At 41.3% G+C, this 216,943-nt stretch overlaps 3 protein-coding genes across 4 annotated transcripts; all 3 read left to right on the top strand.

Moving 5' to 3' along the window:
• Nucleotides 1-34,870: 34,870 nt before the first annotated feature.
• fgf11a (fibroblast growth factor 11a) lies at nucleotides 34,871-156,885 on the top strand. Its single transcript, XM_065950618.1, has 6 exons — nucleotides 34,871-35,285; nucleotides 35,658-36,737; nucleotides 94,664-94,774; nucleotides 116,295-116,398; nucleotides 144,625-144,823; nucleotides 146,434-156,885. Exons 2-6 carry the CDS (start codon nucleotides 36,545-36,547, stop codon nucleotides 146,574-146,576), a joined length of 750 nt encoding a protein of 249 aa, XP_065806690.1. The 5' UTR covers nucleotides 34,871-35,285; nucleotides 35,658-36,544; the 3' UTR covers nucleotides 146,577-156,885.
• Nucleotides 156,886-164,154: 7,269 nt separating this feature from the next.
• Nucleotides 164,155-193,769, top strand: chrnb1 (cholinergic receptor, nicotinic, beta 1 (muscle)). Its single transcript, XM_020645633.3, has 11 exons — nucleotides 164,155-164,403; nucleotides 166,528-166,661; nucleotides 170,529-170,573; nucleotides 171,202-171,311; nucleotides 171,999-172,107; nucleotides 172,189-172,333; nucleotides 172,460-172,645; nucleotides 174,331-174,554; nucleotides 180,790-180,965; nucleotides 188,792-188,939; nucleotides 189,186-193,769. The coding sequence occupies exons 1-11, from the start codon at nucleotides 164,343-164,345 to the stop codon at nucleotides 189,330-189,332; spliced, it is 1,485 nt and encodes a 494-aa protein (XP_020501289.2). The 5' UTR covers nucleotides 164,155-164,342; the 3' UTR covers nucleotides 189,333-193,769.
• A 3,013-nt stretch (nucleotides 193,770-196,782) lies between these two features.
• Nucleotides 196,783-213,341, top strand: chrnb1l (cholinergic receptor, nicotinic, beta 1 (muscle) like). Of its 2 annotated transcripts, XM_020645628.2 has the most exons (12): nucleotides 196,785-196,986; nucleotides 197,068-197,213; nucleotides 199,966-200,099; nucleotides 200,906-200,950; nucleotides 201,343-201,452; nucleotides 202,472-202,580; nucleotides 203,008-203,155; nucleotides 203,269-203,454; nucleotides 204,793-205,016; nucleotides 205,107-205,288; nucleotides 212,737-212,875; nucleotides 213,108-213,341. In XM_020645628.2, the coding sequence occupies exons 2-12, from the start codon at nucleotides 197,117-197,119 to the stop codon at nucleotides 213,246-213,248; spliced, it is 1,515 nt and encodes a 504-aa protein (XP_020501284.1). In that variant the 5' UTR covers nucleotides 196,785-196,986; nucleotides 197,068-197,116; the 3' UTR covers nucleotides 213,249-213,341. The 2 variants fall into 2 exon arrangements, with proteins under 2 accessions (XP_065806959.1, XP_020501284.1); XM_065950887.1 differs by having other exon boundaries at nucleotides 196,783-197,213; nucleotides 213,115-213,341.
• The last annotated feature ends 3,602 nt before the right edge of the window (nucleotides 213,342-216,943 follow it).

The following is a 216,943-nucleotide window of genomic DNA, read 5'->3' as shown; positions in this document are numbered from 1 at the left end:
TGTGCCACTGAGTTGTAAATCTTTATAGTGTGCATTGGATATACTTATATAAAAGTTTAAAAAAGTACTACTGCATGGAGCTTATATTACAGGTTTGCTGATATCACTTTGCTTTGAGAAGACATTTAACAGACTTTATGCAATATGAGGGGAAAGAGGTCAAAAGTAGGCCTATTTTAAGCGTTTTTTGTTGTAACTTTGACTCACTCAGAGTGACTCACTCGTGCACTCCTTTCTGTGTAAACTGAATTATTGGCTGAAAAACACAAGATATATCATTAATACAGAGTGATTTATGTGTACTTACTGAGAAGCAATTTTATAAATCCTCACTTAAATATAATAGAAATCAAGTATATCCTCTGAAAATAACTCTGTGAGTCATGACTGTCTACAATGGGTATAACACCCGAGTCCACTGTCTGTGATGTTTTCAGAGTTTTTAGAGTCCTATCTTCAGTTTGTTTACATCGCCGGGACGGCCGGCTGACTCCTCCCCTTGTGTATAAAAGTTGTTTAATTGAGGGACTAGAGAAAAGAAGAATAACATACTGTACTCACTGCTTAACTGTGTTTCTAGATCACACTCATTTCAGCTAAATTTACATGCAGTGTGAAGATACGAGCATAATAAAGATCGCTAGCATTAGCATGCTAACACAGCAATGCAGCGCAAGTTGTTTTGCTTTCATGCTGGAGCTCAAGGGCGACATCTGCTGGACCAAAAAATCACCTATAAAGCCTTTAAAGAGTAAAACACAGACAATACACTCCTCATCATCATTAGGAAGTCCATTTTATGGCTCCATCCTCATATTGACTCTAGTGTGATTTATTTTGTCAGAGGACTGTGACTCGCGTGCCCATGCTCTGGTCCTGAGGCATTCAAGGATGTGTACAGAATCTGTCATGTGCGACGAGGTGACATGAGGTGACTGTCAGACACTTCTATCTGCATATAGAACATGTGCTCCTTTGTCGCAGCCACTTATTCCCCCTGTCCATCAAACGTCTGCTATATGACAGAGTCAGGCTGCAGATCGGTGCTTCATAGACGGAGGAGAGAGAGAGGGAAGAGTGGGGAGCAGTTGGGGGGGTGGTGGGGGGAAAGAGGACAGGAGACTGGAATGGAACCAAGTGGTGGAATGAACACAGAGAGCAGTTCACGTCTTTCACACCGTAGGATGAGTCATCTTGCTCGGCACTGCGCTGTGAATAAAGCAGAGTGGGGAGGGACACCTGCAGAGAGTGGCTGGCTGTTGAGTGTGAGAGAGAGAAGGTGGAAAAAAAAAAATCAACCAGCACACGATGTCTACCTCAGATTCTGTCAATGAAAGTGGGAGGAGGGAAGAGAGCCAGTCACAGACGAGGGAGGGAACAGAGCGTATGGAGTAAATTAGGTGAATTTATGTGACGTCACTATCCAGCTCGAAGGAAAGTGACAGAAAATGTCAGTATAGATGAAACATCATTACCTTGGTTGAAACTTCAAATCTAAACTTTTTCCTTCATTTACCCTAACCACTTGGCCATCAGCGCCCCGATCAGGTCACATCTCTTAAGCAGTATCCCTCTTAAATGTATATACCTTATACATGCTTTAAAATCACATCTTCTCATTTTGGGTTTTGTCTTGTGCTGATCTTCCTTTTTTTCTGCTTAAGGTGTATTTTTGGGAAGCTTTTCCTTATCGAGTCCAAGAAAAAAAATGGCTAATTCACTGCTGGTATCCATACTGGTAGTTAACTATAAGGGCAGTCTGCATGTTTGCAGAAACCGTTTGACCCACCTCAAAGACTACTTCTGTGATGATTGGTAAATTAACTCCTAGCAAAGACCTTTACAATTCCTCCCTCTCATTATTGTGATGCTGGCCTAAGGCTTAGAGTAGACTGTATAAAATATGGATCTAATCTCAGATATGTAGCCCACTGGTTTCTGAAGTCATGTCTCAAACAGCTACAACACATCCACCTGTCAGTCTATGAAGCCACGCCCCTTTCACTGTAAAGTCATTTTCATCCCCTAAATGTTTTACTGATGGTGTCATTGATGAAAAGCTATTAGTCAAGTATCTTTTTCAATATATTTTGTCTAGTGACACTCGAGGAACTGCAGTTTTTTGGCTTCATTTTTCAACACCAGATGTTGTTTCTTGGCCTAAGATTGTTTGTACTCTGATTGTATCCCAATGCATTATAATGTAACTCTCATGGTTAGAAAAGGAACAACACCTTACTTGGGTTTTGTGCACATCATGGCTTAGCAGCACTCACCAAAACCTCCATAATTTCTGGTAATTTTGAAGACTTTGTATTGTGTCCCAAAAGTACACTGATGAGAGACAACATTTTTAAAAGCTGCCATGTAGTTAAAGATGTCCAATTGGAAAGGACTTTTCCTGCAATATTCATGAGGCTGTATGACTTGTACGTTTAGGGCTTCAATTGATTAGTAATCTGCTGGCGTATATCACTCCTTAAAGGTGTTTAGCTCCGGGCTGGGCTGCAGTTTTAATTAGGGGCCAATGACTGGATCAATCAACCCATCCATCAATTATTTTAACCAATCACTTGTAAAGTCATTGGTCACAGATCACCACCTCTCAAACAGTGCCAAGGGGGATTCTGCTGAAGAACAACATGAGTGAGGGAGAGAGAGAGAGAAAAAGGGAAAGTTAAAGCCATACTTGTGTGGCGCTTTCAAACACACAAAAGCATTAAAGCAGACTTGTCAATATCAAAATGCCGATCGTAGCATCTGTTCAAGATGAAGGAAAAGTCAAAACCACAAACAATGGAAAAGAGGATCGATACGTTGAGATGGAATCTATTGCTGAGCCAGTGGTTGGGACAAAGACTGGACTGAGTTTTATGGATTGGACTCCTTTGAAGTTCGACCCACAGGACTAAAGCTTTGGAGATAACTGTTCTTTTACAATCTGCCCACTCAGGGTTTTTCTTCTATCCAGACTTTACATGCATACTCAGACATCCACATGTTGAAAATGTTGGTTGGACAAACTGGAGGTGTTGGCCAGTTTATACTTCATTCAACCTTCGATTCAATCCCAGGAGAAATCAGGTCCTTAGTTATTAGTTAATAATGTTTTGGCCTAAATGTGACGATGATATATGCTTCATGGGAATTAAGTCTATTTTGAGGTAATTTCAGTGTGGTTAGCCAAATACACTTCCAATCTTCAATCACTTTTTTCTCTTTACAATCCAATTAGAAACTTGAGAAGTGACCATGTTATTTCAACCCTTGGAAAAGTGCCCATTCATCTATTTCTGGTTGATTCTTTAAAGGCTTTATAGGTGATTTTTTGATCCAGCAGATGTCGCCCTTGAGCACCAGCACGAAACCAAAACAACTCGCACTGCATTGTTGTGTTAGCATGCTAATGCTAGCGATCTTTATTATGCTCATATCTTCACACTGCACGTAAATCTACCTGAAATGAGCGTGATCTAGAAACACAGTTAAGCAATGGGTACAGTATGTTATTCTTCTTTTCTCTAGTCCCTCAATTAAACAACTTTTATTTGCAAGGGGAGGAGTCATCCGCCGGGCCGGCTATGTCAACAAACAAAAAAAAAACTCTGAAAACATCACAGACAGTGGGACTCGGGTGTTACACCCATTGTAGACAGTCATGACTCGCATATAAAGCCTTTAAGTCTTAATAGTAATTTAGACAGAGACTCTAAAACATTGCTGTTAATTTACAAGGACAGTATGATTCTGTTATGTTACATATATGTTACAAAAACAGGACATTACTGTATTATAACGGTTTATAACAATATTTTACTGTATTATTGATTGGAGGAAAGAAAACGGTAATTTACTGTAGTTTTTGCAATGCATTTTGGGAAAAAGAAGTTGAGACCACATGGTTGAAAGTAAAGTGGACAGGTTGTTTATTTAGTTATGAAACTATAACAGAATTTTTTTCACTTCTCTAAAATGTCTCTACCAAAACTCAAAAGATTTTTTGCCTATTTAACCTTCATGTTCTTGTGTTAAAGTGTATTTTCTTTCTTTAAAATAACAGCTTTTTGCTGTGTTTACAAAAACGGTAGAAAACTGTAAATTTCAGCAACAGCAATATACCGTTAATTTTACAGTAATTTCACCGTTTTTTAACAGGAGAATTTCTAAGAGTCACACTGGCTTACTTCAGGGTCAAGAGCCTGAACAGGAAACTGATTGTCTTGTATTGTAAGCCCGGCGTACACTGTATGGTTGTAGAAAAGTCATTGCATGATGTCAGATCACGCTGTATGACTGGATCTTTTACGATGCACAACCAAAGCTTCAATTATTTGGTGCGACTTGAGCACTCACCTGTTGAATGGGGATGGAGTATTGACAATTGTCAGTAAAGTTTCTTCAGAAAACATCCATAGATGGAAGTTGAAATGGGATCTTTCTGTATTTCAGTTGTCTCATTTGCATGGCTCAAATACAAACCCTTTCACAATCTAACACGCACATACATTCAACAGCGGGGCAGCTGTGGATCAGTTGGTAGCGAGGTTGTTGTGAGTCAGTTGTCTCTCAACCGGCAGGTCGGTGGTTCGATCCCCAGCTCCTGCAGCCTCTAGTACGATGTGTCCTTTGGCAAGGCACTTCTTCATTGCTTTGTTCCCTGCTTCATCGGTGAAGTGTGGATGTGTGTTAATGGGATCAGTTACTTCTGATGGTCACTTTACACAGCAGCCTCTACCATCAATGTGTGAAGGGGTCGAGTGTGTAGGTTTGACCTGCGGTGTAAAAGCGCTTTGAGTAGTCAGAAGACTAAAAAATCACTGTTCAAGCTCAAGTCCATAAACAGTGAGTCATGTAGTATCACTGGATTAGAGCATAGACTGTAATTAAAGTCAGCTGTTTGTTTTTTAAAAGTTTGTCTTCACAGAATATTGTATGCATGTATACCTGAAAGTACGCATGCATATGATCTTGTTTATGAAATATGTTAAGTCAAATAGATACGTTGCTAATTCTGTTAGCCAGTTAAAGCTAATTTGGTGCAAGTGACAAGCAATGTACTTCAATGAGAGGTGTATGTAAACGGGCGGCTGTAGCTCAGTTGGTAGAGTCGTCGCCTCTCAGCCGGAAGGATGAGGGTTTGATCCCTCATCCTTTTCCTTTGGGAAACATGTCTGATGTGTCCTTGGGAAACATCATATAGTTTCTGGTCTCCATTTACTCCATTGACCACGTCGACCCTTACAACATGTAATAGATACTCATAGAAAGAGAAGATTTCTACGACATCAATAAGCTAAAAAAGAAAGAAATCAAAGCGTGACCAAAGGTTTATATGTGTGTGTGGTACCTGAGGAGGATGTGTTTCCTTTTGTATGAGGTGTGTATGCCCCTGCTTTATTTAATCACACCATGCTTCCCTGATTGGTCTGAAGCTAATCCCTGCAGGGACATTAGTACAAACATACATCCTCACACAGATGGGTGCACACACACACACACACACACACACACACACACACACACACACACCTCTGCCTCTTTTCGGCACACTCTCTAATATAAAGCCATTCATCAGTGAGTTTTTCTGCTCTGATCCGCGGGCGAGGTGGCACTGCTGATGAAGATTTAGGACCTCAACCCCAAAGTGTGTCCGTGTGTGTCTGTGTGTGTGTTTGTGTGTGTGTGTCCTTCTTACTGTATCTCTCTCCAGTAGTGTAATGGAGCCTTACATTGGGAAAGGCAGATGTCACACTCACAACTTATAAAGTTATCTAACATCCCACACACACAGCAGCTGACCTTGGGGATGCTGTCATGTGTGCAGGCTGCCTCTCAGTGTGTGTGTGTGTGTGTGTGTGTGTGTGTGTGTGTGTGTGTGATGGGGGTCAACGTGCATATTAAATGACACTAGGAGACTGTTTAAATATGTGATTAAATTGTTTATTTGCCTCATTCTTTGCACGTCTCTTCATGCACTAATGAGCGTCTGTTTTAGTGTGTGTGTGTGTGTCTCAAGGGTAGAGCCGGAGATGTATCACAATGATTAGGTTGGAATTACATCACAGGGGGGGAATACTCTGCTGTGATTGGTTAGTTTAGGAGGCTTCTGTAAGGAGGAAGGGTGGGTGCATTTTTGTTATCATTCCATTACCTGTTTAGGAAGATAAGGAATGTCCACTAGATGTTTGGGCATGTGTGTGTGTGTGTACCCAACAGTACACCAATACGTGTGTCTGTGAAAGCACAACACACACACACACACACACACACACACACACACACACACACACAGACATTGTTCACCTCCACGTATAAAGTGTCCCATGTGTTTTCCATGCAGGAGAAGGTCAGAGCAGGCGTCTAGAGTGTTCCTCCAGGTAGGCAGTCAGTCATTGCAGATCTGCTGATCCACTCACCTCTGCAGAGGTCAGATCTGCGGTCCCCAAAGCCCAGAGGCCTCTGAAGGACCATCAATCACGTCAGACCTTGGACACGCGAACACACACCTCTGCTCTAACACTCCAGGGTTTGTAATGTGCTGTAAGGACAGCTGTGGCCACTTCTTTCATGGGTAAACACGGCACTCTTTTTTTGTCATGTTAAACACACTCCCTCTGTTTTAAAAAGGGTAAACTCGATATTATTGATGTTCCAGCTGCAGACTGTGGCCTTAATGCTCATTTTAGAGAAGTTTCACAATAAAAAGGCTGGTTTGGGCTTCTGTTGGTCGGAGAAAAATGTCAAGCCATTTGATGTAGAGATCAAGGTGGTTGTGATGTCCTCATCAGTCATACTAACCTCTCCTCTCTAACCCGACCCGCCCTGTAGCAGCATAATACACGCTCAAGGACAAACAGGATGCACTCCTTTAACGGGGGATTGCCACTAACTTAAGGTGTTATCTTATTTTAAATAGGCAATGGGTTTATTTTTTTTATCTTTTTCAGTTTAATGGTTTATTTGAATCAGGGACAGTATACAAAAAAAACCTATTAGTCTCAGAAGAGAAGAGATGCTTTGTACCAGAATTAGCTAACTGGCTAATTTCCATCTGTTGTCCCTGGGCAGATGATGGCAACATCAACTAAGGAAGACGGCAAAGGTCACATTTATTTAAAGAAACAATGTGTTGGAATTCTTTGGCGCACCCTGAAGGTCACTGAGTGATACTGCATTGGAGGCTGTTGGATCCCCAGTCATCGAGGTGCATTTATTGACAAAAAGAGGGAGCGAAGACTTTGCGAGAATCAACAGAACTATGTTGACTGACAAGGTACAATCATTTTTCGCTATCATGACTCTGTTAAGGCCCTGACACATCAAGTAGACGGCAAAGAACAAGTGGCGATGAAGGCCAACCACCGCATATGTTCTTTGCATGTGTGAGAGGAAATTACTCTACATGCCAGCAGGGGGCGGCAGTGCGTTGTTATGATACCAGAAGACAACACCACTGTCGCTCACCACTCGTATTAAAGGTAGCCTACTAATGGAGAATAATGTCTGGCGTTGTCAGCTCTTGATCTTTTAGTGGAAAAAGAAAAGAAGAGGAGGAGACAAATAAGGAGAAACCACACTAATGGGTGAAAGCATGGAGACTACAGCAGCATACTCAAGGGGCTTTACTGAACCTGAGAGGAGAGCTGGAGAGAAATGAAACCTCCCAACAGCCAATCAGAGAGATTCCCCTCACTGACCGCCAACGTTGATTCAACATGTCGAATCGGCCAAAGAAAGGCCGACAGGGGCGAGAAGCGATGAAGCCAGACACATCGCAAAAACTAGGACGACTACCGCTCACCGACGGCCAACGTTCTCCTTGTTTGGCTCGTTGTTTGCATTAAAAGTATGTGTTTTCTGTTGCCATGATATCTGTGGGCTACAAGAACTTACAGAGCTAACTTGAAGATCGACAAGGAAAGAGACAACACTTTGGTGTGAGATAGATTTATACATCTATTGGCATGCATGCCTGAGACATAACCTCGGTTAGATGACCTTCTGCAGCTTTGTAAAGCTGCTAAACATGATACAAAACAATAACTAATAAAGTTGAGTCTCAACCACACAAGTCTCTCTGTGTGGTAGGGCCTCCCTGTCCTTCTATTGGTTAGACAAACTGGCGCTCATGTTCTACCAGGAACAGCGAGCAGAAAGCTTTGGGTTTCAGGCAATACCGTATACATAAAACATGAAAATACATAAAAGCTCTAATTATTTCCTCAGTTGCTTGTATTACTTATTCATGACACTGCTGCGCTAAGAGAAGCATGACCTCTCAGTGGCATTCAGTAATGATTTCTACTGGTGAATCTTTCTACATTGCTGCTGATTCTCCACATCTTCTCACAGCTTCTCAAAAAGAAACCTATGAGCCTGTAAAACATCAATATATAACTGTTTGCTACCATGAAGTAGTACTTTTAACAGGTAGAATGTAATCTGCTCTCTATACTATAGACAATGTATTAAACTGTAGCTTAGAGTCGTCTTCTCTCAACCATAAGATTGAGGGTTTGATCCCCAGCTCCTGCAGCTGCATGTCCGATTTGTCCTTGGGTGAGACGCTTATCCCCAAGTTGCTCCCTCTGCTTAGTTGGCAGTGTGTGAATGTGTATTAATGGGATAAGTTACTTCTGATGGTCATTTATATAGAAACCTCTGCTATCTGCTCAAAAGCAGACACACAGACTCACACTCACACTTATCTGTAAATCTCAGTCACTAACCACCTACTTTCCTGAGAGCTCTTGAGCTCTCTTAGGCTCCTCAAGATCGTTGGTTGACGGCCTGCCAGAACAACCGCCTCCCCACCGGATTGTTGATGGATGGCTTGCCTCTCCCCACCCCCTTGCTCCCTATCCCTCTTCCTGCATCTTATCCCATATTTTACCTGCTTTTTGTAAAGTGTCTCGAGATAACACTTGTTATGAGTTGACGCTATACAAATAAAAATTGATTAATTGATTGATTGAATTGACACTCAGGCACGGAGTGAATGCTGACTGACTTCACACCCACAGCTGAGTGAACCCTATATATATATATATATATATATATATATATATATATATATATATATATATACCATGATTGTATGTAAAGTTGTCCCTATAAATGATGTTCGGCAGGATTTTACTCCAGGATGCTGAGGATCCAGCCTGCTTCCTCGATGGCAAAATCCTGAACCGGGGATTCCTCTGGAATTTTATTTACAGGATGTGTTTTATGGGATATTTTTTGATTCACTGAGAGGTGGTTACCTCTGTGGACACCGGTGACCATTCGGTCTCCTATCAGAGAGGTCAGGGGTTCAATTTCCAGCTCCTGCTGCCACGTGTCCTTTGGCAAGACACTTTACTCCAAGTTGCTTCCACTGCTTCAGAGGTGGTGTGTCAATGTGTATGAATGGGATTGGTAAATACTGAAAATAGCAGGCTCTACCATCAGTGTGTGAATGTGTAGGTATGACCTGTGGTGTAAAAGTGCTTTGAGTAGTCAGAAGACTAGAAAAGCCTACAAGCTTAAAACCTTTGACCATTTGTTTAACTCTTAACCTGCCTGAAGTGTTCTAATGCTCTCATGAGATTTATTTTTTTATCATTTAAACTGACACTTGTATTAAAAAGAATAAAATTGTAAAGTAAATACAGCAAACATAGTTTTTAAATGGAGATTTTTTTATTTTATGCATTTAAAAATAGTCATCAAGTGACATTGCCAAAATTCAGTCTTCAGTGGAAGAATGAAGGCAGCATGTCATCTTCTTCCAGGAAGCACAGAAAAAGGATTTCACTCTCTTCTTTATTGACTTCTTCTTCTTCTTTTGTTTCTGGACATTGCAGTCCTCAAACAGGGCATCCTGTGCTTCAGCTGCGTCCACTTCCTGCTGCAGCCCCTCCAGCTCATTATCAATGTACCGGGCAACATTACTCTGTAGTCTGACCAGGGATGTTTCCATAGACGGGTCACTTTTTATATTTGCTGTAGCCTCATCAACAGACAGGAGTGGTGAAGCCTCCCTCCTCTCCTCAGGATGGTAATTATCCAGATCCTCTGTGGCAGTGACTTGAGGAGAAGTCTCCCTCTTCTCCAGGAGTCGATTTTGGGTTGATAAAGTATGCTGCACTTCATGGTCCATTCCCTGGACAGCAGAGTCCTGACCCAGGGATTCATCCTTCTCGTGGTCATTTATTTTCTCCTGCTGCATTTCCACCACCTCATCATGAAATGCCACAGCCTCAATGGTATCTGTATGTACAGTCACATTGTTCGGCATAGGGACCATCTCCTCATCCAAATCCTCAGAGAAAACTGCACCCCTCTTCTCCAGAAAACTGTTTTCCAGTTCATCAGAAGTGTGGTCCTGAGGAAGAGCCGGGCCGGATGCAGTCTGTACCTCTTCGTGATTATCCTGACTGCTAGAGTCCTGAACCAGGGGCTCATCTTCTTTAGAGTCCTCCTGTCTCGGCTCCTCAAGGTCATCATCCAAGAAGGACAAATCCATGATGGTGTTTAGGTCAACTTTTGCTGTGTCCTCACTCACGTCTGGCAGAGAGACTTGTGGAAAAGCCTCCCTCTCCTCCACAAGTTCCTCCTTCACCTCCTCAGAAACAGCCTCCAGAGAACTGTCTTCCTGAGCCGAAGGGCAGAGCTGAAGGCGAGCCTGTCTGGATGGATCAGTCTGCTCTGATTGGTCCATGGTCTTACAGGCAGAGATGACGATTGCTCTGATGAAAACGGAGCTGTCATCATAGTCCATCCCTCTGAAGGACTGGGACTGCTCTTCAAACCTCCTAAAAATGGCTCTGACCATTAAAGCTGCAACTATTGAGCACACGCCCAACAGAAGAGTGTGAGAAACGTCTTCATAGCATGCCAGCCAAGGAGCCACCGACTTTGTCAGAAGCTGTCCGATCTCGGCACTGGCAGCTTTTATCTTGGATCCCTGCTCTGGTTCTTCCAGCAAGAACTCCAGAGCGATGCCTACCACCCCCGGAACCAGGGGCGCAGTGATTTGTTCAAGCTCCACCAGCGTCACTGGTTTGGCGTCCCCTGCAGCGAGGGGACACGGCATGCTGACACTGAGAAATGTTTGGAGCAGCCTCTTGTGCAGGGATGGAAGGAAGGATTGCACATCTTCCTCTGCTCCCGGACGAAAAGACGAGACAAGCAGGTGAAGGCCCTCCAGTGTGACCTTCCTGTTGAAGAGCTCAGAAAGCTGCTCCTCTTTGTCCAGCTCTTCCAGGACCTCTTGTTCCATCTGATTAAGACAGAAGTGCCTCGCTGTGGTCCAAGCCTGTTAACAACACTCTTTAGTTAGTCAACAGGAAGAAGCCGATAGATGACTGGTTTGACATTCAACTATCCATTAGAGACATCATTTCAACATAGTTGTTAGATTTTACTTACCAGTTCGGCCATGAACAAGTGATCTATCCCTGTCTTCTTAATAACTTCCTGAAACCTGTAAAATACATCACAATAGCGTTGAAATACTTGTAAAATAAATCCCAAGTCAGTTTTCCATCAGTGTTCAGTGTTGCCAGATGTACAATAACTATCGTATTTGTACCATCATTTTGCCCTCTGTACGATCAGTAATTGCAGAAAAGGCCAAATGTACGATAATTTGGCAATTTCAATTTCTTCATAACCAAACTTTGTTTGTGATTTGAGAGCAACCAATCACATCAGTATGACTGAGACAGCCACCACATATGCACCATTCAGCACCTAACCAGCACATCCGCCGCTCTGCTGCCAGGCTGTAACTGCCAATCAGATCATCACCTGATGCCCTGCTAACGCCTGTGGTTCGTTTTGTCATACTGAAGAAAATTGCACGTTACAACAACTTAAGATGCCACTAACTCAGCTACACAGCAGCTGGAGGCAGAGCAGTTTGCAAACAATTTAGCATACACTTAAAAGTTTGTACTTTGTTTGTTTATTATAAATATAAATTATATATATGTGGTGTGCAGGGCATAGTTTTGCCATTAAGTGCGGTATTTAGGACCCGTCTCGTTTTTTAAATATGTACAATAGTTTTAAGTAAAATACGATCATTTTAAAGCTGCAGTACGATATTGCTGTATTTTCCATCTGGCAACACTGTCAATGTTAGATTGACATTAATGATCGGTAACTCACTCGTCCAGGAAGCGTCTTTGTGTCAGCAGCCAGGTCTTCATGTGTCTGACAGTCAAACTATCAGGGACCTGATTCTGCTGCTTCAGAAGCATGAACTGCCTCAGCAACATTTTCTGCAACACAGATTCAGCACAACACAGTTTGAAGCAGCTCGCACAAACTAAATATTAAACAATACAACGTGACTAAAAGCATTTTTTCTTTTACAGTAACTTACTTCTTCTTGGTAGCGTTGTCGCTCTTCTTCAGAGAGAGAAGACAGTTTCATTTTTTTGACTTGCTCAAAAATGAAACGGGTGTCCATTTTTAAAAAACAAGTCGAGTTTAGAACAATGGAAAAAAACAGTTAACAAGTTTGTTGAACGAAGTGAAGAGTGTCTGTTAAGAAGGTGTGTATAGCTCAGCAATCAGAGACCAACTGATAGAGAGCCTCAGCTTCTCCTGCATTATAGAGTACAGAACATAGAACTTTGAGACACCACTGTGACATCATAATGGGAATGTTCCGTCAGAGAATGTTTCAAAACTAAACATGTTCAAGTTGTTGTCATTAGCTTCATCTGTAATGGACCCACTGGCACCAACAATACCACTAGAATCAGTCTTTCCCTGGTACAATTTGATTCTGTAACTCATGTAGGAGTCAGTCCTAATTGCAGCTTTTTTCAAAACTTTAAAGACTGCATTTAAATTAGTTAAAGATTAATTTAATTATCAGTACCTTTTCAATCGAACACCGTGTCCTAACAACATTATATATAGCCTATAGGGTGACGTCGCGCATCATTGCACTCTGGCTGTCCACGCTGCATCCGTTAAATATATAATTCTTTGCTCTGTGAATTTCAGTTTCCTGTGTTGTTGACACAAGACAAAGCACAACATTTCAATTACAGGTGTAGATACTATTTATGCACCCTTATCTCCCCCTTTGTACAACAAGCTAACAAGTTCTGTTGAGTGAGAAAAGCGAGTGTCAGTGCCTTGCATTGCCCCCTCCTTCTTTTTTATTCGTCGAGCGACAGAAAGGAAAATAGAAATGGGGCATTGCGGCAAAATCGTGCTGCGTTGCTCATGGGCAGTTAGGACACTCTGATAGCAGGTAATAGATTCAGGCTGATTTTGTTGCTGACGCTCGCTCGCATTGCAGGCTGTTGGGACATGCTGTTAGCATCCCTGAATAAAAATATGAATATTGTAGAGAGTTTAAAACAGGCTTCATTAAAACAGAATCATACACAGTACACTTAGACAAAAGCATCTTCAATAAGCTTTTTCAATCTCTCAAGCTGCAAGGATAAGTTTTCTTCAATTTTTTTTTGTTGCTGGTTTGAGATTACACATAGCCCGTTCATCCTGTGTTGAGATCGGTGCAGGGACAATCTTTTTTGACTATGGGGGTGCCATACTGGAGCTCTGACTTTATAGGTAGGATAAGATTTGTGTGCACAAATTGAAGTTAAGAGCATTGTATTACCCTTTCTATTGCCATTACTTATGTTGACTTTCTCTACTTATATTAAAGTATCTAAAGATGCAATGTTACTGTGTATTTATTTTCTTTACACTCAAAAGCAACTCAACAGATCTGCTGATCTTTAGGGACTCAAAAATGGTAAATGGACTTGAGCTTGTTTAGTGCTTTTTTAGTCTTCAGACTACTCAAAGTGCTTTTACACTGCTGGACACACCTACACATTCACACACTGAAGGCAGAGGTGTAAAGTGTCCATCATTATTAACTAATCCCATTCATACGAAGCAGCTGAACTCATCGGATATGTGGCTGCAGGAGCTGGGGATACCCCAACCTTTTGGTTGGCAGACGGCCGAGTCTACTGAGCCACTTAGCCACTGAGCCCTATACATCCTTATTTACAATTTAAAGGAAACGTGTCAAACTAAAATGCAAAGACAGCTATAAGCAGCCTGTTGATGATGGCCATATGATAACCTCAGTGACTACACCCATTGGTTTCTGAAGAGACATTTAAAGCCCAATGAAGACGGTCGCCATATTGGAAGTGCTATGTCAACATAACTTTTGATCAGTCTATTAAAGGCAAAGGGGGGCTGAGGTGGACAACAACTCCTGACAACAGCTACAAAGCAGCCCCCTGTCGGAGACGCAGCCACACTGCTAATTATGCAAATTTATGAACAACTCTTTGGCTTATAAAATCAATAAGAATGAGTTATAAAGAAAATCCCCCTTTTACACTCATAGTGACATTATATGGAATCATATTTTTCCCAAAAAGAATCCAACAAAACTTCTTAAATTGCAAACAAAAATAAGACTTTGAGAGATATATAATCTCACTCACGCAAAAAAATGACACAAAAATATTTGTGTAATTGTGTAAATAATCAGCCTTTTTCTTTTCTTATCATCAGTCCTTTTGTTTACAGTTCTCTCTTTTTCTTTCTCACTGATCAGACTTTTGCTCTCAATGTCAGCTTTCTCATTTGCGCTGCCTGACTTTTTGTTTGCGATTCTGACACAAATGTCTCGAGTGGGCGGGCTTTATAAGGAATGCGTCCCTATTGGCTAATGAGTTTTTGAGTGACAGCTCAATGCCTCGGACGCTCCAGGAAGTCTGATCAGTGAGAAAGAAAAAGAGGAAACTGTAAACAAAAGGAATGATGATAAGAAAAGAAAAAGGCTGATTATTTACACAATTACACAAATATTTTAATTGCAAGTCATTTTTTTTGCTTGAGTGAGTTTATATCTCTCTCAAAGTCTTATTTTTGTTTGCAATTTAAGAAGTTTTGTTTGATCTTTTTGGCACAAATATGATTCCATAACATTAGCTATTGATGACAAATTTACATTTTGATCCAGTCTGTAATCATGTTTATATCAGCTCTAAAAATGTACATTGAAACATGGGACCTAAACTTGAGGAACTGCTGTTTTTCACATTTTTGCACAACAGTGGTTGCTGCTTGTTATCAAGATAGCATTTTTTTTATTTTTATCTTAACACAAGTTCCACTTCTGATAAATAGCCAAACACTGTTAGGAATTTCAGGGTGGCCCCCCATGAGATTGGTGGGCCATGTTCACCCCTGGCCATATCCTGGATCTGCCCCTGTGAGGAGGTAGAGCACATTAGTAAAATGTGTGTAAAATTTCAGTCAGACAACAGGTTCAGTAACAAAAAGCTGCATTGGGGTTTCAAGTCACAGTTGAATGATTCCAAACTGTGATAGTGACTCCCAACCTGTGATCCTCAGAGAGACAATTTTTCTCTCCATGTAAAACAGATGTTTCTCATTCCTCAGCCCTCACTACAGCTGCTGCTCCCAGCAGAAGAATACAAAATGGATGGGCTCTCCAGGATATTTATCATTAAGTAATTGCGTGCGAATCCAAGCGAGAGTCATTATGCTGAAAGTGGAAAATAATCTGAGTGATTTAACCCCCCCCTGCCCCCTCCTCCTGCAGCCTTCCTCATCACCGACTCCTTTTTCCTCCTTCCTCTTTCATCCTCCTGCACTTCATCATCCACCTTTGCTCTCCCCTTTTCACCCGCCTCTCCTCTCTTTTTCATTTTCACTTCCTCTACCCCTGAGTGACCAGATGCTGGCAATTTCACGACTGTTGACTTATTTACATTTCTGCAATCTTGGGAATGTATGAATATTTATGACGATGGTCCCTTGCTGAGGGGCATCTGCCTTTACAACCTACTTATACTTGTGTGTGTGTGTGTCTTTGTGCATAATATCCATAATAGACATTTTGTATTCACTATTTAATGTTGTCTGTTCATCAGCTAAACATTGCATATATATGTTTGTCAGGAAGTAGAGGTAGATGAGATGTTATAGGTGGTCAGTGTGTGGTCCATGTCTGTGTGTTTTGTGGTTTTACCGTACAACAGATCTTGCCCTCTGAGCCGAGGTTTCTTCCCCTCGTCTCCGTGATGACATACGGCTGTACAAGAGCGCGGGGAAAGACCAGATGAAAAAAAAAATTAAAAAAGCCAATCAATACTTCATGACAGCAAAAACCTCCAGGCACACACATTTTATCCTTTCTCTCACTGAACACTGTTTATAAATGGATTATTTCTGGAGAGCTGAAGGATGTTCATGGAATGAAATTTAGTACGGTCGTGGCGTTAAGTAGCGCCTGCTTGATAGATGACGGTGTGTGTGTAAGTATGTTGGAATAGTTTCATGTAATCAGAACCTTTCCAAAAAGTCTACACAATTCAGTGATGTAGTTCTATGATTGTGTGAAGACAGTGAGTTTCTCACCTGGCTCGATCAGTCATGCTTAAAGAATACCAAAATGAGAAGGTCATCAACGGAAAACAGATGTATGTGATCAAAACAAGTTTTTACACATTCATAGTGCCATCCATTGATCAATCCAATATCTATACTGCTTTTTCCTGTTTGAGGTCGTGGACAATCCCAGCTGACTTTGGGAGGAGGCGGGATAAGGTACAGAGCAGTGATACTCAGCCCGAGGTTCGAGCCACATATGGCTCATTTGGGACTAGTTGTGACTCTTTAAGGTCCTACTTGGAAAAAAAAAAAATCCAAAGTAATTATTTAAGACAGGAGTGAATACCAACAGAAGAACATTGCAGGGGATTTTTGCACATTTATTTAGGGAGCTACCCACACATTAAGCTCATTCCACAAATGCATGATCCTTAAAAGTTATACCTCGTTGTCATGGTGACTAATTAGGCCTTCCAAACGATATATAATACAACACCAATTAGTGTTATAAATGGTCAAAATAAGTGACCAAAATAACATTTACAAACAGTTTTTGAGAAGTTTATAAAGCCAATCATCGTGTTTCTGTTCCAATATGGGAGTATTTTACTTTTTTTTGTTTTTATTGAGCTGTGTGATACTGCATGACAAACTGTGGCTACAACAAGCAGAAGATGGATTCTACCTTTTTTCTAAAAGCCCCAATTTTCAAACTGTCACTTTAACTCTCACACACAGCGCTGCGTATCCTACTGAAATGTAGAGAAATCCACTTTCCACTCCACTGTGATCGGGGAATTGTTACTAAAATGATTATTCCTATTTGTATTGACCAGCACTGACAGCACAGTCCACTGGATCCCTTTTCATTACATTAGCATCATATTCCTGTAGAGTTGTGGATGAGATGTTTTATCTCTGTTGACTTTTAATACACTTTGATGAGTTGTGATTTATTACAGGGACTCAATCTTTTCATCTCCCTGCTGTTACACCTCTCAGTAACAGATAAAGACTCTGTGTGCATGTGCTCTTCTTAGTCGAAGCAAAGAATGCTGACTGTGCAAATTATGTGACGGGATACATTAGTTCTGTTTATTCTACCGGCCTGGAGAGCAAGTGCATGCATGCATGCATGCACAAACAAACACACACACACACATCATGACATCCAAGGTCTGCATGATTTAAGACTCTGGCCATCCTCTCCTCCACCTCTCCGCTGGCAATATCACTCATGCACGCGCACACACAGAATACGGACCCTGATAGCACGTTGCATGATGAACACACTTACATTTCTGTGTATAGACGGACTCACACACACACCAGCGTAAATAACTCAGGCTTAAGTGAGGTCGACTGATGTTGACAGAGTGACCATTAATCGTCTGTCTCTAACAGGCTGCAGATTGACAGGGGTCACAGCCGCCCTGCATCTCCCACCCCTTATTACCCCTTTAACCACCAGAAAGCTCCTGGACCCTCCCACCTCACTCCCCCCTGTGACTCTCCCTCCCTGCTCCACCAGCCTCACTGTGACTCACCACAGCCGCATGATGTAACAGCTGTGTTTAACAGCTTCTGTTTAAGTCCTTTTTGTTTTCATTATACCACATTATACCTGCAGGCCTCTTTTCATCCTTGGACTTAAAGACACAGACTGATGAAAACACAGTTGTTTCCATCTGAGGAGTCACGCCAGTCTGGAGGGGAAAGAAGTAATTACACACACATGAGGAACGCTGAATGACACAACTCAGACAATCAGTTTCTTTACAACTTCCCCTTAACTACTAAAGGGCCACCAGCTTTGGAAGCCAGAGGCTGCCAAAATAAAAACCAAATCAATTGATGAATGACCTTGATAATAACCTTAAACACATCACGATTAATGTGATAATGCTGACAGCCCTGATAAATACCTTTTCATTTTGAACTACTGAAGTCCCATAATGAATAAAAAAGCTGGAAATAAGTACGACCTCTTTACACAATTTGTTATGCTCTTTCTTAAGGCTCTGACACAACAAGCAGAGGGCAAAGAACTAGTAGCGATGAGGACCGCCTGTGGGGTCCCCTCGCGTTGCCTTGTCTTGGCCAAAAAGTTGCACTTGAGAAAACCGCAAAGACTACAGCCGACCGCCAACCACAAAGTTCTTTCTGCACATGCATGAGAGAAAATAACTCTACATGCCAGCAGGGGGTGGTAGTCCAAGACAATTTTCACACCGCTGTCGGTCACAACTCGTATTATAGGTAGACTACTAATGGAGAATAATGTCTGATAAAAAGTAGAAAATGGCGCTGGCGTTGTCAGCTCTTGATCTTTTAGTGGAAAAAGAAAAGAAGAGGCGGAGGAGACAAATAAGGAGAAACCCCACTAATGGGTGAAAGCATGGAGACTACAGCAGCATGCTCAAGGGGCTTTACTGAACCTGAGAGGAGAGCTGGAGAGAAATGAAACCTCCCAACAGCCAATCAGAGAGATTCCCCTCACTGACCGCCAACGCCGATTCAAAAAGAGGCCGATGGAGCCGGACACACCGCAAAAACTAGGTGACGACCGCTCATCGACAGTCCAACTAAGGTCCGATGAACTTCTTAGTGTGTCTCCAGCAAATAACTTGAAATTTTATGCACAAAAACTAATTTTTTCCATCATCATTATCAAACTTCAATCAACCCACCAGACTCCGGGAGCATGTGTAGCTTAGCATCGGGGTTGTGGCCTGCAGTCAATTAATCTTCAAACCAAGTCAATGATTTAACTTTTCATGTTAAATGCATAGATTTACTAACTTCTCCTCATTATCTGCAGCCATCTGGTGAATTTGAATAGCTTAAAACATCATTAATTCAATATGCACGAGCAACAAACGGGGTCCTGATCCTGAAAATGCTTTCAATCAGCCAGCCAGCCAATCAGCTGCTGTTTGTTACTTTTTCCATAAAAGTGGCCTGCAGGCACCGCCCACTCAGTACTGATCAGCTGTCAATCACACTGCATGGAAGATCGTCCCCTGGCTACTGCCATCAGATTTGAAATCCTCAGTGATAATGCTAATCCAATTGAGCAAATCCCCCCTGTCACAAACTCAACTCTGCAGTGTTTCATGCAGTATAGAACATAAATATAGAATACACATTGATATATTGCTGCAAGGAAAAAGAAACCCCTTACAGTTAATACCATCAAAGGCCACTCTGCTGCCTCTCTTCAAGTGCCAAGCAGGCTGCGATACACTGAAATGCCTCCTATAGGACACGAGAGAGGAAGTTTCACAACAGGAGATGCCATAAGTGTTGGGATTAGGAAATTAAGACGAGTTAAATTTCAGGGAGACAATTCCTCATTTCTAATGGGGGGATAATTTTCCCAGAGGCCTCGACTGGCAGGTGTATCTGCCTTGTCAAGGTGGTGCAGCGGTGGTGAGATTACATAGACGCAGAGCCAGAGGGGGAAACAAGAGAAGAGCACAAAAAAATGTGAGATAAAGAGAGCAGGACATGTTGGGGGGGAAAAGAGTTGAAAGAGATAGAATTGTGAACATATGCGTGCGCTACAGTGATATAGAGGCTATTGTCTATTCAGTGTAAAGTCGGCCAATATTAAAATGTAACCAACGTGCAATTTTTTTTAATACAGAATGTAAAAAACAAAGATCGTTCTCCCCTCCCCAAAAATGAAAGCAGCTCTCCAACTTTCTCCATCCCTCGCTCCTCTCCTCTGTGGATCATGGCAGGCTAATCTCAATCTGTTTCTCTGTGATATCACACAACAGCTCTGTAGCTGCGGCGGTGCCAGCCTATTGGGTTCCGCCTTGCCCCCTGCGCCAGCTCTCTCTCTCGCTCGCCCGCCTGCCTGCCAGCCGGCACCAACTCGCAGCTCTGGCGCTCCACACACTCCATGGTTTAGTGGGGTTTTCCATCGGCTGCATCCAAACACTCAGCTCTTGCGTTTTGAAAAAGTGTGTCCCAGCCATTGTGTCTGTCCCTGTCCTCCTCCAGGGTGTGTTTTGTCTTTTCCAAAACATTTAGTTTCTCCTTCATGTGCACGTTTCACAGAGGGGGTCATGCATCACGTCCTGATGTCACTGTGAGCAATTAAAAAACCAAGTGAGCATGTAGGGCTTTAAAACAAGCCTCTAGCTACAATGCACATCCTCCAAAAGCTAAATGTGATCAAGCATCAGTAATGAAGACGCACTCAGAAACTGATTTGCTCTGATTGGTTAGATTTAACCGATGTCTGTGTTCAAATTCCACCAGTTTCAGAGTTCATACATCACCAATGAACCAGGTCTTGATAGGAGCTCCTCTGTGAATGATTGCTTAAACCTTTTTAATTAGATATTACAGTCTCTCTCTCTCTCTCTCTCTCTCTCTCTCTCTCTCTCTCTCTCTCTGTTTTTGCTCTATTTAAAATGTCTGTTACTTGAAGTGTGAGCACCGACTGTAAAATTGTGTCTCTGCTGGATTTCCCAGGTGTGCACACCTTAATTTCCTCTTTTTTCTTATTGCACCTTTTTATTACTGTTCACCATTGCCGACTGTTAATTACATTGAACCATTGGAAAGGAAAATACTTGAATGTCTGTTAGAACAACATTCTCATCATTAAGAGAGGCTTGATTGTTTAAATCCAATTCCACAACTGCACCGCAAAAATTATAACCTCATTAAAGATTACTAATACTGTGAAAAGAGTCGCAATGTTTCAAAATAAGCTTGATTAACAACTTTTGGTGTACATAAAATAGAGCGTAGTGTTAGTTCAGGCAGGCCATGGAGTCACGCTTTACTATCATGCCAGGGTTTTTGGTAACAGCTGATCTCATGCAAGCCTCATCAGCTGATGGCCAGCTGATTTGCTTCAAAGCGTCCTATTGGCCAAATAGTTATGCTGCCTTATTTAAACTGCTCTAGCCTGTGTACTTTTTGCTGGTCCCTCTGCAAGGCCGCGTTTGCAACCCTGGTCCCCCACAGCTCCTCCTTTTCTGCTGTATTGACTTAACCAATGTCATGCTTTTGTCATCGATGCTCTGGAGTTTCGCTGCTTCTCTCCCTGCCTTAAACTTTCCTTGTATGCACGACAGTGGTCCTGACTGAACTAAAACATTTTGTATTTTGTTTGTGGTTAGAATCCCTACAAAATCTTGGCTTGGATTCCTATATCATTGGCTTGGATTCCTATATAATTATTTTTTAAATATCTTTAGGCCCCAGGTGTAAAATTATCAAGTGACTTGGAAGCCAAAAGTAAAGATAAAAAAAGTCAGAAAAATAGTTTAACGTTATCTCTCCAACCATAAGGATGGGAACTATTAATGTAGCAACATAGAGCCTGTGAAAAAAAAATCAAAGATGGATGTTTTCCTTTGTTGTCTCCAGTGTGTCATGATGTGGAAATTGGTCTGGACTCCGAGTGAGGAAAATCAAATGTAATATCTGTGGGTCTAACAGTCAGACTTGCTGGTACTCAACAGAGAAATGACCCTGAGACTCTTCTTTTGGCCTGCCTTCGAGAAAGTCACTGTGCTAAATTGAAGGTCTAATACTTACAAAATTGGAATCAAGGCTAATTGGTGCCCAACCAGGCTTTTGTAATACATCTACATGCTTGACACATACTGTACACCCTGCCTCTGCTCCAGTCTGCCTGTAGGCCTGCGCCACTTCATCAAGGCCCTGACACATCAAGCAGACGGCAAAGAACGGCAAAGAACTAGCGACGAAAGGCCGACTGTGGCGACTGTCACGTCTTGGCTGAAAAGTTGCACTTAAACACACCGCTTTTGTATGCATGTGTGTGTGTGAGAGCCTCTACACCACTGCACACACCTGTCTCCTTGTTTGGCAACCCAGTACTCCTGGTCCAGTAGACTCTTATGGCTGTAAGCCTGGTTATTGAACTAAAGTGTGTTTTAACCTCCCTGCTTGTTCTCATATCTGCACCAGTGGAAGCTAAGATCATTACCAGGATCCTTGTTTCCCTGTGTGCTGCATGTACACACCCAAACCTCCTGTAACACTGACATTACACATTAGACTCAACCAGCTTGTCCTGATGGTAATTGGACTTTTACTATGATAGATTCTCAATTTTTTCACCAGGAAACAATCTGTTTGCATCCATAAAAGGTATATGTTCATGACACATTTCTCTGGATCACTGTCCTCATCACCAAGGACAAAAAAGTGATGACACACACACCACTATTATGTCAAAGGTAATCAAATGCTTTTATCAAAACGAAGAAATAAATCTCACTTCCAAGGACGCTGAACAGAAAATTTCACACCCCTTGTTCTTCCAAAAATCTCAGCAGACATAACAAAATTGCAAATGAGTAGAACGCAGGCCACAGAGCAGAGTCCTGTGCTGCGGAGAGATTGTCTTTTCTCTGCTCGACTGGGTGTTGTATCTCTGCGAGACAACGGGTCAGCTCTCCCTCCTGTCTCTGTCTTCCTCAGTCCACTGTGGCTCTTTAAGTATTTAGAGCTGCTAGCTCTTTCTTCCTCTCCTCTCTTCTGTGAGTGTGAGTCGGGGCTAATGCTTCGTCCCCTGTCGGCTTCCTCTTGTCTTGTCTTTCTGGTTCTCCTTTGCATTTTCTTTTTTTGTCATTGTCCCCTCATCAGCATGAGTCTGTCCCGCTCCCCTTTTGGTACTTCTGATTTGCTTTCTGTATCTATTTGTATCTATACCTCGTCTTATGGATCAGATCTGTTGTGCCAGCTAACACAAGGTGATGGACTGCATGTGTAATGCTCCTTGTGTGCGGAAGAGAGTCGGCTTCACAGATGGAGCAACTGCTGCTCAGCTAAACTCTATCGGACATACAGTATACTCAGCAGCAGGAGCTAACACACTCAAATGCACACACACACACACACACACACACACACACACATATATATATACACAGCACTGCAGACGGGAGAGAAAAAAGGCTGCTTCTTGATCCGTGTATTTGGCAGAGATTGCCAAAACGCCTTCTGAACAGAGTCCCTTTCATTCCGCTGTGAAAGGCAGGTAGCAGCGCGTTGGATCCCGTCTTAATTAGCTTGATTTTAGATTTTTTTTTAGGTATCTCATCCCGCTTTGTTCTAAAACTGTGTGTTCTTACATGAGAGCAGATCCACAGAGAGGAGCAGAGGTACAAAGTGCGGTGTCTTTCCGTATTCAAAGCTACTCTACAAACGCCAAAAGCGGTAACTGAAGTTGAGAATAAAAGGTGTTATAGCGTTTGGTTTCTGAAGTACACTTTGAAGCTCAGCAATGGCGGTCCACATATTGTAAATACTGTGTGAAATTAACTTTTAGTCAACTTTGAAACAGACAGAGGTGTAGATGAGGTGGCCCTTTGTAGCCTTTTGGCAAAGAGCTACAAAACACCCACCTGTAAGTCAATAAGCCATGCCCTCAAATCTGCAAATTGATGAATAACTCTGAGCCTTAACTTAATCAGAATAGATGGTCAATACATTTGATTGGATGCTATGGTATAAATGAGCCAAAAAATGTAAAAGAGCATGAGTATGCACACAGACCGATACAGCAGGTGGCAGTATGCACAAAGTTGGTTAGCAAATCTGCCAAGGAGCACAAAGAGGAAGAAGCAACCATGGCAACCACTTGCTGGCTGAGTCCATCTTGCTAACTTTGGAAGATTGTTTTTGTTATTTCTGAGACGCTAACAAAGACCCTCAAAGCTCAGAGGACCAAATGGGTCCATGTCATGATGCTCGGATGAGACGGGAGCGCTTTAGAATGACGTCACAAAAAGTTGTCCACTTCCTTGTTTCAGCTTGGTTCCATTCACATCTTCTCCTGCAGACCATATTCTAGTACAGGTGGATTGTACCCGAGACCGGCACTCAAGTACGGTACGTTTGTATTCACACTGATCAAGTCTGATCCCTGGTCCCTAATGTGAAATCACCCAAAGTGTCATTATGGTTCCAGTCAGCAGTCACCCTGAGCGGTGTTCAGCAACACTGGGGGTTCGGTCTTTTAATAAATAAAAAGTGTCTTGTTGCTTGTCTTGTACAGACTTTGAAGGGAAGCACATTTTGACACACTCTCAACCACTTACATGCTGAAAACAAGGTCTCAAGTCCTTCCACATTCAAATTACATCCCAAAAGTAGAGTCCTCTTAAATAATGTGACAACCTGTGGCCCAAGAGTCAATGTTGTGCTGTCTGACGTCCAGATATCTCACAAGGAATCTTTAACAAAATCAACCTCTCAGTAGCACAAAATTGCAAGGACGAAAATCTAGTAAGACATACCAACTTCCCATTAGTACGTTTGTCTGGTCTCACTTGTCTCCATTGGATCTGCAGAGTCCCTCTGCACCTTTAAGAAAAAGCTAAAGACCCAGCTCTTTCATGAATACCTACTAACTTAATGATGATGGTCTCCATATTATTGATGATGATGATGGTAATGATGATGGTTTTTGTTTGATAATGACGACTTAAAAAATGGTTTCTATACTGATTAGAGCTCTCAAGAACTGCCCTCAATGTTGTGCTTTGCCTCTGGTCACTTCCTGTCAGCACCTGTGTGTCCATTCAGACTCAAAGCTGATTGTTTGCTCTTACTGACATTGTTCCCTTTTTTCTAGATCCTTGCTTGTGTTGTACTTACTCTCTGATGTACGTCGCTTTGGATAAAAGCGTCTGCTAAGTGAATTGTAGAATTGTAGATTTTTATTTGCACCGTTCAGAGGGACCAAAGTGACAGATACCTGTTTTATGTGATCACTGAAGTCCCCTTACAGAAAAGCCCTCCATATCAATCCCAATTTGAGGCCCATGTGTCTGAGGACAGCGCAGGTTAACACTGACTGACATAGAGGGATGGTGCATTATTGCATTATTTGAGGCAGCGCAGCCACAGCTGAGCCATCATTTACCAGCATCTAATCCACAGCTGTATCGGGGGGGATTTAGAGGTGAGCGGGGAGGGGGTAACACACAGATGGAGCGACACCTACAGACACACACAAACTACCCGACAGACACAAACACGGTTCAACACAGTTCATAAAACACACAAATTACAAACATGCGCTTTTGCAACCTCTTGTATCAGCTTTGACAGGGCTCCATTTGCAGCTTTACAGATGCACTCTGTGTGTTTTCTATCTTTATTGGCTGTATTTATCTGTGACACCAAGTCCTGGTAGGACATTGGCTGATGTATGTAGTCATAATGTAGCGGCACCCTCAGCTCCCCCTCATGCAATTGCTGATGTCGAGATGACAAATCCTGAGCTATATGTTATATAGTTCTGTCTGCACTGTACGAGATGATTCTTCTCCATAAAGCCTGAACGTTGGAATGCACATGATAAAAAGTAAACACACTTTGGGGCATTCGCATCACGCTTCTGTCAGATCCCCTAAATTCTACTTTTATTTTTCCTCAACACCTTCACCCTCCCTTTATCTCTCTGTATCCCCTCCGATCTGCTCAGATTCTTTGTCCCATGCTAATCTTTATTATGCAAGGCTGCAGCCTCCCACCCTTTAATTTTAACTTCTTTCCTTTTATCAAATCTCCACTAACCCTCCAGCCTGCTTCACTACCTTTGGAACAGATATAAGCCAGGATGTGTAAAAGAGAGCCAAGCACTAATGTATGTTTTATGATTATTGTGTTCATTTAAAACAGTTTGTGAAGAACTTCTTTTTTGTTGCCCCTGTATTTAAAAACTCCTGTTGTTGCAAAATATTGAAAGGGAGCGAAAGAAAGACAGAACTGTGTCCTGTTTTCAACAACTCTGTTTGCTGAATGCATAGAGAATGATAAGAGAAAATATTAAAGGGAGCATGTGCAACTTTTTTATCCAGTAGATGTCGCCCTTAAGCACCAGCGTGAAACCAAAATAAACTTCTGTTTGGCGACATCTCCGCTATTCTGAAGCCTCCGCTGTCCTCCAGAGACACACCTCCAACCCCCCCATCCTCACATTCAAACAAAGGAGTTTTAAATTGGGACCCACCAAGCACCATTAAGCTCAAGATGTGGACAAAATTCTCCTTGGATTGAGTTTAAATTGCCTGTGTCCTGTATTGTTGTGTTAGCATGCTAATGGTAGCACACTTTTATTAGCTAGTAGCTTCACGTAAATTGACACAGAATGACCTTGATCTAAAAACACTTACTTGAAATTCAAGTAAGCAGTGAGTAGGCTGCGTTATTCTTTTTCTGTAGTCTTTGATTTAAACAGATTTCATACAAAAGGGGAGGAGCCGGCCGTCCCGTCCATGTAAACACAGCTCAGACAACAACACAGCCAGTGGGACTCAAGCTTCTCATTCATTGTGGACAGTCATTAATCAGAGAGATGTTTACAGAGTTTAGACTTGATTTCTGTTATACAGTATGTGTAAAATGCTACACATTCTTCCTTGAAGTAGTGGCTTTGTAATTAACGAGGAGGTTAAAAATAAACTTTGTTTTAAGGTCCAATCAGTGAGATGTGTAGTGAGTGAAATGATAAAGTGAGCTTACTATATGATCAGACATTAAGTAAACATGCTATGTTGAAGTGCTGGCTTCTCTGACAACAATGCAGCAGCCAGATTAGATTAGAGGAGGGAGGCAGTTTTAAGGCACCCCAAACACACGGATGTTTTGGACGTCCCTTGATTTGCCAAGCAAACGGCAATCCTACAGGTGTTGCAGTAAAGATTTTATTTTTTTATTTTTTTATTTTTTACAAATATCGTCATATAACGTATACCCAGGTAAAATGCCAAGACGGTATGAAAGTATGAAGAAATTAAAACTGCCCAAGCCTAGAAGTTAGAACGCACAAAGATTTTACGATCGATGCAGAGCTGGCTAAACACTGAATCTTCCCACGACATGTCAACCTGGGTGCACATTGACTCCAGTGAGGAGGGGGCAGGGGGAGACAGCTATCTACAATGTTTTGTATTTAAACTGCAATATCTATTTTAAACATTTCGTGTCAGAGTTACATACTGCTCATTTGTAATGTAACCATTTATAAATGTATGTGTCAGATAGGGTTTTACTAATCATTTGCCATTGTCAGTTCATTGATTTTTTATCACTTTGCTGGTTCAAAACATGATTTTACCTTCCATCAGAGGTATTTTCTGCGTGTTTCCAAACTTCAGTGAGCTTCACAAAACTCTCTGTATGATCTTAATACAAATAATGTGAGAGTATTTAAAAAATGATTTATTCCCATCAAGGAAAAAAATCCCACAATAATTCTTCAATATTTAACCAAATACAGACCGTGATGTGTTTCTTAACAATATTTTCCCATGAGAGAGCTCTACAACATGCAGATTAATGAGTGAGTCACTCATCTCATTTTGGAATCAATTGTCTGTGTTATTTCAGAACAGAAGGGAGGAACCTGTCTCAAAGAGGGTCAGCATTGCTATCATTAACACAGACTGATAACAGGATGAAGGAAGGAGGATGAGAGAATGAAAAAAAAAAACTGCCTTAATCAGGGTTATTGGAGCCAGAAATAACAAATGAGCCAACACGCCTTTACATAATGAGCCTGAGATTAGACTGGGAGGCAAAACAGGAACAGTCACCTCTACAGTGTCAGAGGGAGAAATAAAGAGGGTTACATGAGAGAGGGTGGGAGGGGGGAAGAAGATGAGATGAGTAATATGAAGAGGGGAGGGAGAGATTAGGAAGGTTTACATGTGGAGAGGAGGGAGATGAAGACACAAAGAAGAATGTGATGGATGTTAAATGACTTGGAAGTTTTTTATTAATGTGGAGGATGTGGGGCCACATTTTGAATGGATGCCGTAAATAATTGGGCCAATCTACATATTGTTTAAGTTTACGATTTTCTTAGTATGCCAAACATGAAGCCAAGTCAGTGAGCCAAAAGCAACCGTTTCCAAAGAAGAAGAATGACATTGCATGGCATGTATTTAAATTTCTGTCGGCCCTGTGTTTTACTCTTAGAATAATGCTAATCACAGCTAATCATTACAGACTAACATGGACTTTTATCCTTAATGTACACTCAATAAGCACGCAACAATGTTGAAACGTCACATCTTGGAAGTTATGGTCACTTAAAGGGATACTTCCCCCATTTGCATTAAGCTTTGTATCATTAGAAACCTGGTAGTATTTTTGAATGGTTGTGCATCCCGCCCTCATTTTCCCCTGAGATGGGAAGTCTTTGTATTTCTAAGTCTGAAAAGGAGCTTCCAGTGACGCAAAAATCTTCATTTTGCATCATCGGAGGCTGCTTTGGTTAGAGGGGGTGAAACTACATCACTAGCAACAACAGTTGAGGCTGATGGAGGAACAGGAGGCGGCTGCTGTGCATTCTGGGAGTTGTTGTCTTTCATCCTCATGAGCCAAAAAAACACTTTCTGCCTTTTCTCGGCCAAGAAGTCACCAACTTCAAAATGTATTTCACATTTCTACATATATGACCCAATGTTAATACAGATTCATGTTTCAACCGGTTATATCTATAATGCTTCAATGCAACCATGCTAATTGCTAACAAATAAACATGACAATCTTTGTTATGAACCATACTTTCATGACAAGGTTGGCAAATTAAGTATTATATCCTTACACTGTAAGCACAGCTAGCTATAGGTGAGTAAAAGGTCAATGTGAGGCTGAAAAAGCTGATCCCCTTTTAAAAAACACATACAGTGTTACAAGGCTGGATCATGAAAAGTTTCAGATCACGAGGTAAACATATGTTGGTGTAATCCCATGATAAATCTGCAGAGAGCGCTAAACGTAAGCGGCTTGTTCTGCAAATCACACAATCGTTCACCGATATGAAACCAAGAATTTAACGAGACAGCTTCAAGCCTCTTCTTAAGCCATTGAAACCCTTTACATAGTCTGTCTTCTCCCAGCACTGGAGACTTCTGCTCTACTGGTGTCCATTGGAGGTTTATTTTAGAACACTTATAGTTATAATAGACCATCAAACTAAACAAACTTCACACTGTACTCCTACAATCGACCATGAAGCTGTGGTTCAGTGATAGAGTCGGTCGTCTCTTACAAAAATCTCAACTGTTATGGCCCATTATGAAACAAATGTAAATTGAGACAGGTTCTTTTTTTTAATGGTGCTTTACACAATGAACTCAAACTTGAATAAATGTACGTATGATATTTCTTTGTTGGTCATATTTGTGTATTTTTATAGTAAGTGTGGTCTCCAAACCACTTCAGACCCTTGGGAATTGAGCTGAACTCAGAGAGACACACAGACAGAACTGGGCCAGTCTGTCTGGGGGAGGAGTGGACGATGGAGGGATAGATGGTGGGATGGGGGGAGAGAGGAGAGGAGGGCGGTGTGGAAAACAACGCTGTGGGCGCCCTGTGGCTGCTGAAGCCAGATCATGGTATCACCCCGCGGATGCATTTGCCAATGGAAACTGACTCGCTCAGAAAACCGATCATGTCCAGCCACCCGTGGATGTCACTGGTGGAGGCATATAAGTAGGAACACAGATGTCAAACAGGCCCATCCTAACCAGCACATACTGCATATTTCCCTCTTTTTCACTTTTTTATGACCCTGTTTGTTTCATGGTCTCTCTGTCTGTCTAGATGTCTAGTGTTCTTTTCTGTCTCCTTGGCAGCTTTGTTTCCCCTCCTGGCAGTCAACGTGCCATGTCTTGGCTCGCCTTTTCATAGTGATGTCTTCATTTCAATACACCAACACCTGTTTTTCCCTAAACCAGTTTTCCCTCCTCAACCTTCTTATTGAAACTGTGTCCTCAGAGCTGCCAGGCCTTTGCTACGGTCTTAGCGGACTGTGTGCCTCAGCACTGTGGGTTGGAGCTGAGGATTGCAAGGGTTTGTGGTTTTGTAGAGAGGGGCGATGTATGCCCTTGGGTGGGGAATTGGAAAAGATCGCAACAGTGCAGTAAGAGGACAGGACAAGGGAGAGGGGGAGAGGGATAATTACGTTATTTAACAGCTCAGGAAACTGCAATACGGTCATGATAGGTGATTGAGTGTGTGTGTGTGTGTGTGTGTGTGTGTGTGTGTGTGTGTGTGTGTGTGTGTGTGTGTGTGTGAGAGGGGAAATCCTGCAGGGTTTTCTCTTCTCGTTGCCTGCTAGGCCAGCAGAAACGGAGAGGTAGAGACCAGCAGCAGGTCTGCCTACAATAACAGAATCCCTCTATCATTTTACATTTGCCTTCTCAGGGGAACACTAGCTGCTCCGGGGGCTGAGGTGCTGTTGCTCTGCTGTCATCATTTAATGCAAACCCTCTAACGCTAACAGAGGGAAATTATCCTTTTCTTTTTTTTTTAACCCCGTGGACAGTTTATCACTGCAACTGCCCTTGGTAATTCTTCACAAGCCGTGTTTAGTGTTGCAAATAAAATGAAACTCAAGCTACCTGCATGAGAGGACTATTTAGCCTCAGATGTGTTGGTATACCCTTATAACCAGACTTCAATATGAACAGAGGGAACAGTCTTCAATGTGCACAGCACTCAAATGTATGTGAATTGCCGAGAGTGATTATTGGATTATTGACTTTTTAACTTGTGTATATACAGTATACGAGATAATGTACAGCCTTTTGAGCCCTGCACGTTTGAGCAGACCTGATGTATGAAAGTTCTTCTTGTGTTTGAACCATTCGTTATTCCTTGCCTCACCCTAAACTAAATGGCCTTTTTACACACTTGATTTCACATTGCTGAATTTCTAGGGCAATTATTATATAAGGCCATTTTCTACAAATGATGCAAGAGAGGGATCACCCCTTTTTATTTTGAAATGTTTGGTCAACACTCAAAGTGGTTGTTAGTGGGCCACAGATGTGTGCCAGGGTTGTGGCAAAAAAAAGTCTATGCTGTGCTTTTATTTTGAAGAACATGTGTAGTAGAAGTAGTAGTAGGGTTGTTTATTCATTCTCAGAAGGTATAGGTGGCAGTAATGCACTTTAAGTTAGCTGCCAGTTAGCATGGCAAAATGCAAATATGAAACCGAAAACATGGGCTTTCTGACATTGGGACAGAACCTCAGTGTGTTGTGTCCAGTGAAGTCCTTGCACATGAAAGCTTGATGCCATCAAAAGTCTCTACTTCTACAATCCGCAACATCTTTAAATTAAAAAATATATTTTAATGATTGAACATTTTCAAAAATTTGGGATTGTCATTTAAAAGGTGGTTCCTGATGCTAGACCAGTCCAGAAAACCACTGGACCAAACCATGAAACGTCATCTACCTGGCTTGTCTGTTACAAAAAAGTATTATTATTCTCTTATATTGACACTCGATGCCTGTCAAAAGTCATGCCCAAACTACAACACACTGGAGCCATGGACTAATGGGCCTGATTTCCCTGCTCTACTACCCAGATGTAAACATGCACAGTGAACAGATAGCATCTCATAGGAGCAGCACGGTTTTGCCGTTTCTGGTCTAGAAAACTGAGATAAAAATGTATGTAGGCTGTGTTAGGTTAAACTAGCATATCGACTGGAGTAATGTGTAACTGCATTCTGAACAGGAATGAGGATGTTAACATGCAAGGAGGAACGGTGGCTGGTGGAACAAGCACTGGTGATGTAAGCAACTCATTGAAGAGGAAACAGTCGGCTATAGGAACATCCCTAGTCAAACAGTCTAACTTTGTTTATTCTGTCCTCAAGAGGAGTAGAGAAGAATCTAGAACAGATTGATAATGGAAATTGTCGACAGAAATCTGTTTATGAGATGAAAAGTAATTAGGTTACGGCCAATGGGAGGTCAGATGTCTTTATCCCAGATGACATTTTATCAGGTTTTGCTCTTGAAACAGACTGTTTTTCCTGCACAAACCAAAGCCTGCTGATACACGATTAGATAATACAACTCAGACTTCCAAGTTCTATAAATGGAAGCCAGAGAACTTTGCATACCCAAAAAGTCTGGAAATAAAAAAAACCTATCAATCTCTTTTTGACTACTTGGTGGTTTAAACTAGATTCTTTCCGACCACAGATTATAATACATTTCTCATGCAATTGCAATATTTAGACATAAATAATAATAGACTGTATTTTCAGCTCACCATCCAACATGGCAGGAAATAAGTCCATGTCAGTCTTGTACAGACAATAATAAGTTCATGTTGGTGAAATTACACTCACCCTCTGAAAAGAGGAAAAGTAGTAATGTGTTACTGTCCGCTGATCAGACAGAGATGGGGAGGGGAGGGGAGGGGAGGCATGAGGCAGATTATTTTGGCCTGATGTGATTCAATGATGGTACGCCATATCACTACATCTTTGGCCACAGGCTGTTGAAAAACTTGTCATGCTGCCAGCTTATCACCAGTGCTTTTCTGCCTGAGCATTTACAAATCCGCCCTCACGGACTATAGAGTTTGAATGGAGGCCAAAAAGAGAAGGTATGGAGATGTCAACTAAAGTCATAGGAAATATCAGCACTCTCAGAAGATTAAATTGCCGGCTAAATTAGATGCTGGTATTGACGCTTGCAGCTGCTGGCTCAAACCCCTGAAGTGTTTTTCTTTTGTTTTAATTGGGGTTTAATACATCAAGGACAGTCTCTGGAGATTTAAATAATTTTATTTTGCACTACAGTGTCCTGTTCTCAATGTGGCAGCACAGTCACAGTGTGTTACATGAACCAACACCAGGCATTTGAGTCCCTTGACTGTTACTCTATTAGGCAGATGTAAAATGTCATGCATGCACACATTGACAAAGTTAACATGTTCATGTTAAGCTAATATTTTGTATACCCTGCTAATCATCCCATAAAAGGCAGTTAGCATGCTATCTTTTTTAAACTGTGTTAACGGTTCTATTTGAGGCGCTTATGTGGTGTTCAATGTTCTGTGATGGTAAATTTCTCTCTTACAAAATTATAAATTATCCGTTTCAAGGGGGGTGCGATATATTCATTAATGGTTGTCCAGGGAAGTGTGAATGAAGTGCTCATCGATGCTGACAAATTGGCAGACCAACACTTACTTTATTGATCTCTGAGGGAAATTCTGGTTTACACTGTTATTAAAAACATGCTTCTGACACACATAGGCTTGAAATACATGCACATGCTCAAACAGGAACTGTGGACATGCATTAGTGGGGAAATGTCAGAGTGGTGCTGCTACACACTGCTACAAAGGTAGCGCAGCAGAGCTATTTGGAATTCGGTGCCAACTTCCATATTTTGTTCCACACCAGGACTTGAACTGGCGACCCTCCGGTTCCCGACCCAAGTCCCTAAACTGAGCCACGGATATTCTCTGATCCACACAGCTATAGCATGAATGAAAAAAAAATGATTGGGAAGTAAATTAGAATGCAGAGGGCATTGTTCATGGGTTGCTTTTTAACTAGCTAACATGCAGGACAAAATATTTTTTCATATTTATTGGAAGGAGATAAGAAGGACACTTTTGCAGGTGAGCTGGTGTTGAATATTTTTTAAGTATGTTGTTGTTGATATAGCAGACTAATTTCATTCTGAAACTTTGCCTTTGGTCAAAAGCTCAGTAACTGGTATTTGCCAAAATTTGATTGGCTATACGTAAACATGTTACCCAGCTACTTGTTTACCTCTCTGAGCTGACTGCCAGTTCCTTGCACTTTTGGACTTGATTTTATAGGACATAGCTATTGTCACATAAGAACTCTAAGCAATCAGGTGTTCCAGACGTGCCTTTTCATGCATGTAGCACACAGCAGTAGATTGCCTATGTGATGTGCATTCTCAACAACTGGATATACTTTGTTTTGGATTCAGAGGGGGAATGTGCCCTGACTGGGGTAAGATGAAGCAGCGACACAAATGCAACAGTGGAAAAGCAATAAACAGGTAATCAAGGCAGTATGACACATCAATTATCAACTCCTGGGCTGTGGACACTCTGGACAATTACCTGTTGCAACAGACTCAGTTGGACATTAAACAGATATTTGACCAAGACTTTGGGAGGCTAAAATCTGTTTATTGTCCTTGTCAAAAGATTCAGTACTCCCAGGTAGTGTCATCATTTTCACAAAGTGTGGTGCATTTTTTTAAAAGTGGCTTGTGCGTTAACAGACGTCTGGATGATGTGGCGGTGGTAACGCAAGATGCTGACTGACTCGGACTTTGTCACGGCATCTATATGTCCTTGTCATAGCTGAGAGAACAGCGCTGACAGCCTCACTTAGTTTGTCTCTTTAAGCCAACATCACAGCAGAGACGGTGGGATGGGACGACAGAGTGGGAGGGTGCAGTGAGAAGGGGTGGGGTAACCCCCCAGCTCTGACCTACCTGGCCCGTCTTAGCCTGGCCCGGTATGGTATGGTACTGCACAAAAGAAGCAATGAAGAGAATAGGAAAGACAGGGGGAAGAATGGGGGCTTTGAAAAGGCAGACATTGAAGGAGGGATCAGAGTGACAGAAGGGGAGGAGAAAAGGGAGGGAGAATGAAGAGAAAGGGGAGGGTTTAGGGACAGAGAGTTGCGAGAGAGGGAAGGAGAAAGAGAGAGAGAGAGAGAGAGAGAGAGTAAGGGAGGGTGAGACAGAGAGAGCATGTGAAGCACGCTGCCAGCGCTCTGTCGGTAATGCACTGTGAACAGGGACAAGCGAGAGAGCGACACACACACATTTTCACATACATACATGCTGCCTCTGTCACACACCATCTCACTGTGCCGCTCTTTCACACACTCATACACACACTCGCTCACACGTGTGTGCTGAGGCTTAGAGGTGCCTTGTTTGTGGGGAGGGACACACACACTCTTTTACACACATGGACTCACACTGTGCAGCCGGACTCAACAGAACCAGACTGGACTATTGTCACCCACCAGCGGAGACTCCCAGCAACACAGCATGTACCGTAAGGAATGACTACCTGCATACCAGCCTCACCTCCCTTCCCCTTCACCTCGTCTCCTCTCCTTCCCTCCCTCTCTCTCTGTCTCCCCTCCATTCATTCATCCCATCGTTCTCCCAGCTGTGAGGCGGCATGCGTGGCTGAAGGACACAGCAGTGCGCTCTGCTATGGTGTAGTGCGCTTGCCGAAAGAGTTGGAGTGTCCGATCCGATAGAGGGGGGAAATATAGACTCCCTCCCTCTCTCCTCATTCTTCCTGTGACCCTGTCTGTCTCTGTTCCCCCCCTGCACACTCTCTCTCTTCATGAATGTCACCTCTATCTTTGGGAAATAGTGGATTTATCAAGCCTGTGTCTTCTTCTGGTTTTCCTCTCAGGGTGCGGGTGAACGCAAAGGGTGACGCCAGGAGAGCTTGAAAAGACAGCAAAGGAATCAAAGCGTCCGGCAGCGTCCTTTGTGCATCCCTTCCATCCTTGTCCCAGCTTTGCGGAGCTGATACCTCAGGTCGGACAGTCTCTACTTCTTCTTCCTATTCTTTGTCATTGTTTTGGATGAAGACATTTTTTACAGGTGACGGACAGACCTGAACGAGGAGGAGCTGCAGTGTGTCCCGTCGGTGTCAATTTTTTTGAGAGTTGATAATCGGACATTTTTTTCATCCCTTGACTGGTTCTCGCTTCTGATCCCGTGGACTGTGCAGGATAAGGGGACTAACAGCGACTTCTTGTTCCAGCTGGCTTTTCACAATGCGGAGAATGGTTCTGTCGCTGAACCCTTTTGGACAGGATTGAGTCAAAGTTCAGTGGAGCTCCAGGAGGAGGGATAAGAGGCAAACTCCAAATGGGACAGAAGCATTGAGAGACATTTGGATTTTTGGTGGATAACCGGATGACAGTGACATATGAAGGCTTAATCTGTACCTTTTTTTCCAACCAAAAAGCAAACTACCAGAAGACAATTTAAAGGCAATCACCCGATACCTGCATCAGTTGTCAGTTTTGGGTGGGCCTTTGAGGGATCCACCCTTCTTTCCTCCACCTCCTCCTCTTATTCCTTCCCTGTCCCTCTTTCTCTGCGTTGCTCCCCGTCGCTTCGGGTCCATCCTCATAAAGGCCCCCTCCTCAGCTCTGCACCCCTCCCTCAGCGGTGCTCCGTCGCCCTGGGTGAGTGGGCAGGGGGGTGGCCCACGGTACCCCCCCGACACCTGGGCGCCACCGAGCCGCAAGAGGCTGGTGAGGCGGCGGCAGGGTCAGCGCTGGGAAGATGGCCGCTCTCGCCAGCTCCCTCATTCGCCAGCGCAGGGAGGTCAAGGACCCCCAGGCGAACCGGCAGATCGCCAGCAAGCGCAAGCCCTGCCCGAAGAGCAACAAGTCGCTCTGCCAGAAGCAAATTCTAATATTAATATCGAAGGTTCGACTATGTGGCAGTCGAGGGAGAAAGATGGAGAAAAGACCGGGTGAGTTCCCACAGGCTTTTAAATCTTCTTTTACATTTTTACTTCCTGTCTTCATCTTCTCTACTTCTTTGCTTCATTTTCTGCCTGTGCTGGATAACTGGATTTTGATGGTTGACTTGCCAGACTACAGATTAATCCTCAGCTGTAAAGCCTCAATAGAGAACATCCCCAGCCTGTAATTTCCAGTGCACGACTTAATCTGAATCTGGGAAACATCCCAGTTCATCTTCCTGGTGGTTGTACACAACATGTATTCAAACTTAGCACAGGAAATGAATATATTCCAGCTTAATGCACACAGATGTGCACCAGTGACCAGATCACATGACCTATAGCTTGTGTTGTGTCTGAAGTGATGACTTTGTTGAGGTGCTTGTCAACACATCCAGACACACACGCTGGTGTTCTGCAAGCGCACGACCAACTTGGCTCATACATACGGTGATTTACTGTGATATAAAAATGTCAAGCGGCGCCTCATTTGCAATTCTTGGGGGCCATTACTCTCTCGGTGCTTCCCCTCACAGTGAGGCCTAATTTGTCTTGTGTGTTTGCATGTTAAATGTAATTGCAAAATTATTCATTGAAGCTTAATGAGACAGTGACACTTGATTTGTGTGATGAGTGTGTCTGTGCTGCATATGGTGACGCTTTGTGACACTGTGAGGTGAACACACATTGATTCTTTTTTACAATTATAGAATGTATTGATATTGTATTTCAATTATTGCTCATTGTTGAAACATTCATATGATTCTTTTGAGGTCTGTGGTCATGGTTTAACCTTTTGTATGTACTTGGAAACACAATCTCACTTTGCATAAAGAAAGGCAGGACTAACAGTAAGCACACACACACACACACACACACACACACACACACACACACACACACACACACACACACACACACACACACACACACGCACGCACACACACACACACACACACACACACACACACACACACACACACACACACACACACACACACACACACACACACGCACGCACGCACACACACACACACGCACACACACACACACGCACACACAAAATGACCTTTTATGGACCTTATTGATAAAAAGTAGTATTTTAAATACAGGTTAATTATTTGTCCTAACCATGAGCCCTTGGGTAACCGATTGGACGATCAAAACTTGTAGTTTTTTTTATTCCTTTTTGGAAAACAGAAAAGAAAACAGACGTTTTTTCCTTTATCCAAAGGTCATGATCTAGTTCAGTTTGGGAAGTCATCCTTCTGTGAAAGAAAAAAACAGATAAAACAACTTTTAATAAAGATAGGTATATGGATCACTTTACCCCCCTTCTGCTTTAATTATTGTTATTTTTTATTGTGGTTCTCATTTTTTTGTTTTGGTTCCTTGGAAACAATTCTTAGTTTTTAAAACAAGCTTTTTTAAGTTTCATTTGTGTTTTTGCTTTTTTTTTATGTTTGTTTTTCAAAGTCATATTATGCAATTCTCTCTTGAGATTCTATCGTTTTTGTGGGGCTGTTGTGGCTCAGGGGTGGAGTCAGTTTTCTCTATCAGAAGGTTGGAGGATCCTCATCCCCAAGTGTCGTTGGCATAGACAACCCCAAACTGCTCCCAAGAGGATTTAGTTTGTGTGAATGTGTATGAATGGGATAAGTTAATACTGATGGACACTTTACATAGCAGCTTCTTCCATCAGTGTGTGAATGTGACATGTAGTGTAAAAGCAGGAGACAAGAATACAGATATTTAAATTCAAATCCATTAAATATCTGTGTTTTTCCAGTCTCTCCCATTGTCAACTTTCAAATACCTTTAAAGTTAAAAACCTTACTGTTCTTCAAATCATTCTTTTCAGAAATCCATGTATTTTATGTGTTCAATGAATGAGGGTGTCCTCACCTCACCACCCTCCGTGTGTGTGTGTGTGTGTGTGTGTGTGTGTGTGTGTGTGTGTGTGTGTGTGTGTGTGTGTGTGTGTGTGTGTGTGTGTGTGTGTGTGTGTGTGTGTGTGTGTGTGTGTGTGTGTCCTTCACCACATCTCTTTTCCTTTACTTTTCCCAACATGTGCCAATGTGTTGGTTGGTGTGTGTTCTACTATATTTATGACCATGGCATGCCAGGTTCATCATGATAATTACTTAGGGAACCTCTAACGTTGGAAGCAGCTTCCATTGAGGCAGCTCCTCTCTATATTGTAATTAGGGTTGTAAAATATGTCGGACAGGTCGTGGCTGTGCCAGCATTCAGGGAAAAGGCCATGCGTGCATCATACCCATTGTTTGAAACCATTTCCGTCCTGATAGCTTCAGTGCTTCTCACCCTCTTATGGATTTATTATGCTAATTGTGGTACAGAGACTGTGGTTAGAGGAACATTACCAGCCTGAGCATTTCAGGTTGTGATTTACAGGGGTCTGTGTTAAGTACCGTGTGTGGCAGTGTGCGTCTTCATCATTCTCTCAAGGAGGCTCTTCATGTGTGTGTGCTCGCCATATGGAGGACACTGCTGACCCCTGGCAATGAGTGTGTGTGTGTGTGTGTGTGTGTGTGTGTGTGTGTGTGTGTGTGTGTGTGTGTGTGTGTGTGTGTGTGTGTGTGTGTGTGTGTGTGTGTGTGAGTGTGTATTCTCATCATGTGTGGGTTTCTCCGTCCTTCTTTGAGCTCCAGCCTGAGGCCACAGTTGACCCCTGGCCAGGAATAAACGACTGGACTACTCCTGAGCCATGGCCTCCACCTCCTTCTTCTCTTTCTCCTCCTGCTGGCTGGAGTTAAGAGCAGCCTGCCCCACAACTGGGTTCCATTTTTTAACCAACATTTGACTTCTTTTGGCTTATTCTGCCTCCCATGGCGTACAGTCTCTTGCGCTGTCTTTTGGTGGCTTTCCAATATTTCCTAATGGCTTCCATTTTTTACATCCGACTCCTTTGGCCACCTTCACTTGTCGACTTTTTTTTGTTCAGTACGCATTCTGAATATTCATTTCTCAGACACAAACTAAACAAGAACTGGAAAGATTAGATAGCATGGACTACCCCAAGGCTTGTAAATAAATAATGCCGTCCTGTTTTCACTTCAGACAGCTGATAGCAGAGTGACACATTGCAGCATCAGTACCTGTTCAGCATTGTAATTTATAATCTAAGACTAACAACATTTGTGCTGATAGACAACACAAGGAAAGCTTCACACTTTCATCATCATGTTTTCTACTAACATCTGTGATAAGAGGACAGATATTTTGAAAGAAGTAATTAGCAGCTAGGAAGCAACAGGATCACCTTTTGGTAACTTTCTGGGTCAGAGGTGTGACATCACACAGGTACCACGATCATCTGTCATGAGGCTTCACAGTTTTTTAAAAGTGTTGAATTAAACTAGGCTGGAAGCTTGAGAAGTTGTTTCCCGAGCATTAGTTTAAAATCACACAGCAGGTGGAGTTTGCACAAAGCAACTGTTAATACCACGCGTGTCAACTGATTACTCACTTACTGAATAGGCTAATGATGTCACACATTCAGCACTCAATGCTGCAAGTGACTCAGTCCCTGTTAGATGTAACACTATATGTTTAGAGTATCAGGGTTACTGACATCTGTTCTCATTTTCTGGCTTGAGTGAAACTCTTTCTGGAAAAAGGATTTGAGCCCAGAGTGGGAACAAACTGCAAAAGTTCACAGGAATTTAAAAAGTGTGGAACTACAGAAATGTCTAAGCCATACGTCCAACACATGATCATGTTCTGCTACACTTCTGTAGCGCACTGACAATTTATGTATTTTTCTTTCTGATAATTGGTAATATCAGTGTGTTATTCAACTAATGAGAGAAGGATTTTCTGAAATGTCAGTGGAGGATCTAAATAGGGAAACTTCTTTCCATAAAGAGCGACCAAAAAAAGTTGGCTGTCATTGTTGAGCTCTATTGTCCAACTATCTTGCTAGCTTATTTGCTAGTGGGGACATTAGCATGGGCATGGGCAGTGTTTTCTCAGGAAAGCAGGAATAAATCACATCATTACAAACCTATGAAATAGAGGGCTGGGTATCACCACTGATTGCCTGAAACGATTCAATTAGGATTCCTAAGGTCCCAATTTGATTCGATTACTGACTCGATTCCAAATAGATTAATTAAGGATATTTAAGTTACAATACCAATTCTGTTTCAATATGATAAGGATTCTAAGAGAAAAAATATTAAAAATGTTTAGGGTTACATGAATGTACTTATTAAGTCACCTCGAAAAATCAAACGTCACAGCACAGAAATACAAAAGACAACCTGATTTGAATGGCCAATTAAAAATCGATCTGTGGATTTTAGGAATTGATATCAGATCATTCATATGAAAATCCATTTCATTTTTTTAAACTCAGTCCTAAAGAAATATGCAATGTTTTTAAGGGGCTTGGACTTCCACTCGGGACAGTTTTCATTTTTTCATAGGATTTTATTGAATTGATGTCCAGCTTGGAAAGACAACTTTAATACACCAATAAGTGCGTTCATAATACACGCTATACCTTTCCTTTAAAAATGCAGAAGGGAAAAAAAACATTTCAAAGAAGGGGAAATTCTGAAGGGGAAAAGATGCACACTCATCAAGTTGTGGTATTTGTTACTCTGACTTGGTTGTTCACTTTATATTGTCATTATTGTTTTTAAATGCAGTTAATTGAGAGAAAAAAAAGATATGCACATTTGCTGTGATTTTATAAATATCTGCAAAATATGACAAATATTATAGGAACAATTAATCAACAAAGAAAGTTCACTTTGTGCCACACATTTTTGCGTCCCCAGAAATCCCCTTTAGGAGAGTTCAAACCTTGAGACTAAACCCTGAGCATGCACATCAGCGCTCCAGAGCTCCAGTTACAAAACTCTGCTTTTGTATTAGATGTCCAGTATGCTGTGACCCTCTCCAAAGATAACTGATGGCCCCACAAAGACACAGAGTTTCTGTTTGTGAGTGTGTGTGTGTGTGTAGAGATGTTATCACACATCCAACACTGCTTGTGCGTCACTGCATTGTGCAGTACAGTTCAGGTTCCCTTTGTGCTGTTGAAGGCCATTTGAGGCTATTATAGGAGAGGAGGGGTTGCACTTAAAACTAATGTGTGAACTGTGTGTGTGTGTGTGTGTGTGTGTGTGTGTGTGTGTGTGTGTGTGTGTGTGTCCTTAAAACCTACCTGCCTTTAAGTGATGAATAGGGGGGAAGTGACGTGTTTGTGTGTCCCAGCCTGACCCACACACCTTAACTCTCTTACTCTGTCATCCTGCATCTCTCTCCACTCTTTCAACCCCTCACCTCTGCACACACACACACACACACACACACACACACACACACACACACACACACACACACACACACACACACCCTCTAACCCTCACCTAACCCATACTAATGATGCCCCGGCACTACAGCCCACTCAGCTTATAACAAGGTCAGCTCGCCCTGCACAAACACACACTCAGAAGCCAGCTAGTACAGACACTCTTTGAAGTGAACACACACACACACACACACACACACACACACACACACACACACAGTGCATATATCTATAATTGCAAACATCACTTCCATAAATACAAGCATTAAAAAAAAAAGACACCTCTGCACATACAAACTATGCACACACAAACACAAACAAATGATTCTATTTCATGATAATATACAGTGTGGGAGAGAGATAATTTCACCCTGGCTTTGAGTGTGTGTGTGTGTGTGTGTGTGTGTGTATGTGTGTGTAAGCAAGGCTGATATGATCTAATGAGGATGTTAAGCCGCCTATTGGATATCAAAAAGAAACCGAAATAGCTTGTGTTGTCCTCTGGAGCTGCGGTGGAAGCCCTCCTGTCATCTGTTAACAGGATAGGATAGAATAACACTCCAAGTTGTGACTGCAGCACAGCAAGGGGGGGGGGGGGGGGTGCAGAGCGTTCATCCAGCTCCTGCAAATTGGTTTGTGTGAATGTAAGAGTGTGTGGGGGGCTCGCAGGAGAAGATGAAAATAAGTGCATGTTTGTGTCAGAAACAAATGACAACACACACACACCCCGACTAGACTCTGCTTTCATCTGTGTGTGTGTGTGAGGCTCATTGTTGTGCTGTGATTCATCAGGCCACACCAGCTCCTCTCATTAACACACTCTGATTTATCAATAACGTGCGGCAGCGTTTGGAGAGCACAGATTGACTGGGGTGGGGGGGGGGGGGGGGGGGGGATTTACTGCCTCGCACACCGGACACTCCGGACAAGCAACGCTATAGAAGACTATATTTCTCTCTCTCTCTCTTTATCAGCTTTCTCCCTCTCTCCTCCGTCCTCCATCGCTTTCTCCTCCTCCTCCCTCTATCTCACCTCCCTTTCTCCCACAGCCTCGTTCGCCCCGTCCACACACCACTCACTTATCTTCTCAAGGACATCTGGCTTTCTTATAACTCTCTCTCTCTCTCTCTCTCTCTCTCTCTCTCTCTCTCTCTCTCTCTCTCTCTCTCTCTCTCTCTCTCTCTCTCCCCTCCCTTTCTCTCTCTCTCTTCCCTGCTGTGTCTAATCATCTTGTCTTTGGGCCCAGTCAGTTATTCACTGGATGCTACAATGCGATGTTATGTAACTCTGCTTCTATTGTTAATGGATCAGCAGCGAGAGTGAAGCCTGTCTAATGTATAAAACTCTCATCATTCAGAGTTTGTTTACCATTGTTGCTCTTCCTTTTTGCTGTTGACGTGATGCAGCTTCATGATGCTAAAGAGGGTTTTTGAGCAAAGGGAGACACAAAGAAGTCTACCGAATGTTGGTGTTAGTTTTGTTAATCTAGCTAATTACACAATTTAATGAAATCGGTCATTATGTTTGTCGGTCCTAGACTGAAATATGCATCTTTTTGTTTCTACCATAGACCATAGGCGGCATTCGGCGATGGAGCTGTCAATCATGGCACTTTATAACTTTTCATAGCATATAACTAAGAAATAAGAATACACCAGCAAGGAAAAAAGATATTGAACACAAATCAGCTTTATAATGTTAATCATGAAGAATCCCATGATTTAAGAAAAATGTATGTTGATTTTATAGTTTGTCCCATCTGTTAATATGTAGGAGGCGGGGTTTATAACCTACACTGCTGCTAGTCAGTAGGGGAAGCGCTCTCTTCTCTTTTGGCTTCACTTCAGTGCAGGTGTTTATCCGTCTATTTTTTATACATTCAAATGGTTTCTATCAATAATCACAATATACAGTCACTCAGTCTATTTGAATAGTGGTGTATTGTTTGTACAGCTGTACGTTTCAGCCTTCAAATAGTTCATCAAAGAACTGAAAACCAAACACATCTCTGAGACTTTTGGTGTTATTTCTCTAAATTTTCAGGGCGGCTGTAGCTGTCAGTCAGTCGGGCCTCAAAAAGAAAGTTTAAACGTAGCTCCTTACCTAAGACTATCTGATATGTACTAGAGTTATACTCCAAATTAGATCAACACTACAAACATATCCAAGATGTCAAGTTCAGAGCTGGGGTGACACCATGCAGACAAGCCAGCAGAACCAATGCATCGCTTGAAGCAACCACGCCTTTATTGGTGCATACCTTTATTCACCAGTATGATTTAAACAAATTGTTTCAAAAGTGAACCCCATGCAGTTGGCAATTATTGTAAAAGGAGCTACAGAGAGTAAAACTTGTGTCTGTACCAGGCTGTAAACATGCACATTTGTGCCCTGAAGTTAGATACCTCTATTGAAGTTGACACGTTATTATCACGTTATATTATTATCTTCTTTTAAATCACTTTTAAAAACACATTTTTATCCTAAGGCCTTCTTATGATCCTTATTTCATCCATGATGTTTTATTTGTTTTACTGTTAACTTTAGCCAATCTTCATCTCGGTTGTTTCTCTTTTCTCTGTTAATTGGAGGATTGCTTTTTTAATAGGATTTTATTGTTGTATATTTGACTGTTGGGATTTTCTTTTCTTCTGTTAAGCACTTTGTGACGTTGGTTTTGATAAGTGCTTTATAAATAAACTTTATTATTATTATTATTATTATTGGAGGCAGCCTCAAGTGGACGCTCGAGGAACTGCAAGATTTGAGTCTTAGGAGTTGGCCTCCTTTTTCAGCCACAAAGGTTGCTTACTGCTTATAAGAGCGAGGGCTGTTTATATGTTGTTTGACAGTGAAATAGATTCTGTACAGCTTGACGTCAAGCTGATTACATACAAATTGCGACAAAAGGAAACCTGTAAGTACCTTAAGCCTGAAGATAAAATAAGTAAAAACCAAGCAGAAGAAGTCCAGAGTTCAACGAGTTAAAAGATGCTCCCGTCTCTGCAGAAGTGAACAGCTGTACGGTTACAGTAAATTAACTTTTAAAATCGCTTCATTACATTGTTGTTTCCAGAAGGATGCTCACATCCTCACGGCAGAGATCTACAAGACAACACCATTTTGCTCTTCTGCCACTTTCACCCTGCACTCTACCTTCAGTGTTGAGTGTTTTTTCTAGCATCCACAATCAATTGTTTGGACAAAATTGAGAACTAATTTGCCCTATAACCAAATGGAAATCATCCTTGCCATAATAGATAAGTCTGCATCTGTTGCTCATTAGCTACAGACAACCAACCGTCCCACCATCAATCACCAAAACAGAAATATCTCCACATGCGTTCCTCTTGCAGTAGACGACGGCCCGTGTTGTTTTGTTACAGGCTCCGCCCCCTCTGTCTCTATGCCAGTGTGGCAGATGTTGTGCATGAAACGTTGCCCGGAATTGATGATTTGGAGATGCTAACATTTGGCCTGTGCGGTGATCAATTTGAGCTTGCTGTGCCCCCCGCTCCCAACCAATTGATTTATGGATTTGACCAACATTTATAGTAGCTGGGTAGAGGTTTTGGATGGGTGTCTTTGAAAATTTAATATTTCTGGTTATGTGCTTAAAGGCCATCCACAACCTCGCTCCACTTTACCTCTCTGAACTCCTGAACATTAACACACCTACCCGCACTCTCAGGTCTTCTTCCATTCAACTCAGTGCACCACCCGCCCGCCTGTCCACCATGGGGCTCCAGGGCCTTCAGCCGCTCTGCCCCTCCACCTCTGGAACTCCCTCCCACCACAAATCTGTAATATCCACCCTCTCTCCATTTTTTAAATCTCATCTCAAATCACATCTTTTTAAACATTCAGTCTGATCATTCTCCATCCGGTCTCATAACTCCTTTATATCCTGTACATTTGTGTTTTTTGTGTTTTTAATGTTAATTTTATCGTTGTGTTGTTACTTTGTTGTTTTTTATCTCTGCTCTGTAAGGTGAGCTTGAGAGTTTTGAAAGGTGCCTTTAAATAAAATGTATTATTATTTATTATTAAATGTGTGTGTTTGCTGTTGTATTTCAGTGTGGGCTGAAATCTATCTTGTGTGTGTTTTAGTGTTGGTGAGGGCATGCTAGGTTGTTGTTGTTGCTGTTGTTAGGCTAATGCAGGCTCCAGTGCCCGGGTAGGAACTTGGACTCAGTATGGCATATTCCTGGCAAGGCTTCGGCACAGTACAGCTCAAAGAAAACTAAATTGTACTGAGAGCAGGGCAATGAGGGTGAACATTTTCACTTCTTGAAAATTTGATCTTCAAATGACCTCCAACTGAGCTCCAAGCTCGCACCACATGCACCAACAGTGAGGCATGTCTGCATGCATGCAAATATGCTCACGTTTATCTACGCCTGCATTCAACATCTCATATTGCATCAGACAATTTCCTCTCCGCTCGGAATTCTCCGTCTTGAGAGCCCAGGTAACAAATGGCCGGCAAGAGTCGAGTCAGCATCTTGCCCCCCCCACCACCACCATCACAACCACTGCTTTCTCAATGTCACAAAAACCCTACACTAACAGGGCATTGGGCCTTTAATCAATGCCTTTTGTTGGAGTGCAATATTAACATGCTGAGGACAGTAAAGCCAGCATTAGCATTTTATATGCAATCAATTTGCCGCATGGTTTGTGTGCTGCACCAAGCAGGACGTGTGTCACATGGAGATGCCAGTTTAGGGAGACAGAACCCACACACACGAACACACACACACACATACACACACACAAACGCACACTGACATGACCAGACACACACACAACTGTCGAAAAACACAGCACAGCAGGAATGCCTTCTGGCTATATCCAAAACAAGACATTGAGGCACGCAAAGGCACAGAGAGAGAGCACAGCTGAACACACACACACACACACACACACACACACACACACACACACACACGCACACACGCACACACGCACACACGCACACACATGTCCTGGTCATGGGTGGAGAGTTTGTTGCTCCCTTATACTGTCCCTGACCGAAGTGACATTGTCTAAAAGAAAAGTCATTAAATCATATGACATTTTAATTCACCACACGTCCTCTGGTGTGTGTGTGTGTTAGTCTGTTAGTCTGTGTGTGTGTGTGTGTGTGTGTGTGTGTGTGTGTGTGTGTGTGTGTGTGTGTGTGTGTGTGTGTGTGTGTGTGTGTGTGTGTACCTCTCACCCTCACGCTAACCCTCAGACACACATAACCACAAACACTTCAAACCGGCTGTCGAGTGACACCGGCCTTACGGGATGAAGTCTGCGTGAGCATGCTTTCCTGCTTGCGTCTGTATCTGATTACGTGTTAATTTACTTTGATCGGAGAGACAGTGGCACCCGAGGGTGGTGTAGGATTCACTGACAGGTGCTGTGGACCAACAGATCAGCACTGAGATCAGCACACAACCTCGGTCCTCTCATTGATCCGCATTCCTTACCTCTAATTCAGATGTGATGGTAAAGATTAAAATAAAGCAGGAACGTGTCGTCTCTATAAGAGTGCACATTCTTTAGTCGTCAGTATGTGAAGTTCTTCATCCCTGAGGCTGTTACATGGATGGTTTGTTAGTTTTAATGAGTATATACTTGTCAGACTTCTTTGAAGGAATACACTTCATATACTTTATATGCAGAGGAATTGAGCATGACTGGCTAGTGCTAATATTTGAGCTAACTGTACTTAAAAAATTGGAGCCTAGGAGCCTGTTTTACCGAAACAAAGAACCAAACTTTCCTGATGTCCCAAAGGTTTCAACATACAATATTTAACATTTTTACGTCTTGACTACGGTCAACTCAGAGTTCGTTTTCATCGAGGGCTACGGGGGAGTAGCAGAGACGATCACTGCCATGATTCCCCGCCAGCATCAAAGTCATATTTTGTTATTGTTTTGATTGAGAGCCCCCTAGTGGCAGATTTTACATACTGTGCCTTTAAAAGGAAATACTTTTTGCAAGTTTTTCATTTATGAAGTTGAATCGTTGTCGTGAAATTTTCACTTGAGTAACATGGATATAAGACTATTTTCCATGAACTGTATCAATGACATATGCATCAAAACATATATGTAATTTACCACATTTACGCAGGACTCTAAGTAATGAATACCAGATACCATACTGTCTTTGTGTTCAGTCAATGAGTTTACAATCCCACAGAATCAGTTCATGCATTGTTTCTGAGCATATTCTGTTCACAGTTTTTGGTCAAAGTTGTTACTAAATGGGAGGATGTGAACATCTTTATACTACTTTATACTACTGCAAACACAAATATGTCACAGATATTTATATATTTTGCTGCAAATCTTTTAGAAACATTGGGATTGTCATTCCTTGCACCCTAAATTTTAACATGCTACTTTTGCCTCCTGTGTGTCTCTGTATAAAAACCTTTTCAATGGTTTTTACTCTCTGTTTCTCTCATCACTCCTTCCCCGCTCTTTCATTTCCTGTCTTTCCTCCAATGTTCCTCCCTGTTTCTTTTAACATGATGCACTTAAACATGCACGCTGCATTTACTGTACTTTAAGTGCTGTAAGTAAATGGGAACATGAATAAGACTGAATAATGTAACTGGCATGTTTTTATAGACGTGACTCATTCTGTTACTATATTAGATATTTCACAGAAACAAGGCATGCACATAATGTACATGCACACAATGTCTTTGTAAAGAAATGCTAACACAGCTGTATTGTTTTGAAGAGAAAATGGTGAATCAAACGGACAGGCATGCAGCTTACGTATGCATGTGCACACCGACTGTTCACACACACACACACACACACACACACACACACACACACACACACACACACACACACACACACACACACGTAAACACAGAGTGATGATAAAAGCAGTGCTGTGATCTATACGGTATAAACCCCCTCCAGGCATGACGTGGGACTTCAAAAGCACATGAGGACCTACAGCACATACATGTGTTCTTTGTGTAAGGATTTGGCATGCGTTTGAAAAAAAAAATAGATACACTGTGAATTCCCAAAGTGTGTGTTCATATGTGTGTGTGGGGGACACCCTGTCTACCTGTGTGTTGTTCCCCTGTGGTAAACAGGCAGAGGTGTGTGACGCGTCCTTCACTTTAATGTGCCATCAATCTGTATGAGCCGGAGTGCAACACCCCCCCCCCCTCCACACACACACACACACACACACACACACACACACACACACACACACACAGAAAAGACACATTTGTTAAAAACGAGCTCTTTCTGAACTCTCAAATAAGAGAATCTTCTTCAAAAAAAAACTGGGGCTTTACCACAACCATTAAATTATCCATCATGCAATTAGACTGTGCAGAGAGGAACAGAGAGAGATAGAGTCAGACGGAGATAGAGAGCTCTTTTAGTCATTCATTACGTGCAGTATAAGGTCTTAACATCTAATCAGACGAGTACAGAATCTAATGCTGAATTTTCAGTTCTACCTGTTTGCACAAACCAATGTGTTATATCATTAAGCAACAACTAATTTAAACTCAAGATAACATTTTATTATCATCTCCTATCAAAATCATCTCCTCCAGCTAGCTGATTAACAAGGCTTTTATCAGAAAGATTTCTTTAAAATGACTGAAAATAGATTAGTCTTTAAGTATTTATCCCTCAGATAGTAGTCCCTGTTTAAATTGATGACAATTAGGGTACTGCAACGCCATTTTGCTGAAACATATCCCACCCTTAAAATCCCAATATCACCTGAACAAACACACCTAAAGCAGCAACACTGAGATTTAAAGCTGAAGACAGAAAGGTGATCTGTAAACTTAAAGCTCCTGTGAGGAGTTTTTAGCTGGTCATGAAACACACTGATATGAATATTGATTAATCTTTATGAGCTACAAATGCTTGAAAGACAACCAGGAAGAACATTGATTGTTTCTACCTCATTATTTTTAATATCTGTCAACACTGCCGCAGGGTAGGTGTCAGACATGGTGGGTCTAACCTGTTGCCTAAACTAAAAAAAATATAGATCTTTTCATGTTTTACTGTTAAAATACAACAGGATATCTGCGTTATCAGAAAAATAAGTACTTTACTCATGAGCAGGAGAAGATCAGCAAATAGATCAATAGTACAGCTTTGTCCACAGGGGATGCCAAAAACAACGCCACCTGAACTTTAACTGATCAACCGAATTTCAATTAGCCATTCCTACATGTCTACTTGTTGAGTAAAAAGGGAAAATAAATGAAATAAATCTTCAACCTGCCATGAGTTTTTACTATTTTACTTCTATTTCTGTTTAAGACAAGATCTTAAATCTTATATTTAGTGAAGAAAACATTGTTAGGAATAAAAAAACACACTGTAACCAAACTACATCATGTCTTGTAGCAGTTCAGACTCAGATGACTCGATACACATAATGAACATTCATCTGAAATGATGGAAGTAGAGTTGAACCGACCTGAAATCGAGAGACATGTTGTGTTTCTAAACTGAACTCAAATTTTTCCCCAATTTGGAAGGTTGGAGAGATCATATCAAGCAGTTTAACACAAACATAACTGTAAACTATTTTAGAAACTGATGCCTTTATCATACAGAAATATGTGCTATGTGGTAAGTCAGCTATCCTAAAATGATTCAATATGTGTAGTTGTTCCATATTAAAACACATAATCAAGTGAGATTCTGTCACATAGTCGGTCAGATTGTGACTTTAGACATATCCGATATTTTAAAAAATGCTTTTACAGTATGCAGAATCAAAATGTAGTATGCACATTTTCTGAAGTGCAGCCTAACATCTGGAAGCTTGCCAATTTCTTTTTACAACTTTTTTCTTAAAGAACACTATCCAATGGACAGCCAATAGACTGTAAATAACCATGAATGAAGCCTGAGTGACGTCACCCATTGGCTACTGACAGGGGGGGGCTTTGGCAGCCCATTGATGGCAGTCGCCATGCAGGAAATGCTGTCTCTACCTAACTTTAGGGAATCCTGACAAACATCTACACCCACATCCGTCCATCAGTCAGGTCAGTCACGCGCCTTATTATCAATAACTCTAAATAAAAACAGATAGATAAGATTCTAAAAGAAACTTGACCCCGCAGAGTGTGACCCTATAAGACATGAGCTAATCAGACCAACTCTGTTTTAAAACCAGGCTGTAAACATGTTGATTTCTGTTGTAAAAATAAGCATTTTTTGAATGGGGTGTGTATGTGACGGCTGGGGCTTCTGCAGCCAGCCTCAAGTGGACACTGGAGGAACTGCAGGTTTTGCTCTTCCACATTGGATCCATTTTTCAACACCAGAGGTTGCAGGCCAGGACAGACTAAACATAGTTTGACAAGGAAGTGAAATTGAGATTAAAGTCTGTTTTACCACTGAGTTCAACATGAAAGCAACTACTTTCTCCCATATTGCTTAAAATAATATTAATATTGATGTAAACATGCACGCATTGTCCACCGGCTTTGCAACTGACCACAGGAACTTTTAGAACATACTCTAAATATTTTCTAAAATCGTCATACTGTTAATTTCTCTCACTGTGGATGAGGAATGTGGATACAGAGTATGAACTCCACACAATCCTTAAGATTACGGTTCTGTTGGTTGACTGGAAGTAAAAGTTAAAATCATTTTCATCCATTTACGTCCATTACAAAGCTAGAACCACCCATCTAAAACCAAAGAGAGCGACAGAGGGGAGGGGGCTACATCTTGAAATCTTTGCTAGTTTAGATGTTATAAGCCCCTTAAGGCCGTTGGGCCATGAAGGACGTCCATTCACAGATATTTATCACCATTATTTTTGAACCATTCCGGCTTTATTAGACATTTCCGAGTGACAAGTGACGGGAGAAGCGCGGAGGTCGGGTGCTGACATTCAGAAAGGTCGCAAAGGCAGATTCCAACCCATGATGCTGTCTGCCATGATGACTCATATCTTAGAGAACACCTTTTGCTCTCTCCTTTAGTCCATGTCCCATGAATAAATGGATATATTAACATGTATTCATGGGACATGGACTTTTGGTGTAATCCGTTTAAGGACATGCTGAGATGGAGGCCAGAGGCACTAAATCCTCAGAATGAAAGCAGACGATATAACTTATTCAAGTCGGTGTCTATCAAAAATTCACGTCACACTCTTAAATCACGACTCGTCATCTCAACATGTCTTAATGAGGAGGATCTGATTCTGACCTCAGAACCCTTCTTACATCGGGATCTAAATGTGCGCTCTACAGAATGCAGAACGTGAGTGTAGAAGCATCACTGATGAGTTGAAAATATGATGCATTTTTCAGAGAAAAAAAGTTAGAATAAGTTAAGTAAGAAAACCTTTTCGTCAGAGTTTAGGAGTTGCAGCATTAATTGGATGTCACAGAGACCAAGATGGCGCCAGACTGCTGAATCATAATCGGACACAAGCACACATACAGAAACTCTCTCTCTGTCTATCCGACCTTCTCCACACATCCTGTTGAGGCAGATGGCTGTTCACCCATTAGTCTGGTTCTGTTCGAGGTTTCTGCCTGTTCAAATCAAGTTTTTGTTTTTGCTTCTGTTGCCAAATGCTTCCTCCCAGTGAATTCAGATTCTGTCGGGTCTCTCTATATCAGTGCAACAGAGAGTACTGTCTAGACCTGCTCTCCATGTAAAGTGCTGTAAAGTGCTTTCTCCAGTTTCCCCTTCACAACAATATGAAGACAAACAAAAACCTAAAATTTCAACTCTTGTAAAATGACAAATTGTATTATTTGTATTCACTTCATTCTCATAAGATCACGATGCGTATAATATTTTGATTTGATATTTTGAAACCTACATTTTTCTTCTTTGTTTTGTGCTGATAATACTTTGTTCTAGTTTATTGACATTCACAAAGAGGACATATTTGACCCCTCTGCGTTTTCCCAGTAGACATCACTCCTCTGTAGCGAGAATAAAAATGGCAGATCTGAGCAAAAGTTTTGCTCTAGGCTGGGGGTGGAGTCCATGGTAGGAGATACAAGGGGAGGGGAGGGGATTTTTTTTTACCAGAATCCCACTATGACATCACAAGTTGAGCACATTTGAAACAGAGCATTTTTCTCTGCGTAGTAAGACTTATGCAGACCACAAACAAAGGACTGGATGGGTTTATTTCACATTTTGTGGGTCAGTAGACACTCAGGTTACTCAAATATATGTTCAGAAACACTGAAGAAGTGGATTTTTCATGATATGTCCCCTTTAACACCTAACCTTCCACTTGCTCATAGGTCTTTCTCTAAAATACCAGCTAAGAAGGGTGTTACTAATGCTTTTCACATGAAATCAAAATAATACATACATAAATATAAAAAACTAAATACAGTACAAAGAAAATAATGATTATAAACAGAAAGAAACAAAAATCACATCATCGATATGGCAGCTTTGAAAGCTTCCAATCTATATATATAGTATATATATGATATAACCTGGCCTGCTTGGATCATTTATAGCTACAGAGGTTTACATGTAAAATAATATTTAATAAATAAAATATAACAGAATCAATTGTTTGATTTGGATGATATTCTTGTTCATTCATTAGTCAGCTCATGATCCTCCTGTGAGCCTCCAGTCCCAACAAACTGAAGTACCCAAACCAAACTCTTGTGCCTGTTCGCTTCAGGCAGGAAGGACTCTGCCAAAGACCCAGCTGTGTTCTCCCGAGAACCTGGACTCTGTGGCAGGACGCCATCTTTACACCCTGCCTCTGTAAGACAGAGAGAGATGGAGAGAGATTTAGAGAGGTCTATTTAGAGGAAGAATGTGCAACATTATACACATGAATCCAGCAGAAATCAAGTATACCCTCTGTGAATGTCTCTCTGAGTCATGACTGTCTACAATGAGTGAGAAGTGGGAGCTCCGCCTGCTGCACTGTTGTCAGAGTCTTGTTTACATCATGTTAACAGGGACGGGACATCCACGCGTATAAAGCTGTTTTAGTCCTAAGACGCTAACTAGACTCTTCTCTTCTGTCGCCCCCCGCTGGTGGAACGAACTTCCAAACTCCATTCGATCTGCAGAGTCCCTCTGCACCTTTAAGTAAAAACTAAAGACCCAGCTCTTTATGAATACCTACTAACTTAATGATGGTATTGACAATGGTTTGTTTGCTACTAAAGATTTTAAGATGGTTTTTATACTGATTAGAACTCTCAATGCCGTCAGTGTTGTGCTTTGCCTCTGGTCACTTCCTGTCAGCACCTGTGTGTCCAATCAGACTCAAAGCTGATCGTTTGCTCTTACTGACATTGTTCCCTTTTTTCTAGATCCTTGCTTGTGTTGTACTTACTCTCTGATGTATGTCGCTTTGGATAAAAGCGTCTGCTAAGTGAATTGTAGAATTGTAGTCCAGGACTAGAGAAAAGAAGAATAACACAGTAACACAGCCTACTTACTGCTTATTTGGATGTCACTTAAGTGTGTTTAGATCACGGTGATTCTGCGTCAATTTATGTAAAATATGAAGCTATGAGTTAACCAAAGTGTGCTACCATTAGCATGCTAACACAACAATGTAGGACACAGATGATTGCAGCTCGAGCAAAGTCGCTTTCATTTAATGGTGCTTAATTGTGGTGTGTTCTAATTCATAACTTCTTTGTGCGAAAGCAAGTGTAAGAGGGGTTGGAAGTGTGCTGCTGGAGGAGAGCGGAGGTGTCGCCAAACAGCCGTTTGTTTTGGTTTAGTGCTGAAGGGCGACATCTACTTGAACAAAAGGTTGCACATTCTTCCTTTAAGAAATCACACAGTAGTAGAGGTTTTTATTTTAAATCACTGTTTGCTATTTTCATTCAGCCCCTGAAACACTGTTATACAGTAAACACATTTACAGAAGCCCATTTACACAATTTCCCATTTTCAAAGATACAAGAAGAAGTTTGTGTGAGTAAATGAGTCACACAGCCCTTTTTTTGAAAACAAATATGTGAAGGGAAGTGAGGCATCGCCCCCCCCCCCCCCCCCCCCCCGTGAGACTTAAAGTGAATTGGAAGATGGTTTGATTAGAGCAGACAAGGAAAGACTGAAGTGTGACCTCTAGCTCGAGGTAACGGATATTAATGAGGAGCAAGGGGGGGGGAGATAAAGCGAGGCACAAGAGGGATGCTTAAAAAAATCCGGAAGCCTTGGGAAGAAAAAAAACGTTACAACATATGAGCTTGTGTTTCAGAACATTTAACATTACTGAAGATGAAGATGATTGATGGCAGGATTTTCTGAAGTATCTGGTATTGCTTTGTGCACTCTCCAAATGCAGTTTTGAGGATCCACTCACTGGGCATGTTTTTGACAGTTTGGAGTATTTGAGCGGCCAGTTGAAAGTCTATTTTGGATGCAGCTTGCCATGTCTGGATCTTGCAGATGTCTTATTTTTTTTTACAAAGTAAGAGCCTGTGGGGGATATTGACTTTTTGTCAGCTCTTGTTGAACCAGAGATTTTTGGAGGGGTTTTAACTTTTAACAGCTGCGATATCTTGACATCTCTATCTCAGTCTGGAGTTATAAAAGCATGACCATAAGTAGAATTATTATCAAAACTGTTCAGAGAAAATCACCTCCCAAAATAAAGGCTATCATTTTCTCACCCCCAACTGGTCAAATATGACAGCCTTTATCCATCTGTGTTAGGTTGCAGCAAGGCATCATGGATACATACCACTGCTGAAGTCTGCTGTGATCATGCATAAATCAAATGCAAGAGAATACGTTTTGTTATGCATGTCCTTGTACTATATGGGTGCTTATTGCTTTACATTCAAGATCTCTGCATTTAAAGGAAGAATGTGCAATTTTTGAATCCAGTAGATGTCGCCCTTGAGCACCAGCATTAAACCAAAACAAACTGCTGTTTGGCCACACCTCTGCTCTCCTGAAGCCTCCGCTCTCCTACAGCGGCACACCTCCAGAGGCGTTGCTTGTCAACAGGCAAGGCAGGCAACAGCTTTGGGCCCCCAAGCCAGTAGGAGGCCCCCAAGGGCTGACAAACTTTAAGCCACAGCAGTGGCTCAAAATGTGCACATTTTGCATTGACAGTAGGAAACCTCCCTAAGGCGGCCCCATCTGACAGCAATCTCTCATGCCCTGCTAAGCAACACATTCATTTTTTTATTGTGAAAACCAAAGTTTGTCACTGAAAGTGGGCAAAGGAAAACAAAGAGTAATTATCGAATGGGGGTAAAAAAAAAGAAAAAAAAGAAAAGACGAATAAAAGACGAAGCACAGAGACACTAGCTGACATAATGGTGATGAATGCTGGTTGGAGGGACACCCAATGAAATTTTGCTTTGGACCATGACAGAATCTGCACACCTCCAACACTTCTCCAAAAATTAAGCACCTTTAAGCACAAGTGGAGGACAGACCTTTGAAGGAGCTGCAATCACCTGTGTGTTAGCAGGCTAATGTTAGCACACTTTGGTTAACTCATAGCTTCATATTGCACATAAATTGACACAGAATGACCGTGATCTAATGACACTTACTTGACATGCAAGGCTGTCCCATCCATGTAAACACGGCTCAGACAACAGTACAGCCTGCAGGACTCTCGTTTCTCACTCATTGTAGACAGTCATGACTCAGAGAGACATTCACACAGGATAAACTTGATTTCTGCTGTATTGATGTGTGACATGTTGCACATTCTTCCTTTAACACTGTTGGTTAGTTTGCACAGTCAGCAGTTCTATTTGTTAAAACCTTTTCAAAATTCTAAAAAGAAGAAATAATCAAATACATTTTTTTTGTTTGTAATAGACTAATGAAATTCAAGGACAGCTATTGATGGGATAACGATGAAAAGGATACTGACAGTGTCAGTTTTTGATGTGTTAATGCTTTCAACACATGACACCATTTAATTTTTAAAAAGGCTGTAAGGACTGGTGCAGCTCTGCAGAAGGAGATGACTCAGGTGGATAGAGAGGAAAGGAAGGTAAGGAGGTAAGGAAGGTAGTGAGCACACAGATATATCTCAGAAAGCCAGGGAGAGATGGACGGATAGGAAAGAGGAAGCAAAGAACTAAAAGCATCTCTCAAATGGAGAGGAAGAGATGGTGCGATAGAGAGATGGGAGGATAAGGAGGAGAGGATGGAGGTAGGTGGGTGGGTGGAAGGAGGGAGGGAGGTAAGAGGGGTCAGGAGGAGGATGGGGGGAGAGATGGACTGATAGAGAGAGAGAGAGAAGGAAGAAGAAAGATAATTGAAAAAAAATACATAGCAGGAGAAAGGTAAAGAGTGATGGAGGGATGAGGGAGGAGATAGGCCTGGGAACGATGAAGCTCTCAGCAGTGCTCACTTATTTCAAAAAGGGGGGATGAGGCGGAGGAGAGTGAGTCAAAAGAAAGAATGAAAGAAGCCCAAGTTAATTCATTTCTCTCAGAGGAGCCTTCATCAGATAATTTTGTCTGAAAAATGCCAGCAATTCAATGTGTGTGTGTGTGTGTGTGTGTGTGTGTGTGTGTGTGTGTGTGTGTGTGTGTGTGTGTGTGTGTGTGTGTGTGTGTAATGAAGACTTCAGTGCTGTGCAGGAGACACACATAAGTAATGTATATAAATATATAGAGGGTATAAAATATTTTATGTTACTATGCACATACTGTGTGTGAGTGTTGGTATATGTCGAGTGTGTGTGTGTGTGTGTGTGTGTGTGTGTGTGTGTGTGTCTGGCTAAGCTGAGATTGGAGTCTGGGGGCAGTACGGGCGCTTTAGAAGAAGATAAGCAGACATAATTAAGAGGCCATTAATAAATTTGTTAATGAGCACTCCATGTAACAGAGAGAGGTGGAGAGAGAGAACGATGGAGAGGGAGTCCATCGGTAATTGTGTGCATGTGTGTATCTGTGTGTGTGTGTGTGCACAAAGGGAAGGCACATGCAAGTCGTGTGTGTGTCTCTCATATTGTATATCAGCCGTATCTGCTGGCTGAGATAACTTATCATTGTAAGATATGTCCTGCCTGTGACACATACACACCGTCATCTTGGCCCATTTGCATAAAGAGGGCTTTTAGCGATGCCCTTGTACCCTCAATGACAGGATCCCTGCATTAGTCAATGCTCGAACACACTGCTGCACGCTCACATACATGCTCACACACACCTATATGAATTTAATTACTTAACATTTTTATGTATTCAATGACACTTTACAAAATTAAAGCTTGATTTTTGAAGAGGAATAAGTTAACTTTATGAAATGAGAATAAATGATCCATTATTCAGAATAGACGATGAATAAATACTGCAAAAATGCCCTCACGTTAACAAGTTTTATAGAACTTGAATATAATTAAATTAAAGTGCAGTGACACCAAGCAAGTTTAATTTATTGAAAAAGACTGAAGTACAGGAAAACACTGCAAATTGACACTAAAACAATACCAACGCATTGCTGAGAGGGCATATGATAAGGAAAAAATGTACGAGTGGGCGGCCCATCACATGCAGTGACAAGTGGAATGACAGCACTGAAAAGTCCGTCTTCTGCCTGCTCCACTTTTCAGAAAATGTGTGCTCAAACAGGCCGATTGGAGATTTTCCCTTCATGACATCACAAAGGGCAGTAACCCCTCCCCCAGGTGGGTGACACTCCCACAGGTAGGTGTTTGTTCTGCCCTCTGAGTCCGCCTTCTCACTGTAAACAATAGGACATGGAGGGAGAAAGCCCAAGACACTCAAGCCCTTCCAGAGAGGGGGCGTGGTCAGACACAACTCATTTACATATTGAAAGCTACAGACACAGAAACAGCCTTTTTCCTTTTCAACCAGTTTAAATAAGTCTCAGAGCTCCCAAAACATGTCTGTGAAAATTCTTGTTCTACATCCACTCTGATCCTGTATTTGATCATGTCTATAAACCCCTCTATTTCTGTTTCTGTGTCTGTACCTTTAAAAATGTAAATGAGCTGTGTCTGACCACGCCCCCTCTCTGGAAGGGTTTGGGTGTACTCGGTCTTTCTCGCTCCATGTCCTATTGTTTACGGTGAGAAGGCAGACTCAGAGGGCAGAACAAACACCTAGCTGTTGGAGTGTCACCCATCTGTGGGAGGGGCTACTGCCCTTTGTGATGTCATGAAGGGAAAATCTCCAAATGGCCTGTTTGAGCACGCATTTTCTGAAAAGTGGAGCAGGCAGAAGAGGGAGAGGATGGACTTTTCTCATCATTGGGGGGTTTGTAGACGGACTAGGGACACATATTAGTATTAAAAAACATGGCAAAGTGTATTTTGCACAATATCCTCACATTTAAAACAAGGTGAGGAGTAAAGAAATCATTTGATTGGTTAATTCATTATGACACATTTCAAGCCACAATGATATCTAATGAAAACATTAACTATGACATGGAATGAAATGATTGGCACAAATCTTAGTTTTCTATCTAAAATATATTTCAGTATTCACATTGGCAACTAAAAAAAACTAAACTCTTCTCTATTAATTTCCATTTAGTTATCCCCAGGCTGGAATTAGATTGACTAATATGTTTATAGAGTTCATATAGGCTTCAGTAAAGAAGGTTTTATATCTTACTGATCACTGTTCTTACACAAAGATGAAAGCTGTTCACCAGCGCCTGCAGGCTGGTTCTTAATCAGGTGTGTCATATAAATGAAAGCTCCCTCAAATATTTGCCCACAATATATGTATGAGCAGCAGTATGAGCTGGGCGTAACTTATACATAATGTAGTCATCCATCTACCATATTTAAAGGTAAACACTCAAGCCTTAGACACAGCTGTTTCAAATATTAAAGAGCTTACATACACACACACATAGGGTTGTGTTGTGTTAGGCTTAAAGTGGAAGTATAAATGTTAGATTAATGTCAGTCAGTGTGCTGGGGAGTGCTTATGTCACAGACAGACAGATGTGACATAAGAAGTTCAAGTGTTTGTGTGCAGATCACAGTTTATATTCCAGCCTATATGTGAAAGTTTGGTGTGTGACGGAGTGTTCTGCGTGCAGTGAGTCACTCGGGGAAACACTCCCTGTAAAGGAAAACAAGAGGGGAGTATGCTTCTGTGGATTTATTCACCCTCCTTGGCGAAAAATTGATCCAAACCATGTTACAGCACTTTTGGCATGTGGCCTGATGAAGGGGAACTCGTGCTGCTTATTGTGCTGTGCTGCGCTTAGAGTTACTATTTCAAATCTTAAGGTCATAACATTAAACTAACTTTAGTTTTAGTGGCAAAAATGCATGAAAAGCCATTAAGAAGACAAACAACTTGCTGTGAAAATTGATTTTCAACTTGCATCCTCTTCTCTACCCTGGATTTTTTTTTTAAAAACCAACCCACTGGCATTCAATTTCAGAATACTCCCAGGCTTCACTTATAGCCTTTGACACTCCAGCAACTACTCTCTGGGAGCCTGAAGCTACAGAGCCCGTACTGTAATCTGTAATGTCAACATGATGTACAGCCTGGAGGTTGTCCACTGACAATGACTTTGTGGACTCACAATGTTTGTCTGAATTTATACATACACAGCTTATTTGCTGTGGCATTGTAATCGGCCCAAAAGCAGAAGTACTTTTCATCGCCTGCAGAAAACTGCCGGCGGTGCCAGAAAGAGTCCAAGGAATAAGTATACATTTATAAAGTTAAATGCATCCTGACAACCCAGCCCACACTGTTTTCATTGGTAACTGCTATAACGAATCAGCACTTACCAAGGTAATTGCTGGTATCTCTTTTAATATATCACCGATGCTCAAAGTGGATCCAAAAGCAGCTAAATGTTTAAATTTTGTGAACAAGCTAAAGTTTTCCAAATAAGCTTAAATAAAGTAAGAACAAGTAATAAGAAAGAAGGCGTACAGGAGAATGGAAGGTGAACATTTAATAAGGAGGTTGGTCTATAAATGTTGATGGATATTTAAAAAAGTTGCTTTGTTATTGTTCTTCTCTGCATTCACATCAAAAAGTCTAACTTTACTGTACTTTTTCTATTGTCAATGCCTGCGATGAAAAGTGTTGATTTCTTTGTTTTCCAAAATGTTGACAATCAGTACAAAAATAAATATATTTTTAGTTTTTCTTTCTTTCTTTCTTTTAAACTTTAATTTTTTGGATTTAAGCAAAGGCTATACGGCTAGCTTTGAAGTTCAGATTTGGATAAAATCAATATTAGCAAGTGGCTACATTTTCTGATGTAGGCTAGCATTAGCAGTGGCTATAACACTAGCTACATTAAATCCAATGTTGGGGAACATTTTCAAGATATTGTTGTTGTCCCATCCCAAGGTTTTGGAAGCTCTTTTTTGACACACGAATCTGTATTTTGCACCTATTTTAGTTTTTAAGTTAAGCAGCTTGTTCATTCTTCTCCAGGGGGGCACAGTTTCTTATAGATGGACGGGGATGTACATCTTCATTTGTCAGCTTGATGCTAACAAATTATGGACATTTCCAGTAATGGGCAAACAGAATTAGCATCGGGATCCAATAATGTTGCTGATTTAACCAATAGAAAAAACCTCACTAATGCACCACGAGTCAAAGTTCAATACTCATTTGTCTGCACATGTTGATCAATCTTGGGGTTGCAGCTGTTGCTTAGCTAGCCTAGCTCATCATATTAACAGGACCTGCTGTATAAAGACAGGTAGGCCCTCCTATTGTGCCGCAAAAGGAAGTTAGTTTTCTAAGAACTCCAGGAGAGTTACAGCTTCCCAGGAAAAGTTTCAGGCAATGATTATGCTGAGTTTTTGCGGACACTGAAAGTTTTCATTTTCAGTCGCCCACAGTGGAAATGCCAACATATTAAAACGAGCAAACACAAACGGTGGGTACACTAAGTAGCCCTGTTGCAATCTACTTCAGTGAGGCAAATTCCGGTGATAACCAACTTGAGCAGATGGCTCAGGAGGGCATCTTTGTCTACGACCTTGTGTGACCAGTGCAGGTCACTGATCTGCTAATGAATTTTTAGCATTCCTATTTGGAGGATTCAAAACGTGGTAACCCTAAGATAACTGCTCTGTTGAAGTTAGTAGCTCTACCTGATTGTGCCTCAAGCTACTGCACACTTTTAAAGTAGACAATGAGTACTTATCGACTTCTCCGTTCAACTGGAGCAACGGAAGTATGTTTGGGTGATCCAACCTTCTTGTTATCATGAGCTGTTCATTGCCAGGGTCTTCACTCCACCTCCATGGCACACCAGATGTCAGCTAGGTGTTTTCCAACATAGGTGCAGCGCTTTTATTGCCCCTTATATTTAATCGTTTAATATCCTTTCCACTTCCACATTTCTTAGCCTCTCCACTCCCAATCCTTCTGCAGCCTAAAGGGGCTTTGACTTGAATGTAATTACAAAAAACCCAACTCCCGAACCCACGGCAATCACATCACCACCACCTCCTGCTTTCCTTACCCTCCCTCCAATTAGAGATAGAGAACGAGAGACAGCTAAGCTACATGGGAAAGCTGATCACATTATTGAAAACCTGCCTGCCCCCCTGTCTTTCCCCTCTCCTCTCTACCCCTCCATAAGCCATCATTTATGTACACAGTAATTCTCTGGGGACCTTAGAAGGAGGCAATTATGCCTGTCTGTTTTGCCTCCTCGTTGCATGGCAGTAATGATCGGCCTGACGATAGTCATTATGGCTTTACATGTTGGTGTGGCTCTGTGAGCTGGTTGCCAGATCCTTTGCATACTCTTCCTTAAACTGCAATTGAGTCAGCCACTAAAGGATCTCTGGCTCTGGAGGATTTTGGAAGATGATCTGAAGTAAGCTTTGGTTAAGCCACCCTGTTAGGAAGCATCTGCTCTACCGAGGTGTCAGTGTCCTTCAAAGAGGGGGTAATTACCAACCCCGGTGATTCTCTTCAGTACATGACCTTACCCATTGACCCCCTTGAAGACATGGGCACTTCAACAGGGAATTTGTAAATATTGTTTTCAAATGTTTAGATAATTGAGTTATGATGGTGTCATGTCACAATGTGATACTCAGTGTTGGGTAGAGAACCTGACATACATACTTTAGTGCTGATCTCATTTCAGAAAAGGACTGGTAGAAGAGAAGGTCAGCTGTTCTAATATTACAGGACAAGCCTTTTAAAGTGAAACATGACATCAACTTTCATGAAGGGATAATGTAAATCCCATATGGGGGCCAGTATAGGGGCGGCTGTCGTTCAGATGTTCAGCTGGTAGAGTTGCTTGTGTCTCAACAGGAAGGTTGGAGGTCTGCAGCTCCTGCAGCTGGGGATTGGAACTGGGCTGCAGGAGCTGGAGTTGTGGCTTGAAGTCCAAACCTTCCAGTGGTAGTAACTTGGGGTCCAGTGTCTTGTCCCAGTGCTTAGGTAGCAGCATATGAATGTGTATGAATGGGGCAGTTTATACTCATGGCCACTTCATATATCACTGTGTGAAGAGGTAGGTTTAAAAGTGCTTTGAGTAGGCAGAAGACTATAAAAGCATACAAACTCAAGTCCATTTAGTATTTACATATCAGTCACAGGCTCAGAAACTCCATCCCCTCTCAGGATTATGATGAGGTCAGAATGTTTATCTCTAGACAACCGTTAAAGCTTTTAATTTAAAGCTACATGGCACCATTCATTTATGGCAGATGATTATATTTCCTCTGCAGCAAATAGCCATTAGTAAGACCTCTAGGTTAAACTGGCCCACTGGGCTTATTGACTTCAAAAGACCCTAAATAAATAGACTTCAAGAAACTTGCCAACCCAGCAATAAAATGGCTGCAAACAAGCTTTAATTCATGTTTTCTGGAGAAGTGTTTATACTGTTGTATTTTATTTTTTTTATTCAGATTAATACTGGAAGTAAAATCTATATTGAATGTTTTAAACAATGAGGCAGCCACTGATTACTTCAAAGTATAACTCCTGAGAATATATCTAAATGTTTTATGACTTCCACCTCAGAAATTACTTTGAACTAAATTCACAGAAAGTATTGGTTAGTTAGAGTACCCAAAAGTACTGGATGTTAGCAGTTGTCCCCAGGAGAGTAGCAATCTCAGGAACAATTGGACAATGTCTGACATGTTCTAGCTTCTGGGTGTTACAGTTCGGTGTGTAAAACAAGGGAGGTGGACCCAAGTGCAGAAACCAAAAATATTTAATCAAACAAAAAGGCCAAAGGCAACAAAACTCAATTCCAAAAGTTCAACAAAAAACACAGGGATCAAAAACAGGAAGCCACAGAGGAGAACGAGCAAAACTGACATTCATACAACATACAATGAACTGACCCAGAAGGGAGGAAACACAGAGACTAAATAGATACAGGGGTAATCAAACACAGGTGAGACTAATGACACAGCTGAAGACAATGAGGGCAATCACAATGGAGGGAAACACACAGAGGAAGGAATGGACACAACACTGAGGACAACTACGAAATAAAATACATGAAACACTGAAGACACACAGAACTCAAGAATGAAACAAAACACACTAGAACATAAAAAAAACACTAGGATATAAAGTTACAAAAATAACACATGAAACACTAACCTACAAAACACACAAGGGAAACAACACCATCAGACAAAAATGAGAACTAAAAACAACAAGAAAACCTAAACTCTGAAAATAAGAAACCAAATCATGACACTGGGGACAACAGTTCTGGTTCTTCTGGTGGGGTGAGATATTCAGTCCAAGTCTTCCTGTTCCATTTAAAGTTCAGTGCATTTATCTTAAATCACGGGGATCACATTGAGTTACAACAAGACTTTTATCTACTCTCATATCCAGGTTACTGTATTAATACAATGTTAAATTGTCAACCAATACAGCCATTGATTAATGTGATTGCACATGGATAGATGTGTCTGCCTCCTTTTCTCTTCACACAAATATTGTTGTTTTTTCATACAAAAAAAGCTTGCTCAAATATGATTGGTCAATACCACCTAAAATAGGAGAACAGGAATAACCGAGTTTTATATCGATCTGGCTACATGGGCCATTAATAGTAGATACAAAGATATGTCTGAGATGGATGGAAGGGACATTTCTCATTGTCTTTGGCGGACATTTAATTTACAGAACTTCTTAGTGCTGACTGATATGATTGGACTCGGTTCTTGAGAATCTATGATGCAAAGTGGACAATGACCAATGAGGATTGTGACTGCCCTCTGGTCTATTTGTAGCTTCTTTCCTTTTGTATTTCAAGTTCATGTAATTGGTAGACATGGCATGACGGAGGTCACCTCGTACCAATGCTCCCATTCAATAAAAGCAACTACTCCATGCAACTTTATCCCCCTTTTGGACCAACACCTGCAATTGAATTTGTTAGCCAATTCAGGTGTCTCTCCATTTATTCATTATGGCTCTTTGAGTTGGTTTTGACAATATCAAATAGGTATCAAACATCTGTAAGAATTACTGAACATTTAATGGTCTGAATACTGGTCTAATTAATATTCAGACTTCACTTAATCACTGAAGCCAAGGGGATTTTCCAGCAATTGTACTCAGTTACTTTCATCCTCCTGGATAATATAACCACCATCCACTAAACTCAATTCAAGTTCTTCATGTTGAGTTTCATCAAAGGGTTTTGCACCCTCACAGGCAGCCCCGCTCTCCTGCAGTGTAATGGAGATACACGATGTGCGATAAATAGAATCACCAGCACTCAGCCAGACAGGCTGACCCCGCCGACAGAAAAGGAAGAAGTGAGGTACTAAAGGGGCAACTGGGAGGAGAATAATGACACATGAACAGATGGACAGATGTGGGAGGAGATCACTGGAGCCTGCTGGAGATGATGGGGTCTGCCCGGATGGGTTTTTTACGAGAGGCCTTGTCTCTGAATGTGTAAAGGGAATTATCCCCGTCCAGTTCAATAAAGCGGCTTGTATAATTACAGTTCAGTTTACTGGCTGCAGGGAAATTGAATCCCTTAGAATGGTGGGAGAGAAAAAGAAGGAGGTAGATAAGCAGGTGAACAAAGTGTGAATTAGAAAGAGGAAGAAAGTACTGTAGCTTCACTTTTTTCTTTTATCTCTGTGCAGAAAATTGGATTCACTGGAGCTACTGTACAGACTCCAAATGTGAGGGGGTTTGTGTGCGTGTGTTTGTGTGTGTGTGTGTGTGTGTGTGTGTGTGTGTGTGTGTGTTTGTGTGTGTGTGTGTGTTTCACTTGTTTGCTGTGATTAGCTGCAGTAAGTTTTAAAACCGGCGGCTCTTTTGAGGATAACCCCCATCTTGATCTTTTTCAATTTCAGCCTTCAAATGAAATGCACCCCCCCCCCCCCCCCCCCCCCTAAGGTGTCATTTCAGGACATCCCGGGGGTTGGCTGTTTATTGTCGACATGTCACGCGTTTTGGTGGTGTCACCAATCAAAGAGCGATTGTACTGGATGGGAAACAGCTGCTTCAATGCGATCGGAAAATAATTAGGAAGTAACATTTCGTGAACTGCGTGGCATTTCGGGCTGATTGCAGAGCCGCCGACGAGAACGCAGCGGAATGAGGATGTATTGCTTGAATGTCTGTGTGTGTTGGTACAGGGGGGTATGAATGAATTGAGGACAGACTGGAAGAGAGGGGTCTCTGCAAATCAGTTTAATTAAAGAGTACCGATGCATGAGATTAGATAGGGAGCCTATGGTGTAAAGGATACGATTACACAGTGAGAGAGACAAAAAGAGAGAAACAGTTCAAAAGAGAGAGAGAGAGGGAGGTGACTGTGAGAGATTTAGGAGGAAATGCAACAACACCACAGCAGACTCCAGAGGTTGTTTTGCGCCTGCGGTGATGCACTGCACTGCCTGTCCCCCTGGTGCTCCTCAGGTTGCCACGGTACCCAGGGTGTTTCCTGTCTTGACGATGTGGTACCCCCTGAGTCAGGAAGTGTGTGTGTGTGTGTGTGTGTGTGTGTGTGTGTGTGTGTGTGTGTGTGTGTGTGTGTGTGTGTGTGTGTGTGTGTGTGTGTGTGTGTGTGTGTGTGTGTGTGTGTGTGTTGTGTGTGTGTGTGTGTGTCAGTGCAACAACTGTCTGTGTGGACAGTCTGTCGCTGAGAGCCTAATTAGGTGTGTCACACAGAATCTGGTGACAAGATGCAACCATACTGCTGCAGGAAACACACACACACAAACACACACACACAGCGCTGTACGTCTTGTCCTTGTTATGTGACAACACTGAATCACACGTTATACTCTCTGTGAAGACAGAAGCTCTCAGACCCCGGGCGACTCCTTTAATGTCATGAAAAGGAAAGCATTTGCTGCATGGCCAGTTTACATTCAAGTCCTTTCAATCCAATCATGTCTCGGCTAAAGTGTTTTTAACAGTCTTTGAAATTGGATTTACAATTACTGCTGTTTTGCATTAACCTGCTTGTTGGACTTAATTTACCAGCAGCCACTTTGATTCAGCGTTAATTAAGTTAAAAAAATAGATATAGTTGACTTTTTCCCAGTTTGATGAACTTGTTCTCTCTGAAAAATAAAATAAAAATTATCCACTTTACTATTGGTTCTCTGAGATAAAGCATGGAAGAACTTGATTACTGCTCCTGTGTGTAGATTTTAGTTTAGGTGGAATTTGGCACCCCTATGGTCAAAGCATTTCCCTTTTATCATTATTGCTGATGCTGATGTTGTCCTGTGAATGTCTGGGAAGAGTTTACTGTCTTATTGTGTTGCTTTATGTTTACATATGTGGACATTTTGTGTGAATGTTGTACATATATGTCAAAGCCATTGAGGGACATGAACAACAGCGTTACACATAAAACTTTCCTTGGGCAAGACTCTTAACCCAAAAGTGCTCACACTGTTACGCTAGCTTTGTGTGAATGTGTCTCAATAGGATTTGTTTACACTGGTGGAAACTTTACATAGCAGCCTCTGCCATGCCGGTGAATGTGGTATTTGGTTTAAAAAGAGCTTTAAAGGTGCACTATGTAGATTTGGTAGTGAAATTTGAAAGTTGGAGAATGTGAAACAATTCTCTGAAAAAGCTCCCAGGAGAGTTACAGTGTCACTGTTTCGGACCCCCCACCATAACCTCTTGCTTAGCATTTTATCTTCAAACAGTGTCACAGGGACCAGATTTTCCTCTGACACAGTTTGTGTATAGAGTTTTGAACATATACCACATAATTTGTATATTTCTACAACTTTCACATTTCTCTACCAAAACTCCATAGTGCACCTTTAAGTAATCAGAAATCATAGAAAAGTGCTATACAAGCTCAAGTTCCTCTGAAAATAACTCTGTGAGTCATGACTGTCTACAATGGGTGTAACACCCGAGTCCCACTGTCTGTGATGCTTTCAGAGTTTTCCCGAGTCCTATCTTCAGTTTGTTTACATCGCCGGGACGGCCGGCTGACTCCTCCCCTCGTGTATAAAAGTAGTTTAATTGAGGGACTAGAGAAAAGAAGAATAACATACTGTACTCACTGCTTACCTGTGTTTCTAGATCACGCTCATTTCAGGTAAATTTACATGCAGTGTGAAGATACGAGCATAATAAAGATCGCTAGCATTAGCATGCTAACACAACAATGCAGCGCAAGTTGTTTTGGTTTCATGCTGGTGCTCAAGGGCGACATCTGCTGGATCAAAAAAATCACATATAAAGCCTTTAAATAACACAAATTGACATGTATATTTAAAATACAGTATCAAAGTTCCATGGCTAAGAGATGATGCTACCATAAATCAAAGAAAGGAGAGGGAGAAATAATGAAACCTGAGCAAGAAGAAGAGGAGGAATGTGAGGAGGATAAAAGGCAAGAGCTTTAGTTTGTCTCTTTATGACTCCTGACACTTTCTGGAAGGTATTTTTTTTATCTCTTGTGTGTAAACCAATGAGAGAGAGAGAGAGAGAGAGAGAGAGAGAGGTATATGTAGAGCACAAAGGCCTGATTAGCAATTTGCTCCCTGTTCCACTGCTGTGGTGTCGACTAAGAGAGGAAGAGAAACAAGCAGGAGAGAAAAGAGAGAGAGGAGGATGAAGACGGCAGAAGTGCTGCCTCAGCACTGTGCTGAAGGAAGGAAGAGAAGAAGAGAGGAGGAGGAGGAGGAGACGAGAGAGGAGGTGAAAGGTGTTCACTCCATATGTTCAGAGATGAATGAGTACAGAGAACAGTGAGGGAGAGAGACGCAATTAGGAGAGGAGAAGGTGAGGTGTACTCTCTCGAAGACATTGTTAAAAACTTCATAATAAATCATGCTAAATGCTTTAGCAATGCCGCTATAAATCCATGGTACTCTTAAATCTAAAAATGTCTTGATAGGTCATTAAAGTTGACCTTTTTATGCTGGATTCCCATATTAAACACGGCCAAAGTTTCAGATCATGAGGAAAACAAAATGTGCGAGTAATCCCAGGATGAGTCTACAGAGGGCACTAAACGGCAAATTGTGCAATAGTTCCCCCGATATAAAACCAAATATTTCACAAGATGGCTTCAAACCTTTATGTAAGCCGTTGAAACCTCTAACATAGGCTCTCTTCTCCCAGCACTGGAGAGATCAGCCCTGCAGCGTCCTGCCACAACAGAAGGCTTTGCTGAGAACTGGCCAATCAGAAGGGACGCCCCTTAAAGAGACAGTAGCCAAAAACCGAACCATTCAGGCAGGGGCTGAAATGAGGGATTTTTACAGATGAAAGATACAAGTCATTATTAGATAAATAAGGAGTTTATTGACTTTTAAATCATGCAAAGCTATCCCTTTAGGTTTTACAGACTGACAACATAATTGGTGTAATATCTTTAATTGTTAATAACAGCATTTAAAAACATGTCTCTCGTTGGATTATGTGCGCAGTAAATCATTTATTAACCTCAACAAATAAAGCATTTCTCCCTTTTAAGATTGCAGTACCTGCAAATATCACAGCAAACCGTTTATTAGATAAGTGAAACAGACGGAATAAATGTGTTTGCAATCCGATTATAAACAATTAAAACACACATAAGACTTTTTTTTATTAGTGTTAAATCCATAAACTGACAAAAAGATAATGATGCATGCTTCAGTATCTCTCATTATCTAACAATAAATGCAATTATGTTGCAAAATATTATCTCATTTACACAAAAATAATGACTAACAAGCTCTATCTGACTATAGAATTATACATTTTGCAGAGGCTTCATTTGGAGCATTACTGCACATTGTTTTCTCCCCTTGACTTTAATTCTGAAACGCTGTAGCTCCAGGATATGACAGGTGCTGATCTCAACGTCTACAATGCATCAAAAGGGAAAATGACACAGCCTGACTTTTATTTTCAGACTCTTCCTAAACAATACAACTATACAATATATCGGCCATAACTCACACTTACATACACACACACACTTTAATGTGTTTCTCCTTTAATAAGACACACTTTCACATGCTCCCCAAACCTCACTTTCATTTTCACTTGTCCATTTTAGTTTCCTCCCTTATTTTTCCTATAATACTTTGCTCTCCCTCTAGAGAGTGAGCATATACATGACGATAGAAATATCATTTGTTCTTTTCAGGAAACTCATAACACTCTTTTTTTTTATCTGCTCTTTATTTCCCCGATGTAAATTCAGATGTGCTTTATTACTTTTCACATGCGTCCGATATTGATGACGTTTTATTACGACACCCTCAGTCCAGAGCTGGTTGTACAAGGTCATGATGATTAATAAATAAATAAAACAGAAAACACTAAAGCCTACACTTTGGAACCTGAACTTACATACAGGGAATAGAGAGACATGAGGTTATAGGATAGAATAGAATTACTTTATTGATCCCAAACTGGGTAATTGTGGTGTTACAGCAGCAGGTTATCAAAGCAAATAAAACAATATAAGAATACATACATAAATAAGCAGTTAGAATATAAAAAATAACAATAGGAAGAGATTTATACATTAAGGATTTAACTTAACATTCTACTGGTTTAAAAAATAAAATAAAATAAAAAATAAAAAAATAAATGAAATATTAAATACAAGGATGTGACAAAATGAAACAGGAAATGAAATGAAAACCAGAAATGAACAAATGAACAAGAGTAAATCATGACAAAACCATAACCCTGAGGATGAAAACATCCTGCACTCACACACACATACACCCTTGTAGGAGGAGTATAAATTACTAAAAGGCTTAGTGGTTGGTTTGTGCGCCCCATGTTGTCATCGAGTCAGGCAGCCTGGGTTTGGGTCCAACCTGTGGCTCCTTTCTGCCATGTTGTTCCCGACTCTCTCTCCTTGATTTCTGACTCTATCTCTACTGTCATGTCTCTCTAGTAGAGGCAGAAAGATGCCCCAAAATGTAATCTTACAAAAAGAAAGAACATGTCAAGGGCAGAAAAGCAAACATATTGTTTCATATCATCCTCATGTTATTGTTATAAGCAAGCCACCCATAATAGGAATATGCAAAAACAGAAGAGAATAAAAAAACACAGGTGTTTTGAATTATTCTGGCTGATTATATGTGGACAGGTTGGCCAGTAGGTGGAGCTCTGCTGAGAATGTATGATATAATAATAAAGCACCAACAAGAATGACAACAGGTCATGAGGTCCTTCTCTCCAAACAGGTTCTTTAAAATGAACAGGTTAGTGGAGCTGTCAGTCAAACTAAGTTGACCACGCCCACATATTCCTGAGAAGAGGTCTAACCATGATCACTTACACTTGTAATCAGAGGATTTAAACAAGTTCTTAAACACAAAAAATAACAAGAAAAAGTAAATATCGTATATGACAGTAATAGTTGGCGTTTATCTTAAAGCCGCTGTCAGTTTGTGTCTCACACTAAGATATCACTATTCATTTCCTTCCATAACGATATCCAGGTGTTGAAACCTGGACACGTAACGCTCTGAAGAGTGTCTGATAATAATGTAAAAGCAAATTGATTCGTCCTCGTTCTATCAGCGACTCTGGATGTGATCCAATTGAAGAATTGAACAAAGAGTCCTCCTGGGTTCTTTAAATCCGTCAAGTCATTGTCGATTCACCCTTCCCTCCAGCACATTATCCATCTGCTCCAACACACACACACACATCATCCCTTCTTTGCGATGAGAAACACACCTGAGTGTGTGTGTGTGTGTGTGTGTGTTTCGCAGTCAAACAGCAATTGGTCATTAACTAATGCACGGCGGGAGATCGTGTCCGTCAGGACAAACCTCGCAAAAGTCAGAGGTCACTGACGCAAAAGCACGCAAGTCCCTCGCAGGGCTGACTCCTCCCCATCCATCTCTGTCAGAATGTCGGCCAAGAACACACACACACACACAGACACTGAGACACACATATGAGCAGGTGTGCTCCAGCAGACACATCAACATACAACCTCTCACAGCCACACATGAAAACAGACTACACACACACACACACACACACACACACACACACACACACACACACGGCTAGAGACACTTGGTGTCACTTTCACATAAGTTTTGATTGCACTCTCATGAGCAACAATTGAGACAGAGAATGACAGCAGCAAGTATCCCGACCTCTTTTTGTCATTTGCGTGTTTGTGTGCGTGTGTGTGTGTGTGTGCGAGCGATTGTGTGCATGTTTGTGGATATTTCTTGCCTCTAAGCACCGAGACGAGACAGGATTCTAAGCTTCAGACACGAACCAGACATTCATAAAACATCCCCGAAGATGTAATTGTTATTGTATTTTTGCTGTATGTGAATTCCCTTTGAAAATACAAGTTCACAGTCGGCCTGATATTAAACTGATTCTTTAAGCTATCTGTGAACAACATGTCAAAATTAACACGTGAATCACAACGTGCAATTTCAGTAATTTACATCAAATATTGTTCTTTCACAGCAGAAATCTAGAATCAAGATCTTAATAAATATAGGCTGATACCAGCTGATTGAGATGTAAAATACTGAAAACGGGGACCAATTGCTCATGGGTGCATGGTTTCTCCTGCATAGGTGGAATACAGTGAAATGGGAGAAATGTGGGAAAAGAAAACCACTGAATACAGTCATTAACTTTGATTTATATTCTAAGTTAACAGACAGACTTATTTCATAGATCTTGCAATAATACAATTAAACAGGAGGACCACATGGACAATAATCAGGCCTGGATGCTTTGATTTCAACATTGCATTGAGTTGCATTGAGTCACCAAAGTTTCAGGACTAAAAGCTCCACATTTTTGCAAGTGCTACACTTTCAGCCAATTTACAGCCTCTGCCCGGGTTGTAAACTATGAAAATTTGGCCAATTTGTGTCTTTTGGGGGGTATTTCCTCTGCATTATAATGTGCAATATTTATTCCCTCCACTTGTGCTCTCCCTGTGAGTTATGGCGTAATATTCTTTAAGCATCATCTAGCGAGCGTCTATAGACAGGAAATTGGCCTGTATTTGCCTCTAATGGCTCTTTAGGGAATATTCCTATTTATCTCTGTATGGGTCAGCACTTACCAGGGAAGAGGAGAAATATAGTATGGTGTTAAAACGCTGAAAGATGTAAGGTGTTGTTAAGAGAGAGGGAGAAAAAAAAGCAATAAAAAGAGGGAAGGGGTTTTTTTAAGGAGAAAGAGAGAGATGTTGGTGATGAAGAGAAAAACGTGTGTGGGTGGAAAGTTGGGTTCCTGGCCATTGACTCTTTTCAATGTTACAACACCAAGGCTGCTGGAGATTGATCTGTCCACTCGCCTCCCACCTTTCTCTCTCCCTCTTTGATTGCCCTCCACACTCTTCGTCTCTTGCTGATTCACTTGCTTGCTTTCATCTCCTCTTTTTGCATGTTTAGTTAAATTCTTCTGCCTACATTGCTCACCCCCCACACTACTCCACCTCTGTACTTTGCCTGTCTTCCCTCGGTCTCCTTTAAAGCAACAACATGTAACTTTTCCACCTTAAAATAGTAGTTTCAAATGTAGATACAATAACTTTCAACATGGGAGAATGCCGTCTCTACCACAGTTCTATGTCCACAGTTTGCCCAATCACCTGTCTACCGAAGTATGTAAATTTAGCCGCATGCTAACCAAAAAGCTGAGGCTAAGAGGAAGAGAGCGGTAACGGACGATGCTAAGAAGAGACATGGAGAGAGTGACCGAGCAAGAAGTAGAGAGTACACCCCTTCAGAATGTATTCATAAAAGATTGCTGTATCAGTATCAGTGTTTCATTGTTGTCTCATGTTTAACAGATTAACCCGACACAGAAAGTCATGTAACCCAAGTTATGGCTCAGTTTGTCATGCAAATAAGTAAAAAAGTAAGGACATTTTTGTCTGGTAGATGATTTCTTTGTTGTAACAATGCTTTTTTCAATTAATCTTATACCGATGGAAAGCCTGTTTATTTCCCTTTTATAATGGTGCCACATTTGTAAGGAACATGCATTTGTGGGACGAGCAGCAGACCTCATGAAAAACTTGCCAAATCTTCTCTTAAGGCTCTAGAATTCGCAATTCTCTAATTTTTTAGGGGGAATTTCCTAAGAATGGACCGTGGCTGCTAACAGCTTCATTGATTGGGCATCAAATGAACCACTTTCTGTTCCCTCTCAAGGTCCAATTCACAAAGCACATTATGCCAATGGGATTCAAGTACAAGCATGCTCTGTTCCAAATTCTTGTTTTGCGCCTTATTGTGAAGAACATTGTCTTCACCTCAACTATCTGCTGCTCAGAGCTGAACTCTTGTTTCAGAGTAATGAGAGTGCAGGTAGATTGTTGTCATCAGTGGAAAATTTGTGCCTGAAAACCATTGCAAATACTGTGGTGCAGTTACCACCGACTCGCAACAGATGGTCTTTTTTTTCAAAATCTCTGTGCATGGTTAGTTCCATAGTTTGTGAATCAGACATTTGTTTGTAATATATCTTATTTGTATTGAAAGGGGCCAATTTTAACCTAAATTTATGCAAAAAACAATCACCTTCACACCTAGACTCTGTTTGAGCTTCCTCTTCCTCCTTCTCTTCAACATTACTTTTCCCACTCATGCTTTTTTTCCTCCTTTTCACCTTAAACTTCTATCTCCTTTATTCCTTTGTTTTTTTCCCCACCCTTTTATATTCAGTCCTTTTCTCTCCCTATAGCTCCATGTCTCTTTGTCCTTCCTCCCTCCCCCTCAGGTGATATTGGGTCCTGGCCCAGGTCCACATCAGGTGGGCGGGGTTTCCCTGCTGATCGTTACAGTAATTGACATCAGTGAAGAAGGGGTCCTGGGATTCTGAAAACCTCTGTGCTGGCTGACTCAGTCTGCTCTCTGTTTCTGTAGTGTTGTGATACAACAGAAGCACTAACACAACAGGACACTGAATGATTTCTGTCTTTACAGAGCTGCATCAGTCTGGACAAGCAGCAGCTCCAAGTGCATCTGCAGCCTCCCAATCCAAACATGTCAAATACAACAGCTTGGACAGGGGTCATTGCTCCCAATTATGATGATCTACGTATCCCTTAAAACTCTGGATACTGTCATCTGGTTTTTAGTTTGTGAATGCAAGGAAAGCACAGCGGCTGTTTGGAAAAAACCTTAAAGAAAGATCTCCAAATGAAATAAACACGTTTGACAACAGACGCCATGCACCTTACAATTATGCCATCTTGCAAGCTAACAGCCTGTTTTGGGTGTTAAAATTAGAAATCTTGGAAAAGTTACAAAATGTAGTCGCCGTTCCCAGATTTTCCACCTTTAACTTCCTGTGAAGTTTGCATCTTGAGCAGAACCTTTAAGTTTGAGCTTTATATTTCTGTTCCCCGTCTGTGTCTTTCATTTATGTTCCTTCTGTCTCTCTTACATTTTCTCTTTGATACTCTCTCTCTTCTTCATTTTCTGTCTCTCTGTCTCTGATCTGATTCTTTTTTTCTTTTCTTTTTTTGCGGTTGTTTGTTCTCTTACCCACTTTTTTTCCCCTCTCTGATCCAGGTTAGACTCATCTCACCGGGCACGTCTCCCTCTCCCAGTTATGCCACAGCTAGTTCTCTCTCTCTCCGTCTTCACATCTCTGTTTGCCTATTACAAAATGAACGACCCTTGGGGGTATCTTTCTTTTCGCTTTTCTAAAGTGTCATCGTCCCCCCCTCTCTCTCTTTCTTGATTTATGCCCACCGTCTCTGTCTCACTCTCTCTCCTTCTCATCCCATTTTCTATCTTGTTCTTTATCCCCTCTCTCTTATCTCCCTCTCCATATACACTCTCACTCTTCTCAGACAACAGCTATTGTTTCTCTCTCTCTCTCTCCTCTCTGACTTAATCATGGAGGCCATTCATTTAAGCTTGAAATCATTAAGCGTTCCAGCACGGACTGAAAAGTTCACCCATTGCTTTTCTAATTAATCCTCAACGTCTCATTCTGTCCTGGACTACGTGTGTGTGTGTGTGATGTGCCACTTCTGTTGGAGTGGTTTCTTGTTCCCAATGAACATTTTTCTTAGAGTCTTCTCGAAGGACCAATGTGTGCCTGTCCAGGTGTTTCATCACTGTAACAACGTTAGCATTCAGGCCAGATCACAAGGATGGATGGGTGGATTCATGATGGACAATGCTTCTGGGCATTATGCTGCTCAGTGCCAATGCTCCATCCAATCATGTGTCAGACTAAATTCATTTAAATGTTTATTTTCTTGTTTTCTATCGTCTGAAAAGATACAGCCTTTGGGGGAAAATGACAACTTTTTTGGATTCTAATGTAGCCAGCAGTAATGGTGAGTTCCATTTCATCTTTGGAAATTCCTAATTCCATAAGCAACAAACGATTTGGGGGCCAGGACTTGTTTGTGCATTGCATTATTTACAGCCTGTCTCACAACTTGAGCAGCCAGAATGGAGTTGGGCCTGAAATATGATGTCTGACGGCTGATTGTTTGTTGCTCTTGAATGCAGATATCTGCTTATGGAGAGAGCCGGGATGGCATCACATCATTTTGCCTGTTTGATCTCAGGCTTCAACACCAGTTTCATATTAAGATCTTCTTTGCTGAAACAATTTCAGATTAGACTTTGGTTAGTCTTGAAATTTAAATGAAAACAAGTATTAAAGATTATAGCATGAGATATGTGTAATTTTTTGACACAGCCACAGTTAGGAGATCACTTGCGGCGGCTGTGGCTCAGTTGGTAGAGTCAGTCGTCTCTCAACTGAAAGGTCGAGGGTCAGATCCTCAGCTCCTTTAGGAACACGTCCGATGTGTCCTTGGGCAAGACACTTAACCCCCAATTCCTCCTGCTGTTTCGACAGCGGTGTATGAATGCGATTAATTACTTCTGATAGTCCTACTTCATAGCAATCACTGCCAATTGAATTGAATTGAATCAGTGTGTGAATGAGGTGTAAAAGTGCATATAAGTATATAAGCTCAAGTCCATTTACTCAACTTTCTGCTGCAGTCTGTTTGTTGGAATTGATTTCAGTAAGGAATCAAGAGTTTAAAAGTCTAAAAAATAGATTTTCATAACCTTGATTTATCTTAAAGGTCCCATATTATGCTTTTTCTGGTTTATATGCCCTTTAGTGTGTTTTCCAAGTGTCCTGTGCATGTTTAGGCGCATCTATGTGCAAAAATTCAAAGTCAGCGGAAACGCGGCTTCTCCTACCTCCTCCTGTTAGCTGTAACATTAGCTGCATGTAACGCTCAGTTCTAGCCCCCCTCGAAAAAAAATTGTCAGTCCGACGTCATTGTCAGTGTGAGATCACTGATCTAAGCCCATTGGCTTGCTGTGGCAAGACCAGCAGCTCATGTTGAAATTTCCGAGAAGCGTGCTGAGCAACTGACCAATAACGACAGAGCGGATCGGCAGACCAATCAGAGCAGACTTGGCCCACGTGGGGTCTAACAGTGTGGGCTCAACAGAGCGTAGCTGACGGACTCAGAGCGGAGAGGGAGCAAGGAGGAGCAGTACATGAAAACAGACACTTTTTTCAGACTTTATCTATTGTGAACGTACAAAAGTAGGAACATAGATTAAATATACAAACCCCATATATGGGCTCTTTAAAGGTCACATATGATGAAAAAAACTTTACCATATTTTTCTAACACTAATATGTATCCAGTGTGTCAACAACCCCCCACCCCACCCCATCCCCCCAATTATGAGAAAAGTCCATCCTCTCTTTTGCCTGCTCCACTTTTCAGAAAATGCGTGCTTAGACAGGCTGTTTGTAGATTTTGCCTTCATGACATCACAAAGGGCAGTCGCCCCTCCCCCAGGTGGGTGACACTCCAACAGCTAGGTGTTTGTTCTGCCCTCTGAGTCTGCCTTCTCACCGTAAACAATAGGACATGGAGCGAGAAAGCCCGAGACACCCAAGCCCTTCCAGAGAGGGGTCGTGGTCAGACACAGCTCATTTACATATTTAAAGGTACAGACACAGAAACAGCCTGTTCTGAGCAGGGCTGAAATAGAGGGGTTTATAGACATGATCAAATACAGGATCAGAGTGGATTTAGAACAAGAAACTTCACACACATGTTTTGAGGTGCTCTCAGACTTAAACTTTTTGAAAAGGAGTATCATATGTGTCCTTTATCTTAGCAACCAAAACATTGTTTATGAAACTGCGATGTAATGAATATGATCCTCCCAATTGGTCATTTAAACTACAAGCTAAAACATGTGCAAACAACATCATAGTCTGGTAAACTTTCAGCAGGATTTCACTCCATCACTTTCATCATTATTGATTCTCCTAAAAGCTAAAGTTTGACTGCAGTAAGTGAGCGAGAGAGAGAGAGAGAGAGAGAGAAGCAGTTTGTTTCCAAGGTGTCCCGCCCCTTTCTCTCTCTTCGTCCTATGAGGGATGGAGCTGCTGGAAGGTTTGGAGATGATTGATGGTCCTTGTAAATATGGCCATTACCATATAGGCTCTCCCTGCCTTTATGCCCATTACTCATTGTCAACTGGGGCCACTGTGAGTCCCTAATTTTATGCAATTTAGCCGTGTGCTTAATGTGACTGTGGTGGAATATGAAAATATGAGAACACATGTGGGGGGCTCTGCTTTCTGAATCCAGAAGTTTCTGCTCTTATCGAGGAGTTTAAATGCAAAATATGGAAAGAAAGACATAACTATGGCCTCAGTTTTATATGACAGAAAATCTACATATCACACTCCGCTTGTTCTCTTTTTCAATACAGACTGTGTTATTGCTTTTTGTGGCTGCCGCCGAGCGTTTCCCATTGGTTGCAATAAATGCTTGGAGATGAAATACTAGCAGTTGTAAAATCCATATGTCCATGGATTAATAGCTTCAGGCTCTCGTGGCAGTGGTGAGAAGACAATATTAGAGTCAGTGGGGAGTAACAAGCTTATTAACTCTGCAGAAAGCTGAGAAGTGTTTCTGGGACCAGTGTGCAGAGGCATGGCATGTAAAGTAGCAGCAACCAAGCAGGAATTTGCCCAAAGAGCTGTATTTGATCAAAAGAGAATTATACTGAAATGACCTTTGTCCATTCGCTGATTAAATCTTCAAGACTGCAGAAATTAAAACTTGATCTTTTAGGCAAGAAAACGCACAAAAGAATAAAGTTGTACTAAGACCTCAAAGCACTAAGCCTGTGCACAAAGATGCACGCATGCCTTTTGTGTTGCAGAGTGGAAACAGTTCAGGCACAGACGAGGAAGATTACACACTTTTATACCGCACGAGCAGCATGCTACTGTAAATTACTGATGCTCTGTTGCTCTGCCTCGAGGAGTAATTACTCGAGAAATTCAACTGTGCTTTGTTTCCACCTGTCACGCAGCACAAAGAACAATCTGTCAGCCAGTCGACTGAGAGTTTTGTGTTACAATATGCCTATTCAGTCCTGCTGGACGACTGAATGGAAGGGAAAGGTGCAGCCCTCTGCAGCAGGGTTCATTTCTGGCACCTTTTTTCTATTGTTAGAAAATGTGATGTACACGTATTGAATTATTTTGTGTGTTTATTTTTTATGTCCATCACTCAAACTACAGCTGTTGCTATCTTGCTGGTATGATTCAAGCTGTATATAGTGGTCACACTTATTCCAACAAAAAAGAATGCACTCTCATTTATACAAACCTTCCCTCACTCGTTGGGGATGAATCCAATGGTCCAATTTGAGGGCGCTGCCATCTTGCTCTGGTGGCCATCACTGCTGTGGCATCTCAGCGTCTGCTGCTGCCTGTGGACTGTCAAGGTAGTTAAATTAAAAACGTTAGACACAAGTTACCTTATTCAGATGATTTTAACTTTATGTAGACGTTGTATTTAAGGCATCATTTACAACAACAACTTGATTACATCATGGAAAAATAGATATAAAAACTTAATCATCTGCCACATACCTGTATTGAAATGCTGTCATATTACGTTTTTGGATGCTTGTTAGCTTATTTAATTAAAAGCTGAATTTCTTCATCAAAGAGTAGCTGTGTTATGAACAAGTTTCTTTAGATATTGATTAAGCATGTATATATATTTTTCTTTTGTTGAAGGCATCTGGTCTGTGTTGATGTCATGCAGCTCTTACCTGATTATGCTTCCTGACAGAGGAACGTTAGAGGCTATGAGATCATTTCATTAAGTGCCTGGTGATGAATGACTTAATACCATCTACAGGTCATTAAGAGAGGGCAAAGATGACCAATTTTTATCCAGTACCATTACTGTTTATTACTGAATATCCATGTCTTCTGTGCTGTCAGTGAATCTGTGTAAAGTGTCCACTCACATGGACACAGCATTGGTTTTTTTTCTAAAGTTAAAGTTTGTCACGACTGTTAGAGCAGCTGAGAACGCAACAGGTATGGAAGCGATTAGTGATCAAAATTCAAATGATAAAACTAATTTGAAAATTCAAATGCATTAACAGAAATGCTTTTTAAGTTTCAGAATATGAGTGTATTATTTGATTAAAAAATAAAATGATGATTAATTTATCTAATTTGAATTTTAGTTTTCAACTTCAAAAATGCACATTCCTTGACTAAATTAAAATGAGGAAAAAAATGACATTTGCTTTATCATTTTCAAAAAATGCCTCGCTAAATGTGTATCATAATTCAAATGAAAAGCTAATTTTAAAATGAAAATACAGTAACAGAAACACTTTTTAATTTTCAGAATATAGGTGCATTATTTGACCTATATTTAAAATGAATATTCAGTCATCCAGTTTGCATTATACTTTTACTCTCTATGTATGCATATTGTATGACATCATTCAAATGAAAACAAAAAGTTCTTTGGCTTTTCGTTTTCAGACTTGCTGTGCTAAAAAGTGATCATAATTCAGACGTGACGTCAGACTCCAGCTCCCAGGCAGGAGAACGTAATATTTTACAGTCTGTGGCGAGCAGGCAGAACGTGCACTACGATGGGTGGCGGGGTGAATCTTAACACTAGGGCAGACTTTAGTTCACACTGTGATACAGGTTGTGATTGGAGTGGTTTTTTCAGCGCACACTGAACTTTCAGTGAGCATGATGCAGCAGCTTTATAACGCGAGCTGCCAAGTCTCACACATGACACCATGCCCACTATCTCTGACCGTTAGAGTCACTCAGCATCTGGACGCCATGAAATTCACACAGACATGTCCTAAGACCGGTTTATTGATAGATTATAGATCACTCTCTTCTCTGCTTAACTTAGTTACATTAAAAAAGATTATCGATTGAATTTTCTGTTTCAAATAATCTCTCCAGCTCTGTACACAAAGTGTCTCTCATCCTCTGTGCGTAATGGCACACACTCTCCTTCTCGACCGACTGTATGAGCTCTCTCTCCCTTTCAGAGATTGTTTTGTAGTTATTAAAAGAATAATCAACTACAACGCCAAAATTGAATCAAAATCAGGGCAACAGCTAGTTTGGAGCTTCTACCAGCGTTAAAGATTCACCCCGCCACCCATCGTACTGCGCGTTCTGCCCGCTCGCCTCATAGACTGTAAATATTACGTCCACCTGCCTGGGAGCTGGAGTCTGACGTCACTTTCCTGCGCCGTCCACTTTGTCATTTCGTTTTCGAGTTGGTTTGAATTATGATCACTTTTTAGCACAGCAAGTTTGAAAACGAAAAGCCAAAGACCTTTTAGTTTTCATTTGAATTATGTCATACAATATGCATACATAGAGAGTAAAAGTATAATGCAAACTGAATGACTGAATATTCATTTTAAATATAGGTCAAATAATGCACCTATATTCTGAAAATTAAAACGTGTTTCTGTTACTGTATTTTCATTTTAAAATTAGCATTTTAATTTGAATTATGATACACATTTAGCGAGGCATTTTTTAAAAATGATAAAGCAAATGTCATTTTCTTCTTCATTTTAATTTAGTCAAACAATGTGCATTTTTGAAGTTGAAAACTAAAATTCAAATTAGATAAATTAATTAACCTTAACAACTAAACCGACTTACCTGTGTGTCTATGTGTCAAAGAATAGCCATGGGAAAGCATCGGCTTATTCAATTTCATGGGTTGAAAAGCATAGGACATGCAAATGATTTTGCATAAAAATGAACTGTGCATGACTTTTCACAAGCTGTATGGACCCTTGTACTAGGATATCCTGCAAAGTTACATTTGTTGTCTTTTTTGGTGAGGTTAAAGCAAAACGACACTGACAAAGTAACAATGCAGCAGATAAGATGCATCTTAGTGCATAAGGTCAAACATCCATCTTCTGTAGAAGAGGTACATTTTGACCGTGGAGGTCACATTTGATCAATCAAGGGCTGGGCTGTTGTTCAGTAAACATTTTCATCAAAGCATGATTATTTCACTGGACGATCTATATGTCTTGCACATTATTGCTTATAGTTTTCATTTGTTCACAAAGTTGGGTTGTATTTCATCATAGTTTCTTTTCAAAGACGAGATGAAACAGGGCATGGGTGCAGAGCCAAAGCTGTCCGAACTCCTTCATGCAACATGTGATGAAAAAAACCTCACTTCAAACATGTTTATCTTCCTCAGTCAATCCAAAGGGACTCAAACACTGGGATTGATGCAGACGTCTGCTGTTGCGTCATAGTCATTGCAACGGGAAGAAACAGAGTCTGTTGGCGGAAATTTCATTCCCCATAAAACCTGTATTGTACATTCATTGTTAAACTTTTGGATAAGGCCATAGTTTGTTTCTCATGCGGTGACATTTATCACTGACTCACTGAAACAAATGGAATTAACAGCAGAATGTCCAATCAACTGAAACACTGGTACAAAAGTGCTGTAATACTGTTCAACTCAAACAGCAAACTTCAGTCCAAATTACTTTATTAAAATTATTTTAGATTTCCAGAAAGTGCCGGTTGATATTGGATCAGGGATCAGAGTTTCTGATTGTTGCCTTCTCAGGATGTATGGACCATATATTGTATAACGGGGAACATGTTAGTGGCAAGAAGAAGCAGGAAAAAGCTAAAGCAAAAATGTGTTCAAAGAAAGAATCTGCATTTTTTTTGTTTTCAAAGAACTTCTTCATACCCACATTTTCTAATTTATGAGCCTTAACTTCCTAATAAGAATTCTCAAGTTTATTAGCGAGCCTTATGCTAAACTCAGACTAAAATATCCTTTTGTCAGGTACGATGGTCAGTGTATCAGATTAGGCAAACACAGGGCCATACATTTGTTATGTGACTTGATCTACTGACATGATGGTACCCGACCAAGAATCACGTGCAACATGACCCGATAGGGAAACATGTGTGACCTTTAAAGTGCTACTTTAGTGGATAGAGTGGGAAACTGGGAGAGAGAGTGGGGAATAAAATGCGTGAAAGGAGCTGTAGGCTTTAAGGACTAGGTGACTATAGCCTCTGCAGAGGTGCTGCTTTTCAACAGGCAAGGCGGGCAACTGCTTTAGGCCCCAGACCAGAAGGGGGCCCCTGAGAGCTGACAAACTTTAAAATCACATCAGTTGCTAAAAATATGCAAGTTTTGCAACAACAGTAGGAAACCTACCTTAAGGGGGGGCCCACCTGACAACGCTCTCTGTCATATCTGTGGTGGAATTTCTGTACCTATGTATTAAGATTTAAGTGTACAAACATCATTATGTTTATTCACTGTTCTCTGATGTCAGATAGAGTTCAGCTGTGACTGGAAACCAAGGACAGCTTAGTGTGTCAAGGGTCTTCCCCTTTATATCTGCATGTTTGGTAGACTTAGTGTATGTTCCAAATTGTAATACACAGATTAGTTTAGGTCAGTGTGACTCTGACGTCAATAACGTCTTTTCATATGCAAAGCCTGTCGAAGAGTTTGGGGGAATTAGCATAGCAGGGACACAGCATCAGACGTGTGCTTGCTACTCCATCTCTGCTCCAGAGTATTCTTGTATGTATAAACTTTCATCAACGTAAGTCATCTGAGTCAACTGAGTCTTATTATGTGAAGTCAAGTTCCTCAACAGTTGCCCTGCTAGATGTTGCATACAGTATTACTGTGAGAACCAGAGTTTGTCAGTGAAAGTCAACAAAGACAAATGTCTATCGGAGAGAAAGAAGCAACAGAAAAAAGATTAAGAGGAGTATGCATCGGGACACTGGAAGACATAATGGTGATGAAAACTGGTCGGAGGGCTCCCCCCCCATAAATGTTTGCCTAAGGCCACAACAGACTCTAGAATCGCCACTGAGCCTCTGTACATTGTTACCTAACTGCTAGGCCATCAGCGCCCCAAAGGAACACTTTTTGCTTATAAAGTGTGGACTTCTCGACTATATCAACGGCCCCTCTGCTGTTTGTTGTGATTCATTTTGTGTTCTGTGATGTACAAATCTGCTGATTCTCTCTGATAAAGTTCCCGAGCTCTGATTCTGCCAAAACGCTGCAACAGTTAGCGAGCTACAATGACCATAATTTAGCAAGAGCGCCATCAGTGATGCAGCACATCTGTGCCTCCTTTAGTGCGACTGAACGGAGAGCTCTTAAGATGATGTGTCTTCAAAACAGATGGAAGTATAACAATCAGCTATAGTCGCTTTACCATCAGCTTCAGGAGCTTTAGCAGACGTTAGTGCCTGTAAAAAAACAAAAAATATGAGTAACTTTCTAAATGAAACATCGATGACAAAACATCAGTGTACTCAGCTCTGCTCCCTGTGGGAAAGTGCGACAATCAGAGATTTACTCCCATCTCACATCTTTTTATTTCCTTTGTCAAGTTCCTCCTCTCTCTCTCTCTCTCTCTAGAATCTATAATTCTCTTTCCTCCCCCCCTGTGTCTCCTCCTCCTCCTCTAAACGACATGTCAGTCAATCAGAAGGTCCTGGTTGCTGCTTAGTGCTTTCTTCCTCTTCACATATGTCTTTTCACTGCATCCCTCCTCAATCCTCTTTTCTATTCAAACAAGGGCAGAAGTAAGGACGTCCCTGCAGACAGGATAGGCAGTTTTTAGGATAATAAAAGGGAGGAACAAGGGAGAAGGAAAAGGTGAGAGTAAAGTATTAGAGAATAAGACAGAAATGTGTGAATGAAGGCTGGGGAGATTTATAAGAAGGGTTTGTAACAGTGTCAGAAGAAAAGAGAAGGAAGAGAATAGATCATGAGATACAGAAAGAGAAAACAGGTTATTAAGAGGTGAGAGAGAGAGGGGGGGGGGAATAGACAAAGGTAAAGCAAGTGTGACCTATGACCCTCCAGCTGCTGTACTCTACCCCCATCTGTGCCATATTTAGGCCTCCATGTTCTACCTGAATTTGCGCTCGTTTGTTGAATTATATTAAAGAGAAATTTTGGAACATGTAATTTCCTGTAAACTAAAATCAGAGTCAGAAGCTTTTTCCTAATAACAGTTATATAGATTTATACAGAAATAATGCCGCTCAATCATCACTTATGGTCCTCCATACATGTGTGGTGGTGAATGTGTCTGCAGAGACTCGGTCCTCTGCCTGGATTTAATAATTTGGTTTGTTTTGTTTTTTTAATACTTTTTATTGTCATCATGTCTTACCATACAGTACAAATATTTTATATTCAACATAAGGATGACAATATTTTACATTTTTATAAGTGGTGTGGTGTCTAAAAGGTTGTGTCCCCCCAGTCATGTCGAAATACAAAAAATAACTCTTACAATACAGAAACATGTATTACAGTTTGTTTAAAGTAGGTTGAAGTCAAGCTGAGGTAGCTTGGATCTGTGTTACATAAATACATGAATTTTTCTTCCCTTTCTCTACGATATTTAACATCTTAAGGGAGGGCAAACAAAAATATTGTATTATTTTATATAAAATAAAATAATACAATTAAAATTAAAAGATAGAGAAGAAGAGGAAAAAGAGAAAGAAAAAAATATATATAAGAAAAAAAAAAGTTTTGGTCGACTCAGGATGTTTCTTGGTGTTGAGCTGGTGTGTTGTTTCCCCGAGCATATGACAGCGTGCAGGTGAGTTCAGGAGTAGATAGAATTCAGTGATTGGACGTGATGCAATCAGGTGAATATGAAGGACGTGGAAGTAGCGGCATAGTATAAGGCCAAACACCAAGCGGATATATTAGCTCGTTCTAAAACAAGGGGTGAACATTGTGTGGACTTTCTCCTGGAGACTGGGAGTTGGCCTGCTTGCCGTTGGACAGGCAGGTACCAGACACTGGCGGTCAGCTTGTGGTAGCGTGTGCAGTAGCTTGCAGTGTGGGAAGCAGCAGTAAACATACACACATTGTCCTGCAGTGAGAAGGCACTTCTGTGAGTGCGTCACCTAATAAAAAAATAAAAAAATAATAATACTTGAAACTATCAGTACCATAATAAAATTGTAAACTAATGAAAAAAAAAAAAAAATAGTGCACTTCTGGGGGTGATGAGTCCAGTTTGAGTGTTGTGTTCACAAGTTTGCAACAAACACTGCTACTTACTCCACCTTTAAGCTTTGTTTTTACGGATTAGATCGTGATTCCATTAGGCTACCCCACTTTACACAAAAACCTTCCACTGATATATTTTTCATATTTGTCTTTGTTATACCCGTAGGCTCATACACTGGTACACCTTTGTATATAAGGCAATGTGTGGCAACATATCTCTGCATGATATGTGTTTTTATCATGCAGAGAAGCACCGGACAGTTTTCTTTGCTTTCTCAGGACCTCTTTATGCTTTCTTTCCCAAATGCTCGGACAGAAATTGGGAAAAGGGCTTTTGGGTACACTGCACCCTCAGCCTGGAATCTGTTGCAGAATGACTTAAAGCTCAAGGAGCTGGTGTCCTTAAATGTTTTTAAATCTAAAATATAAGACATTGAAGCAGATTCTATAGGATGTCGATGTTTTAGCTCGGCTGTTTGAACAACTGACTCCCAGATTTGACTCATAGATGGTTTTATTTTAATCTTAAATGTTGTGCTTTGTAAATTGTAACTTGTCTCTCTTTGTATTTCCGTCTGTAACTTTGTGTTTTTGCTGCTGCCTGTCTTGGCCAGGTCTCCCTTGAAAAAGAGGTTTTTAATCTGAATGGGACCAACCTGGTTAAATAAAGGTTAAATAAAATAAAATAATATACTGTTGTATTGATCAAAGCCCAAACACAGTACTTCCTTCCTTGGTGCCAAACATTAGCGCTGGATCTTCTCGTACTACACAAGTATCGACCAGTTTAGCTATAAAGATTTAAAGACATCTCTATTGAAGGAGGAAGACCAAACGGGACAGAGGGTGAAGGGATTGAAACATTTCTACTATGTGTGCCTGTTGTGTGTGTGTGATGACAGACAGACATTGTCCTTGGCAGACCACCGCTGCTTCTTCAGCCAAACCCATTGGGTTGTAGTGTCCAACACACACACACACACACACACATTAAGAATTGGAGTGTAATGGGGGTGAAAATAGCACAAGCATGTTGCCCAGTTGTCATCCGACTTGAGGCATCGGGCAGCTGGAGGGTTCAGGGTGACTTTAATGGCTGAAATTCTTAATAAGTCAAATTAATCCTTCTCGTCATTGAGGTCACTCTTTAATTGGCGTTGAATATCTTTGCGATTATAAAGCGCAAATCCTTTCCATGTATAGACACACCCATACCAACACATGCTCTCATGCTTTAAAGTTTGATACACTCTGATAACAAATCTGTTGTTTGTCCACTAATGCTAGGAGATTCCCAGAAAACATTTAAGTCCCACAGTCTTGATGCCAAAAGGAATGACACATATACAATAATTTAACTGAAAGTTACAAAAAGTATATAAGGGTACAATTGGCAGCGTTAAATTACAAATGTCAGTATGAATTTTCAGAGCTACTTCACTTACACCATGGGTTTAATTCAGGCTTTGTACGGCCAAGTATTTTAGCCTAAGGTGCCTAACCCGTATCAGTGATAAGCCTCCAAAAGGGATGCACTTGAAAGTGAAATCTCTTAAAGGAGACATATTATGAAAAATCCACTTCTACAGTGTTTCTGAACATTTATCTGGGTAACCTGAGTGTCTACTGACCCACAACATGTGAAATAAACCCATCCAGTCCTTTGTTTGTGGTCTTACAACACAGAGAAAAATGCTCTGTTTCAAATGTGCTCTCATTTTTATTCTCATTAGTGAAGGAGTGATGTGTACTGGGAAAACTCAGGGGGGGGCCTCATTGCATTTAAAGAAACACACACACCAAAACGGAGCGTTCTGAGAGAGCTGGTTTATACAGGCTCACAAACCTCCTCTGGTGCTTGATTCATGTTCACCAACTCGTGCTAAAGTCTGAATCGAATGTAATGACAGAGATGCACTGCAAATTTGATTTTGAAATGTGATTTAAAAGCCAATTGAAATGCATCTACAGCAAACAGACTGCATTTAATGCAAAGTAAGAGAAAAGACACAAACCCAGAAATCAAATGCAACTGAAAAACAATGCAAATCCAATCATTAAAATGAAAGTGCTCCATGCATGTAGAGGTGTTAATTGAGACAGCTTTCATATTGATGTGAACTCAAGAAGAAGACGAGGCACAGTCACTGAGTTCTGTGTAGAATCCAAATAAAAATGACTGTAAAACGTGTAAAAAAAACCTACACAACTAATCTCCCATTTGGGTGGAACCAGATCATGTTTTATAGAGAATTTGTTTCTGATGGAAAGTTAGCTTCAATTAGCAACAGCTCTCAGTTAACAGCTGTGAGCTTATTCTGACTGTTGTCTAATTACAGTTGCGTGTTGGTGTTTACACCTCAAGCGATCACAAAAGATTCAGACCTCCCAGAAACCCTTTTTAATCTGAAGTAGGCTTCACTGTTAATAACTGTAATAATGGACTCATACAGCTTCCTATCAAAATGTTCATACCTACTGTTGCAAACCATTGGTCATTGGAGTTGCTCAGTTATTAATTTCATTAACATCTTTGCTTCTTTAACAAGAAATAACATAGCACAAGGTTAAGCAGATCAGTTGATTATTATTAATCATATATTATCATATTCATCCAGGTCTGCTCTTCATGACCCTGCTTGCTAGGAGTTCACAGCAATCCAAAATGGACGTGCCTTGATGCAAGTGTATTTTTCATGATGGAAACGTCTTACATAACACCACCAGGTCACCCTAGTATGCATTGGTGATAAAAACTTTGCACTTTTTGGCCAAATGTAGTTTGACTTCTGCATATATTATGCACCACTCAAAGAGCCTAGCAGAAATATAATCTATATTTGACAAATTGGCCCTGGAGAGTGCTGCAGCAGTTTGAAAGCAGTCACCCCACTCTAAGAGTATGAACTCTCCTCATCCATGTGATGGCAAACAAAAGTCTGATAAAGGCAAATTAAAAGACCAAATGTAAGACTTTAAAAAAACTTGTTTCAAAGAACTTTTGTTTTGAATTCTGTCCTATTAGAAATTTGTAAAAATGAAATTCGATATATGTTGGGCTTCATGGGAATCAATGTCTGTGTTCCTCCAGTTCCGTCACCTGGCCACAAATTTGACTTGGGAAGTCGTCAGCAAATTGTTCCAGGATTCAAAAGGGTGGCAACGAAATGGGACCACCTAAATTGTTTTCATTAGAATCTTTACCATTGGTAATTGTCTCTTTTTTAGCCTATCATTTATTTCTGTTCAGCCCAACAGAATAGGCCTTCACACACAAATTCTCACCAAAATACCTTTTTCCAAACTTCCCAGTGAGGCAAGGCAAGTTTATTTATGGCACATATTTCAGCAACAAGGCAATTCAAAGTGCTTCACACAAGACATCAAAAGCATCATGACAGAGGAAAGAAAATAAACATTAAAATAGAACATTTAAAAAATCACTGAAATTATTAAATCTGAAAATATGTTCAAATAAAAATAATTCAAATTTATTTCAGTGTGATGTCATGATTTTCAGTAAACATCGACCACCTAAGAGGACAAAGCCTCATGCTCCTTGTCATCTCTACTTCTAGCCTTTGCCTATTCAAAGATTTAAATAAATATGCTGTGCACAGTGAGGGAGGGTAGATGGGTGTATACGTGTGTGTGTGCAGTAGCCTTGTAAATGCTCTTAACTTGCACCAGTAGTCTTGAATGTCCTTGTGTCCGAGGAGCGGAGTGCTCTGGATCCTGGCATCTTCACCTAACAGAGATGTACGCAGATGGCACTAAGCTAAAGGTCAGCATCCTGTGTGTGTGTTTGTTACTCTGCTCTGCACTGGAGCGGTTGTGTAAAGCAGCACATGGCCTGCTGTGTGGTCTGAGGCTTTATTTGGGATTAAGACGCAGGATAGTACAGATTACCACACTCCACATCTAACCTTCTGCGTCTAGTCGGACAAGCTTTTATCTTCTAGTAGTTACAGCAACTCAATCATCAGCGCTGAGAGGCCGGAGACTCTGATGAAAAGCTTCCCGACATGTTGTGCCACACTGTCAGCATGAACGGGAGGATTACAACCTAGCATTTCTTTGACTCATTCATTCAGCGTCTGCTAAGTGAATTGTAGAATTGTAATTCACGGGCCGCAAGACTTATCACTGATGAGCTTCTATTTCACAACATCTGGATGTTCACAGAAAGATCTCTTAGCTAAGCAGAGAGTCAGAGTGGAAAGGTTGATTGTTACATTTAGGGGTACCCTTTTTCATATGATGAAATATCAATATTCACAAATTACATGAACACTCAAGTTATCATTAATGGAAATTACACTAATTTACCGTTATCTCTTATTTCAGGAGTCGCATAGTTCAAAGGACCAAGTCTTTGTAGCCTACGCAGACCGCTCAGGGTGAACTGTCTGAACTGGGCTTCTAGCCAACTCCAGTGTAGAGCTCTTGGAGGCAACATCAACAAAAGTCAACATGGAGTAGTACTGGTAAAGGGCGCAGCGTGGGTCAAACAATTGAGGACTCACCAAGACCAAGAGCTTGGTTCAAGTCCCATGTAAAACTAAAAGTTATTGTTGAGTTCTTGATGTGTATTCTAAACTGAACTAAAGCCTGACCTAACCCAAAGTTCAAAGTAACTAACAGGTAAGACAGAAAGTAAACCAACCTCATAGGAGATGCTAAAGGCTAGCTTAGTTATAATGCTAAAGAGACAGCAAAGTCTCCATTCTTGATGGCTTGCAATAAGAAGGCTCAACGTCGGGCTGGGAGATATATCGAGTTTCTAAGATGTTTTCAAACACGATATAGGGTAAGACATTATCGGTGATTTCGACTTAAATTGCATTAAAATAATGTAAAACGCGTTTTCTGTTGAGCTGCCAGTTGACTTATATCTCATCTCATCGTCCATCACTTTTCACCCTTCTCCTCCTCTCTCCCTCTCTGAGGCCAAACTCAAAAATATGAATGAATAACAAAACACACAGCAGTGTTTATTTTGTTATTCAGAAAAAGGACAATTTTTTTTATTTTTTTATTTATATTTAAGGAACTTTACTTTTTCATTTCACAAACAGGTAGCTTATTTATCATGTACATGTTGACTTTGTGTAATTGACTGTTTATAAAAGACACATAGTTCTACTGCAGAATGTACATATCCGTGGGGTAATGCAAGAAAAGTGATGCATTGGCTATCATGCTAAGATGATGGTTATTTTTTAAAATGCATATACTGTATATTGATGAATAAAAATGGCAGAGCACACTAGAGTATTTGCTTGAAAGCCGGGCAGTCACAAAGCAGAGAGGAGAATTTTTTTTTTTTTTTTCTCTTTTGGTTGATTTAAAGTCAAACGTTTAATATGTTGAGTGTTTTTCTTTGAGTATGTATCCGTCCCTCTTACTTTATGGAAGTGCAAAATAATTAATTGCTTAAGTGCCTTTAAGGCAAAATCAGGTTGTGTTGGTGTTACATAATTGTTTTTTTAAGTACTCCACTGGAACTGTATTAATTTTGTTTATGAATCAATTTTATGAGTGTAAATGTGGGAAAGACTATCTTTCATACTGGAGGTCTCGCTCTCTCTCTCTCTCTCTCTCTCTCTCTCCCCCTCTCTCTCTCTCCTTTTCTCTCTCTCTCTCTCTCTCCCTCCCTCTCTCTGTCTCTCTCTCTCCCTCTCTCTCTCTCTCTCTGTCTCTTTCTCTCTCTCTCTCTCTCTCTCTTTCTCTCTCCCTTTCTCTCCCTCTCTCTCTCTCTCTCTCTCTCTCTGTGTCTCACACCCCTGCTGTCAACCCAGGTCCATCTGTCAACTCCCCCCCCCCCCCCCCCGTACTCTTCTGCCCTCATCCATATTTGATACTTCTCATTAAAAGTTGATTATGGAAACACTTCAGCATTCTGACATTCCTTCTGATCCACTATTTGGTCTCCCTCAGCACTTCAGAGAGGAAGGACCCCCTCAGTCCTGCGTGTGTGGCCTGAGGAGCTCAACACAAACACCGGGTTAGGGGAAGACACGCCAACTCATCCTAAGAGTGCTGGAAGAAGAAACAAGCCAGTTGTTCAATGAAACAAATAGCAGTCTGGAGCCTCCAAGTACATTTAATAAATGATGACAAACGGTATTTGAGAGCAGCAGTAAATAGATGATGGGAGATGGCTCATTTTGTAGTACGTTCAGTATGACCGTTAAGTTTGTTTCTAGACATCTTTCCTTCTTGTATGCTAAATATTGAGCTCTCTGTGCTTGATCTCATACAACAAAGCATTCAAATTTCAAAAGCAGTTTTCAACCCCAGTTTTAGACGGTTCTCAAAGCTTGAAAATATGACAAAGTGTATCACTCTCTCATGCCAGTTTAGCACTTATAGGGTTCCAAGGTCAACCTAGCTATTCATATTAAATACAGTACCATATTAATATCCTACGTAATAAGTTAATGTGGGAGTAATTCACACATTAATCAAGCTTTGTTGTTTTATTATCCACATGTACAATGCTTCTCGTCTCTATGGCAACACAGAGGCGTGGCACCCCCTGTCCACTGCCTCCAACTTGAGTTTTGCAAGGATTCACTTGGTATCACATTATCGCAACAGGGGATCCACATGTTGTGTGGACAAGGCTTGACAATAACCTAGTCCAGTGCTTCCCAAAGTGTGGGCTGCGGCCCCCTGGTGGGCAGTTTGGGTACTGCAGGTGGGCCGCGAAAAGCCACAATAATGATGATTTAAAATGAGTCAACCCTTTAAGTGATTAGTAAGGTGTGTCATGACTATTCATGGACATAATGTTCAGTAACTGTCTATCTTGCCATAATATCATGTTGTCATGTCCAATCATTTACCCTACCTGAAGTGATAGCTGTAGTCAAAACTTTTATTTTATAACGGGCACCGGAGTAATCAAAGTGGGCCACAGCAGTTTTAAATTTGGGAAAAGCTGGCCTAGTCAGTTGCTAGTCTGAGTCAATTCTCAGATGTGACTTAAGTGAATCAAGTCTGAGTCCTGAACTTGAGTCCCTAATTTTTGATGTTTGCGATGGAGATCAGGGTTTTGATGGATGTTACGTCTAAATAACATACATCAAATAACTAACAAATGATTCTGTAACTTACAGACTATTATGTTGAGTAACTAATACAACTAAAAGGAAGTGAACTACTTAGTGCAGCCATTATAAATGGTCTGGGAGAGACATTAAGGGGCTGTTTGGGGGCTTATTTCCAGCTAGCAACCATATACTCCAAGAAAGCAGATCTTTCTTGATGCTTAATGTTAAAATAACACAAAGCTAAGCACAAAGCTTGCTATCCTGACATTAATATCCTTTCTAAACTACTGGAATTTGAAGGTTCAGACATGTTTGTGCCTTTAGTCCCTTAAGGTGGCTAGATGTGTGACAAGCTAGCCCCATTGTGGAGGAGACAGCTGCTACAGAGACACAGACAGACACGGACTAGATGTATTAGACACAAACAAACGGACAGAATGAACATCTTGCTTGCCTCACTTGAACAGTCACTGCGGTCCTATCAGTCCTCCTGAAGGCCACAGTCACACACACACACACACACTTCCCTGTTTGACTATTTCACAGTGCAAATATCAAGACCTGCCTCTTGTTTAGTCAAAGTGCATGCTAATAGGTGGTGTTGTCGTGCATTAATATGTACGCCGAGGAAGTGTTTGTGCATGTGTCCCTCGATGCTAACGTGTGTTTAACCCTGTGTTTGCTCTGCAGAGCCCCAGCTGAAGGGCATCGTCACACGGCTTTACTGCAGACACGGCTTCTACCTCCAGATGCTGCCGGATGGCACCATGGAAGGCACAAAGGACGAAAGCAGCTCCTTCTGTAAGTGAACAATCAAACAGACATTTTGGCTGCTTGTTTTTCGTATAGCAATGTCATTCATTGGGAGTTTCCCCAGATACACCACGCCGACGGACATTTAAAAAAAGGATAGGATGCTCTTACATGGGAACGTTTCAATAGCAAAAGGACAACACAAACATCACTGCCGTGCTTTCTGGATTGTTTCACTCTAGGATCAATCAGGCTGAAAATGTATTCACACTTGGCGAGGTGCGCTGGGTGACCGCCAGCTAAATGGGATTTGTTCACGTTACGCAATGTATCACAGCAGGTCCCTGGCACTGAGTGACTTTTTCAAACACGTTCGAGATTGTTTCCTTCACAATCAACCTGAACTTTAAAGTACAAGCCTCATGTATTCACTGGTAACTCCAAAGTGTTTGTGTATACAATGCAGGGTAGGTGTGTGTGTGCTCTCAATCTTAGCTTAAAAGCAGCTGAATGCTATGAAGCTACCATCGCCAGCTGATGTTCCCTACTTATCCCAGGAACTGATGAAAGTCAGGCATTGTGATTCCTATAGAATTTTTATACAGGATACTAAAAAATCTAAATGACTGTGACGATTATTCAAATCTGTTTAATCCAGAGTGTAGTGGTGTCTTTTGCTCCCCTTCTCTAATCTCCACTTCCCTGGATAAGGACTCAATCAATCACATGTTGCAAAGTAGAAGGTACATTGGGATCTAAATATTCTGTCTGCCTGTTAGAAATTCATCTAAATAGAGCGCCACAGGAATGAGTCCTAAAACCCTGAAGTAAGTTAGCATTTGAGCGCCATGGGGTCTAACGTCTAAAAGTCAACGGGGATTTTGAATGGGTTTGTGGTTAGACGCCTGAAATAAGGTCTGTGGTTAACACAAGCTGAAGATATGTTGGTGTTTTGTTAGACCACATAAACTACGTTAGGTAATACCTCCCCTTGTGAATTTTGAAGTTTTTACTCGTCTTTAAAAAGGCGGTTGCTAACAAGTGGCTAAATGTGACTACAGTGGTTGTCGGGGACATTAAACGTCATCACGCCGGACACAGAGGCCGGGAATTCTCTCACTAGTCGGAGATGTCTCCTGTAGGTTTAATCTTTAGGTTAAGGTGAATATTATGTTAGTAAACAATTTATTAAACTACGCAGATTAGTTTATCGGAGATCGTCTGAAGCATAACGCTAGTGACGTCACAATCATCCGACCGTGGTGTAGTTAGCTTGTAGCATAACGTTAGCTTTTTACTTCTGTCGGCCGCATTAACACTTCAAACATCATAAAAATGGTGTTCATCTGTGAAGATTATCCTGCTGAACAAAACGCCTACGCTTCAGAAACGTGCGTTTGCCACAGAGCTTATTTTCTGCAATGATCCAAAATCCAATGAAAAAATCCCATAGGAGAATTCTCATTAGACCCCATGGAGATGCTACTTCCGGGTTGGCCTACAAGATTATGTCATATTTTTTGTTCTCTATTCAACTGAACCATTAATATTTAATGACAATATCTAACTCCTCTCAAGACTGAGGTTATCCACCATCTTTGAAATCCTTAATTGTTGTCTATCCTCGACCGGAGATTAACGTGGTACCACCCTGTCTGTCCACATGACACATGTGCAACCCTCAACACAGCGATGAGAAGGAAGCCAGATGGCTCACACTTCCATCATCAGCTCTGGGGGGTAAAAAACAGAACGTGTTTAATTGTGTCTGTCCAAGCAGCACAAGGGCACAGGATGATGAGTGGAGAAGGCAAGTTACTGAAGCCCAAACCTTCCCAAGAGGATTACACCATAAACTGTTTCTAGTTACATTTAAGAGTATAATTAATTATGTTGCTTTTAAAGAGAAGTTACTAAGTTTTCCAAAATAAATCAATGGATCGACAATAAGACCCCAACCTCAAGATCTGTTGCTAATAGAAGTATTAATTAAATCTATATATATTACATGTAATGTGACATTTGTTACACCGTACCGTACACCCAGTTCAACACAAGTTCACAGTTCTCTGACAATACATGATACAAATATGTAACCAACCACAGTGCATTGTTCCCCGTACTAAAGGCCGTTTCATTTTTAAATCACAGTTAGATGCCCTGCACGGCTGAGCAATTCATGTTGATGGCAGAACCTCTTACCTTTCATTTCGACGTTGATATTGATGGATTGTGTTGAACCCAAATGCCCAACGAAACAGCTGGCTGAGATGTGTACTCCACTGAGTCCACTTTTCTAGTTATGGTGTATGGTAAATGGACTTCAGCTTATATAGCGCTTTTCTAGTCTTCTGACTACTCAGTGCTTCTACACCGGATACAGCTACACATTCACACACTGACGGTAGAAGTTTGATGTTTTTAATTTTATTATTGTGTCATACATACATTTATATGCCCTGCCCTCATGGGCTTACATGACACCATAAATTAAAACGTTCCAGGATCGGAGTGCACTAGGTAAACTATATTCATTGTCAAGAAACAAAATGTTGAAATGTTGTTGTTCACACGCCCCCGATGAAGCAAAAAAGACAGCAGGATGTGTTCTCTGGGATCCATACAAATGGACAAAAATCTGGCAATCGAAGAGTTGTTGGGACACTTCCATCTGAACAAAAAAGTTGGATGGATCATTTCCTTTCCCACAGTCATGCCACAAGCATTGCATAACTTTAAAACAGAAACATTGATAATTGCTACCTTAATCTGTAGTCATGACTTCAGTTTTGGTCTCTTGCATATAAAATCCCAATGCGACCCTTGGTTGGTGGACTCTATATGTGCTCATCTTGCAACTGCTATTTGACAAATCACATGAAAGGTAGCAGAGAATCCTGTAAGGGTCTGAGTCAAGACTTAAAGCCCAGCTCATTAGAACAAACCTGCTGTCGTTTTCAGTTGTTGAGTCTGCAGATGTACCCATCCACACACACACACCAGCAATATAACCCTGTAAACACACACCTCACACTGTTAGGGGGGGTCATCACCTGGGTGATTACTGACCAAAAACATCATATCCCATGATCCCTTTAAGTCCCTTGACTCCCTTCAGCAGCTCCTAAAGCGATCAATACTGTATCATGGAATATCCCTGATGTGGCAACACAGCTTTTTTTCCCCCGTCCAATCACAGCTTTGGATGGAAAACATCACGCTAGCACAATTTTTGGGGATTTACAATCTACACAGAGGAGAGAAAAGCTTCACTTTCAGTTGTGCTTCCCTTTGAAATGTTGTGATTTCAGCATTTTGTTAAGATGTCAGTGAACTAGTGGCAGCACATTGTTACCTGGTTTGACATTGGCATTTGTCCCAGAAAGAACATTTAACAGAATGTATTTACTCTACTTAGTACATTGGCAGGATTGTGTTCACTGGTTGGAAACTTGCTGTAGCGTGTGACAAGAAGTGTTTATTTCAATTTGGATGAGTAGAGCGATTTAAGACACCACTCTTAAAGACAGGGTTTTGAGTAACAACCTCTTGGGGAGAAGTCCAATGAGCTTAGGGTACACTTTTCCAACAGCTGTTTTGTTAAATTAGGCTCACATCACCTACACATGAAACCGGATAAACCTGCTCCTTCTTATGTAACAGCACACCGTCAACGAGGCAAACATCCCTGTACCCGTAGAATTTTAAACACTTTAATGTCCAATCTGAAATGTTCATCACATAATACAGTAGGGAACATCTCAAGGCAAACAGGGTCTCTTTCCAAAGAAATGTAAAGAATGCTGTTGCGTAACAGCACTCCTGCAGCGTCTGAATATCAAAGTTTCCCCAGAACTAAAAGGTTCAGGGACTTATATTCAAGGAACTAAAAAGATCCTGTGGCCCATAGTTGTCAATTTTTCCACCGCGACCTCAAGTCCCAGGAAGATTATACAAATCAGGCTGTATCGCTTTGCAAATGGTTTCATTGAGTGCTGTGTTTAGGGTTTCCTTAAAAGGGAAAGAGGACTTTAATCAAAATGTTAGAAGAATTTACACTGGAGACCTCACTCCCCCCCACATTTTACCAGACTCCAGTCAGCAGAGGTCACCCTTCATTGTGCTAGCGCCAGTTTGACTTATGACGACTTTACTTCCATCAATCCCAGGATCTAGTTTAATGCTGTCCTGGGCTCTTTTGCATTCTCAGGGTTTGACACGTAAGTCCTGTTAAACTCATAAATTGTGCACTTTTTTTTATCCAACTTGATTATGTCTGCGTTCATGCAGGAATCGTTGAGTGATTGACATTATTGTAAGTGAGTATCAATCAGCAGCACAATCATCTACCTGGCTGCACAGAATATTGAACTGGCAGAAATAGCTGTGTGAGCATGCACTTTAACGTACTGACTGTCAGACTTATCTGCGTTAGTATCCCCAGAGCAAAGACTTTTTAGGAGTTCAATTTGCCCCCCTGAAATCTCTTTTTTTGTGGGGCGTTTTCTTTCTTTTTGTTACGGCCAATAGAGAACATGAAATGTACAACCCGGATGAACAAAGTGTTTCTTGATAGTCAGGAGCTTCACTGACCACCTCGGCATGCAAAGATTAATCTGCTTTGGGATCTTGGGGCATATCAACCCCCTGTTCCTCTCCCTCTCTTTTCAAAGTATCCTGGTCCCAGGGCTGGGTGCAAAATGTGATTAAATCCTAATTGATTTAAGAATTATGCACCCCATAAGCAAAATATAATGAAGATGTTTAAACAAGATTTCAAACACAAGGCCCTTCTCCAAAACAAGGTCCCTCGATAATGTTATAAAACAGGCCCTGTGTCACTTAAAGTGATATTATGCTTTAGTAGAGCTTTTATGGTATACTCATATAAAGTTATGATTAAACACATTACTGTAAACCAATTACCTCACAGCCTTTTTTTTCACACCCTGGAGTCCTGGGTCCTCGGGCAGTGGCCCATTTCCTCTCTGTAATCCAGCCTTGCACCTGAGATGCCAACTAACATTTTCTTCAGAGTATTCCCCTGATATGTGACATATTGTTTTATATAATTGGCACTAAGACTTATTCTCATTGGACTAGTACAACCAGGGAGTATATAGTAATTCTTTATAGTTGTGTGATAGTGATGACTTGGCCTCTTTAAGTGAACAATGGGAGCTCACATACAAAGCCAATGCCAATCCGGTCAGCTCGTCACCTTGTTGCGAATAAAATAAAAAACGTATGACTTATTAAAAAATATCATTCCCCATACAGTGTGTGCCCAATGAGAAGTGAGCTAATCAGACCCATTGCGTTTTTTGAACCGGGCTGTAAACAAGTTACTTTCTACTGTTAAAAACAAGCTTTTTTGAAAGTAGTGTGTCTACAGCCCCATTTCCACCAAGTGGTCCGGTGTAGTTCAGTTTGGTACTGCACCCATTTATTTGCGTTTCCACCTTCAAACGTTGGGAATGGTACCAAGATAAGGGATCCTTACCATCCTACTTTTTTGGTACCTTTCTGTTGAGGTGTCTAGGGTACCGATCCGACCCTAAAGGGTCCCTTGTTTACTGTGTCCTTGTTCTTCTTCTTCTTCGTTAAACTTAATTAAAAGCTGGCTACTCTGTGTTGAGCTGCTATGATGTCACACTATTACATACTGTAGCTAATGCGGCTATCTCCATCTGGCTTACAATCCGCTTACCAAATGAGGGTACGGTTGGATGTGGAAACGCAATCAAGATCAAGGTTTAACGTACCAAACTGCACCAAACTGTATTGAACCAAACCGGACTGCTTGGTGGAAACGGGGTGTATTAAATGTGACTTCCCCTGCTTCCGCTGCCGGCCACAAGTGAATGCTGGCCAAGCTGTAGGATTTTGCACTTCGCATTGGCTTCATTTTCCAACACCAGAAGTTGCCTCATGGATTGATCACATGCAGAGCAGCATGCAAAAAGTAATGGATTTTTGTATCATTTTTCAAAAGTCTCATCAGATTTTGTCGGTTGATTTTGGTAAAATGCTAATTTTGCCAGTTCAATGTCAACATGTCCATGACACACAGATGTGACGTGTTGACGTCTAAACCACGAGGTTCCTGACTTTATCTGGGCCTAGAAGGATAAAGAGTTTGCATTAAAAAACAAAACTTCCTCAAACTCTCCTAAGTCTCTATAATTCATTCAAACAGTGTAAGAACTCAGCTATCAGCATGCCTCGTCAAAGTCTCTGTCCATCTTCTATGATGTAACAAAACTCTGTCACATTTTTGAGAGGCTTTCACACTAAAAGCATAAATTTGACATCTTCCAGACCAGTGCCATTACGTCCAATAGAGAGCACTCAGTGGTGTCTAGGTGCACCCCGGCACTCAGACATTTTGTCAGTGAGAGTGTGTAAGGTGCACTTCTTAGGGCTCGCAGACATTAACATGTACTTTTTTCTGATTTGGACAACATGTAATTGGTATCACCTTCAATCACTTTCGACTCCTTTCAAAAGTGTGTACTGTATGTTCGTGCAGGACTGTAATTATTCACCCTCCTGCAATGGACGCCAAGAAGACAAAAAAAAAAAGGGCCAAATCAGCAACAAATGGGATAAATAATTAAGGAACCACAGTGTGATTCATATCTAAGGCTCTTCTTCTGACTGAGTTCTTGGCAAACTCTGGTACTGATCTACTGGGTGTCTCCTGAAATGTGCACTCAAACAAATGTGGGCATGAAAACTTCATAAGACAGAAAGTAGCAAGCCAATTTGTGTGGCATCTAAATAGTCATGGAATTATAATAAACAGATTTTCTATTCATGGCACGAAGATTCCTCTTCCATCCATCAGCCAAACTTTCAAGTAATGTACTTTAATTGGGAGTGTGTTTTATGACTGCAACATGAAAGCTTTTTGAAAGTCAGGTTATTAGTTTTAAAAGGAAGGGAAGGCTGTCGGGGCAGATTGAAAGGTCGCAAAGTTAAAAAAAAACCATCCAGAAGGCAGGGGGTCATGTACAAGTACAAGATCTTGCAAAACTTAGAATTGCTTTAACAAAACCAACACCTCTTTCCAATGACAGTAAGGTTGACCTTGAGCTACGACTTGATGTTTATCAATATGAACACACCAGTCATCATCCTGATCTGTTTGAACCGTACAGTCTGTGGATTGAACTTTCAACCGAATGTGTGCAATAACGAATCATTGCGATGCATTGATTTTTGTAAAGAAAAAAATACTTTTGTAAGTAAATAAGTTCTCCTTTACACCCCAACCCCCGAAAAAAAAAAAAACATCTTACTCCAAGCTGAGATCATTAGGAAGTGCTGCAGAAAGACTTCTCTGTTGAGGGTACAAACTGTGCTTCCAATCTAGATTCATTTGCTTGAAATTTTTGCTCACTGACATGGAGAATAACTATTTACTACCATCCATCCACTTTCTTACTCTTATCAGAGGTTGGGTCGCGGTGGCAGCAGGCAAAGTACCCAGACTTCCCTCTCCCCAGCAACGTTTTCCAGCTCCTCCTGGGGGATCCCCAGGGATTCCCAGGCCAGAAAGTAATATAATCCATCCTGCAATCCCTGGGTCTATCTATTGGTCCTCTCCCAGTTGGGCGTGCCCGGAAATCCTCCTAAGGGAGGCATCACCTACCTTTCGATGCGAAAAAGCGGCTCTACTCGGAGCTCCCTCTAAATGTCTTGAGCACCTCCCCCTATCTCTAAGGCTGAGCCCATCCACCCTCCGGAGGATACTCATTTTGGCTGCTTGTATCCGCAAACTTATTGTTTCTGTCCCTACCCTTAGCTCATGACCATAGGCGAGGGTTGGAACGAACATTGACCGGGAAGATTGAGAGATTTTCCTTCTGACTCAGTTCCCCGTTCACCACATCGGGCACCTGCAATATTGCAGACACTGGGAGATACTTAAACTGTTTATGTACATTTAACATTGTGAGTATTTCACCCCCCTGCATTGAGTTTGGGTTCACCACTTATGAACTTCCCACACAAGAATTCTCAAGGGTTGACATTCAAGGGTCTCACCCAAGATCACCACCTCACCTTCCTCTCTTCCTCCACCACTGTATCTCAACCGTTTCCCCTTTAACCGTTGATTCTCCTCACACTCCTTTTTATACGTCTGACCTGCTATGACCAGTTGTTCTGACACCAAACATATGACCTACAGGGAGCAGGAGAGAGCACGAGCACATAGGGGGACTTGACCCCCTCTTGGCACCTCTCCTCCGACCTGGGCTTCACCTCATGACTCTTCTGGGCAGAAGGGAGAGGTTGGTGTGGGGAAAAAAGCTGGAAGGAGGTTCTGAAGCCCTGAGGGGTTGTCATGGAACAAAAAGTGAATAATGTGGCTTTTGCATGGCCTTGCAATACTTTTTTTCTCTGTTTTTTTTACTACGTTCCCTCAGGGTTTCCATAACTAGGCGGTTGAGGAAGTTGTCACAAAGCTGGATGCTGACTGTATATTAAAGCAAAAAAGTGTCAAAAGGAAGGGAACAGAGAAAGGGGATCAGAGACGAGTGGGAGAAAGAGACCACAGTGGAATCCGCCAGAGAAAAGTGAGCCAGCGAGACAAGACAGGTTGGCAGAGGAAGAGAGAGAGGAAGCGCGAAAGGGGAGGGGGAAAAAACGTGAGGATGATAAGGGAGGGAGCGATGGAGCAGCTGGCACACAACTGATGGCTCCTCAATCACTGTGTCTCCCCCCTCTGGTGGGAGGTCAAAGGAGCTGCCACCCCCTCCTCCCACCCCCTGCTCCTCTCTCCTTCTCTGTTCTTGGCTCGTCCAAGCTGTTATGTAATAAAGCTGAGAGAGGAAAGACGCCAGGAGAGAGGGGTATGGCGAGGGAGTTGAGATTTATGATCTATTTATAAGGGTAGAAGGTGCTGTATAAGAGCTTTACTGATGTTCTAGCACATTTTAGCCACTTTATGATAAATCTGTTTATCTTTACAATTTGTCTACCGTTCAAGTACTATGCCTTTAAAACTCAGTTATCCAACTTTTTAGCCACTGTGGGTTCCCATTTATTTCATTTATTTCAATTTTCTGACCAAATAGTTCTGGGACCTTTTGAAGAGTAACTATCCACTAGGGAGTTCCTTATGAACTACACACCATGGGGGTCTATTTATTTTCTGTCTGCATTCACACCACCATGATGCTGGGCGATTTTCTACTCTTAAAGCAGGAGCTAGTAAAGGTTCCTCTAAGTTAGGTATAGGAACTCAAAAATAGTTCATAGTTCCTGCAGTGCGAAATCAAAAAAGGGGGAGGGTTCCAACAGTTCCTAGATAACTATGAAAAAGCTCCAATACGGTCAGAAAATGCCTATAGTAGTGTCCCATTAGCCTACATATTTGTGTGGTCATACAAAAAGGATTGATATGACAAGCCTAACAATAATTAAAAACTTGAGTCATGAATATAAGGGATTCAGGATTTTTTTATTTTTGTGTTCATAATATCTCCAAAGATATTTTCAATTGTAAAATATGCAGTGCTTTGAATAAGTATACACAGTTCTATGATTCAATGGTTAATAACCTGGAGTTCAAGTAGACTTTTTAGGTTGTTGTTTGATTAGTTGGATTAATAAGACATCTGTTGGATGCACAAGGTTCAAACTACAGGTAATCTCTAAAGTGTTTGCTGCATATAGATGTAGAATCTGTAGACAAGAAACAAGACTTTTGCTGCAGGAAGTATTCTGTTTTCTGTTCAAAGTCTAAGTCAGGGTTCCCAAAGTGGGGCTCAGTGGGTCCAAAGTGGGGCCCACTTAGGTGGTCACGAGATGCCTTACCAAAAAACTAAATAGTAACGTAAAATGTTTTGGGTTGGTGGCTGGATTTTGCTCCCGTAGCTCCTGCAGTCACATGTTGATGTGTCCTTGGATAAGACACTTAAGATTGATCCCTGCAAGGGGAAATCTCAGTTTTTACACTCAGTAATGTAGTAGTCATGCAACACACACATAGGCTGAAGTATATACACATATGCACACAAACAGGATCCTATGGACATGCACTAAGGGAGAGATGTCAGAGTGACAGGGTGGCCCACGGTGGGTTCTCCTGAGCTGGTGGTGGGGAGGGGGTGTGGTGCCTTGCTCAGGGGCACCTTGGCAGTGCTCAGGCACCTCTCCAGCTACCAGGCCAGCTTCCATGCTTGGTCCGCACTGGGACTTGAGCCGGTGACCCTCTGGTTCCCAACCCAGGTCCCTACAGACTGAGCTACTGCCGCCCCCCTCTTTCTTTCTTTCTTTCTTTCTTTCTTTCTTTCTTTCTTTCTTCAGACATCACCTGTGTGTCTGCTTTATCAGTGGTGCATGTCCACGCTGTGCTAAATGGAGATTATTGGTAGATATTTTTACTTATCACAAGCATTGCAGGCCTTATTTTTTTTTCATTTTATTTATTTTAATAAGTTGTTTGTCTGCACTTGTCAGGGTGAATGTAGTCTAAAATAAGTGTGATTAGTTATTTTTGAGCAGAAATTAGACAAAAAAGTGGAGATAACCTTTTACCAACAATTCAAACCAGCAGTAAACAGCGAGCAAATGAATGATCGACAAACAGAGGGAAGGAAAACAACACTTTTGTGCATTAGCAAAAAAACGTGACCAATAAGAGGACTTAGAAAATGAGTTTTCAGGGCCTTTAAATGTGCATTAGCCTTTGCCTATGTTTCTGTGTCCATGGAGTTAATCAAACAGCTATAGGAACAACAGCAGATTTTAGACAGGGGCATAACAAGCATCTCTGGGGTTCTGTCACTAAAAAGCTAGATTAAGAAAAAAGACATGGAAGGAAACAGCTCTCAGAGGAGCTTAGGGAAGATTAAAAATAGAAAAAAAATAAAAGGCTGCACAGAGAGAATAAATGCTCTGAGAAAGTGTCGGAGACGCTGGTGTGATTGTTAGTGGATTTGAATTTTTGTAAATTCTGTTTCTTGGAGAGGAGGAGAGTGAGAAGCCGAGATGAGACAGGAAGACAGCCATTTTGACAGACTAGAGAGTAGAACAGATTAAAGGAGAAAAGAGAAGTATAGAGAGTGACAGAGGGAGATGAAAGCTATTGACTTTTGTGTGATGAAGAGCCATAAGTAAGAACATGATTCCCAGACTTTTATCCACTGTAATTACTATCTCACACTGTTGGAGGGACAGTTTTACTTATCGCTTTCTCTGCTTTGGAAACAAGACAACGCTTCTGCTCTGTTTAACTCTCCCCAGTGCTCGATAACACTTCTGCAGAGGGCACAGAGAAAAAGGATTCAAGACTTGAAATGGAAATGAGGAAAACTTTGCACCCTGTCGTGGCTGCAGCATCTAAGAGAAAATGTGAACATGGAAAGCAAGATGAGGAAGGTGTAAGAGTACTGGAGCGGGCTTGTGAGGATGAGAAGAGGATCATGAAGAATACTAAGGCATGGCACACCTTCAAAGATTTTTAAATTGTGAGACACCACACATGATGACAACTCATGACAGATTTAACAGTTCAGATCTCATAGAGTGTGGAGAGCAACGAGACAACAAACCCAGCACATCACACACAGCAGCCGAGACACAAGACCAGCCTGTCGGCAGCAACCTTCTCGCAGTTATATTGCTATATTGCTGGCAAGACGTGGAGCCCGGGCCGGCTCGAGCTGGGGCGGACTGGTAGTGTCGGTGCTCTCACTGTTTGCCTATGGACACAGACATAGAGTCTGTTTTCTGACAGGAATTTACAAGATCAATTCTGGAAGAAATCTCGGAATCAGTTGAGGAAATGGCCTTATGTGTTGAAGTAAATATGTCTGTAAACCTTAGTGGGAGTGGTCTGCAGTGCTGTGCATTCTGGGATTTGGTGTCTTTCATCCACATGAGCCAAAAAGACACTTTCTGCCTTTTCTCGGCCAAGAAGGCACCAACTTCAAAATGTATTTCACATTTCTACTACATATATGACCCAATGTCAATACAGATTCATGTTTCAACAGGTGAAGTATCCCTTTAAAAGATGCAGGAGGGGAGCAGGGGCATGTCCAGAGGGATGGCCAGGGTATGCATGGGCCACCCTTGAAATCTTATTGGCCAACCCAGGTGCCACCCCAAAACTATTGACTATTATTGACTTTTTGTCCTTGCCAAAGGTGGGACTTATTTTAAAATCCACTTTTCAGGCTGGGGTGCAACATACTTTTATGACGGAGGATTAGGGACACCTTAAAAAAAATAAAAATAAAAAATGTTCAGTTTAAACTAAATTTCCAAGATTATAGTCGTAAATTTACGATAATAATGATGAAAGGAGAACGCTTTAAGCCTTTAAAGTATAGAAGAATAAAAGAATAAAGTCGTTTTTTTGGTCTATATCAGAAGAGCAGCAATTTTTAAAATACTTTGAATTGTGACTTTGGACATAATTATTTTTTGAATTCTTGCCATTACTTAAAAGTCAATGTGATTAGTTCAGACAGAAGGGGTTAATAATTGCTCTTCATTCATGTTTGTGTAAACAAACTGGACACCCCTGAACAAGTCAGTGCCACAGTTGGGCCACCCCAGTTCAAAAAGTCTGGACACACCCCTGGAGGGGAGGATAGGAGATATAAAAGAGGGGAGACTTGGGCAAGAAAGAGTGATGAAGAGACAGACAGAAAAGGGCTGCGGGGTAAAATAGGACAAAGATGAATGGATTTGTCCTATGGAAAAGTATTGGTTTCCCAGGATGGAGAGAAAGACAGCAGGCCATGAGGGACCTGAAATGTAACAAATAAAGAAGAAAAATGGAGTGAAGAAGAAAAAACACACAGTGAGATAAGAAAGAGGTTGTTAATTCATGACAAGGCAGAGTGAAAAGAGGAAAAAAAAACACAAGAGAGAGTAGAAGAAAGGAGCGAGAGAGAGACAGATGGACTTAAAGGAAGACAGATAAAAGAAATCAGTTATGGAGAGGAAAGCCTGGGGGAAGAGGTAGAAGTTAAACAACAGGAGAATGAACGTTACTTGTCTTGTCATCAGAGTCATTGACCACCTGGGAAATCAGACGTGAAGCTCAGCTACGAGTTACTTAATCTACAGTTGAGACGGCTGAGTTCATTTTTTAACAACACAAATGGCAGCGTGTGAATATAGACTGGCGGTTCAAATCAACTTGTTTTCTACAGATTTATTAATTCCGCTGTCATTGTACTGATCCCTCTGCAGTGGTTTGTCTTCTTTCAAGATAAGGGGCTGCACAGTGGTTAGCAGTATCGCCTCAGAGCAAGAAGATCTGCTAATCTGATAAACACACTGGTAGTCAAATGAACCTGACAGAGGTCAAATCTCAACTCCAATTCCACTCACATTTCAAAAGTTGCTGACTTCAACCAATGAAAAACACAGAGAAAAGGATGTCTTAATGGGGTTGCAGGGGCTCAGTGGTAGAGTCGGTCGCCCCGCCATTGGCAGGTTGGGGGTTTGATCCACAGCTCCTGCAGCCACATGTCCAATGTGTCCTTGATTCAGAATCAGCTTCATTGGCCATGTATGCTTCCACACACACAGAATTTGTCTTCAGTAACTGCTCTCAATGTACAAAGTGACACATTAAACATAATATAAGCAAAAAAAAAAACACTAATATATACAAGGCTAAATAAGAGAATAGCGCAGTGGTGAGTAGTGCAAAAAAATGCTGAGATGAACATGATAATAAATATGAAGTTATGTAACAGATGGTTAATATACATGAGGTAGAGTTTTTGCAGTTTTTACATACGCAGTGTGCATGGATCGGTGAGAGGATAATATTACAGTATATACATGATTAAGTTTTTGAAAAATAAAAATAGTTATAATAGTTACAATAGTTTTATGCAACAATAGTCTTATGAAAGTCCTTGGGCAAGACTCTTAGGTTTCCTCTTGAATTCTGGTATGGGCATTTCTATGAGCATGCATGTTCTTGCACAGCATGCATGGGTTCTTACTTGGATAGTCTTGTTTCCTCCGACAGTCCTAACACTGTACGACTCTGAATCTCCCCTACAGTATGTGTGAATGTCATTTTTTTGCCTCGCTGTAGCCATTTTCACACATGCACTCGCAAAAAATTCTAGAGAAATTCAGGAGTACTGCCGCTTAAATCCTCCTGATCTGGTATTTCAGACATGCACCTTTTCATTTCATTTCATTTTATTTCATTTTGAACATGTTTTAAAAATAAAATAAAAATATACATTACAAACAAAGCAAAGAGCAATCAAAGCATACTTTCTGTAGTGGCTCGATTTTTTTTCCTTAACTAGTCCATGTTCGAAAAGGGTGTAGGATGAAGTTAAATAACTGATCCAGTCCTACCCCTTTTATCTTTTTAGCTTAATAAATTAATCCAAGACTAAGCTTTAAAAAATAAAATCAGATAACTAAGTAACAAAAGCAACAGATATAATGTATTACACACATTAATTGGTAGACGGTACAGACCTTACAACTGATATTGATTCCATTCTTCTCATTGACTGTTCAATTTTATATTTGTTATATATATTATTCTTGAAAATGTTTTTAAAACTATCCTAATGTTTTACATGTTTTCATTTCATCATTGCAGCTGTTGCATAAATTAACACCCTTCGTTGTAATACAGTGTAGTTTCATGTTGGTCCTTACTGCTGGTTCTGAGATTGTGTTTACTTTCCCTCTGATGAAAAAACTTTTGGATACTGCTCAGTATCTGATCATTTTGAACTTTGTACATGATTTGAGTGGTTTTAAAGTCGACCAAGTCCTCTAGTTTTAGTGTTTTCCGTTTGATGAAGAGCGGGTTGGTTGGTTCTCTGTAGTTGGGGGAGAGCATCCCTGTCAGACAGCGGGGTCTCCTGAGGGAAGAGGTGACATAAAAACATTAACCCGGGAGTGGCAGATGGAGTCCACTATACAACGCTATATACTGACAATATATGCCTTCATATCAATGCTATGTTTAGTTTGACAAGATCACAATATCAACAAAAGAGCGGAGGAGAACCTACAGAGAGTCAATGGTTAAATGTGGTCAACAGAGAACACATTTGATGCAGAGGATGAACTCTTTTTAGGTCTGAGAGCACTTTATGTAAACATGGCTTTACAGGATGCTCCAGGAAGCACATAACACAGCTTCTGAAAAACATTTGATATCAGTGTGCATGTATTTCATTGGCAGCACTTTTAAAAGTAAGCCCGCAATATTCACCATTAACTTGTTGCTTATGAGCATGCTAATTAGTAGCACAGTAGCTTCTCATGAGCATGCTAATAAGTAACATAGTAGCTTCTTATGAGCATGCTAATAAGTAACATAGTAGCTGCTTATGAGCATGCTAATTAGTAGCATTCTGGCTGCTTTTTTGTCATTATTAAGCGCTTATTAGTACCTTATTCTACATGAATGCAGTCTGTCACTAATTGGCAAAAAGTTATTGGTGAATGTTGTGAACTTAAGTGAAAGTGTTAGCATTTCATTATATTATTAGCAACATATGAATAGAATAGAATAGAATACATCAAGTTCCTGTATACTACTGCCAAATAGATTGCATTGTAGTGGTTTGTATGGTTTATGATTCATAGAGTAGAATATTAGTTTGCAGTATGAAGTTAGGTTGTACTACTTTCAATTTGAGCCCATGTCAGCTTGTGCTTTTTCATACTCAAGGCTATATTTACATCTTCTGTTTGTTGCTAGTTTGAAGAGCTAAGCGTTGTGTGCTTGCTTGTCGATGCAGTGGCCATGATCGTTTTTGAACACGATGAGTTCAGTTAAGTTCATTTCTTTAGCTTATTTGGCACGAGTTAAAGACCATTTCAGAAGTCTCAGTAACCAGCACATTACAGTGCTTACATTCAGCAGCTTCACTCAAACAAGAATTATAACAAAGAGCTCTGCTGACTGTCCAGAAGTTAAACTCTATGCGACTTCTCACAGATGACTATAATCCTTCTCATTCCAGTAGAGACCAACTGGGCTGCACAATAAACTACTGCAGAGCGGCAACGCGGCGTGCAGGCCTGCAGATGCCCTCTGCTCAGCTTAACTCTGTGTCCCCTCCCTCGTCCCATCTCCACTTTCTCCTTGTTTATTTATTGTGTTGAAGATCTCAAGCCCTCAAATTGACTTGAGGGATTGATTTGGCAACACCCTCCTCCTCTTCCTTCTCCCTCCTTTCATTTCCCTCCCCTCTTCTCCTTTTCCCATCCCTCCGTCTCTCCCTCAAAAGACTTTTGATTAATCCAGCGACCTCCTCTGTGAGTTTGCAGAGAAAGAAAGCGTTGCAAATGATAGGACGGTGAGAGAGAGAGCGGGATGAGGGAGAAGGGAAAATAAAAGAGAGATGGGATGCCTTTATTACCCAGACATGAAGTTATGTGATCCATTTGATAAGAAAAGCTTTTTTGATTGAGGATGAAAGAGGAAGCACGCTCTTTCTTGTTAAGTGATAAAAGGAGATGGATGCAGAGGGAGGAGATGAAGGAAAAACAAAAGACAAATGACTGTGGAGAGAGGGTGGTAATCGACCGTTCTCTGAGTCCCATTACGGTTCCTCAGCTTGTAGAGCTTTCCAGTCATAGACAGGTTCAAGTTTAAAACAACAAGGGCAGAAATTGACTAAAATTATTTAAAACAAAAAACCCTTCATCAGCATCTAATGGTTGTTAGCAGATTGTTTCAGCTGTAGCTAGCCAGGTAATCAAGCTACCATTAGTCTCAAAGGTTAAACCAGAAGAAACAGAAACAGAGCACACTAGAGCACTAGCATTAGCATTAGCATATTTAGTTTTATTTTTGGACAGTCTTTCACAGAATGAGTAATGGGCAGTAAGGGCCTGATTCACAAAAGGATGGCACAGTTTTTGCGCCTGCTAAACCTGTGCAAATGAGTCCAAAAGACGCAGTGCAATTAACGTAAGACATGCAAAGGGTTAAATGCACCCCTGACTGCGCTGCAGAGCAAACAGCGCGTTTGTGTGCCAGTGCTGTTTGTCTGACTTGACGCAATATTTGGGGAATATTTTGGCCGATTCTATGCAAATCAGCCTCATTGCAAAAAGTGTTTATAGTTCACAAACACCGGTGCAAATAGCCACGCGCAATTTGAGTGGAAAAATGAAAAAAAATCTGCTAAGAGTTGGTGGTCACTGCGCCACAGTGTTTATAAGAGATGTCACGTGCACGCTTCCCAGTGATCAGGAAAACTATTCTACTCTTTAATACAAAATAAAGGTCTATACATAACAATTTGGCATTAGAACAATCACATTTGTTGAGATGTTATTATCCTATTTAGCCTTGTACGTATTAGTCTTTGCTTATTTATTTTTGTGTTTATTGTTCATATTTAATAATCTACCTTTGTACAAAGAGAGCCCAGTTTTACCAAAGTAAAATTGCTTGTGTGTTTAAGCATACCTGCCCAATAAAGCTGATTCTGATTCTGATGTTTGGGGGTTGGCTCGATGAAGTCTTCTTTTCTTTGAGTTCGTCTTGCTTGCTCCATTCAGGGAGTTAGCTTTGTTTTCCTGATCAAACGTGCATCACATTTTTCGGCTCTGGCCTCACAACACCGTTCAAAAGGTTTCCCCTCACCCCCAAGTTCATCATCTGTTTGTGGACTAAGTACTGTAGTGTTCTGCAGCTCCATGCAGAGCAAAAGTGTAGAAAGCTTTGCTCCGCATTCAAACACAAGACAGGAACAAACTGCACGGAGCAGGACATCATTATGGGTGTTCTTCTCCTGAGCATCATTAGCCCGTTATTCTTTGTGAGTAAAGCAAATGATGCACAATTTTTAGAGCTAATAGCGGCGGCGATCCATTCTCAGTGAATCAACCTCAGTTAGTGTTTTGACCCATTTGTGAAAAGAAAGGAACATAACTTATAACAACCACAAAGTTATGAACTTTTAGCTGTAGAAGAAAAACCTGTTTCTTCAGTAAGCTGCAGCTTATTTGGTTGAGTTAGCTTTCAAAGTGTGTCTCCATGTGCAGCAGGTTATGTGAGGTCATCAACCCCACCGAGGCTGCTGGTGTGTGTGTGTGTGTGTGTGTGTGTGTGTGTGTGTGTGTGTGTGAGTGTGTGTGAAAGAGCGAGAACCAAGAGTAAAGGGAGAGTCGAGGGCAAGAAGGAGCTATGCGTGTGTGCCCTGCTCTATTTGTCATCGCGGCCGCAGTCTTTGGTGACACCTTGTTCATTTGCGAAACCGACTGTTTGAGATGCAGGGATCGATCGAGCAAATAGAAGCAGGGCCCTGAAGATAGAGAGAGGGGGGGGGAGAGAGAGGAGTGTGTGCAGATTTCATCTCCGACTTTGACACCTTTAAACCGGACACACGTCATCTTTTGAACTGGCATTCTAGTTTAAAGTACATTTTAAATCCTTCACATCGGTAGGAAAAAACATAAACAAGCAACTTTCTAACTTTTTTAGGCAACATTTTCATAATAAAATAAAAGCTCATAAGTTTTTCCTCCTCTGGATAAGAAGTACTTGTGACAGAAAATCTTTCTTAAAGCTTAAAAAAGTTTCCAAAAACTTCCATCTGAGCCAGCATTGACTTTCTATCTCCATCTGATAACTTAACTTCCATCCATTATGTTGACAGAACTCTTGATTTGAAATTGATTAGTTTAAAAGCAGCTCGAGGCTCCATGAATCTAAAACACACTCCTGAGACTTCATTTTTCAGCTCTGTGAGAAATCTGTCATTCTGACAGCCGTGCTGTCACTTTATAATGCAAAAAAAAACAAAAAACTCACCTATGCCACAAACAGCATCACAATGATGATGCTGGTATTCTTATTTCCAGAATTTAGACTTATCCCGTTTAACATAATCTATTGTTGGAGTTGTGCAAAACCTACTTCAATAAAATAAGAACTCAATATTGATTTAAATCTGCTTTAAGGCATGTAGGATCTGCAGGGTGGTACAGGGCTATTGACAGTATCACTATGTGTCACAGGTTCAATTCCCACTTGCCCTTTATGTCCTCAGAGTGAGCCATGCAATAAGACTTGGATCTCCTACTTATTCACTCATAAAAAAACATCTGAATATACCTAGTGCAGAAAGTGCAGTTTCTTAAGTGTCCACTAAAAAAAGTACAGGAAGTCCTATACAACCCCAAGCTCCCAGGAACAGCACCAAACGTTAAAGTCAAATTAACATGATGGGTGAACCTGGTATTGAGACATCATGTGATGTCATTCGGCACAAAAATATTTTTTCCCCTAAGCTGACATTGGGAAAGAGATGTTAATAAATCAGTGGATTTTTTTATTTTTGGGTCAATCAACTTCCCAATATGAACACTTAAAGAGCCCATATTATGCCCTTTTTGGGGTTCATATATTTAATCTATGTACCTACTTTTGTATGTTCACAATAAGTAAAGTTTGAAAAAAGTGTCTGTTTTCATGTACTGCTCCTCCTTGCTCCCTCTCCGCTCTGAGTCCGTCAGCTACGCTCTGTTGAGCCCACACTGTTAGACCCCACGTGGACCAAGTCTGCTCTGATTGGTCTGCCGATCCGCTCTGTTGTTATTGGTCAGTTGCTCAGCACGGTTCTTAGGACCTTAGCACTACTGTGCTACCGCAGGCTACAGCGTATCGTGGGCGTGCTACAGAAGTTAACGGGCGTGCAACATGAGCTGCAGGGCTTGCCACAACGAGCCAATGGGCTTAGATCAGTGATCTCACACTGACAATGATGTTGGACTGACAAATTTTTATCAAGGGGGGCTAGAATCGAGCATTACATGCAGTTAATGTTACAGCTAACAGGAGGACGTAGGAGAAGCTGCGTTTACGCAGACTTTGAATTTTTGCACATAGATGTGCCTAAACATGCACAGGACACTTGGAAAACACACTAAAGAACATATAAAACCAGAAAAAGCAGAATATGGGACCTTTAAATAATGCTTTTTATAGTCATAAGGTTGTTAAATACAATCAAGAGATTTTTTGTAAAACATTTTTGAATGTGCATTAGAGCCTCAACACTGTGACTCCACTGGATGCACATGGGCCCAGTAAGGAGGAAGATCCAGGTACTTTAACACGGGATTCAGACTTCTTCTGCTCAGACTCCAATGCTGTATCCACTTCTATAATTCATCCATGCAGCCATATTAAAACGTAAATGATTCTGGTCTCGATAGCTCATATCTTCATGGCACACACTGTATGTTGGGGGGGGGGGGGGGGGGGGGGGGGGTGAGACAGCAAATTCTAACATAGCGACTTCCATCGTCGGATTGCAAAAATGCAAATGTTCCTTTATTTTCCTGACATCCAGGGGTGTCTTCATAGGGGTGGCTACGGGTTGTGTTTCCATATTCCCCCCACCCTTATTTCCAGGACATTGTTGCTCTGTCAGATGTAGTTGTGCATGTGTGTGTGTGTGTGTGTGTGTGTGTGTGTGTGTGTGTGTGTGTGTGTGTGTGTGTGTGTGTGTGTGTGTAGGGGCGGGCGGGCTGGACGGATCCTGGAAAAGGACAAACTATCGCGATCGTGTTTGGCTTTATTGTGGAGAATTGGGAGTGAATCAGTAGGAGGTTCATACAGGGAGCAAAGAAAGTCCAAACAAGCAACTGCACTTAAGAGAACAAGCCGATATTTGCAAGCGACTTTTCAGAAAAACAAACCCAAAGTCACTTATAACAAGCGGACCTGGCAACACTGCCCAGTTTGGCCACCCCGATTTAAAAAAAACTCTGCCTTCACGCCCCTGCTCATATCCAAACACTTAATCGTCATGGTAGTGTTTGCTCATCATGACATGGTGACCACAGAGCAGCTGGCAGCCGGGAGGGCTGGTGTGTCAGTATCACTCAACTTCCCATGTCACATCTTATAAGGCGATGTTTGAGACGGCACACACTCGAGAGGAATGCAAAGGAAGGCACATGCAGAAACACACACAGGTTCAACCCTACAAATAAACAGAGTGAGTGCTGCTCCAGTGGCCAGGCTGAAGTTAGTTTATATGGAAAGCTATGTACATAAGAGATCCAAGGCTCCGTATGAAGGGGATTCAGTAAACTGCATTACAAAGTGCTGTTGACTGTGTCAGGACACAGGAAAGGAATTCAAAGCAGGTTTCAGGAGATGTCACTTTCTAATGTATTGTATTTTTTAAAGCTCTCAGCTAAGCCATGCTCTCTCTCTCTCTCTCTTTCTCTCTCGCTCTCTCTCTCTCTCTCTCTCCAGCGAAGGGGAATTCTCCGTCCTGTCACTCCCGTCTTTGTCTGACCTCCGGTGTACCCGACTTTTCTCCTCCTAAATCTCCCTCCCCTAATCCTCCCCTGCCTCTCACTCTCTCTTTTTCACACACTTCCTATATTCCCGCCTCTGACTGATATACTGTACAACAGGGGATGGTTGAAATAAGAGACAGGCTGGAAAGCAATTGTCTTTTACCATGTGGAAGGAAGAAGCACTGTGAGCTTTTTAAGAGGAAGAATGATTGCTCTAACATCCCTCCTGTCTCTCTCTCTCTCTCTCTCTCTTTCTCTCTCCCCACAGTGCAGTTCAACTTGATTCCTGTGGGACTCAGAATAGTGGCCATCCAGAGCACCAAGACAGGGCTCTACGTTGCCATGAACAGCGAGGGCTACCTCTACACTTCGGTACAGTAATGCCTTTAAAGATTTGATCACGACCACCCCGACACTGTCTTCATCGTACTTTGACGATTAAAGACTTTAAAATATAATGTGTCACATGGCAAAGTGGCATCCAGTGGAGAGCAACTGGGCCAATGTTCCTGTGAGACAGCACACATGCATCCTGAACATGTACATACCTGAACATACTCATATCTGAGCTAAAGATCAAGTTTGATATCTGCTGGAAAAAATCAAGAAGTTATCATTTATTAATCCCACAAGGGGAACACTCTGTAGTCTGTTACATACAGAAGACTGAAATGTGCACCATTGGAGTCCTATGTACATGCACTAATGGAGAGATGTCAGAGTGAGGGGGCTGCACATGAGCGGCCCCGAGCTGTTTGGGGTCCTTGGGGTTGCCTTGCTCAAAGACACATCAGCAGTGCTCAGGAAGTGAACTGGCACAGCCATTTTCCAGAGAAGGTCTGCACTGGCACTTGAACCTGCGACCCTCCCGTTCCAAGGGTTAGCGGGTTACTGGTTTGAATCCCCGTCTGACAGGAGTCTCTCTGTGTGGAGTTTACATGTTCTCCCTTTACATGTGTGGGTTCTCTCCGGGTTCTCCAGCTTCCTCCCACAGATCAAAAACATGCTATAGGTCAGTTGGTGACTCTTATATTGGCCGTAGGTGTGTTGTAGCCCTGTGATTGACTGGCGGACAGTCAGGTGTGTGCCCCGTCTCTCGCCTGGTGGCTGCTGGGAAACGCTCCAGCCCGCAACCCCGAACATGAAAATGGATGGATAATAGGATACATTAATAAAAGGATAAATTATGATACTGTATTCGTGTTTTTAAAAGGTTATTCCACTTGTTGCCATAGTTTTTTCGACATACATCACACTACTATCTTTAGAGTTGTTCAGAGGGGCTTTTCTGTGTGATAGTGCTCAGTGTGATGAATCAAAAGATTCTGTTTGTTATATTGAGATCTTTCTGTGCTACCACAGAACAACAACCCTACCTTCAAATCTCTTTATTTACAATTGAAATAATTTTTTAAAAGTTAACGATATATATAATTTAAATCTATTCAGAAAAATGTTGCAGTTCATTTAAATTTGTGATATTTTTGAATTGAATATGAATGAATGATGTTGTACTGCGTGTGTGTTATTAGAAATTGAGTTGAACTGTCCGCACACACACACACACACACACACACACACACACACACACACACACACACACACACACACACACACACACACACACACACACACACACACACACACACACACACACACACATTACTGTCATGTGAGACTCATGGTAGAAAGCAGTTTCCTTTGATAAGAGTCGTATCCCTGCATACGGCTTCTCTTTCACTCATACATCATCAAGCTGAGGTGGTGACATCCGAAACTGTGTGAATGTCTGTTTAAATCTGTTCATGAAACACTTTCCCTCCTTCTCGGTCACAGCGGCACTTGTCGTCTACGACAGTTGAAAACCGCTCACACAGCGCTTCCAGAGAGTCGTCTCGCATTGATGTGCAGAGAGTCACAGCACAAGCCGAGGCCGCAGATTTGAGAAGGAGATGGAAGAATAGATGACGAAGAGACAGAGGGGTGGATCAGAGTGCACTGTATCAGGATGCAAAAGAAAAGCCCCCTTCTTTTTTCCCAGACTTTTTTTCTCTTGGCACACAAACAAAGCGTGTGAGATCTTGTTTGAAGTGCTTCGGTGCGCTCACTTCAAAGCCCACCTGACCCTCCCCGCATGCATACGAGGAGAGGAGATAGCTTCATCCTGCCACATATACATTGTGTGAGCATTACACTGCCGACGCATAGACATCCACATTCCCTATTGTTTGTCCTCCGTTCTAGCTTTGACTATGTCTGGAGACTGTTTTGGTTCAAAGGTCACACAACGTGATGTTTAGTTGTTTGCAAGGCTGACTTTGATCTGAGTTCTGATTGGCTCTGGAGTTTTCTTTTAGTTTTGGTACCTTGTGTATCAGGAAGAGAAATTCAAGGAAGCATAAGGCAATCCTTGTGCATCAATTTGAAATATCTCTGATTTAAAGAGGACATATTCTCCCTCTTTTCCACCTTTTCAAACAGTCCCCTGTGGTCTAAATGAAACATCTGTGCTGTGCTTTAGTCAAAATATAACATGAATCAAGCACCAGAGGAGGTTTGTGACCCTGTATAAACCAGCTCTCTCAGAACGCTCTGTTTTGGTGTGTGTGTCTCTTTAAATGCAATGATGCTTCATCATCAAAGCATTCAAGAGGTAAACACTATGTCAGTGACGCCCAAAGTTGGGCCCATGCATGCCCCCTGGGGGAAAACCAAAATGAACAAAATTGCTGAGATGACAGTTAGACCAAGTCTGACTGAAATGCTAAGTTTTACTTTGTAATAAAAGTCTTGTCAGGTGTAGTCTTATCTCTAGGTACATCTTGTTGAAATGACAAAAGTATTGCCACTGCATATTTTACCCTTACCCACCAAGATAAATAAACTTTTCCCCCTAATGAGCCCCAGAAAATGGTCCTTGCATATGACTTTTCCAGGGCTTGGAACCCCCTCCAGACAGATAAAACCTTGCGCACACACAAACACACACACACACACACACACACACACACACACACACACACACACACACACACACACACACACACACACACACACACACACACACACACACACACACACACACACACACACACACACAGAGGTTACTCTATCCCAGGCATTCTCCTGGCAGAAGAAAGGTGACCCATTTTCACCGAGGGAAAGAACCACGGGGAACGAGAGAGAGAGAGAGAGAGAGTGAGAGAGAGAGAGAGCAGAAGGAGAAAATCCCTCTGAGATGAGAAATGGGGGAGGACAAAGGAGAGGAGGAGGATTCTTCCCCCTCTTTCACCTTAAAACACCTCCTCTGCTATTGTTCTGTTTGAACGTGAGCAGCAGCGAGACAGGAAAAGAGGAAGACGGAGCAGAAATGGAGGAGGAGGGCATGGTCGCCCTCAGGGGTCTGTAGAGAGGCAGAGCAGGCCTTTAACACCCTGGTTATGTAATCAGTGTCATGTGCTGGGAACAAGGTCCCTGCGTCTTCCCCTAAAGGATACTGGAAATTACAGCAAGCATTCAAAGAATTAACCTCAATTCAAAAGTTCAACGGGAACATTGGGACATTTAAAAAAATATATCTTTCCATGTTTTATTTTAGGTCATGAGTACAAATTGTTTGCTGTAGTGGAAACTGATTTGAGACTGTGAGTGAGGAGGGAATTCTGTTGTTTAATTTCTTATGTGGGGCTTGTGTTCAAGATTTATCATGAAAGAGATGCTTGAGATAATAGCTGTTTATTGTGACTCTTGAGGGGAGGGAGGGAGGGGCAGGTAGGCAAAGCCTCCCATACAGTAGATGGGGAACTGACTGTGGTTGATAAAGATACTCTCATGCCCTTTTAAAGCTGCTATGACCAATTTTTTCACATCAAAACCACATAAAAATGACTTCATGTATCTGGTGATTGATTGGCTTCAGGTCATTTGTCTGATTTCATGACCCACAATTCCACATGCCCTCTGTATACAGAGACCCTGCATGCTTTAAAGGAGGCACGCAACTGCTGACATTAGACAGGCTGCTTCAGACATCCCAGAACCCCCTGCTTCATGGTGCATGTACTCACAGCTGCAAGTAGCATTTTGGATCATGCCATAGCAGTTCCTATGAGACAAGACTAGCAGTTATATCTTTTGTTTATGTTTTTTACTCAGCTCAAATTTAAGGAGTGTTTTCCACCAAAATCAGAGAAAAAGGCAGAAACCAAGGTGTAGAGGTATTTCCTCTTACCTTTTTGTAGCAATACCAAAAGGCTCTCCTCTGCTGCGGCAGTGTTTCAGTGGCTACTCAGCATTAATCTTTCATGGGCCTCTGTGGCAGACGTTCCCTTCCACTACCACACAGACTCACAAACACACACACACAGATAATTACAACACTTATTTAAAGGATTTGAAAATGAAGTGCCTCCTCCCAGCTGTACATTTGCCAGTAATGGCTCAGAGAGAAGAGAAAAGCAGTTTCCCAGCTTCTTAAGCCCCATCATTGATCTTTGTTTATCAGTTTCATCTTTCTCATTTAAAGCATCTTTTATTGTAATTTTCTCTGTGTATTATCTTCAGTAGTTGCTGTTTGTTTTATGCTTATTGATGCCTAATAATATCAGCTGCTCCCCACAAGGATCATTGAAATTTCATCTGAGCACCTCATTTAATTAAATGAAATCACCTTGAATATTTCAAAGATTTGCAGTGACCTAAGTTTATCTTACACGCTCATTGAGCAGCCTGTAACACAGCTCTTACAGTGGTGTAATGTTTCTCTTTTGTGCTCTGAGCTGGTTTCTTATATAAGATATTAATCAGTTAACACTGCCTCAAGGAAAACCATAACTGATAAGGGCATGAAAGAGTCCCATAAGCAATTATTGGTCAAGGTCAACAATGCCCAAAGAGGATTTCTTTTTTTCTTATTCTCCTCCACAGGGAGGTCAAAGGTCAGCTGGAGCAACAGCAACAGCACAGCAGTCCTGTATGATTCTCAAAATTTAGACATTTGCTCAATGACAAAGCAAGGTTATAAACCAGGGTCCAGTGGCGATTCTAGAGTCTGTTGGGGCCCTTGGCAAAAATTCATTGGGAGACCCCTCCAACCCGTGTTCATCACCATCATGTCTGCCAGTGTCCCAACGCTTCCGCCTCTTAGTTTTGTCACTCCCTGACGAATGATTCCTGTTTGTTTTCCTTCATTGACAAAGGTTGGTTTTCAAAGGAGAGGGAGTGCTGTCACATGGGGCCCCTTTAGGGAGGTATCCTACTGTCATTGCAGAATTTGCACATTTTGAGTCACTGCTGTGGTTTAAAGTTTGTCAGCCCTTGGGGGTCCCTTACTGGCCTGGATCCCCAAGCAGTTTCCTGCCTTGCCTGTTGACAAACAGCGTCTCTTCCATGGTCCCTTAATAATATAAACTTATAGAAATGTACTTACCTAAAATTGCATTGATGAAAACACCTATTAGGACTTATTTTATAGTATTACTAAAACATACATCCACTCATTTTTTCCCCCTTTTTTGTTGTTATTTGGCCTTTTAGCTAAACCTGCTGTCAGTTGTTTGACCCCCTCTACCATGGGGAACACATTCAGAGGTTGAATCCTGTAAAACATGTTATTTCAGTCGAGGGTGGTGCCCCATGTATTAAACCTCTAGATTGAAATGTGCATTACACCGCTTCATATCAGCTGGCATTGTGTAGGGATTGTATATTCAATACTCTCCGCCTTTATGTCTGCAGGTTCAAGTGTGAAATTGGATGAATTATCGTTTTCTTATGAGTTCTTGATGAGCGTTTGATGAAGTTAATCTTGGATTTTGCTAGTTCTTAAATATTTTAATCAGACAGTTGATGGCCATCTTGATGTTATACTGGAAAAGTACAACTACATGGTGTAAAATATGAAGACATTTTGATTGACTTATTTATGGCCAACACAAACATCTCCTCAGATCAAAGGGATCTGAATTGTATTGTCAATGCTCTAGGCCTTAAAATGTCAATGAAAACAACCCACCCCCTCTAGATGTTACCACACAGAGACTGTTGTGTTTCTCATTTGATCTTTGTTATCAGTTAGTGTGTCATATTGTAATGAATCCCTTTGTTTTGGCTTTTTTAAGGTGCTTTAAGTATTTTAATGGGTCAATGTGTGGATTGTTATTAGCCCCATAGGGCCGCCTTATGGCGGGGCGTAACAGTTGGGTCTTGTTGGAATCGCAATGGATTGTGGGATGTGTAGTTCTTTCACTCTTCACAGTCTTGTACCTCTATTTTCCAGTTGTTTATTTTTCTCTGCCGGTCACTGTTGAGCTTTATTGAAAAGCTGTTGAAAAAACAGTTCCTCTTTTGAAATGATAAAAAAAACATTGATAGAACACATGACTAATCAAAGCGTAATAATCTGACGTAAAACAATATAACTAAAGTGTCTGTTCATATGTCTTCCTAAATGACATTTGATTACTTCAGTTTGCAGTGTGGTGTTCGTCCTGCAAACTCACACAGCATTAAATATTTATCACAGGCGACTTTCAGTAAATCCTCATCTCCTCAGCCTCACACTTGAACCTGCAGACAGATTTAACATAGCCGCAGTGAAAGCAGCTCCCGCCAGGACAAAGGATGCAATAAACAAGAATTACTTACTGACGAGGGATGAACATTTCTCTTCTGTGTCTCGATACGCCCCCTCAGGAGAGAATTTGGCATCCCCAGTTCAGCCTTGAGATATTTAAGGATCGCCCGGGTTCCACTTCGGAGGTTCTTTACACACTCTGGAGGAATGCAGAGAGACAAGGCTGTATATACTTAACCAGAAAAAGTAATCTACTGTGCAGAAAAACAACACATTTCCTATTGCCTGAGTTTGTGAGCTGTTGTGTGCACCGGATCAATAAAGAGGGAGCGGGAGTGGCGGGGCTAAATGATGGAGCAAATGTCCTTTTTGTCCTTACATGAGCCTCTTGTTGCGGGAGGATGAAACGAGATGATAATAGAGGTGAGGAGGAGAACAGAGGCGTGAGTCACCGTAAAGAATCCCTTTTTCTGCTTTTTCCATTATAATTGTGCAAATGGAGTTTGGCTTAAAAAAAAAAGACGCACCGACCTGAGCTTCAAATAAAACAGAATGAAAAGCTCATTTTCTGACCTTGTCGTGAATCACAATGCTTCCTTGTGTGTCTCCAAACCAAACACACACACACAATCAAATCTGTATTCAAGACGAGTGCTCCTCGAGTCCTCCAGGATAAAGGGGGTGGCAGGGGGCAGTTTGATTGACAGGACAGGCTGAATCTCTCAACCAGTAATAACAAACAGGCCTGATTGTTGTCGCTGTCTTGGACGAGGAGAGAAGCAGGAATGGATGCTGGGAGGTGAGAGGAGGAAGAGAAGGATCGCCTGACAGGCCCAGACTTGGAGCGAACATAACGTCTCCGCTGGGAGCAACAACCGCCACTACGCTCATCTTTCTTTCCCCTCCCTCCCTCTCCTCCCTCTCCTCCCTTTAACCCCCCCACCCCTCTGTCTCACTTGTTCGGCTTTTACTCGCCTGTCACTCCGTCTCGCTCCCCGTCCGGCCATTTGTGTCTGTTGGCTTCTCTTGTGGTTTGTCTGCTCTACCGCCCCACCCCCCCCCCCCCACCCCCCCCACCCCTGTGAACCTCTTTTATTCAGAGTATATGTCCCGCTCTTGATGTGTCCCTTATCTCCTGTCCTTGTCCTCTGTCCGTCCTTTACTTCTCTCTTCTCCTTCATCCTCTGCCTTTCTGCCCTGAAACCTTTTCCTCTCACAGTCGCCTCTTTCCCTTCCTATGTTTTATCCTCCCATATATTTTAACTATTTACTATAAAGCATCCCATAAAATATACGTTCAGAAAAATCTGATTTTCTAAAAATCATTTCCAATATTTCAAGGACATTTCAACAACAGAGGCATGTAGAGGTATAAAACATGTCTAATTTGTGTGACAGTATGTCCCTTTAAATGTTGATTGAAGTGACGCATGTCTTCAGAAACCAATCAAGTGATGTGTTTCATAATAATGCTGGCTCAGCCGAACGCTCCCCCCACCCCTGCCAGCATGATGACAGCTGTCCCAGGTGAATGTTAATTGTAAGGGCGTAATGCAGCAAGATCGAGACACATTAAGGTGACACGCTCAGAGATGACATGATGTAACATGATAATGTGACTCACACACTGATTTAGAAATGTGAGATACAGTTACAGAGGAGGCTAGAGAAAACATACAGTAAGTGGTTGGGGGGTTGGGGTGGAGGGGGGTCAAATCTTTTACAGAAGAAAAATGAAACACAAATAAAAAATACTCTTACTCTTCTTTAACCTCCGGTGAGGAGTTTTTTACTGATTATGAAACAGACTTAAATTAGTTGTGATGCCTCTTAATGACCTTCAAAAGCAAACATGACCTTCAGTGACATGATAGATCATTTCTATTCAGTTATTTTGAATTCCTGTAACTGCTACCACAGGGTGGGTGTCAGACAAGGCGGTTTACAATACATTGAAAAGCTGTATAAAAAATCTTCTTATTTAGCAATATAAGTTTCGTTTTCGTTTTCGTTTTTTTTTTTATTTGAACAGAGAAGGAAGGCAGTTTTTTAGACAAGGCCATTGTGGACCCAACAAAACAGTAAAACAAGCAGGTGTTGCAGCGATGGAAGCGGGCAAAAAGCCTCAGCATTTTTATTCAAATCTCCACGAGCAGAAACGTGGTGAAACTAGAATAAATATTGGAGATGCTTTTGAAAAATGGAGAGAGGTTAGAACACAGAAAGGTTTACAGACCCATGCAGAGCTGGATAAACACTGAAGATACATAGTCCGTGACATGGCAACCTGCGTGTGTATTGACTCTAGGGAGGAGGGGGCGGGGGGGAGACAGCTCTCTATGATGTTTTGAATTTGGACTGCAGTACCCATTTTAAACACTAGGTGTCAGAGTTACATATTGCTCCTTTAAACTACATTTTAAGGAGTTAAATCACTAACAGGTGATCCTATTTTTTATAAACTGCTGTAATGTTCAGTATTCAAATTCAATCTGTAAAGAAATTGAATAGCATGTACTAGAGTAGAAAAGAATGGAATATTTTTTATAGTGATTGCACCTGTACAACTCGTCATCAATGCAAGAGTAAAAAGAAGTAAAAAGCAACAATGAGACACAATAAAAGAAAAAGAATAGCAGGTAGTAGTGTTGTGCAATAATTAATTAACAAAATAGTAGGCAGTTAAAGGGGGGGTATTCAGTGGACTGATTTAAACCTGCTATGGCTCTGAGGAAATAACGTTAGCTATAAGTGAAATATAGTTGACAGTACATCAAAGGTTCAGGAAAAAATAATTGCATAAGAAAGATTTTCCTAAGACCCTTACAACCTGGTTCTTGCTGCATTGGCATGTTCAACTAAAAAATGTGATTGCGCTTACAGTTCCCTGAGGGACTCCCCACCCAATCACTTTGTCTTCTGCTTGTCTGAAAATTGGTCAAGCAAAGCATTTCTATATAGGAAAATGACTAGGAAGAAAGTAAGGGGAAAGGGCTTTAGATTAGTCCACAGTGCATGCTTCTGTGTTGGAGAGCTATTGCAACTTGTTGCAGCTTGCACTTTTATTAAAATGATAATCGTTACAGACACACCTCAGCAGAATTGTTCGAATTTATCCAGGTGTTTGTGTTTTTTTTTTTACCCCTTCAAGGTGAATCCAGACGGAAAGTGAGCAGGGATAAAATAAGCTAAAGTATGAGATAGAGAAAAAAACCTCAGCAAACATTTTCCTATAAGCCTACAGGGTGACCTCCATTGATAAACTTAAACATTTCACTTTGCCGCAGTTCAGCGATAATAATCAGTAATAAGTGAAGCCTGACTCAGAAACTTTTTCATTTAAGCTCCTGATAGTCCATCTGCACAAAGAGAGAGAGGCCAGATGGTGGGTGTGTATCCATCTGTCTTTACACATCCCCAACAATACACACCTCCTCTTCATCAATCCCTCAGTCTCCCTCACCTCTGCACTACTCATTTCATCTGGTTAATATATCTCTTTTCATATGCATGTCTGTCTTTCTCCCATTTTTAATGCTCTGCAAATCCCAAATAAAACCTAGGTAATAAAATAAATTAAATTGAGGTGACCAGGCTTTTTCGTCTCCTGGAATTTAGGTACAATATACATTTTTAGAAGTCATGTTTTTTAATACATGGACCAGGTTCAGGTCTATGTGGTGACTTGTAAAGTCCACTTGCAGTAGTGTTGCGTTCAGGTGCAGCTCTGCAGATGTCAAGGGAGGGAGGTAGGGGGGCGGGGGACTCCTTGTCAGGGCTCCATTGTGTGAGGTGCTGGGACCCGCTTACCTGTGGGCACCTCCTGAAAATTGCTTTCTGATAAAAATAGTGCTCAGCCACCGACCTGGCCCACTTTATTAGTTGTGTGCTCTGGGAAAGCCTCCCGGGTAGAGAGATGGCAGCGTAGAGGGAGGGAGGAGTAATGTGAGGATTTTAGGGGGGTAGATGTTGTAAAAGACATAAACACACAGAGCCTGTACTGTACACGCGCACACACACACACACACACACACACACACACACACACACACACACACACACATAACATCCCCTGTGCAATTTAGCCACCCTCCACATCCCTTAAAAAACACACATGTGCAGCCAGGTATAAACAATCTGACAGAGGCAGGCAGACGTAATTGGGCCGGACTCGGATACCCGGGACCAGTTTGGCCTAATAAAACTTTACCTGGACGGGATGACTTTGTGGATGTACACTCAGAAGATGAACATGGCTCCATTTGCGGCCCAAGACTGAGAATCATTGGTGGGGAACAAGAGGAGCCGAAACAAAACACTTACTGCCTCTTTTCAGATGCAGTTTAAGGGGAGATACAAACATAGCTATATCACATGTAAACCACAGAGTGCCTGGATGCTGAAAGAAATATTTCACAATTTCCCAGTTTGGGATCAATAAAGTACATATATCTATCTATTTATCTATCTATATAAGAAGTTACATACATACACTTTGGTCCAGAGAAGTTTAAATTGAGTTCAAGTCCAAAAATAGATTTGAATAGACAACAGTAAATGTGAGGGGATACTCATGAAGAGTTACGCATATAACTTTGAGCTGCCATCTCCAATCTGCAGTCTCTGGTAACTTTATTTTAGGGGTTGTAGGCCGAAAAGTTTGGGAACCCCTGCTGTAGTCCAATGATGGTGCTCGCTGTGTTGGAAATGTTACCTCTACCATACTTTTGAACAATCCAAAACTGGTAATGAGATGGAGCTGAGGTGAGTCTTAAGCCTCCTGGCAAACAGCTACAATGCTAAAAAGATTTGTACACCAAGGAGTGTAAAGGATTTATTAACAAGTGACATTTCGAGCCAACATGAGCCAACCTTGTGTGTCACTTGCGGATCTTTATTGCTAATTCAAACCTATTCGATCCAGCGCCCACTGTGCCTTGCTTTTTTTTTTTTTTATTAGAAAAAAATTGAAAAAGGCAAGCACATCTGGGAATGTTTATGTACTGGGTGCTGGAGAAAAAAAATCCAAGCACTTTTTCTCTCTTTTTTTAACTTTAACATCTACAATGCACCAACTTGTCATTCATCTCAGTAATGCCCCTAATTATGCAATGTATGCTTAACTCTAAATATAATCGAAACGGTGTTGTAGTTTGAAAGGTTGAATCATAACAGAAACACACAATCTGGACAGCAACAGGCACAAACCAATAGTTATCTAACCTCTGAATTTAGCCAGGTCATAAGGTCATACATGTACACACATAGCACCCACCCTTTCCTGGTAATAGACCAGTTTGTCCGGCCAAAAAACTTCTCGGAAATGGTCTTTATATAGCACACATGTTGTAATTGCCCATAACGGGATGATTGGGATGCTATAAAAGAACTGCTCCAAGACAAAAAAAAACAGATCCTCGATTCACCATGTTGTGATGGTATACAGCTGCAGTTTTTTGCACGTCTGTATTGGCTTCCTTTTTTAACAACTCAGGTTGCCACTTGGTTACAATAAGCCGTTATGCAGACGACATGCTGATGTACTTTTGGAATTGTTGGATAAAATGTATAAACTTCTGGTCCCATTAGCATCTGTGCTATCTGTTGGCTTGGAAATATTTTCTCTTTCTACAATAAAAAAAAATATCTTGATGATGAAATAATGTACAATCCCATGAAATATAAAAACATCAGTGGGGGATACACAGTAGTTACAGGGTAAGTAGAAGAGGTCAGAGAAGGTATTGTGTTGGAACATGGCAGTCATGTAGGTTTCAAACAACAGTTTTTCCTACTTTCAACTCATATACAACCCACATCTGTACAGCTACTGCAGCTTCCTCAACTTCTTTCTCTTTTTCTTTGTACTTACTGTTTACTCCCCCTGACATTTCATTCTTGGGATGTTATCTGATTTCATCATCAAGAGTTGTACTTATGTCAAAGCTAACATTTTGTCAGCTTTAAATCTAATTGGATTGGAAGTTCACACAGTTTATTCAAAGGACACATTTTTAGAGACTGTGTTCTCTGCAGTGGAACATAAAGGTTGTTTCACCAGGCATATAGAAACCTGCTACATGACACAAACTCACCCCTCATTTCTTTTCTCTTACCTTGTTGCTTAATCATTCCCTGACCCCTTTCTCTCCCATACTCCCATACCTCTTATTTGCTTGTTTTCCACTCTTTTTCACTCCTCTCTGCCTCTTCTCTGCTCTGTTTGTGCCTCTCCTAAGCTCTCCACTGGGGACTGCTTTCAGAGACGCATGGAGGAGCCAGCCGCTAAAAGGGGAACACCTCTGCTCACATGGACAACCTCTGAGAAGAGGAAGTGACAGAGAAAGGGAAATATTAGAAAAGAAAAGAGAAAAAGAAGGACGGGTTAAAGGAGGATCGTGGGGGGTGTCATGAAGGATGAGGAAGAGGTGACATGAGAAAATGCTGCAGCTCCATTCAAAAGCTAAAATAATAGCCTTGGTTCGTTTTGACAAGAGTTATGAGCGTCCCTAAAGGGGTGAGCTGTTCTGCATTCTGATCACTACTAACAATCCATAAATACATAAACAAGAAGATAGGGAAACATGAACAGGTTGATACGTTTTATTTAATGATTCACAGTTTATCAAGCACAAACGACTAAAAGCAGGTCAAGTATACAGGCTTTATACTCTTCCTTGTTTCCTAGGAGTGGAGAGTTCTTTATAAATTTCACACTTGAGCATCTCGCCGTCGTATCTTACAGCGGTGGTTATTTGGGATGAATGGTCTTTGGTGATACAGAGAGATACCACATCCATCATCTCTCTGTGTTCTATAACAGTGAGCAGGTTCTTTCTCTGTGGAGACTAGAAGATAATAAGTGTACAAGCGGGAGTGTGTGTGTGTGTGTGTGTGTGTGTGTGTGTGTGTGTGTGTGCCTGTGTGTGTGTGTGTGTGTGTGTGTGTGTGTGTGTGTGTGTGCATGAGCATGGTTTCGTCAAGATATTTAGTTCACTGGTTTTCCTGCAGAGCTGTTGTGAAGAGTAGGTCAGAGAATTCTTGAAGGGATGAGAATATACTCGGAGACGTTTTTATTTATTTTATTTTTTTTTAAGGAAGTTCTCTTTAACTTTTTGTGCAAACTTTTTTAGAACAGGGAAAGCTAAATCTTTGTGTATATACAATATATTTAGTTTGAATAACGTTATGGAGAAAAGGATTAAATGAATTGCAGTCGTGCATAGTTACATGAAATCATGAAATCTTTGCATCAGCAGCCTCCTTTTCACCTACTTCCAGGTACTACTGGGGCGGCTCTAGCTCAGTCTGTAGGGACTTGGGTTTGGGAACTGGAGGGTGCCTGGTTCAAGTCTGCAGATTAAACCAAGTCTGAAATTGGTCTGGTAGCTAGAGAGGTGCCAGCACTGCAGAGGTGCCCTTGAGCAAGGCACTGAACTGTAAAGTTTAGCACCCGAAATAATTATAGGTAGGTGAACGGCTTTACAAAGATGCATTTGGTCAAGAACATCTGCGGGAAATAAAGGAAGTTTACATGCTACAACATGTTAAATATTGCTTACAATTTCCAGCTAGTGACTGTCTTGATGAAAACAGGAAAGGGAGAGCAAACTGTATTGATGCAGATTCCAGCAGCAGTTTCAGCACCTTGGAGAGCGCCACAACCCACACATTCTGTACACTTTGCGAAAAATACAAATTAGTATTTGTACAAATTTGTACAAATACAAATAGGATCAGTTTTGTTCTAACACAAAATTTTTTGTGTGTGTGCATAGCTTTTGATTAACCATAATTTTGCTTTTTATATTTATATTTATATTTTTTTGAATGCCTCTTACTCGTACAGTGTTACATGTCCTAGTGCAGGTAGACAAAGTCCTTCTGCGTCCTCTCTAACGTGTTCGTCTTTTGATTTTTCATGTTTCATAATCAGTTCAGATTATTCAGGTTGTATTCATTTTAGGATTCATGTTTGTTATTATGTCATACGTTAAATTGTACAGCCAGCCCATGACCAGCTTACAAGACAATGATCAAACATTTCCTACTTGTTGGAATCATCACTGGATGTTTAACATACATTTAAAGTATCAATATGTAACTTTTACCCCGTAAAATAGTTGTTTTTAAACAGTTGATTAATAAGAACGATAACTTTGAACATGGAGAATGGTGTCTCTCCAATGTCCACAGTTTGGCCCGGGTGCATGTTTACTGCAGTAGCCAAGGTCATCTCATGAGATGTGCAAACAGCTTTACTGTAGGTCACTACTCGGTTGTGGCTGAGTTGGAAGAAGTGGTCGTCTCTCACTTAGGGTGGGGGTTCGATCCTCAGCTTCCATATTTGTTTCATTTTTCAAGAGCAGAAGTTTCTCCATGATCCAAACATTACTTCTGGAAAAATAAATAAAAAAAGATGGAAATGGCCAAAATGTCAAACTAGGTGTTTTTGAAAAACAAAAACCAATGATTGGTAAGCAGTGAACTTAATTTTCAACAAAATACCTTTGAACTATTTTTCTTTTTCAAAACTGCCAAAGCAACTTTCTTTTTTAAATAGTTTGCATGCTGCTTGATCCATTATGCATAATATTAAAATGCAGCTTCTCTAAAATCAGCATGAAGCTCTGCAGCCCCGTGAAGAATTAGGATTATCACCTTAGTCTGCAGAAATGTCTCTAATCATTATTGAAGATTTGTCTTCAAAAGTAGCTTCATGTGCATAGTGCAGGTAAACTATCATCAGTTATACTGTCATATGACTCAATACTTTATGACCATGTTGAATGTTGAGTGACAGGTTGATTCATCGTTTACCTCGTGTGAAAAAGTATAAATGTTTTCAAATTGTGTTGGAGCTTCTTGGTCCCTTTCTCACTGCCACACACACTGCCACACACTGCCACACACTGCCACACACTGCCACACACACACACACACACACACACACACACACACACACACACACACACACACACACACACAAACACACACACACACACACACACACACAAACACACACACACACACACACACACACACACAAACACACACGCACACAAGCCTGTCAGGTGGCAAACTGGCAATTAGTCAGTTCCCTCAACAAAGCTTTCAACAAAGTCTTCTTACAGTCTGACCTGAGAGTACTGAACTGCCTGCACACACACACACACACACACACACACACACACACACACACACACACACTCACTTTTCCCTGCACGCCCACACCTCTTTTCGCCTCCAACTCCTCTCCTCTGACCTTCCTCACTTGAATCAGAAACCACTTGTCACTTTTTCTTTTGAGTCAGCACTCTTGCTTCCTTTCCTCAGCTCCCTTCTTGCACTCTGATCGACCCCCTCCCCCCCAACCTTGTCCCATCCCCATCCCCATCCCCTTCCCCATCACACACACACACACACACACACACACACACACACACACACACACACACACACACACACACACACACACACACACACACACACACACACACACGCTTGATAGAGTAAGATGGGAGGCATGCAAAAAGAGAGAGAGAATAGGGGGGAGTGAAAGAGAGGAAGGGAAAGAAAAGGAGGAGTAGAGAAGGAGAGATGAAAAATGTAGTGTAGAGGTAAGGCAGGTTAACTCTGGCTCCCTTTGGAAAATCCCCAAACGCACAGCGAGGGTCTGGCAGTCAAGGTGAGAAGCAGAGGACATCCCTCCATCCCTCCCTGCTTCTTCCCCCTCATGCACCCTCTCCAGCTGTTCTCATTACAGCGTGTGAGTTTGTGTGTGTGTGTGTGTGTGTGTGTGTGTGTGTTTGTGTGTGTGTGTGTGTGTGTGTGAGTGTGTGTGACTTTTACTTCCACTCATTTGCAGGTGTCAAAGTATGATTTAATGCATGTGTTTTGTTTATTTCTGCATTTTTCCGTCAGGTATCATAAACATGTGTGCTCATTAATGTGGATTTTCTCTTGGCTAGTGTGTGTGTGTGTGTATACATGTGTGTGTGTGTGTGTCCACGTGTGTGTTTTCTGAATGCTTACGAGGGCATCAGGTCTGGTCGAGGTCCAGCGCTCCTCAGGGCGTCCCTGTAAATGCCAGAATGTTGGCAGGGATGAGGAACCCCTCTCAGCCTGATCTGCTCAAAACTTTGTTCTCTTCTCTGTCGATCAGAAACTCTCAGACACACACGAGGTGTTCAGGAGTGCAAGAGGTGGAATATGAGACATAAAAAGACAGAGGGAAGAGATTTAAAAACAGCAGTTGGGTTTTGTTCTGTGGTGGGCCGGGAGAGCTGTCAGATCATTCAAATATAACTGTGGTCTCACTTTTCATGCCCGGCAATGTTTTAGCTTCAGCTAGCTATCTCTTAAATCTGTGCAGTTTGGTTGGAAGTTTTTTTCTTTGATATTTTATATAAATCAACCTAGTTTTGGTTGCATATTTGAAGGAACCCACAATAAATGAGTTCCCATCCCTGCAGACGTATCCCTTCAGATGTCCTGTAGGATGTAACCCTCTGCTGCCTCCTTTAAGGTGATGGTGTGTAATGTGTTGAAGAGCGTGTTTTTCCTGCGCACATTGAAGCTCCTGTCTTTTGTATTGAGAGGAGCAAATGTGCATGTGCAACTTCTATGAGAGTCAATAGAGGCCCGGAGCGATGGATTCTAGTGCACAAGCGACGGGAAACACGTCACCAATCAGAAACTTTGGACACATATAACACTTTAAATCCTACCCGTTCACACCCATTCACACACTGATGGTAGAGGCTGCTGTGTAAAGTGACCATCAGTATTAACTAAGGAGCAACTTGTGTCTTGCCCAAGAATAGCTATTCAATAGCACATCAAACTGGACCACAGACATCCTGAAATACAGCTGGAAGCGATCGTCCCTTTATCAACACATGAAACTCTCTGTGCTCTTGTCTTGTTTTCAGGAGAGCACGGACACAGGGTTTACTTTTTATTTTCTTAAGTAGTAAAAAACCACTCACTGCTTGATTACTCAATGTCTTCACCAACTGCAAATCTTTGCAATAAATAGGAAATAAATACATCAGACTCAGAGTGCAAGGTTTCTGGCTGTAATGTTTTTTGGATTACGGATCCGAAAACGCAGAGTACTGCCCTAACCCTCTTGGTGCCCTAGGCAAGAGGAGATTGCAACCAAGTCCAGCAGGAATTTGGTTCCTTAGAGGCTGCGAGGGGTCGACTTCGACATCTGGTAGTCACACTGGAGCTGCTTCCAGTACTTGAACAATCTGAAAAGCGGACAGTCCAACATGTCCGAGGCTGTTCGTTCTCAGCACACAAGATCTTCAGGTCCTGAGGACAGACGGGATTTTTTGAAGGCTTTATGCAGAAGGTGAAGTCTGCAGGTGCTCCGGCGGTGGGTCACAGTATTTACACACTCAAAGAAAACTGGCTTTGCAAAGACCTTCATTGCCATTAAACAGGCTCACACAGAGCATTGCAGGAGATGTATCCTTCCCCTTTATTTCAGAATGAAGCATCTTTTATTTGTGAGAATTTGCTATGCAGCTAAATTTATAGCTTTAAGTGAACGACAAGCAGAAACATGTAGCTTTTAAAACCCCAATGGACACACTGTTGACAAAGTTGCTTTGAATAACAGAGGTTATTTCTCAGTCAAGGGTTGTGGAATTGAATGTTTTGAACACTTGAACCTGCTGGTTTTATCCTCCTGTGAATACAACTCTTATCTTAGAAACTGAAGTTTTTGTTTTGTAGACCGTGTCTGAGTTTCATCCCTAATTGCTGAGTGATGGCTTCTACAAAGAATCTGAAGAGAACAGTTGCTGCTGACAAACACTACAGAAAAATGCCAGCGGGGCGACATGTTGTGCATAAATTAATAAATGATAATGACTCCTATCTGTAGACAATTATTTTGCAAAGCTCCTGTGATGCTTTCTCAGCTGTTTGTCCTCAATTAAAAGTTGTTGTTTTTTTCCCCCTCCTCATTTGCTCAGATAATAATCAGCCCTGATGGTAAACAAGCTTCTGTACGGCTAAACTTGCTCTCTCTGTGTCTGTGCAGACATAGCTGATTCTAATCCATCAGGTGCATCTGCAGGTAAATATTTCATCATGACCCAGCTTTATGTCCCTGCTGGTTTATCCTGGGCTAAAATCTTGTGTTCCCGCTGCTTCATGTTCAGATCCAAATCCTAGATTCATAAACAACGATTGAATGCAAAGAAACAGAAATATATGATGACATAAGATTGCATGTGTATTGAGTCATCGCAGATTTTCAGACACTTTTAAAAGAAAACCTTTTTTATATATCTGCTCATGCCTGCAGTACAGCACAAAAAAAAAAACATCCTCACAAATGCTTTTAAAGAACACAGCTCTCAGTTCATGATCAATCCAATATATTTTTATAACCCAGCACATTCCTTTTTAACTTTTTTTCCTCCCCCTGCAGGATGTTTTAATGGCAGTTTCTTTTTTGTATTGGATCGTGAAATGAAGAGACAGTGGGGACAGGATGGAGACGACGAGGATAGAGATGTGATCTGACAGACAGTCAGTCGACTGACTTAAAGCTGTTTTGACCTTTTATGATGACAAAGAAAACAACTTTATGGTATCAAAGTAATAAGGACAATATTTCCCTCTTGGTGCTTTGGATTCGAAGTGTGGAACTACATGAAATAATACTCAAGTAAAGTACCCTTCATATGGTACTCAGGGATAGTTTGGGACTTGGAAGACTTGAGACCTCATTACAAATAGAAGGGTTAACTTAAGAAGACTTGAGGGTGAATGAGAAAATGATAAAGAGCAAATTAAAACACTTCATTTAAGACTCTAGGTTGGGTTGGCTGTGTCTCAAAGTCGGTCGTCTCTAAACCAGAAGGTCGAGGGTTCAATCCCCATCACCTGCAGCAACATGTCCGATGTGTCCTTGGCAAGACACCTAACCCCAAGTTGCTCCATCTGCTTAGTCGGCAGTGTATGAATGGGAATAGTTACTTCTGATGGACATCCACATAGCAACCTCTGGCATGGGACACGGTCGATAAGTATCACGACAACACTACACTGAACCCCAAATTGCCCCCAAGAGGCAGTGAATGCATTCAAAGGGATTAACTAATACTGACGGCCACAGCCTCTACCATCAGTGTATGAATGGGTGAATGTGACACATAGTGTATTGATTGAGTGATAAATAGAACTTTATTGTCAGACATGGTCGGAAATGTGTCTTGCGTCACAGCAGCTCCATTTGTGACATAAAAATGAAGACAAGATACAGACATACAAACATTTGACACAACACTCAAACACCAAACAAACATTCAGAGGCCTTAAACGGGTTTAGATCTGGGATTCAGCTCCGTGTTCAATTTGAGAATTGACAGGTGAAAGACTGGGTTTCAGTCTAACCGTAACAAAACGTGGGACCCTGTTTCTCCAGTTTCAATCAATCCATCAATCAATTTTTATTTGTATAGCGTCAACTCATAACAAGTGTTATCTGGAGACACTTTACAAAAAGCAGGTAAAATACCTTACTCTTTGTCTGTTAACATTACAAAAAGCAGGTAAAAAGACCTTACTCATTGTTATGTTACAAAAAGCAGGTAAAAGACCTTACTTATTGCTATGTTACAAAAAGCAGGTAAAAGACCTTACTTATTGCTATATTACAAAGACCCGGCCTATCCATCATGAGCACTTTAGCAAAGCAGCAAAAGTTACAGTGGTAAGAAAAAACTGACTTATTAAAAGAAGAAATCTTCAGCTGGATCCCCGGCTCATGATGAAACAGCCTTCACAGGCCTAGACTGTGCCGGGCTTGGAAAGGGATAGGGGGAGAGATGGGATAAGATGCAGTTTGATGGTAAAAGTTCATATTCTGTGTTCAGAGCGTGGTCTTAACATGCTATCACCGCAGGCCGATTCATAGAGTCTTTGCAGTGGTTGGCCTACAATCTTTGAGTAGTGGAGCAGTTAGAATCAGAGTAAACGCACATCGGAAGACTAGAAACAACGCTTTATTAGAACAGTCCTTCCTATTCACCAGTTGGAAGTCATTTGGTTTGGCAATGGACTTGATCTATCCAAACTTGACTCTGGACCTTAAATCACCGACACGAGACTTTGAACCCTTACCTCTGCTAAATCTGAGGCTTACCAACGTCAATACCCATCAGCCTCTCTGATCCGTGGTTAACGTTGGCATTGGCCTGTGTGCATTTGTCACCGTGCTTCTAGTGCAACAGGAAAAAGCCCGTATTGATCGGCTGTAGTTTGCTGACATGTGTAAATACAAACATCATTTCCTGAAAGCTGTAAAAGTGAAACACATCTCATGGCGTCCTCTTGTCATAAACAGTAAAAACACACACACACACACACACAGCCATTCATGTGCCCTATCGATGCTGTGAAATACGTTTGTCCTCTGGGACGCGCTCGATAAGTGTCTGTGACTTAAAGTCCCCCTGGATTAACCTGTGCTTGCCCGATCGCAGCTTGTAAGTCGTTTTTAAGTTCTTCACGCTCGATTGCGTCGCCGCGTCGCCGTCCAATCAAAAACCTAATCCGGGGTTTTTTTCCGGACTAATGCCTATTGACTTTTCACAGAGGTCTTACATAGAATCAATCCCCCAGCTGAGCGCATGGGGGGGCTCCATGGTTAATGGCGGCTGTGTGTTTGGGAACGGGGGGCTGGATAATGTCCTCAGGTGTCAGAGCATGGAAATGAGACGTGTGTGTGTGTGTCATTACTGGAGAATAATCCCACTCTACTTTCGCCTTGTTTCATTTCTTTTTTCTGCAGATCTTCTTTTACCCAGAAGTCTCTTTTGTCCTCTCTTTTCTCCTGCCGCTCCCTCTCTCTCTCTCTTTCCCTCCATCCCTATCTTTCTCTCTACCGTCTGTGATAGTGAGTGATGAGGGAGGCGTCCAGTCCATCCGTCACTGTTGATGTTGTGACTGTGTACTTGTGTGTGTGTGTGTTTGTGTGTGTGTGTGTGTGTGTGTGTGTGTGTGTGTGTGTGTGTGTGTGTGTGTGTGTGTGTGTGTGTGTGTGTGTGTGTGTGTGTATGCATGTCATCCGGCGCCGGGTGGCCTCCCGCTGATGTAAGAGGGATCCGTCATGTCTGTGTGTCAAAACAGCAGACATGCATGAGTGGATGTACACACACACACACACACACACACACACACACACACACACACACACACACACACACACACACACACACACAATTCTCTTGTTTCCTTTCTCACCACGTGCGAGTAAAGGAGGGCTCGGATACTTTGAATTGACCCTGATGATGTCATTTACTGTCTCTATTTCCAAAGTATCATTTTCACTTTCATACTATTTTCTTTTTCGGGGAAATATTTTAATAAGTTAGATCAGCCTTTCCCAAACTTAAAACTGCCGCGGCCCGCTTTGAAACACAAAATTACTCCGGGGCCCATTATAAAATAAAAGTTTTTACTACATCTATAACTTTCAGTTAGGGTAAATGATTGGACATGACAACATGACATTATGGCAAGAGACACAAAAGATTACTAAACTTTATGTCCATGAATAGTCATGACACGCCTTACTAATCACTGAAAGGGTTCACTCATGGTAAATCATCATTATTGTGATATTTCTTTTATTTTTATAATTGGTGGAGGGCTTTTCACGGCCCACAAGACCCACCAGGGGGCCACGGCCCACACTTTGGGAAGCACTGAGTTAGATGATTAGACCTCCATCATGGCTACATTTGCAGCTAATATCTCCTGGAGTTGTAGCAGGCAGTGCTGGTTCTTTATACTGTAGTGTTATTGTGTTAACATTCATCTCTGCTGCCCTTAAATACATAATGCAACATGATGGAACATTTCAGCAAATTCTGCTTAAAAATACACAAAACAATATGTTTGGCGCCTAAAAAGCAGCACAGGGGAAAAAAAAGTCCCTCGTGTGGATTTGTGTCTGTTGTGTGACTCGAGTGGGTTTCACCATGCTAAAAGAGAGCAGAGCATTATGGAGTGGCAAGTAGGCATGAGTTAATTTTGGAGCATCGACAGCAGCACTCGCAGTTGGAGGAGGAGAGGTCACAGTAAGCCCCCCCCCCTTACCTGGACGGCTTGTGTGTTTGGAGCACCCCCTGCTGAACACAAGAGGAACTGCAGCAGCTGAGAGAAAGTCTTGTTTGTCTTTTGGATGGGATAAATAATGAGGGTTTAGACCAAGGGGGGGACAGTTTGCTCGGGCTTTTGATTAAGCACAAGGCTCCGTTTCATTATCTTATTAGACGATAGAGGTAAAGAGGTCCCTTCTTTTTTCTTTGTTTTGTGATTGAGAGGGAAACGAACAGCAGGAAGTCTTGTCAGAGTAAACGCTGTGCGGACAGATGTGCATGTGTCCCCTGTGTGTCTGCTGCGTGACTGATGTTTCTCTATTAATGTCTGCTTAATCGTGTGTTATCCTCTAAAAGAAGCACTGCTGATGGCACCCTGAGTGTGTTTTGCATTTGTGACTATAAGTACATGCAGTTGGCTTCTTGCCAGGATGGACTCATTTGATTAGAAACTATTGTAAAGTGTGATTGGGGGAAATATAATATACAGTATAGGTGCTTTGTAATTTAGATATTTACAGGAACTCCAAATAATATGAATATAATGATGAAAACTGGATTACAGACTGTATAAAACATGGACGTAATGTCAGTGATGTCCCCCATTGAGGCTCCACCTCTTTGCCTGTTTGTCTAGTTACAGGCAAAGAGGTGGGGTTAAAGCAGGTCTGAAGACTCTTTACAAACAGATACAACACTCTCACCTGTCAGTCAAATCAGCCACGCCCCTAATTTGATGACACATGTCTACAAATCTTACTCTTATTATGATTAAAAAGGATGAGAATTTAAAAAAATGCACCTGTCATAAAGTGTGTAAGAATAAAGATATTCAGACATTTTTTCTTTTATGTACAAGGCTGTAAACACGTTTTTGTTTTTTCTGCTGTGATGGGCTTTTTAACATGGGGCCTTTTCAGGGATTCTTATTGAAGGCGCCCTCAAGTGGACACTCTGTAAAACTGCATTTTTTTTCACTTCTGCATTAAGCTCATTTTTCAACACCAGAGGCTGCTGTTTTTTTATTTATTTAAACAGCCATTTTGGATGTTAAAAACCCACCAAAAAGGCACAAATTAAAGCAGCAGTAGTGATGTGTCGGTCATCATCATCAACGAATCATCTGGGTGAACGAACTGAACTGAATCACTTACTGAAAAGAGTCGTTCATTTCTCAACTTCAGTTGCGCTCTCCTCTCTCCCGTCTCTCTCTAGAGTCTAGACCGTAAGAGTCGCTCAAAGCCCGCCCTCCCTCTCCCTTTCATGTCAGTGATACGTACTGACTGAACCAACAGGACGGAGTCGGTCAGGAGCTCTGTGTCGCTAAAGCCCGCCCCTACTTCTCCCTCTCATGTCTCCAAAATTGAGGAAGTAGAAAATATATTATTTAACATTTAGGTGTCGCAAAAATGTATGTGCTTTTTATAGCTGCCGTCAGTTTACAAACTGCTTTTATATCCAACTTAATTTCACTCAGCTGACTGTTTTAACATCCACTAACTATCGTGTTTCAGTCAGTACAGTATGTGTGTGTGACTGAGGCTGGTTCAGTCACGTTCACTGAACGAACTGAACGAGAGCTCTGACGTGAATCACTGAACGAACTGAGAGGAAGAGCGGAGCTCTCGTTCAGTGAACGAACTGAACGAGAGCTCTGACGTGAATCACTGAACGAACTGAGAGGAAGAGCGGAGCTCTCGTTCAGTGAACGAACTGAACGAGAGCTCCGCCTCCGAGTCACTCTCTTCCTCTCAGTCAGACAGTCAGTGAGTGATTTGTGTACTGAACGTACTGAACAGAACGGTCGGGGAAAATAAATGTGATCGTTTTAGCAGCTTTCAGTTTGCAAACTGTAGCTTTATCCAACTAAATTCTCAGCTCATTGGTTTATTATTCACCACCGACTGTTCTCAGTACGATCGCGAGCAGAACTAAACGTTCGGCCGTGTTTCAGCTTATTAAATTCTTATTCACAGACAGAGCTGCAGAGAAGTACTGAACGATTCAGTGAACGAATCTTTTGAACGAATCACTTTACTGAACTGATTCTACTGATTCAGTACACTGAAAAGAACTGCTTTTCACATCACTGAGCGGCAGTATGCAGCATGAACATTCTATTGCAAAAATACCTTCAACCACTTCCTCTGCTCCTTTTTATCACTCCATCAAGCTCCGCCCACTAAATGCTGCAACGATCATACAAGCCAAGTTGTCACTGCAAGTGTTCAATTCATGTAGTTTTGACGAACATAGTCGGGGTTAACACACTACAAGGTCAATGTCACGGTTTTGGGCACTGTTACCGCCTTCTAAAAAAACAAAGAAAAGTCACAATTGTTTAATTGTTCTAAAGATCATCTTGCCAGATTTCTCCTGAAGAAGAACATGAGGACTACACTGATTTCAACCATCAACACCTATTTCTGCTCATCATCCGCAACGTTTGTTTACTCCAAAGTCGTGTTTGACCTCAAGAGATTTAACTTTTTTAGAGTCTGGAGTGCTGTTTTTAGTCAATGGAATCTGTTAATGCGACGTACTGTTTTGGTCATATCATTGCGATCCACACAACAAACAACTACTCTTATTGTTTGTACTCATAGCGTATGTGGGGTCTCTCACATCTTTGATATCTGTTAAGACTCAAAAAGTCTTTAAGTGTGGGCCAGGCTTTAAAAGACACAAACACTGACGGACAATCAATATACATCCCAAAATAGTTTAAAGGTCGTGACTGATGTGCTGCACGGCCGTTCGAGGAGAGAGAGAGAGAGAGAGAGAGAGAGAGAGAGAGCAAGTAAGAGAAAGACTGAGCACTGCGAAAATCCAAATGGGCGGGGGCTCACATACAGATCAGACCCACATTTATTTAAAGGATTGCCTTTTCCAAATGTGGAATTTGAACTGAAATCAGTAAACTAATGTTGCCTACTGCAGCTTTAACTGACTGCATGACTTGCAGAGGTGAGTGTACTCACAATTATTTATGCAATCTTTGTGTTCCTGCCGGGGGGGTTCAGTCTGTGTAGCACCATGCTTAGCATTACACCAAGTCAAATTGCATTAAATATTGAAGGTGTATTTGTTTCAATGGGAAACTATAAATATATGATACACTGAAAACAAAACAGATTTTTGTTTGCTGCCTTGTCATGTTCAGGTCATGTTTCACCACTTTCTTGAATTTAAACTATGTTCAGTCGTCTGCGCATGCATAATCACTTTGATGGCAACGAGGACTCAAGTACTTCGATTTCATTTGCTTTCAACACTCGTCTGGAACACTTAGGTGAGACAACAGATGAGGAAACAGCTCGGAGAAAATGGAATAATGGGAAACAAGTCTGCACCTTAAAGGAGATGAATAAGAGGCTCTGCTCTGTGGTGCAGCTGGAAACATGGGATTCAGTTTTTAAGCCTCATTTAAAGAGACACACACAATAGTGATTGTGTTGTTAATCCACTGTCAGGGATGCATTTTGTTTTACCATCAAAGTAAAGCATCAATGTGTTCATATTCCATGTGTCATGCTTCAGTGTCAGTACATCATGATTAGCATGTATTACATGTCAGTTAGCTAATGCTACAAGTAGAATAGAAGAGTTTCGATCCCTTAACATTATTATGTCATTCTCTCAAAATTTCCGAGCAGATTTTAAAAATGCCTTCTTATCTTGTCTTACATTAACAAATTGAATGAGAAAAACAAAATCTTTTTAAAAGAACATTAATTTCAACAAAATGGAACAATTTCTTTCATAATTTAACAAACCAAATTATTATAATATTACTATCAAGTAAGTTAAAAGTCACATATTATGTAAAATCGTTTTAAAATGTTTTGTCCCTATCCTGTCTACAAACCCTCCAGTGATGAGAAAAGTCCATCCTCTCCGTTTTCTGCCTGCTCCACTTTTCAGAAAATGTGTGCTCAAACAGGCCGTTCGGGGAGGGGGCGTGGTCAGACACAGCTCATTTACATTTAAAGCTACAGACAGAGAAACTGAGCAGGGCTGAAATAGAGGGGTTTATAGGCATGATCAAATACAGGATCAGAGTGGATTTTTAAAAATAAACTTCACACACATGTTTAGGGGAGCTCTGAGATGTCTTTAAACTTGTTGAAAAGGACCTTGTTAAAGCTTCTATAGGTCGACAGCTGACAGTCCTGGCCTGGCATGCGCTATGTTTTGCGGAACAAAAAAACATGGGTGATGGGTTCAGGCCCAAAATTGTCTAGAGTGTTGCCAGCTTTAAAAACACAAATGCCTGAATACTATTCTTGTTTATGGAGCTTCAGCAAATGTAGTCACTTTTCACTGCTGCACCACTGGCCCTGCCTTTGTCACCATATTGAACTTGACTTTTTGCCCTATCTGGACCAGGCTATCTGAAAAATAAATCCTTTTGTTTTTAATTGGAAAATCTGCCTTTTACTGTTGATAAAATCCCAGTCTCTATTTTACCTCTTCTGCTTGCTTGCTGTGGTCTTAATGGCTGATCAAAAAGACATGAAATGACGAAGCTTAAAAAACACACACACACACTCATTTACACACACAGGCTTCACATTACTCATATGGCCAGATTCCGTTTAATTCACATAATTAATCAATTAATGAACTAGAGAATGTATGTTAGGAGGTTGTGAGCTGGTGATTTACAAAGCTGGCTTTAATCCTGTAGTCCCCCCCACATGTTGATACACACACGCACGCACGCACACACGCACACACACGCACACAAACATACACACACATACACACACACACAAAGAGTGCAGTGAAGATGAGCTGCAATACACTGCTGTGCAAACGCGGTTAATGATAGCAATCTGATTACACCTTCCAACAGACTCCAGACCTTTGGATCGGGCTCGGTGCTATTAGAGCTAGAGTTAATAGGTGGGTGAGGAAATGAACGGCTGCCTAAGTGAATGGATGTGTAATTAAAGCATGGGCGATACAGTCAATGTAATTAGCTTGTTTATGTGCGCTACAATGGGTATAGGCAGACGTTAAGGCGCTGCAGAGAAAGACAGAAGAGATAGAAGAAGAAGAAGGAGGAGGAGGGTGAGAAAGGGCGAGTGAGAAATGAACAAGAGAGAGAGAGAGCAAACTCCTTATTCAGGCCTTTTCTGCTCACCCGTCACATCAAGGCTCCAAATCAATCCTGCAAATTGGTTTGTTCCTCAACAAGGTTACCAAATGACGGAGGGATGGAGGGAATGAAGAGGAGACGAAGAGGCGGAATATGAGAGAGAGAGGGAGCGCTGTAACGAGAGGGAGACGGAGGGAAGGGGGATGTCCCACTGTTGACGTATCGTCTAATGCAGAGCTATGTGTGTGTGCAAGTGTGTGCGAGCTGAAGGCCAATGGCGGGGTTGTTAAACTATAAGGAAGGTGAAGGATCCACCTGATTGTTGTTTGTTACAGGTAAACCGAAGCAGCTGAGTTATGGCATCCCACCTCTGGAACCACTTTATCCTAACATGGAGAAATGTGCACGCGTTGGAATGAATTTCTACCGCTGTGCGTGCATTTGTCTGTGTGTGTGTGTGTGTGTGTGTGTGTGTGTGTGTGTGTGTGTGTGTGTGTGTGTGTGTTCAGTTCCTCGATGCAAGCCACAGACGCTCCTGTAACCCTGTCACCATGAAATGTGGGGCCCCATTTTCCTCCCATTCCCAGCTGAGCCGGTTGAACTGGAGAGTAAATATATAAATAATGGAGGAGATAAAAAATGGCAGACAGACGCTCCAAATGTGTTATTCTTCTCCTCTGACCCGTTGTGTGTGTGTGTGTGTGTGTGTGTGTGTGTGTGTGTGTGTGTGTGTGTGTGTGTGTGTGTGTGTGTGTGTGTGTGTGTGTGCGTGCGCTTCTGTCTCTTTCAGGAACACTTCACGCCCGAGTGTAAGTTTAAGGAGTGTGTGTTCGAGAACTACTACGTCACCTACTCGTCCATCCTGTACAGGCAGACTCAGTCGGGTCGGGCGTGGTACATCGGCATCAACCGGGACGGACAGGTCATGAAGGGGAACCGCGTCAAGAAGACGAAGGGAGCAGCGCACTTTCTGCCCAAACTCATTGAAGGTAAAACACATTAATGTAAAGAATACAAGCTGTGACAGAGTCAGGGCAAGTCGGTCCTGCAAGACGCTAAAAGTTTAAATATTGTCAACTTCTTTTACCAAGTGTCAAATCACTGTTCTGTGTCTCCAGTGCAACAAAACCTCAGCTCTTAAATGTTCACTTCATGCCTTTGGCATCCCTGGTGTCCGGGTTGAACTTGCTACTCATCTCTTTGCTACAGTTTAACATTACTCCCTGTCATCAACACTGACACTTCACCCACGGAGAGCCCTCTGCCCCGGGCCTGACAAGTTATAAATCCTGGCAGACGGAAGTCCCGTAGCCTACTCAAGCCGGGCAAACGGTGCCGGTAGCCGGGCAGCCAACTTAGCAAAGCTACCGCTCAACAAGACCTCATTTCTCAAATTTGAATATTATAAACATGTTATAAAGTCGAGCAGAACCCCGGTGATACGCTGCTCCGGTGAGAGGAGTCTTGTGGTTCCGGTGGTGTTTAGATAATAAATCCACTTCCACACCGGGGAAGGCTAAAGCACGAAGTGTCAGGCTGGTAAAACGGGTGCAGAGGGATGAGCTGGAGCTGGAGCTCATAGCACCAGAGCTAGCTCTAGCTCCAGGCATCCCGGGGCTACAGCCACAGACCCACACTCGGCTCTCATCCTCGATGTCAAAATCCTGATCGGACTCGCTTTAATCTCTGCGTTTCAGTAATATTGAAGTTATCCTGTGTCTTTCAACGATACAACTTAACCATCTAAACATAACTTTCTGATCCTAGCTGTCTCTCTTACTCTCTCACGTAAATAAACCAGAATGAACACAGTGCCCCTACAGGCCTGGAGCACTTCCATTTAAGATTAACTTGCAGCGTTTCTGTATTTGCAGTTGTTTTCTGGTTGTGTGTGTTTTGACTTAAGTTTTGTTTCTGTAATGCAGCGCGTTTGACGCTTATCCAGTTGTTTTGCCTATTTGCAGTGCGTTTGTGTCTTTGCAGTGCGTTTGTGTCTTTGCAGTGCGTTTCAGCCTTTGCATTTGTTGTGGTATTTTGCATTTGCTTTTAAATGTGCAGGATTTCTATATATGCTGCACGTTTTTCTGAATGTATGTCGTTTCATCAGTTGCTGATCGTCTGACCCCTACCGGCCACTGTACTAATCAGTATAGAAACCATTTTATAAGTCGTCGTTATCAAACAAAAACCATCGTCATTACCATCATCATCATCAATAATATGGAGACCATCATCATTAAGTTAGTAGGTATTCATGAAAGAGCTGGGTCTTTAACTTTTACTTAAATGTGCAGAGGGACTCTGCAGATCGAATGGATTTTGGAAGTTCATTCCACCACCGGGGGGCGACAGAGGAGAAGAGTCTAGTCAGAGACTTAGGACCCTGTTGTGAAGGTTGGATCAGACGCCTTTCATTGGCAGAGCGTAGTGGGAGGGAGGGAGTGTAGACCTGGATGAGAGAGTTAAAGTAAGGAGGAGATGTTTTTGTGTCTGTTTTCTAAGCGAGCAGCAGAGTTTTAAATTTGATGTGAGCAGAAACTGGGAGCCAGTGTAAGGAGATTTCTAAGTCTAAAATATTTGCAACTTTCTCCTTCCCCAGTGGCCATGTACAGGGAGCCTTCTCTACACGACGTCGCTGAGCAGAGCCCACCCAGAAAAACGCCCAAGACCTCCAGTGACTCGCCGGTGCACCAGAACGGCAAGAAGGACCCTCAATCCAAAACCAAAACCTCCTCCTCCTAGCGCTCAAAGACACGTGTTTGGAGGAGGGGTGGAGGACACGAGGGTGGGGGGGGGACACTAGGCACCAACGGACACTTGAACAGGGGGTTGTTAGGGCTACACCCACACCTGCTGCCTGCAACACTGACCCCCACAAGAACCCTGTGAACCCACAATGCACTGCTGCTCAGTTAGAAAAAAAGGGAGCAGAATTGGGCAGAGTGGAGCTGGCTCGATGGGGATGCCCCCTTTTACCTTCACAGACCTCCATGTACACCAGCCCTCCACTTATTTAAACAACCTCTGTGATTATCAACGCCTGGGATATAAAAGCAATAACTCCATGAAGAGGTCACGTAGCGTCATGTTGCATGTCCCAACAGTGTGTGTTTATCCGTCTGGAAGGAAATCCATCACACCCTCCATCGTCAGCGACATCCTTCCAGGCAACCAAATATCCAAGAAAAGTCTTCCAGGTTTTACCACAACGAGTGCAACATTCAAATCTGTTCCACTGTAGCGCACTATTTACAATTGCGTTGTGTTTTTTTTTTATTCCCAACAGGGTTCCAAGCTTATGCTAGCCTGACACAAAGCTAAGCTAACCAGAAAGCTGCAAAAGCTGTCACAAAGACACTGTTAGGACTTTTGTTCTCCTGCCATAATTGTCTGTGTGTGTGTGTGTGTGTGTGTGTGTGTGTGTGTGTGTGTGTGTGTGTGGCCTTAATACCTGTCAGCCCTTCATGTGTTTGTGTGCTTGTGCGTGTGTGTGTGTTTGTGTGTGTGTGTGTGTGTGTGTGTGTGTGTGTGTGTGTGTGTGTGTGTGTGTGTGTTCTCTTCTTCTTCCACTCGCCCTCTTTGCGCAATTTGATTAGTTTGTGACATGGACTCAATTTTCCACTCGGTGGCACAAGAAAACCCCTCCCATCCTCTCTGGCTCTGATAATGGAGTCTGAGGCTGATCGGAATCTTTTGACCCTTAAACGAGGGGCCAAGAGCTCCCTCAGCACACTGCAGAACCACACACACACACACACACACACACACACACACACACACACTTAAGCACCCTGATATCCATGAGTGACCACTACAGAAAATGATCTCATAAATTAACACACTTAACATGAATGAAAAGTTGCAAACACACACACACACACACACACACTCACGGATGCAGCAGACATGTTGATGTGGTGGTGATGGTGCGTGCAGGTAATGGGAGACAATAGAGATATCATCAGTGAGATGGGGTACTGATGAAGCTTGACAGTGTGGCTTGTGATTGCGCTGCAATAGCTTTTTTTTTCCATTGTGGCTGACCATGCATTGCACAAACCTCGAAGCCCATTATGTAGCAGTGGACTCACTATCATTCAAAGTGGTATGCTTGTCTGAAAATACATTCAAGAAAGTTTATATTTTACTTCTGCATCCACATTTTGGCTACCACCTTAATGATGAATACAAAGAAAACAATGTGCGCAAATATGAACAGTTTCTTTAGATTCTGTTCCACCCCAACATTGTTACCACTGTGCAGACTTTTGCTGCATTCATGTGCTGCTCGGGTGCTCCAAGTTTCCGAGTTGGGAAGTCGTTCTTCCGACTTCAGTGTGTGAAAGTGATTGATTTCAGTTCGAAAAGTCGGAATGTTGTCAATAGCAAAAAAAAGTGTTGATGGTACAAAGAAGAAGATCAGTGAAATGTAACTGTTAAAAGTTATATTTGAGGCAAATAGTTGATGTGTAATACCTGAATTAATTGAAAGTATGTTCACATTAATAAAACATATTTTGACCCCATTTGATGACGATTATGACGTCAAGTCGGGAAGTCGGGCACCTCATTCTTTTCCGAGTTTCTGAGTTGCCTTTTATAACTCGGAAACTTGTTTTTCCGATGTGTCCGACACCACATGAATGCAGCATTAGCTAACACAAAGTACTGTATGTGGACAATTTTTAAAGGGGCAATACACCCATTTTTCATGTCAAAGCCAGTTTATAAATCAAAGAGAGTACTACTCAGTCTGTGGAAATAAATCTCAGGAGGAGCTGTGTCAGGTGGAATAATTACTTCAGTGATGTCATCTTATAATTTTGTGTTGCTGGAGATGTCTAAAGATAAAATCTATTTGGAATGAACACAAGATACTTGTTCCCCTCATGAAAGGATAAATGCTCAGTGAAGAAACCCGTCATCCCAATTATGCCCTCTGACCTTCTAATAAGTAACATAACATGACTTATGGCCCTTAGTCGCCATAACAACCAAAACAGCGTTGCCACATACAACAGACCCAAGCTTGTGAGCTAGCCAGGTATTGACAACTGCCTACCCTAACACATGGCCCTTACTGGCCCCCACAACTCAACCCTGTAGATTGATGGGCAGCCTGGGTCAGGACATCACCAGGGCAGTCATGTGGGAACCTCCCTCCAACAGTGTTTCGTCCACTGCAACATCAGTGCCACAACACCTTGGATAGGCTAATTAATGATAAATGACTTAAAACCTGATGCTTTAACTGTAAGCTACATTTGGAGTTTCCATTCTGAGTTGTGCCCATGTCACTTCCTGTTTCATTCTCAATCATTGATTTGTTTGTGTTTAATTAATTGCAAGACGGTAGAAATACACAATCAGCGCCTAGTAATCTGTATGCAATGTCTTTGGCATCGATGACTCAAGTGACATCACTGAAGGCAGTTTACCAGCTCCCACTAGAGTCAAAGAAGGCTTTGTACAGCTGTGTTGATTGTAAGCAGACTCTGATGAAATGTGAAGAATGGTCAAGAATCCTGAAAGTATGAAGTTAAAGAAGTGAAAGATGATCGCACTGCATTATGGGAAGTGTAGGATTCAGTGTGTTAGGTGTCTAAAGGTCAGGATATCTCTGCTCCTGCTGCTTATATTTTGTCAAATCTTTATTTAGGCAGTATCTTTCAAGACTCCCAAACTAATGGAAGTACAATACTAAATATGTGAAGCAGCCCTTTAAGTCTTTAAATACTCCTGGTGGAGTCAACTGAGGATCTGTTTGTGACATGACAACTTCACATAAATCACTTGTTTTCACACTTATATCCATCTAAATGCCTCTAGGAGACTTTGGTTGTGATGCAAAGGAATTTAAGCCTTTTTTTTAAACTTGTCATTTAACAATTCCCAGTTTTCAAAGTTAAAATAGGATGATTACTGTTTAATTTAGAGGTAAAATTAGAAACCAAAGTTATATGTAAATGAGTAAAAACTTTTTGTAGCTCTAGTACATAAGAAGATTGATGAACAAATACACTCATTTAAATGTGTTAATCTAATTTTCTTTATTGTTTATCCAATAGACTGTCCTGGTAAAGAAACCAACTTTTTTTTTTTTTTTTTTAAATAATCACTTTTCTCACCTGGGAATCTGGTTTTGTTCTTTCCATTTGTTCTTTCCATTCAACATGAAAAGCAATCATTTTTCATATCAAACTTTCTTGTTGCAATGTGTCAGGCAGGGTAATTGTTTCTGCCTAATGTTTATGTATTGTGGGAAGCGAGGGAGTTTTGTGTGTTTGGAAGGTAGAGGCAAGGCTAGATTGATGATCAGGCTTTAGAGAGAGGACCGCACGGAAGAAAAGAGAGAAGGAGAGAGAGAGAGAGGGAGCGAGAGACTTTTTTAGGGGGAAATAATTTGCGCTGATGAGCAGAACAAAAATAGTTTTCAGAGGGGATTATGGTAATATGGCCAGTGTTCCCTGAACACACACACACACACACACACACACACACACACACTCTTCTCACTTCATGCATAATCCTCTGCTCCTGTGTTACCTGTGGTTGTAAATAATAATAGCTGATAACCCTTGCAGAATAGAGGGGAGCTGCAGAGCAAAGTAATCTGCTACTTGAGAGAAGCAAACCCGGTGGGTGAGAGGAATGAAAATGTAGTTTGAGAGGGAAAGAAAGAACAGAGACTGATAATACAACAAGTATGAAGTAGGAAAAGTAAGAGAAACATCCAATAGATTTCAAGTTATTCTCGCTAGTCTAAATCGTTTCACACAATCTACTGTTTGAACCTCATTGTCACAATAAAGACCTTAATTAAAGAGTTAAATAGACCCTCAGGTTGGCACGTCTGACCAGTCATCCTTCATGGAAAGCTAAATCCAGGACACAATGTTTAAGTACTACAGTCGCAGTGAGTAATTACCCAAATATTTAATTAAATGAGGTTCTGCCCAAAAGAATACAATTAACTGGAAGACACTCGATGGAGGAGAGAGGAGAGGAGAGGAGAGGAGAGGAGGAGAGGAGAGGAGAGGAGAGGAAACGAGAGGAGAAGAGGAGAGGAAACGAGAGGAAACGAGAGGAGAGGAGGAGAGGAGAGGAGAGGAGCGAGAGGAGAGGAGAGGAGAGGAGAGGAGATGATTAGATTAAAACATGCTGTTACAGAGAGCTAAGGGCTAACATTTAAGGATAGCTACTTATGGGCTATGAGATAATGACAGTGTGTTTGTAAATTTAAATTCTTCTAGTTAAAAGTTTTTGAGAGATAGAGTTAAGCGATGTGTCAATCATGCGCACAAGCAGAGTCAAAGGGGAACTACACAGATTAGTCATGAGATGTAGCCTGCTACTGTGAAAACTGACAAATGAGGAATGTCTTCCTCTGTTCTGAAGCAAGCTTTCTAAAGGTGTGTTCAAATGTAAAGAGAAGAAAATGTTGGCCTCATATTACTTAAACTAAATGCAGTCATTTTCTTTTATCAACGTTAGCTGTTAGCTAGCTTGCAATGGCGAGGCTAAGTTGACATCACGTCGCATACACAAAGTAAATTCTGTTTTTTTTTTTATCCCTACCCGCAAATGTACCAATGTAAACTGTACTGTAAGCTAGCTAGTTCAAGCAAGGTTACGTTGGCTTCACGTTCCTCACACAAACTAAATGCAGTCTTTCTTTCCATCACAACCAGCAAATGTACCAACATTAGCTGCTAGCTAGCTAGCAAAGGCAAAAAAGAACAGTTGTCCTCACATTACTCACACAGACTAAATGCAGTCTTTCATTTTCATCACAACCTACCAATGTGCAAACGTTAGCTGTTAGCGAGCTAGCAGCTGACGGTGTGAATTATAGCCCTTGTTTGGTTATAGTATCAAATATGGCTAGGAAATGTTATAGTCCTTAAGTCGCTCTTCCTTTTTGTAATGGCTCATTTATGAAAAACAAAAGACTGATATGTAGCATGACTTTTTTTGCTGGAGTAGAAACATTTCTAACTTGTGTGAATGTGCGAAAGATTAGAGAAAAAAAATGAAAAACATCAGGCTCAAATGTATTTTGTATTCCACTTAATGGTGACAGTTTTCTCACAGAGGCCTTTACATTTGGTTTGACATGAGTGCTTATTTCAGGGATACAGTGGTTGAAATTTAAGATAAGATGCATTTAGGGAAATTGGATATCTGGCAACTCTTTTTGTGTGTGCTTATCTTAATGATATCGCAGCTTCTTCTAGTTACATTTTTATCTAATTAAAAAAAAAATGCTTCTTGTGAGTCCCATAACCTTATGGAACTGCAATACGATATTGCATGAGTGTCCCTTTAAGCCTAAAAGCAAATATACAGTATCATATTTTATTGATGCATATGCCTGTACAGATGCAAAAAAGAAAAATGATAGAAAAGCTGCGATTCCAGATAAGAGAACAACTCAGACTCTTTTTGATTGTGATATTTGTAGGGCTATAATCATCATTTTTTTTTGCCCAATACTTTGAGTTGAAGTTACTTTTGTACAACCGGAGCCAAGATTTTATGTAAACGAAGCCATCAGATCTCGAGCGTTAGATACATATCTCACTTTACTGGACATGTGCATCCACTTTAAATGACTCATCAGTCCTCTTAAAGTTGCGTCGGTCATCAGTTTTAATTCATGTTTCCGTTGTAGTTTAGGCTACTGATGAATATTTATTTTCTCCAGACTGTTATCTGAATACTCATTTGAAAGCTATAAACCAGGATTACTTATTTATTTTTAAAAGAAAAGGTATGCATCCATACAATTTTAAGCAATCTAGCTAATAGCTTCTTATTTTTTCATTCACAACAGGCTATATTTTTTTTCTGAAGCTATAGCAGATATTATCTTTTGTAACCAAATGAGTCCTATTAGATGTTATTGGAGTATTTCTGAAATATATATATATGGATGAGCAGATGGGGTCAAGATTTTTAAATAGAAGATGTGTATATGTGTATCTCACTTTATGTGAAGTGTTATTAGTCACACTTTGCAGGGAGTTAGATCAGATCAAAGTTTGCATGATTGCATGTGTGTGTGTGTGTGTGTGTGTGTGTGTGTGTGTGTGTGTGTGTGTGGGTGTGGGTGTGGGGGGGGTATCACAGACTCTTGTGTGTGTTTTGCAGTGTCCATACTCTTCCATTTTTCCCTGCTTATGAAGCCTGAAATCAGCTTCTCTCTTCCAGCCAGTCTGCATTCAGCCTTCAGGCTTCACTTCAAACACTTCTTTGTGAATTACCTGGTGTAGAGATTGCCATTTATCTCGGTCTCTGTCTATCCGAGCAAATGTTTGATCAGCCATTTCCCCCACCTGCACTAGAATTGCTGAATTTACTGCCTATAACATGCTGATTCATCAGCAAGATTATTGACTGTATATAGATGGACAACACATCCATCTCTTCCCGTTGTACAAAAGTGAAGTTAAGACAAAACCCAATGACGGGTGCTGACATGTTTTCGCATTCTGAGTCTGTTGAGTTTGGATTGGCTGGTGAACTTCTTGCCGCCCCGCCAATCAAAACATGCATTGAAATGACCAATAAAACAGCTAAAATCTCCCAGGTTGGCACAGTCCACAGCAGAACAAATACTTGTGTGTGGGTCTTAAGCAGACGTTCATGATTAATGAAATTTGAATAACTCTCGTCTTGTTCATTAGATTTTCTCCTGCCATGCTTCCTCTACTCAGCCATTTGTCAACAGATCTGTCAATCTGGCTTTAAACCAACATTTATAGCCCCAAGTAACGAATTCAAACAGAATTTGTCAGAAAATGTATCTGTATTTGACGTCTAAATAAATGTTCTAGTTTGTCCCATGTCCCATAAGTTAACATGGAGGAGGCGGAGCTTACGCATTGGATCAGTAGGGAAGCTTCAAACATTTTGGCATCATTTCTGGGAAGCAGTCACGTCGTCCATCTTTTTATACAGTCTCTAGTTTGAGTTAAAATGTTAAATACCGGCCCTTTGGAAGGCTTACTCCTCCTGTTTCTTTGGAGTAAAGAGAGGTGTATATGTGAATGTAGGAGGATATCGAAGGGGGTTAAATGGTGTATATCTGATTCAGCTCCATGCTTAACACATCTCACGCACACACCTCTCTCCCGGGGGACTCCCTTTCCTCCATTTCTCCCAAGTCAGGGCCCTCCCTGCTTACAGAGCGAATTACAACTACAGAAAGGGTCATCCTGGGTTGTGAAGGACTCGGAGAGAGAGAGAGAGAGAGAGAGAGGCATGTGAGACACACTGAAGTGTAGCTAACTCATGCCCTCACAGCCTTCTTTTGAAGTTCCACTTCCTCTCTGCGATCCCTTTTTGCAAACACGACTTCCCCTTAACCTGGAGGCAGAATGCTCGTACGTGTGTGTGTGTGTGTGTGTGTGTGTGTGTGTGTGTGTGTGTGTGTGTGTGTGTGTGTGTGTGTGTGTGTGTCTGTGTGTGTGTGTGTGTGTGTGTGGCAATACAATGTGTGTGCTAGTATATGTGTGTTTTTTAGATCTCACTCATCAGCTTCGGTCTTTGTGTGTAATTGTTGTGTAACTGTGATTGAATATCTCTGTATGTCCATTATGTGTACCCGAGACGAGAGTAGTGGAGAGAGAAGAAAATAGAGAATAAATCAGAGGCCAAATCAATGAGCAGAAGTCCTTGGGCAGAAAGCAATAAACTCCATTAACAAGGTGCAGCCACATTATCTCGGAGGGGGTGAAAAAAAGGGATTAATATTGATATAGAAAGCAACTGTGTGTTTTATTACAGCCTTTATTTTTCTAACACTTTGCCCTCTTTGTGAGCTGGGTGGCTGTTTAAGTGTGTGTCTGAGTGTGTGTGTGTGTGTGTGTGTGTGTGTGTGTGTGTGTTTGTGTGTGTGTGTGTGTGTGTAAGTTCGAGGCGGAGTCCCTTCACCACATCTGCAATGCAGCAGAAAACACAAAAAAGAGAGAGGGAGGAAGGGAGAGGCTCACGTGACAAAAGAGTGACGCTGTCCTCGGACAGATTTTCACTCTTCCCTTTTTTCTTTTTTTTTAAATAAAAAAGTGTTTTTGTTTTTTTACATTTGATTCCAGAGCCGGAGCCCCCAATGTCACATCCTTAACCATCAGATTAACTTCCTTTATTAAAAAAACGAGGCTGTGTTATTTAAAAGCACACCCACAATCGCTCCACACACATCTGCTTCACACACACACACACACACACACACACACACACACACACACACACACACACACACACACACACACACACACACACACACACACACACACACACACACACGGAGCACCCTGCACCAAGCCAGTGCAGATGTGGCTAAACAGGGTGACCTTTACAAACAGATCATGGAGGGACTTCACCTCGCACAAGCTAATGCACAAAATATATTAATGCAGTGACTTAACACTGTTCAAAATGCTAAAATATTTTATGTATTTGATCTTTCTCCATTTTTTTTGTTATAAAAAACAGTATGGATTGTGTTTTGGGAAATTCTCATTGAAAGTGTTGTGACCTGTAATGACATGAAAAGAAGAATTGTGTGTTGTAATGCCATTTATAAACCATCATTGTTCTGATATGTGGGCATATTGATTTCAAGTGTTATTTTTCTGTTTCAATGCATATCAGTGTCTATTGTTCTAAAACATAATGTTTAAGAACAGAGCTCACTCTACAAAGGGAGGAAATATTAGTGCGCAAAGACTGTTGGGTCTCAGACCTGTTCTTCCCATTCCCCCCACAATCCTGCAGTACTACGTCTGTCAATCATAAACCCAATGACTGACCTCCGATCTATAGCGGGATTTCAATTGGCTCACTTGCAGCATTTGGACTGCTCATTCTCCGTCTGTTTCTCTCTAAAACACGCACACAACCATGTCTGCAAACTTGTGTGTGTTTGATTCCGTGATCAATCCTTGAAGGATTTATTTTTTATTTTTTTGTTCTTTTTCTGCATGGACGATCCGAGAGATGTGACAAAGTCTTCCAAAAAGATTTGAAGGAAATCACCGTCATGTTACTTTACTTCTTTGTCTTCCAAATGCAAAAAGAGTACATCAGTCTTCCAGCTATCAAAGCCACAATGACACTATTTTTGTATACAAATGGGGCAAAAAAAATATATATCTATATATATATATATATATAAATATATCCATGCAAATGTGGTTGGGGGCAATAACTCCCCCTGTTGCCGGCGAGGTGGAATAACACGACTGCTATATGCCATCCAAACCCATGCATCACCTGGAGAAAAGAGCTGCAAGGGACTACAGAAAGCCATGGGACTTGCAGTTTTTAAACTCCTGGGTTGATGTCGAAGATCACAGACAGGCGGGACTACAAGCATGCATGCGCCAATCATTTACTGGACACCTTCAAGGAAACAGTCTTTCCCCAATATTTACTCTTTAGCCCCTTTAATCCCTAACCCCCCTTCCTCAACACGCTATTATCCCCAAATCTTGTCTCTGCATTTGCAATATGATCTGTATTTATTTCTATAATAACTTACACAAAGTCAAGGGAGACGTATTATTGGATATAATTGAATAAAACAAACTAATATATTTGTATGATTGTAAACCTGGTCTATTGAGAGTTTTTTTGTGTTATTCCTACATAACATACATCCTTATTTTGTTTTTACATTTTCACCGGGATTGTTTTCATATCCTGAACAGAAATACAAGTCCCATAATGCTTCGGTGGGTGTAAACAGGAAGTTTAATGTTGCCATGGAAGCGTTATCGTACACGTCTTGAACAGGTTTAGCCCATATTTGTTCAGAATTGGTTAAAACAACTACAATAATTATGCTGAATTAACTGTAAGCAATTATTATTTGCTGTGTACCCATAGTTTTAAAGCTAGCTTTAACGGAATTACTTTGAAACTGAATTTTACATCATAGCGTGAAAAACATGTTGAAGTTACCGAGTGATCAGGTGAAACTTTTTACATGTGCTGATTTGAGGGGCTTAATGAACGTTTGTTCTCAGTGGACATGGGAAAAACACCCAAAAAAGAGTAGGGTAAGTGAGTATTAAAGGGTTTCAGTTAGTATGACTGTGTGGAAGTATATTGATGATTACTACGAAGATAGCTAGCTAGATGATTTAAAATAGGCTATGACGTCATCGGCAGTGCGCCATAGCTGCTAATGCTAATAGTTTAAAACATCTGACTGAACTAAAATAAAGTTCAGTTGTTTTCTGAATATGAGCATATCCTGCCCCTCAAACATGAAGCCATATGGATTGAAATACTTTTATTCATTAAAAACCTGTCTCCCTGCAAGGGGTAGCAGAATACATTAAAGAGCCCATATTATGTCCTTTTTGGGGTTCATATATTTAATCTATGTACCTACTTTTGTACGTTCACAATAGATAAAGTCTGAAAAAAGTGTCTGTTTTCATGTACTGCTCCTCCTTGCTCCCTCTACACTCTGAGTCCGTCAGCTACACTCTGTTAAGCCCACACTGTTAGACCCCACGTGGGCCAAGTCTGCTCTTATTGGTCTGCCGATCCGCTCTGTCGTTATTGGTCAGTTGCTCAGCACGGTTCTCGGAAATGTCCCGCCTCTTTTACTATATTGGGAATGCAGCCACTGGCTCCGTCTGAGGGGAGCATAAACATTAGCACCTTAGCACTACTGTGCTACCGCAGGCTACAGCGTATCGTGGGCGTGCTACAGAAGTTAACAGGCGTGCAACATGAGCTGCAGGGCTTGCCACAACGAGCCAATGGGCTTAGATCAGTGATCTCACACTGACAATGACATCAGACTGACAAATTTTTATTGAGGGGGGCTAATGCTACAGCTAACAGGAGGACGTAGGAGAAGCCGCGTTTCCGCAGACTTTGAATTTTTGCACATAGATGTGACTAAACATGCACAGGACACTTGGAAAACACACTAAAGGGCATATAAACCAGAAAAGGCATAATTTGGGACCTTTAATGTTTGCTATTTGCCATTAGCAGCAAATTAATCCATTTTTTCCCCTTCACATTTATTGAATTTTCTTTTTTTTGTTCTTTGTAATTTCTTGCGTCTTTTTGGCTTTTTAGTGCAGAAGCGTTTTTGAACATTTGATCACAGGAATCTGTATTTTCCACATGTTTTGATGTTAAAACAGACTACCATTGTGACTCTAACTAAAAATAGGACTGTATCTGAAAAGGCTTCATCTAAGAAATTACAAAGAGGTTTATTTAATGTTTTGTATCAGCTTGCTTTGAATTCAAAACAAGTGTACATTTCAATAAAGATGTGCATTGATTGATTCAGTGCAAATTGCATATTAAACATTTCAAAAGAATGTTAAACTTATGGGTGGCACAACAGGTATGGAGGCTGTAGTCCTCCAAACGGGCGGCCCAGGTTCGAATCCCGCCTGTGGCTCCTTTCCCGCATGTCATTCCATACTCTCTCTCTCTGATTTCCAGCTCTATCCACTCTCCTGTCTCTCCATTAAAGGCACAAAAGCCCAAAAATAAATCTTAAAAAACAAACAAACGTAGATTTGTGATATTTTGCATTTTTTGGACACAGCTCGTCTAGTGCCTAAGGACTAATTAAGTCATTTCTAAAAAAAACATTTTGTTTTGTGTAGCCACATGTATAAAATTACTTGTAAAACCTAAAAAGAAATCTGCATTTTTATTCATTAATGCTAAATTAACCTGCTTTATCATGACACTTTAGTTGGTCTACTTTCCTTTCACACCACACACAAATAGCACCAAGGTTTGATTGACAGCTGTCAAGTAAAGTGAAACCACATGGACGAATGAACCAATAACGGGTTGTGCTTGACAGCACTTTAAAGTAAAGACTTGAGGTGACAGCATTCAGTGTATTTTTGGGGGAAAAAGCTTTGAAGTGACTCTTTAAGATTATATTTCTTCCCATGCACAAAAGTGTTTTTTTCCCAATAAATGTGAAAACACGTGAGAACCCGATCCAACAGAATCAACAACACTACATGACATTATCCCCCATGATAAGTGTTTAAATGCTTAAATCCTTTAAATGCTCTTCTGTTAGGTTTTACAATCAGGTGAAAATCTTATGAGGAGAGTGGAGGCAGATCAATGCCTGTGGTTTTTGAATAAAATGTTTAATGCACAGGATAAGGGTTTAAACACACTAAAAATAAAGGTTTCCAAAAAGTACAGTGCATGCTGAACTTTGATTGCCTCCTTTAATTGTAGTCTTAACACAGAATTGGCTGACTTTTAATGTCAAACTTCCGATAAGAGAAAGTTGATCTCGTAACTGATAATGGGTGTAAAGTAAATAGAAAGTGATTACACTGATGCATTTTCAATACAATCAAATAAATAAAGAGTGTAAACTTTGGCACAATGTTGCAGTAAAAAAAGATGGTCATCTCCACCATCCACCTATAATCTTACTAAATTGTTTTTACAGTGACAGCCCATCATGGTTTCATATAATCCAAATACTAACCTGTTGCATGTCATCTGTTCCTTATTACATGAAAATAACCATCCATGATACACAATCTAATTTAAGTCACCTTACTCACTTCTGTATTAAAGTGTAATCTATCAGGGTTGTTCAGGGAGAGATCCTGTAATTTGACTCCCTGCCAACAGAGGCTTTATACACTCCCTCATGACCACTGATTTGATGTGTGGCGCTGGCTGCTAGCTGTTAATAGTTAGCTTCTATGGTAATTAAATTGGAGGCAGGCCAAATGGCAGCGACAGTGCATCGTAAATTACGGTGGCGTGGATGGCCGTTGAATGTGAGTGAGAGCAGAGTGGCATGAGGAGATGAGTAGAGGGATAAAGGGAGGATGGAAATGTTTTACTGCAGGGGCCTTCAGAGAATATATCGGAGCAGGGCAGTTAAATTGGTTGATCAACTTAGCGTTATATTGTAGGAATAATGGCTGTTGTATCACCTCTATACGTTGTTATCACAGTGATGATTGGACAAGGTGGCCATGCACTTTTTAACATAAGGGCTATTTTAACTACACAACTTCAAAGTACAATGTAAGATAAAACTCTTTTCTGGACATGCATACACATACCCTCCTTGACAATATACTGGTGAGGAAATAAATGTAGAGCCGACCGATTAATGAAGCCAGCCGATAATATCAACCGATATTGTCTTATCCAGTGACTATCGGTGTTGGCTGATGTGCCGATATTACTAGATTTATTCATCAGTCAAATAGCCTTTCATTTGAGTTTCATTGCACTACATTCAAATGTCTTTTTCACCAGCAGAGGGCACTGTATGGATTACAACAAGCATTATCATTCTCCACAATGTCAAGCAGTTACTATCCAGTTGAGTGACCATCTTGTATTCCTTATACTGTCTATCTGTTCCACAAGTGTTGTATTGCTGCATTTGAGGGATACACACAATACATCTGTATATCTATATCTGTCTATCTCTACAGATCAGAGAAAGACAATTATCTATTTATCGGACGTCATCAGACCATATAGGTCGGGCCGTAAAATGTAGATACTAAGGTTGTCAAAATGTTCAATACTTCAGTGCACATATTGCACAAGTTCACCTTTTCTTTAAATTTTATTTTATTTTATTTACCATTTTGTACCTTTTGCACAATTTAGAATTTATTACTGTAAATATTATTTATCTTATTTTTACCTCATTTTATTTATCTATTTTACCTTATCTTATTTTACCTTATTTTGGTTGTATTGCACCGCGGGATGGAGACAAACAAAATGTTGATTCCACTGTATGTCTGGATGCTTTGAATCCACTGACTGGGATAACCTCTTAGCCACCTCCAACAACATTAATGAGCATGTGGACATTGTTTCATCGTACATCTCCTTCTGTGTGGACAACATCATCCCCTCCAAAACAGTCACAATCTACCCCAACAATAAACCTTGGATCACCAAAGAGCTCAAGGAGGTCCTCAACAAGAAGAAAAGGGTCTTCTTCACCGGCTCCGAAATGGAGAAAAAAGGTAAACAGAGAAGTCAAGCATGCCATAAAAACTGCCAAGCTCAAGTACAAGAACAAAGTGGAGGAAAAATTCACACAGGGGAACCTCCGCTCAGCTTGGCAGGGCTTCAAAAACATGGCTGCTGTGAACACTGCTGCTACCAACATCAAAACCATCGAGGTTGCAGGCAGCAGCTCTACTTCACTCCCCAACGATCTCAACTCATTCTACACCAGATTCGAGAAGGACAACACCACACAGCTGGAAGGAACAGTGTCCATGCTCAAGCCCAGTGACTCTGCACTCACCTTCAGCAGAGAGAATGTGGTGAGAGTCCTCAGAAGGACAAGGGAGAGCAGCTCACCTGGTCCAGACAACATCAATGGCCGCATCCTGAAGCACTGTGCTGAGCAGCTAGGGGGCGTGTTTCAGACCCTGTTCCAGAGCTCTATGGACAGCAGCACAGTCCCCCAGCTGTGGAAACACTCCACAGTTATCCCCATCCCCAAGAAAAGCCCTGCCAAATCACTGAATGACCTCAGGCCTGTGGCCCTCACGTCTCTGGTGATGAAGGCCATGGAGAGGATCATAAAACAACACATCATCAGAGAAACCGACTCCCAGATGGACCCGCTACAATTTGCTTATCGTGCAGGCAGAGGTGTCGATGATGCAAAAACATTCATAATAGACACTGTTCAAAAACACCTGGAGCAACCCAACAACTCAGCCAGACTCCTGTTTGCAGACTTCTCCTCTGCATTCAACATCCTGCAGCCTCACATCCTGGCTGACAAACTTTCAACTTGCTTCCATCTGAACGACCAGCTTATCCTGTGGATATTGGACTTTCTGACCAACAGATCACAGAGAGTTCTGGTCAACACACCTCAACTGGCTCCCCTCAGGGCTGCATGCTCTCACCTCTGCTCTTCATCCTCTACACCGATGACTGCAGAACCACACAGCCAAACTGTCACCTGGTGAAGTACGCAGACGACACAGTTCTCCTGTCTCTGCTGTCAGGCCCCTCTCAGCACTATGGAGCAGTTCTTCAGGAGTTTGTGGAGTGGTGTGACAGCTCCTGCCTCGAACTGAACGTGAGCAAGACCAAAGACATGGTAGTGACCTTCTCCAACAAGCAGAGGGAACTGGCTGCATCAGCAATCACCACAATCCATGGGAATCCTGTTGAACTAGTAGAGGAGTATAAGTGCCTGGGTACCATCTTCGACAGCCTGCTGAAATTCGCCTCCAACACCGAGGAGATTCTCAGGAAATGTCAGCAGCGAAAATACCTCCTAAGGAAGCTCAATTCCTTTGGAGTCAGTAAGAACATTCTTCTGACCTTCTACTACTCTTTCATTGAGAGCATTATTACATTTTCTATAACCTGCTGGTTCCACTCCACCACCCTCCTGAACAGAAACCGCCTGCAGAGCACGGTCACAGTCTGCTCTAAGATCATTGGATTACCTGTAAGGACTTTGACATCGATCTATGAGCAACAGACAATCAGGCTAGCAGGTCGGATTATGCAGGACCCTTCACACGCTCTCTTCCCAGCGTTTGAGTGGCTCCCCTCAGGACGCCGACTTCGCTGTCCCTGCTGCAGGACACAGAGGAGAAGAGCAACCTTTGTTCCCAGGGCTGTCCAGCTCCTCAACTCCAGAGCATTTACTGCTCTGTGTGCCTTTGAATTGCCCCCCGGGGACAAATAAAGTTTTTGGAATTGAACTGAATTGATGTCTGGCATATTTTGAAATTGACAATAAAGTTGACTTTGACTTTGACTACTTTTTGATTCCACCACAATCTCTGTGAGATTAATAATGATCATTGTATCAAGATTTTCAATAACTAAAGATATTCAGTCATACTTAAAACAAAAGAGAGAGCACTGTCTACATTTCCTTTTTATCCCTTACCGACATATTTGTGCAATTTAGACGGTGCAGGAGTTTGCTTTGAATTTTTAGAATTTAAAAGCCGAAAGCCCTCGGGCTGGTTAAAAATATCGATTCATCAATGAATTGCAATTATTATTTTCCCAATTCAATATCGATTCAGGAAAATCCTGAGATTGATTTTGTTTCATTGTAACGATGCCCCTATCCACTGGGGGCACTGTGGGTGCTGTGAATTCAGGTCAGGCACAATTGTGCACTTTACATATAGTTATAGTCCATGTCATTACAGCACTTCTATGTTTGTTAAGATTTTGCTCCAAATTCTGCCCGAGCACAAATATACACTTTAGATCATACTGTAATTTAATGTTTTATCAGAAATACTTTATTAATCCAAGGGGGAAATTCGGTGTTACCATTGCTTTTCACACAAAACAGCAGTAGGAAATCAAATAAAATAGAGATAATAAAATAAGCAATAAGTACCAAGTAGGGCTACAATAATAGGATACAAGATAAAGCAATATTTACATTATGAATGTACAAGATGAACTGTGTTAAACATATATTGCACAGTGTATTGACCAGTTTGCAGACAGATTGCACAGTTTCAGAGTTAAATATATTTGTCCAGGTTAAATAAATATGTCCAGGTTAATAATCCAGTGTCTGGGTGTGTGATTCTTAAAGGGAGGAGTTATTAAGTTTGATGGCCACAGGCAGGAATGACCTCCTGTGTCATTCTGTGGTGCATCGTGGATTTATTCTTTGTTTATTAAAGAATAATGTGACAATAAAATACTTTTTGGAGTGGAATTTGCCTTTATGACCTCCTAAACTATGACCTGGAACCTCAGATCCTCGGACACTGGTTTGCTCTCCATTCCCCACACCAACCTGCGGACTCACGGGGGCAGAGCCTTCAGTGTGGCAGACCCCACCCTCTGGAACTCTCTCCTGGCGGTTATCAGCAATGCTACATCCTTGGACATATTAAAAAAAATACTCCTGTTCAGCTCAGCTTATGCACTCAGTTAAATGTGTTGTTGTTTTTTTTTTTTATGTAAAGCACCCTCGAGTCCCTTAAAAGGCGCTATAGGCATCTCCTCTATATTAAATATACAGCTTTGTTTCAATAGGCTGTTTTGTTTTTTATTTCCCCCTGTGAAAATGTATAAATTGCTTATCTCACTTGTATCACACAAGTCTTTAATATAATTTGACCTTCGTTTCTGTTTTTTGAAGACCTGCGAGTGGGTACCTCTGCCACAGTTTGAGAACAAGCTGTGTGTCAATAGACCCTCACTGGGTAGAGTAAAATCTGTTCCACACTGGCCGAGGGGGTGACGTGTGAACCCCCCCCCCCCCAACCTCCCTGAGGATGTAATCGGAGCACACAGCAGTTGGCCTGCCCGGCCTGACTGACAGACAACAACAGTCCAAACTCAACAAACCAAAACTTACAGAGGGAAGTTTCAGAGGCTGCGCTGGAAAGAAAAAAAGAAGAAGAAAACACGTTGGATTAATCAAAGAGAATCTGTTTTGAAGAGGAGAGATCTTGTTTGGACTGGTGGAGGGTCGAAATGAAAAGCCTGAACCTGATCCTGCTGGCTTCTTGCCTTTGTTGCCTGAGCACCTTGGGAGGTAAGACACGAGCTGGCACAATATTCACATGTTATTGAGTTTTGGTTATAATGGTGTAATTCCTGTATTAATGCTAAACTAATATCACATGAAGAGTGTCACATGAAACACTAAACATTACCTAAAGTCAAACAGAGTGACACCGGAAGCCACCATAAAGGAACTACGGACAAGTTCAGTTACTCACAAAATCTGATGTTTGATAAAAATGTTCCAGACAATTCAAATTTCAAAACATTAAAATTATGGTAAAGTGTTGATTGGATCTGCATTTGGATGAATTTGCAAAAACAAAAAACAAAGGCAGGGTTAAGGAAAATACTTCTCTCAGTGGTCAAAAACATTATTCCACTCTTGAATGATAAACCATCATCATCATCAGCTGAGTGGTAACTTCTTCAGAGAAATCCATACAGCAGTTGATTTTCTCACTGACCACTGGTTCCTGTAGGGAAAAAAAAGGGAACTGAAACCACTCAGAGAAAGTCATAGCTCTTATAAAACTTTACTCCTGGCATTGTCAGCTTTAATATTGTGTTCATCTCTTCTCTACTAGTGCACTCATTGTGCTCTGGGAAGTTATCATGTCATAAAAGGGCTGAGAGAACTGTACCATTTTCATAACTCCTTCTGGGTCTTTTATCAAAGTGTCTCCAGAAGAAGAAGGCGTTCAAATTGCTTTTCAAATTTGCCTCTGTATTTAATTGCTGTCTGTTATATTCCATGGCAGCGTCCTTGAACATAACCTCCCCTGATCTTTATGTACCTTTTGTCTGACTTATTTACCAAATCATTTGAGGGAATAAAATGCTGAATTCCAGCTACTGACAACAACCTGGCCCATCAGCGGCCACGCTTCCCTGTGCCTAGCTAATGGAGGTGCCTTGCTTGGTGATCGTTGTCATTTATTCCTGTCAGGTCAGATCCTGCCGGGCCCACAGCTACGCCAAATGTGATGAATGTCGCGTCAGCGGAGCCGCTGTTTTATAAATGCTTTTAACCTTCCAATACTGGAGAGGAAAATGGGTGGAGGTAAAACTAAATATGTGGAAGAATGTAAGCATTTGAGGGGTTGGTAGGTTCAGAACCTTTGAAGGCCTTTAGCAAGACACTTATGTGAGTGAAAGTCTGCAGCAAATACACTGGCATGTGGTACATGGCTTTAGTATGTGCTGCAGTATATGTAAGGCCTGAGCAATATGACCAAACATTTTATCATGATGGAAAAATTAAAATCAGTCGAGATAGATAATTATCACAACAAATGTGAAATCATTATTTCTACAAATGTAAATTTTTGCTCCTGAGTGAAAGGTTCTATTCCCCTCCAAACGTCTGTAAGCCTGCCTTCTCAAATCCCTGCGACATGATTGGCTGTTAGTTGTCTTTCTAACATTGACAGTTGGCAATTAGCGTTAAAGGTGCATTAGGGCCCCCCCCCCCCTAGTGTTTGTGTTGTGTAATTACAGGTTAAAATGTCTCAAACTTTTATCAAACAATTTTTAAATATTTCTAGCTCAAATAACTTCTACTGATTTATCTGCAGATACGTGTTGACACATTGTATACAAGGATTCTTTTGACCATAATCAATATTTTTGCAATTGCAGTTTCAGGAAGGCTGACGATATAAAAGGTTTAAATGTTTGCTTTGCAGTAAATGTTATGTGTTTTCCATTTAGGAAGGATCAGGAGTTTGTTTCATTTCTACACATTTGATTTATTACCTTTTTGTTACCTAGCCACAGCTAATCTGGCTATCTCCTGCTGTGCAACAGTCTTCTGTATTAACTCATTCTGTGAAGCATCTGCTCACTGTGCTCTGTTGACTCAGCTCCTGAGCTAGAGGGCTCATTGTTACTCGTATCTGAATGCACAGCACACCTTAGCTGCCAGTCTATAAGCCTCAGCCCCATGTGTCATCAGTGTGATGGGTTTTGCAGAGAGCACCCAGCAGAAACTTTAGTTGAAAGTGTTTGGGTGTGAATAATAATCAGTGAAAGAGAATGGCCAATGCAGTGTCTGCATCATTTGGCTGAATTAAAAAAGACTGTGTGCAATGGATGCATCTAGCTGAAGTTAGAACTGCTCATGTGATATAATCCATCTATCCATGTTTTTCAGGTGCGACTGAGGTCGAGAAGGTTCTGATCAAGAAGCTTTTTACCAACTACAACCTCAAGGTGCGGCCGGCAGAAAGCCCTGAAAAGAGGGTGGTGGTTCGTATCGGTATGGTCCTCTCCTCCTTCGTTGGACTGGTGAGGCACTAAACCCTAACACATATTTTACAAATGACAAAAACAACCAGACAATGAGGAAACAGTTAGATTGCCAGATGTGTAGTATAAGTATAAAAAGGCAGCTTGTGAAGTGAAATAAAGGGATAAAGTTCTTTTTACATCTCTTAGTTAAAGGGCTGTAAAGGTCAAAATAATGTGTGTGTGGGTAATAGAATTGATCCAATACCACTACCTCAGCAAGCCTACATCGTAGTGACAGTGACTGCACATATAGCAATTTCATTGTTATCTCAATATGAACATTGTCGATATAAAACATTGCAAATGCATGATTTGATTTTAAAATGAGACACTTTTTAAACAAGCATTGTTTTCCAACTCAGCATGCAAACATTTGAACTCTTGGTTGAAAGCCTGTTGTAGAAAAGCCATGCTTTCACACCATGTTGATGCAGTCAGATAAATCTCAAGCTGGATCAGAATATTTGGTCCCAATTCAGTGATGGAAAAAAAACTGCTCTTTTGGATATATGTTGGATTCAGGAGGGACAGGCTGCAAACACAGGTATAACAGCGTCAAAGCTTATAAGCACTATTAACTGTTCCTTGTTGTTTTGCTCTCCATACTCTGAACCCAACTCAGACATCCTTTTGGTAGAATAGATTATTTGTTCTTTATTCAAATTCAGTACCACACCAAACTCCTTTCTTAGCATAAAATGTCTAACATTTAAGCTGACTGATTCACATTAATCAGAGTTTTCCGAAAGAGCTGGCTGTCAACCAAACCTTATCCAAATAAAGTTTTTCTCAGTGTTTGTTATAAATAATGTTTTTTTTTTACTGTTTATAATCAAAGGAGCAGTATGTAACTCTGACACCTAGCGTTTAGAAGTGGTACTGCAGTTTCAATTCTAAACATTGGAGAGAGCTGCCTACCCCCGACTCCTCCTCCCTAGAGTCGATATGCACTCAGGCTGCCATGTTACAGACACAGAAGCTTCAGTGTTTATCCAGCTCTGCATCAGTCTTTAAACCTTTTCTGTGTTCTAACCTCTCTCCATTTTTTAAAGCATTTTACATTTTTATCCTAGTGTCACCACATTTCTGCTCGTGGAGCTTATTAGAAAATGCTTTTTTAAGGTCGGGTACACTCACTTCTATCTGAACCAGTTCTCTTGATGGCTTTCATCGCTGAGACACCTGTTGGTTTGCCGTTTGCCTGGAAAACCGAGGGGCGAGAAGCCAGCACTTCAATATAGCATGTTTCCTTAATGTCTGATGATATAGTCATTTTCTGAATTAATTCAGTAAAAATTCTGCATATTGAACCAAATGCAGCTGAGCTTGCTACCTCCCACGGCTCTAGAGACTGTTTCTTTACATGAACTGTTTTTTGTTAACATGAAGGCTCCATTTGCTGCTTTTGGGGCACGGGGACTATGGGTAATCTGGTTTGTGGTTAAATCCTTGTTAATAATCAATTCTGAAAGGACATTTTGAGACTTGTTTTGTAAATTTTGTATCCTTGCCTGCTGTTCCTCATGCATTACTCTGTGTACAATCAGAGAGGCGGCCTGAACAACACAGGAAAGAGGATTAACTGACAAAGTACGAGCCTTCCTTTTTTTCCACCCTGAGGGGGGAAGTCCTAATAGGCAACCATTCAAAAACAGTAACTGTGGAAAACCCTGTGATCTAAAATTTAAGAAGGGGACAAAACGTGTTAGATTTTACATTTTTGTGTCATTCAAGATCATGTTAGCTCTGCTGTTGAAGTCAGACATTTCTACTATAAGCAGGTTAGTTTATGTGAGCCTTCAGATTGAGATTCATGTGACAGAAACCTTCCAGGACTCCTGCATCTCCAATGATTCTCCTCCTTTATGACTTGACATTTTACTGACATTTCTCTGGGTTTCATTACTGTAACATCTGAGGCTCCTCCGCCTCAGGAACAGCGCTGTCTCTGATAGATACATATTTAAATATCCAGACTGATTCCCACTGACAGATGTCTCTATAAAAACTTTAAGCAATCCCCATGCTGAGGACCAATGTACTCCCAGACGTCCCACATGACAGGATGACAACATTTAGCCCTTTTAGCAATAAAATATAGCACAAAAGGTTTTTAATTCAAATGTATCCAGGAGGTGTCTGCTCCAGAAGTCTGCTTTGGGCTACTGAGATAAAATGAAACGAAGAGTCATGCAACTTTTGTGAAACACTGGGAAATGCTTTTTAACAGCAGGCACTGACTGCCTCTGACTGCATTACAGAAAAACTCACAATAACACACACACTCAAACACACACACATGCACACACCAGGTCACTTCATCTGCTTCTTAATTTCCCCTTGGCCTCTCCCTGCAGCACATGTACTGTATGCACACGCCAACACATTGTCACATTTACATACACAGCTACAGTGAGCATGCTCCTTACACAGCCACTCAAGGTCACTCCCACTCCGGAGAGGAAGTCACATGGGGCCGATAAGTTCTGGAGTGGAACGATCTTGAGAACTGACCCACTTGGATGCTCAGCGGCCCCCGCCTCTGCCCAGAACTATTCAGCTGTGTAACAGCATTGTTCTTATTACCATCCCCCAACCGGAGGTGTGTTCAAACAGTTACAGGAAGTATGAGTTAGTGATGAGGAAGGTTTGTGTGTTTGTATGAAGGTGGGAGAAAGAGAGAGAGAGAGAGAGAGACTTGGTTCCCTCCCCGCCTACCCCCCCCCCCCCCCCCCCCCCTTCTGTGTCCCTGCCCCAGCTGTCTCGCTGACATTCCTCCAAGTGTTTTAAATAGCAGGCCGGGCTCAGGGAAGCTCCACCTTCATGCTTAACACACAACCACATGCACACAGATACACATTACACACACAGATGCACACCTATGTGGATTTGTGAGTGTCCAGACAAACATCCTTCCCGAATCTTACATCATGAACTCTGTGGTGTGTGTCCATGTCCGTCAAACATACCGCTCAGCTGTTTAGTTCTCTGGTTTCAAGCTACTATCAACAAGAGGAGGCTGTATTTCAAGCGTGTTAGTTTGAAGTCCTGGTGTAGTTTTTGTCATAAATATTGTAACATCCATTGACAGAATGAAGAAAAGTTAAAAAGAAATGTGTTCACGCAGACCACATGTAAGAAGCTGACATCATTCAGCCTCATGTCATGATGGTCATTAATACGAGAAAAGTGTTTTTAAAATCATCAGTGATTCAATTAAAAAGCCTGAGAAGAAAATAATCCCTAAGATCTCTTTTATATCCCAGCTGCCAAATATCACACAAGCATTGTCTTTTCCTTATCCTGTCACATATGCATGAATCTGTAAAAAAACATTTCAAAATGAAAACTTCAGGTGTTTACTGGCAAAGCCTCTCACTTTAACAGGTAGATTGAATAGACAATGTTAAATATTGGGCTGGTTGTTGTCAGCTCAGTTGGCCGGGGGGTTAATCCCCAGCTCCTGCAGCTACATATCCGATGTGTCCTTGGGCAAGACACTTAACCCCAAGTTGCTCCCACTGCTTTGTCAGTGGTGTATGAATGGGATTAGTTTCTTCTGATGGTCACTTTCCATAGCAGCCTCTACCATCAGTGTGTGAATGTGTAGGTGTGACATGTGGTGTAAAAGCACTTTGAGTCAGAAGACAAGAAAAGCACTATACAAGCTCAAGTACATTTACCATTTGCTGTTTTTTTTTCATTCATGGCTTTAATGTTGTTTTAAAAAGATCCTACAAATGAATAAGTTCGGGAGGAGGAAGTATTTGGTGAAGTAAACCCCAAATTGAATGTCTTCTTCTGAGCACACAGGGTACTACGAGTAGTGTCAGTAACAAATATGTTTCTTTATATTTCTTTCAGAATATGAAGAATGAAGAAATGAGCACCATTGTTGTCATGAATCTGGTATGTATGTTTTGGTTTCATCACATCATCACACTTTGTAGCGGTTTTCCTTCCATGCTTTGTTCCACTGAGGCTACACATTGGTTTGAGTCTGCAGTGGGAGTACATTTCTTGTATTTGCAAACACCCAGTGAGTGATCAGTCAGTGGCTTGTTGCTTTACTCAAACAGAAAGTTGCTCGGAGGCAAGCCCACAACACTGTCTTCAATAATTGAATCCCTTATTACATTTTCATGTCATTCTAACCGAGTCAACCATGACTCCAGCTCCACTAAATAACTGCATTAACACCAGACCTCCTTCTTCATGTGCAGCTCAGTGCTAATACAGCAAACAAATAAGAAAAGGAGAACACTTGGAGAAGTCTTAATACTACAGAGTACATGCAAAATGAAAAATTATGCAAATTGTGTTTCGTTATGCAAGGAGAAATGCACAGGGGAATCATTCCTGTAGAATCTCATTACAGCAGTGGAAAAATTACAAATACACTGATGAAATGACAAATTGGTTACATTTGTAAATGCAGTTTCCTCCTTCTGTCATTCTTTGTTTTTCTCCTGTCCCTGCTCTTCTGTGAAATTTCCTGTTAAAACACCGACGCAAACAATTTTGAATGTTTCGACAGGAATGGACAGACTATCGGTTGAGTTGGAATCCCAAGGAGAATGATGGGGTTGATGTGTTGCGCATCCCCTCTGGGAAGGTTTGGCTGCCTGACATTGTCCTCATCAATAAGTAAGCCCAAGCACTGCACTCATAGAGAGGCATGAATTAATCAGCACCACTGGTCACTTAGCTTTTTTTTTTGGCTTCTCTGAGTTTCTGAAAACTTAAAATGCTCACCAAAGTTAAATTGTGTAAGGACACTGTATTTAGCTGTAATTTCAGCTATTGATCCGTTCTGTTGTCTGTAAAATGTGCGATAGTTGGGGGGCTTTTGGTTTTGCATGCTCATTTTTGGAAAAGCAAAAGGATATCACGGCCAAGACTTGCATGTGAATCATTGTTTACAGTCCATCCATGATATTTTTTAGGTCCTGGAAAGATACATATGCCCACTAATTTTCGAAATCCTAGGTTGAACGTGCTGCGGGGGCTGAATTTTCATCATCCCCTATTGCCAATGGGCTTTATTTGACCAGCTTTCATGGCTTTACTAGGTGTTCTAAGCCCCTGAGAAATATTACTTCCTGTTTCATGGAAAAATGATTTTCAAGTAAGGCAATGATTGACATATATAGAAAAATAGCTTGAAAGAAGATCTGCCCCACAAGAAAGTTTGGTGGAAGAGATGGTAAAGAATTTACAACCTGTATAAGAAATTAGATCATTACAATGTAATTTAATTTTTTTTCTTCTGCTGACAGCATCATACAGGAATAAGAAAGGAACTTGATGTTTTATTTTGAAATGTTTTTGCAGTAACGATGGGACGTTTGATGTGGCCCTGCACGTCCACGTTCAGGTTTATCATAATGGCAGAGTGACCTGGACTCCCCCTGCACTCTACCTCAGCTCATGTGGAGTGGAGGTGAACAACAACAACACATCCATATCAACTTTAACCTGGCTCATCCCGCTCTGACACTTCCCTGTTTTTTTCTGTATCCAGGTGAAATATTTTCCATTTGACTGGCAGAACTGCACCATGCAGTTTCGCTCGTACACCTACGACTCGACCGAGATCGACATTCAGTACGCACTGGACTCAAAAGGCAAGGAGATCAAGGAGATCATCCTGGACGAAGCTTACAGTGGTGAGAAACACTCAACAGGGGTGGATTAATACTTGAGCCATTGTCAAAGGAGGGTTTTATTTGTTTGCATTTTTTTATCAAAAGTCATCATTTTGCTTTTTCTAAATCCTTCAAATATCTCTGCAGAGGGAGGCGAGTGGCACATCACACACAAACCGAGCAGAAAGAACATGAATGACGATAATTACGAGGACATGACCTTCTACCTGATCATTGAGAGGAAGCCAATGTACTATGTGTTTAACATCATCCTCCCCTGCATCCTGATCACCATCATTGCCATCTTTAACTTCTACCTGCCTCCTGATGCAGGTATATCAACAATGAAGACAAATCAATACAAGCCGGTTTAATGTGGTCAGATCGTGAAGATGTTTACAGCTCTGTTGGTTTTGTGGGTGACTGATAATGCTCATGGTTTATGTTTGATGTTGCTTTGATAAGCATTATACTGCCCACTCTCTGAAACTGCTGATTTTCCACTTCTCAGTGGTGTTTGTGTGGCCTGGTTAAAACGTGCAATCACATATTTGTTTAATTGCTGGCACAAAGGGATTCAGTTTCAGATTAGAAAGTTAATTGGCTAAATCAATAAACTCCTAAATAAAAAGAAATAGAAATCACCCTATCACATATTGACCGTTATCTGCTTAAGACTGCACTTTGATCACACTCACAAGTTCAAACAAGATTCCTCTCAAATCATTTTTGTGTAAATGAATTATTTCAGTCTGTAGGTTTTCACCTGAGCTCTGCAGCAGGTCAGTAACTGTCTAAATCTTTGACTGGTGTGAGAACTCAACGTTGATTCTCAGGGAAAAAAATCACTTATATCTGAACCAGTTTGCTTGCCCACTTGCATCGCTGCAACACCTGTTGGTTTTGCCTGGCAACCTGAGAGGCAATATGGCTGTGTGGGGATGCCACATACTTCTCTGGTCAAAACAAAAACAAACCATTCCACACAGGACTCTAAACTGAGAGGGAGGACATACTGTCTGCTGCATTGTTGTCAGAGAAGACAGCACTTCAACATAGCATGTTTCCTTAATGTCTGATCATATAATATATTTTATAATTTAATTCAGTAGATATCTTACATGTTGGACCTTTAACGTCTTTTTCATATGAAAAGTAGCTAAATGATGTCGTAAAACTGACCCTCTCAGTGATGGCACTCCGGCCGGTTCACAATAAAAGGGGCCAAGCTGACTGTCATCTCCTGTGTCTGAAACACTCACAATTAACAAGAACCTCTTACAACCTTACTTTCAAACATCCAAACCAAAAAAAAGGAAATGGTTAAGATTGTGGTTAAGATACAGTTTGATCCAGACAGGAAGGTCCAGTCCACTTATCATTTTTCTCATCATAAAAAGAGACAGAGTAGGCTTTGGTGTATCACTGTGGGGAATTGTTTCTCAGAATACAGCTTCTTGCCCCTTAAACAGAAAAAAGTGCTGAAAATGAATGGTAATGAATGGGCAATTTCTTTAATGACTTTTGCGGCTAATCACATTTGTTCTTCCTGCTGTATTACCAGAGATCTGCTGGCATGTTGATCTTTGTGGTAATCCAGCGTGATGTGCCTCTGCTTTGATGATTACTTGATATCATGCAGTGCCCTAATGCCCATCAATCTCTTATTCCCTACCAAATATAACCAATCAGAGGTAAACACAGTTTTGTAAGTGACCACTGAATACACCTGGGAGAGCTTGCTCTACTGACCAATCAGCTTCACTTACAACAGGAGATGAATTTTCCATTAGTGTCATTACTGGTGAATTGCATGGAACAGCTGCAGCTCTCTCACAGTTAAAGGAGGGACAAAGCGTGTCCTGATAAAACAGACTTTAAGAACACACTGTAATCGTTTCTCCCTCAACTTGAATATATATTCAGCCCCAAGATCTTTTAAAATGATCTTAAGAGTTGAACAGTATTGCAGTGAAATAAAAATTTGGTCGTAATTTGTTATTTTTTCTCCCCATTAGGAGAGAAGATGGGTCTGTCCATCAACGTGTTGCTCACCCTCACTGTGTTTCTGCTGCTGCTGGCCGATAAGATCCCTGAGACTTCCCTGGGCGTCCCCATGATCGTCAACTACATCATGTTCACCATGATCCTGGTCACGTTTTCCGTCATCCTCAGCGTGGTTGTCCTTAACTTGCATCACCGCTCACCCAACACCCACCACATGCCCAGATGGATCCGCATGGTGAGGTCCCTGCATTCACATTTATATACAAACTTAGGGATGAATCTCTGATTTGAAAGTGTTGGTCTTTTTTTTACAGATTTACCAATGTGTAAGTGATAAGGAGGGGAGTCGAGTTCTTTGTTTGTGACCCTTTTTCTCTATTTATCTTGATATATTCATAGTATGTTAAAGGGGGATCCTACAACTCATTTGTTGTATAGGGTCTAGAAATATTACTCTTACTCTGACTTTTTATGATATTTGTGATTCCTTTGTTTGGTTTGTTTTCATCTGCTTCTCTCCAAGGCAGCATATATAAATATATATGGCTTTGTATACAAATCAAACGCATGCCTTTCACCTTTCACCAAAGGTATGGTCAACTACTTTCTCAATAAGTAGCAAAATATGCAAATTATGACTTCCTGTCTGATTATTCTGGACGCCCCATTCTCTGCACAGAGGACAGAGAACATCCAACTTGTTGTCAGCGCACACTTAGGCAACCTACACATTTGAAGGCACCATTATTAAATCATGTTTCAGAACAACATATGCTGCAAAAAAGGGAACTTCTTTTTCAGGGAAGGCCTTACCTATTTCAGTAAGACAATGGCTGTTTTGGAAACCGCCTACTATACTGATAGTACGTACTGATTTGGTCAAAATGTAGTGTGCATTATGCAAAGAAATTCAAGTTGCGCAGTATGCCAAAATACCCAGATGTTGTACTGACTCACTGATGTCATGTACTGTTACCCATAATTAAATGCACCAGGTCAGAGATCAAAATCTACAGATTTAACATAGATCTAAAAAACATATTGACCAATTTATTGGTATCACATTTTTTCTCTCCCTAGTATCGATATCGGTATTGGACCTGAAAATGTGTTCTTTGTTCACCTTATTATATATTTAATAACTTAAATAAGAGTTCTGATTTACTAACTTTGATAAATTACACAACATATATACAATTAACTATTAATAATAGCTATTATTAAAACGGGTATTGGATGAAAAAGCTCAACAACCATTTCGAAATCTTATGAACTTGCTGCCAACTTTTAATGAGATCCTGTTCAGACAATGAGCACGTAACCAAAGGAAAATTAAATAGGGGCACTAAATTCATTATGTGGACATGCACTGCCTCCATCTACACTCTAATTATGGCCTTGAATTCATTAATAAATGTAATGTTTAATTTTCTGACAATTCAGTGTGATGGAGGAAACCATACTTTAAGATTCAGGCGCACTGTAAGATTAAGTCGACACAGTTCCCTTACAACCAGCATGTCATGTTACACCATTAACCTCCATCACTGGCTGTTGCCCTTAATGTACATTATGTGCAGCTAATTAGAGGCCCGAGCAGCAGCAGCTTTATACTCTGCTCCAAGTTCTGTCACACTTCAAGTGAACTTCCACCTCGTACACATGGTTTAAAGAAACTACATGTAGGCTTCTTGGTTCTTGATTGATGGGAGAAACTGGCTTTAAAGGTTCAGATTTTTTCCCTTTCGTCTCTTCAGACCATCCTTGTCTTAATTTTGTGCAGAGAACATTGGTTTTAAATTCAGTTTTCTAAAGCTGCAGCTACATTTTATTTATAAGCGCTTTTAAAAACTCAAAGACACTTTACAATAGTTAAAACAGCACAGTAAGGACAGACTAACGGACATCGCAACATTACACACAAATCATATAGATAACAACAATAAAGGTAAACCACAGAAAACAGAAAAGACATCACAATCATACATTAAAAGCTTGTTTAAAGAGGTGAGTTTTGATCAGTGATTTGAAAGTAGGAGGGTCGGTGCAGTGTTGAATGTGTGTAGGGAGTGAGTTCCAGAGGGAGGGGGCAGCTATGGAGAAGGCTCTGTTCCTCCAGGTTCGGTGCTTGGTTCTAAGAGGGGGAGATAGGAGATTGGCTTTTGAGGAACAGAGGCTGCGTGCAGGAGTGTGAGGGTGAAGGAGAGCCGTGAGGTAAGAGGGGGCCTGTTGGTTAAGGGCTTTATGTGTGAGGAGAAGGATTTTGAATTGGATACGGTAAGGGACAAGGAGCCAGTGGAGATTATGCAGGACAGAGGTGATGTGTTCGTGTATTCGGGTGTGGGTGAGGAGGCGTGCAGCAGAGATTTGGATGTATTGAAGTTTATTAAGGACTTCAGATGATGTACCGAAAAGAATGCTGTTGCAATAGTCAAGTCTGGATGTGATGAATGCATGGATTAGTGTTTCAGCAGCAGAAAATGAGAGTAGTGGACGGAGGCGGGCTATATTTTTGAGGTGAAAGACGACGGTTCTTGTGAGCTGGGTGACGTGGCGGTCAAAGGAGAGCTGGCTGTCAAAGATGACTCCAAGATTGCGGATATGAGGGGAGGGGGAGAGGGTTGAGTTGTCTATTGTGAAGGAGAAGTTGTGAATGGAATTAGTGAGGGATTTAGGGTAGAGCAGGTTTCAGTGGTGATTGAATTGGTGGAGATGTAGAGCTGGATGTCATCGGCATAACAGTGGAAATGGAGACCATGCTGGCGGATAATGTTACCAAGGGGGAGCAAGTATATGATGAACAGGAGGGGACCAAGCACCGAACCCTGGGGGACGCCTTGGGACAAAGGAGCTATGGAGGAGGAGCAGTTATTGATGTTGATAAACTGTTGTCTGTCGGTGAAGTAGGATTTTAACTAGGAAAGAGCAGTGCCAGTGATGTTGAGTGAGTGTTCTAAGCGGGATACAATAATATTGTGACTTTGAGGAGAGCTGTTTCTGTGCTGTGCTGGGAACGGAAGCCGGACTGGAATGGTTCAAATAGATTATTGGAGGAGAGGTGGCATTTGATCTGGGAGGCGACAACACGTTCCAGTATTTTTGAGAGGAAGGGGATGTTGGAGATGGGGCGGAAGTTGCACATGCTGTCCGTATTGAGTCCAGGTTTCTTGAGGATGGGGACTCTGAAAACTCTGAAAACATCACAGACAGTGGGACTCAGGTGTTACACCCGTTGTAGACAGTCATGACTCACAGAGTTATTTTCAGAGGCTATACTTGATTTCTATTACATTTAAGTGTGAAAAATTGCATATAAAGCTTTTAATGCTGCATGTGATTTCCTCAAACCCCAGCAGGCCTTGTGTGGTGTAAGTCAAGGATGCTGTATGTTATTTTATTTGTGTATTTCAATTTGTATTAAATTTTTTAATCTGTATTTAATTGTGAAGGGACCGTCATTGTGACTAATTGCAGTCTTATTTGCAGATAACTAATCAAAGTGTGTTGAATGCTCCATATATTTTTCCACCCATGCAGTTTTAAGAAATAGAAAAGGACACTTTTTTCCGGCAGTGTTTCCCATCTTTGCTTCTTTTTGAACCATCTCCAATTTGACGGTTCCCTCCAGCATTTCAATTTCTGTCTCCTAACCCTGAAGTGGGGGTCTGAATCTTCTCCTCGGGTCACCTTAGCAGGGTCCTCTGGGTGTCAAGTTCTGCCTTTGGTTGCTTCCGGCTCCTTCTTGTGTCTAATAAGCGTGTCTCTCAGCTGCTTCACCTCTGCCTTGATGTTTCTTTGGATGCTCTACGCTGCTGTAATCACATCACTGTGGGTTCAGCTCCAGTCTGCCAGAGTCCCAAATACACAGAGCAGCAATGCTAACTGAGTAACAGCGGCCATCATTGTGATTAAAGGACTGCATAGTAAAGCTGAGCTCTCCATGGTGCAGTTTTATCTGAGTAATTCTCAGCTTAAAATGTGCCAGGTCTAATAAGTTTGACGAGTCAGTGAGAAAAAAATAATTTGACTGTCGGCTTTAACCAACAAATGTTTGAAATGTATTCCACAGTACAAATCTTTTTGTTTTCATTTAGTGAGATGATTATATGGTCACCTTGAATAGACTAATCTGTGTGTAATAACTCAGCATTTCATGGACCCATATGTAACCATTATCGTCTAGTCAAGAGAGGGCGCTATAGGGTGCTGCCCCACAACTCCCCACAAGGAGAATGATGACAAATCTTCACTGATAAAGATTTTTTAAATTAGTTTGAAATTAGAAATAGAATATACATGTGCATTTTTAAAACTGATCAGGTAAATACTATGCACTTGTTGAGTTAAATGTATAATATGCTATAAAAATGTAGTCTTATGTATGTTCTTCATGTCTAAAGTTACTGATTGGAGACTTGTTTACGATCTTGGGCGCTAACGCTACAGTCCTGGGCCTCTGTTGAGTCTCTTTATAAGTTGCACATGTGCATTTTCCCCTCTTCAATACAAGAGAAAGGCGCAGGAAAAATGTGCCCATGATCACATTACACACCATCACCGAAAAGCATGAAGCAGAGGGATACGTCCTATTAATTGAGACATAAAGAGCGAGTTGTGCAGTGTCACTGGATCAGAGCAGTAGAACAGACTAGACTAGATAACAATGCAGCAGGAGCAAAGTGCAGTTTTTAAAGTAGAGCCAATCAATGATAATGAAAACTACTTTGGCCATCTATCAACTGATGTGTGACAGTCAGATGAAGTGGCATTACTTCTCTGTTGGGGAGAAGGGAGAATCTTACCTAAGGTGTTATACCTTCAGCTTAAACTTTACTATAATATGTTCAACATTCACAAAGATCACCGCCTGAACTCTGATTATAAGTCAAGGTTTGACCGGTCTCCAAACAACAAGATGTTGTTTTAATTGAGCTCAACACTGCCAATTACCAACTTTACTAATTTATTACTCTTTACTGTTTGCCGGTTGCAAACAGTGATTGTATTCATGTCAAACATCCAGTAATCCACTATACAAAGTATTTCTCTCAGCTAGTCGTCTTATTTATGGGATTTCAAAGTTGGTTAGTCTGTTGGTCAGTATCATATTTAGAGTCCTGCTGCTCGCTTACAAAAACGGCTTATTCGTACTTGAAATCTATCATCCAGGTCTACACTCTCTCACGCCCTCTAAGCTCTGCCAATAAAAAGCTTCTCAAGTACAGCTGTTCACGTTCTCTGTGTTGGCATCTGTGTGTCCATTCAGACTTAAAGCTGTTTGTTTGCTCTCACTGACATTGTTCCCTTTTTTCTAGATCCTTGCTTGTGTTGTTCTAACTCTCTGATGTACGTTGCTTTGGATAAAAGCGTCTGCTAAATGAATTGTAGAAAAAAACTTTTTTGTGCAATTTAACAAAGACAGGTAAACTCAACTTTAACACCACATCATAGAGCCCTCTTTGTCCGGCAGCTGTGAGTACTATGTTTTCTCTTTGGGCAGATAGACAAGTGAGTCACAGTTTAGGAGATATTTGACCAGTTTTGTAGTGTACTGGGAGGAGGGAGATTCCAGATAAACACCAGTCGACCCATTTTTTTCTCGGAAACTGCAAAACAAGCCAAGCTGCTTCACCTCTTATTGCATCTCGATTGTAGATAAAGTACAGCATTATTCTTGCCGATGGGCTATTATTGGCATCCATCTGTCAATATGAGCAAGCCAAGAGTCATTTCAAAAGAAGGATATCCCAGTGCTCCAAGGCGCAGATAAAAGAGCCATTCACAGAGGCAAACAGCATTTATGATATTGATCAAGACTCACATTTGGCCTCATGATTTTCTGTTTTATCTGCAAGTCAACTTCCTCTGACAGCCAAGGGGCATTAACTGTTATATTAAAAGAGGATTTTCTTGACTTTCCTCAAGTTTTATTGTACAGTTATTTGAATTTTACACATCTGTGAGCTGTACAGTACGAGTGTGGTCCTTAACTCCAGGGCTTTGGGATCCAGAGTCTTTCCTCAAGGACACATGGAGAGGAGACATTGAGGAATTGGAATGCGTTACCCATTTGGTTTCCCCCCACCCACATCATTCAGCGGCAACTGTTCTCAAAGGTTATCTCACTGCTAAATTCAACATTTTGACTCATTTCTCACACTTAATAGGCGAATACAGGGCACACACATCCCAGCCGTCCCATAAATCATGGAACAGGAATCAAAACAAATGGATTTTTATTACCAGGGAAGATTTTTTTGGAGGTCTCGGAGAGGCCAGAGGCTATCGACTGAGAGTATGAAGTACATTTAAACAACCTAATGTTTCGTAATGTGTTATTGATGAGAAGGATTATACAGAAATAAATGCTGCAGCGAGTGTATTCATCTCTGAAGAAAACCAGTGAATTCAAATAACATCAGAGAAAGTGCAAAGAAACAGATTTCATAAAGATTTTCTTTTACTTTCAGATCTTCATCCACATGCTGCCTCCTTACCTATGCATGCTGCGGCCGAAGGTAGAGATCCCCCTCTCCCTGGAGACCGTGCCCCGCCGCGAGAAAAAGATTTTCGCCATCAGCAAAGGTGCTGATGAATACTTCATACGGAAGCCGGACTCATCCTTCCTGTTCCCCAAACCCAACAGGTGAGATTAGGCACACCCCGGGAACCAAGGTCACACCAGGAGTTTGTGCTAGGGCTTTGGAAATGTATTGATTGGGATACAATTTAATGTATCCATTGATAAATAGGGCTGCATGGTGTTGTGGTGGTTAGAGTTGTTGCTCTGAAGCATAACGCTAGTGATGTCACAATCATCCAACCATGATGTAGTTAGCTTGTCGCATAACGTTAGCTTTTTACTTCTGTCGGCCACATTAACGCTTCAAACATCATAAAAATGGTGTTCATCTGTGAAGATTATCCTGCTGAACAAAACGCCTACGCTTCACAAACGTGTGTTTGCCACAGAGCTTATTTTCTGAAATGATCCAAAATCCAATTAAAACATCCCATAGGAGAATTCTCGTTAGACCCCATGGAGATGCTACTTCTGGGTTGGCCTACAAAATTATGTTATATGGTTTGTTCTCTATTTCGCCCCGTTTCCACCAAGTGGTTCGGTTTGGTTCAGTTCAGTTTGGTACGGTAAACCCTGATCTTGCTTGCGTTTCCACAGTCGTCTGTACCCTTATTTGGTAAGTGGAGTGTAAGCCAGATTGAGATAGCTGCTACAAAACAGTGTGACATCATAGCAGCCCAACACAGTGAAGCCTGCTATTACCTTTGTTCAACAAAGAAGAACAGGGACACAGTAAACAAAAGTTCCCTTTAGGGTCGGCTCTGTAACCTTTGCACCCCAACAGAAGGGTACCAAAAAAGTAGGACGGTACAGATTTCTTATTTTGGTACCATTCCCAACTTTCGATGGTGGAAACGCCAATAAATGGGAACCGTACTAAACTGAACCAGACCGCTTGATGGAAACTGGACTTGTATGTCAGCCCTGTGATTGACTGTCTACCAGTCCAGGATGAAAAATTAATTTCAAGTACCATATACTGTTCTACCCCTGCATGTACAGGAGCACCACATGTACACTCACGGCTTTAACTTTAAACTTTGTGCTCTTGTATTTTCTAATCCACATCAGCAGCTGTGACGCATGTTATATGGAGTAGGAATAATGTTCTATGGTAGAAGTGATTAAAAATACATTAAGAGTAAACTGATAAAAAAGTGTTAGAGAGCACTATGAAATTCAATTTATGGTTTATGTATCACTTCCTGTGTTTATTATTCATAGAGTTTCAGGTTATTGTAGCGGGTTATCTTTGAAGTCAGCTCGCCTGCCCTAAGCCTGCATCAATTTGTCTTTCCAAATCTAACTTTTATTTAACATGAATAAGCTTAACCAAGCATAACACCTTAAATACAGGACAGTATTTTTATCACCCAACTACAAATGATCTTCTTTTCATTCAAATCTATGGTATATATCCATGACTCATGTTGATACACTGAGGGTCATTTCTGCTCCTTGCTGAAGTAGCACCTTTTCACAGCTTGCAGTTAACGCTGCATTGATTGTCCTTTCTGGTGCCTTTGTGAAGTGAGATCTGATCGGGAAAAAATGTTGCCAAAGCATCTGGAGGTTTACCTGTTTCCAGTTTGATTACCTGTCTGCCAGGTCATGCATTTTTGCTAGTTATAGCAGATACTTATAGTTGAAGAGAGACAGGAAATGTGGGGAGAGCGCATGCAGGATGACATGCATCAAACTGCCACGGCCTTGAGTTGAACCACCTTTGAGGGTGCATCTAAAATGTGTCCAACCGGTCACATGTCAGCTAACTTGAAACTGCAGTTTACACTCAAAATAAACAGATTCTGATGAGTAGCAATAAAGGTGTCAAATAATTGACTAAGTGCAAAAACTGCAATTCTTCCATTTTCAAAATTTGTGATAAAAATCTGCAGAAACATCAGACCAGTCAAGTCATTAAAAAAGTAGAACGAAAGACCTGAAAGCTCCCGAGAATTTATGCCAAATTTAAAACCTACATTGATGAAAATTATCATGCAAATTCCTGATAGTTTAAAATCTTTGAAATTTGCAAAAATATTGATGAACAGAACTCCTAAAATTCACATGGAGAACAAGAAATTACTGTAAATTTGATTTCATGATTACATTCCTGAAAAGATTCTTGAAAATGTATATTGTAAGGTTCTGAAAATTTCTGTAGAAATTCCCAAAAAATTCCCAGGAAAAATTTCAGGAAAGTTTCACAAATTTTCTACATAATGTTATTTATGATTTTTTTTGTTGACTAAAATTTTAAACAATAGTTTCTGAAAATTCATGAAACATTTCTGATGAAAGTTTCAAAGAATTCCTGATATTTTTCTTGAAAATATCCAATAAAGATTCCTAAAAAAATCTTTGAAACAGTTTTGGTCTTTATAGCGAGACATCAACTTTGATTGTTTAAAGTTATGCATAGATTAAAAAAATAAGGACCTCAACTTCATGCCATGTTGTAACTGTTTGCCAGACTACCGGCCTGCCTCAGCTCCGACTCTTACCTCATTTTCACTCATTCTAGTTACCAGCAGTAAGCATTTCCAATATGGGGACCACCATCGGATACTTTCAGAATATCTTTTTGGAAAAATTGGTCAAGTCACCATGACTACCTCTAATATTTCCGCAGTCTGTGGTCTTAACACACAAGCTAAAGTTCTAGTTTATTTGTGTGTAAACATATCTTCACATGTAAACATGTCATGTAGAAAACGACCTTATACCCTTTTGGTTTGGACTGTGAGAGTTTTTAGTCACGATTGCAATTTCCACAGAAACTTTCAAAATGTAAAACTGTGGCAGTATCGTGCTACTAAATACCAAAAGAAAGATTTTCTTGTTAAGGTGTCACAGCCTCTGTGAGACATTTAACTTCAGAACCCAAACACCTCAAGTGAAACCCACTCTAATGATTTCCTTCTTTGACTTTAACAGTTTGATGCCCCTTAAGCTTGTTGAGGAAGGAGCTGGATTTCGGCCAAAGTTTGCGCTTAAATTGGCAACAGAAGCTTTCTATCAGTGTAGTTGCAGTCTCTATTTGTTGTAGAAAGGAAACGGGTCACCTTGCTCAGTTGAATTTGGTGGAAAGAGGAATTGTACATCCCAGGAAAAAACATTCACTTTGTGACATCTTTAACCAGCACACTGTCCTTGCTGCTCTATTAATACACACTGAAATGCTTCCTCACAGTCTGTGGCCGTCCCTGCCTCTCTATCTGTCTCCACCTCCCTGTGAGGACTGAAATCTGTCCAGTGGGAACGGCTAGAGGCGGCAGAGAATCATTGCTAAAATAATAATGACCCGCACAAATCGACTAGGACACATTAGGAGCGGGCCACTGCTCGTCTAGGTGTTAGGATGGGTGACAGAAGAAGGAGGGCGGGGGGGCTCTTTTCAAGCTATTTGATGATACAGCAGAATCTCTCTTGGGCCTACACGTACTCACACACTCTTAATTGGGTTTAGTGCATGTCTTGGCACCAGACACAGCCAGTTTTAGTTGAATTAGTCTCCTGAACAGTCATTTACTTCTCGCTGATGAAGTGCTACTTTGAGCCACGTAGGAGGTAAAGGGAGGAGGGGTCAAAGTGTCCTCTCTCTCTTTGTTTTGCTCTATCTCCCTCTCTTGTCTCTCCATCTCTCTGTCTGATGAGGCTCTTCCTCTCTTAGGTCACAGCCTCTCCACCTGCATCACACACACACACACACACACACACACACACACACACACACACACACACACACACACACACACACACACACACACACACACACACACACACACACACACACACACACACACACACACACACACACACACACACACACAGGAATAACAGCGACGGTGCATCGTAAACTCCCAATCTGCTCCATGAAATACAAAGCAGCTCTTTGCTCTGCCCTGGCTGTCAGTTTACACTTCATTTTAATATTCTAAGAAAAGACACAGTGTCATACTGCCCTCTGGTGGAAAGCCACCTCACCTGCTCCCCTCTATCTGGGATTTTTTGTTGTTAGGATCTTTAAAAAGTGAGTGAAATAGGTGTTTAATATTCCAGGTGTTTCATTAAAAGACAGATGTTGGTAGAAGCCACAGTGCAGCTGTTCTGTGAGGGTTTATTTGTCAAATGTTCAAGTGTCTTTTGACAAGGTCGTAGTCAAAGTGGAGAAGAGTTTGAGCTACTGTTTTTATGACATGTGTGATATATCTTTACACTGTGTATCTGTTCCTCTCACAGGTATACACAACACACACACCCAACTCCACCCCACACACACTCTTGACTTTTTAAGAACTGAAAATATAAAAAATCTATACAGCAATTTCTTGACTTGACATTTTGACTAACGAAGATGTAAAGCCTCACTTTTTTTTTAAAAAGACACTCAAAAGGAAAAAAAAAGATCATAAACATAAAGTTGTGCAGAAGAGACACAAATCGGTGCAATAAAAATGGATTATGATTTTATCTTCCTCATTTAGGGCGCTCCGCTGACAGTCAGCATTACAAAGGGTTTGGCACATACTTTACATGGTGGAGTTAAAGTTAAAGTTTTTACTTAAAAGTAGAAGAAAAAAAAAAGAAGAATAGTGTGAGAGAATCGTGATCTCAGTTTTCAGGGAGAAAAATCGTGATTCACATTTTAGCAAGAATCATGGAGCCCTAATATTGTGTGAGAGGCATTAATTGCACACACAAATGCCCCTCCCCCCACAGACTGTCGAAAGTCAGAATGCCCCAGAATACAGAAAGCATTATAGGAGAGAACATTACACTTATAAAGAAACTGATTGAAATGAATAAATGATAAATGGCCTTGAGCTTGTAAAGGTCTTTTCTAGTCTTCTGACTACACATCAGACATGTGGCTGCAGGAGCTCTAGGGAAATACCTACACAGGTACAGGACAAGATCAGCCAAGAGATGAGACGTACCAGTTTGTCCACAGGGGGCGTTAAAATCAACACAAAGGAGCTTTAATGTTGACCTAACACAGTTTCTGTATTTCTGTGTTAACAGAACACAGTGATGGATTACTTCAGGCATTTCAGGTGTGCACAGTGTTTTAGACTTTCCTGCAGAAGAGGCATCATTTCAGCTGCTACTGTCTGTAGTGCAAAGCAAACAACCACATGTTTGAATGTACAGAATAAAAAATCAACCTTTAATTTCAGCGACAATGTCAGTTGTGAGCATGTGATGTCCTGCAGAGACAGTCGTGCTGTATCACTACTTAAAGGCAAAAAGATTGTTAGAGCTCTGTGTCTGATGCTCGACTGGAGGCAGCTAATGGAAATCTATGTGTCATTGCTCAAGGACACTCCGTGTGATTATTTATAGAATTGCAGTCGGGAGACGGATCAGAAAAAGGTTGATGAGTAATGCTGAGAGTTCCTTCTGAAAATACTACGTTAAAGCAACTTCTGTGGATTTTGTGGACTTTTTTCCACGGCAAATATTCACAATAAGGGATACTTTTGACTGTAAACAGACAGCAGGAGGGGGTGTTCTGTGAGAAAACACTTTGTATTCATGTACAAGAAAAGATTAGAAGAGAGAAAAGATGTACTGCTGTCCACCAGGGGGCACCAAAAACAACACAACCCGACTGTTCCGTCAAACATATGAAAGTAAAGCCAGGTGCAAAAAAAGGAACAGGAGGAAATGCTCTGCTAAATAAAAGTTGTTGGTAATGCTGTACTTTAGTGTGGAGAATCAGCTAACACAAGCTAATTATTATGTTAAAGAAGAAAACTTTATCACAACAGGTACAACCAAGTTACCTGCATCACTTTGACCGTCAGTAGAATGTTATAGGATAGAAGTAGTGGTGTGGATCTCTCCATTCACAAGGTGATTTGATCCTCTAGAACTACGATCCAATTCAGTTACAATATGGAACCATTTGGTGCGATTTGATTGAATTTGAACAAGTTAACAAATTCAATTCAAAGTAATTTTTTCACTTAATGAAATAGCATGTCCTTGTGTTTATTACTTTTTTAAGAGACAACTATCGGGCCTTCTGTAAAAGACAACTATAGTGACATTATGTATCTGATGTGAAGTCCTTATGACACACCTGCCCAGGTGTCTCACTTTGACTGGTAGTTGGGGCAAGACATTTATTTTTGTAACCAACACAGAAATCTTAGCTCTGCTGTTGTTACACTTTTAGGGCTTTGTAAACCTCTGCTTACACCTAATTCCTCCAAGAGGCAAAAATCAAAGCCAGATTAAATTCATAATTTAATAAATTCTCTGTACTCTAGTACGCTCATAAGAAAATTATCCATTTGTTTAACTAGACTCAAATGTATGAATTCCTGTCACGAAAACTGTCCCTTCCAATGCCACCATTAGATAGTAAACCTTAGCCATACATCAAGTTATGGACGATGTGACTTTAGAGAGTTGTACCTGTAGAAAGTGTTAAATATTCGGGTCTGCTTGGGCTACTGTTTGCTTAAGTTAGCGTCCTAGCACAGGATCGGCTTTGCCATTTTAACAGATGAGATTCTTCATTCTGTTGATGGTTTAATCGCTTTTTCTGCAAAGTGTACAGAGTGGCAGAATTTAGTAAATTTGTCTTTGGTCATTTGAAATCCAAAAGACTTAATTTCCCTTGAAGGTATTTTGGACGTTGTTATTTTACGTATGTCTTTACACCGCTAGAAATAAGTGTGCCAGGGGTGCTGGCGGCACAGTGGTTAGTGCGCGTGCCCCATGTATGGAAGCTGTAGTCCTCCAAGCGAGCGGCCCAGGTTCGGATCTGGCCTGTGGCTCCTTTGCTGCATGTCATTCCCCACTCTCTCTCTCTCTCCCTGATTTCTGACTGTATCCACTGTACTATCTCTCCAATAAAGGCACAAAAAGCCCAAAAATAAATATAAATAAATAAATAAATAAATAAGTGTGCCTATAATTCAATTCTGGCTGATATTGTTCTGAAGAACATTCTTTCAGATTTCAGACAAATACATCTCCTAAGCTCTTGATTTAATATATCTGACTTTGTAAGTTTTGATTTTGTATAGTGTAGTTTGACCTTTTAATGTGGAAAGTTATTAGTGAAATTAGACTGAATGTACCACAGCAACCTTCCCAAAGCTCCAACAAATACTGGCTCACTTTGGCAGCTCACAGTTGGTTATTGAGGGCAAGGAAGTCAACACTAACACATACATTTCAGTTTGGCAAAAAGCATATACATAAATATGCACACTGTGGGTTTTTATAGCCAGTGCAGCCCAGTCAGCAGATCCAGAGCGGTGATACCACACTGGCAAAACAAGCCCGGGGTGTTCCATTGACCTTGTCTTTATTTATTTCTGAATAACAGGAAAGTGTGAGGAAGGTGTGCAACATCCCTTATGAAGCCTTGATTATTGTACATCTTTAAATCAGTCTGGGCAGAGATGTTTTATTATATTTCTACTAGGGACTTTCCTGGCGACTAATTTCCCTGTTGTTTAACCAAATTAAAATGTAGACTATTCGACTAGTCTAGAGTTAAGGAAACTGCTAAACCATTGAATTATATATGGTGCATGGACAAAGCCTCAGTGACGTCACCCATTTGTGACTTTTGAAGACAATCAATGGCGTTTGCCATATTGGAAATGCTGTCTCAATCCTACTTTGGGTCAACCTTGTAGCAGTCAAAGAGCTTGAGATAAAGCAGGCCGTAAGCTTCCTAAAAAACAGCTACAACAAACGCACCAGTTTGATAAGCCATGCCCCTTATTATGAATAACTCTTATCTCTTTAATTTTCCCTGCATCAATCCTGAGATCTTTTTTTTGTTATTTCAAACACTGTGTTTGCTTGCAGAGACATTTCCGTGAGAGTAATGTGTGTTTCTGTGTGTTGCCCTGCAGGTATCATCCAGAGGGCATGTGTACAGATCTGAGGAAGTTCATCGACGGCCCCAGCAGCTACCTCACGCTGCCTGACGAGCTCAAGTCAGCCATAGAAGCCATCACGTATATCGCTGAGGCTCTGCAGGCTGAGAAGGACTATGAAGCTGTGAGTTTACTTTTATGATGCTCTTCCATCTTTTCTCTCTTACTCCTGTTTATTTTTTTAAAGACCTTTTTTATTCCTGACTTATTCCGGGTGATTATTTGGTTTCTGATCTCTGCTATTTCCTCTTTTTTTCCCTCTTGTCTGTCTTCTCCCATCCTCTCGTTACTCCTTCCTTACATCACTTTCAAACCTCCCCTTCTTCCTCTCTTGTTATGTTTACTTCGTCATCCATTCATCCCGGTCCAGCTGAGGGAGGAATGGCAGTACGTTGCCATGGTGGTGGACCGAATGTTCCTCTGGATCTTTGTCGTCTTCACCACTGTGGGCACCTTGGCCATCTTTGCCAGTGCCAGCTTCAACCACACACCCACTGACCCCTTCAAATCCACCTGAAGCAGTGTCTGGTTGTCTGGTTTTCTACACACATTTCAAATGAGATGGGAAATAAATAAATACATGTATTAAACTGGTTCTCTGGGTCAGAAACACAAAACACAACTCCTGTTTTTAAAGTTTAACTCAAAGTGCAGTTGGGCCGTTTTCCACGCATTCAAGGAGAGTCATATATACAACGGATGTGTCTGCCAGGCGGGGTGCTGAGTGTCCAGTAGTTTGTCAATCTTAGATAGAGCTCTTAAACCCTAAAAATGCTGCATTGATAATCATTATCTTAAAATTAGCATCACAACTAGGGCCCGACCGATATGAGGTTTTTTGGGGCCGATATCGATATTGGAAAGATAAGAAATCCGATACCAATATATCGGCCGATATCTTTCTTAGATCCATGAAATAGGTAGATGTAAATTTGCAGAAAATCCAGTAATATCAGCGCGTATCTGTGATAAAATGCTAATATGCTAATATCGGCTGATATTATCGGCTTGACGATTAATCGTCGGTCTCTAATCACAACTCTGACTCAGTTCGATAACGTGACCTACTTTTAGGCCACTTCTTTATGGCCAGTCCCCGTGTCGCCCCCTGGTGCTACAGCTGAGTGATAGCTGGCCTCCATCATGATGCCCTTGGTTACATATAAGTGGCACTTCTACTTTTATAGACATATTTTGGTATTTAAAGAAATAAGACAATCCCACTTTTTTCAGGTGTAATTCAGGAAAATAAACCCGGTCTTATATTCTGAAGAATAAGGTAATCCAACACTTTACTTCTTGGTTATATGAAAGGCAAAGACTTTGATTTAATAAATGTAAGGGTCCGAGTTGGACCATGTACCTACCCTTAGAACATTGCCTCTTTTTGACCAGCTGAGGTCTCTAAAATTGTGTGCAGCTGTCAAGATGCCTCTGCAGTGTCTTCTCCGTTCAACTTTAATTTGCAAGAGAATGCAAATGAATGAACATCTTGAGGTTTCTCAGCTGAATGAGCAACAGTATCGAATAACTTTGAAGCCTCAGTGTTCATGGTTTAATTACATGAATACGTCTTCAGGCTGACAAGACAAAGTTGGACAGATTTCTTGATGAAGATACTTTAGGAGCCAAAATTAGACAATGTGTGTCAGAATTGATTAATGCATGGAATTAGTCAACCAAGCCAATGTTCCTGTATTGTATAGTGTGTGTATTGAGACATAAAACTCAGCTTTTGTTGTGGTTTTTAGTGTACTATGGGCCAGATTTACTCAGCTCCCAATTAAAGATTACTAAATTGCATGTTCACTCCAAAAGTTTGCACGTTTGGTTGGTGGGCGTTTTGCGGGTGATCTACTAAGAAAATTTGCGTGAATGACACCAGGTGCAAACCTTGTGGAGGCAGAACTATTTAAGTTAGGCTGTTGCATGTTCTACTGGTTTACATCACAGAGAGCTTGGACAGAAAGCAGGATGACTGCAAGCGCAAAATAGGTATTAGTGGGAGAGGCAAATAAACGCACAATACTTTCAAGTTATAGGAGATAAATCTCAATATTACAAAGAAAATTTTGGTTATAAGAAAACATCGGCATTAAACAAGGCCTCTCTGTTCTTCCCTTAATCTTAAGAATGAAGTGTCAAACATTGTGCAGGAGGTGCGCACTGTGTCCTCTGTGGTGCTCTACACGCGGGCCGTTGTTACGCACCAGATAGCTGGCCAGCGCTGTGTCTGATTGGACATAAATGTTCTGGAAAAAGGTATCGAAGACGGGGGTTCAAACAGTGGTGAGGTCCCCCAGTCCAAGCGTCCTACAGAGTAGCAGCAGCTTTAGAGGGAGTTGACGAGCGCACTATGGAGAGGAGCGCACCAGAGGGGGCGAGCTGGGGGAGAGACGTGCGACCCGAGAAAAAGGAAATCCCCAGTTTAAAATATAATGTTGGTGAAAAGAGGGAAATAGGAAGACATAAATGTCAATGTTGAAATTCTATAGAATTCAGAGGCTGTGGATGTTCAGTTTTGTTTGGCTGTAGGCTATGGCAACAATAGCCTGTAGTTTAATCATGGTGTTTCTCTTCCTTAACGATTAGAATACTGAATCAAATAAAAAAATAAATGCATGCCATTTATTTTTCTGTCATTTGAAACATGTAAACACTTGTGGGGAATAACACGATCTTTATGTCTTCTTTTATTGTGCCTATGTCTCCTCCTAACTTCAATAACAGCAGCCTGTTGTGTGTAACACTGGTCTCCTGGATTAGCACGTTCCTTTCAAAGGTGTTAAATTCAGACACCGTCACAATCACCGTAATTTTTGCCAGGTTTGGTAGATCATAATGCGTGTACTAACTTAACTTGTTTGCATTTTCTCCTCCCAGTATTTTGCACGTTAGGGCAGAAACGCCCCATATTGCATATTCATTAAGTCAAACGTACTAAATGGACAATGCGTGTTGTTTTGCTCATATGAAAGACGCAATCCTCACTGCACGCCGTTAGTAGATCAGATAACACTTTTTTTGCTGGTGGTATCAAGTTTGCACACATTTTAAGACACGCAAACCTTTAGTAAATCAGGCCCTATGACTTATAGGTCCAGGGTTTGATATTCCAATGTGGTGTTCACACATAAACACCAAGAGAAGCCAGATGCTATAACAAGCAACGCTGCATGCCTTTCATTTCCCTGCGATAGAATGTGCTGGAGCGTGGCACATGCTTCATGGATATTTCTGCTACCATAGTAATCCTCTTTGTATTTTCAGCCCTATATTTTAGCATGAGAATATTCTTATATTGGACTGCGGAGTAGAATGCCAACTCATTTCACCAGCTGCACCAATAGCCTGTGGAATTCCCATTATGTAGGAGACATCGGGGTCATCCTAATGTTCCCAGGGTCCTATGTGTCCAGGGTCATATGTTAACCATCATTTAAAAAGATTAATGAGGGGTTCATTTGTGTATTCATTTAAGAAAAACTCAAGGTGTCTGGTTGATTCACATGCAATTTGAGTGACAAAAGTCTGTCAAACCAACCTGATTTCACCAATAAACTTGAAAAGAGCTCAACCTTTTGAGAGTGCATTTCAAGTGCAGTAGGGTAGGGGAAAACAAAACAAAATCTCCACATACATTATTATTTTAATCTAAATAAGAACTGAATGTTACGTGCAGAATCCGCATGATAGAAGTTATGTTGAGTATGTTCGGTTTTAACAAGTTATGAAATGTACACTTTACAGACACCACATTGTGTTGCATAATATGTTAGGTTGCACATGTTAAATTACATAGGTCACATTTCATAGGTTGCATTGTGTACCTTATGTCCATAAGTTACGTTGCATTCACCACCTTGAATATGTTACAATTCATATTTTACGTGCGCGTTATGTTGTATACAACACGTTGTATATGTTACATTGCATAAGTTAACTTGCATATTTTGTTGTGCAGATTAAGCGGTATACATTGCATATGTTTCATTGCACATGTTTCATTGAATGTGTTTCATTGCATACTTTGTGTGCACGTAATGTTGCATACATCACTTTGTTTATGTTTCATTGCACATGTAATGTTATGAAGATGAGGAAAAACTACTAAGAAAATCAGTTGAGAACTAGGTCAGTTAAGTAACATATGTCACCAGTAAAAAAAATGAAAATAAGTCAGTGTTGACTTCCCATCTCACATGTGACTCGAACTCTGGTCCTGTGTTTGTATGACTCATCCTTAGCCACTTACTACTATACCAGCAGTCTGTATAGCTCTTCATACAACTTCCTCTAGAGGATTTGTGTGTCCACCACATTTACAGATCTTTATTGACTTTGGGCAGATGTGTCTCAAAGGTAGAGTCGGTCGTCTCTCAACTAAAAGGTTGAGGATTAAATCCTCAGCTCATGCAGTCACATGTCGATGTGTTGTTGGGAAAGACACTTTCCACTTTGCCATCAGTGTGTGAATGTAGTGAATTGGTTAGGTGTGACTTGTGATGTAAAAATCACTTTGAGTACTCAGAAAAAAAACACTTTACAAGCTCAAGTCCATTTACTCTTACTTTTCATTTAACAAATTCTCCTCTGGGGCCGACACTTTATTTCTATACATCACACGCCTTTATCAAGTAAAGCTGTGGTAAGAGGCCAAGGCTGTTCCTGACTATTTTGTGAGACCATTATGGTTCTGCCAACGTGGAGATATCAATGCCAAGACACCCCTCTTGCCCACATTTTGAAGGCGTAGGTTTTAAGAAGTAGAACATCAGTAGAGATTATATACAACCAAGGGACATTTACTCAAAGCTGTGCTGAAAACTGCCTCTCCTTCTGAAAAAGTCTCCTTGACCCATCTCATTAAGAGGATATTAAGTAGGGGAACATACGACCCTGGCAGCTTAGAGCCCTGGGAGCATGGAAATGCTGCTCCGGCAATCTCCACACATGCTTTCAGATTCTGTCACATGACTCAAACACACACCGTCACCTCCTAATCTTGTGCTTTCATTTTGTTTGTGTTTTTTAAATAAAGATCTGACAGGAGGATATCAAAGGCTGCATCTGTTGTCAGTATGTTGTCGGGAGAGTTGCGACCCTTTGCTCCGTCACCTGCCCTCTCTGCTATTAATAATCCCTAATAATCCTACATACACACACACATACACACACACGCACACACACACACTGTAACTGCTTACAGACAGGATTGCATGGGCTTCCCTGATAGTTCTGTGAATAAAGACACTACTGCATTTATGCAGAGTTAGCTAATACTGCACTCATTCCCAACAGCTCATTGTGTCAATGATACTTAAGTATTATAGACCTGGCTGCAGGATATTTTTATTTATTTATTTATTTTACAGGGACATTGCATGTTAAAGAGCCCATATTCTGCCCTTTTTGGGGTTCATATATTTAATCTATGTACCTACTTTTGTACGTTCACAATAGCTAAAGTTCTAAAAAAGTGTCTGTTTTCATGTAGTGCTCCTCCTTGCTCCCTCTACGCTCTGAGTCCGTCAGCTACGCTCTGTTGAGCCCACACTGTTAGACCCCACGTGGGCCAAGTCTGCTCTGATTGGTCTGCCGATCCGCTCTGTCATTATTGGTCAGTTGCTCAGCACGCATAGATGTGCCTAAACATGCACAGGACACTTGGAAAACACACTAGAGGGCATATAAAACCAGAAAAAGCAGAATATGGGACCTTTAATAAACATTTCGGTAAATATGCCAGAGTTAGCCAAAAGACTAATTGTCATCTGTTGTCCCTGGCCAGATTTGACAAACATAACAATGTACCAAAAAAAACACATATATATATATACATATACTATATAGGATACTATTTGCACTGCTTATATAGCCAAACCTTTTACCTTCCATGAAACCATAACATTGAGAAGACTCATCGTTCAATACAACCATAAAAACACACTCAGGTCATTCTGATGTAGTTATACTGGTGGAGGTGGCCTGCAGGAGGCGGAGTCTGTAACATTCTTCTTTTCTCAACTCTCAACCTCTTCCGGATTTATGGCTTGTTTGTATTTTGGATGCCCTGACCAACAGAGAGGATAGTGCGACCTCTGATAACAACAGGTAATGGAGAGTACTCACGGGGAGTAAGAGATGGGAACAAGGTGAGCACTTTTGTTATCTTGTGTAACAGACAACATAACTTTATGACCCCTGAAACACCCGACATCAAACTCATAAAAAAGGCAGCTTGAAGGATCCAAGAAACAGCAGGATACCGAGTTCATTGCGAGGCCTTCACCTCATCGATCATAACACTTCAGGACTATGTCTCACGACTTCTTTCATCATCTCTATGGCAACAACATCGTGTCTTGCCTCAATCCCACTTCAAGCGCAGTATCAGCAAGATGGAGGTGCTCTTTCTGAACTGAGGCTCATGAATCCTACAAGACCTCTCCATCACTATTAACAACACCTCAGTGCTCCTGCCAACAAGTTTGGTAATTCTGAACTCTGCTTCAGCAACTTCATGCTGCAAGTTTTCACTAAGCATCACTTTTTCCAGCACATTTTCTTTCCCACACATTCTTCAGCTCGAATGGTTATGGGAGACTTATGATGTCACATCAAGTCAGCTTTTCCTCAGCTGAATAACTTCTTCTAATGTCGACTACCTGCAAATTCTTTCCACCTTAATATTCCTTGTCAAGACAACTCTGACATTACCAAAATATATCGTTGCTTATGAATGACACAATAAAATGGAACACTGTGCCACCACAAATTCCTTAATGTAGACGTTATCAAGCAGAAATGGTGATACCTGCTAATTAATGCTGCACACCACTTCATATGTCAGATATTTTTTATGAAATTGAAAAAAAAAATACAGCAAAGATGTCAAGTGTAAAGAGTGTAATAAGCAAGGGTGACACCTAGCCAACAACTACTCTAACAGGCATAATATTAAGCCATACTGTAATTAAAGCCAAAGTATAAATACAATTCAGCCCTATATTTGTCATAGATTGGAAAGTTTACAAAAAATGGTTGATCAGGCTGTAGACATGTTGATTTCATCTAATTAACCCCATAGCATAATTGCCTAAGTCATATTCTAAGGTTTTTAGAAAAGAAGAAAAAACAAACGAACAAAGTCTAACAGATGACTTCGGCAGATAGTGATTTTGGAATGCAACAAGCATTCTGATAGACTTAGGATATAGGCAATAATGTACAGTGAATCAGCAGAGTTAGGACAGTAGAGTTAGGCAGATATCACAATTTGGCCAAAATAGGAATATAAATTTGAACATTTGAACATTCAGTGGATTTGTTTGAACTTTCATGCTGGCCCCCTTTTTCAACCTTAGAGGTTTCAGCTTATTTGTGAAGCTTGTTGATTCTTCATCTTCAATTATTCTCTGTGTTAACTTCTATAACCTTAATAAGAAAAAATAGGAGACAAAACAAAGGAGACTGGCACTTTATGGGTTAAATACAACTGTAACATGTCTATGCTGTATTCTAAGTGGGTTTTATGAGGTGCAGAACATGTTCCCATCAAATTCTTTAAATCTTTAATATGGTGGTTATATCCATTTGGTATTGTTTCCTGGATACCTTATGGATAATGTTCCCACTCGACCATTAATTTGCAAAAAAAAACTAAAAGGGAGGGTGGGGGACTATCGTTTGAAAGCATTAAAGATCTAATGGAGTTTAATTAACAGATAAGAAATAAAGAACGGGTCAATTACAAGATGACCAAAGCTTTACAAGTGAAAGGAGTAAGAGATTCCATCAATGAAAAACCAATTCAGCCTCAGAGAAAGTTTAAAACCCACTCCACGCTCCCCCCACCCTCCCCGCCCCCATGCTCCACCCAAAAATATTTCCATTGTCATAACCCGTAGCCCGTTGCCATTCCTTTACCCCCTCCACTTCCTCTTCGACCAACCCCACAGTGCTAACCTCAGGATTGGTGAGCACCAACAGGTGCCTTCCCCACAGGCTTCCCAGTACAAACACATTCCGCCCACTCGTCACTCCCAGCACCCATGTACCAATGGAGCCATGACCACAAAGAGACGAAAGGACAAGAGGGAGATACATTAACTGAACACTGTGCGCTACTGGAGGTGCCTTGTAATCGCAATTCCACTGAAGGTGTACAGGTAAATGCCGTACTGAGAAAAGTGTCTTTTAAGGGACGATTCATCGAGATTCCAGGTTAAAACATCACTGTTCCTGTACAGCGGAGAACAAGGCCGTGAACAAGGATTGGCTTGTAAATATTAAGATGTCATGACTGCAACGATTGGACAAATGACGAGAATGAACTTTCATGTCAGGATGAAGGCATTTATCTTCGTATGCAGCTGCTTTTGTTTCACTTTTACCGGTAAGACGCTTTTGGAATATGTGTGTTTGTCATGATACTAGAATTATTAAAAAAAAAAAAGAAGATATGTCTGTTTGGAAACCATGGCAACAAAAAAGTCCTATTCACCCAATATTGGGAGCATCAATGTATTTTTGCAATTTAGATAGGGTGCAGGAGTTCGCTTGCAATTTGTTTCGCTGTCTAAATACAATTTTGACTTTGCCCCCTCTTTATGGGTTAAAAAATAGATAAAAAATGTTTTAACTCTGTTGTTTTTAAATATAGATTGTACCTTCTAAATCCTATGTTATCAAAAAGTATAAATCATTTTGACATCTTTAGTGTGTATTGGGGTTTTATGTGCATGAATTTTGATATCTGGAACTTCCCAGACATCAGTTAGCTAACATTTTCATAGATACATTGCGTTAACTGGCATTAACATCAACTGGAGATAGATTGGAAGAGAGGGGCAGAAAGAACAAACAAAAACGCTTGACTGACTATGACCATTGACCACATGTCATGCTTGGAAAACAAACAGTTGCCCTTTGTGTTTGTTTTTGACCTGTGGTGCAGTGTTGCCATTCCTCTAGCTGTCCTAACACTACTCCTGTACCTATTTCCTGCCGGGCTGTTTAGTGGAGAACCCTTGCAACCTCAATATGCAAGAATAGACTTAGAAATTGATGCATTACTGCGCTCAGTTCAACAGTTACTGTTCAATCAGATAACGCTCAAGCTTCTTGAATCCCACTGCGCTGTCAGTTCAGTTAAATTGCTATTGATTCCACTTCCTCTGCGTTTTTTGGGGGATAAAAATCATAATTGGAATCGACTTGCAATGACTTGGTTTCATCTGAGCTCAGCTGAAGGACTTTCACTTTGACCTTCTGACCTTAAAATGGGAGTAAAAGGAAAAAAAGGAGCTTCACTGTTTGGGGAACTCCACAGGGATTGTAGTGAATTGTTCCCGTCCCTTAAGTCCTACAGCTAGTGCCATTTAATGACTGAATTTCCCCAAAGGGAAAGGCAAGTGAGAAGGAGGGAATCTCTGTGAATAGAAGTCCTTTCTATGCCCTTACAAAGAAGTGTATGGTGTTTCACTTGAATAGCAAAAAAAGAAAGATCCTTTTCTGGATCGTATAATGAATCACATTAACAACTCATTGTTTGTTAATCAGAGTCTATTTTTGTCCCTGATGGAGCTGGTATCCTAGACATCCCTTTGATCCCATCCCCCTGCTGCATATCAATTACATTAGCTCAGTCACCTTTGCTACCCATCGTACAGCACCTGCCCTTCTTCTTTTGCATGTCCCGTCTGTCCTTCTATGTCGTTTCCACATGTTGTTTTGCCACATATTTGGAATGAAAGTCAGTCCATCATCTGTAAGTATCAAAGCAGTGTTTGGAGATGAAAGTGCAAAGTACTACTAACTATTAAAAAAACTTAAATTTCATATCATGGATTATTTTGGGGACAATAATAGCATTTATGCTTTTTGCATTTGGAATCTGAATTAGAAAGAGAGGACCTCCACAAAGAGTATACACTGTATATGTTTAGCAATGGCCACCCCTGTACAAAATGTAACCCCTAACCACTGTAGGCCTGGCTCATTTATCCAAGGAAAACAACTATGTTCTGGTTTTCTGGGCCAGCTTCGGTCACCCCACTGAACCTTATAGCAAGACTATAGGGGATCCCTTTCCACAGCTATTGGAAGACATTGATTATACATTAGTTAAACTACACTTTTGAATATCATAAACAAATACAAATTTGAAAATGTAATTTAGTTACCTTAAAATGAGTTCTTTTCAACATCAAAGGAAGTTAGTTCTTACATGGGGTCCAACATGTTGCAGCCAATAAGCATACTCCGGTATTGAAAAAATTAAAAATGAAGCCAATGCTCGAGGAAGAAATTGCAGTTCCTTGAATGTCCACTTGAGGCTGGCTCCAAAAGCCCAGGAAGCCATTCGACACCATGTTAAAATGCCCTTTTTGGGGGGCAAGGAAGCTTAAGGCCTGCCTCAACTCCACCTCTTTGCATGTTTGTAGATTGATTGGGCGTAAGGTGGAGATAGCATTTCAAATACATGTATGGCGACTGACATTGTTTGGCTTCAGAACCCCCCTTTAGAAACCAATGGGAAACGTCACTGGAACTATGTCCATGTCTTATACAGTTAAACATTGCAGCCCCGTCTTCCTGCATGAACCTTCAATAGAAAAAGAGATACTGGCTCTTGAGAAGGCCTTTTGTTTGCTTTGCTACAGTATGCTTGAAGTTGAAGTTGTCTGAAATCCGCATCTTCCACTAGATTCTACTAATTCCAATTTGCTGCCTTTAATACATTTGACACATTTGTGCAAAGCAAACTTGTGTTAAATTATGACTTCTTTTAAGACAGTTAAAACAGCTTCAACTCTCAACACAACTTTATATTTGTTTTTGGAACTTTTTGACAACATATGTGGAAATCCTCTTTCTTCTAAATTTCACAAGTGTGATGTTATATTTTCCATGAGGGTTGAGCCAGTTTCCAGCATTTAGTTATTTTCATGCTCGGGCCAGTAGTCACTCTTTCTCTGACTACTTTGATTGGATGAAAAATCCAACTTTCCTTCATTCAGTATTTTCTCTTTCTATTTCTTTCTTTTTCCTCAGCTTCTCTTGACTTTTTGTATTCCCAGATGAAGTTCTTGGTCCATTCAGTATCATTTCCCTCATCGTTTTCCTTTTTCTATCTTTTCATCCAGGGGCCTCAGAAACAGAGCGGAGGCTCCATCAGAAGCTCTTTAAAAACTACAACATGAAAGTAAGACCAGCTAAATACTGGGAGGAGAAGGTGATGGTTCGAGTTGGGATGACTCTCTCGCAGCTTGTCAGCTTGGTAAATACAAACATGAAGGATGGCGGCCAAATGGATAAACATGACAATGCATGCTTACATATGCATTATTTACATATTTGGTTGTATTATAAATTGTCCCAAAAAATTATAGAAGAAATCACAAGAAAACTACACAAATACATACTTTTCTTTTAATACCTTTTGTGGAAAGAGAAAGTTGACTCACCTTTTTTCTTTTTTACAATAATCTACAAAAGTATTTAACTGAGATAGGATTCACAACTTGTATTGCTAGTTTACTTACAACTTGGCTTGAACTCAGTGAATACTAACAACACTAATCAACACTCCCAATACTCCTCGAAACACAATATACAGACTAATATACAGGCAAAATATATTACATATTTAAAAAGAATTTGTCTGCACTTGACATAGCTACAGGTTCTCCTTTGTGACAAAGCAGGGGCTCTGCTTGCACATACACAAACACACTGAACTAAACTCTGCTTAGCTTCACTTTAATATAGCCAGAATAATTCTGTTAAACTTCATTGACATTCTTCCTTGACATGTATCAAGTTAATACAATAATTAAAATTTGCTGTCACAGTTGATAGAAGTGGCAACCCTCCAATGTGGAAAAATTAAGACTAGGGCCAAAACTGCAGTTCCTCAAGTGTCCACTTGAGGCTGGCTGCAAAAGTAAAAAACCCACTGTATTTGCTAAGAGCAGGATTGAAGTAACAGCACTGTCATACCAAACAAGGTAACAAAAAATGATTATGATGTGATCACTAATATATGTACCTCTCCTCTCTGTGTGACTCTCTTTCCCGCTACAGAACGAGAAGAATGAAGAGATGACAACCAACGTGTTCATGAATCTGGTACACACATGAAACCATATTCATCTTCATCACCCAGCCTCGCTCTGCTGCTCTGACTCCCGTCTCTCTCTCTCTCTCTGTATGTCTGTCTCTCTCCCTCTCTCTCTCTCTCTCTCTGCTTTGCCCCTGAAATGGACTTGTCACTTTCTATAACGGCAGATTATTTCTTGCTTTGTCTCTCTTATTCTCTCCCTCGCTCTCTCATTTCTATCCATCGCCTTCACTAATTAGAAATCAGGACGGCCTCAGTGTTTGTGACAGCTGTGTGTGAGCTCGATGATTATTATCAGAGACAGGAGAAACCAGGATGTAGACAGCAGAGCTATCAGGGCACTGTTCACTGTGCTTAGTAATCACTCTCTTACCACCTATAATTTCCCCTTCCCTCACAGGCATGGACAGACTATAGGTTGGCGTGGAACCCAGACGAATATGATGACATCACTGTGTTGAGGATTCCTCCCAACAAGGTGTGGCGTCCTGACATCTACCTCATAAACAAGTGAGTCACCAGCTGAAGTCCATGCCACCTGCTGCAGAATCAGAATAATGTTCTGTGGATCAGCTAAGATTTTAAGGTACACAGTTGGAATTAAATAGTAAATAAACGTGAAAAAAGTCCACAAGCCCAGACTGAATGTTTGACCCTCAGAGGGAGGAGTTGTACAGTCTGATGTCCACAGGTAGGAATGGCGTCCTGTAGGGTCCTGTGGTGCATCGTGGGGGAACGAGTCGAGCGCTGAATGTGCTCCAGTAGTTTGCCAGCACGTCATGGAGTGGGTGGGACCACATAATTTGATCAGCATCCTCTTCTTTTGACATCACCATCAGAGAGTCCAGCTCCACTTCCCACAGCATCACTGGCCTTGAGAATAAGTTTGTTGAGTTTGTTTGCATCAGCACACCACATCAAACAGGATAGGACTCTTAGAACATCCTCAGCATCAACCGGCTGCTTTTAAAGGACCTCAGCCTCCTCAGGAATTAGAGGCGTAGACAGCCTCTGGGTTCTTGGCCCAGTCCTGTTTATTGTCCCTGCACACTTCCAGTGACTTGTTGTTATCCATAATGTCCACACTGAGCACTTGGGTGTAAACATGGGCCACTGGGGCCTTTGTCAAATGATTACCATTGATTTATGGATAATATGTTTTTAGAAATAGAAGTTGTTTTGATTGGATTCTTAATGATTACTTATCACTCTACTGTCAGTTTAATGTTCCTCCCCCCCCATGCCAAACAGGAACAACAAGGTTGGACCAGCTAGCTAGCATTCTGTGATCAATGTTCTGACATTGGTTACTGTAAATGTAGTACTAGCCATTTTATGTTAACTTGACGCATAGCCATGTATGATGGACTGAAAGAGAGCATCAGGAATTCTACTTAAACATGGAGGGGGTCATCTGTCTTGCTTTGCTACTGCTTTAAATAGTCACTTTAAAGTGAGATAAATGAAATGTAATTGTATGCTAAAATCTCTGAGGCTTCAAAATGTGTCTTCATATTTTCTCCCAACAGTAATGACGGTCAGTTCGACGTGGCTCTTTACGTCAACGTCTTGGTGTACAATGATGGGACAGTCAACTGGCTTCCTCCAGCCATCTACCGCAGCTCCTGCTCTATAGAGGTAATATCTGAAAGGACAACCGACTGATAGACTGAAGTATCCCTCAAACACACACACACACACACACACACACACACACACACACACACACATACACACATAGGGGCTGAGGATAGTCGGTCGTCTCTCAACAGGAGGGTTGGGGGTTCGATTCCCAGCTCTTGTAGCCACATGTACGATGTGTCCTTTTGCAAGACACTTTAAGTTGCTCCCGCTGCTTGGTCGGTGGTGTATGAATGTGTATGAATGGGATTGGTTAGTTCTAATGGACACTTTACATAGCAGCCTCTACCATCAGTGTGTGAATGTGTGGGTGTGACCTGCAGTGTAAAAGCGCTTTGAGTAGTTAGAAGACAAGAAAAGCGCTCTACAAGCTCAAGTCCATTTACCATTTAAATATATATATTTGCAATTTCCTTCCCTGCAGGTGTCATACTTCCCTTTTGATTGGCAGAACTGCAGCATGGTTTTCCGCTCATACACCTACGACGCGTCAGAGGTGGAGTTGCACTACTTTCTGGATGAAAACGGCAACGAGATTCATGAGATTGTTATAGATGAGAACGCCTTCACCGGTTGGTGCCTTCAGTGACCTCATGCAGCACCTATATTCTTCTTGTTTTACACCTTTATGCGCCTGTGTATTTTCTTTTCATTTCATAGTTCTACATTTGTTTATTTTGAACAGAAAACGGAGAATGGGCCATCTGTCACAAACCCAGCAGAAAGAACGTGAAAGAGGACCTGTATGAGGACATCACCTTCTACCTCATCATAGAGAGGAAGCCTCTGTTCTACATCATCAACATCATCGTGCCCTGCATCCTCACCATGGTGCTGGCTATATTTGTCTTCTACCTGCCTCCCGGAGCAGGTCAGCACATTTGACACATTCTGACACTGTGACTGCACATCAAGATGAGATATAGGAAGGGATGTGTCTGCATGCCACAGTATCTGAAGCCATGACAAAGAGTCTTAATACTCGACCACTCCATGAAGACATTTATCATAGATTGAAGAAAAGTGACACTGGCAGGAAATCCACTTCATCAGTCTTTGTTCTTGACTGATGTTCTCCAACATAACAGAATCGATGACAAAATGTTTGAGCTTGCAGAATTTTAAGAGCATAAATTCTGTTCTGGTCTCTGCTACAGGGCTAAATGGAGGATTCCTTTGTTTACATGCAACTGGGCTATAAAAGACTGCCCCTCACTAATACATGTAGTGTCTACTTTACCGCTTATAACTTTACTGCAAGTTATCGCACGCTAGCACGAGCTAACCGCAGTTGTTTGATACCTGCCTGTCCAACAGAGAGCAGACCAACAGCAACAAAAAAGACAACAACAATGCCATTAAACACACATTAGGTCAATTCCAACGCCAGGGGGCCTCTCAACCTAATAACAAAAGATGACGTTGAAGCTGGCAGGGTATCATGGGAGGGATTCTCTGTTCTTCACCTCCCCCAACCCCAGTGGAAATAAACTCCAAGTTGACACACGGCAGCTTTCAGTATCAGTTTCCGCTTCCTTGTGTAGCTGTCTTTGATGTAACTGCCGGTGTGGCCATGATAAAAATGTTGTGTCTGTCATGGCGGCCGCCAGAAAAGACCTTTAAAATGAAGGATTTCTCTGGCTTTGATAACTGTTGGAAATATTAGAGGTAATGTAAGTACGCAACAACAAAATCAGTTAAATGGGCGCTGGTGGTGCAGTGGTTAGTGCGCGCGTCCCATGTATGGAGGCTGTAGTCCTCAAAGCAGGCGGCCCAGGTTCAAATCCAGCCTGTGGCTCCTTTCCTGCATGTCATTCACCACTCTCTCTCTCTCCCTGATTTCCATTTCTATCCACTGTCCTATCTCTCCATTAAAGGCAGAAAAACCCCCCAAAAAATCTATTAATAATAATAATAATCATAATCATAGGTTAAGTGCATTTTTTAATTAATTTCGATTTTTGGTGTAACACTTCTACATATTACACCTAGTAAAGATTTGTATTATATTGGCAATTCAAATGTTAGTGATGTTGTTTTTTTCTTTTTGGGGAAGATTTCCAGAGGTTTTTAAAGTTTAGTTATTCGATCGATTGCACGTTGATCCACATGACATTGTAAAATGTAATAAGTTGTGAAACAGAAACAAGCAGAGTAACATTTTGCTGCTTCACTGACATCATTTACTAACTGTTCCTGTTTTCTGCAGGAGAGAAGATGACTCTCTCCATTTCTGTCCTCATCGCTCTGACTGTCTTCATGCTCCTGCTGGCTGACAAGGTCCCTGAAACCTCCCTCGGCATCCCAATTATCGTCAACTACGTCATGTTCACCATGATCCTAGTCACATTCTCTGTGATCTTAAGTGTAGTCGTCCTCAATCTGCACCACCGGACGTCCAGCACACACATCATGCCACACTGGGTTCGAAGGGTGAGGCACATATTAACATATTTACTCTGCATCCATCTAGGCTACTCCAATACCCTTTAATTAACCGATTTCTTTACCTCACATTCACAGGTGTTCATTCACTTCCTGCCCAAGTACATCGGCATGATGAGGCCGAACCCAGAGGAGCCTCTCTCAGAGGAGGAGGAGTCGAGTGAGGAGAAGCCCGTCCCGAGCTACAACAGCAGGCAGCCTGGTGGAGAGTACTTCTTTCGCAAGCTCAACCCCGATCTGGTCTTACCCTGGAGAGGCAGGTAAGAGGAATCCACCAGAGGAACCCACTCCATGAGCTTGAAATCTAAGAGAAAAATGAGATTATAAAAGCTATGAAGTGGCAATTTGTTCAGTCAGTGAAGTGTTTCCCTGGTAACTTACTGTATGGTCCCAAGTGGTCATTAATGGAAATGTGAACAAAATAAGAAATGAAATCATTTGCATAATCTTTTAAAGAATGTATGTAAAAGAACCACACTACCCACAATCCTGTAGTGTCACAGCAACGTCTCTGATTGGTGCAGCCCTCTGTTACCATGGGAATGTTTACCAAACTTTGCTCAAGGGCACCTGGGTAGTGCTCAGGAAGTGAGCTGGCACCGCTACAGCTGACAGGACTTGAACCTGCGACCCAAGTCCCTACAGACTGAGCTACTGCAGCCCCAATAAGCACACGATTGTTATGAACAGATCAATGTATTAAAGCATGGTAGAACACTTGATACAGTTATTGGGTTTATAGGTTAAAACTATTAGACTGGACTCTAAATGATCTGTTGGTTTTAATTATAAAAGAGAATAAACTGCCAAAATGGGTCCCTACCCATCAGGAGTGTTAAATACCACAGAGCAGCAGTATTACACCAATCAGAGTCCTCCTGGTTCAGCCTCCCTCTGGTGCTAAGATGAGCTTCACCTGACATTCTTTATCCTTACACAGGCAGAAAGCCATTTCTAGTAATGTTCATAAAAGCCAGCAGAGCCATGAATCTTCTTTGTAGCCAGAATAGTTATTATAGTAAAGTACACAGTGAGCGTGAGCACAGCAGCTGAGAGAATCTGTCAAAACACCTGCAGTATGTAGGATTCCTTCAGCCTCATACATTTAACACCATATTTAATACAGTCTCTTAAAATGTACTCTAAGGAAACGTACTGTACTGTATTAGGGTAATATGGTACAAAATGAAAAGTTAAAAAATGGAGAAATTAAGGCTCGAGTAAAATATGGAGCACTCTATATTTATACACTATATACATGATATGTTAACACCAAGAAAGAAACAATTTAGCTGCCTATTAGTGGTCAAGGTAGACTATACAATGGCAGAACCTATCACACTTCAGCTGTGAAAAAAAACCTTTGTAGTGAAGAGAACACATAATAATGCCTGCTCACTCATTGGGCCTGGTACGCCTAATGAGTGATCCATTGTAACAATAAGTTGTATTGCCATAAACATTTTGGAAAGACATTGCAGGAAACCCCTTGCCATACTGTAAAATCATATTATGCAGGATATGGCATTGTTTAATCTATCTTTGGCACAGTTCCATTCTGTTTTGTTCTTTTAAGGAATCACATCTGAGTCAAGCAGGATTTGAATATTTGTTACATTGAACATATAGATAGAACATTTGATTTGTTATAATCTGTAATTCAAGTTTCTGTGGCCTTTGTTTTTTCAAGTTCTAATCGGCTCAGAACTACCTTGTTTCCTTCTTGAACTTACTTGGACATCCGTTTTTTACAATGTAGATCAGTAAATCTCAAAGTTTCAATGAGCTGCCCACAGGCTGAGTCACCATACTGTAAATCTTTCAATAAGAGAGATTATCAACATATTTATTTAAATCTAAAATCTGGCTTCAAACTTGTACTGTCTCTCCAACCATGCTGTCTAATCTGCCAGTAGGCTTCCAGCCTTGCCACCCAGCCCCTGGCATCATAAACAGCTCCACAGTTCCCTGAACAAGCCTGGTGCTGGGCAGCTCTCATCCCGTTCCAAAGGCATCAAATTCAGCCCCAGCTAAACCCTGCACCCCCGTCCACAGTCGCCACACACTAAGCCTCTGTTTAGGTTGGGAATCAGGGAGTAATCCCACTGAGAGGAGGAGGAGGGGAGGGGTACACGATGGACAGTGGGCAGATGAGTGGAAGGGAAGCCCAGTGCTGAGTGATCGGGGCAGGGGAGGATTGTGTGGTGTTTTGATGTGGGAGAGATGGTGGACACACTATCAGGCACCATCATGAAGTGTGTGTGTGTGTGTGTGTGTGTGTGTCATCCAACCCTGTATCTATCTGGTGATTCTGTCCCATGGTTAGTCAGAAGACAGCTGCTGTATCCAACAACACATTGATCAGACTGTCCTGCGTGTTTGATGATCTGTTGAATTCAAATATTCAATGATAAAAGACAATTAAGCACTAAATGATTAAAAGGTGAGTAATCATGTAGGTTATTTTGATGGAAGTAAGGTCAGAACTTGGAGTGGTTTCAGCTTTTTAAATGTGAGGCATCACTTTAGCTTTGGGGAGTTTTTATCAATTTGTAAACTATTAAACTGATCACTTTTATAGACTATATGATTTGTATCGTCTTTAAAATGACAGAAAGGCGATTACTTTTCTTTACATAGCAGCCTCTGCCATCAGTGTGTTAATGTGTAGGTGTGAATGTGTAGGTGTGACCTGCGGTGTAAAAGAGCTTTGAGTTGTCAGCATAATAATAATAATAATCTTTATTTATAGAGCACTTTTCAAAAACAAGTTACAAGTTCTTTACAAGGAGAGCAGGAAGAAATGTAAAAACAGGCAGGTCAAAGAATAATAAACAAGGCAAGATTAAGAAATAACCACTTTAAAAAAATCTGTTTAAAACAAATGTAAAAGACATGCAATTCTTTTAAAGGATTTAAATTCAAGTAACAATTTAAATTCAACTAAAATCAGGAAAGGCTCACCGGTAAAAGTGTGTCTTCAGAAGGGACTTAAAAGAGATGACTGATACGGCTGACCTGATCTCCTCAGGCAGGTCGTTCCATAGTCTTGGAGCCCTCACGGCGAACGCGCTCTATCCCCTTTAGTTTTTAGTTTTGAATTTGGAACTACCAGGAGACCTCTGCCTGAGGATCTCAATGAGCGAGTTGGTTCATATAGTAGTAAAATGAAAGAGTAATCACAAAATTTTTTAAATCAGTTGTAAAACACTCAGGGAGCCATTGCAGAGATGCTAAAACACAGAGAGGAACAACAGAAGACTTGAAAGGCGCCATACAAGCTCAAGGCCATTTACCTTTTACCACTTTTTTCCCTGGTGATGTCCTTGTGGGGGCCAAGAGGGGCCATGTGCTAGGGCTACCTGGAGCTTGGATTTCCCGGAGCCTGGCTCTGTTGAGGGGGGGGCATCGCTGGTTTGTGTGCGTTGGGCTTCTAATGGCGGTATAGGGTAGGTTGTGTAACTTCTCAGTAGGATATAGGGGCACGACTGGAGCTTGGGGTGTCTTCACTGAACACTTCTCCTTTCATTAGGGTCTTGTGTTTATTTCAAACTAACAGTTTCATATCAACACTCAGTGTGACTACATAGAGTGAGAACTACGTCGATTATGAATCAATCAGTCAACAGAGATGTATCCACATGTAGAGATATAGCAACAGTACAATACATGTTGTTGAGTCAGGTCGTGTTTGTGTCACAGTGAGAAGGCTCCATGTTTCTGTTGTAATGAATGCAAGCCGTGGAATGTGAATGGCACGCAGCATGTAGAGCACCACATAGTTTTGCTCTGAGCTGTGACCACACGAACGCACGCACGCACACACACACACACACACACACACACACACACACACACACACACACACACACACACACACACACACACACACGCAACCTCTACCACAGGGACTCTCAGCTCGTTTGCTTTATTGTCCGGGAGGCCATGTCTTGTCACGCTGCCTCCCTGTGACTCTGATAACTCGTCTTGCTCCGACACCGACTGCCGGAGGTTCTGCACTTTATTAAAACACATCATATGCAATGTACACCCTGCATCCACTGCACACACGGTCTCCAGACAGGAGCTGAAGTGCCAGTCTGACAGCTGCTCCGTGGCACCTTCAGAAGGTTACTCATTGATGTCGAGCCAAATAATCTCTACGTCAAAGATGATGCATTACAAGGTACTCTGATTATCAGAAACGGTCCTGTGTCAGAATGTACGTGGTTCTAATTTTCCCCTTTAAAACTGAACAGCATTAATAGTTCTGTGGCATAGAAACAACAGCTTTTATTGGATTGAATTCAAGAGTTGACTTCACTGGTTGAGTGCCAAATAATGGAAGAGTTATGGCTGCAAGATCTTTGTTTTAATTTCTTCATGACGACAGAGAGAAGAACAGATTCAAAATGTAACAGCAGCGAGACGATTGGTCAGTAGAGGTCATGGGGAAATCTGGATGGTTTCGCACTCAGAAGAGTAAACGCCCATTATCATCCAATCAGAGGAGCAGGAAGGAACAGAGAGGGAGAGAGCTGAGTAACATGTGCAAAAACATAAAGTCTGATTGGTAACCTCCCATTTAACCAAAAAGCTACCATTCATAAACCAACCCATACATAACCCTCCCTTCCAGCAGTCACTCAAACTCGTATCAGAAGTTGCCAACAGGCAAGGTAGGGGACCGCTTGGGGCCCCTGGTCAGAAGGGGGCCCTTGAGGGCTGAAAAACTTTAAACCAGCATTAGCTCTAAATGTGCAAAGTTTGCAATGACAGTAGGAAACCTCCCTAAGGGAGCCCCATCTGACAGTCCTCAGTCTTGTTGTGCTGCTAATTGTCACATGCATTATTGCTCTGAAAACTGAAGTTTGTCAGTGAAAGTCACTGAAGGAAATTAAGGTTTTTAAAAATGTGAATTTAGGAAATTAAAATAGTCATATTTATTTTATGTATTTTTCTGGTGTCAGATTATTTGTGATATAAAGGGAATGAATGATTGTTTTGAATTTTTTATCTGGGGCCCCAACAGACTCTAGAATCACCACTGAGAGTGGCTGATGTTCATCTTAATATTATCCATGCTGACAGGTTGTACATCATCTGTTACTGTAGTGAGGTGATCACTGAGGCTGTAATGTAAACGGCTGTCAGCGATACATAGTATTCAAACTCAGAGCTGCCAAAATCATGTGACAGCAGATAGCATAGCGTAGCAGCTAATGGGGGTATCTATGTGTCCATATGTTCTTGAGGGTAATAGTTTAGAAGCTAAGTTTAGTTTCAGTGTGACCTGGATTCTCTGTTCCACATTTTAATACTAAACAAGAGGCGAGAAGTGAAGGGTTGATGTGGAACCTGTAGCAAATAGTAAACATGATCTTTAACCCTGAATTGCTCCTGTTGCTTCATCTGTGGTGTATGATTGTGACATCATTTTTTTTTGTTTTTTTAGATTTATTTTGGGGCTTTTTGTGCCTTTTAATCCATTTGTTGATACTCATAGGACGTCCAATTTCACGTAGCATCGGCATAAATTGTCACTTTTAGTATCTGACTTTGACGCTCTGTGAAGGACATGAGCCTCAGGAAGATTTTCAGGGGACAGCTTTCCTAACATTTTTCAACATTTGTGAGTACAGCTTCATATTTTATTCCTTTTTTTGTTAAAGTTCTTTAATTTAAATATTTTCCAATTTTTTTTAAAGAACAAAAAAAACAAAGATCTCCCCTCAGCCCGACTTCCAGAACAATATATTTTTGAGTGAGCTGTTGCCGAGTTATTCACACAGGCATGAAAGCACTCCAGGAACGCTGTTAATAAGACTCCGCTCATATGTTTTGCTTCATGGAACAGCTGTCTGAGGGGAAGAATGAAGAGGTCAGAGGTCACGGCATCACATAAATGTTGACCCAGCAGTGTGTCAATGTCACCCCTGTCCGTGTGAGGAGTGTGTGTGGCTGTCGGGCCGCTGACATGAAGTTGTGCTTGTCAGTGGTTAGAGGAGACACACAAGGACAAAGTGTTTGTTATGAAGCGACAACACTGACATCTTCCTCTCTAATGAATGTCCTACAGCAGATAGCTAATGTCAGCGGTGGTTTGTTTCAGCAGAGGTGAATCATGCTGCGCTAGTGACTTATGACACACCAAAACATAAATCTGAGCTCAGGGGGAAAATAGTGAAGTCCTTTACCCCAGGTAAAGGTCAGCATGACGCTTGTGAGAAGAGATATCCTGAGATATGAAAATAATGTTCTGTGTTTGAAAAATGAAGCCAAAGCTGAAGCTGAAGTGCAAAAAACTGCAGTTCTTCAAGTGTCCACTAGAGGCTGGCTACTAAAGCCGATAAATCTCCATTAAGCCCAAAGTTAAAATGTCTCTTTTCTGTTTCTTTTTTCATACAACAGAAATAAACATGTTCACTGCCTGGTTCAAACTACAGTTTTGTTCTGGACAGGTACAACATTATAATTACATTCATTAATGAAGACTTAAAGTTGTGCATACATTTGCGTAATTAGGGGCGGGTAGAATTTATTGACAGGTGATGCATAGTAGCTGTTTGGCCTGCCTCAGCAGCCCCACCTGTAGTTTTTTTTAAATACATAAATACAAACATTTCTTTAGATTTTGTCGGGGTTGGGCAAAGTTCCTCATTTCGAGTAGTTTGCATTAACACTGGGGAGGTCTTGCAGGAAAGTCTGCGGTCAGAACACTGGCAGAACTTGTATCATTTGGTGTTGTAAAGTCCATATCAGAGCACTTGGTGAATTGACAATGGGATACCACGAAGCATGGACACAGTCCTGGAAGTCCTGAGGTGTGGTGTGGAGATTGGGGGCCAAAAATATGTCTACCAGAGGCCCTCAATGTAGAGATCATTTAGGGTTTTCATTTGTCACGTGTGCAACCCTCTTGACAGATGGGCCTGCTATTGAGTTGGGCCCTTCTGTCTGTGTTAAATGTCCTCGCAGGTGGCAGGTGGGCGTTGTTCTGACACACCTGGACAGACCTGGATAGTCTCCCTGGTGTAGGCGGTTTGAGATCTGACAGTCATCTCTCTCACTTTTTCATTCACTCCCAGCCTCGCACCATCATCACAGCTTCTTGTTGCACCATGTTTTGTTGTAGTTAACTTATGTTAGCATAGTATTAACTACCCCACACACACACACACAACAGCAGACACACTGATTTACTGACAAACACACCTCACTCTCTCTGTAAATGGTTCTTATGTTTCTAATTGTTTGTAATAAAATAAAAACTGTACCGTACGTTTACATTGTTTTTGTCAGGCCTTAAGAGCCGGGTTGTGACACACCAGTCACTGTAGAGTGTACATAAACTAGTGTTTGATAGGAACGCTTAAGAAACTCTTTAGTCGATCTATTTTGTTTAGCACAAAAACTGGAAAAAGTTAGAAACAAAGTGAGTGTTTTCCAAAATGTCAAATGTTCTTTTACAGCAGGTGGCCGTGGTTTGACCTGCCCAAGTACCTAATAATGTGACTACTATATGACACAATCACACTCATATATTCTGGAATTTAATTTAACATATTGTGGACAATACATTGGAAACCGAACTTTAACCCTAGAGAATATCAACCTGCTCAAATGTTGGTTTCCAAGAGTTTCAAAATGATTTAAAAAAGTGATTTCCTGGTTAAAAATCATCTGCCTCTGCCTCTCTGTCTTGGAGATGTGAGAGCACAGTGCAGCTCCAGCGGCTCCCGGACACTGACAGCTTCTGTCTGATCCTCCCTCCCAACCTGAAGTCCGCCATCGCCGCCGTGACATACATGGCCGATCAGCTGAAGAGGCAAGACACGGACGACACGGTGAGGAACGCTCACGACAAAGACACACACTCGATCAGAGAGACAGCTTGTTATTCAGTGTGTGTGCAGCACAGCGTGTTCCAAACATGCCCCACAATGTCCATGTGTCACTGCTTACATACAGTTCACCGCTGACTCAGGGCTCACACTGACTGCTTCTGTGTACACTGTGTGTGTGTGTGTGTGTGTGTGTGTGTGTGTGTGTGTGTGTGTGTGTGTGCTTTGATTCCAGATGACAGAAGACTGGCAGTTCATCGCTCTGGTGGTGGACCGCCTCTTCCTGTGGTTGTTCGTCATCATCACCACCCTGGGCACCCTGGCCATGTTCTTGGACGCTAGCTTAAACTACACACCTGACAACCCCTTCCCATAGGAGATAAAACACACACACACACACACACACACACACACACACACACACACACACACACACACACACACACACACATACACACACCAAAACACACTTACACAATCCTACTTTCCATTAATGAATGAATACTATTGTTGTCCAGATTGCTGAGACACAAACTTCATGATTTCAGGATCAATGGGCAGATTTTAAGAAGATACATGTATATGTGGCAACACTGTTTTTTTGTGTCTAAACATGTTGTAAACTTTGTTATTTAAGTCTAAAACAAACCTTCAAATACAAGTTTCTTGAAAGTGGTGATGGGCCTGTTCTTAAAAGAGCCTCTTTTATAAACATGGTGCAGTTTAAGGGACACAGAAAGCCAGTTGTTTGTGTTTGATTTTGTTGAGAAGAACAGTGATGGATTATCCTGGACGCTTGTAATGTCAGCCTTTGGCCAGTAGAGGGCAGTAATGTAGCATACATTGAAAAGATGATAACTGTTCACAGTATATCTGGCAAAGGGCTACATACACTGGTGCAAACTTTTCCCCCCTGGAGATTTGACTTTCTGCTTTATTTTGTACATTTTTTGTAAGTAAGATTTTAAATCCAGACGTCTAATGCAGAAAGTCGAGCTTTTAAGGAGAGAAAAAAGAGGGAGACACAAAAAACAACCAAAAAGAGAAAATACAATCAGAGACATCACACACAGATCAATGAAATTGAAAACAACTTACGAGACGTAAAACAAATCATGGGGACAGAAGACAACCTGAAAGAGACTTAAAGCTAAACAAAAGTCGACATCAAACAAACAACAACAACAACAAAGAGACAAAAACCTCAAAGGTACATACTCAGAAACAGAGACCAAATGAACTAAAAGACATTAGAAAAATAACTTTAAAACGTTAAAACCAAACACAAAACAATCATAAAGAGACAAAACAATCCGAGACATCAAATACAAAAATTTTAAAATATAAAACAACTTCAGAGAGACAAAAAAAACAAAGTCCACAAACTGACATAAACAACCAGACAGAGATAAAAAAAAAAAAAAAGACAAAAAGTTATTCAGAGATTTAATTTTCCTTATTTGAGGACCGACTGAGGGCTCAATGTCTCCATCACTGCGGGGCACCTACCTGTTTGGAGTTTGAAACAAGAGCTTATATAGATTATTAAAATATGTTACCTTATGTATTAATGTAACAGTATTAAGAACTTTAGAGTGTAACATTATAAAGTATTTGTTAAACTAAGTATTGTATCTTCTTAGTCATAGGTGCTGACCCACCTTTGTAAGGTCTTTGCAGTGCATTGCCTCATATCTGATTACTTTTGTATCACAGTATAGTACACTCTACATCACACTGTGGTCTCTGTCATGCTCACTGAGCTGCAGACTGTGATTTTATTCACCTTGTCCAAACTCTCCAAATATGCTTGTTCACTGCACTCTTGCCGAGCTCTCCAGGAACACCTCTCTCTCTCTCTCTCTCTCTCTCTCTCTATCTCTCTATCTCTTTGCCTTGGAGCAAAGACCAGAAGAATGAGTCCACAAGTCCGGGGACAAGTCCTGTTGGTCCTGCTGCTGCTGCACAAAAGTGGAGTCTTGTTGCATAAGAAGACTGAGGTGGTGGAGACACAGGGACATGTAGAGAAGGGCGCCATCCTCCTCATTGTCACATTCTGAGCTTTTCAGGGAAACTAAAACACGGGCCCAGCGAGTTTTATTGCTAATGCCTCAGTGACTTCCAGGGCGCACTTAGAGCGCCTCACTCATTCCACTTGCTCACTTCAGATCCAGAGGAGGCCTCGGGAACGGGGAGGGGAGATCCCCCACGGGAGAATGTTGTCCGTGCCCCTCCTTTGGAGGCTGATTTAGATGTTTTCTTTTTCGCTGCCTATTGAGCGTTGGACAACGGATAAACCGCCCGAGACAAATGTGTGTTTACGCTTTTAAAAAAAGTAGTTTACAAGAAAAGAAGAGGAAAGCAGAGGGGGTGAAAGAGCAATGTTCTTTTTTATGTTCTGTGAGAGTCCAGGTTGTCGGTGGAAACGCAGCCGAGAGGACATCAGATAAATCAGGTTGCTAGTGGCAACAGCACTGGTAGGCTCGAGGCTGGCCCCCTGATCTTCTTCTTCTACATCTCGGCCAGCTCTTTTTTTATCACCTTTTGTACCTTCATAAATTTATCCTCGTTGCATTCCCTTCATCTTTTTTCTTCCATCAACTCTTTCAACCAATGAGCCGCCCCCATACAAACGTCTTCATCAACTTCTGCTATCAAAGTCAAACACATTCCTTGAGCTGTGGGGTCATTCCTCCCCAGCGACAATGAGGCATTTGTTGGCCTGAGCAGCTCAGACTTGAGGCCTGGGTACAGTACAGGAGGAAAAAGAGTAATAGCAAGAGAAGACGTGGGTGGAAGGGGACGAAGGAAAGGGCAGGAACGTGAGAGAATGAGAGTTCAAGAACGCTGGAAAAAGGAAGAGAAAGTAAAGCTTTATTCCATTAAAAATCTGTAATCCAGCCAGTAGGTGAGCACATTTCCATGAACCTGGCAGTGGGGACGACTTCCTCCAGGATTATAGGTTATTACTTCCTCTCACATTGCTGTAGCTCTTTTGTTCAACCACAGTGTGAAGTCACACAAACTGCTGACCACTGATATGAACAAGGCCTCCCATTGTCTGCTGGGTTTGTCCATTCACTGCAGGACAGGGAGACAATCTGCATGCTAATCCACCTAATGGAAGTTACATCATATAGTCTAACAAGTCATTACTGATCTGATTTAAGGATTAACTAGAGCAGAGGTTTCTCTACTCGTCTTAGCCTCAGGACCCACCACCAACTCCTCCGTGGATAATCGAGAACCACATTTTCTGATATTTTTTTAAAAATTGTGAGTCGGTACAAAACGTGTGACAAAAGCAAGAAACTGAACAGAACAAAATGTTTAAAAAGCACTTCAGAGACTTTTTTACACAAGTTTTTTTCCAGGCACACTGAAAATGGCTCCGCGATCCACCTCTGGGTCCCAACCCACCAGTTGAGAACCACTGAACTAGAGCACAGTTTGTATAGAAGGCTTGAAGTCTGCATATCCAAAGTCGACTACAAGGCAAAGCAGACATCTAGAAATGAGAACTTTGCATTATTACTTATTGTTCATGGTAAATGGACTTGAGCTTATAGAGTGCTTTCGTCTTCTGACTATTCAAACAGTTTCACACTGCAGGTCACACCTACACATTCACACACTGATGGTAGAGGTTTCTATGTGGTGAGACCATCAGAAGTAACTAATCCCATTCATACACATTCAGGCTTTAATGTCTTGCCCAAGGACACATCAGACATGTAGTTGCAGGAGCTGGGGATCTGACCCACGACCTTCAGGTTGAGAGACGACGACTCTACCCACTGCGCCACAGCTGCACAGCTTTGCATTATCGGATGTTGTGCATTAGCATTGACTGTAGCAGCTTTGTTGCTTCTTTTCTTTTCTTCTTCTCTGTCTCCTTTTTTTCTCCTCAGTTTTTCACTTTCTTCTTCTTTCTTGCCGTGTCCAAAACCCTTTTTTTCTATTCATCCTAAGAAATTCATGTGACGTCACATTGAGTGTGTAGTTCGTTCAGAAATCACAATATGCAACTTTGTGTATTTGAGAAATGACCGGAGGTAAACTAGATTTGCC

The sequence above is a fragment of the Labrus bergylta genome, chromosome 22 (genome assembly GCF_963930695.1).
Source record: "Labrus bergylta chromosome 22, fLabBer1.1, whole genome shotgun sequence".
Classification (NCBI taxonomy): Eukaryota; Metazoa; Chordata; class Actinopteri; order Labriformes; family Labridae; genus Labrus; species Labrus bergylta.
The sequence above is the reverse complement of the archived record's forward strand: the minus strand, read 5'-3'. Positions and strand labels throughout refer to the sequence as shown.

What these genes read in the sequence shown, in the direction of transcription:
- chrnb1 (XM_020645633.3), top strand. Translation starts at nt 164,343, where the DNA reads ATGAAAAGCCTGAACCTGATCCTGCTGGCTTCTTGCCTTTGTTGCCTG. An exon ending in CCATTGTTGTCATGAATCTG is followed by an intron (nt 170,574 to 171,201) that starts GTATGTATGTTT and finishes ATGTTTCGACAG; the next exon opens with GAATGGACAGACTATCGGTT. An exon ending in TCAGCTCATGTGGAGTGGAG is followed by an intron (nt 172,108 to 172,188) that starts GTGAACAACAAC and finishes TTCTGTATCCAG; the next exon opens with GTGAAATATTTTCCATTTGA.
- chrnb1l (XM_020645628.2), top strand. Translation starts at nt 197,117, where the DNA reads ATGACTGCAACGATTGGACAAATGACGAGAATGAACTTTCATGTCAGG. An exon ending in GCAGCTCCTGCTCTATAGAG is followed by an intron (nt 202,581 to 203,007) that starts GTAATATCTGAA and finishes CCTTCCCTGCAG; the next exon opens with GTGTCATACTTCCCTTTTGA. An exon ending in AGATGAGAACGCCTTCACCG is followed by an intron (nt 203,156 to 203,268) that starts GTTGGTGCCTTC and finishes TATTTTGAACAG; the next exon opens with AAAACGGAGAATGGGCCATC.
- fgf11a (XM_065950618.1), top strand. Translation starts at nt 36,545, where the DNA reads ATGGCCGCTCTCGCCAGCTCCCTCATTCGCCAGCGCAGGGAGGTCAAG. An exon ending in AAAGATGGAGAAAAGACCGG is followed by an intron (nt 36,738 to 94,663) that starts GTGAGTTCCCAC and finishes TTTGCTCTGCAG; the next exon opens with AGCCCCAGCTGAAGGGCATC. An exon ending in AGGGCTACCTCTACACTTCG is followed by an intron (nt 116,399 to 144,624) that starts GTACAGTAATGC and finishes TGTCTCTTTCAG; the next exon opens with GAACACTTCACGCCCGAGTG.